At 38.8% G+C, this 288358-nt stretch overlaps 2 protein-coding genes and 2 long non-coding RNA genes across 16 annotated transcripts in view; 1 reads left to right on the top strand and 3 right to left on the bottom strand.

Annotated features, from left to right (window-relative positions):
* Positions 1-70087: 70087 nt before the first annotated feature.
* On the bottom strand, positions 70088-169068 carry adgrl2a (adhesion G protein-coupled receptor L2a). Of its 13 annotated transcripts, XM_042416410.1 has the most exons (24): positions 167479-169068; positions 147108-147292; positions 125880-126093; positions 115373-115482; positions 113775-113834; positions 106647-107447; positions 95349-95645; positions 93849-93952; positions 92869-93054; positions 92389-92427; positions 90248-90431; positions 89368-89490; positions 88690-88895; positions 87865-88038; positions 86543-86752; positions 85554-85774; positions 84841-84907; positions 80794-80885; positions 78106-78274; positions 77771-77899; positions 77008-77104; positions 75199-75327; positions 74484-74501; positions 70088-72673 (listed from the first exon to the last, which is right to left on the bottom strand). In XM_042416410.1, the coding sequence occupies exons 2-24, from the start codon at positions 147181-147183 to the stop codon at positions 71823-71825; spliced, it is 4557 nt and encodes a 1518-aa protein (XP_042272344.1). In that variant the 5' UTR covers positions 147184-147292; positions 167479-169068; the 3' UTR covers positions 70088-71822. The 13 variants fall into 13 exon arrangements, with proteins under 13 accessions (XP_042272344.1, XP_042272347.1, XP_042272348.1 ...); XM_042416413.1 differs by lacking the exon at positions 113775-113834; XM_042416414.1 differs by lacking the exon at positions 75199-75327.
* An 8491-nt stretch (positions 169069-177559) lies between these two features.
* LOC121900847 lies at positions 177560-180854 on the bottom strand. Its single transcript, XR_006097106.1, has 3 exons — positions 180742-180854; positions 178541-178681; positions 177560-178197 (listed from the first exon to the last, which is right to left on the bottom strand). It is a non-coding gene; the product is annotated as an uncharacterized LOC121900847 (long non-coding RNA).
* A 20158-nt stretch (positions 180855-201012) lies between these two features.
* Positions 201013-206133, bottom strand: LOC121900848. Its single transcript, XR_006097107.1, has 2 exons — positions 206068-206133; positions 201013-202016 (listed from the first exon to the last, which is right to left on the bottom strand). It is a non-coding gene; the product is annotated as an uncharacterized LOC121900848 (long non-coding RNA).
* Positions 206134-283321: 77188 nt separating this feature from the next.
* The window catches only part of adgrl4 (adhesion G protein-coupled receptor L4), a 13841-nt gene continuing 8804 nt past the window's right edge, over positions 283322-288358 (top strand). The window contains exons 1-5 of the mRNA XM_042417047.1: positions 283322-283424; positions 283869-284018; positions 286881-287030; positions 287813-287962; positions 288315-288358. The exon at positions 288315-288358 is cut by the window's right edge and continues 27 nt beyond it. Of these exons, the coding sequence (XP_042272981.1) occupies positions 283379-283424; positions 283869-284018; positions 286881-287030; positions 287813-287962; positions 288315-288358 (540 nt within the window). The 5' untranslated portion in view covers positions 283322-283378. The remainder of the gene's footprint in view (positions 283425-283868; positions 284019-286880; positions 287031-287812; positions 287963-288314) is intronic.

Consider the following 288358-nt stretch of genomic DNA (forward strand, 5'->3'; position numbering starts at 1 on the left):
CAAAACTATGTCCTGCTAAAGTTTGGTGACAGTGCATTGTTAAAACACCAAAAGTTTTCTCAATCAAACCACCAAAGACAAAATATTATTAAAACATTCCCTACATTTTGCAGCCAGAGGAATTTGAATCATATTAATAACTGCAGTCAGTGAAAGTATTAAACAATCACACAAGTGACAGGGTTTATAGATAGACTTAAAGGCTGTTGAAAAATTGGACCGAATACACTGAGACCAAACTATAGAACCAACATTACAGTCATCTGTGTGTCTGCCACCCAACATCAACACCATGGACAGCAATTGTGATAAAATGTAGGAACAGACAGATGCAGATGTGGCAAAAAATTTTAAAAAGTAAAGATTTACTCACTATTACTACAGCTGTAGACAGCATTAAGTGTAGGTGTTGAACCATCTCAGGATTTCACCCAGTGCACTTGCAGGCTGCACTATCTAGGCCTTGTGTGTGATAATAATATTCCTCTATTCTAACTATATTTTAAAAAGTCTCTGTCCTTAAATCTTGCACTCACAAATGTTTTATTTGAAAAACCAGACAGTGTAATGCTGTAGGTACACTAGGTTTAGTTAATTTGACAATCCCAAAATCATCCAGAGTCAAGAGGCAGTGGCTCTGGCAGAGCAGCAGAGGCAGGTGGAGGGTTGACGGGCTGCACTTGATCAACAGTATCCGCTGTGGTGTTCACTTCCTTGGCACTGATAGATATCCATAACTGAACTTGGGATAATTTTCCTAACTTGTTGGACTCACCTCGGTCCCAACTGTCTCCTCAGGTGCTGCAGCATCAGGTCTCCAGTCCCCTGGTGTAGACTTTGAATCAGTCTTTATGAAATGTGTAACTATTTTCTACTGTCAGCTTGTTAATGTCAGCTAGCCACCTCAATTCAGAGGCACACACTCCCACTTTAGCTTCCTGTCACGTTTGTCACGTTAATTATCACCTGAGTGGATGAAATTGCACAAAGCCTATCTCCACCCCTACCAACCATACTGAATATATCTAACATGTGAGATAATTGATTTTAATTTTCACATGATGTATATTTTTATATGTACATCATTTTATATTTTTATTGCACAAGAATAGTTTGGGGACAGAGATTTACAATTGGAGGTTCCCTATGAAACTATTAGTGACTGGAATTGTTTTCTGTGTTTGCTTGGCCTCCCGTTTTGTGCCTTAAATCTGTTTTGCGCATTTTTTGCACTAGTAACCAAAAACATGGAGCATAATCATAGAGAGCTACATATTGTTCAAGTCTTCAACCCAATCACTTTTCACAGTCATTGTCAAAAGCAATGTGAAGATGATTTATTAAGTTATGCAAACTACAGGACCAAAGTATTTATTTATTTTATTTGCTGAAGATCCCTCTGCAAATTATAGTGTTTCACTTTTGGAACAGTCTCAATTTGCAAATACAGTCTGAGAGGCTCATCACACAGAAACTCTATGTCTGAGTACAATCAATAGTGTCATAGCAGGAGAGCATGTCTGGTATGGAGTGAAGGATATTTTATGGTTTTAATTTTCCTCACAATACTCATTCTCAGCATATATGTCCCATTTCAGGGTTATGGGATACTGCTGCATGTATCTGTGCCCTTGCTCTTGAATTGTGATAGCTGTTAGTTTGCTAGTATCATTTTACCTGTAAAAGAACAGTAAAAACAACATTGTAAAAACAAGTTGCCTTGCTGAAGAAAGATTGAAAAGGGTCTCAAAATCATGTTTTCTACATACGTTTTGACTTTTAGCATATATATGTATGAGAGTAACTAAAGCATATACTTTCCATGGAATAATTCATTAATTCACTCTGCACTATAACCACCACTTCAGCAATCCTGTTCGGCTCTTGCCAAGTTCACTTAAATGGCCCCCACTACCCATTAACAATGATCATAGGTCCTGCTGGCCACTTCCTCTTTGGAACAACATTAAGTCTTCTGTGGTACAGATGGCAACACGTAAGAAGATTATGGTGGAAAGTACAGTCTTCATGGTTGTAATTCAAACAGTTTAGAAACCACTTGAATTAGTGATAAATCCTTCTGAACTGGCCTGTGAGCAGATGTGACAAGTTGAATTATTCCCCCCTTACCAAGAAGCTTTGCAGGAATCTTGAAGCATATGGTGCCTTACGCCTCTATCTCAGACTGTAAATATTATTGGAGGATGGACATTCCCAATAGTGTCTGAATTCAGCAATACCAGCCAAGAGGTGCAATTTGTCTCCTTTTGTGATTCAAGGGTGCTCCTATTCATCTCCAATCATTAAAAAAAAGTTGGCAGCCAACTATGACAGTCTAATTTAATTACTAGAAGTGGAGGCCTGTCTGGGGCTGTCAAGAGCCACAGAGATAGTCATAGGCAACCAGATTATCTGCTTTTCTGACTGGAGCTGTGCTTCATCTTGGAATATAGGGACTCTATCATCTCTTTTTGTTCCTCAGATCAGTTTAAAATATGTCTAAATATACCACATAATTAAATCTGTGCCACATGGAAGTAGCCTCAAGCTACTTATACCTGAGAGAGTATAGAAGCTACGAGAGATCTAGGGCATTGTGAATATGACAGCAGTGATATTGGTCAATCTCTCTTCCTTGACAGGGAATAGAATATGACATTAAATACAGATTTTAAGTCAAAAAACAAATAACAAAACAATAAAAAGGCAAGAAATTACCATCACAGTCAAAATGGTTTACCACTTGCCGACTGAAAAAATACATATTTGTGCCTTTTGTCTCTTGGGATACACTGTCTGAATATGACCTGTGTTTTATTTTCCTGGCTGTTGGGAACAGTATGTTGTGGGATGAGCCCCCTATGGTTTGTGAAAGCTGAAATTAAGATCAATTGTGCAGCACTACACAGACCGCTCTTGACCAAACTTCCTTTTGAAAGATTTATTGTACACTCAAAATGATTTGCATGTTTACACTGTTCCACTCTCGCAAAACCATTCCATATAACCATTGTAATAAAATTATTTTTCATGACACAACAGGCTATACCTTTTCTATAATAATACAAGGATGTCTATATACAATACTGTACAATAAGTCACTTGATTACAGTTACAAGCCAACCAGGCTCACGAAGAAATGAACAGTCAGTGATGGACAGACAATCAAACAAGCATACATATTCAGTAATGGCATAGTTGTTCCAGGTCTACTTGTCACAGTTCAGGCCCATTTTAATTTCCTGTCAATCACCCCTATTTATTAACAAAATCTAAATTGCTTTTTCTATTTGTAGAAAAAGCAATTTAACCTTTGTGAACACACATGCATTTATCTCCAAAGTGCTGTAGCTGCATTAAAAGTCAAAATAACAGTTGAAGTATTTTCTTTAGAGCTGGATATCCTACATAATTTTCATTGAAGCAAGATTTCTTTTAAGTCAGAGCCTCATGTTGGATCATTAACAAATCTGGGACGTCCTGCAGACATGTTGAAAAGACCAACAATTATAAAACATTTCATGTGCAAAAGTATTTTATCATGCTCATAATCACCCTAATCTCCATTTCAACTGTGGGAGACTACGTTCTGTTTTATTACAAAGTCTTGTCTACAAAGAATTTGGACTTTTGTGAAAAGTCTTTATTATCCTGAAGTGGGATGAAGTTGTGTGTGCTAAAAGTCCGGTAAAGCTGAGCTGCAGGAGGCAAAATCTTCTCCACAGTCTCAGGAAAGCTGGATACATGTCGCCATCCCGAATGAATAATTTAATCCTCAAAGTGTACTTCAAAGCTGCTCACCAGGTGGTGAGTCTCCCAACAGCTGCCTCACAGCCCAGCAGACAGTCAAAGATCGAGCAAAATGATTTTCTCCAAATGTTCGACAAAACTGTGTCCGGATGATAACATTGTGTTGGAGTACAATCATACCTGCCAGCAGACGTTCCTTTCCCCGGTCTTTTTCGGCTTCTGTTCAAGGGGACAACAGTGAAACAGTGGTTATCCTGATGAAAGGGAAAGCTTAAATTGACGGGGAAGCTACCCACTTGGAAGATGATTCCACCTCTATTTGGCAAAAGGCTCCCTCATAGCTTCTCAAGATCAGCAGTACATTGTGTTGCTCCAACCTGATCTTTTTTTGATGCCATCACTGAGGATAAGGATACTTGATACATCTCCAGCAGATGTTGGCAATATTTATCTTGACATCGTTTTGAAATCCAAAATGAAGCAAAGCTGCATATGTTTGCACTATTTTAAATGTAAGGCGCTGAGAATTTTTTTTCAGTAAAACACAATCCACAATGGAAGTCTTGTGGCTCTGTGATTGGTCATTATTGGCACTGCACAGAGACAAGCAGGCCAAAAACTGCTGAATGTTGATGATCTTTCTGACATGGCCAAAACCAAAAAAATCTTACAGGAAAGAATAATTTTTATTGAGAAGAGATGTTTGAAAAATAGGACTTTCTTTGTTTTGACAGATTGCAGCTTGCATTCAAACTTGAGGCAAGACAGTACACAGAAAACAGCTAAATATAAACCTCATTATTCTCCATGCTAACGTAGTTTCATTGACACTTGAGGCATAAAGAAATGGCAAAGGTGAAGAGACGGAGGTTACATTGGAACAAAAATGTGTCAACATGAATGAATATGATGGTATCAACAGAAGGCTCTAAATCAAACCATACGCTGTATTCCCACAAGATGACAGTCTGAGCCTGCCAGTATGTTTATTTTTTTCTCTATTGAAGAACATGATGCAGTGTATTTACAGAAATTGTAACTTAAATTATGACCAGTGATAATTTAATGTTTGCACACAGGATTGTAATGGCTAATTTTAATAAATATTAAACGCATATAATATTGGAATATATAAATATAGTCAAGTCAAATTTATTTTCATATGACAGGTGTAAACTCAATGTGCTTGAAAACAAAAGCAAAAAAAAAAAGTAAAGATCATACATGACAAAAACATAACATTACCTTAACATTACATATATAAAACATATAAGATAAAACATAAGATAAGGAGATGTTACATATATAAAAACATATAAGACAACATATAAAATTAGAAGGTAAGAAAGTATTGCAATAAGAGAGTAGGGTAGGAAGGTATTATTATTATTGTTATTATTATTAAAAAGAAATAACAATAATTATACTGATTCTAAAATGAAAGTTTTACCCATTAACCTAACGAAAAGCTTGTGAAAAAAGATATGTTTTTAGTCTGCTTTTAAAAGAGGACACTGTTGTAACAGTGAAACTGAAACTATATTCAGAGAGAGTAAGAAGATGATTCCTCTGATGCAGCACTTTACTACGCTTATTTACAGCTAAGTACACTTGACACTGGATATTTAGGAAGCCACAGAAATGGGATTTGGCCACAAGGCGGAAGGGGAAAAAAAACGTATGAAATGAAAACTGAGTAAGGGTGATGTGTAGAAACAAATCCATGATGCATTGAGCCATCTTTCATTTCCATTGACTTATTAAACAGAGTTACTGTGGGAGGCAAATGATGGAGCTCCCCTGGAACTCACTACATCTTCCCACTTAACAGGGAAGCAAGAGCGCGCCAAACCCTGCAGGCTGACAACGCTCACCAAACAAATCATGGCAACACATCCACAGGCAGTCCAGAGTAAATTGTTGCATTAACCCCCAGGCAAGGGTCCCCCCTCAACAATTCAATAAGCAGAGACGCATTCCTACACATCCTAACAGAAAGCTAAGGATTTGACAGCCCACAAAGCACGCCGGTGCCAAGCTGGGAAGGCTGTCAGTGTTATGGGTCAGTGTGTTAATTGTTTTCCTTTTCAAGACGTTTATCTTTTATGACTTCTTCTGCTGCAGTCATCATGGCACATTTTACAAAGAGAAAAGAACTGAAGTAAATGATTGTCACCAGTCATTACAAGTACCATCATTTTGACAATGTGCAAATAGAAAAGTTCTTCCCCCTGGAATAATGATGAACCTGGAATTATGGCGTTCCGACTGTGTTAAGAGATATTTAGCTACCCAGTTTCCACAAACTAATACAACTTTTGTTTTTTTTAGAATTAACTTTAACTTTCATCTTATTGTGTTAATGTAAAAATTCCAACTAAAACTTGCATGTACTGCCAAGCTTCATTACTCCAAATAATCATTTGGAGTGAGATTGTCAGATGAAACCTTTTAAATTAAAGACTGCATGATCTTAAGTATACTGTTGCTCAAGCCACAGTGAGATCTTTCTGCATGACTCATAGTTTAGGAAGAAACTTGATGGGTCAGGGGTGAAGGACACACTGGCAGGAAGCGGACGCCATTATTTTGGCTTACTATAATCTCCAGATCAGATTAACTTCGGCTCAAATTAATCTAAAGAATTATGTGATCTGCAAGTCACGTCTCCCTGCCAACAGTATGTTTAAGCTATCTGATGTGGCGTACACGTTGTCTTCCTGTCTATTCACATACCCAGTGACACATGTTCTGTAGCTGGCATTGCTAATGAGATGAAATGCGTTTGTCTGTGTAGCCTTGGTGGAGAGCTGACTACAAATGAATGTGACTGCATCCACTCAAATTTAATTCAGCTTGATCGTACCACCACACACTTTTTCTCATTCTGACAAAAAAAAAAAAAAGAAACACTTTGATATTTGCATTCAATATCATGCCACGGGACGACAATTCCAAGTAAACCATTCATTATGTGAAAACCCCAGATTCTAAAACTGGAGATAAAGCATCCAATTAGCAATGTATGGTAATGTTGACATTTTACTTTTGCATTAAGTAATGTTATTCTGCATTTTGTGCGATGTGGTAGCTTTCTAAATCCTTTCTTGGCTCCACGTCTACATAATACCTCAATTATCCATAGATAAAAACTGAGAGTCACCACAGAAAGTCAGCACTGTTGTACACAATGTGTGCTATAACTGATATTTGAGTCTTGCATCATTTACATAACAGGATGCAATTAAATATTTAGAAATCAGAAAAGCGCTTTATAATGGGCTTAAGGTCAGGGCTGACGGCATCTCTTGCAACCAAATGAGAGCATTTTGTAAACATGTTTTATTGCAGGGAGATAATATTTGTTTGGATATGTGCAAATAAAGAGACACCGTATATGAAGGAGTGAAGCTCGGTTATCGGCAGGGGTAGATACTTCATTGGCCTACAAAACAGTCAGCCTGGATTTCTACTCCCCGTGTGTATATCAGTTAAAGGCGCCTTCTCATCATGCTGTTGATATTTTTAGACGGCAGTAAAATTCTCTCTCAGAATGTATTGCAGCATCTTTCGGATGACTAACAGCATTTTTTTTAAAACTACAAATGTGCAGCATTAATAAATAAATCACCTTTTTCAAGTTTACAATCTGACATATTTAAATTGACCAGAGCCATTTGAGTGTGTGCAATTAAAATAAAATTTAAAAAAGACATATATTTGCCACTCAAAGTTTACAAAATGAAATGCACCAATTTGTAGAATTAATAGTTGAAAATATTTGGACAAAATGAAGTGTAGCACTTTTGAAAAGCAATGTAAAATGTTTCACCTTCACTTGCTGTAAATGTTCAGTTCACTTTATTTATTCTGTTCATTATTTTTGCATCATTCAATGTGTGCCAATGGCTAGAAGGTTAAACACACAAACAGTTGTATCTTATCTGGTTAATCTCAAATATTCTAATGTTCTTGTTATTAATTGCTTTGGCATCCTAAGCCTCTATTTACCATTTCTGATTTAAATTGTCAAATGTTGAAAGACTGCACATGTGCCTTGTCAAGCCAAACTTTAGAACTCCATTCAGGCTGCTCAATTCTCATGAAGCCAGACAATTTTTCCAGGTGCTGTTTTTTTCTCCTCTATCCCTTTTTTCCTCCCTTTGCTATTGAGAACCTCTTCCCCTCTTATAGACATGATCTGACAGGAAATCTTTGAGAGGCAGCACTGTGCTAACTGCCCAGAGATTTCAACTGTCTGTTCTTGCTGGAGGAGAAGCTGAACGCTGGCCTCCTATTAGTCTAAACACATGGAGCCCCCCAATCCCCTGTTTCTCTCTCACTCTCTCTCTCTCTCTTTCTCTATTCCTTTCTGTCTCTATCACTTCCTCTCTCTCTCTCTTTCTCACTACTCATCCTAGGCCTGGCGAGGGGGCTGACAGCTCTCAGCGTCCCAGCCTGTCAAAAAGGGCCTGTTATTCAGCACCCTCCCTCTGGGACAGGAGGGAAACACACACACATATACGCACACGCACACACACACGCATGGATCTGCAGACGTGCACACTCACAGAACATGCTTTCACAAAGGCCTTGTACACAACATACACCCACACACTGTCTCTCTCTCTCTTTCTCTCTCTCTCTCTCTCACACACACACACCCACACACACACAAATATTTTTCCTATGCCCACGAAATACTTGCACATACAAAAACTTTTGACTGTTCTTAGAGGATGTTCTGCTTGTTGTCAGCATTTCTCAAAATGTGCTGACATTTTGCATGCACTAATCAGGATCAAATGTATTATCCATACAGACACTAATTTACTGAGCATTCGCCTTTTCCACAGCAGCGCTGACACAAATTCCTCTCTTTATGGAGTCCTCTTGTCAATCCATGTGATTGGCTGAAATTTACCAATCATTAGCTACAATTTAATAATGTCTGGTGAATCAGAAGAGCTGACAGGTGTCCAATCAGGAGTCTGAAATGATTCCTTAGAGATTTTGAATGCTAGCTTGCAAATGAACCTGCAGGTGCCTCCACAGCTGTATTCCCAAGTCCATCACAATACTATGTGCATACTAAGGAGCAAAAAATTGCTCATTGCCCAGCCTGCTGTCTTGTCCTGACTGTTTGGGGGATTTTTCAGATTTAACAATAGAGATATGAAATGGATATAAATATGTAATACCACAGTACCCACACAAAAAAAAGATAATTTGGGGGGTTGAAAATGCATTAATTTATGAAAAGAGATGAACATTTGTTAAATGCTGATATTCATTCATTCTGTTTAGTGGCATCAGTCAGGGAGATTAATTGGGAGTGTTTATAATATGTGATAAAAAAAAGGAGAAAGAGTGCTGTTTCATCATTTTAACAAATATGATAGCAAGCCATAATCACACAAAGTGTTTGAAATATTTAAAGATCACTGCTCACTCATGTAGGCTCGTTAAAAAAAACCTGTGTGTTTCATATTCCTTTGCCACAGTGTAAATGATTATTTTCAAGATTAATAAACCAACAAATGACAATTAATTTATTCTCAGCAACGTAGGGTAAAAGATTAAAGGTATACTGAGTCTTTATAAATTAATTTACTGAAATTTATGTATTAATTTTGGTTGAGATCATTCTGGGTAAAACTATTTAAAAATATTTTCATTTACTTCACCAAGAAACACATTTCACATCGCAATTTCCAGCTTTCTCACTTTCAATATAGTGTTTTATAAATGCATATACACATACTCACATGTGCACATTCACCATTGCGCAGTCGATTTTTCATGTGTCGACATTTGGTCAATCAAAGTGACAGCAAGCTGTTGCTGTGTCGAATCTTATTTTTCCTTTTTATAATTCAAACCCACAGCCCAGGAGTTGCTGTGCTGTAATCCCTGTTCAACTCCAAGAAACAAGTAATGATTGCAGCTGATCGCATGTGGTGCCACTGGAGAGCTGGAGCTCTGTGCTCCAGAAGCCTTTAAAAACCATCTTAGAGTAGGGGCTATTTATTACTTGATTAGCCACACAAAACTCTCTTGCCCATTCACTCAGGATGTTGGAAATAATAATAGAGAAACAGCAGCAAGAAAAATGCCTTGTGTATTCAACCTTCACTATCTGAAACTTATCAAAATGAGATAAAAAGAAAACAAAGGAGAACAAACTTTTCTGAAATGCCAGCTAAGCATGAGCATAGTTCCCTTGCTTCCCATGTGGCCCCTTTGTGAATAATTTCCCTCAAATCTGAGTAATCACAGTATTAGTGCCCTTTTTAAAAAGACTTCTCTGTTTGCTAAATAAGGAGCTCTCTTAATTTCTCTTCCCGACGCCGGCTTAATTGTGTTAAGAATTAATGGCGTGTTTTCATGGCCAAACTCACCACCACACACTGGTTACACTGCTCTACCTGCTGGGCCCAATGCCACACAGTGGGCCCAGAAGTGCCTGTCGTGTGCCAACTCCGGTCTCACTCCTGCTCGGGGGTGAGAAACTTTGCGCTATACATATGCATGAATATCTCTCATATCTCCCCAAAGGCAGCTATATCTCACCATTAGTCTCTCTCAAAAGTCATCTGTGGCACACAGTATTGACTTCTGGAATAATTTCAGGCAATCCCTGATGTGATTTATGATGATGCACATTATCGATCACTTAAGGAGATATTTAGGTATTCAGAATAAAAAGTTATGTTCTCATTACGTTGATGGTGTGAGGCGCCAGGCCAAGGGCAGAGGGGGGAAGTCACTGTACACTTTACCGGAGAGGTAATTAGCACGTCTGAGTAACAGCAGTGCTCCCCCTGTCTGCTCTCCTGCTGCTGAGGCTGGGCTGACTTGCCTTAGTGTTAGCACAAATTGTTACTGTCGCCCCACAGGTGGGAAACTAGCTCTCATCACCTCATCACCCCAGAGGATGTGAGACACAGCAACATATATTAAACTGCTATCCTCGCAGCATGCGGCTAGTGTCTTCATGAGATATTTTACTCTTTATGGAGCCCATGGGGGACGCACAAATCCAATACAGCTCCCTTTTAGAGGGGCACAGGCGAAGACATGCATACAAACAACTGGGATTTAGAGTGGTTCCTCTGCCAGAGGCAAGAAAAGTGACAAGCCATTGGAGTGCTTTGGGCAAATGCATCAACACTGGCAATGCCATGGGCTCTGAGACAATAGGAAAAATGAAGGAATTTACCTAATGTGAGATGGTGCATGGTTGGAGTCTTACTACAATTTCAGGGCTGTCATTGCAGACAGAGAAAGAGATATATTCCACCACAATGTTTATTTGTCCTGCTGTGTTCCGTAATGCTTGAAATAACCATAATTCTAACAGTTGCTGGACTTTTTCTATCTAACAAATCACAACTTTATACTTATGGAAGTGTGGAGAAAACTTATTTGAAAACTTTTTTTTTTTGTACATCTTCTTCCACTGGGCAGTTTGGCTTCAAACCAAGGATGCCATTACCCTCTTTGAGGCCTGTTGATAAGAGACACTAGACTGTGTTCGTGGCAGTGAAAAAAGAAACATGCGCAACACTTTCTAAAGCTGTTAATGTTTTATCCCATAATTCACAAGCCTGAGACTTGGGAGTATGTCTTTGTGGGAAAGCCTTGGCTGGACATGGTGGAACCAGCATCATTAGTGCTTGTCTCCCTGGGGTGGCATGTGTGGAAATTACTGCCTCAATCAATAAGCAAAGTCCAAGTGTTGAAATATTTATCCAGACAGAGCTGCGGTGGACTGTCTAAGCACTCTTCCTGCACCTTAAAGGGTTATTCAGAAAGCCATATATGGGCAAGAGTACACCTTGAAATCAATGGGGTGCCACTCACTGGCTGAGTGCTGAGTGCTACAGGAGTCCATTAATTTATTGTCGATATGGGGCGGAAACAGCGTAGGAAGTGGAAACTCCCCTTAAGGTGTACTCAAAATAGTGTTGTCACAATACTGAAATTTCTAACTTTGATGCAATAACTTGAAAAATATCAATATTTCATTTTGTGCCAAAACCTACAAACAAAATTTCAAGTGGAACAAACTTGTACATGTATGATACCAATGAATGTCTATTTCAAAATGGAAAAAAAAACAACTGCAGATTCAAGTTGTGAAATAGTAGGTTTCTATTTGTCACAGGAGAAATTACAATTGGTGTTGACAGTGTCAGAGTGCTGAAACCAATGTGTGTATATATATATATATATATATATATATATATATATATATATATATATTTACATAAAAATGCATCTATGCCAAAGTTAATAAAAAATATTCATTTGTAATGTAATTTTCAATTGAAGGCATTTTTCACACACATGTGGATACAGTCACATGTCAGTGAAAATATATCTATCATCTTGATATTCTAAAAAGATAAGTCACTGCCTATTTATATCATAAACATTGCAGATTAATTCTGCAAAGGCCAATACATATACACCCGACATCATAGTGTGATTCTCTCTGCAAGACTTCCTTTGAACTCCAACACTTAGCTTGTTATCTCACTTTATCTTCCCACAGAGCATGTTACGGACGATTAAAAGCTCTATGTGATACTTGGGCTAACATCTCATTATAAGAGAGAGCCCATTTGTATTGCTTACCTCCATAGTTAGAGTCTACAAAGGATGACAGCTGACTTCTCCTCCTCAGCTTGAAGTACTCTGCTGAAACATACGCTCATTACAGAACCATAAAAAATTGCTCTCGTTTGTTAATATAACATTTTCAAGACTCAACGATGGGCTCAGAACTTTGCCTGGTTCAAAATAGTGTGGTCCTTTGAGATGTGCAAGTATAAAATAATTTAGTCACCTCTTTTTTTTGTTTTTGTTTGTTTATCATTACTTACTCTGAATACCATTTTGTTCCCATTATTTTGGGAAGATAATTGGTCAGATGATGTCTCAACAACTCTCAAAAACATCTGAGCCTTTTCAGACCCTTGACCTTAATCAGATTCCTATAAATAAATTCTACAAAACACTATTTTGCCCTCTAGGAAAACAGGCACAGCTGATTACAATCTTTCATTTGTCCATACTGCTATGATGTAGAAAGTCACGGAAATTTATAGACCTCATAAAAGCCTAAAGAATGAGTTTTCTGTTCTGCAGAGGAGGCCGTTGTTGAAAACTGCAGCAGTTGCACAACTACTGCATCATTCCCCTAATGATAATCCGATCATGTTGATAAGCTAAAGGGGAAACACTAGACACTCTTGGCTACCATAAATCTCAATACTGGTATCAGTGTTAACAACCACCAAGGGGATATACAATGCTGGTGACTACACTGGAGAGTGTGTGCAAATACCACTTTCACTGACAAGTGATCATAAGACCCCTTGTCTCTGTCCATAATCATGTTGTACTCCTTATTAACTGAAAAGTCTTCATTAGCCACAGCATTAAAGTGGTTCTATACTGATAAACAACACTGATAATTAACATTATCAGTGTTTGTAATTGTCATTTGTTTGCCTTGTTGGTTTACACTTTTACAGGTCAGCTAAGAAGCTGTCTCCATGTGCTCCTCTTTAGATGAGCCAAGATGCCTTTCGAATACTGTGAGTTCATCAAGGATGAAATGCACAGGAGGCCACTTTGCTCAGACACTCTCCTGACCCTGTTCACACATCTGAATGAAGATGCGACAGGCATGTGGAAAAGATTTCAGAGCATGACGTCCTCCTATTAAGCCCTGTATCCTAAAGAGACGCAATGTTACTGAGAGCATGAATGGAAAAAAGGGTTTCTGTGGGATACCAGAAGAATGTGCTGTACAGCATCCATGGAGCTGAGATGCCATCTGCAACCAATTCTGTCCGCAGCGTCTGACCTCCTATAATAAATCTGCAATGTATCAGTGATTGTATTTGCACACATGCAGGTATACATGTACATGTGTGTCCATTACAGCGTCTATATAGGTGTGTTGTTCCACATATACTTTTGTTTGAGTGTGTAAATATGTGTGTGTGCATACATACATGTAATTGAATGCGGGTGTATCTGTGTTTATATTTTCATTACTTCTGTGCTTGCAAGTGAGGTGTGTATTCGTGTGATCCGGTGTGTGTGGCCGGTTGCAGTGTGGGTATATGTGTCTGTGACTGTTCTACAATCTGTCTTTCATGGTTTAGTGTGGACGCAGTCCCAGGCGCCCAGCTGCTTTAGATCAACACTCAATCACGGTTCACCTCATCGTAGCTTAATTCTATCTGATTCACATCGGCCTGATCTGACCACCTCACTGTGTCCCTGCTCACAGTAACTGGCACTGTCTGGTGGAATTGGTTCCACATTGCTCCCATATTACAAACATTGGACATACTGTACTTCGTGTTTGTGCAAGGGTGCAGATGGCAAATCAGGACTGACTGCAAAATGTCCAAATTTAGTGTCATCTGATAACATATACTGATTCAAAATACTCCACAAATATGCTTGACCACACCTTACCTTTGCACAGGATGATAATGCATTTATGTGAGAAATGTGGAGGACAACACATTTAAAAAGGTATTGATTCTAAAATGTGTGGTTGTTTATGCCTAGATTGCTGTCCTTTGTTGCTCAGTGAACATCTATCATTATGTGTTGTACAAATGAATCAAACTAGTCTATTCTGTGTTTACCACCATTGAATCATATTCATGAAAAGCCTCACACTCTTAGAGGTGTTAAGGAAAATTTACCTTTGTGGATGACGCAGATGCTTAATTTGTACATTACACATTTGGCAAGAATTAGTTGAAACCAAAATGTTTGGCAGCCTGAGAAACACGAAAGCTGCAGATAAAAAAAAATGAATCTTCCAAAGTGAGATTCAAAAGAGGCGTTTTTCTCCGAGATGAGACGCACTCTCAACGTCTGACACATAATACGCCGGGGCCTTGAATATTGGAGCAAAATAAGCTGAAAACATGCTTCTTGTAAAAGACTAGAAAATGAAAACAAAAGGCATTGCTCTGTGTCTCTGTTACCATGGTGTATCACACTGCATTTGGGACTTGCTGTTGCAATATGAGGGAAAAACCGCAAAGTTTACTCTCTCTATAATAAACTGACAAAGACAGCCCTTGCCAAGGTGGTGTCAGCCCGCCGCCCCCCCCCACCAATTCCAGATGCTGAAATCCCAGTGTGAGAATGTGAGAAATGGCGAGAACCTGCTGCAGATTTATTCACTGCTGAGCTCCCTTTCTAGTATTCGATCAAAAATATTTGTGCACGCCGTCTCCTATTGTTGAAACAAATGAGAATTTTTACAACGAATTCCTAACACTCCAAGAGACGCCTTTATCTTGCTCCTTATTTTCTCAAGCTTTTGCAGCATGAAAGGATCACAGCAAACTGTAAAAAATATATATTTAGAGAGAAGGACAGAGCACCGTGAAAACTCAGGCATTATCCTAAATGCTCCTGAATTGATTTCAAATTGTTTCCAGGGTGTAAGCCAGGCCAGCCAGAGCAATTTGATCTGAATTTGTGTGAAGGCAGTCTCCTGTGTGCACTAGTTCTGTTAATTTGAATGTTCATTATTGGTTCATTAGTGACTTCCTGACTTTATAGCACCAATTCTTTAGTACATCAGTCCTTTTCTGAAAATAATTGGTAACATACTGTAACATAGACTGAGTTAGCCTGGTCCTGCATGACTTCATGCTACAAACATCAGTAGCCTACCCATTAAGTCTTTTCTAAGTCAATGTGCAGCCACATTTGTGTGAAGGCAAAGAATAAAGAATAAGTTCTGACAGAAGCTACACATCATACACACACATTGTAAGACTGTGGAACTTGCCGCATAAATGCACACATTAATGAGGAAACCTGATTTCCCAAAAGGTACTGCAACTTCTTAAATTAAATATTTGTAAATTAAAATATGAATTCATTTATAATTATCCAAATTAATAACACCCTTAGTATAACTGCTAATGTTAAATATATCGTGGTTATTATTGTGGGACATTTAAAAGCATAAGAGTCTCTTTCTTTAAGCTGATGTCAGTTTATCTTTGGTTGTAAAATACATTAAAACCAATATATTAAAACATTTAAAATAATATTCAGAACGCCTGGCTATTATCTACATAGCTAGTCATAACTATGCACAACTGTAACCTTAAACATATTTCATGACCTGACAGCGGCAGTGGAAATCCCAGGTTGTTATGCTCACAAACTGCTTTGGTTTCTCATCTGCTCCCTGGGTTAATTATGTGAGTTTCAAATATTTGGTGTCTGCTGAATATTCTCCTTTAAGTGGGGTCTACTGTGTTGAAATCCAACGCCCACCTTAGTCCGCTTTTCCTTTCCACAAAGTACACATGTGTGTTTGATTATCTCTCTCGCTTGGTAAGACAAGTGAAAAGGAAAAGTCAAGTCCAACTAGTACGTGTCTCATCCTGAAAATACCTCATCTCATAACAGACCTCCACCACAGGAAATAAGGAGCAGTCAAAGGTCAAGACAGAAAGTTAAAAAAAAAAAAACATAACTTCTGGAGAAGGATTTTTTTTCTTTTTATTACATAGATTTTCTTCTCTTTATTTGAAATTGTATTCACATTGTAAAAACGTTCTGTATTTCTCAGTATTTACACAGAACATAATGAAATACACAAATTGAAGTCCAGTAAATACAAAGAATACAAAAGAAGCAGCCTAGGCCAAGTATATTGAACAGTAATGTGTAATATACTGTAAGATAATACAATGGGTGCCTGTCAATGAATATGGGCATAGATTTAAACCATGTGAGATATTTTCCAAGGCCTTGATACGATCTTTCGAACTGCGGCTGATGTTATTGTTTTGTCTCTGTCTGGTATGCATTGACTTCGCATGTCAATCACAACAGACGTTTTTCCCCGCTCTTCTCTTTCTTTTGAAGGCTGAAAATCCAGCAATATAATCATGTTTAAACACTATTTCAAGTTACTTGGAGAACTTTAAAGCCAGTTCACAAAACAAAGGCTATTCACAGCCAGTGGTCTGTGGAGTGTGCGCTCACAATACATACCAGATTACTCACCCTCCTTCAATACAGACACAATATATTCACTCCGCCATTTCCCTCCACGCTCTGTTCAGCAGATGCCCACACAGGGATAGGGAAAGCCATTGTATCTAATTGCAATGCTCAGGATTTTGATTACACTCTTGCCTTGAAAGCACAACACTGTAAAAGAACAATTGCTCAGAGAGCACCAAGCAGCAGGAGGTGCAATTTCAGCCCCTTCTTAATGAGAGAACATATCAAAAGGTAAAATGGAGGAATTTATACTTTAATTCCATTTCTGAAGTAATAAAACGTGGGGGCCCCTTAATTTATTAGTTTATTAAAGGTGAAACTCAACTTGGGACCATTTCACCCTCTTTGTGTTGTGTTTCAGGGATCCTTCCATCCTGCTCTGTTTTGCCCATATCTCTGAAATTATTAACCTCAAAGCGGACTTCCCCCTGGGGTTGAGTGATGTAATGGATTAATAAAATGACTATAATGTACTGTAGCTTCTCTGTCTCTAGGATATACTTTTCACATAAAGTGGAACCAGTCCTGGGAACCTATATAAAACTTCACGTCACATGGCCTTACAAGCCACAGACCACATCAACGGAAGTTGTTCATTAACTGGCAGTTTAACTTGTTGTCAAACTGAACTTGTGCAAAAGTTCTCGGTCTCTTTGGCTCTCAAGGAGTGCAAAATCTGATTTCAATATATTAATAATCAGCTTGTGATTCAGTGTTTAAAATGCTTAAAATTTTATGATTACAGAACACCAAAGTCAAAATTTGTATATACTTTATCGTCTTTAGAGAGAGAATATTTAAAATGTTTTAATTAAAAGATTAATCTTAATCTTAAATCTTAATCTTTAAACACAAATCAGAGTAGTCGATAAAATTCAATTTGATAGTGCAGAGCGAGCATAAAAAGTGTCATTGTGGAGTTTACTCTAACAAGTAATTTTTTGTATTATTCATATTACATTTATCAGTCAGTAACCCTGTGTAGGAGGGCGTATTGCATGGGGTTAAATTGTCTCTGCTAACACACTTTTAAATCTTTGCAATCCAGCAATTTTGCGTTATGACCTTGCTCACTACAAAAGGAAGTGAAGTGCAAAGAGGGTTTACATCAGACAGTGAAGAAAAACTGCCTGTCTTTGCTGAGTGACTTCTGTCACATGGTAACCTTTACATTTTTAAAAAGTCAGCTTCTCAGGAATGTCGCAAAACAGTCATTATTGTCAGAACAACAGTGCATCTGTGGTCAACACAGATCCACTGTTTTGGATGGGTTTTATTGGCCCTAAATGTATTGCGCCTATGAAAGAAAAATACATGTACCCAGGAAGAAAATACATAAGAATCACTCAAGCTGGAGTTTTCTTTCAACTGCAGTTGAAGGAACTGTAGAACTGGAACAAAGGACTTTGACAGACCGGTCTGCTTATATTGTTGAAAAATGAGGAGCAGGTGTTCTGTATTTGACATTACTGTATAATTTGTACACAGTCAACTGTAGGTAGAACTGTACTAAATCATATTGCATATAGCAATTATGCATTTTGTCATTGCATGTAAATATGTTTTTGATAAGCATTAGCAGCAGATGAAGGTTTAGCCTGTAAAATGCAAAGACGTGCTATTTATTAACTGCAAATATGTATTGTAAGAATGTTTGTAAGATCTAGTTTTTCTTAAAGAACTAAGAACTAAGAAATGCTGCTGAATACTTGCAACAATTAAAAAAGAATTGCAATTATAATGAACTTTCACTTCTTTCAGAATTATTTTATTCATTATAAGTTTCATGAAATACAAAAGATTGATCTCTCTGCTACTTTTAAAAGATTTAAAATTTGAAAATTTATTTGAAATTGAAAGCAGAGTTTGTATTTATCAAGCATTCAGAATAACATACTTATTACAAATAATAATTTGGTGTATTATCCACACATCTTTCTTAAGCATACCTGTAAAATGCAGTGCTTTTACAACAGGTAGCTTCAGCCAAGCGACCTATCAGTCATAGTCTGATTTCAACCATTTTGATTATTCACTTTCGGTTGCTCAACTTTTATGGTAACATATTAGTTAGCAATCCATTTATTCCTTCTAATTCTGCTGTGCATATATGACTCATGGGGGAAGGTTTCATACTGTAAACATGCTCTTTTAACCATTCAATAAAGTCCATCATTCTCTTTCTGTAATTAAGAGTAATTTTGTTGCTGTCTTACCAGCCTCATCACTGTTGAAGCTGTAATCAAAATTAAGACAGCTCTCTCAGGTATTATTAATATATTAATAATTGATCAGTATATGAATATATTAATCATGTATTAATCATAGTCCCAGCCTCTCTAAAACGTATAGTTCATACGACACCACAGCAGGTGGTGTGGATAGTTAAGTTAAGTCATGTATTGTTGTGTGATTTATGCTGTTTGCTTCTAGTCAACAGGCTGGGAAAACAACAAACTCCGAAGGTAAACAACATTGATGCACCGGGGCATACTCGTCTTGATTAATGAAAGGAAGTCAGATCTCATGCAGATTAGTGCAGCGGAGGACAGCATCCTTTGTGAATATTAATTTCCCTTGAAGAGGTGTTCTCGCCCTCTCTCCTCAAACACTGCTCAATATATTGGAGGAGGTCACCAGAGAAGGTCACAGACAAAGTTAGCTAAATTAAAGTGGTTCATTAATGGACTAAAAAGGTAGTGAATCCAATCAGTGTTTAGCTGTTTTTTTCTTCATCACCCATCTCTGTGTCCTAATGGATGCCATTATGTTTAAAGAACTTTTTGAAATCAAATGAAGTATTTACTTCATTATAAACAAATTGTCTTAGATATTTTTTTGTTTTGATCTCAGTCAGTTTCTTTTATTTAGTTCATGTGTATCTTTGTCTTAATCTTTTCTTCACATGTTTTTCAAGTCTCTTGGGTTTTTTAATATCGACCTTCATAATCTGGATTCTGCCCCCCCTCTACTTTTTATGTTCTGACATTTTTTATTTAAAGTAAATAAAAGTCAAGTAAATCAAAAACACCATGGGCAGAATATCAATGATTTTTACTTTAAAGTAAACCATAATCTGACAACATTTTACACAAAGGTTTTCTTACTTGTACAATTTGTTTCACTCTGAAGTTTCTCTGAGTTAAATATTTCAACACTCTTAATGCCCCCAAATATACAGTTTAAATTTAAAGAACCTGACCAAAGCCTTCATGAAGCTGGGCTCTTTGTTAAAGAACAACGCCGTTAGTGTTTATACTGAACAATGCTAAAAGTGACCTTGACAGACTCGGATACAGTAGCACACCCTCATGGTGACTGATCTGAAGAGATAGATATAAGATATAAGACTTATCCAGTCCTTTCACCTGTCAGTGTTCAGGGAAAGGAGGAAAAGAGGCGGCTGCTGCTTCAGGGTATCGGTGACAGAGTGAGTGTGTCTGAGGAGATTGGTGAGGGAGATTAACAGCTCAGTCCATCTCTGTCACTGAGTGCCGCTGAACCTTGACACAGCTTAGAGGTATTACGAGGTCACCGAAGTAAATGACATCTCAGCACAGGAGGAGGCAGAGCCAGGATGTATGCAGATACCTGAAGGTATTGATTGGTGGGGGAAATTATGCAATAATGCCATAAGATGTCCTGCATCACACTCTGTACGCTTCACACAAGGTAATTCAGATCATCCTTCCTTCAGCCAAGGACTCTTGAGCATATGTTTTTACAGTGCTTTTGTGATTTTGAAAATGTATTGTAGCCTAAATTTAATGTTGCAGGCATGCTGTAATGAAAGGAAGCCTTTTGAAAATCAATATCTCATTCAGGAGCAGCAGAAAAAAACATAACATGATTCAGGGCTAGTCAGTGTTGCTCAGAATTACAGGGTGAGGGTAAAAATATGTTTCAGTGCCTTTAGTAGCAGCATTATATCCTATATGGCATTGGAGTTGAAGGGTATTTTGAGCTGAACTTTGACTGCATTGGAAGTTATATTATGTGGGTTTTGCAGTGCCAGCCTTGCTCAGCTGTCTGGTTAATACTATCATCAAACACTTTTTCTTCCAAAGATGGAGCACACACCATGTCTGGTGCAAATCTCTTTGTCTGTTTTGACAGAATGTTGAAGAAGTAAAAGCTAACAAAACTAACAAGCAGGTTTCTTGACAAACAGTGCCCTGTGTGTGTGTGTGTGTGTGTGTGTGTGTGTGTGTGTGTGTGTGTGTGTGTGTGTGTGTGTGTGTGTGTGTGTGTGTGTGTGTGCGTGTGTGTGCATACCTGCTTCTGAGTAAGGACACACACATATACAGTACCTGTGTTTGTGAATGTGTGTACTCTTCCTCCCACAAGGCATGTGCTGTGTTGGAAGTGTTTCTATACAAAAATAATCCTGCTTTTTCAGTATCAATAGCAGCTTCAATATCAGCTGCTATTAAGTTAGATTTCCCATGGTTCCTGCTCAGCACAATTTTGGATAGATTAAAAAGCAACTCAGAAGGTGCCCAATAAATCAAGTGCAACGCAATGACTCAGGCTTCTGTGTGCCAGAACCTGCGTGCAGGATATGAAAAATCCTAATGCGCTTGATAGAAGTTAGTCTAACTTCAACTTCAGAGCTTCAGGGCTCCACCAGTCACTTCCCCATGCAGTTAAAGCAGAAAGGCACATAAAGAAATGAAAAGTGGTTTAATTATTACATATAGTAGTCAGTGCAGGGGTGGTAAGTGTAATGTGATTGGATAACCTGTAAGTAAGTGAATAAGGTGGTGGTCAATCTGTTGTGGATACTGGGAAAGCAGGAAATAAGAAAAATGTGTGTGTGTGTGTGTGGGAGTCTGAGTGGGTGTGTGTGTGAAACAATTATTCCAACTTTCTTCTGTCTTTTTAGTTAAATTGTATGGAAGAAGGATTCATTTTGCATAAATAAATAAAATGGCATCAATGAATACTTACTGAAGAATTGGTGAACTAAATTGGCTTGGGATATGTGTGGGTGTGTGTTTTTGTGTGAGTGACTGTGTAAGGAGGAACTATTGTGTGTGTGAGTGTGTGTGCTTATTGCTCTCGGGCGCACAGCAGGTGACGATAAGGAACCATGACAAATGCACACACTCACAACCATTTACAATCTGAATAGCAGTCATATACTGTACATTTCAGCGACTAGCCAAGTGCTTACACTGGCATCCATCATTGACATAACAGGTGGCCTGAAGCTGACCAGGACAGAGTTGTGAATATCAAACTCAAATGTGTCACAAATGAGCGCTGGAGTTTACATTCCCCTCTTTCCAAATTCAACGTGGGACCGCAGTGTTTCTGTGCTGCAAGGCTAAAACTGCAGTTCAGTTTGATTGCAATGTGAATAGACTCCTGGAAAGACTATTTTGCAATTCTAGTATGTCTGCAAAATACTGCATGCAGCTGCGGAAAATCTCTGTTCCACCTCCTTCACTATGTAGCAGTTGGATATATTACGACCAGGCAGTCCGTCTGCAGTGGGCTGGAAGATAACCAATGTTTCCCCTGAGGATAAAACTTATTTCCTCTTAAAAGAGTTGCTATAAATACTGACTTGATTTACACTAAAATGTACACCTGTGGCATTCGAAAGGGCATTTAGTGAGACAGGCTAACAGCCCAATGAAGTGTCCATGAATCTCCCCATTTCCTCTATGGATAAAGGGGGATGGAAATTCATGGCAAACTTTATACCTTCGCAGCAGCCATAGAGTGGTTATATATCCAGAGCTGCCATATGACATTACACTTTCCCATATGTTTAGTGCTGTTTTTAGTCTTGCATCCCGCTGTGCAGTGTACTTTTGACCTCCCCATCCATAAAGGGCAATGTTCATGAGGAGAGCCGTGTCTGTCACACGTCCAGTGGATCCATCTGGAGCTTGGCTTTGTGTGTGTACACCAGTGCTTGCTAGATATGTGATATTCATTATTAGAGCTGAAGTTATTAGTGGACTGACAGAAAATTAATCTAAAAATATTTTGATTAATTGATTAATAGACTGTATAACCATAAATGCCAAACATTTGCAGGTTCCAGACTTTCTTTTTCTGTTTTATATGATCATTGGTTAGACAAAACAAGATATTTCACTATGTCACTTTTAGATCTGGAAAATTGTGATGGGCATTTTGAACTATTTTCTGACATTTTATACATGAATGCATTGAGAAAATAGCCATTATATTATGATAATACAGATATTTAAATTGATAATCCTTATTATTAATATCATTTTTAGTAGTAGTGTCATTGTTACTAATATCCTCCTCCTCCTCATCATCATTATTAACATTGTTAACTGGCAACAGCTTTAAATTAAGATGAAAAAAAATGTAAATACAAACTTTAACAATTTAACATACTTACAAATATAAAAATGTCAAATCAAAGCAGAGTGATTGTAAACAACACAAAATGGAAGAAGAAAAATAGAAAGAAAGAAAAATAAATAGAAACCAGCAGTAGAGCGGAAATAACACACATCAAGTAAAATTAAAAAGGTAATTACAGTTGCTTAAAAGCCTCAATTAGCACATCAGCGAACTTGAGGATTAAATCTACTGATTAATTAAATATACTTTCAGCTAATTGTGCAACAATTTAGACGCACAGACATGACATGATGAAGAAAGAAAGAAAGACATCAAGTCAAATTTGTGCACATATTTTTGTTGGAATAACAATCCATCACCCTGATAATTCATCCAGGCCTCTTTAACCTGACAGACTACATGACTGAACGATTGTTTTGTGTAGATTGCGTTGAAATAAGCATTATAAATCTTATGTGGGACATAAAAACAAGGATACACGTCATATTAAATATAGACAGTTTTCAGCAAATATTTTTCTGCGCACTGTATTTTCCACAAAGTGTGTCACTTCTGTATGTGCTCCAGTAGTGCAAGAGGCAGCTGTCTTAAAAAGGTGTCTAACATGAATCTGAGTTTTATACTGTGCCGCGCTGTGTGTATGTGCATGTGAATCTCCCTGTCTATTTATCTACAGAATGTTTTGCTCTCTTCTCAGGAGACTCTGCAGACATTTGGTAGGCATATTCGCCATTAAAAAACAGGACCACAGGGGACACTAGCTAAAGATAGGTACCAGGAAACAGCCCCAGCAATCCAAAGCATATGTGGTTTGATATTCCATTTGATAAGTTCCTACATCCTGAGTTAAATTATTTCATATGCTAAGGGAACATTGAGAATTTCGTGTCTGTGGAACCAAAAGGAAGATATGTGTACTGGTCATAAGTAGCACCACATGATTTCTTTAATACATCCAGTATACTTTGGGCCAGATTTAACATTATGATCATGTTTGTACAAAAATGTAATATTCATTGACATTATGAATGCTGTTTCATTTTTATTCTGGTTTCAGGCAACAACTGCAAATCATAATACACAAAGGCCAGAGTAGAATCTGTTTAGAATTAGTGAAAAACTCAATTAAATGTGGAGGAATTTGTCAGTCATGTTATATCCTACTGACGCACTTGGCTCAAGTGCAACTAGAGGTTATTCACTCTACATACAGAGCATTGATTCAGAATTGTATACCTGAGTGCATGTCAGCTGAAGGAAACTCAAGACTATATTAAAACAGATGTTTCCAGTATTGCTGACCCATGTGATCAGCAGGTCAACTGGCTGGTCAACTGCTCACCCTTGTGAATGACATGGAAACTATATTGTAATATAGCTCTCGGTGATTTTTAAATATTTATTGGAGAAAGCGTTACATGTGTTAATTCCCAGAGTTGCTTTGCTGAATGCATGAGATCTTTTGTAATGCATGTTTAGTACAGAATACCACAATATTTCCCTAACCTTAACTATGCCGTAGCTGTGATAGGAAGACATTGCATAAGGCAGGAATTTTGACACTAGATGTAAAAAACAAAACAAAACAAAACAGAAAAAATAAAAGAAGAAAATTCTATAGCATGTAACTAGGGTTTTTGCAGAATGTTGACATTCTTGTCTGGGGATAGGGTTGTTATGTCATTATGTTTTGATGGGCCCAAAGACATTATGTGACCTGCAGTTCCAAATATGGCCATTACCCAATGCTATGCCAAAACTGCCGAGCACTACCCTACGGACATTAGAGAGACTCATTAGTCTTACATGAGACAACATGGCTACATCAAACCCAGAATGTAACACACTCTTAAATCCTAACCATGTCATTTGACATGTCATGACTGAAACTAAATATTGCACATTTGGTTACCTTAGCTTATTAAAAAGGTTGCATTCAATTAGACATACCTTACAATAATACTGCTACTATAAATAAGTGAATGTGAAAAAAGCAAAAGCTTGGTTGCTCAAGATTGCATTCACAGTAAAAAAAAAAGAAAACACAACTAAAAACTGATGGAGATTTTGGTGTTTGGAAATTTCCTTGAAGAAAAATGCCCCAAAATCTTTAATGTAGCTAAAGCCACATGCTGAAGATGCCTGCTATAGACCTAATTAGTCCACTGTAAATGTGGAATCTGTATGGAATAGTTTACCAGTCTTATTTGTTGGAAATCACAGAAGGTTGTGTACCAATGTTGTCAGATCCCGGCACAGCATCAGAAGATTTAACTAATTAACGAAGGTATGCATGGTGTTTGACCCATGCATAATTAAGTGCAGCACATTCCTCAAACTAGAGACTGCAGATGGAACGTACATTTCATTCTTGCAGCTGTAGTGTAATGGCTTCAGGTATTTAATCAACTGACAGGGAACGACCTTATATATCTCACAAGCAGCTGTGGATGACATTACTCGACTAGAATAGAATAGTATTAAAGAATGCATTTTGATGTGCATTTTGATCTGTACTAGATTCATGAAGGAGAGCTCTGTATGTGTTCCTTTGCCGACATGAAAATTGCCTTTGTGCTTTGCACCGTTTTCATGCCAAAATGAGATACTAGAATTGCACTGAACCACCTGATCTGCATAAGCACAAACTCAGCTGCACCACTCCACCAACTTAAGCACGGGTGGGTTCGTTTAGAGCCACGGAATTCCCAAACAGGTGTTAACACAACAAAATGGATGCGTCCAACAAAAATTTCATTTGCAACTGTACTAGCACTTAACATCAGCATAAATTTAGAGGCTTTAAATGAACAGATTAACAACCTGACCAGTCGAGATCAACTCTTTCTGATGATGACAGCCCTAGCGACTGTTCCTGGTCATTTTCTTTGTGTCTCAGCTTGTTAAATAATCTGTAATACTAAACCACCATCCATTGACAAACCCATAAGTGAAATGAAATGCATTTGCTCTGCTTTTCTTATGCGTTTTGTTTGTTTTCTTCTTGGCAGTATTTCTTCCTTCTGTTTGCACTAGAGGTCAATATATATCGTACTGTTAACTCCTGTGAACCAGCACATTGTTTTGTGATAATGAGAAAGCATACGGTGTCTCTGTACAGAGTATTAGCATTTCCATTGAATGTGCATACTCTCCCTGCCTCTCTCTCTCTCTCTCTCTCTCTCTCTCTCTCTCTCTCTCACACACACACACACACACACACACACACACACAGGCAAATTGTCATGTATTCAAAAGTGCTACCTTGTTTGTCGGTGCTTCAGGACTAGAAAACACATGTTAATTTTTTTTGCACTACCTAAAACACAGTCATTTACATTGTCTGTGTGATGTTTTACATTACAGAGCAAAATTCTTTGGATGCGCTGTATAATTGCCACTGTATACAGTGAAAAAGTTTTGCAGATGTCACCATGGTATTGTGATTTACAGACACGGCTGCCAAGACTAGGATAGTCTGTCAAGCTGTATGGCAATTGCCAAGTGTGTAGCAAAGACATGTGTGGCTGTGGCTGGGTTTCACCATGCCGGCTGTCTGAGAAAACACTTGCAGAAAGACATTGTGAGTGTCTCAGCGTGTACACCTGCCCTATCCTGCTGCCATTCCACAGTAAATGGCTATTTATCATGGCAGGGATGGATTTGACAGCCTCTTCCTCCCGTTCAAATTCAACAGCATTCACAGGCAAGGTACAGGGTAAATTACGCTCTCAATTCAGATGGAATCAACCTTATGAGGGTACAACTTTTGGGTGGCAGATTGGCCTGTAGGTAGCAAGGCTGTCTACCAACTGAGAGGCTGTTGGCTCAATCTCTGTGGCTGACAAGGAACTTTATACCAGCGGTAGAATGACAAGTGGTGGGTGGATACTATTATACGATACACTCTTTATTAGAACCACCTGTGAAATCTAATGCAATTTAATATAACAGCTCTGCCATAAATTCTACTTTTAGGAAGCTTATACATTTTCAGTTTTTGTCGACATTGTTAGAAAGGTGATAATTCTCCTTTATGTTTATCATTGAGGTCATAGTGGGTGGTGGTGGTGTACTGGAGTGCATTATATCTAAAAGTGTTCCTAATATTTTGCTCCTCTCATGTATGTCAATGTGGTGGACAAAGCAATAGGAACACCATTCAATATAATGCAATCCACTACACCACCACCACCCACTATGACCTCAGTTATAAACATAAAGTAGAATTATCACCTTTCTGACAGTGTCAACAGAAACTGAAAATATATGAGCTTCATAAATGTAGATTTTATGGCAGAGCTGTTGTTTTGGATTGCATTAGACTGCACAGGTGTACCTAATGAAGTGGCCGGTGAGTGTATATCTATGGGACTCGTCAAGCATGCTGAGATGCTTTTAAGCCAGTGAGCAACAAACTCGTCAACACACTCCTGGATTGCAGCTGACCAAGCGTGTTGGATTCTCCGTAGAGATGAAACCTCCTGATGACCATCATTAACACCTGGCTGATCATTAACAATTGATTAATTTCTTATTTAATTATAGTAAGAACCCAGATAATATTCTTTTGTGTTTTACAAAACATTTACTGTATTTGATTTTGTTTTTCAAAGCTGTTACTAATTATTTAAAATGACCTATGCACAACAAAATGATACAAAACATGAAGAAGTCACAGAATCTGATGACAATCAAAAATAACTGTCAATGTATTGATTTAATTATCTATTGATAAATTAATCAATTGAATGGAGTATTGCACTTACTGTTAATTAATGTACAATGTAGAAAGTACTGAAACGAATATCCAAATGAATTGTTAGTCAAAGCACAGCACATCAAGAACACACATTCCATTTACCTAAAAATAAGTCATCATCATATTAGTGTTAGAGGGCTTGTAGAGAGTAATTAGTGGACATGAAAATATTCCAATGAACTGTGTTAGGACATTTACTGATATCAAGAATATCTTAATTAAATCCTGTGTGGCAGGAAGTTCAAGGATGTCCTAATTGTATCTTTTACAATATTATCTTAATTCAACAAAATTTAAGTGCAAATTTTTTTTTTCAAACCTGCAGTAATAAGTATCATTTAAACTTTTACTTATAATTCCTTTAAGAATTAGCCACTTTGTTAGATTGGATTTGAAGGATTCCTGGATCCTTTAATTCAATCAAAACTCCAGCTAAGGTTTCTAAGATGTGGTCAATGCCAGACCTAGAGAGACTAGCCAGCCAGTCATGCTGCTTTCAGCCATGGCTTTATTTATCTAGAACTGCTCTCCTTTTTATTCTTTTTCTTCCTCATTTCTCATTCCTCTTGCCCTACTCGCGTTGGGCTCATCCCCCAGACTTATTAGAATGGCTTTGACCTCATTATTCTGCATAGACCCAGCTGCTTTCTCCTTTTTAATATCAGCAAAAGCTACAAAGAATGAGAGGTGTGTGTGTTTGCGTGTGTGTGTGCGTACGTGTGTGTGTGTGTGTGTGGAGGTGCGGTATTGGTCATCAAAATGTGTCCAAGTCCCACAAGCTGTGAGTTAGATAGAAATGAGAAAAAAGGAAAGAAGAGGAGGTGCACTACTGGCCATCAGGGAAGTGTGGGCAGACCTGGGGAGACAGGAAGATGCAGGTGTTTGGCTGGTTTCTGTGGAGCAGGTGTGTAGTGTGTGTGTGTGTGTGTGAAAGAGTATTCACACACTGGCGTAAGGGTAATACTAGTCAACAAAATATTGAAATAAGCACTGACACTTCTCAGATTGAGAAGAATAATTTTGACGAGGGACTGCAAATGATTACCGCATTAGAGTCCTTCCCTCAAAAAACAACACCTGCACACCTCCGGCTTCGTGGACTGCATCACACACAGAGGAGATAGATGTGGATGCCCCTGCTCCCGCTCTTCGTCTCTCCCTTTCTGTTATCACACACACAAATGCACAAAGACACAGTCCACATCCTTACACACAAACACGCTCATACTTCGTGGCAGGTGGCCAGAAGGATGTAGGAGGAAAAAACATAGTTGCTAATAGATTCAGGGTTGCAGAACACTTTTTGAAATCAAATTTAATGTTTTTTAACACCTTTTTAAGATCTCGACAGAGAAAATTTCATTTGCCTTCCGCAACAAAATAAATGCACATTAGGGCTGAGCTTCATGATTGAAATCAATTTGACAATATTAGTAGGGATATTTTACTGGATATTTTTGTATTTCCATATAACAGTCATATGTAAAATCATATAAAGAAGGCTAAACAAATTAATTTCCACTGTTACACTTTATATTAGATAAAACTCTTTTAAAAAGCATTTTAATTAAAAATTTTAATTTTAATAACAATTTGCTTGGAATTGTTAATTTTGACAACACTCTGTAAAACAATAATGCTGTTCTGGTCGTTCTCGCACTCACAGAGTGGGCTACAGTTAATGTTCCCCATTAAGACGCATACACGGTACAGTATATCTACCTTTCATCCACTTTAACAGCCCATTAAATCTGTAAACTCCAGCTAAGTGGTCACCAAATTAAAAGTCTGCTTCTCTCCTTCATGTCGGATATTGGTTGTTGTGGCTCCGCACTAAAAACATTATTACATTCATTATCCAGATTCTAGCAACTATCAGAAATAACAGAGGGCTTTGTATCTCCTCTGAAATCCCCTGGCCAACTGTCTTTTGCTGAGCATCTGTACTGTTTTGTGTACTTCTTTAATCCTGTTACCTTGGTGAGAGCAGGCGGCCTGTGGAGAACCGATCGAAACATTATCAGAGAAAGAAAAGAAAGAGCTGGACTGGAGTGAGTTGCGACTGAAGACCAAACCAAATATAAATTAGTGAATCCTGTGGGGAGATATTTCTCATGCAGCTAGGCATCACCTCAAAATTTAAGATCTATTACAATTAAAAATAAGGATTTTAAAGATATTTTATGACCTTAAATTATGAAAATCTTATTTAAGACTTTTTAAGGGAAAGTCATTGGGTCATTATATTTTACTTTTGTTGCCCTCTTTCAAAAATTAAAATTAGAGCTCATTTGTCCCCTTATGGAACTGAAAAATGTGCCTTGAATGTAAATGAACAAAGCCATTAAGCATCTGTAAACACAGAATGCACACAAGATTGTCTATGTGCAAGCATACATGCATACATACACAGGTGGGAAGAAGAGTTTTAGTTTACCATTAATCTTCTCTGCTGGCTTGATAATTTTCTGTGCTTTTATTACTCAGCATATACAATTTACAGTTACAATAACATGACCTTGTGATCAAGTTGTCAGACATTCAATAGAATATGTTGATAGTAAAAGCTGAGAAATTCACATGTTTTATCTCTTATTAAAAGGAAAAAATAGCTGAGAAATGTGGTGTAACATATAGTTAGGAGCCCTCTGGTAATGTAGTTTAATATCCCTCAATAAAGACAGAAGCTGCCCAGATTTGTCCCCCGCTAAGCGAAACAGTGAACACCTTTTGATGGCAGCGGAGAGCTGCTGAGAACATTAATAACAGCCGTCAGTCTGCTGTACGTTGCAACTTGAAAACAGGATCAAAAGTCAATAACACTTGAGGTCAATATTAAAATCAAAAACTGAGTCACAAGTTAAGAGATTCTGAAATGGGGAAATAATACCGGATGAATAATTTATCAATTTCAAATGAGAACACACCGATTCAAGGATGAACACGCAATCCTGTCACTGTTCACCCTATAAATAGGCACTGTCCTTGCTGTAGCAGCTGAGCCCATTCAAACATCGTGGATATACGACGGTCCCAGGAGAGACGGCGAGAGAGAGGTGTCACTGGATCACAACAGTAGAAATAGACAATGGTTACCATGTAGCCTTCGCTGCAGTACCCAGCAGTAAACATCTGTGCCATTACGGGTGTGAGCTCCAGAGGATGAGGCCTGGAAAGAATCCGAACAGGCAATTAGACAACCTCGGGCCAGCTGCTCTCCATCCCTGCAGCAGCGGGGCCTTCTTCTCTTGGAGCTAATTACATAACAAAGACAGTCTTTAATCAGGTCTTGCCTGTCCCCTCCCTTACCCACACCCCCCCAACAGCTTCCTTCCTCCTCCTCTTCTGTCCTCTATCTCCCCTACTCATCCTCTTGCAGATTACATGAGCGAGAAAAGAATAAATGGCCAGCGGTTACTCTTCCGTATGTTCAGCCATGCTGCTGTCCAACTGGCTAACTGGTCACGGTTAGCCTGCTGACCTTTCTTTGCTCACAAGGACCCCGACCATAAATTAATTTGATAAAGAGAAGGAAAAAGAAATATGAAATCAATTGTGTGAGCTAGTTCAGCAGCAAAGAGTTTTGAAAATGTACTGTTTCTTTGTACTGTTGGTTTGTGCTATCTTTAAATGACATATATAATGTTTCTTAAAATATTTTTATCTTACAACGTGTGTATTTATAATGAGTTCAAACTACACTTTCTACTTATGTTTCTTTTGAGAAATAATTGTGTATTTAATAATGATATCTGGTGTCTGTAGAACATGTCCCATTCATCCCACTAACTGGCAAAGGTTATTTGTTTGTCCACCCCCACAGATGAAAGAGAGAAAACACTGGTGCAGAATAGGTTTTGAATTGGTGAAGTTTCTGAAGATAAATAAAGTCGATGGGATGGGTTTTCTTCTCCCAGCTATGGTTAGAATGTACCAAAGACATTTCTGACAAGCTGATAAAATGATGATACTTTCATCCATCCATCCATTCATTCATTCACTTTCCAGACACGTTTTGGTGGCACCAAGTGAACTTCAAACTTGTAATATGTTCTCATAAAACTTAAGAAAAGAACAGAAAGTTGTTTTTTTTTTTAATTCACAGTGTCCCAGGACTCATTTCCATCTGACCAGTTGTCATCATCATCATCCATTCTGTCTGTGAAAATAACTAAAAACAGGTTTTGAAAACCAATTGTGGACTGCTAATGGCAGTGGTTTGGGGGTTTCTTTGTGTAAATCCAAGCCCTTTTTGTACCATACAGTACATGTCAGTACTATAAAACACCATTAATGAGGGCAAGACTGTCCAATTATCACAATGGAAACTCCTGGAGAAGGCCAATCCAACCCAAAGTACATACATATTGTGCACATACATTGTTTAGAATCCTGATCTCCACCAAATGGCATCAGAGAGCCATCTGTGTCCGAGATTATTTAACAGATTCCGTCTTGGTTCTCTGTCTTTCTGTCTCAACAGGAATTCCTCTTGTGCCATTGAGACACAACCATTCTAAGTTGGGGATGAAACATCCATCACAGTTAATGTTCTTAAGGAAACTCTGGGTTATCCTAATTATCGCAAACACAGACTAGCACAATTTACTTGTTTAATCAAATTGTGTGTTTGTTTAATTAGCTGGATTTGTGCACAGAGAGGGAGAGGAAGGAGAGAGAGAGACTAAGAGAGGCAGGGAGAGAAAGAGAGAGTGAGGTGGCTCTGCATGTACAAACTTTCTTTGCCTGAGGACAGAGGGAATTAGAAAGAGAATTACCAAACCATTGTAGAATTTGCACTCAAAGCACAAAAAATTGAGACATTTTACGAAAACTTCTACAAAGACTGATTCAAGGTAAACTAAATCTGCTTGACAACCAGGAAACTAAACTGAGCACAAAATGGTTGACATAATAGCACAATTATTGCACTGCATACTTATTCCAAAGTGTATTCCTTTGTCTGCCATGCCCAGTTAATTTAACTATCTATTTATAAAACTGGTTTAGCTTGCAGTAAACGTAGATTTAAGCCACTTTTTCTTCTCTTTTGGCATTATTTGTTGTGTTGCCATGTGAAAAGGCCCTGTCATTTAACAATCTGTTTTGTTTATAGTTTCTATAATGTCAGGCTGAGGTTAATTGCATTTCAACTTTTTCATACGTAATCCACCTTGACTTTCCACTCTTATTTGCTTTGTTTGACAAATTAAGCTCAGGAAAAGGAGAGATCATGTGCTCTTTTGAAGTCGAAGATTTTTTTCTGAAGAAGGTCTCCATTCACATTAGTCCACCATAACTCACTATCATAATTACTCTGTCCTCTCAGAATGCAATATTTAACTCCCTGACCTTTGCTAATAAAAGCAGTCCTCATTTAGAATGATTAAAACAAAGGACAAAATCAAGACTGTTATACAAAACCATAAACATTACTTCATAATTTAAACTAATGCTGCAAAGAATTCAAATGATATATATGTATACATCTATGCATATTTGTTATTGTGTTATGTAATTCCATTTTTAAAAATCCCATAATTTTTTTTAAAATGAATTTAAAATTTAATAACATTCAAGTCAGCAGATGTGCAAGTACTTAAATAAAACCACATTTTTCATGTCTTTACATGTACTGTACGTCTGCAGAATTTTTATCATAGGTTGTATGGAGACTCTTATGTATAAAGATGCAAATCAAATGCATACAAAATTACAGAAATACAAAAAGGCTTTTAAGACTGCGTTTTTTTCAAAATCATAAAGTACATTATTATTCTATAGTCTAAGTGCTTAGTGTACATCCTCATTACAGCATGATCGTGTATCTGAATTTTTTTTTTTTTTAAAAAAAGATAATAATACTTAATTTTGTAGTATATACTTTCATTGTCAGTAACCTTTACAAAAGAGCTCAGGTATCATGGTAGGCGTAAATGTGAAATTACACAAATCAAAGCAGCAGCAAATGTTAACTTTGCAAGAGAAAAAAAAGAAAGAAAAACAATGAATCAAAGACATGAGTGCCTAAAGTCAGCCCTTTTCTCAAGTGGAAGATTGTGTTCTTTTACTGCGGGATACAAGTGCACACATGATCCACTCCTCATCCTGCACTGCAGTTCCCTGGCCAAGTTCTCTGAATCTAACCCGCTACAGTGTCAAATGAGACCAATTACGTCTCCCACCAATCAATCATTCCCAGCAACTGAACCAACATCAAACTCATTGATTGAGAACAAGGCCCCGGTCGACGTAAGGTGATCAACCCCTCACAACTGCTCTCAGCCACATTGATTTTTTTGCCACTGCTCTCTGGGCAGATAAATAGATATTGTTAGATAAAGTACAGTAGATAACACTTACTGTTATCTGTAACTTCAGACTTTTTTTTTTACATAACTTCTAGGAAAATTACTTTTGAGAAAAAAAGTTGGACCATTCCCAGGAAAGTCTTATGAGATGAGATTAAAGACAGACGGACTACAAAGTATGATTTTGCATTCAGCATGATGTTGCTACATGTTGCTATTGACCTACACACCAAAAAGAATATATAAAACCATACCAGGTTTCATTTTAGATACTTATCTCATGCTTTAAAACAAAAACAACAAAAAAAACTAATGCATAAATAAGACTTCAATCAGATAGTGCAATCAAATTATATCGTTTTGTGGGGTAACAGCTAAAACAGTGACAACCAAAGTCACATAAAAAAGATACTTAACTTTGATTGTGTGGATATTTTTGAATTGTGTAGGTGTGTGAGAGGTATTGTAAGAATTTTAAAACAATATTGAATCATCTGTTTGTAGGTTTAACCACTGATTTCTGAACTGTTTTGCTCTGTCTTTCAGTTTTTATAGGAAGATTTTTGGCAGTATTTAGTGAGATCAGTAAGAAAGGTTTGAGGTACTGCTAATTTGCAGAGCAGACATACAGTATATAAAGGGAAGCTCAAACGAATAATCTCAGATAGTTTGCTCATGATCCTCAACCAAAAGAAGTTTTACTAATTTAATGCTGAAATTAACCACTGTAAAAATCATTTTAAATGGCAAATAGACAGACAGAGCAAAAAATAAATGTTGTAATGTGGTGTTTGATAAAGAAATAAGAGTCAAAGGGGGAAAAAAAGTTAAAAGTTTATCTGAAAGCTGAGATGATCTACAAGTGGAGAAGAAATGGTGGGCGAAGGGATGTGGGAGAAGGCTATATGAAAAATGTTCCCTCATTTCCTAAGCTTAATAAGTTTCAAAGATACATGAGAAGTATTGTTTTATCATTTTCACCAGGCTCCAGTATGTGTTTTTGTTTTGTTGTTGAAGATTAATCCAATTTCTGATTGATAAGTAGATTACAGATACCGTAGGCACACCCGCTTCTCCCTAAGCTGCTTACTTAGTGGATTCAGCAAGTCAACAGTTACAATGATAATAGGTCTGGTAGCTAATAGTGAAAGGGTTAACCGTTGAATTATTATGTGCACACAAACACAATAAGTAGGCTACAATACAGAGACTATTAAATATTATGCATGTGTATTAGAATTTCATATACCCAATAACATTTCATTGCATTGTGTAATGATGGTATGAATCATTTTTCCTGCATCCTGGATGGCAGATGATTGTATTAAATACATCTATTGTTACCTTAAAATATTTTCTACCCTCTAATGTCTCGCTCCATTGATCTTTCACTTCTTTCAAAGGTAATAGTTAATAATGCACTCAGAGAATTGTCAGCCTTGTCACTCAAAAGAATCGCAGTGACTGTCTACAACCAGAGTAAATTTTTTTCTGCTTTGCATCATACGGACTCAGGAAACAAATCTCTTGCCCTTGTTGACGTTCAAGGACACACAATGCTGTGTGACCAGTATTATCAAATTGTTACAAAGACAAACCTTGAGAGCCTCAGGCTACAGCTGCCTGGGTAAGTGTTTTGAATTTTTTATGAAGCGTACCTGACACAGAGTGCTGGATTCTGTGATAGTGTCACAATCATAGGTGGGTGCCAAATAACTATAACTGCTATACTACTTTAATTATAAGTAATTTTACTCAACTGCTATTGTGCAGTAGTAGTTGACATTGATTTTTCAGACTGGAATACTCAGCTATATTTTATGTCCAATTTATGGAGATTTACTGTGGAATATCATGTCGCATTGCTTCTAGGATAATATATATTTTAATACTTAACTTGTGTACCCCTTTTTGAAAATTCAGGAGAGAAATTCCTGGAAAATTCTTTCCAGGATGCTTGTCAAAGAGATAAAACATGTTGACGTATTGATATAATTACTATTTCTAATTGTCACTTCAAAATGTTTCATAAGGTTAAAAAAAATGCTACTGTACTGTATAAAAGACAAAGTTTCAAATTACTGTTGTGGTTGACATAAATTCGAGATGACCGCAGCTGCAGTTCTTTGATAATAAATCCACCTTTTTACAGCCAGTATTATATATTCAAAAGATTTTCGGTAGATTATCACTTCATACTAAACAGTAGAGACAATTCTATACCCATGCTAGTTGGGATGGTTTTTAGGTCACACTTACATTGCATTTTGAGGACATACCACTTCCTGAAATTGGTAATATATATTTCATGTTAAAACAGGATCTTGGAGTGGAACATAACACAAGGAGAGCAAAAGAGAAAAGTTGATTTATTTTATGGGAGGAGAAGAGAGGTGGAATTGCTAAAAAAAAAAAGATGTATGTGATTTTTTTAAAAAATGTAATCAGCAATTAATTGATCTGTATAATAGCAATTCTGAAAACACAGGCAGTTGGAGCAAAAGAACAAACATATCATTAATAATACTGTACAACATAATGATACAACCCCTCCTGTCTCACTGGACCAATATTACAAGGAGATGACTTTCCTATTATAATAAATCATGTATATCATAGATACAGCATACATCATGCATTTATCTACATGCATTTTATTAAAGACTTGTTTCCTATCTTTCTTAATGCCCTCTTAATTATGAGGATTTATATTGTTCTGAATGAGTTTTTTGTAGGTTACGTCCACCAGCACAGCTTCACAGTACTATTAGAGATAAGCAACATATTCAAGGGAATTACAGCTGTAATGTATATACTATGGCACAGAAAATCTGAAAATAAGATGAAACACTTCTCTTAATTGTATATCTTTCATGGCTCTGTAAATGAATGTGGTGTACTTTTTGAAAGAGGGAATTCTGCTCTTGCATTTTTCTTTGAAACGCAGAGGAGACATATGGAGGCAAAGTGGTGGAATCTAATCCAAGACTAGTTAATGAGCACATGTTGCTCCAGAAGTGGTAGACTGAAACACTGAAACATCTCCTTAGTACACAAGATGCCTGATATCACATCATACAGATGTGAACAATAAAGTAAACATCTGTAAGAGATATTCGTCCATCTTAAATTTCCATACTGCAAACAGACTCTGCACTGTTAGACCAAACAAAACTTGCAGAACTTCCTTCCTGGCCTTTTTTTTTGCCATGGACCATTATCTGTTTTAAATGCACTTCCAATTGAGCCTGGAAGCTGTAAAACTGGAGTCTGGCTGAGTGGATATTCTGGGACTGATCTTAGAAACAGTCAGGTTTTCCTTTAAAATCTGCATCTAGTGGTCCACTAAGGTGGCCTGAAATACAGCTCTCATGCATGGTAATTAGATAAAAAGGTTCAGAAAATGTTGGAAACCATGTGATGACCATTTTATAACAGATAAACCAGATGACACAATGAGACGAAATTGTCTGTAATAACAGGAAGGAAAATGTTGGACTAACAAATGTCAGATGAATGTGTGGCATTAATCCCCTTCCTAAACCAAAGTTAAATCCTGTGTTAAAATATGTATAATCCCCTAAAATTGCAATAAGCTTACTTTTTGCTAGATTAAACCTACTTATTCTACAAAGTCACAATAAGGAACAGACATTTGTTAGGGTATTGTCTAAAGTATAATCTTTTGATAATTATCAGTTGTAACTTATGGACACTTCTTTGGATCACAGAGACTTTTATGGAAACACTGTTTATGAGTTTTTGTTAATGCCAAGCACTAACTGTCAAGTTCTCACTTTCAGTCAGGTTATAGATTAGATATTGGTTTTATTTCTTCTTTTTTTGTAAATGTGTGTTTAAGATTTAAATGTTCAAATATCATATCATACAGACAATGAAGAGGCAAATACAATAATGATATATGTTTAATTTTAAGTGAGAAAGACCTCTAGCAGCCGTAGGAATTATTACTCTTGTCCGTTGGGAGTAAATGACGGGGCAGGGTAATGTTGTTATAAAGCCGCAACTTCCAAAGGAGGATGTGAAGGTGGATGGGTGGATCGAGAAAAAAATCTAACCTTGACACGAGGGACTGAAGTTGGTTTCCATGATGTGTCTGTTCCCAGCTGGAATCAAACAGTGGACATTGCAGTTATGTCGTATGTGCTTTAACCTTTCCGCTCTCAGGACAGTCAAGTAGTCATTATTTAACCATGGATATGAAGGTCTACTAACCTTAACAAAGCAGCTACTTAACCCAGACAATGATCTTTCCCAAACCTTAACCAAGTGGTTTTTATGAGTGATAGTCATAGAGTGTCAGATGAGATCAGAAAACATTTGTATTTTTTCAACAGTGCTTTGAAACGATTTTGGAAGGCTTCTTTGGTATCATAGTAAAGTACATTCTGATAATTAACTCTATAGCATCAGCCACCTTTTCGTTTTTCTGGCATCTCTGTTCAAGACAGAGTTAATTGATTGGATGGCGAAGGGCGTAGCATGTTGGAATATGAGAACCAATTAAAACTCTTGCTTTAATACTGCACAATAAATTGTGATTACCCAGACTAAATGGAAACAACATGCTGTGCCATGCACTTAGTGTTAGCCAGACAGTTAAATGAATTAAACTGAATGAATTTGAATCACTGTCACAGACATTAAAGTCACGATATTGAACTTTGAATGGCTGACAAAACCAACTTCTCTAATTCAAATGTGGTGAATCTGATTAGAGGCTTTTCATGGTGCATGCTGCAGACAAGCCTAACTGGAAAGAATTTGGTAATTGTTTAGTGTAAGGAGCCAATTGAGGCCAAATGTAGTTGTGATATGTGTATTTGACTAAGTCTGACTTCAAGCACATAAGTAAAATCAAAATTTTGACCATTGCTCACATTAGATTTTTAAGTCTTGGTTCAGAGGAACAAAATATCTACATGCAACTCACTGAATCTTTCCCAGAGATACCCCCGCTGATAGTGCTTAAACATAGTCTTGGCACATATAAAAATACTTTTTTCTGTGCCCAGAAGATGAGTTGAGGGCACATTCTTGGCTAAGTTGGTGGGCATCATGAAAAAATGCACAGTGGCTGTTTAGAATGGTATAATGCCCCCTTTGTAGATAAGGAATTAAATAAATCAGTGGTGAAGAGATAAATGAATTTGGGTGATAGGAACGATTTATCTTCACTGCTTCACTGCACTTATTTACCAAATCTTTGCTCTTACAAAGGGCTGCAACGTGGCCTTTAACCAAGAAGGACATGTCAGTGTGGCTTCGGTGGCAGCTGTGGTCATCAGTCATCTCAGCTGGATTTAAATACTTCAGACAAACCCATACATCTGAAACGGTTCAGGGCAGATGCTCATGGTGCCTTACAACATATGTTATTTACACACAATTATGGGAATGAACTCATGTCTGGTGACTGTTTTTCCATACACACAACATTTAAACATTTATAAGGAAAATATCTGCATTTCAGTGAGCAACATACTGTACATTACACTGACTGAACCACAGATCCACAGATCTGAAAAAAAAATAGTTTCAGTAAAAGGGACTGTTTGAATGGTCTTTTAACACTCTCCTCTCTCAGTTGTCTAATTTGTTCTGGCGTAAGGGTAGTGGATAATTTAACTAAATTAATTCGATTCAGAAACAGGCTCTGGGACTGGCAGTGGAAACTGTTCTGGCATTCTGATGTAGAAATACTTAGAGATCAAACAGGATGAAGAAATATGAAATGAAACAGGTTGTTTAAGCACTGGATGGTGCAGATTTGAAATAATGAATACCAACAAGTGATAACCAAAGTATTCTTATTACTGCAGTTTAAGTGAGCATCAAAGTAAAAGCAAACTTAACTCTTTTGTTACATATAAATTTATGTACAGCATTTACTTGAATTTTGAACAAGATAATAGTTTTCAGCTATGGGACACTGCATGTCAAAACTAAAAAGCCTCATTGGAGTACTGTCTCATTTTTTAAAAGATGATTTTGAGGCATTTTTGCATTTAATTGATAGTATATATACAGTAGTTGAGACATACACAAAAAATGTGAGGGGGAGATAACATGCAACAAAGGTCCCCAGTCAGATTTTAACCAGGGGCGTTGCACTTTATGTGAAATGTGTCATAACCACTGTTATTCCTGATGTTACCATGTATTTATAATCTTCATTGTTTTATTTTTTAATTAATTGTCCTTTCAGTAAAGAGAATCCCAGCTGTCATCACAATGGGTCAGCTCAGTGTATCAAAATGAACCCCTCTGATGAGTAACCTGAGTGTGTGTCCAATGCGCTACTTGAAAGAACAACCACATGTGAGGGCGTTAGTCTTATCAAAGATCTATTGATCACTTTGTGTGGACATTTTTCAGCCAAGAACAGCAGCATGCCAGCGCTTCACCTCCTGCTGCTGACAACACAACTTCAGCAGCACCACCTCCTCATTAATGGATGATTTTTTTTCCATTTAAAGTTGACCAGGCTCCCCACATTCTCAACCATAAATCCTGCCCGGGTTTTCTACACCCATTTGTTCAGAGGCCTCCCCGGAGCAGCGCTGGCAGGGGCCCAGTCCTGGGGGTTCGATCGCCCTCGCCAGACAGATGGCCCTCGTGCTGTAATGGCAAAGTTCTTAACAGAGCCTTAAGCTTCCATCAACAAGGCCTTGACTGATGAAGACACTCATTATTCCAGGTTTGGGGCCATTAGTCTAAGATCATGCCATCTATCTTATCTTGTATATGGCTGCATATTTCAGAATGATGTCTTGTGTTTTCATACACAGATTTTTAAGTGTTCTTGGCAACCACAAATAATCTTGCAAATGAGATCATCCACCCTGAGAGAATGCATGCAAATCATCCACTATATCTATTTATATAGTAAACACTTAGCAGAACCCTGACTTTTCACTAAAAAGGACTTGACAGATGAAAATACTCAGCTTTCCACTTTAAGCAGCCTTTGATCTGGTCTCATTTTCTTGTGTTCTTCAGGTGCAGTGAAGATCGAAGCTGAAATACAGCATTTCATAAGAAAGGCTTTTGCTGACTTTAATCATAAAAGGAAAGTATAGTTTATTTTCTACACACATTCACGTAGCATATATTTGTTGCAGTGTGTGTTTAAGGTGGATAAGATGTGTCTGTAAACAAACCTAGTATATGGCTGGACTGTGTATGCTAGATGCTAGATGTGGTGACATGTGGCAACCAAGCCCCCAGGAGGTGTGCTGGGCTTTGACGGAAGCCAATGTGACATAGAGCCTTTCTCAATACTGAGTCCACCAAGTTCAGATTTGTGTACTTGCTAGTTCAGACTTGGCAAGTTTGACTCGGGAGTACAAACTTCCAAGGACGGGAGGACGCTATACGATCATTCTGCAACTGGAACAGCAGCGTACCTGCTGACAGCAGCAGCTCAGCTTCAACATAACTACCTGACTATACTGTGATAAAATAATCTCAACTCAAAGCTTCACTAACAATCCCCCCCCCCCAAAAAAATACATTTATATGTATTAAATGTGGTTATATCTGTACATATAGAGCCAGAGAGGCAGTGCTGTTGTTCTGTCCAGTAAAAACATGAAGCTTCTCTTTACATTCAGACAAACTAATGTGGCAGCTACAATTGTTAGATTTCATCTGTGAGACCAAATCCTCCAAAAGGAATTATATCATATATCAAAATGCTACAGAAACATTAGAGCCAGTGGTAAATTAACAAAGAGCTGCACAGATCAGTTCATCGGATAATATTGTCAATGGATTGATCATCTCAGGAGTCGAGCTGCTAGCGGCCGAGGCCAGCTGGTCTCATTCAGCTTGTGACTCCTCACATCTCTGAAAACATCGGAGCAAATTTCCAAATAGGCATTATTTGGATAAACTGACCACATAGTGGGAATCTAAATGGTTGCTTTCTTGCCTGAAAAAATATTAAAACTTAATGTGATACCTGGTACAGAGAATACCCTTCCATGCCTGACAACGCCACCTCCCGCTAAGGGGTAGGAGTAACCTTAAGCCCTTAGTGTTTTCATCAGGGTGTCATGTGACCAACTCTTTGACTTCCAATTTGCAAGAGGCACATTTCATGCAAAGATAAGTTGAACTTTGTTACAAATTACATACTAGTATATATATATATATATATATATATATATATATATATATATATATATATATACATATATAAAATCCCTATGAAAATACAGGAGGCATGAGATAAATAAGCAAAACAATCAATTAATTGGATGGTAAAAGTAAGAGTTAACTCTCCTCAAGGTAAGAAGGTCGACTCTGCTCTGCTCATGCACACCACCCTACCAGACGACTGTGAGAGATAGAAGAGGGGGACAGAAGAGGGGGACAACAGGCTTGACACCAAAAAGCATGCACTACACACTTAATATCTACAATACCCACAACGAAATACCATGGAGTGTCAGGGTGAAGTATACACACCACTACGAAATGTCACACAGTGCGGTCCCACCACGGAAAGGAGGCAGTGTGTCAGCACGGGCCCGGCCTTGTACAGAGTCAAGCTGTAGATACAGAAGAGAAGAAGGTAACTTTCATTAAATGAAATCACCATACAGACATATAAGCCTAGAAAAGGTAAACCTCGAATGCCAATATAATGGGACATAGGACTCAGCGGGCAGACAGCCGATGGGAATGGATTGGGAATCAAGTAAACAACCAAACAAAAATAAAGGTAAAATAGCAGAAAACCAATGGCTGGCCTGGTCTCTTTTGAGAAAACAAACAAAGCACATTAGTTGCCAGCCCCAATGTTATAATGTGTAAAATATTGCACATATTTAAAAGATGAAGAAGATAATAAAATATGCATGCAGCAAAGTCAAAGAGGTCTCTACTGAGACTGGTAAATTTTTATCACTTCATGATTACCTGCTGGTAATGTGACTATGCATGTGCACCGTTCACCTAGATTCCCACATTAATAGAGTGACGTGTTAACCATCCTACGGTGAAAATTACGACAGCAGTTGGTGTGAAATGCACTCTGGGATACTTGGCTGTCCCAAGCTGTAGCAGCATTCAGAGCCTTCATCCGACCAATGGTGTAACTTCATCACTCAGTCAGTCACTCAGTCACAGACATTCATGTTTATAGGGCAGGCCCTTCTGTTGTGGTCCAACCAAAAAAGATCACTGAATGATTTGAGTTCAAATTCATCATCTTTCCAGATTCAATGGTTTTCATTATGGTCTTGCACCAAAGGGTTTGACAGACATTTTGTCACATAGACAACTTTAAGATGGTGAAACTCCAACATGCTATTTTTGTACTTGTGGCTTTTCCTGCTCATCCTGCTTTTCCTGCTTATCTAGATAAAGCAGATTACAGTAAGGCCCAGCATTAATCTTGCTGAATCTCTGCAGGAGTGAGGCTAGCAACACCAGGTCAGAAGGTTACATTAGTTGTTGATTTCTGTGGGAGCAGTGAGGGATTTTGTCAAATTTTAATGAAAGCTCAGGTCATGTCAAGTCATGACTTAAGTCATCTGACCTGCACATAAATCTAAATTATCATTCAGCTTTTATCTGTCAGATACGCTTGGGTTTTAGATATAGCATTCATACTCTATGACATAACATCAAAGTGGATTTGCAGCCAAGAATTAAAATAGAGAACACACCACTTACCAGAAAAATAGACTCAAAGAATAAAACCAAAATACTTGCAATCCCATACCATGAACTCATTTAGGTAATAGAGAAGCTGCAAAATCAGTAAGACCTTGGAGTTGTCACCCCATAACTACAACATAATTAAATGAAGATTACAAAGCAAGTCAAGAGTTGATCATCAGAGGGTTATGGGCTAATTTAAGTCATTGACTGATGAATATCTATCAAGATACAGAAAGAAAACAACATGCCTCTCTTGATCATTCTGAAACTTTTGGCAGAAGTTGAAAGTCTCAGTAAAAACTGCGGACTCCTCTTGATCACTCTGTGGTTTGCTTAGGGATGCCAATGTTTACAGAGAGGAGTCTGATGAAAAACCTTTGATTGCATGATGAGCATCCGCATACTCACTCTCTCAGTGTTTTGGCACTTCATATACTATATCTCTAACTTCATACCATCAAATGACTGTCCAAAAATGAACTAAAAATCATGAGGGATTCCTTTCTAGCTTTCCTGATTAGTGGTTGACAAACCCAAGCGCTTAAACCAAACAGCACCTTTTGTGGTATGAAAATCATACTGAGCTGACTTGGCAAGTTGTTTATCTTCTATTTCCCTTTGTGCCATGACATCACTGGAAGAGACGTTAACAAACGAAGTCTTTGTTCAAAAAGCATTCTTTTATATTTTCAAAATCAGATACTACCACAAGACTGCATATTCCAATTTTCTTTAAAATGACAAAAACATTTTTTTTCCAGGTGATGTATAATGTTCACATTCTAAGTGATATACAGTACATTGACTGTGTACTGCCTCTTCACAAAGTTTAAGACAGATGTATAAAAGATGAATGCACAGATTAAATAAAAAGCATGAAAAGGTGTATACACATCTTAAAAAGTTGCTGCACCTTTGGGAGTGTGAAATAAAGGGCTGGCTGCACAGTGGAACCAGAGTAGCACTGCAGTGCTGAATCAAGAAAATCTAAACAACTTTGTGCTTATTGGAAGTGGAAGTCTAGTGTAGCCTGTTTACAGCATCACAATTCCAATAATAGATAGTAAAGAGGAAATGTCACATAGAAAACAAACAACAAAGTAAATTAAATTTCATCCAACTGTTGTAACTAAGGTGAATATGTATATGACAAAAGACAATCATATTTAATCTCCTCTTTACATACTTAACAAGAATCCTCTGATTTATTTTGTTCGTTTTTTTTCCTGTTCTGTCCTCTACTCTTTAGGTATTTTGCCTCTTCTTGATGAGAGTGCATCTTTTAAAATGCTTTCAGAAGCAGAAAATGATGCCATGTACAGGTGTACACAATGAAGAAATATAGCTGAAATTTTAACTTAAAGACTCTCTTTTCCTGAAAAGGGGTTCAAATGCACCTGTATGTAAGTCTAAACTGTTGGCACAATCACGTATGCATATGTTAAAAAAAAGAAAAAAAAGAAAGAGAGTTTCCCAATGAAGAGTCCAGGTAAGGTTCTTCAGAGAAAACTGCCACAGCATCTCAAACAAACAAATATACAGCCCCCTAAACATGTTTCCAATGACAGATGATGTCCCTTTTGTTTCAGGAAACACTGAATTCCCTGTCTGTGTGTAATGATGCACACAAAACCTTGCAGTTGTGTTTGCGTGAGTTGCATGAGTTGCATCTGCATAAACTCAACCATAAGCAAGTTTGCTCTGAGCCATGAAAATAACAGATGCAAATGCAAAACATGGATTTGCACCTGGGAAACATAGTACTGCAACTGTGTATGTGGTAATCTTCCTTATTATTTGCATGAAAATAGAGCCCTCAGTACAGTACAACATTTTTTCAAACCAAGGACCCCTAAACTAACACACATTAGACCACGGTCCCCCACCCATGACTAAATAGTCATACATTCTGTCATTGTGTTACTTATAGATAGAATTATAGTGTAGTGCTAGTTTGTGTGCGTGTGTGTATGTGCATGTTTCATTATGGCTAAAAAGAGAAAAAACAAGTTTATCTTACCAGATATTGCATATATTATAAATAATGTGACAAAAAAAATATGAAAATGTCTTAAATTGAGTGAAATAGGTTGTGAAATTATTTTAATTTTCAATTTAGACAGTTGCAAGTCTCATTGGAGACACTTCAATAGCAACTGTAACAAGATATTCTTTAATGCATGACTGGTCCTATTCTCCAAATGGAATATAAAGTGGTTCAAATGCCTGAACACACCATTTGCTGTTGGCAAAAGCAGACACTCCTACCAATACCTGGGTATTTACGGGTCACCTCCTGATTAGCTTCCATCGTCATTAATGATCCCTTCATCTGAAATATCATTTCAAGACTTTGACAGTGTGTGCACCAATTTTCAACACGTTGTTAGGGGCACTGTCGAAACAGAAATGAATGACTTTCACGGTTCCCCCAAAGCAAATGGCACCACAAGTCATGTTAGACTTGTGAGGCCCAAATGACTGACTGAGTGAAGGAAGGACTGCAGGAGAGAGTCATTATTTTTAAGCCTCTGGACCTGAGCCCAGATATTTTGAATTGGTGCCTAACAGGAGATTAGGACAAAACCTACGAAGGACTTGTCATTTCACAGAACTTTTTATGAGGCTCTGCAATGTATGGTGAGTGATGAGCAACTTTAACTGTGGCCTAACTGCGTGTCAGACTGGACCATGTTTTATCTTAGCATGACAAGCACCTGCCTGCATACAGATGTTACTGGCAATATTTAACATCATCTCTGGCTTTGACTTTGACATAGCAGATTTTCCAGTTTGACAAATGCAAATTCCTAACACCCTGTCCTCAACCACAAGTGTAACTGGGGATCATTAACCGCACTCTGCATCATTTAGTGCTTTCCGAAAAGTCTTGCCATTTTAAAACTCCCTGCTTTCAGGCACATACATCTCTCCATATGTTGGAGGCCATTTGCTGGGATCGCCTGAGGGCTCTTAGAGAAATGCAGCACCGGCCAGAACTCTCCCTTGCAGTCAGGAAAAGAGGGGTCAAATCTGTTAATGATTGGCCCATTTCGCTGGACGAGGTGTGCAACTGGCCCCGCTGCCCCCCATGCTCCCTTGTTTTTCAATTTGCTGTCCATCTGGCTGAACCGCTCAAAGACTTTCCACTAGGAATGCGGGTTATACTTATGTTAGGAACAGAAGAGTGGATCATTGTTCAGATCTCTGCATCACAAACCTCAGATGGAAATAATTTCTTTTTAAGCTGGTATAAGCTGCTAAAGATATTGTTATGAATCACACTTTGATACGCAAACACTTCTTTGAAAGTTTTGAACATCAAAATACATACGGTATAAATGTGCATATATTCTATTAAGAATTACACCAGCGAATTCACAGGATAATGAATATAAAAGCAAATATTCTCAGACAATAAAGGTCTGTGATTCATGTGAAGCGGAAACTCCAGGCACACTGAAGTCTGCACAAACAGTCCTCCCTTTGACGAGGAAAACACTGCTTTGTGTTTGATACGAATTATAGCCTAATCCCTACTCTACTCCATCCCTGTTTTCAAGACAGATATACCAATATTCACACACATGGGTGGATCCAACACGGAACAAATGAGACACAACAAAAACATGATGATTATGTTGTTTTTTTCCCCCCATCACATTGAATTACATCTTTCATGCCTCCACTTCAGCTCCCAAATGTATCCAATCCAAGTTTCTCCCCGTCAAAGTCGTATATCCATTGCTCTTCTCATGTGTGATGGACAATGTTTACCATGGCCATGATAAACTATTTCCTCATAAACGATTTTGTCACGGCCTTCTGCTGGCTGTCATGTGGGATTCCGCCTGCAGACTAAAACAACCATAATTCACTGGGTGTATTTACCTCCTCAGAGGACAGAAGCTTGACAGATGATAAATGGCCACTGCTGACAATCATCAACACATACCACCCTGTGTTTGCCTTGAGTATAAGTGGCGCCAGGACATGGAAATAAGACTTTGACATATCACACATGTGGAGAGAGACATGGAGAGAGGGAAAGAAAGAGAGAACAAGAAAAGAGAAAGAGAAACCGAGACAAAGAGCTGGGGAGCCAAGGCTCTATTAGAGACTGGGAGAAATCTCTGATATGTATATTGGGCATGTTTGTTTCTCTGTTTCCATGCGTGTTGACTGTGTAATATTTTCCTGCTGTGAATGGATTGATGCTGTACATGCAAACCCAGCAGGGGAGATGCACATCTGTAAATTGAAGATGTTTTTTTCTCCCTGTTGCTTCTGTGCAGTGTAGTCTCACAGCATATGAGCGAATGGCTCAGAAGATAAGACAGTCAGGGTGATGAATGTGCATCTCCTTACAGCATATTTTTGTATAAAAAACATTTCCACATGTCCTAATGGTATGTAGAGAAGTCACATGCTGCACAGACTGTGCAATCTTTTATGTTTTTCCACTACATTTCTGTGCTTGTTGACAGTGTACATACTGTATGACAGCTCTGTGTGTGACAGGGTGATGGTGACTCCTGTAACTGAAAGCTCTCTACAACAGTCAATGTGTCCATCAACTTCCATATGTCCTTGAAAAATACCATCAAATTCCTTACAGTACCTCCTTGGTTGCTAGAAGTTACTCAAAATAAAATCTTCACAAACAAGGAAGAGTCTGCAGTCACGTCAGGGGCTCTATGAGGCTGTGCTGCTAACATGCTCCAATGACAATGTTAACATGCTGATGTTAAGTAGATGTAGTGCTTACCATCTTAATTTAACATGTTAACATGCTAACATGTGCTGCTGTAATTCTCACTAAACACAAAGTGCAACTGAGGCTGATAGGAATGTCATATTTGGTCGAAAACCAAAGTTTTGGACAAAGGGATCATAAAAGTTGTCACACATCATCCTGAGGGGAACATGAATATCTGCACCAAATTCAACAGTAATACATCACCAAATAATTAGGTGACACTGACCATGACTGTCTGCAAAAAACTTTGTGGCAATCCATAAAGGATAGCTTCACATTTTTCAGGTCTATCTTAATTCAATATACTCGTGCCCATATGTACATACTAATAGGTCATCTTATAGTAAAAAGACTAAAACTTTGACAAGTCATTGTTTGTCTAATTTAGATTGCTGAAGCCTCATATTGTCTTAAGCTGTACTTTTGACTGCATTTTACATAGAGAGAAGACTTTGGATTTTGCCCCCTATCACATATGTGTTAGGATGGGATTTCTTCAGGGCCAGCATGGATAGGAGGAACAATTACAGCAACCAAAGAATCTTTCAATGTGCATACGGGCGTGTGAGTATTGTTTCATGAGAGACTTGAATAAATGTTAGCTTAACCTTTAAGTTGATGTGGATATGTAAATGCTTTGACTTGCTGGTGGAGCTAGACGAAAAGTCAGAGGATCACCGAAATCAGTAAGATTCCCCTTCTGGGGATCATAAATGTCTGAGTGTGAATTATACAATGAGGGGGTCAACTTTTTCTCCAGGGCATGAAGGGAGCCCAGTACAGCGCAGGCGTGTGCTTCAGTGAACTGAAGTCTTGCAATCCTTACAGTATCTTGCATATATAATGTAATGTCTGCAGTCTGTACATAATGATAAATCAAATCCATTACACCAACTCATGGGGCATGTACCACACAACAACTTTTCTTTTCCACTCAAACACAGACCCACAGAATGCTGTATCAGAATGAAGATTATAATATTGTAACCCTAGTTCTATAGGCACAGGCAGAGCTCCCTACTGGACTCTATGGGTAATACTCTCTTCCAATCAAACGTACACAATCACCCACTGAAATTTGCATGTACATAGCCGGCCAATCAGGACACACCTACCAATTATGTGTGTCTCGCACACTATATAAGCGGTATCTCAACGCTGCTCGCTATCCAGAACCACTTCAGTGGACGGCTTCAGAGCGGCAGGGTCCATAGGTAGAGGGCTCCGCCTGTGCTTATCAAACTAGGGTTACAATATCGTAAACTTTGTTCTATCTCACACAGGATCCACCCTCTACTGGACTCTATGGGTAAAGTAGGCAGAGCCCGATGAATGTTCGCCCTGCTGACAACGTTATTCAGTGCTGTTACGTTGGGTGAGGTGTGGTTTCTGACAGCATCACACCGACCGTTACGTACATGAACCGGCACAGCGCCGTGATGTCTCTGGACATCACTGCCTAGGCTGGCACGAGTGTTGTGCAACACTGGCCAGCTGTGACACGCTGTGTGATTTATTCAGTACTGTTACATCGGGTAATGTGTATTTTCTAACAGCATCGCACTGACTGTAATGTACACACACTGGCACAGTGCCATGATGTCTCTGGACATCACTGCCTAAACTGGCACAAGTGCCCCGGCCCTCCGCCTCCTTCGCAGGAGGAGGGCAGGGTCAACATCTGTGTGTGTTGTACAACACTGGACAGCCATAACACATCATGTGAAATGGAATGAACTGAATTCACCTTGGCAGCATGGAGAATCGCGGAGGTGGGGAGAGTGTGGGAACTTGCTCTGTTAGAAATGTATTATCTTAATCAAAACATTGTAACAGGCAAAGATCACATCATGAACAGCATAGTGGAAGGGGGAGGGAAAAACCTCGCCGTCATGTCGCAGGGGTGCTGGGAAAGCCCTCACCATCGGGACGCGCATTTCTGCGCTGTCGTGGAGCCCCGTCCATGCTCTGCACCCATAGTGCTGCAGTGCCTCCTTCGGCGTAGCCTGAGAAGAGGGGGTGGCAGGAGCTATTGGTGCTCTGTTCCAATGCCACTCTCTCCTTCTCTCTGTCATGCTGTTATGCCTCGCTTCATCCCTGGGCAAGTGGCCGATGACTGCTAAGCTGTGACTACTCCTAGTCGTTCGAGGAGCTGAGTAACCAACAGTCGGAATAGTGGTGGGGGGGGGGGGCGTTTTACTGTGAAGACGCCAGCGAAAAGCCCAGCACACCCAAACTGTTGGCTGTTGCAGTAGCTGTGTGCTCCGCTGGAGAATCTTGTCAAATATTCCAGTGTCTCCTTGCCACACAGTAGCAATTCTAGTGGCTTCATGCTCGCTAACCAGCCAGCCGACTGTGTAACCAGGTGGGCAGCGAGGGCTGCATCGAGGGGGGCACACCAGGGGAAAGTAGCATCCATGCAGTCCTACACCGTGAGAAATCCTGCCAAAACCTGCGACTGGGGCTTTTGTCTAAAATGGCTGCTGCTAGGATGCCTCCACACACTTCCAGATGTCTCGGAGGGTAGGCAAGACAAATGCTGCCTGAGCCAGGTGAGACTCTCCATAGAAACCCTCACAAAGACGGCTCAGCAGCTTGGGTGGAAGTGGGGTGGGGCATTGAGATAGAACCAAAGACACTATCAACATGCTAGAGTTAGGCAGTTGTGTTCCTACCATACAGCATCTAGGCCTGTGCCTAACTAACATTAAAGGCATAGACCACTCAATAATATAAATTTGTCAGCTGTTTTCTTACTTTGAAAATAGTGTAGTAAAAAAAAAAATCAACATTCCACATTTGATTTCCTGTATCGTACACAATACCAAAATGAATGGATAAGATAGGACTCAGTCTGTAGGCTCAAAAGCCTAAGCTAGAGTAACTAACTTTTTTCCATTAATTCAGAAGTGAGAAACATATGGCTTGTATGGAAATTGATCCTGTAGAACATGGGTTTATTTTTTTCTATTAGACTATTTTCGAGGTAAGAAAACAGCTGACAAAATTTAATTTTTGGGTGGTCTATGCCTTTAAGTAGTAGCTAGGCTAATGTTTCAGTCTTCAAAGTAGCCTAATGCAAAAGATTCGATCAAATCAGTCATTGTCTTTCTGATCAAATCAGAAAGACAATTGCTGGCCATTGTCTTTCTGATCAAATCAGAAAGACAATGGCCAGCTTTCAACCAAGATGTCACAAATGGAGTAGGGTCAAATATCTCCAAAGGTAGTCCATTGATGTCCACAAAAAGAAGAGAGGACAGACTAGCTAGCTACTGACATTAACCTACAGCATCTCCATTGGCTGGCACGATGCACACGAGCACAGACTTTAACAAGGACGCGAGCCACTGCGGTGATGGGAGTGAGGCAGGCAGACTAACTAACGTCAAGGTTAAGAAATAGTATGGTCCTCTTTAGGGGTGTCTGAAATTGTATTACAAGATTCTTCCAGGCATTATTATGGGAAATATATTGTAATATTTAGGATTACAGATAAGAAGGACATATAAATGTTTCGACCCCCCTGCCCCCTCCGACATGTTGTGTTTACCTCTTTTGGGGGATCAAAGTCAAAAGTCAAAATGGAGTGACTGATCGACATTGCCATCCATAGAGCCATGCTGCTAGCTTGGCTAAAAAATGTAAAAATTATTTTGTCTTTCTACGTGCTTACAACTGTAACTTCAGATACCTGATGCAAAAGAAGCACTACTCAGCCATACTTAAACCATGACACAACGATTTTAAATGCAGGCCTACTTTTTACCTTCAAACGGCTCCTTTTAAATGTAGCACAAAAACGTGTTTTTTTCTGCCAATAAACATGGCTGTGCAACATATTTTGAATGCACCTCCATCCCCTCACCGCATAAAACAAGGATAATTCCCAATCATCAAGCCTTTCATCCAGGTAAAGTGCACCCCTGAACACAATATTAATTAGCACCAAGTCTTTGATCTTCTTCTAACAAGGAAGTGTATAGTGTTAAGAGTCTTGCATAAAGTGTAGAAAAACACCACTTTTTATGGATTGAGGTCTTTTCTATTTTCCTCAAACTTCACTGTCTCATTGCAGCTGATGCTTACCCCAGTGTTTTATGTTAAGTTACATCTGTAGATGGTACTATTCTTGGTAACCTTGTCCAAAGATGTTTTGCTGCATCTCGGATAGACCAATATGGCCTTGGATGTCATTTAGCCTTTCGTTACAAAAAAAAGACTATTATAGTTCTCATCTGTGCAACACTAAAGCTATTGGAGTGCTTTGTACCCCATCCTCCTTCCTCCTCTATGTGCCACACATTATCTATTTGTCAGAGAATTAGGAGATTAGTCATGTCAGACCTTGCTTCCTTTGTGAGCTATCTCTGAATTAGGCTCTGTGAAGGACGTTTTTGCCAGCCAGCAGTGAAAGGATCCTTCATGTTTGCATATATTTCCCACACACATACTTTGCTTGCTAGTTGGGCACACACAGGGATCCTACAGCTGTTCCCTACTCTCAGTCCTGCCAGCAATCGTTACGATGGATCTGTAACCTAGCACTTTGGTTGCATTAGGCTTACACAAGATGCAATGTATTCCTTGTTTATTTAAGTCTAACAAATACAGAACCATTAACATGGTGTGCTTTTAACTTCCAAACTTCACAAGAAAAGGCAATTCACCCACAAAATTGAACTTTTCCACCAAATGAAACTCAATCTATCCCTTCAGACAGTTTCAACAGGGTCAAAGTCAACAGCATGACATGTGGAGGTACTTCTGCAGAAAGTTAGTGATGCATCTCATATCCAAATAGTTTGAAAAGGGCTCTGAGGATTTAGATCAGTGTCTAGATACAGTATATTTGATTTGTTCAATTTCACCCCTGTGAAAATCCAAAGAACAGGCTGTTTTCAGAATGTCAATGTTGTGTATCATAGCCATCATAATGCTCACATATCCTGCGTCAGGACTCTAAGGTCTCTTCACAATCCCGTGCACACAGTGAAACGGATGATTCCCAGAGATATCCTGAGGATATTGGATTTCCCCAGCAGATGAAACTATTTGTGACCAATATGTCAATTTTTTCCAGTCTGTTTGCAAGGGGCAAGGAAAGCAGGTTCTGACTTCTCTTAGCCTGAGCAGACACATGTTCTGCTGACCAGCAAAAGCTCCACATCTAGATGTGGGGAGATTGCTCTGTGGCAATTTATTAACATCCTGCCCAGGTGACAGGGTCAGCTCAAGACCTGGCTCACATTTGGAGCAAATTTAAGCGTGGCACTGCTCCCTGCCATCAAATTTGCAGCAAAACCCCACTACAGTATTTTAAATATTATGCTAATTGTGATTAATATGTATGAGATACAATTTAAAAAGACTTCTTATGAAACTGAAATGCACTCAACTATCTCAGGTCAGTTTTATATTTGCCGAGATTCAATTTCAGTCAGGCAAGATATGAAGGATGTTCCAGATTTCATTAAGGTATTATAATAATAATTTAAAAAATACAGACAAAAATAGCTGCCTCCAGATAAATCACCCAACATTTCCAGATCGATCAGTGCTGGCAGCAGCCCAACACTCAGTGAGCGTATCTACTTTTCACAAGGCATTTCTGTTCAGACTGATGTACATAATATAGGAGCAGGCAGGCAGATGCAGTCATTCTCAGTTCCTCTGTCTGACTTGAGAAAAAACAGTGTCTCCATAAAATGAAATCACTTGCTTGTGACACAAGTGTGCCTCCTAGAATTTGTTTATTGTGCCAAGTTTCATTAAATTCCCTTTTTTTAAAACTAAAAGGATACCAGCAGTGTTCCTGTTTAGTCACATCACTTAAAATGGTGAAATGTTGAAAAGCGATGCCTGCAACTGCAACTATGCTATGACTATACTGAACTATTGTAGTGGTCCAGCTCACTGTCAGTGTTAATTTTACACAAGTCTCTTATTTATTCTAAATCTAGACAAATCATCACCACTTAAAATGAGCTCCTAAGCATGCCACTATTTAGCATAGTAACATAAACATGTTTTATTCAAATGACAAGTGATAAGAGCACGGGAGGAAGCCATACTCCCCATAGTGCCAGCAGGCAGGCACGTAGATAGATCTAGCCTTGCTGACTAAATTGTGCTTTTTTCCTGAAAATTGGCAAGCTCTGGCTCACTAGAGGCACACTATGGTGTTGTCAGTAACAATGACTGCCTGTGGCTTATTTATTTTCTTATCAGCTTTAATCAGTCTGTGTTGACAGTGACATCTGTGCTCAGCAATATCCAAATGCTACCAGTTAAGATCCATGTATATTTGTGTTGTTTTGTGTTATGTGGCTGTAGTTTATAATTGGACATGTGTGTTTGAAGATACAATTGACCCTCTAATTTTGGGCATAGTCACATATGGTCTTATGTTGAGAGTATAGTAAGTGTTGGAATTTGCCTTTAACCACTGCGACACAAAATATAGGACAAGCATCACAAAGTAAATGAACCTATAAATATACATACATTTTTATGTTTGTGTACTAAATCCTTTTTTGTCTTTTATCTTGTGTCTATTTTTTGGTGTAAAATCATATCTTGAATGAGACTATTCTCTCCTTTATTTATGAGGGCTTTTTATATCCAGTTATTTTCATTGAAACTCAGAATGATAAAAAGGTTACTCACTTTAGATTTATAGTTGACGAATGAGTGAAAGTTGAATAAAAAGACTCTGGCCTTTTGCCCTCTAGTCTCTCACTAAACAGATAGCTGCTGGTTTTGGACAGCTGTATGACTGACTGCATCTCCACTGAGGAGCACATTTTTCCACTTTTCTGCCCGTCTCAACTGCCGGGTATGTCGAGAGGCGTTTGCCTGTCTGGAGAAGCGACGCTGGACTTGTGGGCAAATGTGTGTGTGTGCGTGTGTGTGTGTGTGTGCATGTACGGATCTGTGTAGTGTATGTGTATCGTCCATGTCTACCTCTCTCACTTGCTGAAACATATCCGTCCAAATTTGACAGCGCTGGGGCAGACAGCCATGTTGCAGAATTCTGATCATTTAAATGCTCAGAGGCCTGCTTGAATAGCAGACGTGTTAAAAAAAAAAGAAAGACACGCAAAGAGAAAGATAGAGAGCAGCCCTTCACATGCCTTCATATCACATAAGGGACTGCCTGCCACTTTCCTGTGAAAAATAATGCTCACTTGTCAATCTTCCAAGAGCCAGTCAGATAGCCGCCAGTCCCACAGAGACCTATTGAGGTGTATGCTTTGTTTCATCTGGGGCATGCCTCAGAGGAGATCGGGACTGTTGTATCTACCAATTGCCTTCAAAATATAGGGTCGGGAAAAAAGGGCACATTTGGCACAACCCTTGAGTTGATGTGCTATCTCACTTCAGCACAGAAACTGAACCAGAATTTTAATTAATTTGCCTAAACAGTAAGAGAAATAAAGAGACAAATACATGTGATATATATTTGAAATAAAGCCGGTTTTGATATTTATTTCCAATGATGGCGGCACCACACCTGAAACGAAAAAAGATAAAGTGTTAAAGATAAATAGTGTTTACACCCTGCAGATCCTGCTGCACATTGTATAAAACACAATTTCAACTCCTGTTCAATAGCACTATTGCCCATGAACCTTTTTAAAAAATTAGATTTATCACTGCCCTAATTACTTAAATTACTGTCTCATGATAAATCGGCTAGCACACAGCTATGTACACAAAGGTGCTGCATTCCTTCAGAAAAAAACAATTCTCTGTAGTCCATAAGACAAACTATAAAGGTGTCAAGTGATTTATCTATGCGGAAATGCAAATAAAGAAAAACATACCCAGCAGCTTGAGGACGAGGTCTGCATATCTGTCCACACAAACATTTCCATGTCATTATGAAATACACTTTCTATTACAGTTTCATGATCCATAGCACTGATGCGAAAGCGAAAAAACCTTACTTGTGTAGCTGTGGGAAACATAACTTTTCACAAGAGAGGTGTATTTTTTTTCTAAATAAAGTTAACAGCTGATGACATTGCTCTAACAAGTCCAGAGCAGCCGACCGTGCCTTCAGCCTACAGCGACCGTGTTGAAAGAGATTCTGTCCTAAACATCCCGGGTCGTCTTAAATGAGGAGGTTTATATCAGTCTATCTCGCACAGAGAGAGAGATTGAATGTTTTGCAAATTATTCACAGGGATTATAAATCACAGCGGTGTCAGTGTTTCCAATGATGGGAGAGGATGCTTCCTCATTCCTTAATACAAATGACACGGAAAACAACAGCTGCAGCAATAAAACTCTCTGCCATAAAAAAGGATAAATAAATGTACAAAAAGGAAAAGCTGGGGCTCATGTCTTTGTGTATTTCAATGTCATCTCAATAACTTGACGCCTGTTTTATTGCTGTTGTGTTTGCTTGTTCCTGTCTCGTGTAGCCCATTGTCTAATTCATTTATCTCATTCATGTCCTTTTTATGTTTATCTTATTCGATTTTAATTGTTATTGTTTTCCTGTCTGTAAAGCACTTTCTCAGTCTTTTGAAAGTGGTCTTTACCTTGCCTTGCGGGATGTGCAACCTAAAACTGATGGAGTAGATTTCAGCATCTTGATATTGGTCAGTCAACAAAATGCACTGCAGTATGTGACAGCTTCATATTTCTCATGCATCCAGGTGTCATAAAGTGACACATTTTAATAATGATGATGTTTTCATATACTGCATATTCCCAGATATACTCAGAAAGACACATTGATGTGATACTTTACCACAAGCTGCCGGCAGATGAAAGACTATCTTCAAAAAGTTGAATGTAGGGTTTAGAAAGAAATGTATGGATTTCCATAGAGGTATAAGAAAAAACTAGTTCAAACAAGAAGTGCCTGCCTTAGCCTACCTGTTAAGGAGGGACCACCATGAACAGTAAAGCACAAAATCAAACACTTAAACAATATTGTTCACACAGCTGCAGTGAAAAAATTACGTTATGGTCAAAGGAAATTTGAGAATTTAGCAGGCATTTGATTGGACATGAAAAAATTCCAAAATGTCCTCCCAATTAAATAACAAAATACGTTTCATCTCCCGGTTGGTGACAGGAAACAAACAGTGATCTCCCATGTTAAAGTCTGATGTTTTGTTGACCTCCGGAAAGCTGGAAAACAGGAAAACACCTTGCACCAGTTGCTAGTCCATCGCAGGGTGTTATCATCTAAGTCATACAAACACATTAAAAGTCACAACTACAAGTAGTTTACCAATTTCACAAACTTCTTGTCTTTAGAGCATGAGTTGACTCAGAGAAAAACACCACTGAGCCACCACAAACTATCATACCATATTTTAGATCTCAGTCTGAACAAAAATGCTGCTTTATTATTTCAAAAAATATGTTTCTACAGCAAGTACAGTGTGACCTTAATTCTCAAGTTCAAATCATAACATAACTAGAAGAGTGCACTCAGTAGAGTGCAGATCTCCTCCAGGTGTGTACGGTCAAGATGATGGCAAAGATAACAAAAACAGAGATTTATTCATGTGGTATCTTACCTAACTTTAGTGGATCATAACATTTTGGGAATGGAATTAATTGGTCATTTTTTGCACCATGACAAAGGCCAAAATGTGACCCACAACAGACTAGGTAAGCCTTGTTTTCAGCATAGCCGATTGCTGGAGCCTTTTGCTATGTCATAACACTTATCGTAAAATGGTGAGGACTGCTGAAAAGGCGAAAGTCAAAGCTATACGATAGGCTCATAAGGAATGGCATTATAAAATAGGTTTTTCAAAAACTGTGAATCACTGCAACCATGAGAGGTACTTGTCATAAATGTGCACCACAAATATTAGGCTGATGGGTCCAGTAGTATGCAGGATTAGCTGCGGACAGATAAACACATGGACATGCACACACACACACACACACGACCAAACGCATGATCCCCTCTAGGTTTACAATTGGCAAAGATAAAAAACTCCAAGAACTAAAGTTACTACTTTTTTTTTCTGACAGCGATGATGAAATAGCTAATAAATGACTGATGAGGGACTATGTTCTCCAACAGTCACTCCCTGCCAAGGCGAGTGTCACCCTGTTTCTCTTACCATTTACTGCACTTTGTCATTATGCGAGGAGGCAGCTGAGGTGGTTAACTACACTAAGTCCGGGTGAGAATGTGTGGTGACTCAGGCTAATGAAGGTGAAACACAATGACACTCTATTTCCACATTAGCCTCCCCCTTTTCCCTCTTCACTTTTCTCTGTGGGTTCGCAGTGACCCGATCCTCCCTGCTCATCTGTGCTCTGTGACCGCTCCAAACACAGGGACACACACACTTGTGTTTTTATTCATGTTCTTGTGAGGACTGATTATATTCTTTTCCTAGCATGGAAGCCTTACATTTGTGCAGACATCTGCAGCTGAAACAAATTGCAAGTTAAATCCTAAGTCAGCGACTTCCTCTTGAGTGTTAAAAACATTTTGACGAGTTGCGTTGCAGCAATGTTACACAGAAGCAGCAATTCAACACCAACTCATTTTGCAAGGCAAAGCTGTGCAGCATGTGTGATATTTTTAAAATTCAAATGAAAATCAATGATGGTTGACACTTTCACTTGGGGCTTTCAATGCATTCAAATATCTGCACATATGGTAACTTTAACTATTGGCCCCTAACCTCAGCTTTAACCTTAGCTTTAAGCCTATACACTAACCCCATGTTAATTGTAACCTTACAGGAACAGTTTTGAAGAGCTAATATTTTTTCTTACTTACCCATAGTAATGCACTTATCTCTTTATATACACTTCTTTTATGTCTCTCTTTACATTTTGAAGTTATGTGCAATGGTATGATTACCTGGGATGTTTATCTAATTAGCAGCTCCTTTAAATGTAATAATATAAAGATGGATGCCTTAACTTTATACCAAAATTCCTGCCCTCTTTTTCATTCCAGGTCTGTTTTCTTTTAGATTCAATTTCTATATCTTGTGAGAGAAGAGTTTTCACAATGTTTCTTAGCAAAGCTTACTTAAAGCCACAGTACTTGGGTAGTCATATTGCCACAGGTCTTTGATAACAAAGACAGTGACTGAAAGACACTGAAGAAACTGGTGGTTTGGGAGGGAGGGCAGAGATGTAGGGTGAATGACCCAGAAGAGCTACCTGTGGCAGTTGACAAAGTCAAATCTGAGGGAAACTGATGTGCACGTGTGCAGGTTGTCAACTCACTGTGTAAGTTGGGTTTTGGTCGATGGTAGTACTTAGGTTGGAGTTTAGGATAGAGCCATGGGAGGACACTGCACTTTTGAATGTAATACAAAATGTTCTCATTCTGTTACCCTAATATTCATTGGTCCTCACAAAAATAGGACAGGAATACACACAAACACAGCTGAGGTCTATATTTTTAATGCTGGTTGGGAACAGGCATATTAGTCAGCCTCAACATTAATATTGTACAGTTGAGATGTTGTACATATTTGCTCTGTTGGTCAGAATATTTTTCCGGTGCCAGGTATTGATAGTTCTCCACCCACCAGAAATGTCCAATTGAATGTAAAAATACAAATATAAAGTGTTTTCCAAACAACAACAATGAGTGCTCTGTCTAGAGATGGCCAAAGTCCCAAACATCTGGACAAACTTTTTGTCTCTTGTCCCAGAGCTGCAGTATTGCTTACAGATTAATGTTCATTATACATTTGCACAAAAAATAGACAAGGAAGACAGGATAACAGAAAAGCTTAAGTATCAACTTAGTACATGGTATGAATTAAAAGCTGAAATAGGCTTGTAATGTGTAACTTTGCTTTTACTGTAATCCACTATGACCAGTTTAAACTTGATAGGAATGAGTTGTGAGAGCATCTTGTCACCTGTTCGCTCCATTGCAAGATTAACTTCCTAATCCCTACTAATTCTTTCACTTGCAAACACTTTAAGACAGCCAAGTGGCTAGCACACTGCATGGCGGTACTAATATTAACTGACTGCTGTCAACTTTTTGTAAGTGATGTAATGGACTCACCGGCTTGACCATGTACATGTTATTGTAAAAGCTGTGGAATTAAGCATAGGGTATATGACCCCAATTAGTACTTATCTCCATTACTTGGAGTGCTGCAGTCCCGTCAGGCGGATTTAAAACGATCATTGTCAGTCAGTATGAGATGTCAAAGAACTTTGAGAATGACAGCATCTCAGTCCATCAACTTTATCTTGAGAGATTTGGCTTACTCCTTATAAAAAGTGTTTTTTGTATGCAGAGAAATATGGTGTTACTATGAAAGGATAAGTCAGCAGTTTTTCACTGGGTTGTGGCTTAATAACACTGACTTGCTGCTGAGGGTGTTGATTAGATGCAAAGGTGAAAATCTAAGATGCTGGAGAAACTAACAAACCAATATATATTCATGAGGTTAATTACAGGATGTGCTAAAATGATACCTTTTCATTATTATGCCTATTGTCAAATAGCAACTAGCGCTGAAAGGTGTCAGATTACAAATCAGGGCCAATTATATAGAAATTATGAGTCAATGCTTTTTCTTAGGCTGGCAGATTTGTGCTGTTGTTGAACTGTTGAGCTTTACAAGTACAGTAAATTGTTTTGAGTATGCTGTCAGAGAGTGTTTTTATTTACTGTTTGTTACATTTTTATGAATCAGCTTGCTTAAAAGATAAAATTAGTTGTGGGGACAGCTGTTGGGTAAAGGTGATTTGTAATAGTCACTGTGAACTGTGGAGCAGTTTTCAGTGGCTAATATTATGTTACTAGACAGAATAATAACAGGAGGAAGAGCCCCCCTTGATCATTTATACAATTAGTACTTAAGAATATAGCAGACAATTATTCACATTTCATAAATCATGCAATGATAATCATAGTTTGTTGGAAATAATGACGCTGCTAAACCATTTTGTGATTTTTTTAAAATCTGAGATATCATTCATATTACATTTAGGGGGGCACTCAAAAGATTTATTTGTTGAAAAAAAACAAAGTTAATGGTGCAGCAATTTGGGCATATTTGTTGATTATTTAAAAATTAAGTACACAGTGAATCAAAAACTAACATGGTTTCCTTTAGCTTCATTTCTAGCGATTCTGATTTCTTGCAGATGCTGAATTAAACCATTAATCAAATCATGTTTTTTGTAGAAGGTGCAAAATTTAAAGTAAATAAAACACACTGATTGCTCACTGATTTACTATTGTGTTTCACAATTGGTGTTGTTATATCACTTTCAACCAACAAGTGGCTTGTAAACCAGCTCATGCCAAGAATCAGGAACAAGAGCGGCGTTTCAATGCTGTATAATCACCTTGCTTATTATTCAGAGTAGTCTATCCAGTGTTGATTAATGCCTCTGAGCAAATATGTACAGAGGGTCTGGTTAATCTGCAGGGTTGTTTTAATCAAGTGGACCTTTGTTTTGTCCAGCTGCATAGTTTGTCCACCAGACGTGCACTTTCGCATGGTCATTTTGTATTGATCACCACGTGAGTGAGAAATTCTGTAGAGAAGAAATTCTGTTAGACTTGACTTGTCTACCTCCACCCACTCTCCTCTGCAACATCACCTTTTACCTCTTTCCTCACTCATCTGTCTCAACATCTTTCCTTCCAACGGTAGAATTCAGAGTCTATCTATAAATCCTCTGAGCATTTTATCATGCAGTGGCGACAGTGGGCACCCCTGTCAGCTGCCCTGACCCCAGCGGACCTCTGCCACTATCGACCAAGTGACCCAGTGTACTGTTAAGGGAAAACAACATTTTCTGCAACCGCGGCAAGGTCCCTGAACAGCGAGAGAGAAACTGACAATATGACTGACACCGGGTGACAAACACTTTGAACTCAGACAACAGGAAATTAATGCAGGGAGTGCAGCTCAAGGCACAACACATTGCATGTGGCACACTTAAATTGACACGTCTATCCAGATGACACATGTTGATACCTTGGCTGTGGCTTCAGTTCCACTTGTGATTCTCTGCATCTGGTTGTCCACAAATGCTGCTGGCACACTGGCCATATAAAGATAGACCCTGCAGAAACTGGAGCTGCACTTTGAATATAAATGTAAGTAGCTCAGCTTTTACATCCCAAAACAAATTTTAACATGGCATCAGCAGCTACACAAAATGTAATGCAAAAGGAGGATCAGCTGTGCTACAAGATGACCCAGTTTAAAATAATTAAAAACACAGTTTGCACTTAGCCAGGAACATTATATGCCCATTACTCTATGCTTTTCATGTGGGAAGTGGTGGCCATTGGAATTCAAGTGCCAAACCCTGGATGCCTATTGAGCTACATAACTGTTAATCCTTTTTTCATATTTTGTTCCTGCCCTACCCCCATTAACCACTTAAAAACAACCTATAGTTTTTATATGAATATTTGATTTCAAACATAGTTTCTCCCAGTTTGTATTGTACCAACAGATTTTAAAACTCACAGAAATATGGCAACCCTACGGTTCTTCCAAATATCTCCCAAAGATCTCATTTCACTGATCTGCCAGCCACAGCTGTAAGCTATCACATCAAAGTGAGTCGTAATGTGGCTCTTGCTTGATATCTCACCTTCAAGCTGAAAAGCCCCCCGACGTACTCAAGACAAAACTACCATTCAGCATCTGTTGGGATCCCCCTGGCTCTGCTTTAATGCATTTGAACCATTATGCATTGAATTGCAAAGTCGGGCCACAGTCTGTCATTAAGAATGCTATCCCAGTAAGGACATCTGCAGTGGAGGCCAGACTTGTGCTGTACATAAATGGTGAAACTGATCAATCAGGCGGCAGTGCCACCATAATCCATTTCACTCAACGTTATTGAAATACATTCAAATTAAAAGTCTATTTCCAGGGCTTCTGCTGGAACATGTAATGGGCACCATTCATAGCGCTGAGTGTCAATACTATGATTATCACAAATAAGCTCAAAGCAATTTACTCTTCTGTATTAACAGAGAAATGGCTTGGAAGGCGGAAGCATGCCTGACATTAGACCATCCGATCATTTAAATCTACTTTTGATTGTTGGAGATATGAAACCCCAGCTCAGATATCATTAATTGCTTGTCCACCCTTTTTCAGTCAACATAATGCTTTTCCCTCTTCCTCTCTGCAATGTGATCCATTGAATTTGAGATGTAATTTGCATGATTGGCAAGACATCTTATTGTCATTTGTGAGACATCAGACATAAAACGTTTAAGGAGGAAGCTTTAAAGGTCATGCCAGTAATTTCATCAGCTAGGAAATTTACTGTAGACAGATTTCAGGGCTTTCCTCTAACAATGAAATAATGGCGCTGCACTGTCATACTCCCTTGTAGCACTGAAATAAGATGTTAAATTCATATTTATATGTTATTATGTTACTTTGCTGGTAATTTATATTTTCTAAACCATCATACTTAGGAAGACACATGGATTTATTCAGGTTTGCTTAAAAATACAGGAACTACTTGGACAAATCCTTTATTCACAGCGATTTATGATCAATATTTGAACCTTCTATAAAGTTGCATCTTGTTTCTATATTTTCCTAGTTGGTTATTCAAACCAAATTTGCAGACCTGCAATGTGTATTTACAAATTGTCAGCCAACAAATCAGTGATGTGTGCCGGTACTGCTGGCCATGGATGAAAAAATAAACTGTTGATATGAATCAAAAACGTGCAATTGATTCCACAAAATGCATTCTCATTTTAATAAAATGAAATCAGATTAGATCTCACAACACTTCACTCATGCTATATTGAAACTGACCTGGAGTTCAGTAGGCATTAAATTATACGCCATAATGTGTATTCTTTTGTCTTTGCTTTCTCACATGTTTCATCGCTCTAGGTCTGGGTATAATATATAAATGCATTTGAGCATGTGAAGCAGATGATTATTCATTAATAATACAAGTGATCTGAACTAAAAACCTTTCATAAACAAGGGGACATATTTGTAATTTTTAACACTTGTTGATTCTTTCCTAACATTTGAAAGGATACTGTTTCTGTACCTTTGCATTTGAGAAGAGAACTGGAGCACGCTGTGCATTTTGGTGTCTTAACCAGTTATTTGACTAAGACAAAGCACTATACAAATAGGACAATGATACCACAAAGGCAATGCAAGTAATATAACAAAGATCACACACAAAAAACGTTCCTGGAGATGTATGCTTGCTCACAGTTCCTGGGACCCTGTGGGACCACTTGGCCAAGATTAGCATGACAAGGTTCCTCTGCATAGGCCCCTCTGAATCTTAATGAGAAACTATAGTCCAACAGAGACATTCATAATATATTTCATATCTTGTCTTCATAGTCTCCTTTCACCTTCGCCACCAGCAAGGAAACTCTGAATCAATATTCAACTGCAATGCACACCTGTACTCAAGGTTGCAACTTATCAATTATAAACACAGCACTGGGCCCATTGCCTGCTTTATGGATCCCATTTATGTCCCACTGTGAATGATTGTGGTTCCCAGGGAACGTGTTTTGATGATACACAGTCCAATCGATAGATCTTGATGCCTTAATCATTTTAAAAAAGAAAACTGAATGAATATTTTTGCATACAGAATCCACAAATTATTACAATTTTTCAAATTATTACAATCAGTTAAATGTTTTCAGTCATACATTACACTAGTATGCAATGGTGTGTTCCTCATGGAAATAAAAAGACCACTGAGCTTCAAATAATTTATGATTTGTTCCTGGAGCATACAGTATGAGCAGGTTTTACATATTATTAATTCCTTTTTATATGGCTAAAGCATTGACAAGATATACTGTAGAGAGCAGGGGAATACAGAAGTGTTTCCCTGGTGCTTTAAACTCAGAAAGTGACCTTCAAAGAGCTCTCTTTTCCATTTCTGAAGACAAACCAAATATGTATAAGGAACTGCTGGTGGTCAGTATCCATTCACATAACCTTCATATGATTCTGAATCACATTCATTTTTTAAATAAACGTTTTAAGCATTACCTGCTCTTATAATCTTGCTCAAAGTTATTTTGAGTGGAGGGAATGACTGCTGAAGGACAGTCACTCTCGCCTTTTATCCACCCTGCAGCTGGCACGATGATGTCTTGGCACGAGGAAAAGTAACACACTTTGGCTGTGTTGTGATAGGTTTTGTTTAAATGTAGATATTTTAGATAACTACCCTGCTCTAGTTTGAGAGCTTGAGAGTGTGTTTTTCTCATACCTAAAAACCTACATATTACAATAACTGCTTTGAGTGTAAAGATAGAAGCAGTTACCCTTAAGAAGCAAATAATGTAGGTGAGAGGCCATTAAGTTGTTACATATTCCCTCTCCTCTTGCTGAATGATGAATAGAGATGTTGATGCTGTGTGAATACAGCAGCATAATGGATTAATTTGCATGAGCCTCAGCATACAGTAGGTGTAGTGTGAGTGGGAGTTATCTATATTGGGCCGCAGAAGCTTGTACACGGCAGGGGATCCCATAGTTATTGCCTGAGGCTTCCCTTCGGCGAGTGCCAATGAGTTTATCAGACGAATGTTAGATTTACTGATGAGAGTCTGAACATAAGAAGTAAAAAATGCACTGTGCCTGTTTACTGTAAAACAATATGATAACTCATACCATTACATAAGGGAATCGTGTTATACTATCGATTAAACGCATTGTGAGCTGGATGTTTTTTGATGTTTTATGTACTGCATGCATTAGTCATAAATATTACTGACATAATTGCATCAGTAAATAATATTAGACAGCAGGAGATAATTTAAAACATTAACTGACTAATTATTAGATATAAAAAATGAATATCCAGTTTCTAAATGATCAAAATACTTTCAGTTTGGTTCCTGTCAGACAGTAGAGAGATTTGCATCTTCATGTATCTCAATTACATATTAGACACAAGATGAAAATGTGTTTATCTTACAGGATGATTTAAATGGTTTGTCCTCCAGTTTGGTGGAAACCAGAACCTCCATTAGCTTCGTATAATTTGAGAAAGAAGAGGAATCAATGTCTTTTGTTTTGTTTGCTACAGCAGCTAAGGGTTTTAACATCTAGTGAGCCTACAGCTCAGATCTCATTGAGTATTGAGATGAAAGAGCTTGCACTAAGGGCAATGCAAGACACAGTAGCTCTTTGAGAAAAATAAGAGTCAGAGGATCAATAGGTGACATCCCCATGTGATGTGTGTTATTTTTCAGTAGAATGGATTTTTATTTTTCCAAGTACTTATGCTAGACGGCTGGAGCAACATTCATAATTACTTTTAAATGGATGAGTAAATGATGCATCAAACCTCATACATTTTTTCACTGTTTGAATACTTTAAATATAATAAATCCCACCTACATTACATACTTTCCTCCAAATACAGTAACTTACTGTGGCCCATTGTCTAGTGTTATTCTAGTTTGAACAATCTGAAGAGGGCAGAAATATTCCAAAACACATCTGTGTTTTTAAATGTTTTCTTTCCCTCCTGAATCAAGGGTTTTAATACTTGTAGCTCATTCAATTTTTTAAACCTTTCTCTTGAGCATTTGTGGAGCACCAACAGAGCTCCCAAAGTACTCACAGTGCCACTGTTTTTAATCTAGTCCTGTATGGTTGACTTATACTGTCACTTCAAAAGTCTAAATTCATAACATGCAAGGGTCTATCCATTAATCTCAATGGCTATTTCAAGATCCAACCATCTTCATGTTTTTGTTAGGATATTTCTTATTCTGATTACAAGGGCTTTTGCAGGTCTCACCTTCAAACCCAGTCATAAGAATTAGCTGTTCCCCCTTGAGGTAAATTGGAACTGTATACTGGCATGGAATGGTTTATTTCATCTTTTTTTTCTGAGCCAGTCGCTCTCATCCTTTTTTCATTTGAAATCCTGCATCTGGTAATTTCATAATTATGGGAGGGGATTATAACGAAGGCAGCTGGAGCTGCAGGTTAATTGGATTTTTCACCTCGACGGGACCGGATCTAAGTCGCCCATGGGCCGCAAATCTGCACATTTGAAGTTGGGGACAGGACAAAAGAGGCTGGGGGAAGAAAAGAGTGTGCAGTTAAAGGGTCCCCTTTGACTTCAAGAGTTTGGGAAGTTACTTTTGCACTGCCAGTCACTGTTTGTGGCTTGAGAGGTTTTCCTTTGCTTGTACACAATCACTTTCATCCACGTTGATAATATAATTGGCACTGTGTTTTCCGTTCACAGGAGTTACTGCAGCAGTTGCCATTGCAGTGGCTATTGATAACCTCACAGAAATCCTTAAGGATTTGAAATTTAACTTTTTAAAATGAACTTTGAATAAATACATGAATATAGACTTGAAAAAATGGTCATAGTCCTCTATATTTTATAATAAAATATTGAATTATTTGGGCTTACAAAATATATATAAACATTCATTTTATATGTTAAGGTAGGGATGTGGAATTAAAAAGTCACATACGTAGTAATGATCTGTAATTAAAGTTGATGAAGCTCATCACAGTTGATCCTAAACAGATGATCAATTAATTAAATGTTCATCAAATCTCTGTGTGACCAAAATACCAAGTGCTTATAGGAAAGGTCTCATTGTTTTCTGCCTCCCAGTGAGGACACAGAAATGTGGGAGACTTCTAGTACATTCTGGGAATTTGGAAAAAAAAATATACACACACATTTATAAAATCTTTCATCAACTGGAAAATGTCTTTCATGCAATTTCATCATATCCAACAGAGATTCCTTAGATCCTGAATATTACCTCTGACTCGACAATCACAAATATCCATGTTTGGTCACACATTAGTCTCATTTCACTGTTTACTCAATAACACATCCGTCTTTAGCAGTTTCACCCCAATTCTGCTGACAGTATTCTCTACCTCTGTTTCCAGGGGCCGACTCGCTCCTCTGTGGGAGCAACCAAGCTCTCAGCCCCATGGCTCCTGGCCTACTTCTGAATCAATGTTTGACAAAGGGTGAGTCTCTCCCAGAGCAAAAGACGGGGAATTAGTGAGGCTCTTGCATGGTGAGAAGGCCACACGCAAAGCTGGAGGGTGCCGCATTCACATTCCCTGTCACAGACAAATAGCCAATGCAAGATCATATTTCCCTGCCCTTAATAATGAAAATAAACTTGCTTACTGGCAAAGTTTATCCATGTCTAAGGTCACTGTGCTAGGAAAAACAAACTGCAGTTAGGGAGAGGGGTGAAGAAAGGTTTGGCTATTATTTGTTTGTCTGTGTTGACATTGTGACTACCTTCTCTTTGTGTTAAAGATTCTGCCGTTAATGTTTGCTTTATTTTACAGTTTAGGCAGAATCTTGCACTAAAGAGTTGTCTTTTTTTATTTCAGGAGGACAGAAAATGCTGGTGATCTATGCTCACAACAATGAACAAAGACAGACTTGTTTGATGGGATAACTTTTAACAAGGGGACACTGCTATTATTTAGTGGTTACTCCAATGAAAATGTAAAAGTTGAACAGAGCATTATGTATATAAAAAAAAGTCTCTGTGAGATCAGCCGTCTTAGGTTCTTTTACAACAATCTTTATAATTACTTTTGTTAAAATTGTACAAGTTGTTACTGTCTAACAGCATACTTCCAAATTCTATTAGTTGTATTTATTTTAATTTTTACACAAAAGAAACATTGTCTATCTGAGCTTTTAAGGCTCTCTTACACAATGGAGATCAATATGATTTTTGTCCTCATTATTATGCACGCCATTATGCCTGCCATTTCAACAGTCAACAATCTCCTCAACACTTGATTCCTAACTGACATTCAAGGGGTCTGTACAAAAGATCACAAAAAAGAACATCATTCCTCTATGACAGTTTGTAGCCTCACATAATTGCACAAAATGTCACATAATTGTGGATAAAGTCAAAACAACACGCAGCCCACACAGCATTATGTGCACCAGCTCTGACATAAAGTGCATTTTTGCTAAGTTCTGAGTCATTTCCTTCAATGCCAAATGGTAAACAGTGCAATTTCCAGCTACCCCGCTGAGAGCTGTCACTCTGCCTAAACTGGTGTTATATTAAAATGCTTCGTAAATTAGCATTACCTGAGGCATAAAGCGTACAGGAACTGACTGTGGGCTTCGGCGGCAGCAGCAGACATTAATTAGAGCAAGTGTGTGTCATACTCGGACATATTATGTATAATATATTTCTACAACCACAGCCAAGTGTAGCACAGGCCCCTTGTTAGGTCCATGGACACGTTTCTACTCCCACACAGCATTAAAAGCCAACATCTCACAGGATAACCCTAGTGCTGAGCTCTTAAGTGGTGCCAAAACTGGTGCTCATTCAATAATATACTAAGTGGACAATACTGTGAACCAGTGTCATTTTCGAACCTTTATTAGTGTTACAACCACACAGAGGAACATTTACAATGCAATTTTCCTACCTGAGTTTCTCATCTTTGAATCACATGGAAAGATTTGGCTTCTCTAACACATACGGTGAAATGAGCTCTCTCTACACTGCAGTGATTGAAGAAAAAGCAGAACAAAAAGCAAATAAATCCCATAGAAAACAAATTCACCAATTTACCGTTCAAGGTGCTCGGGACTTACTTATAACCTGAGTCAAAAGTGTATTTTATCCATACCAAAACAATTAAAACGGTTTTCTCAAATAGTACCAAAAACACAAACCATTAAAAAGCAACTGGCATTTGACAAAAAATCTCACATTTATTTTATTTGTTAAACAAGTGTTGAACTTTACATCAGTCTTAAGTGATGAGCCCCTTGGTAACATGTTTACATAAAAAACATGAGCTACAGTACAGCATGTATACCAGTGCTGGAAAATATTCATACATTTCCCATTTATTTTTTGGAAAGATTTTAATAAATAAAATGTCCAAACCCAGGCGGAAGAACTACATTTATGATAGAAACTTTATTGTCAAAAGTTGGTTTCATTTCGGTTGCGCTTGCCCATCACCCTGACCCTGCCATGACTGTTAAAAAGATCTATTTAATTCGGAATTACACAAAAAACTGTGTAATAAATAAATCACTTTAACTGGGTTGTTTGTATTCCCATTCTACTAAAGTAATGCCACTTGGGCAAAATCAAATAAACATATTTCAATGGGCGATATCAATGGAACTCATTAAGCAAAAACACTGTTCACAGGTGGGAAATGTGATAATGCATCTTTGTAATTTGTTGAATCCTCCTTTCTTTTCATAAGCCTTTACGTTCAAACTTACTACCATGAATGAAGTGCTGGAACCATAAACACACTGTATAACATATGTGCAACTTCTACACAATAGTCTCTCAAACGTTAAATTTTGCAATTAAAAGGTTTCTTCATATTTACGGTTTCCCATGAATTTTTATTTTACACTAGCAATACAACAAAATATATATTTTAGCCATTTTCCTTGACAACAGTTCAATGTACAGTTGAGAAAATATAAGGCCAGGGGCTTGATTGCTAGTGGTTATACAATCCAAACTTCATGGTGATGGATAGCGACCAGGACCTTATATTCCTTTTCAAACAGTCTGCACAGGAACATTTTACAAACGGAGTCCATGTCCTGGTCTAGGGGTGTTTTGTTCACAATAAAAAAACAGGTTTCAACAAGGATGTTGGGGAGTGTATGTACAACCTTTTGATTGGGAAATTGCTGATCTGATGTAGCCAGTAATGTTTCCTTTTGGGTTTTTTTTTTGTCTTTTTTTATTTCTGTACCTTAAATTTTTCTCAATTATTCAACAGCAGCAGCACATTTAAATACATAGTTGGCTTGTCTCTTAAAATTGAAATTTGACTCTGCATTTTATGTACAGTCTCATTTAAACGTTGCACTGCCATTGCTGTGCACCAAGTCTGTTGCTCTGCAGGGAAGGTGGGAAGAGTGGCATGTTTGGGGGTAAAGGAGATGGTAATGCAGATGGGGGAGGGGAGGTTTGTAAATGGCTAGTGTGTATGACGGGGCTTCAAGGCTCTCTTCAAAAATAAAGCAAAGACTTCCCTTCCCTTCACTAGTGGGTCCTCCAAGAGGTGAGGGCTGCAAAAGGGCAGGAAGAGGTTTGGGGATGATTTAAATACATTTAAAGGCTTGTGACTAACTGCATCTGTCCTTCCCGCACATCGCCTTCAGGGATGCAGCCCTCTTTAGTAATAGGAATAATATAACCATCACTGTTCCCTCGGCCTATCGAGTAATAGGCCTGGAGCTGGTTGCCAGCTCCTAAGTTAGGCATGCTCTTGTAGTAAACGTCCTCATTCTCGCTCCTCTTGGAGGGGGACAGGTCCTCCACCACATCAGGGCTGCTCTCGGGGTATGGAGAGTCCCTCAGATTAGGCATACTAGTGTACAAGGAGTCTCTGTTTGGTGACTGCAGACTATCGTCAGGGTTGGTGGGTGTCAGCTGGCTGACAAAGGTCTCAACTCCCCCATCGGTCCTCACCTTCTTCTGGGGTGCATACAGAAGCGAGTGAGTCCGCTGGGGGATGAGCGGTGCCTCCAGCTCCTGCTGATGGTGCAGCTCGAGGCCCACTGTGTCACCCATGTGCACCAAAGACGAAGCATCAGCTACGATAGCGTCGTCTTCACTGCTGCTGCCACCTACCACTGTCACCTTGGGCGGAGCCCGCTCCGCGTGGTGGTGATGATGGTGGTACTGCGGCGGCTGCTGGTGGTGGGGCTGATGATGTAAACTGGGGTGCTGCTGCTGTTGCTGTTGGTGGCTTTTGTTACAGGCACGCAGGTTGTTGTGTACTAGCTCAGAGATGATCATTTTCTCGAAGGCAGCATCGTCCAGACTGAGGCCGCAGTCTACTACCTGCACACTGTCGCCAAAGTCCCCATTGCGGAGCGAGTAGCTATTGTTAAAGTTACCATTTAGCGGTAGTGTATCCATTGCACTTGTATCCCTCACCGCATTGTTCAGTGAGTGCCCTATAAAGAGAAGAGAACGTGAGGGGATTTTACATTAGTCAGCACAGATGAATTGCAGAAAAAAAAAAGTTTAATGCTGTTTAGGATGCAGTTTCACATAAAAAACTCAAGTCAAATTAAGCCATGCCGTAAATCCGTTAGTTAGGCACAATCCTTAACATACAATATATAGGCATGCATTATTTGCAATGAGAAATCATTTTACTTTCTCACATATACATTTTGACTTTCCCTTACAAATAATTTCTTTGAAATAAGCGGAGCATTGTGCGTTTTAGTCTGCCACAAAAGTGACAAAGCAATGAAAAAGATCCCAAACAACATTAAGAAACAAACTGAAACAGTAATCACCATCACAACACACTGGGCAAAAGTAGATGTCCACAAGTATGAAGCCACAAACGGGCAAGCTACAACACTTACAGGTTTTCTAGCAACTAATAGGTTGGATGTGCCAAGGGAAAGAAAAGGACAGAGATGGGAAAAGATGACATAGACAGAAAGGGAAAGTAGTCATGTATCAACATGGGACAGCCATCTTTGTTCTCACTACAAGGGGAGCCCACAAGCAGCACTCCACCATCACCACACACAGCAGGTGAAAAGACTCACTTTAGACAACTCACATCATGTCTGTCTGCTCAGGCTATCTGGTCTAAGAGCAGCTGATGTACAAAAGAAAGTAAAATGATTTATTGTAACATGAAGGAGAATCACTCAAAAGAACAACAAAACATAAAGTAAAAATCTTAACTGCAACTTAGCAAGAGCAAGGGTTCAGCAAATGAAATAAACAAGCATCAAACAGCTTTTACTTTTACGAATTAAATGCCAACAGATAATTTTCTTTTTTTTTCTTTATGTTGGTACACTTTCTGTCCATTAGTTGGCAGCTTGTGTACCCAAAGCTGGCAAAGGTCAGAGCTTGCCCGCAGCCCAGCACTTGGCATCCGTCACAGTGACAGTTCCCAGTGAGACCCCGGTCACTAGCAGAACAGCTCAAGAATAACACAGCCGCTGCAGAGGTCAGATGCAGTCATGTTAGGAATTTCTCAAAGCATGGAGGTCATGGAAAGCAGCAGCAAAAAGGATAAATATTAGTTATTCTATGATTGAGAGAGGAGATAAAGGAAAAATGTGCTCTGCTATGCTTAACATGCCTCAACAGATCTAGAAATGAAGATGAAGACTAATGGCGGTATCTTACGGCAACATTTGTCTTTGTCCAAAAAAAAGGGAGTAGCTATGATTGTGTTATAAGGTGAAATTTTGCAGAGCTTATTGGAGAGAAATGACAGGAAATAGAAAATAAGAGAATACGGGGAAAATTAAACAGCTGCTGCCATGGCATCTGTGTGTTTATGCCTGCTAGGAGGCAATTTAGTGTCCAGACAGGTGTTGTCTGGAAAGGTGTGAGGGGAATACTACTGGACACTGAGACTGCTGAATGCCACAGGAGGACAGACGTTTTTTGGGAGAAAAGAGAAGAAAAAAAGAAAAAAAAAGAAATTTTTCTGATAAATGCTCCTTTCTGCCAGAGAAGAGCAACACATTTTTTGGTCAGTTAAAAATCACAAATTAAGCAGAAGAGAGAGAAGCAGAGCAATGGGCGTTTGCGATAAAGCCGTCTTTTATTTCTGTCCAGATTAGAGTTGAATTTGGGTAGATAATTTTGTGAACCACTTGCTCACTGAGTGTGTGTTAATGGCCTAAAGTAAACCAGTGACTGTGCCAGGGTTTTGGTTGTTTTTAATAAGCATGCTGAAAAAAATTTACATTTGATAGGCAAAGTTAAGTTTTACTCCCATACTTGTCTCTCTGTAGGTCACTAGAGGGAAGCACAAGGGAAAAGCACAAAACATGACAAAAGATGCCATTTCAGTTTCAAAATAGAATAGCACACAATCACAGCACAGTCTTCACAGTCTGATATAAGCTTAAATGCCATGTGCATTTGAGATATAGTGATTTTATCAGCTATTACCAAATATATCTATACACAGACAACTTAATGCAAAAGTTGCATCAAGGACATAGATTTTGCTAGCAGTTTAATATGTTTTAAGGGGAAAACTCCCTCTAAAACACACAAAAAGATAACAAATCACCTGATAAACTCAGGAGCATAAATCTTAATTATCATGCAGTTTATACTACAGCTTCATGTCTATGCTGCTGTTTACATTATCTCAAGGCAGGACATATAGTATCTCATTCCCATCTTAATCATTATGTCCCATTCAGAGTTTGGATAAGAGAAATATGAGAACACAGATGGTGGATCGTGACGAACCACAAAAATCCCTGTCCAAGATGAAAACGTGCATTTTCGCACACAGTATGTACTGTATCAAGCATTTGGGAGACAATGATTCAGAAGGAAATGCGATACTGGAGAACTTCCTGCCTTTCATTTGGCCTGCTGTACATTCTGAACAGACAAAAGAAGGAGAGAAGGAAAAGAGGCAAAGAGAGAAGAAAAGAAGAAAAGCCTGAATGCAGGTGAAAGTATTAAGTAAGCACACCTGGCGAGTTAAACACTGGAGCCGTGGGGGTGTTACATACGACTGTCTCAGCCAGTAAGGTGTTATAAGGGTTGTTAGTGCCTTGTGGTCGAAGAAGAGGATTTGTTAGTAGATAATTCCCGGTCATTCCTGGAGTGGCAAGACAAAAGAAGAGCAGATAAAGTAATTGAAAGTGTCATCAAAGACAGAAATGAAAGGAATTTTTCAGAAAGTTTGTGTTATGAGGCATGTGGTGTCACCCAGGGCGTTTGCCACAATCTGAAACTAGGGTGTTTATTTGCAGAATAAAGTTTGCGAAGCCATTAGGGAGATGGAAGCAACCAGCTACTCCTGCATGAGCCGAAAATACTTTTTCTGGCCTTCTTCACTTTATACAACTCTAGGTAGCAGTTTTTCTTTTCAACTTTCAAGTTCATTTGTCGCATGTGTTGCAGGTCATACAGAAGACCACCAATTTTCGACCCAGCGTGCCCATTATTGCATCCTGTCATCAGTGCTTTTCACAAGTTATTTTTTGTTATCATCTTGAGCATATATCATTTTTCAAAAATAGCACCCTGCATTTCTGTGATTGTGCAAAGGTTTTCCCGCTTGATTCAGGTGCAAATATAAAATCTTCCCTATGACAAAGAATAGAATCCTTCCAAGTTTTAATATCAAAATCTTTATTTAGACTAGCTATTTTTTTATATTTAAATTGGCTATTTTCTCCCAAACCTCATCTTCCTTTCAGTGTTTTTGTGTTGTAAGGATCTGAGGTATTTCCAATGCCATTTATCACCTGTGTTAAATGCCATCTGTCATGTTGGGAAGTCTCCAGGGATGTTCTTAATGACAGGGAAGTACTTTCAGGAGATAGAGCCCTGCTTTAGTGCACTTACTCTCTAGGGTAACTAGGCTACTACACCCTGGAGTGATCAATATCCAACCTTTACATTAACATCTTCAGGAAACGGTCCTGTAGGAAGAACAGTCTTACTTCTAAATTGCTACTGATGTATCAGCGAGTCAAACTGTGCTTCCAAGTCCTAGGTGTAATGTTTTACCTTGTGGGAAGTGGTGGCAAAAAAGAAAGAGAAGGCAAATAGCGGCAGCGACAGGAGTCAGAGGAAGGGAGAGGAGGGAGTGAAGTTAAACTACTTCGGTGTAAACCCTCTTCTCCCTCGCATGCTTGGAAAGCCATTTCAGAGGCAGCAGAAAGCCTACCAACACACTAAGCACTCCAGGTCAACCAGAGTTGAACATCATCTTCTCATCATCATATTTGTGCTCAAGCTAAATAATAAATGACAGTTTTTTTTTTCCCCTCGCCCTCGTAAATCCCCCTGTAAAGTAACAGCCTAATATACCAGGCAACAAATGGCCTCTTTCTGCGTGTTAAGATTTTCCTAAAATAAAACTTTTTCTCCCCCCCCGGTTTTTAGTTTTGCCTATATTTCCCCTGAGTCTGGGTATGAACTTTGGACAGCCAGCACTTAAATAAAAAAGGTTCTAGCCTTGCCCCAATTTGAGACTGACGTTACCGGCCAGAATGACAGCGCACAGAGTATTTGAGGACGGATTTTTGTAATCCTTCGCTGGCAGAAGAGGGAGACTTGACTAAAGACCTAGATCTTTTTTTTCTTCCTTTTTTTTTTTTTTTTAACCGTACTGCTCTGTCTTTTCAAACTGAAGGCATTTATTATGATTACCAGAGTAGGATTCTGTATGGCGGTGTGAGATCATTGGAACTTGAAGGAGGTATTTTTAGCTGGATGATGAAATGTGTGCATAGGTGTGCATGTGGAGAGAAATGAGGTGTGAACTGACCTTGGTTAAGGGTTGAGGTGCTGTTGATGTCACCTGAGATAAAGGAGGACTCAGATTGCTTTCTTACGGTGTCATTCCACATTCTCCTGATACGACTCTGTCAGGTCAACAAGGGACAGTCATTAGGACTTTAAACAAGCCCGCTCACCTTTCAGATCAACTTTCATTTATTTTCTATGTACTATCACTCCTCACATACTTTCTAATATGCAGTGAAGCGAGTGCAGTACTAATGCTCATTTCCACTGTGTGTGTCTAACTCTATTTCACTCAACTTTTGAATGACTTCAGCGACAGTCATTGATCTCTTGAATAAAGAGTGACAGGGATGATTCTGTTTAGGTACAGTATATCTGGAGGTATTGTCTATAAGGTCTATGAGCCTTTAATAAGAAAGGAATTAAGAAAATATGTTGGGTTTTTTTGCAATTTTGGCTTTCCCCACATTAAAATGTGCTTGCAATACTCTTTAAATAGTGCAGTACTATTTCACATGCACATGACGTTAGTGAGAAAAAAGATAAAGCAAGTGCTAAAGGGGGAAGAACAGAAGAAAGGTACTCATGCAGTACAGCAGATGCTGCTTGTAAAATGTGGCATAATGTTTGTGTCTCTTGATCTACCTCTGAAGCTAAAATGCATAATGTGCATTTTTTGGTGCAATATCTACATGCTCATGATGAAAGTAGATTCTCTGTGTTCCGTGCTGTGTTCTTCTCTCTTTTGACAGTGAGTCTTTGACTGTATGAAGTTGCTGGTCTACCTGTGTACCAGAGGAGTAGCGTGCGCTGGTCCGTGTGGTGGAAGTCTTTGCAGAACCGTGTGAGCTCTCAGTTGGCAGCCCTCCGCAGCAGTACGTGTGGCGGAAGCACTTGCTGTACTCTTTGCGGACCTGCGTGAGCAAACAGCCGAGTGTTTACATACAATGTTGACTTTACATATGACTTAACCGAGATCTTCAAGCAAGCAGTGTTTGTTCTTTATATCAGCATGTGGCGCTCTGTGAATTCTGCATGCCGGTGCAAAGGTTCGGCCTTGACTGTTCACCTTGAAAAGAAAATCACTGTCTCTGAGCACTGCGGGCGACAGGAAACTTACTTTTTTCTGGAGAAGGCAATGGAAGATGAAGATAAACATTCCTTGGAAGGTGTTGAATATGGTGAAGAGGTACGCCATGACAATCGAGGCCTCGTTGATGAAGAAGAGACCAAAGGACCACGTCAGACCCAGCAGACACAGCAGAGCGAAGGCGCCCATGACCCAGGATCTGAAGGACAGCGAAAGCAAACACAAGCAGAGTACAAACCCAGCATGAGAAGCGTTCACTGGTCTGGGAAAATAATGAGTGGGATTTATAATCACCAACACTATGAAAGACTAGGGTAAAGCTGTAAACCAGGTGAGAAGAAAACAATAAAATGACAAACATTTTAACAACCCCTCCACACACACACACACACACACACACACACTCTCAAACTCAAATGCAGTTCCTGCCTTTAAACAGACAAGAAGGAAGCAAAACCTTGATCCTGTTTTCTGTAAATAACTTCTTATGTGTTAGAACACACAGTACAGCACAACCAGAGGACACAGCATGTAAAAAAAAACCCCAAAAAACTATTGTTATTACATATATGATTATCTGGCTGAACCTTACACTAATTTTTACAAGTCTATACACTGAAATGTTTATCTAGTGAGTGCGTTATCAGATCTGGAGAACTAGGCAGATTTGGAAAGAGTTCAAGGAAAAGGGAGATAACCCGTTTCATGTGTGAAGGTCCTGTGGAGCCTTCAGACACCGACAGTGGTCACAGTTCAACGCTCAAACACACAACAACAACACCAACACTAGATTTCAAGATGATGGACACGGTGACAGTGAACAGTCACAAGGACAGTGGATGAGTAGTTTTCAAGCGGCAGTTTGGGAGAGGGTGAACCGGCAAAAAAATGAAAATGGAAGAAAGAAAGAAAGAAAGAAAGAAAGGAATAAACGAGGAAAGAGAATAAACTACAAGCTGGAGAGTTCTGGGCAACATGTCCTTACTTGATAAACCGTTTATTATCTTCATAGCTAGAGAGCATGATAAGCAGGAAAAGAGAAACACAATTAGATCAGAGCGCACAACAGCGTGGGTTAGTCGGCATTAGAGTAAGATATCGTAAACTTTGATCCATGGGAAATCACGGGAATCAATGGAATTAACAAGAACTGAGTCTAACAAAGACTGAGAATTGTATGTTTTGCTGTTGATGATGACAATTACAAAACTCTGTGTAGACTACATTGTCTGTGGTTGAATTTACATTTGAATGCGTGGGTGGTGTTGTGTGGGTAAAATTATCTGAGGTGTATAGTAAAAGCTTACCCAGGCAAATCTGTATTATAGTAGCCATCACAAACGCGATAATTACTGGTGTGGATCGCAGAACAGAGAGAGGAGGAGAATGATAGGAAAAGAGAAAGGAGAGGGTGTGTGTTAACTTTGCTTTTACATGCAACATGCAATGATATTGGCGCTAATACTGACTTTCAGAGACTTTGGCACAAAAAACACAAAGAAAAAGATCACAGGGAAACAGCTATTAATACACAACATATTTTTGCAATATAAACACGCTTAAGAGAAAGCATTTCAAGTACAAATGCGCACCAATCTGTGTGCCACCATGTTCAGTAAATGTGCTGTGTTGTGGTTTCCTTGATAAGGGAGTAGTCCATCTCAAATAAACCAAGATGTCTGAATAAGCCCTTTTCTGACTATTCTTCCTGATTGCAGTTTTACCACAGTGCTGTAATGTTGCACACATTCATTAAGGAAAAATGAAAAATAACAAACACTGGATAAAAATAGGAAAACCGCTGCTCCTAAACAGAGTTGAAGTTGAAATACGTAATGTAATGGTGCAAAGTGACATGGAGTTGTGCTACTGAGAGCGGCAAAACCATATAACCAAAAATGGAAGAAGTCCCTGAAATTCAGCCTGCAGTAAAACAGCAATAAATATTGTTTTCACAGAAGTGCAAAAAACAAAACAATTAGTGCTTCAGAAAACATTGCTTTCCTTCCCAAAGCAAAACACATCATAAATGTTGAGGCAACTACGAAAGCCTAAACTAGAAGAGGATGGCTGGGTGGGGTGGTGGTCGGGTGGCGGTGGCTGTGTTAGGAAGGATTTTTTTTTTTTCTTTTCTCGGATTAGAAGCTGGGATCTATAAAGAAAAAAAGGTCCGACATGTTCCAGTGGCAAACACACATGGTAGCTTTTCCACTCTACCCCACCCTACCAGAGCTAACAGCGCATAGTTAAGTTGCAGCCTTAGAGTGATGTGTGTCATGCCAATGCAATTCTGTGGCTAGTGGTTTGGAGCAAAACAACAAGGGACAAAAAGACGACTCACAAAGTCAGTGTGTAGTCGTCATTACAGTCAAGACATGCCAAAAGTCTAATTCAAACACTGTGTAACATTTTGAAATCTCAAAATGAATTCCTCTGGTAAATGTTCCATCTGGATAATTTCAAAAATTGGCCAAAAAAAAAAAAAATTAATTTTACATTCTAATGTTACTTGCTAGTCAAGCACTGTAATTTGGCTCGGAGGTAAGAGAGGTAATGCATTTTTTCCTGAAACATTATTAAGTAAAAAAAAAAGAAGAAAAAATCATTACCTCAAGAGTAACAGAGCCTTACTTTTCCTGGGGGTAGTGGCAGAATAGCACCAGTGTTATATTGCTGATAAGCAGGATGCGGGTGTTCAGCAAATGATGCTTTACTTACTTTATATTCTCCAGTCGGCTAGAGTCTGGTTTCAGGGTGGTAGAGTGCTTCACCATTTTGTACATAGTGATGACCAGGAAGATGAGATTGAGCTGTCAAAACAGAGTAATGACAGTGTTAATACATGGAGATGTATGACTCAAGATACAGTAGACAAAGAGAAAAAGAAACTGTTAATTTGTCTATAAGTATTAAAAGAGGAGAGCCTTCAAATCTCTGCATGTCCACAGACTAATCCAATAAACATCTATCATTCCAGCCGGGCTAAGTTAAAATTTAGTGTCATTCTGTATCAATAAGAGCATGGAAATGCATTAAAATCCATCACAGTGAAAAAAAAAAATAAAAAGAAAGAAACAGCCACACAGCAGCGGTGTGGTGAAGTCGGAAGGGAATGAAAAGTAGCAGGAGGAATAAGAGACCTGCTTGTTGTCCAAAACAACTGCATATCATTTTATGCACACAGTGAAATATTATAAGGTGTAACCAGCAACAAAAGGCTTGAGGGAACATGGTATATTTTGTTCGATTCCTGTGTGTGGACAGATGAAGAGAGAGAGAAAGCGAAAGAAAGACAAAGAGGGAGAAGGAGGGAGAGAGAAAGAGAGAGAGAGAGAGAGATGGTGCTTGCTTGCTTGTTTTAATGTATTAAATCTTAAGGGAGCCAGTGGCACATATCAGGTTGAGACAAGGATACTATGTGCTGTGTTTCTGAGCGTATCATTCGGTACCTTAAAAATCAATACCGTGATTTAGAGACACAAAGGCTGGATGGGCCAGCAAGGAGCCGCTCCAAATAATTTACTTCAAAAACATTTATTCTGGGGCAAACTAGTCCCTGACACAGCATGTACATGCACTCACAGCGGACGAACCAGACTGTGTTTGTACTGCAAGCCAGGCATGTATAAATAATGTCAAGGAATACCTGAGAAAGAAAAATTGAAATGTGTGTCTCCAATAGTGCACATCAAAAGCTCTGACAAATATAAAAATGCAGCAGACAAATATGTGTAAGCTACTGTATCATGTATGCGCGTAACCACAAAAAAAATACAAACAAACACATTTGCACAAAACATGACACAAGCCTTCTAAAGAGTGCATTTCAGTGTTATGATGTTATCTTTAGAACAAAAAAAAAAAAAAAAAAACATTGGCGAGAGAAAAATGGAGACGCATTGCCAGCATGAGGGCATGAAATAAATGAATGACCTTTGTGAGCTGGACTCAGACCACGGCCATTCACTCAACACAGACATTTTCTGTGTTCTGGTGCACGCTGCTATCAAAAGACTGCCTGTGATCAATACATCACCCCTCCACATGCAATCAACTCATGGAGCTGCTCACAATAACCGAGGCAGTAAAAGAAAGGGACGACTGGAAAAAAAAGAGAGAAAAAAAAAATCCTTAATCGTGAACCTTCTTTTATATCACAGACGGCACTGAAACTATGTTTTGTTTCGCAGCTATCAGCCATTATTTCTATCAGCCGCCTGCATGAGTCAGACAGTGGGGGAGGAGAGGAGGGGCAGGAGGGACAGGACTTCTGAAAACCCTTTCACACAGCCTGGAGTGGTGACATGGATCCAATGAGACAGAGGAGAGGGACACAGTATTTTAAAGTAATCTAGCAGCACGGCACATGTTCCCACCCCCACCGACATGCTTTCGCAGCCCTTCCCGGGGGATCCCCGTTGCTAGAACGGAGCTGTCTTGCCTCTATCCTTCACTCTGTCTCTGAATCATCACTGCAAGCCATGCAGAAGCACCTCGCCACACTGGGACTGAGGAGAAAGCTTTTTCTGAAGTGGACTGTGTGTGTACACACTGAACTCCAAATGAACTGCTGGGGATAAAATATTAAAGGTGCAGATGGAGCTGTCCAGATGATAAGAACTGCTCACGACGTGTCATGATCCAAGAGGCCTTGTGTTGAAGCTATCTCAAGCATACTAATGGCTCCCCCCTCCACTCATTACTTCCATGTTCCCCTTTCATGGAGCTAATACCCCCTGTGCCCAGAGACAGGGCAACCTCTGCTTAAGAACAAGGATCTAAATGCCTTCCACTGGCTTTTGTTTTCAGGCTGGTATTTAGGGCCTGTTTCAGTCAGGAGCAAAAAGAAAAAGAAAAAAAAAAGGAAAAGCAAAAAAAAAAAAAAGTAGGAGAAGAAACAAAGGGAAGAAAAAGCATGACCACCCTGGGTCAAAACCAATGTTACTTGGCACAAACATGGTTTGGGTGGCGGGTAGGGATCCAGACATGAGCCAAAGCAACACTGTTTTCCCTCCTTTTCTCTTGCCCATGTGCCTTTTCTCCTCTCCCTCTTGACAAGGACAAAGCCAATTTGTAGAGAAACCAGGGTCACGGATGGTGTAGACAAATCTTGCTCTTGCATGCTCCCCTGAGATGCCCCTTTCCACAGTACTTTGTCTTTTTGAGTCAATTGTTGCACAGAATCAGAGAAGCAGTGCGCAATGCCCGAGCCAATGCTGCAAAACCTCATTCCTGTCATACATTAGCTCTGCTACAATACATTAACTCCTCACAGGGTCATGGTTCTATCTCTCCGGTCATCACCACCGGGATCCTGATCATCATTTCCACCGCAGACGCATTTTTCATGCAAATCATTATGGAAGCAACACACAATTGGAAAACAATGAGGGCTCAATTTAGGGAAAGGAAACACATTCCTGTGTGGCTGACAGAGCATTTGCTGAGACAGGGAGAAATGCATGCTTGTTTTAATACAATGTTAGCTTTTCTTCAATTATTAACTCACACATTCAAAGCGGGTGCTGAGAGGAAAAAAAAAAAAAAATCAATGAAAACAAAAAGAGAAAAACAGGTATTTTACAATTTACTCAAAGACATTTCGAAAACAGACTTTTGCAAGGTCTCCTGTATACTTCCTCCTCCATTTTTAAATGCTACATCAAGAGGCAATGTCTCTCTTTGAGAAAACTGTGAAATGCAGTTCAGTTTTTTTTTATTTTGTTACCACACAGACAAAGAACTGCACTATATCTTTACTTTGAAAGCTCCTAGCGGTCTGCCGATGGTATACAGAGACTCGCTGGAATTTGACATGGGTGCCCCCTCTCTGCAGTATATTTTCAGTGTCAGTTTGATGTTCAACAGAGGTCACTGCATCTGTAGATACAGTACCAACTATTATGCTGGATAATGAACACAGTACTGAACAAATACAACCCGTCCTCCCTGCACAGCAGCAAGACAGGTTTGCAAAGCTTCCTCATCCCTTGGTGTGCATGAGGGCAAAGCAATATATGGTGTGGTAGCCTGAGAGGATATATCTGAGGAATACCACCTGCTATTTCTTTTTTTTGCACAGGGAGGTAAGACTCCCTACGGTCTCATTCTTCTGAGCCTCTCTGATGGAGCGGGAGATAATAATGTCATGACCAGTAAATAATTGCATGCCTCAATGGGACATATGTCAATATGATATTCTATATGTCCTTCACCCCTGATGGTCCTTGACCAAACAGAGAGGTGCCTTTGCTTTTCTTCCTCTCCCTGACACTGTCATGCGCTATTTACTACTGCCACACATACACACAAGGAGGCTGGTGCAGAGGAGGAACATAAGGAGCTATAAAATGTAATGGTGCCAACCTACTGTATGTGCTGTAAAATGCACACCTTTGGTGCTATTTTTCAACCCTTTCTTCCTTTATCATAAAAAAGTGTAACTTGAAGACCATTACATTTTTAATGTGAGACTTCATGGGAGTTGTGTAGATGCGAGGTTAAAGTACACTATCAAATCCTTGTCTTTGTCAGCTAGCGAGAGGTGAGAGAGAATTGTTGGATGCCTCAAAATCTGTCTTTGGCACAAAATTAACCTGTCATCACTGAGGAGACTTGGAGCAAAAATCCTGCTGATATTTTCCCTCAGTTCAACCATCTCACTTCCTTTATCTCTCCCCTGCATCTCTTTCATCTCACTCTCTCAGTCCCTTCCTCACTCTGTCAGTCTCAGTATTCAAAAAAAAAAAAAAAAAAACGGCTTACCATGATGATAAAGGTGACAGGTCCTATAAAACTCCATATGAAATGATTATCCACACTTAGCCAGCACCTATAGCAAGGAAACAAACACTTAAGCTTGGGGCAGCACACACAAGATAAAACAATATCAGCATTGTCTTCATGCTCCTGTGGCCAAATATTAATGCAAAGAAATTAATTTTTGGTTACTTGAGCTGATGACATAGAGTTTGTAATTTCTAGTCAATATTTAACTTGGAGCGCGTTAAAACACTCCTTTCACAGGTTGAACATTAATACAGTTGTACAAAACAGAGGGAAGACCCCGAGTAGCCTCACTTGATAGTCTTAGCTGAGATATGGCCATTAATCTACGTAAAAGGCTTTTTCTGCACAGTGCTCCTCTCTTTAAGAGAGCATTTACAAACAAGAGGTCACAGGAGGGTCTTTGAGTAGAAAGGCATTAATGTAGCTGCACCCCCCTGAAACCACAGTGTTGAGTCTGTCAGCCACTTTCAAATGACATGAAAAATTGAACAGCTGCCCATCCCTGGCAAAAGGAGCTCAAATGTTTTGGTGTAGTCTCCAGGGATGTGCATAAGGCACTGGCAGAAATGATGAGTAGATTTCTTTTCAAAAGCTGCCACATACAGACACAGCAGGTGAGCCTCACATAGTGTAGCATCCAGCGTGTCTGCTCTGCATTTCCAAGGATTTGTTCAGAAAGCTGCACTTACGCTTTCTTGGTCCCATAGCTCCTGTAGTCAATAGCTGCTGAGACGCCGACCACGATGGCAGGAAAGAGGTAACCAGATACGTAGTAGTACTTTTTCCGTGAGTATTCACTTTCAAAGACCTCCACGAGCATGAGGTACAGCTGGACACCCTCAAGACACATCCAGGAGAAGGAAGCCAGGAAGAAGAAATGAAGGATCCCCGCAATGATGGCGCATCCAATCTGAGTCAGAACAATGACCAATGAAGACAATTAGGGATTAAGGAATTAACAATATGATCACAGTTTCCATAATATAGGAAGATTTTTGAGATTAACTTGTAGTACAAATGTGATTTAAACATGACAAGAGGTATCTCCATAGCACTTTCTTTATTGCATATTGTATATCATACACCCCATCTTTTATTAAAACCCATTGAAAAGACGACATTCAACTTGCTGCCTCCCATTCAGTAGAACACATATCAGTGAAACTGATGAATAAAAGGTAATGAATATTCATTCACCACATGGGCTCTGTCGATGCACAGGTTTAGCTTTCCATCAGCATGGTAGAGATTTAAATGCTATTCTTATTAGAAGGTTAGAGTTAGTAGATTTAATCATACAGCTCAGCATTTGAAGCTTCAATTCCCAGCTGTATGCAGTTTTTGTGCCTCTGCCCCCTTGAAGTGAAAATGTGGGTGAAAAAAAAAAAGTTAAAAATGGAATGGATGCAGACTCAGCCATAGCAACTGTGACTTTAAGTGAAAGAGGAAAAAAGACCTGTCAAGTGGGGGACATGGCCCCTTAGTAATCTATATTAATGGTTCTGTCCCACTCATGTCATGTCAGGGACAAGCTGAGAAGGTTAGAAACAAACAATGCTTAAAGTCTCATCCATTTTACTCTGAACGGGTCTTTTGTTTTGTTTTGGGGGTGTGAGGAGATAAAGTGAGAGGGAATGAATCAAAACCAAATCAATGGGGTGCAATCGTTCCGGCTTACCCTAGGTTCCGTCATATCGATACCAATTAGGAATATTAACTCGGCAATGAAGAGATTGATGCACAAGTTCTTGTGGATGGTGTTGCGATCGCTCTGCAGGCCTCGGAAGAAGCAGAAAGTGAAGATACTGATGGTGAGACAGACGAGGGACACCACAATCCCAACACGAGTGATGACAGTCAGGAGCAGCTCGTGCACTCTGTCGTTAACCTGGGAGACATAAAAGGCCAAATTAGAAAATGTGTTTGTTATTATAAAAAACATCAATGTGTTGCAGCTTTGTGAAGAAAGTTTAAGATCATACGTGACGTAAATTCAACCCCTTTCAGATATTATAATGAATGAGTGATTACGAACAACTAGGGAAAATAATATTTAAGCTTAAAGCTTAAAAAAAAAAAAAAACTAAGTTTCTTATTTGCTTTATATTGCTACATAACTGTATGACATTGGAAAAAAACACCAGCACACAGAGCAGCACATTAACCAATTTTAAATTTTAAAATATTTCCTGTCCCTATTTTTGCACAAAACTTTTTAAGAATCAAAGTACCTTAAAGGAAAGGCTCACATTTGTTCAAAGACCATTGTAATACAATACTCACGTGGCCATTTGTACACTGAAAGCATTATTGGTCGCTAAAATTATTCCTCCTGTCCATGATTATCAAAAAAGAGATTCTTTCTTAAAGCAATTTCAGTCCTTTTTCTGTGCAAACTTCAGAATGCATTTTTACACAAAAGGACAAGGACTGTGGATTTTGTCCTCCATCTCTTACACTGAAATTGCCTCAGGAAGGGATTTCTTTTCACCAAGTGTGGACAGAGGGAACAATTACAGAGACCAAAAACTGTCTAAATGTACATACAGGTATGTCAGTATTGCTTTAAGACAGAAAAAAATGTCAACCTATAATTTAATTCTTCAAATTTTAACAAAGTGTAGACACTACTAAGCATTTCACTTCTTTTTATTTTTTTTAACCAAACCTGACCTGGCTTAATTTTTAGCCAATGCCTCTGCTTTGCTGAGACGGGGGATGTTTTTCAAAAACAATATTGTAAATATTATAAAAATATTTATACAAAATTAAATAACCAATAAATAAAGCAGTAGAGTTAAAACACACTGCATCAACAGTAAACATGTATTTACTTCCTCAGCCTCACTGTGACTTTTATAATCTTGTAATATTGCTATTTAAACCGACAAGAAAGAATGTTTGAGTTTGCAGATAATGTAGAAGAAGTTTTAAACAGTGTAGATACGTTTGAAAGAAAACTCAGTTCGAGGTGGATATAAGAAGTAGGACGTGACATACCGAGATTTCACGGTGCGCCATGAGGACGGCGAAGTTGGTGAGGTGGCTGCAGGAGCAGGTGGTGTGTGTTTTATTGGAGTCCAGGAGTTTGCAGCCTTGGGTGGACCAGTAGCCCATCATACTCCTCTCAGAGTAATTCCAGAAGGAGCAATTGGAGTTGAAGTAGTTCTCCATCTGCAGATAACAAGAGATATGGTTAAGTGTCCAAATAATTGACTGCCTGAAATTGAAGTACATGTAGAACACAGAGGCCATTTACCCCCTACTCATACAAAGTATTTTTCCGCACTGATATGGATGAGGATTTTTCACTTCACAGCTCTTATGAAGCAATTCATATGTTGTATCTCATTTGGCACATGCTTGCCAAATCAACCGAAGCATGGTTGGGTATATGAGGCCTTAATAACAGAGAAGCATAATTGTTTGACAGCATGTCTTTGGAATTGCACAATTTCTCTGATAAAGAATGGAGTCACGCATGGCCCTCTGGGAACTCTAGTGACAACTTTAAAAGACGGAAGATAATTGGTGCTCCAGTAATTTCATCCTAGATTGTACGGCTAATCTAGGAGTTAATTTCCCCCACTATAAAAGAAAATGGGTATCATTTATATCCCAATGTTGATTAAAGAATTAGTTTTCATTAAGAATTCACTTAGGTTCTAAAGACTCCTTTAATTTGATGTTCAATGACTTAAATAAACTGCCGACTGACCTAGCCAGACATTTACAATTCAAATTGCGGATCTCTGTCTGCTCTGGATGTTCCCTCCTGGTGTTTTTTAATATGACCTCTCCATTCATTCCAGCAGGGACACTCACGTCAATGTGCTCCAGGGTAAAAACCACCGGGTCATTAATGAATACACGACTGGATTCTTTGTTGATCGAGGCAGCGATGATGTCAGAGTTGACGGCCACTGACACGTTGCGGCCGTAAGCCTCGTTGGCCATCTTGATGGTGTTATTTTCTGTACTGAGGAATTGGCCCAGATTTCTGTAGAGCACAAACACCAGCTTAGCAACTCCTGTAAAGAGAAAGATGTAGACAGACATCAGAGAATGAGTAAAAAAAAATCAAGCTTCCAGGACAATTCAGACTGTATGCAAAGAAAAAACTGTGAAAAATAGGCACAAAAAAGAGGACTTAAAATATTAAAACATTCCAGTTCAATTTAATTCAATTTAAAAGATTCAAACAAATGAGAGACAGATAAGTGAGGGGTGAAGAAAGAGGATTTTAAATTTGGTCTCTCATTTTTTCAGCCAGTATCACAGTGCTTGAGGTTTTTGAGATAAACTCCTTCATGGTGCCCCTGAACAAACACAGACTTCATATTTTCCCAGAAAAAAAAGTACTGGAGAAAAAGTCAAACACACACATGCGTACATCTCACAGTTTCTCACACATGAATATGCACATCATTACACTTTGAGTTACAAGAATTACCATGACCAAGTTTCGCTTTCTTCTTTTTTGGTGTGTTTGAGAGAGCTTACCATTCCGACTGTTGAGCTTGACGGTATTGGCCGAGAGCTGGATTGAGATACCGCCCTTGCTGGATTGTGGAAATTTAAAATCCTGGACCTGGCCATCCGTGCTGAGTACATACACATCTAGGACTACCAGGTGCAGAGAGGCAGAGGGTGAGTTAGAGAAAAACGAAAAAGGAAGGGGAAAAGGAGGGGAAAAAGAATAAGATTTAAGTCATTACACGTACTGTCTGACTTAGATACAAGGACATAAAAATGAAACAATGGAGTATATTGTTGCCAAAGTGTTCTTCCTGAAATTTTACACAGACCAAAGGACACATCAATGACTCAAACGCTAAATATTTGTGACAGTGAGCTACACAATAAAAACGTCAATCACAGAGGAATCATTCCATCCCAGCGAGACTCTTACTAACATGAATAAATGCAGCAGAACAAAAAAGAAAAAAAAAGAAAAAGCTGTCCTTGTATGCTCTAACAGCTGAAGCAAATGAGGGGAGGAGGAGGAGGAAGAGGCTGTGGATAAACAATGTACTTTTTTCTGACTCCACAGCAGGCTAATGTTCACATTAATGTATAGAGTTACAAGGTCTAGACGCATACATTTATAAACTAAGCGTGCGCAATCAGAGAATCCAGTCTATTTAATTGTCTGATATTCATCACTTTGTCAGTAAGCGACTCGTTAAACCTAATATGCGTTGTTTTTCTGTTCCCCCGAGGTTTAAGCGCTTATTATGAAAACAAAGTCCTTTTTTATGTGGCGGCCTTGTTTCCCTATCACAAGAGTTACTCTCTCAATGAATTGAAAGTAATCGAATTTACTAAGCTTGCATCAATTGAGAGCGCTTGTCTTTGCTTACCACAAATTCTTTTTACTTACTTATATTGTCTGCAGGAACTTTGACGATGGCAGGTTCCATGAGGTTGTCGGCAAGGACAAAGGCCCCTTCCTCCAAAGTATCTAGTAACATGGTGGCGGCGTGTGTTTGCTCTGTGCTGTTCATGTCTTGCCAAGACTTTAAAGCCTCTGGTCGTAGAAGGTTATCTACCGTGTCCACAATGGCCTGTGTCGAACCAGACAAAAGACAGACAAATAAAAAACAGATACTTTTAGAAAAAAAGTAAAGGTCATAAGAATAAGCAGTGACATGCACACACTGAAATTAAATGAAATGCTGTGCTGAAGCATCACTTCTGCAGGGATTAACATGATCACGATGAGGCAAAATAAAGAAGCTAATTATTGTTTTCGTTGTATATATATTACAGACATGTAACAAATGTAAAAGACATGGCTGCAGAGGGAAGGGAAGAACAGAGGCATCACTGGAGATGGTGCAGATTCAGTTTCTTTTTCAAGGACGTTTCATCGGGGCACACACTTGGGGTCACAGTGTATTGAGCAGGTCTGATCCGATAACAGGATATTAGAGAGAGCCTGATGAAAGTCAAAGTACAAAAACCCTTCCTCAATTAAAATTCTCTAATTGCAAAATTCAGTGTTCACTACCGTATGTGGAAACTTTCACTTTTGTTTTTTTATTGTTGACCCGCAGTATTCTCGGGTATTTGCACCTCATACTCAGGTGCAAATACACTAGTCACCCCGGAAAAGCTTAAAAAACAAAAAACAAAAAAACTGCACATTTTGGAAAACAACCAAATAATATGTTATATTAAATTGTTTAATTGAACTGCAACCTTCATGCAGACATTTCTTCTACACTACTCACATTTTCTGTCACCTGAACCGCTCTGGACAGACAGCGGGTAAATTAGGCGTAGGATCCAGACGACGCTGGGTTTTCTTCAGGAAATAATCAAATCAATGAGTCTAATCAGGTAATCAATGCCGGCGACGGCTGGTGGGAAGGGTGGAGGGCAGCTAATGTGATGTTGCGTCAAGTATGGCAGATGTCAGATACTGCTGACTCAACAGTGTCTGATCCTCTCATGCTGTCATTAGTCAAATAAATGCTGCCATTTACATCAACACAAATCCTCTACCCTTGTCACTACCTCTGACTTGAAATCACATGTTTGCGACATAAAAAAAAAGCACAATGATGAGGTGACATTTTTGAAGAGGTGGTGTAACTACATACATGTATTTTTCCCCTTTCTCTCCTTCTTTTTTACGAGTGCACGGTCATTGACTAGCTAATTAGCTCGATCCATTTTAATACCCTCCCGAAGGAGAGATCTGGATTGAGGGGGGTGACTTTGGTGGCAGGTAGAGGACACTGATCTCCCTAATGGTGGAGGGATATACATGGCCAAAATATTTGATGCACTAACCCAACCTGATAGCATTCAAAGAAAAGGAAAAAAAATGGCTTGACCTGACTAACCCTATTATCCAGATAGAGCGAAACATTTGCACCTTTAATTTACGAAACGAATGACTTCAATGACCTAAAACCTGTGTCCTTGTGAAACAAGAGCCACATTTTTTACATTGCAAACTGTAAAAGGTCCGGTGATGGTCCTTGAAAAAAAATGTTTGAATAAATCACAAGTATACTGTGTTTGATGCAATATTCAGAAGTGTTTTATACTGAAGGGAGTTTTCATATAAAAGCAAAAACTGTTACAAAGCAACAAATCCTTCAGCAAATGGATGATGAGCAGGATGTAAGAACGGGATGTTTGCTTGAGCTGTGGTGTTATGCATCCAGACGTGCAATCTTGAGTAAATACTAAGAAAACATACAACAGGGAAAAACATTATGAAAAATAAAATACACCATCACTGTCAAATGTAAAGAGGGGGAAAAAAACAACACAGAGACACATACACATCCATAAAAAGAAGCCACCTTCGTAATTGGAGATGACTTCTCTTTGACTTCGATTTGGTTGTGTGTAAGGCAATTACTCAAAAAAGCAGGAAGCACAGGGAGAAGGGAGTACATGACAGTGCAGAGGGTACATGCTGCTGAGCTTGAGCTCGGGCGTATAGCACAGAAATAAAGGAGGGGACGGCAGCAAGCAGAGCGGGCAATAGCATTGCTCCAGTACCTTCATGTATGCCCTGCATGTCCTTTCTCGTTTTTGAAGCTTTTTTATTAGAAAAGAAAAAGAACAGATAAAAAAAATAGAGACACATAATTTGCAAAAGTTCATGAGTTCATTACGCTTGGCAGAGCCAAATTATGGTCATTACCGCAAATGTACAAATCTCTGTTATGGGTCAGAGTCTAAAATAATCTGATTCGTTTTTGTTTTGTCTGTCTCATATCTTTCTTGTCTTTAAAAAGAAAGGCAGACTCCATGTGAAAAAATAACAACCACACGTTACTGTATTATTTTGGGGATTCTCTCCTGCATTTGTCATGTAGAAGTATTAATTTGTCAGTAAAACACCTAAACCATGTCATTTTGTAGAGTGATTCAGGAAGTTAAGAGTTGATGAGAAAATGGTGGCAGTATTTACCTCAATATTTTGCATTAAATGATAAAAAAGAGAGGCATTTTGTTACTTGTAGTGGACGTGGTTACCTTGTTGAAGCTCCGTCCTGCAGAATCCTTCTCGCTGGGTCTGAGCTCCTGGAGCTGAGCATCCAGGATGTCCACCAGCTGCTCCATCAGGCGCACTGATGAGCTGACGTCCCCGGCAAAGATGGGGCCTTTGGTGTGCTTGGCTAACTCGTTGGCCAAGTTAGCTGCATTTTCACCGCTGCGGATCTGCAGGGGAGAGAATGAGTAATGTTCAGAAGAATGCAAGAAGACAGATTTGGAGGGTTTTTTACATCCCAGTTTCTGACGTCAAATCACACTTGAACGAGTCCTTGAAATGCCAGTTATGAAAAGGGGGCTTAATGTTTTCTTCACATAGGAGAAGTTGCCATGGAGGCAGTTTTTTACTGTGTGGTTAGTTTGAAAAAAACAGATACATTGAGAGCTCCGTGCTACAACTGCTGTTAAATCTACGGCACACATCTGACAGAGGGTAGAGGAATATTGTTAACATTTCACGTAGGAGGCCTTTAACTTCAAGGCAACTAAAATCACTGCTACAAAAATGGGTCATATTAAGTAGTATTTATAAATATACAGTAACAGTCAAAAGTTTGGACACACTTTCTCATTCATGTGAATGAGAAGATGTATCCAAACTTTTGACTGGTACTGTATATTTATGCACAGTTTGTATCTCTCGTTTCACTGTGCATTATGCTCTTTTTTATGTTTATCTGTATTTGCTAAATCATGTAGTTTTAAAACAGATGCTTTTTTAGTTTTTTTCTTTTATAAACACACATATCAAAGACCCAATTGCCAGATCGCGTTTAAAGTTGACAGATGCTGCTTTTTTAATCTGACCCAGCTTTCTGGCCAACTTTGTAACCGTGAGTACATTAACTCAGTGTTGAAATCCTGTACAAGAAGGTGTTTTCATTATTTTGTCTACTCCCTCTCTGTTTTTAAGAAACACATTCCACTTAGACGGAAAACAGCGAGACATAGCTCATACAAACCTTCTGGGCTACTTGGTTGACCCAGTGGGAGGTACAGTTGCTGAGATCAGGGCCCTTCGGGTGCCAGGCCCCAGTGGAAAGGACACATAAATAAGAGGCTGTGCCTGACAGGAAAAACAAGAACAGAATAGTCAAGTTCAATCAAGTCAAATCAAATTTATATTCCCACAAAGTCCTTTATAGGGCAACAAAGGACAAGGATACAGATAAACAGAGGAGACATGCACACAAACAACAGATCAACAAACATGCAAATTCCTACATTTTAAACAGATATGAAGTCAGAGAATTCTTCCACACAGAAATATCAGCCCTGGTAGCTATTTTGTCTTTTTAGTGTGCTAATCTGGTACAGTAAAACAGAAGAACTAAAGTGAAATTGTTGGATACAGTGAACTCCAAACATGTAGAGCCATTTTGTTCCTGCAAAATGATTTCTCAAAATATTTTCAACAGCTCCTGCCTGTTTTTGTTACAAAGTGGTACCAATTTTCTTTCCGTTCTAATTAGCCTTGTGTCTGATGAACTCTGAGTGCTAATATGATTTCACACACAATCAAATGAGGGATGCACGTCGCCATGCAAGCTCCAGGAGAAACAGCTGAGCCTGTTCCTCTGCAACACAGCCGTTACAGATAGCTTAATCATGTTTTGACCTGGAATGACACAGCAAAAGCCTAACACCATTACAAACTGTCTTCACAGATTCCCTCTGCACCCACTGAAGTGGGCGCTCTTTATAGATAAAAAGATCACTGTATGTAAGAATATCAGACAGATCTAACAAACTCAGACTACATCCAAACTAATACAGTTTCATTTTAAAATAGTGTTTTGAAATGAAAATGATGAGCATTTTAGCATTTTTAGAAATAATCTCCGTCCATACTAACACGCCTGAAACACATACCACATGACTATTCATGTACACTGGGCATGCGCATGCTGGTGTAAACAGGAAGGAGATTGTGAACTTTGTGGTTGGTTGCTTAGTTGCAGAAAATACTACAGAGGAAGAACAGCAATGGCAAAAAGTAAGACCAGAGATGTCTTTGCTTGGACTGACGACGAGGTGGAAAAGTAACACGAGTATAAAGTGGTCAAGGTGGCAAAAAACACAGATTGGGAGTCGTCACGTGATAGGGGCGTGATGAATCAGGGAAGGACACATCGTGACTGATTAGACCCAATTACAAAGTGAACATGGGTGTCTGCGTCATTGTTTTCGAAAATTGCCGTTTCTGCCTGTCCAGACTAAAACACAATCCACGAGTTTTCAAACCGAAATGGGGTCAGCGGCGTTTTCAAAAGTCTCCATTTTAGAGGTTTGAAAATACCAGAGTAGTGTGGATGCTACGTGTAGGCCTAGAAAAAGTTATGCATTTTAAAATGAAAACATATTAGTGTGGATGTAGCCTCAGGGATGTTCTCTTGGGACGGTTCGGGTCATATTGAAAGCCGTGAGCACATGGCCCTGAGGTAAGAGGGAGGCCTGTTTACCTCGTGTTCCCTTGGGGCAAGGTCGCTCTACAAGCATGCCCCTCTGGGTCTGAGGCCACATTATGTCTCTTCTCTCGGTGGCCTCACAGAAGCGCTCGGGTAAAGGGAAGGACTCCAGGGGTGGAGGGGAAGTAGTGAGTGGAATCACAGGAGGCGGCTTGGGTGCTCCCTTGTTGCCTTCCTTGAGCCCTGTTGTGGTGGTAGTGTTGGCCACACCCCAGTGCACTGTGGTTGTTGTGGTGGTGGTTGTAGTTCTCAGAGGCTGAGGGGACACGGTGGCTTCTGACAGTGGCGGAGCTGTGAAGAGAGAGAGGGTAAAGAGGCATTATGTTTGGGTGGAGCACTCTTACAGTATGTCATGGTGTGCAGCCCAGTTGGGAAAACATTAACACTTGTATGATTTAGGGAGTTTGAATATCACTGGGACACATATTCATCAATCTGTATAAAAACATGATGCAGCACTGTGGATGAAAATAAAAAGCAAATGGTAGTTTGACCTGTGGTTGCAGTGACAGGGCAGCTCATTAGTCTGGCACCCCAGGGGCACATAATGTGGAGTATATCAACTGTTTTGCTAAGAATACTTTGGCAAGTATTCAAAGCTTGACCTTCTGGTGGGCAGATGCCCTCATGTACCACTAAACCTTAATGGCGCCCCCTGTAAGTAACATTCCTAATTTTTTTTTTCTCAACATGTTCAACACTGTAATGCTTATACATCTAAGTATCCTGTTGTGTAAATTGCTGCTAAGTGCTTTGTGCAACAAGCGTATTTGCCTTCCCGTTGACTATGGCTTATCCAAGGCACTCAGTCTGCAACGAACAAGACAATAATTACAGTAACATCCTCCTGCCTGGCAATCATTCTTGCCTGGGAGATTTTGTGGCATGGCTGATTAAATTTCACTAGAGCAACACAGAACCTGTACATGTAGTCGTGGTGCCTGAAAATTCATTCTACAGTTGTTTCTGCCTACAACTCATACTCTGATAAAACAGGTGTGCAGTAACTCATGCAATGCCCCGGGCAGAAACAATATGTTTCAGTCCTGGGAAAGGAGAAAATAGTGCACTCTTTACATTTAACATGAGCCACTAAGGAAAAACTATGAAGACATTTTTCATGTGATACGCCAGAGAAGTGTGAGTAGCAGTGTAATTACATTTCATAAAAGTCGAACATAAGGGAGTTTCATAGATGAAATGTTGATAAACTAACTATATGATATAAATCTGCTCCGCATCTCCAAGTACAAAAAAAACACATCCCTATCTCCAAAAAAAATATTTGTTGGTTGAATTCAAAAGGGTAAGCTATATCAATCAAAGGAGCTCTGATTGGAATGCAATGTGCATACTGAATCTAATCGCATTTGAGTACTTTGATTTCCTCCATTAGGCTGCCTGTAGAGCATGTAGAGAATGTGAAGTGGTGCTGTTACACTGCTTGAGCTGAGTCGTTCTCAGTAGTACAACCAGTAGTGAAAACATTGATGAGACAGGGCGACAGAGAGTCAAAGAGAGGAGGGAGTCAAAGGCAGGATGAGGGGGAATAGAGATGAGGGGGAGGGGATGTTGGAAAATAGACACACACATACAAGACGATGACAGGAACATTCAGAAACAATGTGGCCAAGTTAGAGAATGAGACGACAGTTTCTGTCTTCCAGTGGAGGCAGCCAGACCCCAGGCAGCAACACCTCCATATCTATTGACTCCATTGGATAATGGGTCTGGCTGATAGCCCCCCCCCCCCCCCCCGCAACACACACACAAATCGCTACCACTATCAACATAGGCCCCACGGTGTGGATGAGAGGCTTCAGCACAGTCGGGCTGAAGGGAAATCGCCTTTGAGGCTGGCTGCTACCTGGGACGAATTAGGATCTATTGACCAGAGGAGATGACTCTGTGTGCTCCCTCCTGGTGGGGGCTATAGAACGACATACACACAAACGCACGCACACACAAGCAGGTGACATGAAGGTGTACACAGCCGACTGGCTGTTTTGACACTGAGCTGAAGGCAGATTTGGCTGGCTGGCTTCATCCCAGCCTCCTCTTCTCTTGTCCCTCCTCCCCTACCTGTATCCTTTTACTCAACACAGTGAAATTCTCGGCTGCACAGCCTGTCACAGCGGTTGAGAGACAACCTGTGCTTAGCGTCCTTTCAGCACTAGCATTTAGCTGGCTGGGAGAAATGCCTGTCTCTGTTCTGCACCGATACCCTTTTATTGCTATAACCCTTGTTTTTTCATGACTCACTGAGAAGACTCACAGAGGTGAAAGCAATCGTCGCAAAAAAAAAATAAAGATAGATTTGCAAATTTCTGGTTAACAACAGCTTGTATTGTTGCAGCTCCAACTTGAGAAAATGAATGTGTATCAATGTGGTGTGTATATTATCATTGTTTCTTTTTAAACATCTGGGTCAGGGTTGCTTGGCGAACTCCCAGAAGATTCCCAAGAAACTATGGGGCCCTTTATAGGTTTCTCATTTCCAAAATATGAAAGATGATAATGATAAGATCCCAGTCTCCGTTGGTGGGGAGTTTAGAATTTAGACAGAAATAAAATGAAACTGAATCACAGTTCGGCAGCATGATTTAAGTTAAAGGGCTTGCAACTACAGCCAATAAATCAAACAGGCATCTGCTGTAATCCAAGCACATTCCTTTAGCATGTCAACTAACAACTGTATCTTGTCTACACCCCTCACTCAAGAGGGCTCCTTGTCATGGCTCACTGGGATTTTGAGCTGCGTGCTCTAGTTACAACATGTACAATTAAATCTCTTTGAAGTTTTTTTTTTTCATTTTTCATCTCTACCTGCTATCAGCAGTGAAACTGTGAGTGTAATTAATGTGGGCTGTGTTAATACTAGGCTACAACTAATGGGTTTGGCTCTCCTCAAGCGTTCCATTGGAGAGGGATTGCCCCATAGCAAACTGGATGGCTTTGACTTTGGGAAAGGGGTGTGAGGTGGGTTTCCTGAGCCAATGCCTGTGCTGCACAAGGCAGAAAAGCTGTGCTGGCATTGCTAAAAATTGTTGTTCTCAGTGTGCACCGTCACAGCAGAGGCTTCATTAACAAGAAACAGAATGAAAAGGACATAAGTAAAAGGGCTAAAATAATCCTGTTGGGAGGTTTCATTTTGTGTTTATGATGAAAACTAATCCTCTTTCCTGTGTGAAAAAGAGGCTAATGTGAATGTAGGCTATTCTTCCCAGAGAGATTCGTGCATAAGCAATGCCGCCTCTCTGACCACTGCTGTTCCTGTGTACATAGCGTGTCAGTTCATAATCCTTCCAGCAGCACAATAATCTTATTACCTTTATGCCATAGCTAGGTTTAATTTAATCCAATGAAAGCTGGGAGGAATTAACCCATAGGTATTAAAATGGACACTCCTCTCAGACAGTCACTTCTTCACAGAGATGTCTAAGTGGACAAGTTTATAAGTAGCCACTGTGAGGGATGGGCATCAATTCGGTGGTAGTGCTGCGGCAGCCTTTTCCACATCTTTCGCCATAACACGGACAGACTATTTCTGTTTTCTACTCTGATAGCACATGTCTGACACCATTGAATGCCTTCCCTATGCAATATTCCTTTGATTATGACAAAAGAATCAAATCCCACTTTTGGGCTATATAGCGAAACCAGGACAGGATCCTTGATTATTATGTCTTTGCTGCACTCAGCCCAAGGGGAATCTTCAATTAGCTGTCATTGAGTGTGAGTGTATGGAGTGATATTCTCCAAAGAACCTCCAATAGTCAGGACAGACTTATTCATAACTGTTTTGTGTGATTCGACGCCCACACATTGTTGCACTTGAATGTATCTCAGTGGTTCTGTTATTACCACTGGGTTTATAGGTCTGCGATTGATGACAAACAATGAGACAGGAATCCAGGAGAGGAAGAGAGGAGAGGAGCACGGTTTGTCGAGTGTTGTCAGGGCATCTGCATACACGCAAGCACTCAGGAACACACACTCACAAAAACCCACACTCACACACATACACAAAGAGCCCAGATGAGACTTTAGGACTCAGTAGTCATGCCGGGGTGACAAATGAAAACCGACGGCGTGTGTGTCTTTTATATTATGCTTAATGGCTTCACTTTCAGTAGGCACTGCATGGCTGTTCATCAGGGTAATGTTTCATACACATTATCAGGTGCTGTTTATCTTGCAAGGGAGAGAAAAAAATGGCAAAGGAACACACATTTAGCATTTGTTTCAGTTAATTTGCCATATAAAAAGTTACAAGAATTATTAGATCTCCCTCCTCTATCTTTTTCTCTGTCATGGCATAATCTCATGATGATATGAAGCGAGGCTGCTTCGGAGATTTACCTCTTTGTTCCCATTTTGAGGGAGATTTGCTTCTTGCTAAGGTAAAAGAATCATGTCTTTTTGTACACTCTGAAATATGCCTCTTGGGTGGTAATTGCTTCCTCATGGAGGAAGGATTGCAAAAGTTAACAAGTCAAAGGAAGCTCAAACAAATCAAAGTCTGTTTCTGCCATCGGGAGGGAGCCACACTCGGTTGTTGTGAAGGGACCACGAGAATCCAGAGGATGGAAAATAAATGAATAACCCATCAGCTTTCAAGTCATTCTGCATAGAGCACAGGTTAATTGAAATAAGGTGTTGAACAGTGAAAAACAACGTGTAAATTATTTCCTGTGTTATTGCTGCCATTGAAATATCTTTTTGTTCAAACATGCATTTCACTCAGTCCTCTCTGGATGCAGCCTTGCTTGTATGTTCAAATGGAAATGGAGCTGTTCTTGAGTATGAAATAGTGTGATGATTTATAATACGTTTGTGATGCATTTTGATATCTACCAATAATAACAATAATACACAAAGGAAATTGGATTACACGTCTTTCACTCTGCACTGCATTTGTAGCTGTGGAGGGAAACATAGTGTTTGATTGCTTGTGTATCAGCAGTAAATATGAAGAAAGCTGAGTGAAAATTCATATAATTTCCCATGAGTCATGTCCTTGTGAGAGTGTGTACAGTATATGTCCATGTCTTAGGGAACAAAACCTAATAGCTGGATTATGTTATTTACTACTGTCTCCAATATTTCCCACAATACAAATGCATTGATTTATATGGACACAGACAGGCAGACAGAGTGCCCACACAAACACACACACAGGCGCAGACACGCTTATAACACATGTACACCCTCACACACAAAATAACACCAAAGTATAGAGAACAGACATAGCAACTGCCAGACTACAGCCTGCTTTTTTTCCCCCCTTGCAGCTTTCTCTGTACTGTACGTGCCTCAAATTTCAAGCATTAACTCTAAGTGTGCCGAGTAGACTGATATTTAATGCTGTGCACACAAGGGGGTGTCTATTTCAGGGGTTCTCACACACACACACATACGTGGACATATACAGATACACATCCAAACAGATGCACATTATTAAGCATGTATGCACATACACACATAAACACAAAAAGTCATGCACATCCACATTTACACAGATTAGAGGAACACAGACACACATAGACACAATAATCAGGCCTGTGTGAAATAAATCTCCTCAAAGGCGTGTGTCAGGGAGTGATGGGGGACCATTGTGATGTCTGAGTAATAATTCTTTTAATACGCCTTGTTTCACAGTCAAACTGTAATCAAACAAGAGACTGTGGATCCCCTTGGCTATAGGGCTCAGTGTAACCATAATCACTCCCCCCACCCCTCTCTTTTATGTAAAACAACTCTTTGTGACATTCTAAATCATAACCCCAGGTTTGCTGTAGCCTTGTACTTGTATGTTGTCAGCAAAGATCATTTGGCCACACTGTGTGCAGTAGTTTAACATCAGCGGGTAAGACATTCCAAGAGAAGTGTAACTAGCAACTTGGGAGTAAGAGAAAACATAATCTAGAGGTGGGTTTTTTTGGGGATGAGGAGTGAAACAGTCTTCCTAGCCTGGCGACAACTGGCCCTCGTGTCTTACGATGTTCAGTGCTGGAGAAGCAGCAGAGATGATGATCAGATTTCAGAGGAAACAGGTAACCCCCTGACCTCGTGTTGAAAAGGCTTCATTGCCACCAGACACTGGGTGGTTAGGTATTATCCAACGATGTAATATCAGAGACATTGTGAACAGCGCTGTAAATCCTCATTGTGGGACTTCTTCCCTTTCATCGCTGCAGTTAAATTCACTCCTATATCGTAACCAAGAATGAGACCAGTGGGTCATGATGTCGACAGAATAACGTCACAGTATGTCGTAAAAATCATGGGAGGAATAAAGAATGGAAGGTGGAAGCCATAAGTTTAAGGCTAGCTCACTTTGGGGGATTTTTACTCCAAATCTGAGCTGTTTTCTGCAGGTTGTCGTGTACAGTGAGGTATTTGTTTTGGTCTGATTCTGGCAGGCCAGGCGTGTGTAGTCAAGTCAACATCAGGGTGGATCCTGATGACAACCGATAGTTAAGTCAACAAGGAAGAACATGAGAGAACCAAAAAGAAGTTTCCTATGACAACAACTTTCATTAAAATAGGTAGTTTACATAAGAAGCAATTCTCAACTTCACTAAGCAAGAAGACTGGGTCAATCCAAAATGTTTTCAATTACAACTAAGGCAAAATGAGTTTCATGCAAAATTTTTCATCAGCCTTTTTGGTGCAATAATGTCCCTTAAATCTAAAATGTGCTCCCTATAAAGCTGTTCCACCAGCGGATAAATATTTCTGAATGACAAACCTAGATGTACATGACAGCCATCTTTGTACAGTCTCCCAAAAGCACAGCAAAGGATTTACTTAAATCCTGTCATTTAGTCTGCGCTGCTCTCATTGGGCATGATTTGAACAGTCTGACCTAGGCTTTAGATTGACTTCAGGAAGAATGCCAAACAAATAGAAGAAGAAGGAGCACTTTATCGATCCCCGTGGGGAAACTGATCCTCTGCATTTGACCCATACACACACACTAGGAGCACTGGGCAGCCGCAGTGCAGCACCCGGGGACCAACTCCAGTTCTTTTGCCAGTGCCTTGGTCAGGGGCCCTGACAGGAGTATTAACCCTAACATACATGTTTTTGATGGTGGGAGGAAATTGGAGCACCTGGCAGAAACCCACACAAACGTGCAAAGAACAAGAACTGCACAAGAACGTGCAAACTCAACAAACTCCACCCAGGTTCCCAGGACCTTCTTGCTGTGAGGCAACCCTGCTAACCACTGAGCCACCATGCTGCCCTCATACACCCAAATACACACGCTGACAAAAGTGTATGGTCATACGTACACATGCATGCACAGAAATGCAAGTGTTTGGATTTAAGGAGGAAGATCATGGAAAAGGAGGACTAAGAATAGTAATAGACAGTCTACAGGCAAGGAAAAATAAAAGGAAAAATAAGGAGAGTGAAAACAGAAAGACAGAGAGAAACAGCAAGACCAAATGCAATAGAGAGATAATGAAAGAGAGAGACAATAAGATGGAAGTAGACAGATAAAGAAACAACGAGAACAAGAACATGACAGGAGGACAGAAAAACAAAAACAAAAAGGATAATTTTCCACATCAATACCCTCTCCTTTCACACCGCTGTGTCCACTTGGGCAGCTGACAGGGGGTTGGAACAGGGAGGGGGGAGTTGTTGTCAAGGCAAACAAACAAATTGGCCATTTTTAACACATCCTGATCCCTGGTACCACTGGTGAGCATATAGGAGACAGAAGTCTCTGCCATTTTATCTAAGCACCTCAGATGGCTGTGAAAGCTTGTTGTTGACCTTGAAAGTATCCATATTTCTCTATTACTCTCTGTGTCTCATTCTTCCCAGCTTTCTCTCTAAATGTTGCCATGCACAAGTTGACCTCTATGTAAGCACTGCAGAAGACAGGAATGAATCATAAAGGTGCTTATTAAAGAGCTGTACATTCATCAGGCTATAAGAGGTAGGCTCTCTGGGGTGACTGCTAATGCATATGACTCACAAGCATCTGTAACAGTGGAGCATTTTTGCATTGTAAAGCACTTTGATAACACACAAACTACAGGGCATTGTTTTGACCACATGCAGAGTTTTGTAAGCTAATTGGCAAGTTGCGTCGGTGAGCCATACCTTATAATTTCAAACAAATTGGGTCATTCTCTTCCTTACAATCCCCACTTGTAAATGTATAATTTGAGAGTGCAGCAAAAATTGAAACAGTATGCAAATGTATTGACATTTGAACAATTAAAGAGGAGGTCTTGATTTGTGTGGGTGTTAACTGCAGCACTGTGGGCTCTTATGTGGAAGTGATTCAGAATCTAATTTTGCAATATGGGATAAATAAAAGGTTTCCGAAGCTCACCTGTGTCCCATTGAGGCAGTGAATATAGCCTGTTTGTGCCTACTTCTAGTAAAAGATAGCTTTTGATATGCTTAATCAGTGGTTTGAGGCTACATATCAGTGCTTGGCATGATTTAACAGTCCTTAGAAATGGGTATATAATGAGTTTTCTGTGGGAATAGTACATTTAAATCAATTTAATCATCTCACTTACAAGAAGTGACAAAGGAATATGTCTTTTTATGAGTTCCTATATGCAAGAAGGAAAACAGGCATGGGGCCATGGGTAAATGAGTGGATTATGGCGCTGTTGGTAAAAGCCAAGAGAGGGACTTACTGACCCATTTAATGTCCACTTCCAGTGGAGCCGCTTGTTGGATGTGACCCCATCCACTCCCCCATAATCCTACAAGAGATGTTCTTGCCTCGACATAAGCAACGTTATTGGACTTGACAAGAACCCAACTGTCTGCCACACAGGGTCTCAACATCACTTTGATGTAATTGCACTCCATGACGGGGTGAATCATGTGACAGAGTTGTTTGTGCACTTGAGAAATATGGGAAAAAAGGAAGTATGAAGTGCAGTGTTGAGTGGTAAATGCATACAGAATCACCCTCACTCCCTGCACTGACGTTGTCAACTCTTCCTTTTAAAGAAGTCTTTGATTAAAAATAACCTTTTTTCCATTTTAAAGAAAAAAGTCAACAGCTCTAGCATCTACATTAATAATCAGCTATGTTCTGTTATACAAACAATGATTTCTGCACAATTAGATGCTTCTGTGTGTGCATTTGCTAAGCTTTCACCTGTGCTTGTGATGAGATGAGCAAAGCTTAAATGTTATTTTCACTTTGAGTCCTATTTCCTGTTTTTTGCAGAGCACTGCTCATAACACGTACCTTCAACTTTTACCATCATAAAAGCTTGTTTCAGTGCCTAGTGAAGCAGGCACTGAAACGAGCATCAAGATATCACAGAGGGTGTCCAGTGACAGCCAGAAAAAAGTGCCATCATTTACGTGTCAACATCAGCCATGTGGGAGGACAAGTTTATTGACATCTTGATGATCATCCTAGACCATTCTCCCTTGCGCTCATCGACTGCAACTAAACATACATTAGTCAGCAGCAGGGCTAGGCGCATGTTTCATTGTCAAGAAGAGGGAACAAATTCTTCATTGACATTAAAACACAGATGTGAGAATGCAGAAGTCCCGAGGAGCAAATACAGTATGTTAGGTGTTTTGCCAAACATACACTACAGGAAGGGAAGTGGGTTTCTGTGGTTCTTTGACGGTCTGTGAATTAACACATGTAAAGTATGCGCCTTACACACATACAGTATGCACACAGGCACAAAGACAAACACATATTACTACAATGTAGTCTTATGTCAGGGAGGATCCTGTTAAAGACCCTGATTTCTCGATCGGTAATGAGTGTACATTCAACAAATGATAAATCGATCGGGTGTGCAGTCTGTCTATACACAGCTTATTCCAAGAATCCATAACAGCTAAATTGAAAATAGGCTGTTGTGGAGGCTGTTTCTTGACTGTCTAATAATCAGTTTACTTAACATAAACACATAATGCCATGTAAAGACATGCTTCAAGTTATTCTTATTACATTACAGAAAAGGTGACATTATGGCCACTTTTACTGCAGCTGTCTGCAAATGTAAGGGTCTGTTTGAGGGGCAGCTTATTTTAAATTCTCCATATGAGTGTGTGAAACTAGTTTTGGACATTACTAAAATAAGAACATATTTTGACTGTGGCCTCTTCCTCAATTGCTCCAAATTTACTTGTACTGTGCAAATATTTAATTAAAAAATCCCTTGGTATCTTTCTTGTGGGCAGTGAAGAAACTTCACTCTTGTTATTCAGAGTTGGAAAAACATTTTTTTTGTTCCTCATGATTGTTGAAGTATTCTACTAAGTACACCCTCTGTATATGAATTATGATTTCAAACCAGGACAACGTTCTTCGTTACAGCAAGGTTTGCCTTGGTCTGGCTAGATTGATGCTCTTCCATTTGCTGAACCCAATTTAGCAGCCCCAGACCAAGTCTTATCAATACAAAAGTGGACAAGCAAACACATTAATAAATATTGAGCTCTCGGATAATCTGTGGAAAAGTTGCTTGACCTCCATGGCTCATCACTGACTGTGCTGAGCATTACGTGGATTTAGGACTCTGGGTGTGGAGCGGATTAGGATAATTACTGTTATTATATTCTCAGTGTAAGGACTATCGCAGGCCTAGGCTAGCCTTGCCTCAGCTCTTGACAGCTAAATTAAAAGCATGTGCTACTGATGTGACCGTGGATGATTGATCCTCTCCCATGTGTCTACCATCTCTTTCTCACATAGGCAGAACCTTGAATCCTTACACTCAGCCTACAGAGAGTGAAGGTTTTTTTTTTGTTTTTTTTAAGGGCCAATGGAGATTTGGAGTTTCAGCATCACTTGGGGAATGATCTAACCTTGCCCCAGGCCAGTCTTTGCACCTGTCCAGGCATGTATGTTTCCAGAGGTGAGAGTATATCTTTCTCTCCCTGTCTTACTCTTAAAAAAAGGAATATGCTAGCAGGGGTCCCTTGAGCCTTAGCACTAGGGACTCAGGGAACGCCCGGATGGTAAACCTCCCTAAATCCCCTAGATACTGATCCCTTATGATATGGTAACTGGCTTTGAGGTGTTGTTTACCACAGAGCCCCACTCACTTCACCCCCCGAGATGCTTTCCTACACTCCAAAGCTTCCGTAACATATCTAGCACATATTAGATTCTAAATTAAAAATCAGTCAGCTGTGACACTTGATACATAGATGGGGAATAACAAAGGAATATCAAAGAGCAGTTGACAGCAACTAAAATCACAATTTCAGGAATGCAATTTGACATTATTGTCTGCAGAAGAAATGATTGGGGGGCAGGGTTCTTACCATGAGCTGGATCAGGAGGACCAAACACCAGATTGTATCTCAGGATGTAAAAATTATTCCACACATAGAGCTGGTTATCTCGCGGATTGTAATCCACAGCTGCAATGTACTGGTACTGGTTGGGAAAGTGGATATCAACATATTCCCCACGGTTCTGTTTGGTATTGTAAATGTAATCGATCAGGCTCTTGCTGACCTCGCTCTCATTGTCTTCATAGGTGGAGCGGACCACATACAGTACTCCACAGACCATGAAGGCATTGGAGGCTGAGCGCTTATCATAGGCCGTGTCCCAGGTAGCCTCAAAACGTAGCGTGTAGGGGTTCAACTGGCTGATTACCATCATGCCGTTGTTCTGTTCTGTGGCGTAGATCACCCACAGCCCGTTCTCATCTACCGCCAGGTCAATGTCTGTTTTACCACCCCACTTGTAGGGCGAGGTGTCGTGGTAGTTGGCATTATTGATGATGGCTTCCCCACTTTTGATTCGAGTTCGCAGGTCAAACTTCACAATGTTGCGGGTACGCTCCTTGTTGAAAAACACGGCTCCATCGTAGACCACGAATCCAGTCCCATCCACCCGGTGGGGCAGCTTGTAGGTGACGGTTTGTCGGGCGTTTTGGAAGTCATCCAGGGAGGAATACTCAATGAGAGTGTCTGTCCTATAAGGAGTCCAAGGCATAAAATAGATTTTGTCGCCAGCTTGCAGTGGGTCTTTGCACCAGGCACCAGCTTGTTGCTCCGCTTCAAATAGAAAGGAAGGGTCACCGACAGCTTTCAGAGTCCCAGGACAAAGAAAAACTAATAATGGAAGAAGAGTAGAATAAAAAAAACAGACACTGGTTAACATATGAAAAATAAAACCATACAAAGCTACATGTAATGTCAATATAATATTTAACATTTTCATATTGTTTTACGGGTTGTCCACGAGGAGTGGGGACAGACACACATTAAAGAGTGGCCAAAGGACAACTAACAGCTATAGCCAATATTCACAAGCAGTATAAGGATTTTGGTTTTGTGCATAGAAAGAAAAAAAGGAATAGGAAAGTTATTAAGCATAATGTTTAGATATATAAAGTAGTCTGAAACAAAAGGAAGCTTTGCCTCATAGACATTTACTGTTGGGAGTAGAACACAAATGAGGGGAAATAGAACAGAAACAAAACTTAAAGAAACAATTGGTCCTGTAAACAAAAAAAATGCAGCCAACTAAAGTCACTTGGCAACAGACGGGAGAGGTTATGAGAGAGCAGGAGTCAGCAGAGTCTGCAAAATGTTTGTGTGTACTTAGATGTGTCTCAGTTACATCACCTTTTATACGGTATATACCTGAGACGCTTGTCATTACGAAGTGGTGCAAATGTCACAACCATTAAAATTTAGGGAACTTTCAGTAAGGGTTTCTTGAGGTGTTTGCTTATTGCTCTGAGGCATAGGTGGCATAAGAATTAACAGAGAAAAGAGCAGCAAGTGGTCAGGTGAGAATAATGGGAAGAGTGAGAAAGAGGGGGGCTTTGAGAGAAAAGGGACAGTAGAAAGCAATAGTTTAAAAAAAGGGCCAAGAAACACTGTTACCATGGCATGCTATGGAAAAGGGGTTGAAAGCCAGGCAATATGAAATTCTGCTGAGTAGCAAAAGCACCCAGGGAGAATGAGGACAGGAAGCCCCTATAGATTGCAGCTAATATGCCCCCATTAACATCTTTTGGCTGCTTTTGTGCCGGTCAGCCTCACTTCCCTTGTTACACTACATTGGCCGTTAACATTAGAGTTAGGGGGACTCTGAAGATTACGTCTAAGATGGGTTTGCAGGGGCCACCACAGGAAATTAGGTAATTTACAACCAGATGCCACAAAACAAGGAGCTAGGGTTTGGATCGTGTCTGTTATTTACCTTTTTGCTCCACTTCTATTTTAAGCGTTGGAAGAGAGAATGAAAGGGGTGCAAGGGGAAAAAAAGAGATTAATATGAATTAACTGTCATCGCTACGATTACATATGCAGAAACAGCTTATGAGACATGGACAAAGATGGGTAGACCTATTCAGAGAAAGCAGGAAAGTTGTGAGAAAGGTGACACCGCCGTCAAGGTCCTGTCTTAGAAAAGGAGTTAGATTACAACATCAAGAATGGTCTGATCACGTTTGTGATCATGACCAACTGTTACAGCTGCGTTATAGCAGAGTGGTGGGTGGATTTTTTTATTTAACAGGCTGCCAATTACCTGTGACACTTGCTATCACTGATGTCATAACTTCAATCAGGTTCAACTTCTAACATTCATAGATAAAAAATCGTTTTGTTTTTGTTTGATAGGTAGGCAAGCAATTCTGGAATTGAAATTGAAATGGCAGGCAGGTCAGGAGAATGATCTCCAATATGCACTGAGCCATTTAGTTCAAATATTGTAAAAATTATTATAGGTTAATGAACACTCAAAGCCACTGTGGCCTCATCCAGTGGAAACTGCAGTAGTAAAGTGCCATTTATTGCATCAGTTTATTGATGTCTGTAAATTGCAGTTAGATTTTACATTACATGAGTCTGGTCATGTTGGAAAGTAAAAACACATTTCTTTAAAAATGTGGTCTCTATTTATCCACCCACCACTATAAACCAAGCCTAAGAGAAAATACAATTTAATTTTTAAAAGAAAATTAAATAGTAGCTACCACTTTGCTTTATCGTTAAAATAGATATGAATACAATAAAGATGCCATTTTAACATTCTGGATAATTTGACATCTGACTAATATCATATGTATAAAGGTCTTTGCATAACACTACAAACATACTTTACCATTTAAAATTTTAAAGCCATATATAAACAAGAAAACAATAATTGAGGCCTTATCAAGGAATCAGGTAATCAACGTAAATCACTTGAACAAATATATTAATATAGTTTATGTGCACTGACTATTAAAACATGTTTTTAATTCCACAATACAACACTGTGCTTAATTTGTGGAGTCATTTGTGCTTTCCAATACAAGTCCGCTATACATAGGCTATATAATATGTAAATTAGCCAGCATGGGCACATTCAAGGCACTCTGAAGGCATCTGTTCTAAGAGGCATAACCCAGTTTGTTAATCTGAGATGTCAATGCCTGATATAAAACATATCACAATACTTAAAAAGGAATAGCTCGTACGTTTAATGCATAAAAAAAAACACTAGCTTATTTTTAACTCTAACAGCAAGAAGACATGTTGTTTAAAAGCATTTAACAGATGACAAATTTACATAAATACAAACTGTTCCTCAGAAAAGACACGTTCCTCAGGTTAGCCCAAAGCCTAGGTCAGACTACAAGACTGTTCAAATTATGTCTTTCCAAACTGTGTCAGTTCAACTGAACAACTGGTCTGCATACTGTTTGATTAGCAAGTTGTTTAAAAAATGTCATGTTCAATGACACTCAGTCTTACTATTATTTATCATTATATATCATTTGTACAGAATAGCTCAAGAAAAATATAATTACTAAAATGTTTTATCAGCGTCTATTATACAGAACTGAAGCTACAGTTTGTATTTAACAAAAACATTAAGTTTATTTAATTTCATTGTTATGAGATTTCTTTCACTTAAAAGGTCATTTCTATTGATGTGGACTGATTCAGACACACTTATATTTGATGCCATGCTATTTGTTATGATTTAATATGAGTGAATATGAATGAATGTGAATGTAAAAAATACAGACTGAACATGTCAGTTCTCCTGTTTTTTGGCTTTCTTAGATTTCAGTCAATACACAGGCTCAATCAGAGCAGGGCTGACTGAATCAATGTATTTGAAATGACAGCAGCAGGCAAAATGCTAGATGTGCAAAACATTTTGGGCCAATTTGCAGTATGGGATAATCTGCAAAATCTAGGCTTTCCTTGTATCCCGCAACCCTCCAGCTCCAATTAGTGGAGGTTCATATCAGGATTTGAATCTGTTATCATTGTCTAGTCTGACCTAGACTTCAGTCAAAATAAAAGCAGTGACAATTAAAGCTGCAAGCGGTGATGAACGGGCCCTCGCGCCCCATGCACGTTGGGCTGTGACGTGGTCGGTGGGTCTGCACGTGTACTTCTTCATACGCAGGCGTTTTTTGGACAGCGCATGAAGTGGTGAAGCTATTTGGAGCTAGAAAACATCCACAAAGTAACAAACACACCTGCGAAATAAAGGCATGGTGTAGTTTATGTTGTTGAGAACATACTATGTAATATCATGCAAACCTGATGATGTGTGTTGTGAGGCAGACTTCCTGTGCACAGTAGGTGGCACTATGAGAAAGAGACAATATGGAGGCATAGTGAGTTTGTGTCTAAAACAAATTAATTTCCTAATTTTCATCGAGTCTATTTTTAGAAAAGTAAAGACTTTTAACTCACATGGCCTGGTCAAAGTTTGATTGACATGTGTCATGCATATATGTCTCATATATTTGAATGGAGAGTGTGAGCGAACTCACACCTTTTTGAACATTTACTGCTTCCACATAGATTTAGATACAAACTTCATTTGAACTTTAAATGAGTCACAAGACTTTGACCTACAAAACTTGAATTTACATGCTTTTTTCTATCTTTTACTGTTTTTGGGATATTAGAGTGTGAGTTTTAAAGTATTTTCTTGCTCCTCCTGTGATTTTATAATGAGTGTATATTGCGAAATGTGTCACAGCACTGATGGAGTGACATGATGAGGATCAGTTGGAGAGGAGAATTTTAGAGTACACTTCTGGTGAAATATCCTCAAAAATCCCATTACTTAGGCCAAATCTTACATCAAAAATCATATTTTTGTAGGAAATTTCACGGCGAATCCATTGATACAGGTTTCAAAGTGGTCAGACTTACAGTTTAGATGTCAGAAGCCTCTGTTTGACACAAAGCCCATGCCTCCTCCATTGTTTTCAACACAGTGTCATAAGTCATCTATTTAAGTTTGAAGCTGATACCATTAACGCCCTCAGAGGAGATAGCGTTTGTTCGGGAGCCAAAATTGAGGAAAATTCTTATTTTGAAAGGCTAATTGAGGACTTCCTGTTGGATTTAGGTCAGAGGTGTCAGCGTATGATTTGTAGGTCTTGATGAGACGAATAATTGAGTTTTGGTTTGATCTCTCTACAACATTCCTACGGGTCGTGGCGGCCATTTTAGTTACATAGGTGGCGCTAGAAAGCACATTTTGGCACTTTGGGGGTTAATTTTTACACCCCATTTTTTTCACCAGACCTGATGTGTGTGCCAAATTTGGTGAGTTTTTGAGCATGTTTAGGGGGTCAAATTTAGGGTTTGAGTGGCTTAATAATAAAGAAAGAAACAAACACACGAAATACAATAGGGCCTTCGCCCCTTTGGGGCTCGGGCCCTAACTAGAGTCTCAGAAGGATCCATGAATGCACGACATTCTGCAGAAAAAATTCAAGTGTGTTGCGGCTAACTTAGAGGACAAACACAGAGAAGAGGCAGACACATTAACAACAGTTGAGTTCTCAGAAGCTGCCTCAGCCACATAAAACAGAAGGTGAGAAGAAGACAGAGAAAGATGGCGTGAAGGAAATCTGGAAAGAAAAAGAGACACATGACGGAAGACCTGATGATGTTAGTTAGAAATATAAAAGTAGAAATATCAATCAGTGTGATCAAAAATCAGTCAGTAGATGAAGAGAGTGAGTCAGATAGCCGAGGAGATTTCCTGCAGATTGCACAGGGGAAGGGAAGAGAGTCAGTCACTTTTAATAAAGCAACACAAAAACATGAGACACATTCCAACCCAAACCAACCCCCAAGACCATGAACTATTTCCAATCGACATTATAAGCTTTCTAGTAATTCTACTGTCATATCAGCTATTTCTAATCATATGATGACTAATAACCACTGTTAATAATCAGGTGTTGCTTCTTGGTGGCTTCAGTATTAATTACAGATATCAAATCAGAGCATCATGCCAACTACATTTATAAGGGGAAATAACTGGGTAACAAAGAATACCAAAGCTTAAGTTTAATTTTCATAATCTGGCCATCACTGTCATATCAAGATGAGGGTTTACTGGCATTAGCATGTGATGATAAATGGGAATATTAGCACTGAGGACTGTTTATGCCTACTGGTACAGCTCTACAGTTTTACAAGTTAGAATAGTGATGGCAACTTTTTCTACTTTTTTCTTTCACCATTTCAAAATAGTTTGCACAGAAGCGGTCTTAATAAAGAGACGCCTTAGCTTTTATGTTGCTCGATTCAAGCAATTAGTAGAGCCAATTCAGAGAGTGACTCAGTGCCAGGTGAAGGCAAAATTTACATCCTTGGCTCGAACATGAGGATAATATTGCTAATGAGGGCAGTTCATGACAAGAACCAAATTATGAAGCCAAAATGATGGAAATGGTGGAAATGTAGGTAACTTGTTGCAAAGGCCACTTGCACTGAAATGAAATATCCAAAATTGCTTGTGTGATTATACAAAGGCTTTGACAATAGAATTAATTGATTAAATACCGCATTACATTCAGTTGGTGTTAGGGCCAAAAAAATCCAACAATTTATTTCAAAACTTATTTCATGGGACAGAGAGCTTTTCAGGGACTGCAGTTACTATGATCAAAATGAGGACACTGTCCACGGTCCTGTCGTTGATCAGCTTAATGGGGATTTAATACTTTGTCTTGCAAATCAACTTCTCAAGTCTTGTATTCCAGCAAATCCAGGGCATCCTAAGCTCCTGAACGACTGCAATGTTTTTAATCACTAATCTTGATATTTGGCATATGAACTGCATCGTCTGAAAACTGTAGAGAACTATATTGAGATATTTGCTATCCCATCTGAAAACTGTAGTAAGGTTTTTGCTCTGGTGTGGAAAAGCTCAGTAAATCTTCCCTTATGATTACCTTTATCTGCATTAGTCTGACTCTACAAAACGATCTGGTGTATATGGATCTTATCAAGGGGAAGAGGAGGATTGATAAGAGGAAAGCAACAAAACACGAAACTTGTCTATGAATCACAATCTATCACAATTTACAACAGACGAGTTGGGCTTGAGTGGGAAAAGCTGGACTGGGCTTGTGTGGACTGGATCAGACTGGGAGAACACTAAGCACTTACCAGGGCAGTTGCGATAGGATACATTCTGTGTTCTTGGTCCTATTCTGGTTGGGCATGGACCTTGAGAAGCAAAAAGATGGGGCTACAGACATGCATGTTTGAAACTGCTTAGAGTGAACAGAGGACCTGCTTGGAATGTTTTTGTTAGATAGACTTTGCGAGGACCGAGAGTCCTTGGGTAGAAATTTGTTTTTCACCACACTACATCTTGTCTTGACTGCTTCCTCTGTGCAAGAAGGAGGCTAAAGACAATCATAACAGTGGGTGGACATGAGTGCACCTTGAGGCTAATCCTACTATTAAAGTTTGAGGTAACACAGCAAGACAGGATCAATACTTCACTTAACTATGAGGCAAGTAAAAAAAACAAAAAAAGCAGAATCAAAAAACAAACAGGTGTTTAAAGTAAAAGCTACAGGATTTGGCCGTGCTCAATAAGCTGGACTCAAATACTCATTATTGCTTACTCCATTTTTAATTACAGGTCCTCAAAGCCTCGGAGAGGTTAACCTGTAATGAGTTTCACCATCTAATGATGTTCACTAATGCATTCTGATTCCACCCTAAGGGGAACAGCTTGGACATGTATACTGGTAATGAGCAATGTAGAACTGATGTATTGAATATAAAATGTACTGTAGGATAAGAGTATATCATTTATATTTGGGTTAAATGTCCTTCTTCAGCTGATCCAATACTGAAACACATCTAAAGACATCGCTGTACAAAATAGTCATTTGAATCTAAAACAGCTGCCAAATACTATCTTCCTATCAGTCACCCTCTAATTATTTCAGTTCCACCTGATTAGTGATTCTGGCAATTCATCTAAATCTTTGTCATTAATCAGTTTGTAAAGGTTACATGGGGGAATTTCCTTCACAAATTGCAAATGAACATGGCAGCTTAAAGGACAAAGGGGAATTTTAATGCAAAGGGCAATCTAAATTTTGTTTGGCAGCTGAATGGCAATGAATATTTTAGCATCCAAGAAGCAGTCAAAATGTTAACACTATCATCTTCAGATGAAATATTACCTTGTTGACTTACGAGTGGAGCCATTCTGTTCTGTTACATAATGAAACATCTGTTAACATATTTCAACACCTGTTGTATTGATGTATATTAAGCCATCAAGGTGAGCTGTTTTTTTGTCTGATAGACTTCTCCGCACAAGACTTGTCTAATGAAACCTTCGCTTGCCATCATGGAGAGTCAGCATGACTTCCTCAACCCCCCCCCCCCTCTATTCTGCTACCTCATAACCAGCCTTGTCAATCCACTTGAAACACGGTGAGCACATCAATAATAAAGGTAGTACAGAAGAGGGCAAAAGGGTTTTACAGGTCATATTTCATGAAAAGTTCATGGTGTGACACAAATGGAAGAAGAGACAGAGGAAAAGGGTGCTGAAAGGCGTTGCGGACAAAGAGAGCGTACTGTCTGGTCGAGGCGGGAAGAAATGGGAGGAAGAAAAGGAACAGGATATGTTATGACACAGGGGAGAGAGAGAGGGCAGAGAAGAAGAAACAAACCAAGGATGGGAGGGTGTGGGTAAAGGGAGAGTTTTCAATTCATGACAGAAGGGTCATACTTACTGTAGGGCACACACTCATACTGGACCTCCAGGTACTTGTAGGTCCCTGGGCAGGGGTCAGGGAAGACATCTGAACCTGTGATCACAATGCACTGGGTCCGATTGTTGCATCTGTCAGGAATACACAAACAGAAGGTAATAATTAGCAACAGTAACTTATGTACATATGAAAGGAATCCATGCGGTTCTTTTCAAGCAGTAAAGTAAATAATTAAAGGTATCAAATAAATGTAACTGTGTAGAAGTGAAACAAACTCTCCTCAAAAGATAACTCATGCTGAAGCTGTGTAATACTCAACCTCCGACAAAGAAGTTAATTAGATAACGCTCAGCAAAATGAATGGTGAACTGCCTTCACCAGGTTGCAATGCTATTTAGTCTGTTATCAATAAAGTCAGGGCCAGCTCCATTGCTTCTCACTCAGCGCTTGCCTATTGGATCGTCTCTGCTATGTGTATGATTTAAAAGAGGTCCTTTGTGCGCTGTACTGTTCCATATGTCCTTTTCAAGAGCTTGGATAATCTGTCTGAATGGGTATAGACCAAAGAAAGAACTCAAATGCAATATATTGTCAATAACTGGCCAACAGTACATTACACTCCCAGTATTCTGAATGAATCTTTCAGTTATACACAGCTATGTCTTTTCTTTAACTTTGTTCCTGCTGGTTGTGATCAAATCATATGTGGCTCCTCTCTCTCTATGTGTGTGTGTGTGTGTGTGTGTGTGTGTGTGTGTGTGTGTGTGTGTGTTTGTTAGAACTTGGAATTAAATTGAATGTACATAGACAGCACAAATCAACGCAATAAAATCAATGCAAAGAGGTAAAATCCTTTTCACACTGGCATACAATTACATAGGGACCTCGTGTGATTTTAGAATTTACCCCCCACATTGGTGTTCGGTGGCGCACATTTGCATGGGATAAACAAAGTCTGTGTTTCACTCAAATGTCCCGACTTATTGATTTGAGCTTGCTCCTTCTCTGAATGGGTCTCCATGCTGAGTAGCTAGTTGAGCCTCTTGAATTTGCACCCAAAATGCCATCAAAGGTCTCATTAATGATTTCCACTGCAGCCTCCATAAGTCTCGACCCGGAAGAGCATAAAATACTAAGTCTAAAATCTTTGCAAAAAACCCCCCCAAAAAACTACTCTGTTTAGCAAAATGTGATATGTCATTTATGTCATTTTTTTCTGGGACACAGACAACCTATGGGAGATCTGTGGCAATACTTGGATGCAAATAGGGCATTTTTTCCCCCCATTTCACCAGCCCTTCACAGCAGTGTCAAAAGTTAATTTTGGTTACTGCCTTTAACATCTGGAGAGCAGACATTCTAATTGAGCCCTTGCTGTGCTCTAGAAAAATTGCAGGTGACCACCCTTTTGCTGTACTGAAATCATGATAATGATCTCAATAACCCAAGCAAGCCATCTTTGCTACCACAGGGATTTAAAATTCTATTGGCAATGGAGGAGCCAGATCAATAACACTGTTCTGCTGATTTAGCAGGGACCAGAGATAATATTTGTTTCTTCTTATCACAGACCAGTGCGCCCATTTACAGCAGATCATTGGAAAATGTATTACTGGTTGCACTGTATTGTGCTTTGGGTTTTGGTTTTGTTTTGAGCTGCTGAAGTAATCACTGCTCTGTGTCTAAATGTTATTAATATATTAGGCAGCGCAGTGAAACAATTGAGAGTTGGTTACTGTTGAGGTGTATAGCGTTAAACAAACACAGGAGGCTGGAAATTGGTGCTGTTTTGGTTTCAGATTGAAAACAAGCACATTTTAGCTGCATACCGTGAATGCACGCAGGATAGTGTGGTTTACAACCATATGCAGAACAAAAATATATTCAGCAACTTAAACAAATGGCTCCTGTGTTCAAATGAAAAACCCACTAAATCACAATAACTGCAGAGAATGGAAATAGCCATTACCCCTTTTTTTTTCCTTTCTCTTTGTTTAAACTAAGCACAAAAGCAATTCATCTCCTTCTTCCTACTGTTCTATTTTTCTATTTTTTTTATCAGCATGTATGCCAATTAAAATAGTTCACACATTGTTTTCAAATACATTTGATGGAGAGTACTTTTTTTATATTTCACCAAAAGAGAAAAAAGGATTTTTTTTTTTCATTTTTGGCAATGTTAAAACAAACTATTTAACAAACTATATTAATAAATATTTGTGTCCCCACGTGTGTGTGCGTCTGTATTTAGTGGCGGTCTCAAGGGGCATTTCACTTTATTGATGACCTTCACGTGTGATAAGAGATGATAATATCAGAATATTGTATTTGTTTTTATGGAAATGAATTACTGTTTTGGAATTAAAACGTGCACCCCATGCTGGGCCCATAATACGCCGCTTGTTTTTGTGGGTAATATTTCATGACTCTGCAGCACTTTCCATATATTATATGGTCACTTTGATGATTCTTTCCCCTTTGCTCATGCATAAGCATATCATGCAGGAGCAATATAAATTACAGTGCTTTATCTAACAGATTCCAGTGAGACCGGGAAATGAATGCCTGGTTTATATTAGGCATATGAAACAGAGTGATATCAAAAATAAAATTCATGACACTAATGAGACATAGTCCTGCCATCGTTTCTCAGGAAAATGTATTGAACAACAGGACATAGGCAGTGGAAAAAAAAACAAAACTCATATTTCTTTTGAAACAATGTTGACATAAGTGTTGATAGCTCTTTCTGATGTATTGCCCTAATTTTAGAGCTGTGGAGCAGGGGCGCCCTGATCTATGGGATTGTGTGACTCTGACTCCATCTCATCTGTGAAACCTCGGGCATCTCCTGAGACCAATTGAAAAAGCCCTAATGACTTCTTCTATGCATAGTCCTAGCCCTCAATTTCAGAAAGAGCATGTAATTGAAATTCCTCCCATAAAAAGTTCAGCATTTGGGCCTGCCAGGGCACAGGTCTCAAAGTGCACACTAATTAAATACATGTAAAATATGATATCTCTGACTATCTTTTGATAGTCTGAGGCTATATAGTAATTAATCATGTACATAATGAATATTAAGTCAAAGGAAGCTTTCCTCCACTTTCCTCCAGAGTGAGACATTCTATTTCTATAAATACCTTGATTGCTCAACAGAATTTTACTGAAAAGTGGAAAGAGTATTAATCTATTTCATCCGAGTAATGCAAGAGAAAAAAAAATTGAAGCTCAATAAAATGAAGAAGGAGCCAAAATCGTTGCATCTTTTTTTATTTTTGGCAGGGATATTATCTAATCGTTTGGTGGTGTTTCAGTTGAAGCTCATATCCCAAAAAAATACCGTTCTTTCTGTGTGGGAGTTAAAAGAGAATTATTTACTTCTATTTATTTATTTTTAATTTGAGATATTAGTATGTCTAACACATCCGTGACATGTTTTAACAAAGTGTTGTCCAGTTTAAAAATAAAAAAGATTTCCAGTGCTCCACATTTTAAACATGACAAGATAAATAGGACATAGGGTTTAAAGTCCAGAGGCAAAAATCTGGAAGCTGACTCTATCTATCCAATTATAATGTTATGCTTTAATTATTTAAAATACTAAGGGGTATACAATTGTCAAAATGCTCTCAGTCAAGAATACTTCTAACATGTTTTTTTCTTGAAGTGAAATTAACATAAATGCAGGACAGAGTTACTTTCTACTACGAATGCCCCCATTTCCCCACTCGGCCTGTTAATCACACTGAAGTATTCCAAATGTAATCCCATCACATCTCTGACCTTTTGGGAGTGGCAGACATCAATACAATTAGAGTGACACACAAAATGCTACTTGGATTTAATGCAAATCTCCTTTAAAAATGAGCACTCCCCGCTGACAGCGGGAACGGGTGCGATAAGATGCCAACAAGGTGTAACTGATGACACTCCTGATACCATATGTATCCACCTGCAATTTAACCTTTTCCATTGCCGTCATAAAGCATGTCAGAGGAATAATTGGACAGAGAGATAATGGAATAATTAAGTGAAAAAAATGTTACAATCTGTATTTTGATCAAAAAATGTAGTCCGAGGTGTTACTTAGGTCTAAAGTATGCTTCAAACAATAAATGACTGCAATTAGATCAGTTTTTCACTCATCCATCTCTCAGAACAGATGATGCCATTTTAATCAATGAGCGTAGGCTTGTATGTCAGCTCTGCTTATGCGCACTACTCTGACCTGCTCTGTGTTTTTAAGACCTCCCTGCTTTTAGTGCACTGAACGAATATATTTAGTAAAGCAGATATACTGGCTGACATTATCTTATCACAGATATATTTTTAGATATATAAGTAACAGAAAACATTGTGTACAGAAATGCCAAAGATGTTTGTGCTAAAATTATAAACACTGCCACCATTTAAGGGAACCTTATCAAAATTGTTTGTTTATGTTATGTGTTGATTAAAAAATAATGAAAATGCGCTGATAAATCACTTTTAAAATTATAGTTTAGTAGGTAAATCTTTGGTCTTTTGCAAACAGACAGATTAAAAAAAAACCTCACTCAGTTGTTTACATGTAAATTATTAAATTACTTTATATTGTTGATCACATAAGTACATAAATATTCAATGGGAAAGAAATAAAAATAGTCTTCAATGCACAACTTCTAAATAAAAACTTTAAAATGACACTGGTATGGACAGTCATGGAAGTCTTTTATAACCATTTAATGCTGCTCATGTGCCTCTTGTGTGACAAATCCAGTTTAGATATGGGTAAGATGTTCCTTAATTGCTGAATCCTAGATTGTTTTATCCCCACTGTTCCAGTTTTCCATCCTTCAACAGTCCCTACCATTCATGAGGCCTAAGCAGCCATTAGGAATTCACGACGTAAGAAATAGCAGCAGCAGCGAAAACAATCGCTGTGTAACTGGAGGAGAAAGGCGACATGAGTGAGGGGAGCACATTACAGAAAAAGGCACAATCTACTTCCTGGTGCTCCCAGTTTGAATTTCAATCAAATTAGCGTCTCTTAAACTCAAAGTGACCCGTCTAGCTCCATTTCATCTGAAATGCTGATGAGGTTCATGGCACAATTATCAAGGCAGACATCTCTCTCAAGAGGCAAGCCTGTTGATAGCAGACAGGCCATTGAAAAATTAAATCATTTCCAGGGCCACAGAATGGCAGCAAAAGAAACAATCGGATGCAAACAAGACATGAAACACACACACACACACACACCACACACACTTTAGATGTGTAATCACTTCAAATATCAGTATATTTAGACCATTTTCTAAGGGGGTGGCCCAATAATGTTTCAGGAAATTGGTTGTTAGAAATTAACCATTAGCATCCTGCTTTCAACTTGAGGTCTGACCCAATATCCGGGTAAGACATTCCAGAAACTTGTAATTACTGTCATATGCTTGTGTTTATGCTATATTTACTGGAGCTGCCAATGGTGCTCAACAGGGGGATTCCAGGATCTTACAGAGTCAGGAGGAATGCTGTCTGACTCACATCCGTCCATCTCAACTATTGATTTTTAAACCAGCAAAGCTACATCATCATGCCACTGAAGTCAATGGGAATACTGTTGTGACATTCTGCAGCTCTCTCTACATGTGACCTTTCACAAGACAGAATGCAATGCTGTTGAGCACACTCGATGGTGATGTTTGGTGTCCAATTCATCTGAAAATTCTGAAACCGTGAGCACCGTGACAGATTAAGTATTTAAAAATACGAGTGGAAGAAACTGCATTTCACAAACATTACTGACACTAATGTTGTCAAGTAGAGGTCATCTTTTATCACGATATAAACTCAATTTTATTACGCAATATTGATATATATATATTATGATGTAGTAAAACTCAAACTGTCAAAATAACCGGACAAGCATGACAATTAAATACTCAAAAAATCAAGGTGCTTTATTTAATAAAAAAAATAAAGCAGTCTTGCTCATTGAATTGCAGCATTGCCCACAATGATCTAATGCATCCAGAAATGTTTAAGTGATAGCAACCACAGTAAAAATGGTATGGCAAATATGGTACGATATGACTGTATATATTTTTATATCAGCCAGCCCTGTTGTCATAGTGATATAATGTAATATAACATTAATTTCGATAAACCAACCAAAATCCGTTTCCCTAGCTTTTAATGTGAGAAGCTATTTTTTATACATATTATTTTTCCTTCCATGAGTGTTAATCGTTGGTATTAGTATTTTTTTGGTTAATGATGATGACGGTTCACTTTTTAATTTAGCACATCATCACTAATATAGTCTTGAGTACAGAGCAGTTTCATGGCTCATGAACTTGTGTACACCCCTCTGAAACGCCCAAGCTGAATCTGGATTTTTATGAAATCTTAATCTGCTGTGCTTTAAATAACACTAACACTGTATGCACAGAGAAGAGGAACAAGGCAGTGTGCTGTCAGGCAGCAACAATGAAGCTCCTCGGAGAGCCTTCCAAGCAGTGCTGTCACTGATATAAATAGTGTAAGCAGTATCATTGAGTCTCCAGAAATGCCTTACATTTACTGACAAGAACTTGGAAAATACTAATGATTACACACTAATATTACTAGGTCATTTCAAGATTACAAGTCAGCTGTTAAGGCCCATATAAATATAATAATGTCTGTAAAAAGCTGTCACATCATTCAAGCTATTGATATGTGATTTAAAAATACATTTTTCAAATACCTAATGGTGAATGGTAATGATCATTTTCATGATAATTATTGATGATTATCAACTCAGTCTAACTCATAACTGTCCCGTAATCCCACTGATGAATTCCATGTCCTCTGTTAGAGAGCTATCTGCATTGATCACTCTTGTCAATGATACGCTCCTTGGAAAACCCATAATCCACAGGCACGGCAGGACCCAGCCATGTTATGTTACAGCAATCAATGACCTTGTTATCGAATACTTACAATGAAGCTCATTAGTCAAAAAGAAATCAATAGATGTAAGCCACTTATTCATATTGTATATCTTAATATGTTCTTTTTTGTGTGCGATCGGTCGACTCGTCATCTTGACTATTCCTCAAGCTATTGTGATAAGGACTGGTGTCTAGATATACATCAGTAAAAGATGGTACATTTATGTACAACTGCATGTATTACGAAATAATATTTAAATATATTTGTTTTGCAGTCCGGTAGATATCATTTGTGTGGTAAGAATTTGTTGTAGTTGCGACCATTATCATCAGTACAGTTGAAGAAAATTTAATTATTAAAAACTAAAACCCTGAAAAGAAGAACAAGAAAAAATCCCCTCGCTGAATATTATTATCAATGAATTAATTATTTCAAACTGTACTGCCATGCAGTTTCACATCTGCTGGGGAGGTGTCCACGTGAAAAATTCCTGTACAGATTATCACCCACTTGAGTCGACTAATTGCTTGCAGCTGAATGTTCTAATTGAGCCACAACAGTCCTAAGGCTATTTTCATAAAATCATTGTGCTCATGAATATAATATGCCAGCCAGATATAAAAACAACTTGGAGAGCCAACAGGATCTATCAAACTCGGTGAAGCCTCAATCCAATTCTCCACACTTCAGGACCACATCAATTTGGGATGTTTATAAAAGTGAACACAGTTTTCCACACAAGTGCTAATGTGATTTTTCCCACATACTTAAATTAGTAGGCCAGGGTAATTATGGCAACAAATATTTTTGGCTCTTCAGTCCTTTATTGATGGAGGCTGTAGAGTAGAAAATACTATTTCTTTCAGTGGGTTGCCCCATATATGGAAAATTTCAGCTGGGTTAGAGCTCAATCCAGAGTTTTGACTTGTGGAAAAGTGAAGGGCTCAGATCTTATAGCTATAAAACAAACATCACATTCCAAATAGGCAAAAATCACCACATTTCTCATTTGAGGGTAATTGTTTTTGGCAGCAGAGGCATTGTTTCATTACGTTTTCTTCCTATTTTAGTCTATTTCTGTATATAAATGGACAAAAAATAAAATCACTAATTAGTCCCACATGTAATCTTTGGCGACTGTCAAGCTGTCCTTGAACCTATTTTCATGACAGTGGACTGTTTTAAGTTTCTGCACTGATTACGCAAACACTGCTTTTATGATTTATAGACTACTTCGGAAATAAATTGTGCATATTAAACCCTATGGCTCATTTTCACATAAATAATAAAAAATAAATAAATAAAAAATCTAGTCTCACACATTCCATTTTGATATATATCAAAGATCTATTTCACAAGAATTTGCACACAGCCAAAACTATGATATATGGATGACACTTTATGTAAATAAGTCTTTTTTTTTTTTTGGCCTCTTTTGGATTTCTTCCTATCTTTCCTTGTTTCAGATATAAACTCTTCAGAGATTGTTGTGTAATTTTTGAACCCACACACCTCAGAGAGACCCTTCTGTATCACAGGACTTTCTCTTAGAACGCACACATTTCTGACTTTGTTCTGAGTACAATAGCTCAGCAGTGACACTGAAATGCTAAAAACACATTTAAAATAACATCTGAACTACGGCCTCTGGCATTCTCAGGATATGCATATAAGGAATGAATCTGAGTCCTCTAAAGACGCTGGTGGGGAGCGTTTCGACGAGACTGTTTGGGATTTGTTGTCAGGCAGCTCCTGCTGGGTCAGTATTTGTGCTTCAGTGGACTGTTCTTGTTCGAGCGAGGCTGAGGCCAGCGTAATACACAGGGCCGCAAGCAGGGAGCAGGCAGGCTGCAACCTTTCAAGACACACAATGTGAGTCAGCTATCTGACTTCATCAAACAGGGCTTGACAATAAACCCCCTGAATACAAGGGCTCAACTGTTTTATTTCATTATTTTTTTATTTCCCAAGGCGGCTTGCCAGAGTTGCTGACAGTCTCATACAGTCCAATATCTCTCTCTGTGGCCCTCATATGTCATTCCATCCTGTGCACTTTGGCTCAGATGGCATCCCTATGTGACAACTGGTCTCATGTATAAGGTCTCACGTATACAGTGTTGCCAGTGGAACCCTGCTGAGTTGCATGTGTGCGCACAAGAACATGCACCTCCACGGGTTTGTTTCAACACTAAATCATCCGTCTTTGCACGTGGACGATAGTTGCAGAGACACATGTCTTTAAAATGGCGGACATCTCTGTGGTCAGTCATCAATCAGTTTAGGAGATACAGAGCATCTTTAAGTCGGACCTGCCAAGAACCTGCCCTTAATCTGACCAACAGGATTTGCCAAAGGGCCAAAACAGAAGAGTAGTATGTTAAAGTTGAAGAAATGCCAGTGGTAGAAAGAGGATTCAGATAATTTACTTAAGTAAACATAGTAATACCACACTATAAAAATACACAGTTGCTATCGAAAATGTATTTTTTTAAAGTACTCATTATGCAGATTTGTCCCAGTCAGTGTATTATTTTTACATTATTGTGCATTTTTATTTATGCATTAATACGGAAGCGGTATTTTACTGTTGTCGTTGGTCGAGGTGGAGCACATTTTTTTTTAACTATTTTACATACTGTTGGGCAGTTTAATCTCTAACACTGCATCATATTTTATAAACTGATCAAATGTTTTGTAAAATTAAATTGCAGTGGAGCAGCAATATAAGTCTTTTTTTTACATTGATTAAAAAATGTTTAAATGTTCTGCATTAAACAAAAGACAATATTTGAAAATCATGTTTGATTTACAAGACTTATAGAAACTAAAGTAGATTGAAAAGCTTTTTATATCAATCAAGGCACAAGCCAGAGAGTTTGTTATTTAGCTTTTGGTGGCAACAAAATATAGCTGTATTATACCAAGTTATTTTAAACCAAAAGTGGTTAAACCTATTTTATTAAACACAGGTGAACCCCTCACCTGGCACACTTGCCAGGTAATGTATTTATCAGACTAAATTACAACAGACAGAATAATTACCTCCTGTAAGTAAAATTTGTTCTGTTGTTATTTTGAGATGTGAACTTGATGTCCATTGTGAATTTATTACTGTGCTCACTGATTTATTTTCATTTTTATTTAAATCTGTTCTCTTCAGCACCCAAGTTCTGATGAAGTTTCTAATTCTTTTTGGCTCGTGTTCAGTTGTCTCAGTATTGGTGCTAACATTAATGTCTTGCAGGTTATTGATGCTGAAAGGCTACTGTTGCTTTTTTTCTTTTTCTACTCCACAGTTACATTCACTTTTGCTATTTTTTCGAAGGAGCAAATAAATCCGATGGCAGCCCTGATATTCTGCTTGGCAGAAGATTTTACTCCAAAGGCCAGGGATGCAGAGAATTTTCTTAAAATAGGAAAAACGGATGCCAACAGGGGCAACCAGACAAAATGAAATGGTTGATAGTGGTCCAGTTCTGGTTGCTCAGGGTAACTAGCAACCGTTACTGTAAGCCAATTATTTTCTAAGGGTCCTGTAACTTTGGCAGATGCCTCATTTTGGCATAATTTATTTATTTTTGATACTGCACAGAGCTGTCTGCAGTTTTACCTTTGTGACATTATCTTGTAGGCATCTGGAAGATAGCAGTTGATGTTCTCCATCTGGAAAGGGTCGGCATCGCAGATCTTGTCATCTGTTCGGCCATAGTTGGCACTTTCAATCATTATGACATCACTTCCTGGACACCGCAGATCGATGGGGTAACCCTCACAAGACAGCTCTCTCCGTACTAAGCCAAATGGCAGGGCAGCCCGACTAAACCCTGAGGGAGAAGAGAGAGAGAGAGCTCTATCAGTGCAAAATGAAGGGAGATGTATAGTTAGGCTGTCACAGAGGAAGATGATGTAACAGGCAGAAGACACAGAATATCAGAGCTGGATGTGCTGGATATAAACAAAGGTAGCATCTTCATGAATGTTCTTTCTTATTCTATTCGAAAGGCTATAACAGTTGAGCAATATGAATCATGCTGATATGTGAACAGTGAACTTTGGATTGGCCTGACAGTATATTGAGTGAAGTCAGATCTCAACTGCACCAGTGAGCTAATGGTGTTAGTATGTCATCCACATGCCTTAACTGGTCCTGGAAAAAAAAATCAATAATTGTCATTAAAGTCAGTTTGTATGTCAGGAGGATTGTAACCCCTTATGATTGCCTATGTAAGGACATACACTAACATACAAACACTAATCTCTGACAGCTTGCATGGTGGTTAAAAAAAAAAAAAAAAACTCCAACAAGAATTTATTTTGTAATGGATTTTTCTGCAACTGTTTTTTTTTCTTTGCCCAACTGCTGTCCTGTGTTTCATTTTAATATGGGAGCACACTGTCATCACGCAGTCTATCACCCGAGACTTGTGGTTTACTTGCAATGCTCATTTTTCTATCCAAAATGAAAAAGCACAACAAGCATCTGTACATGAGTGTAATTTAATCCACTTTGCAGGACTGACAATCGAAGGCAGGGCTATTGGGATGCTGGAAAAAAAAAAGGGGAGAGTTTGTGTGTTTGTGTTTGTGTGTGTCTGTCAGGGAGGGTGCGGGGGTAGGAAAAATAGAAAAGAAATCAATATTATGGCTTTGTGTTCTGTAAATGTGAACAATGCCAAAAGCCATACTTAAACTAAAAGCAAGCTACATACATAAACTATACCAATTCAAATGCAGGATATTTTTGGTCAGGGCAGCTTCCTCCTGCTATGACATGTCAAGTATTAGAGGGAAGTGGCATAAAGCTTGAAAAGATTGCCAGCTGCCTCTCTGTTCACTTTAACTAAACCACTGGCTGCACCGAATAATAACTTTTTCTGGTATCCAGCAGTGACTTTGTCACCTCTTTTAGTCTTAACAGCGTTGTTATCAGCAACTTGACTCATAGCTATGTTGTTAGCATTTCCAAAGCCTCTACTTCACTAATGAGGTTTAGTCCACTGACTGGCTGCAGAAAAAAAAAATCGTTACTTCGTAACTTTCATGCACTAATTTGTTTGGCACCTGGACAACTCAGATGAATCCATATGTGCAGTTGTTTATAATCGCAAAGCACATTTTCTTTTCATGAGTTGCTCAGTGAGATGTTCTTTGTGTGGCAACAGTTTACTTAAAGCCACTGACTTCAGCTCTGCTCAACTGGCCTGGAAAGGCTGAGTTCATTGTGCCCTATTGGATGCCTCATCAATTAACTACCAATACAATTATCTTTGTCTGATTAAATGCTATGCTACAATGGAAGGGATTAGTATTCTGTGTTGTGCCCTCACCAGAAAATGCTACTGTGGTATTTTACAAAGGAAGATAAATGTCAGTTAGTATTGTTTGGTCCTCCGTTTGTGCACCAATCAGGTGAAAATCCTACTTCTCAGGTACTCAGTGAAGAGCTCAGGGTGAACAAAAAATATATCTGTATAGCCCCTTTTACACATGTACTGCAACCCTGAAATTTTCCGGACATTATCCGGAGGAGCTGTATGTGTGAGCGCAAATGTCCACTCAGTCGGACCAGACATTAAACCAACTTTACCGTGCCAGCTCACTAGTATATAGTCCGTGTAATATCTGATTGAACCCATGTGTGAATACAGCAGTTCATTTTCCAGAGAATTCACAGTGAGCAAGTAGGCGTGTTGATGACGTTTCTATCACGCGGCTGGCGCTGGATCAACACAGCAGGCCAGCTTTTGACTGGGCCTGAACACTGTGCTGTGAAGCTAGCGCCAATGGGACAGAGAACTTCCTGTGATTTCTCGTAAAATAAAAGCTGTTTTATTTCTGGTGAAAAGCTTAAAAATGCCAAATTACAACCACAGCATACTTTTTGTGTCATGTCTGCCTCCTGCATACCTTACCCAGGCGCCATCCCTTGCCTAAACCAAACGGAGTATTTCCATTAGGTGAGAATGCGTCTGACACAGACACAGATTTCTTGTTGTGTGCTACATGTGTGAAAGGGCAATTCCAGACCTTCATATATATTTATACATTCATAGGTGAAAACGGCTTATGAAGGAGGGCAGCTGCCCTGACCTATCTAACCTCTATAAGACTTTATTTGTTTGGGAGCACACAATCATCAGGGAAGGATCTTTTTTTCCTTTACGTGCGCTTTCTGACAGCAAACTTTCTCATGTGACCAATAGGCATGAAAAAGTAAAGGCTTTCAAATATGATAGGTTTCAGCCATATTTCATTTTTGCAGCCCTTTTCTCTCTGGAGTCAAAAAGAAACGCTTAAGGTGATAAACAATTTATCAGAGATGTTGGCTTGAAAGAAAAAGCCCAAGTGGAAAAAATGAAAACACGGCATGTTAGGAACAGGACTTGACAGCCAATCTCGAGTTCATGTCAGTGCTCTCCAGCATAGCTCCATCAAAAGTCAGCAATACAATGTATAGTAACTATACGAACCAATGTAAAACATCAGTCAATGCCACATTACAATTTTTATACTCAAACCATGACTTGAAAAGGGCAAATGTATAATGGAGACACGTCTATTGCTTTTCTCTATGTATTGTCTTATCATAAGAAAAAAGACAGGCTTCAGATGGGCCACATTTGGTGCATCTGAGATACTTTAAAAGCTTTTTTTTAATTGAGGAAAAGGTTTAAGAATTGAAAAGGTTCCTCAGTCTATACTATAAGCAAAAACAATTATTAATCCAATACATGAATATGTTAAAAGTACATTTAACACATGAAAGAAACAATACAATTCTTTCTGTGAATTTGCTGAGACTGGACTGAATTCTGGTTTGTCTTACTATGGAGGTCACATAGACTTCACACGGATCAATTGGGCAGCATGTCATGTATGGCTGGGTGGGACACATTAGCTTGCACTGCATGGCCTACTTTGTGGCTGGAAGTGATCTGGGTCTTTGGCCATGTGCAAGACCTCTGAGTTTGATCTCCAAATCTGCAGCCAAACCCAGTGATGCTCTGCGTCCCAGGAACACTGCTAAAACACTTAAATCACTCTGCAGAGCCTTTACAATCTCTGCTTCTGGTTTTATGATTTAGAACTGATGCAGTCTCTCTGCTTAAGTAGGAAAACAGAGGCTGGAGCAACAAAGAGATACATGTGAGCTTAAGAACACTGCAAGACTCCCTCTGATATATACCAGAAACTTTTTTTTTTCAACCAGGCTGATGACAGGCCCTGTAATAATGCTACATTTTCATGTTCAAATCTCTGGGAGTTCAACAAAATTGCCATCCTCGAGGCATACTTTATTTGCTAGCTGGGTTTGTGCTTCATGGGCCAAAAGCATGGCCGTAAACAACCTCGAAAAGCCTCTCTCCATTGATTAGGCCTGAGGCTGAACTACTTTCTCACTCTGGTGTCGGATGGTATTTTTGTATAGGGGAGATTAGTGACAAAGACAACTCAATATGTGGACACCCAATAGTCCAGCAATTTCAGCGCAATAGATGTGAGTCCTTATTTGAATGTTTACAATAAAGTCATTAATGGTCTGATGTATCCTCTTGTGTTCTGTATAATTTATTTTGTTTGATTTTGCTTCAGTTCAGTCCTTGACATTACAAATTTCTTACTGTGGTGTGTGTGATCCTTCAAACTAATTCGACTACAGTGTTCATATACAAATATACATTGGTCAAAACAAGCTAAAGGAATAATTGCTCGACTGACTTATCAAAATATGTTCCTTGCATAATTGTTTTGTAGAAGTTATTTTACATCATATAATGGAGTTTGGGTTTATGTGCCTATACTTCAAATCTCTGTTTATACAGATTATGAGACACCAAAACACCATCAATCATACTCTGCCACGACCATGCATTGCAACAGAATAATATGATCACAGCGGATCTAACATAAACAAAATCCAATGCTTACTGTCTCACTTAACTAAATAATTTAATTATTCAAATGAGCTAGAAAAGTAATAATTATTTTGCTCATGGCATCATTAGCATAATTATTGAGGGAATGCATGATATGAAAATTATTCACTCTCCATATGGAAACAGTGAACCATGTTAGGAATATCGATGTCTTAGATGTTAAAAAATTGTTCTATATTGTAAGGCAGCTACATTCTTTTTCCTCCCCTTGTCTCTCTTTGCTTTGTGATTTTCATGATAAGTCTTCTGAAATCACATCTAGAAAGATCTTAGCAGTTTATTGGAGCAGCTGAGAGCACTTGTTGCTATATTGTGTTTCAGGGGCTTTTTTACTTCTGAGCTTTCTGTGGTTGGGAAGAGGCTGCTGAGCCAACAACATGTTGCCACATGTGGCGTATGCCACTGGTGCATTAGTTGCAAACAAGGAGCCACATGATGATGGCAACTGAGAGGAATTTTTTAGTTGTGTTCATCTTAGGTTGTCAGACACACATACACACACTCTTCACACTCAAAGGGAAACTCAGCACCCTCTTCTTCACGGGTAGCACACACTTCAGACACCTCCTCAAAATATGAGATGTTATTTTACTAGCTTTGATGTACTTTCATTCTGTGATGGTGCATCCAAACCTTTACATGGCAAGGAAAAATGTTGATTGAATTAGAGATGCCTATCAATCAACGCCTAAAAGGAGTTATAAATTAACTGCACTAATTCAACTGCAAGAAGCAAAGGATCGAGGCATAGTCAATAAAATATTATGTGGAAAGCTCAATCCTGTGACCATGGCAACATCATGCAGCAGAGACATAACTGGCTAGATCCTTATCATGGCCTTGTTGACACGCTTCCTAATCAGGTATTCTGGTCAACCATCCACCCTACTACCACCACCACTAGAAAAGCATTACAATTCCTCTTAATCAGCTATGTAGCAAGCATTGAAATCAGCACTGATCAGTGTCATTGTACAAGAGTGGACTAAAATTAAACTGTAAGCCTTGAAAATATTGCATATTTTATCACTAACAAGTAGAAATAAGCAGCAAAGCCATTTTTCCACTAGAAAACAGCTGTTTATCTCCTTTTTAATATATGATTACTAAATCTTTTGACATCTGCTTGTTGTACATGTTGTTATAACATGCTAGTAATTGATTTTGATTGGTGCACAGGACCTCTATTTCCATGGGTTATGGCACTTTATTACACCAACGAGGAACCTCTATTTAAAGCCTCCCAGGCTGGCATTTACTACCATATGTAACCTTTGTGGTGACATTAGGCCAATACAGAATCTGCTGCTAAAGAACTGTGAGAAACCCCGGTATTATGCACGCAGTCTCTGTGGTGCTATAATACAATAATTCTTTTTTTTTTTTTTTCACAGATGAGCCAAATCATTTGGAAAGTGACCATCTGGTAGGATATGAGTGTCACTGAAGCAGAGGTAATGAACAAAATGTCTTCCTATTTCACAGGAACAGAGAGTCATTAGGATCTTCATCAACCATTTAGGGACATTCTACTGCATAGTCCCATGAAGCTAAACATTACCATGATCAAACATATGGACACATGTATTCAGGATGTACAGTACATTTACAGTATACTCAGCTAAAATGCAAACTCCGAGACAGATGTATGTTTAATGAAGGTAACCAACTCTCATTGAGAAAGAAATTATTCCACTATTGCTTGGTAGTGATTATGCAGCACAAATGACAAAGCAACTATACTGCTTTTCATCAGGGCTATCTTGCATCCAGTAAATGGTTTTCATATTAAAATGACCCTTTGTAACTTGAGTTACACATGCTTCCAGTGTTAGTCCAGGGGCAAAGCAGAGGCTGATCAAAAGGCCTATTCAGCCACTTACGCTGCCATCATTGTGGCCAGAGCACAAAAGGTCTCCAGATTATTTTGATGTGAAACCAGATAATTTTTCTGTCTAGAGCCAATGAGAAGTGTGACGAGGACGCTCCCGATGCTTGTCGTCTACCGTTAGTGCAGCCCTTTGATTTTCCTCACTGTTCTGATGAGAGCTAAACAGCTGCTTGTAAATGAGCTAGCATCTCTGCTTGGTTTGCCATTATTCTGCACTCCCGAGCCGACAAGGTCGCTTGCTGGGGGGATTTGGGGTGAAAGAAAAGTGTGGCCTATAGCATTAGCTTGGAGCCACAGGAAACACAGCTTGAGTCCTCCAGGTTCTGCCACCCCATCCCTTCCCCCTCCTCTCTATGGTACAAGCAAAGGAAGTCTGTGAAGGAAAAGAAACCTTTAAGTCAAGACTCTTCCCACAGTGCTGATTCTATAATCCAGAGATATCCTTTACAACAGCATGTATTCTTAAGAAGTCAGGTCCACACAGGGGAGGAGAAGAAAGAAAATATTGCATATATCCTGCAAACAGCAGGGTATGAGGTAGACTGCTGACTCTGTGTGGCCATTGTAAAAAAAAGAATTACGCTACTGGTTTGACAGATATTAACATTCTTTTGAATTTCTTCACATTAACTTTAACTCAAGACTGTGTTTCTCTTTTTTCCGCTCTGTGTGCTGAAAGCTGATGTCATGTTTGGGCATGGCTAACAGCAAATGACAGTCACTTATACAGAGGTTTTTGTAATTCTGCCCGTAACATCTGTGGATTATTAAGCTCTTTGACAACTGATGTTGAAACTATGACTTATGTGGCACAGAATACACTGACACGACATCTTAGCTCATATTTATATCGGAGATGATCAGTGAGAGCCCAAAGTTATTCTGCAGGGGAAAAACCATTGATTTTTCTGTTCTTATTTCATCCATCTATCAGCACGACGCACAGTGCCTGACTGGTGAAAAAACAGGAATGTGCACGTATCCATAGTGGTCTTGCTTAAAAAGTCAAACAGATCCAAACGCATTTTAGAAATATTAAATGTAAAAAGAACTAAATCTTGCATGATATTATGCAGTGTCAAAATATGTGGAATACTGCTTAATGTTAGGTCTTTGAAACCTACTTGCACAGAGAGGGGGAGACAGAAACAGAGAACGATATTGGGAGAAGAAGAAGAGGCAAAGAGCAGCAGGGGAACGAGCCTTTCAACCTCATTTGTATTCTCCACCATCCAATTCACTCCAGTTCATTTACATCTCCGCTACTTCCATAGCAACAGCAGGGGGGCTATCAGGAGCATCTTTGATATAGGTACATGACTCTGAAAAGGATCTTGTCATTTCTCTCTGAATAGACAACATGAAAAAAAGTCTCAGATTTTTTCCCCCTTTTGGTGTTAAGGTGGCCTTCTTTAAACAGAAATTTACCCTGTCAGACTTTTTATATTTACTCTATTCCTCATCTCTGACTAGCACTTGTAGACACATAAGCCTACAGAGGAAATGCCATCATATCACAAAAAATATCTGAGCCTCTATATCTTAATACTTTATGTTTTTTTCTGTTTTCAGACAAAGGGACATTAAGGGACACTAAGACTGGTAACAGAGAAAAGTCCATGTTTTCTTTCTGTTACATTCCAGACAAATTTGAACAGATAAAGGGCATCAAGTGTTGCCACCAGACAAAATGAAAATGCACTGCACCAGCAGGAAAACACAGCCTCATCAAATTCCATGTACACTTGTATGTAAATCAACCTTTAGGCCTAATTAAGCTCTATGGGGCTCATCAAGGTCATAAATCCCCTTTTTTCATAATGCATTATTGACTTCACATCATCTGCACATGTCGGCTGACTGCACTCGCACAAGCACACAATGTCATCTCACTGTCTAATATCGGATAGCCCTGGGGCCAGGCGGTGTGTGTGTGTGTGTGTGTGTATTTGTGTGTGTGTGTGTGAGAGAAGGGGTGAGTGCTTTTTAGGTCACACAAAAAAGCAAGGACATCTTCTTGTAATGAAATGGCTGCTATGACCATCAAACAGTAAATTTTGTCCCGTGGTCCTTAACAAATGATCACTGGCAGATTTGAGCCTTAAATTACAATACTTCTTAAGATTGTCAAAGATAGGTCAAGAGTTTTTCCTATTTTACTATGACACTTCAGGTAAATTAAAGGCAAATTTAAAAATTCAGGAAGTGCAAGTCATTCTTACCTACTCTTAAGTTTTAAATTGTGCAAACTGAAAGTGAGCTGATTGCTTTTTTTGTTGCTGCTGTTTTGTTTGATTAGTGGTGGATAAGCAGCAACCTCCAGGGCTGAAAAATGAAGCAAATGTGCAAGTGCCAAAAACTGCAGTTCCTCGAATGGCCACTTGAGGCTGGCTCCCCATAGACCCCCATGTTAAAATGCCCAACTTTACAGCAGAAATAAACATGTTTACAGCCTGGTAAAAAACAGTTTTGGTCTATATAGTTAATTTCCCCATTCATGACAACTGTACAGGGGGTAAATTTTTATATAACTCACTTGTTTAAATTTTTATTAAAGCTTTAAGTGATGCATAATTAAGATCGTGGCTGCTTTGAGTGACAGGTGCTACCACAGCATCAACGTTGGTTAGGTAACCATGGTGTAACCCCAGATTAACAGAGTATAGGCGTAGCTGTAGCTGTCACTATTTCAGTGTGTTTTCAGTTCATGAAAGTTAATTGTAACGTTTTGGTCGCCTAAAAATGTCTTATTCAGCAGCTAGCAGCTAACAGCTAGCCACTAGTGTTAGGATAAGCTCCACCTTCTCGTTCAAATACGGTCACTTCAAATAATCCAAGATGGCAACAGTAAAAATACAAACTCAAGACTTCAAAACACAGTCCACAAACCAATGGGTGACGTCAGTGGCTATGTCTATTATTTTTTTACGGTTTATGGTAGTGGACTGATCCTATGAGTCATTCTCTAAGAGAATTGATAATGGGCTGTTCCTGCTAAGAGTCATGGTGCCTTTTAGTGAGAGCAAGCTCTTTGGAACTCATTACTCAGGCTTATCAGTGACAATATTTCAGATGATATTAAGTGATCCTGAGTTTAAATGTGATAAGGATGTGAGTCATATTTTTCACGCAAGACCTTTCAAACTGGATTTGCTATGTGTTTGTCAGCTCTTGCCCCGGTGTATATCATTTCCACAGTTTCCATTACAAATGATGAAAAAAATGGACTCAGATACATTGGGTAGCCCAGACTTCCTTCTCTGCTCCAATGAAGCGTTTGATGCTCCTCGATTCAATAAGGAAGCATTTCCCAATGGGTCACCAGTGGCAGTACACACAAATGAGAAGGGTCCATCTGCTTGGTTTGCATTCCCAAAGTGCACTTCCTCAAGCAGACCACAGCAGTGGTTCCTTTTCTTGAGACTAGGCTCTCATGTGTATGCATTTGTGCCACATTATTCAGCTAGTGCTGCAACTGACCCCCACCTGGCATTTAAATTCCCTGACCAACCGGGTTGTCATGCCCTGATGACACGACTGCTGCTCCATCTGAATTCTTTATGCAGCTCTTATTCAGACTAGACTGCAGACTTGTCGCCTTCTAGGTTAGGCGGATTGTTATGTGACACAATGCTATTTTACTCAGATACACTAGCCTCCTAGGCTTTTCTTTCTTGACTCACTCAAGGTTATGCACATATTCTGCCCACCTACGGACTACTTCTCTGACAAATGCAACACAATGGAAACAATAATATTTATTTATTTATTATTTCTCTATGAGGGTATTCTTTTAATCAGGGGAATATTATCTTTAGATTTCATGCGGTTCAAGGATTTCATCTCATAACAGCTGAAGAGAAAGCGGGCCAAGCTAAAATTGAATTTTACTCTCGTTTCAATTCATCAAGGATTTATTGGCTACTATTCATTATAATCCAGAGGCTGAATATTATCTTGATGACCTTCCATCTCATATGTATTTTTCTCTCCAGTGAACTGATGGTTATAATGTTCAAAAGAAGGTTCTCCCCAACATTTTTTTTTATTAGAAACTTTTAGATTTGGATTAACCTCATTTGAATCAAGTCCACAGACTAAGACCGGTTCCTAACATTCTCAGTCCTCCATCTGTTTCCAGCCCTCACACTGTCACAGCAGGGGCACTTTGAAGTTCTCATTTAAGGATTTATCAGATGTCTCTCATGCTTATCGGCCTTAATTATTGCTTGTTGGCTATTTAAAATAATTTGGGAGCTTGTAGGGGGGTTGTGTGTGTGATGGAAATTAGGGTACAAGAGCAACTATTAAGCGAGAGGCAATGATCCAGCTGAGCTGAGTCAGTAGCCCATTTTAAACAGAAATCCCACAATATTGCCGTAAAGAAGATCTCTCATTATACTTTGCTTTTTTACACTATACCAAACAAAGCCGGCATAATGCCGCCCCCATGTGTGAGTTTAGATAGCATGCCGGCGTTCCAGAATCAGAGGCGTGACTTGTAACACAACAATGTCAGCGTCTAGAGAGTGTAATCCCACCATGCTGGCTGTCCCTTTTACACAGATGTCGATTCATCAATGTGACTACCTCCGCTAACGGCTTAATGGCGGAATGATAATGCCCCCCCATTCCATGTTTGTAAGTTTTATACAGAACGGCAAGGCAAAATAACAGCACAACATTCCCGCCTTGAAAAGGCTGTGTAAAAGGGGCTAGTATTACAAAAGCTGCCCTTATATACTAAGAGGGGTTGATTTAAAATGTCATTTCATTTGACATTGATTTGTATTGTTTCCGCATGGGGAATCTGTCTTCGATGACTGTTTTCTTCAGCCTGTCATTTATTTGAGAGTGGGGCTTAAGAGCACTGGCCCAAGCCCTTGACATACGGATGCACTCAGAGGTCATAATGACTCACAAGGTCAAAAGCCAAGTCACATGAGGTCAAGTCGTAGTGAACTGCCAGAGAACAAATGGCCTGAGTCGACGTATGTTATGTTTGACAGCAAGTAAACCAGCAATTCCTGACTTCTTCCCTCTAAATGATGACCTACAAAAATGAGGCAATGAGCTTAAACTTTATTATTGACTGACAGCATATTTTAGTGGTCTGCCTTTGGTCAAGCAGGTCTTGGACAAGCTTTACTATGAAGAAAGGGTTATAAGAACAAAAGAGGAAAACACTGAATGTACCAGTGAAACTCTGTACGTTAACAAGCTTCATAAATGGGCACTCAGAGTTCCTCCAAAAGGCCCTGGTTCTAAATCCTTTATATTTATGGGCGTAGTTTCACCACCCCTCGTTTACAGGAGCCTCTTCAGGATTTACAGCGGCTCTAAATCAGGACTGAAAGCAAGAGGACAAAGAGGATTCCACTAAGGGCAAGCAGGAATATCTTGCATCTGACTCTTGAGAGTGAACTGTAAAATCTGTGAAATCATAAGCCTTTGGATATATTATGTTCACTTAAGAGAATGTGCCATTACATGTTCTGCAATCAGTTTTCAATGCATGATATCCAACCCATAACCACACTTTCCTGTGCTTCAGTGAACATGCCTTTCAACAGCGTCTTCACAATGAAAACGTGATTACATACCCCCTGAACACCTGCAGATTGTTGTTGTTTACATTAGGTATTTCAGCTGATATGCAATGGAAAACTCACGGGCATGAGTCAATGGTTTCATAAATAGCAGTTCTCATAAGAGCACTTGAATGCATTCATCCCCCGGTTGCTGCTGTTGCTCAAATCAGAAGGTGCAGAGGGACTAAATTGCTCACACTGACAAATATATGTAATTCACTATATGAAGGAAAACTGCACAGTATGCACTGTAACAGTTTATTCATAACAGTTGGCATCAGTCTCTAACACACTCAGGACTATATACTGTAGACAAAGAGTGAATATTGCAATGCTGCACTCCATGTGACCTAAACACAGCAGTCTAATTACCTTAAAATTCCAGTAGATTACAGTAGCAAACAGGAAACCAAGCTACATTTGCCCTTTGACCAGCAGAGCTGGTTCATTTGTCTGGCGCGAGGTGTACATGCTGGTTCCTGTTTGAAATACCATCTACACTGGATAATCAAAAACATTCTCCTCATCCGCCCCTTCCAGACAGCACTTCATCAGCAGTCCTTGCGTGAGGTCTGTCTGCAGCCCTTGATGTCCACTACACAGGCTCCAGCAACATAAAAATATTAAAGAACTAAAGAGCCTGTGCTATTTCTGTTATCATCCGGGTAGCTTTAGGTATTTTCTCACCAGGCATTTTTTTTTTGTTGCTACATATACCAGAGCCTTTAACATCAAATCCTGCAGACAACCCAAGTTAAAGCCAGATCTCTGTTCTAACACAAGTAACAAATATATGACACTGAAGAAAACAAAAACACAACTTTTAAAATGGAAGCATATCTCTGACAAATTGAAGCCTGCTTATACAAAGATGCCCACATACTGTTAGTCACATCTGCTGTGGCTTGATCAGAGGCAACCAACAAAAGCACTAAACAACAAATGTTCCATGAATAATAGGTCTTTGGTTATAGACCACTGCACTGGAGATTGATAAGTCATATTTGTTTTCCCGTATTTGGGATTCAGAGAGGAGACTCGATGGGTTATCAGAACATGTTTTGTAGATTGTCTGAGATATACTTGTTAGGGACCCACATGATTCTACCTGGGCAAGAACAAAGTAAGACAAAGCATGACGGTAAAATACAAGGCAGATAGGGACATGTGGGTAGATGACTAATCTTGAGTGCCTGAGGTCCCACCCAGCAAGAGCCTCATGAGACCTGTGTGAATACTCATTATCCACAAAGATCAGCACTGAGAATGATGGGAGAAGGTAGGTTTCACACTACACATGCTCTGAAGCTCCGTCACGGTGAACCACTCTCCTAGACAAGTCAGAAACCCAATTAAGGACCATGTTGGAGGTTGAGCAACATGTTGAGGAACACACTCCTGCAGTTTTGTGTGAGACCTTCGCAGGACTTGTGACCTAATTAAACAAATATAGACATATCTCCTCAAAAGAAAAACTCTTTGCTTAGGTTTAAAAGGGAAAAAAAAACTGAAATAAGTGAGAAGTTAAGCGATAAATAGCTTCATAAAAGAAGTGTCCCTGCCATAACTGACACATGGAGGAGAGCAACTGGAGTTGAAACAAGGCATTGTGTCTCCGGGCTGAACTGCCGCATCGGTGTCACGGCTGAGATCTTGGCATGAGTTATGGACAGCGACAGCAAACAACAAACTAATGATGCTTCCCAAGGTTATTTCTGCATAAATAACCATTAAGAAAAATGCTGACGCAGCAGCCCAAACCCACAGACACTACCACAGGCCACTAGAACAGCGTTAAAAAATCCTTGGCAAGGGCAGAGAGTTAATAATTATGAGTTTCATACATTTTGGGGTTAGTAGAACATCTTTTAACTGCCTCACTGGCCAGGTGAAGGGAGGGTCTGTGTTTGGGTGGGAGGGAGGAGGGTGGCAAGATGTCAGAGCTCCGCCATGCTCTTGCATGACAAACACCAACCTGGAGCCAGCTGTGACAAAGCCCTAATCCAGAAAATCCCTCCTTCCTTTGCTGAAAATCCTAATGAGGATTTGAAGTGCTCGGCAGGGAGGAGACCCAGGGGCTGTGGTTACACCTTGCCACTGCTTGCTCTCCCAGTCATTGTCTCCTTATCTCCTTATTGGCCAAGCCTGGCTGGCGATGAAAGAGACATGACAGCGTGGTGGGCCTTCGTACACAGGCCCCACGCCTGCCTGGCTCCATGGGAAGCCAGATTCCGCAGTCTGCTGCAAACAACCAGGATGACATCAAGCAGGAGGAGGAAAGACAAAACCAACAGAAGTTGTTTACTAAAGACACATGAGATAAAGGGAAAATTCACCTCTTTAGCTGTAAATGTTTAAGTCCAGTTTCCAATATGAAATAAGTTGGAATCGGTTCATAAGCATTTCAGAAAATAATTATCTAAGAAATGATTTGTTTCAATTAACATATTAGCTATGGGCCAGCCTTTTCAAAGTCTTAAATACCAAATTAAGTGGTCAGGGAACAGGAGTGTGGCGACGCAGTGGGGTACTATTTTTTTCAATGGACACAAACTCTAGGACAAATTAGTACTTCAAAAGACCAGGCCTACTGCCCGTGGTTCCACAATACTTACTTTACACATAGTATTTTGATTTTTTTTCTTTGTAAGATAACATGCACAAATGAGGCTGCTGAGAAGGAGGCCCCGAGTGGAGAGAATGAAAAGCAGATTATCTGTACAGAAACAGTAGAGTACATAGTACCTCTTAAAAGGCATACATCATCTGGGTTTTTACTTTACTTGATTCTATTTTACATGTTAGATGCATTTCAAAATCTTCTTATAACCAATATCCGCCTATCACTATCAGGAAAAAAAACAAAACTGAATGACCAGCCATCTTTGTGGGGTTATGTAAATATGCTTTCATGGTTACAAGAAAAGGCTAACCAGAGCAAATAGGTGGTGCCACAGTACTGGGAGGTGATGGATCCTGTTCTTGCAGGTTCTGGCTCACATTAAGCCCTGGGCTTTTACTTCCAGTAATTACATTTCAGAACACCTTGATTGTCTATTTCACTCAATTCACTTTGAGATTAAGGCTTAAAGTCTCTCCTCTTTTCCTTTCACATGGTACAAAAAGAGGACTTTTAAAGGTGCCCTTCCCTGTTGCCCTTGAGAAATCTCAAGTACTTGAAACATTTCAAGCTTTGCCAAGAAACAAGAGCATGGTTTCAGGGTGTATGGAGGGAAAAGACATTCTCAGTGTCAAGCTTGCTCACACAAGTTCTGCCATTGAAACAGCTTTTACATCATGGCATACTCTTTATGTACCCTTCACCTCACAGATATAAGCAGCAAAGGCCTCATAGTAATGGAATGACGACATGCAATCTAGAAAAAACAATTGCTAAATCATTGTTGTATAAACTCCCTATGACCTACTTCACATTGCTTTGCTTTCATTATGCTTCTACAAATCATATTTTATGTATTTTAAGTTTGTGGACTATAAAGCCACAAATGTCACATGTTAAAGAAAAAAAAGATTACAATTCCTAAAAAGCATCCACTGTGTCAACACAGTGATGTTATTTATTAATTGGCCATATTCTTTTGATTGCTGACCATTAAAAAAAAGTTGCTCACAGTAACAGTAGATGCATCACCAGAGAAATAATATGTCTCTGATTTTATAGGAGAAATTTAACATGGACAAATTTTCTCCTGAAATTTTCTTGGCACTCTAACAGGTTGCAAACATTGCCCTCTCTACCTTTTGACACAGAAGCCTTGCTCTGCTCTCTAATTCTGCCTCACCATAATTCTATCAATCTTTGGAAAAGCCTTTGAAGAGAGCGCGTGTCTGAGCTGGGTGTGAATTGTTATTCTGTCACCGATACAGACAAATCCTTTCAACCCCACCAGACTTGACTAAATTATTTTGGAAGACATGTGAGCCAATTTAATCATGTGTTGTGAGGGGAAATCATCATTTTTTTTTATATTTTGCAAAAAACATTATTACTTCATAAGTTACACCTTCACCTCAGTTCTGCTAGGTTGCTATGGTGACATTGGCCGAGGACACTGGTAGGACAAAGGAAATAAACCTGCAGCTTCAAAGAAGATCACTCCAAATGCCAGAGGACAAACTTGTGTTGATGCAAAACAATATCAAAGCAGGTCAAAGTGAAGCATACAAATTAAAGTGATAGACAGAGCTGTCTGTTACTTGGTCATCTGAATTAAAAATGACTGAATACAAAAATGTTGTGTTGGGTGTTAAATACAACCCAGTTCAATATCAACTCCCTTATTCAAAACTATGCAAAGCAAAGCTGGTCAATATGGAAAAAAAATCCAATATTACACTACTTTTGAATGACAACAACAATACTGAGGCAATAATTTAACTATAAGTGGTTTCATCAAAACTGAGTGGGCTCATAAGTAATGAGACTTTAAGAGGCACTCCAGAAATTCAGTATTTCACTTCCATGGATTTGAGGGACATAAGAGATCCAAATTCTTAAAAGAATGGTCAAATATGATGCAACAAAGGCTGGGACTTTTAGTCCCAAGAATGGGTCAAGCTCCAAAAACATTCATCTCCACCCCACCCTCACTGCATCTCTATTGTGTCTTTTGTTAGACCCTTCATGCCCAGTAAACGCCCATGCCAATCAAAGTCCACACCCCAGTTTGTAATGAAGACTTTCTGTTAAAAAATTTTTAGTCTCAATCCCAATCCCAAATAACCCTAATGGGTTATTTTCTCAGATTTTAGAAAGCTCCCTCCACAGCCACAGAGGACATCATAAAACTATTTTCACATGCTTGTGCCACTGCTTGTGATGAGTAAACTAAACTTAAATTGGTTGTTTAGCCCTTTAATTATATGTAGGCTAAACTGTAAAAGCTAAATGTGATGAGTCTTTGAGACTGGAAAAAAGTTCTACGTCATGATGAAAAAAAATCCCAAATGATTTTAGTTTCATAGGATTGTGTCATTGATATTGATATTGATATCAAATACCTTATCTGTGTCACAACAAGGCCCTTCTTGGCTTTTTATAGGATTATGGACATACTCTGAGCACTGGCTCAAAAATATGTTGCAATTATGATAGTTATAGCAGTTGGATCATGACTAACTGTAAACAATACTGCACTGAAAGAGTAGCTGTTCTCAAGAGGGACAAAAAAAAATACAAATGATACCCTCAGTAGATTTTTTTGTACTGATGTTAATAACATACAGCAGAGTATAACATGGTTAATTCCATATCATTAGGTTTAGAAGCTCCTGGCCCCAGGGTTCCTTTGATATGTATGACACTATGCCATATATATATATATAGCATAATCAAAATAATAAGACAAATCAATTTCAAAAACCAATGTCACTGACTAGGCTGCATATGAGCAATTTTCCAGGGTTAGGATGCGAAAAATAAGCAAAATGGGAGATGAAAGTCTCAGAATGACATATAGATGTGGTGACAAATCTAACCTATGCAGTCAAATGTGGAGGATGAGACAAGTGTTATATAGAAGGAGGTCAGAGGAAAATACAGTCCCCCACAGCTACAGTATCAGTCTTGGATATTTGTACTTCAAAAGTCAAAACAATGAGGTGAAAAAAACACCCTTTAAACTATTTACAGCATTCCACTAACCCATTTAATTCAATTATAAAAATGCATTAAAAAGATATTACGGGTAGACGCAGTTTAATGAAGCATGTTTACTTGCGGATATTGTTTGTAATGAACTGTTTCTGGGCTGATCTCTGCGGCTGAAATGGGAAATGGGAGGGAGGTGAGGGGGGAGGGGAATCAACAAGAGGAAAAGGTGAATGACAAATGTCATCAATAAATGCACTTATTCCTTTAATTGCATTTACCCACTCTTTCTCTCAATCATGAATAGGCATTTCCCCATGTCCTATGGACTGTCATGTGTCACTTCCAGTCCACCTCCAAGGAGGTTCATAACATGTCCGAAGGTTCTCTCTATAACACTCCCTTTGTCAAATGCACCAAACAAGAGGACTTAGTAGTGCAGCATTAAGATCCCTCACTGGCTTCCCACCTTCCAAACACTGCCAATTGGGTTCTATTGAGCGCAGGGTGAAACCAGAGGCACTGCAATCAGGTGCAAAACCTCTCTATGGTGGCAACTACCTTTCTCATCCCCAAATAGATTTACTCACACATATCTAGGTCTAGAAATTGCAAACGTTTATCAACACATACAGTTTATAAAACTATATGTCAGAGCACCAACATATATGAAATACATGTGATTGTGTTTCTGTGATTCTCTGTGTTTGCTAAATCCACTGAAGCCCACAGAGACCACACACTACTCATATTTCATACCTCTTATATGAAAGTTAAAATCGAAGCCAGATGATACGTAAGAAACACATATGGTATCATATAGCTGTGTCACTGTGACTTTGCTACGGTGTAAATTAAGCATCTTGAGAAATAATTAGCTTACAGACTTCAATCTATAATCCTACATTATTGAGATTTTTTAAAAATCAGTAAAGCAGGTATAGTGAACAGTTGGCTAGAGCTTCAACAGTTGGCACCAACAAGCCAAATCTGTAATGGCTCTTTTGATATATTGCACTGAAAAGACGCCAATTTTGGCTTATTCTAAATCCAATCATCAAACATCTAAAGTAATGCACCAGTATTCTTGTGAGTAAACACTAATAAGTACAGGATACAGTTTATGAGATGTAGTTTGGATGCATAAATCTTGTCATTATGATACAACTGAGAGTGATTTAATCAAAGCTAAATGCACTATGATTAAAACACATTCAAGCTTTATATTTTTTTCAAGGTGTGAAATCTGTGTGCGCCTGCCATGAGACAGAAAATTTTAGCGAGGAATGTACAAATGGATCCAGCTCTGATGCCACTGGGAACAACTGGCGCTTTCAAGCAGAAAATCTCAGACAAATCACAATTTACCAACTAATGAAACCACTCAAGATTATCCCCCATCCGCCTGTGCCCACTGTCCTCTGAGCTGCATTACTTACACAAGCACTGCCTGCACTCAGAGGAGCAGCTTTGGCTTAAGTCACCATTTTCACGTGCCATTGTGGTGGCTGTTTACACCCCTCCCCTCTGCCAACCCGACGTTGGCGTAACGTCATTCACACCACCATAGCTCGACTCCAGACTCAACACGCAAGTGCCCTTATCACAATCTCAAGTGACTTCAACCACTTCACCATGGCAACAACCCTGCCCAACTTGACCCAGTATGTGAGCTGTTCAACCAGAGAGGAGAGGAACCTGGACTTGCTGTGTGCTAATGTCAAGGATGCATACAGCTCTTTTTCCCTCCCCCCCGGGTAGGTCAGACCTCAACTATGTGGACCTCAACCCCTGCTGTGTGCCTCTGGTGAAAGGTCAGCCTGAGAGAGGTCTGGAGTGGCATGAAGACCATCACAGACCGGTGGCACTGACCTCCAACATCATGAAGACCTTGGAGAGACTTGTTCTGGAGAAGCTCCCTCCAGTTTCCCTACCAGCCCTGACTGGGAGTTGAGGATGCCATCATTTACCTGCTAAACCATGCCTACGCCCACCTGGACAAACCGGCAAGCACTGTGAGGGTCATATTTTTTGACTTCTGGATTGGATTGTCAACTACCTGACTGGCAGACCACAGTACGTGCACTTGCAACACTGTGTCGGACAGAGTGGTGAGCAACATTGGGGCCCTGCAGGGGACAGTCCTTTCTCCCTGTCTCTTCACCCTCTACACCACGGACTTCAGCTACCAAACAGAATCCTGCTATCTTCAGATGTTCTCTGATGACTCTGCTATAGTTGTATGTATCAGCAATGGTGAGGAGGCTGAGTATAGGCCTGTGGTGGGAAACTTTGTCACATAGTGTGAGCAGAACCATCTGCAGTTCAACGTGGCAAAGACAAAGAAGCTGGTTGTAGATCTGAGGAGGGCCAAGGCACTGGTGACCCCTGTTTCCATCCAGGAGGTCAGTGTGGATATTGTGGAGCACTACAAGTACCTGGGAGTGTATAGCAACAATAAACTAGACAGGGCTAAGAACACTGAAGACCTCTAGAAGAAGGGCCAGAGCCATCTCTACTTTCTGAGGAGGCTGAGGTCCTTCAACATCCGCCAGACAATGCTGAGGATGTTTTATGAGTCTGTGGTGGCCAATGCTCTCCTGTTTGCTGTTGTGTGCTCAGGCAGCAGGTAGATAGACTCACAGGTCAGTCTCTAAACGCTTCGCTCATAGAGACTGAGGAAAATCTCCCAGGTTTTGTTGTCAAAACTGGATGGAATAAGAGAGTTTAAAAAAACTCAGCATTGCAGAACCAATCCAAAGTCTATATATATATATTGGGGTGATGACATGCAGTTCACTACAGAGGAGAATGGGAGGAAAGCATAATTTCTGGTAAGGCCTGTCCCTGATTAAATGTAAGGGGCGTAGGATTGTTAGCGGCCGTTCTCACCGCCATTCAAGCAACTACCATGCATTTAGAAATCCGCACACTTCAGTAGGTGGAGATCTCTGATTGTCTGGTATCATGAGACTAGAGGGTAGCAGCCGCCAACAGGCTCAACAAACTGATCCATAAGGCCAGGGACATTGTGTGGGTGGAGCTAGACTCTCTGGTGGCAGTGCCAGAGAGGAGATTGCTGTCCAAGTTATGTGTCATTTTGGACAATGGCTCCCACCTACTCCATGACGTGCTGGTCAAGCACAGGAGTACATTTAGTGCAAGACTCTTTCCACCAAGATGCACCACAGAGCGACACAGCAAGTCATTCCTGCCTGTGGCCATCAAACTTTTCAACTCCTCACTCAGAGTGTCAGACACTCTGAGTCAATAGACTGGCCCTTGGACTTATTTCACCCTTGTCAGCAGCTTAATAACCCCAAAATTTATAATTCATATTTTCAACCATGCAATACTGATTTAACAGCACAATTATTTTGTGCAATAATTCAACTATGCAATACTCTGATGTGTATTTATATTGCATTAATACTTCATTTATACTGTATACTTCAACTAATATTTTATATTATTTATACTATTCTGCTTTTTAACACATTTATAGATCCCATTTATCATCCTTATTATTAACACTGTTCTATATTTCTCATAATTACTCTATGCTTATATATATTTCTCTTCTAGAACATGAGCAACTGAAACCCAATTTCCCCTAAATAAAGCATTTCTGATTCTGATTCTGATTCATTGCTCATGTTATATTTTAAATAAGACAATAACAAAAAATATTTTTCTGGCGTTGGCTGTCATTGAGCCTGAAACAATGCTTGTCCAAAAGATGCTATAAAAATACTAGTATGAAAACAAATCAGTATGCGTTTAGGGAAACAAAGATATATGTACTTACCCTGTGTGGAGTGAACTTGAGCTAGTGTGATGATAAACCAGCAGAAGGTGTGCAGTTTCCACAGGGAGCATGCCATGGCGCCTGGTGTTGATGGTCTGTGGCAGGTTTGTGTTGTGACTAAAACGTTCTGATTAAAAAAGTCCAAGCCAAGTGGTCTCAGAGATGCTCATCATTGATCCTCTTACCTGTGGAGCAGACCAAGAGAGACATTCAGTTCAAGGATGAAATTTATTCCACGTGCAGACTCTGTCCCTGTGTGATTTCACAGAGGAATTCACCCTGTCACACTCTTATCACAAGGCACTTGATGCTGCATATACATTCCACTGCAGAAATGTGACAAACCTTAATCTGTGAAATGCTACAAACCCACGCAAGCCACCAAAATAAGCCCAGAAGGTCAATAATCCTGAGAAAGGAAATCCCTTAATGGCAACTGAATGCTGACCATTTCACTGGCAGGGAGGGGGAGTAGGGTGGGACTGGCGCTGTTATCAAACAGATAAGGCCCGCCTTGTCCATCTCTTCGTGACCCATAGGCAAGGGATGCTAACCTTATCAGTACTGTGTCAAATTATATTTTCTGTACCTTTTGCAAAGAGGTATCTTTCAGCATTTTAAATCTCTAACTTTAAACTATCTAGCATTTTACTGTCCCATAGCACAAAGGAGCATATCATAGGGATTTGAAAGTGATGTTGATTTGTAGCAGTAACTCACTGATTCCCATGTGCTGAGACTTCTCATTTTAGAAGTTCTCTCTTCGTTGTGCAACAAAAGCTCCCCACAGATTAAAACTTTAAATCAACCCCAGAGTAAAAATGCTGTAGACTCACCAGAAGAGTTGCATCAGCAACTGGCCAACTGTAAACTGACACCAAAATCAAAAACTCTACAACCATGTGGCGGAAATGTTAAATTAACTGTCATTAACATTAAATGCTAAAATTATCCATGGTAATAGCTTGGTGAACATTAACCAAAAGGCTTTCCATCCTGCTACAGTATAATTGTTTTGCATTAGCTTGGTTGTTGTCTGAGTAATCAATGGGAAAAAAAAACTATGTCATAATAGAGGTGGATATACTATGTCTTGATTAGTCAAATACTGATGTTATTTTAACATTAAGCTATTTTTAGAAAGTCTACAGAGCCAATTAATCATCAAACATATTTTACAAGACACAGATGTATGTAACCATGTCTATTTTTAGTGGCTCAGTCAGATTTCCTTGAGTATATTTTAAATTGGCCACTTGATATTGTTTCCTATGAAAAATTTTCTGCTTCTGACATTTTATTTCTACTTTAGCAAGTAGAGCAAGTTAAGAAGTAACAGTGCTTCTATTTGACTGATATTTTCTTTCCACCCCCACGCTTCCAGCCAAACAAACAAATAAAGAAACACTACCAAACAAATGGTCACTTCTCTTTGTTGTGACTGACCACAAACTTATCTCTCCAGCCCCCTCCCTCCCCTCCCTTTCCCTTACATCTCTTCAAACCAGAATCCCTCTCTCCCCACCTCATCCATACCTGTCCCACTAGCACTATGTTTGAATGTTTGTTTTTGCTCTCTTTCGCTACAAAAGCAAATGGCCTCCTCCCTGTCATAGATACAGTTCTGGAGCTGTGTAGGGTGAAACCTAATGCCTACCTGCGCGCCCAGGCATGCGTTTCACACTACTAACGGCTCCCTTTTGTCTGTGTGTTTACCCTGCTCAGCTAAGCTCAGTCCTCTCACTCCCATGAACCATTAGCACATTCACCCTGGGATATGGCATCACTCAGGCAACAAGGCACATAGGACCCCATTAGAAACTGTTTTTTTTTTTCTTCTTTTTAGCTGATTCAAAAACAACATTCCATTTTTTTCTGTGTCTACAGCCTGCAATTGTTTGTTAAGATTCAAGGGACAGAATGTTCTCCATCATACTCGCAGCTAACAAGAGAACACACTGAAAAGACGGTGAGGAATTCTGTTTGTCATGAACAGTCTGCTGCTCGGCTGTCGGCTGGCTGCTCCTCACTGGAGAATATCCCCGGCCTGAAGAGTCTTTGATCTATTTTGTCTGAGTTCTCAGACAGTGTAATAATTCATCACCGAGAAAACATGCGGAGCGCACGCATTAGCCAACAAAGTTATAATTAAGCCTGCCATAATCAGCTCATCTAGTATGACATTACGCCTCACCTGAGACCTCTAATTTTAGAGCCATTTAAAAGAGGTTAACAGGAGCACAGTACACGCAGCCACAGTGTATTTAATTTCAATGGAATAATATCCAGTCATGAGACTCAACAAATGAAAGTTGATCACACAGCCCAAAGATACAGGATTCCAACAAAACCTTGACCCTTGTTTTTTAGCTAATAAGTACATAAGACACCAATTAAATTTATCAAGCAAATGTATTTTTGTAATCAGCCTATACTCAAGGTCCATTCAGTATAACAAGACCTTAAGCAGATTGTCTCCACAATAAAGCTGTACAGTGAGTATATAAGCTTAAGGATTGAAGTCTAAGCTCTTACGGTTTTGTCCACTTAGTGAGACAGATACTAGTACTGGTACTATACTAATACTTAAATCACACACATTTACATGTGCTGAGATGTAAGTGATGATGATTCCATCACTATTCGCTATGTTAAGCACAAACAAATAAAATGTGAATTTCAGATAACAGTTTGATTTAGGTGTTTACATGGTTCACAATAAACCGATTTCCCTGATAATAATGACATGAGCTTACATGTTTAATTGTTACATTAAGGAAAGATGGATGTGTGGTAGCTTATAGGCCGACAGAAAAGAGAAATAAAATGAGAGACTGAATAGATTTCTTTGGTGTTAATTGTTTTTAACATCACATTTTACAAAGCAGATTCACACTTTCCCTTGAGGTGTTCGTTATAAAAAAAACAAAAAAGAGTTTTATTTTCCATACACTCTGGGACATATGTGCCAAGTGCAATTTCAAAGTTCTACACCTACTCAGTTTACAACATGAATAAGATAACCTGGTTAAGGTGTTTATATGATAGTTGCAGTAATTGGTGTATTGCCTTACTCAGGTTATAATCGTATGAACTGAGTGCATGCAAACACACTGATTTTCTCTTCACAGTTGAGATTAAATGTTGTGGATTAAGTGCTGTACTCAAAAATTGTTTAAATCTACGTCTGTCAAATCACATTGCCTCCTTTACCCCCAAACTATTAAGTCTAAGTAATTTATTCCTCATTTTTGATTCAGTCTGTATATTTAAGTGAAATTAATACCATAGACCTGAGCACCATATTAATAACCTTTAGAGCAGGTTACACGCACGTCTCTTGGTGGCTGCGGTTGCTTGTGTTTACATATGTAAACAAACTATTGTAAGTCTCAGCCTGAGATGACAGTGTTGTATCAATATGATTATTTTTGCTTCCCTGTCATCATTGCTTAGTGTAAAAAGAAAGAGGCAGCATGCTCAACAGACCTCCTGTGTCAGAATGTGAAGACAAAGACAAGATGCCTTTAAACAGTTTTGCCTCCAAGGCAGTCGAGACCCCCTGCCACGAAAAAAGATGCAGAATGTAGATCCCTAGTACATGGGGATGGGTGTTCTGTAAATCGATGATAACAGTCCTATACTTTAATATATTTTGTATCATGCTGTGAGTGTTTAACATGCTGAGACACCAAAGGCACAGACTAGGGGGAGACTGCCTCACTGCCGTTCTCCTCATTAGACGTGCTGAGGTCTCCCCTCTCAGCTGGGGGTTTCTTTTCTCTCTTCGCCTTGTAACAGAGAAACCGCCAGTGATCATACCTTACTGTTTTCTTAAATAGCCCTCCAATCAGATGTGATCTCACAACAGGTTTTTAGTATCTTCAACAATGTGTTGTGCTGGGGTTTAGACCTTGTATGGGGGACGGACAGATGATGAAGAGCAATGTCACCGACATGGCTTTTTCGAATTCGCAAGACAAATGATCAAGGCATTATTGTGTGATTGTTAAGCACAGATTGCTAAAATGTCAACAGGCATCACACTGTTTTGGCTAAATATGAAGTCACTGCAGACAGATGTTTAAATACTCTGAGAAATGGAGAAGCCACAGGGGCGTGGGCCCAGAGACTTTTAACATATGCGTACTTGATATATTTGCAGCACAACCGAACGTTTTACAATCGACAACTGAGTTAAAATATTGTGAATTGCAGGAGCTCAGTTGGTCTTCTTAGAACAAAAAAATAAAAGGCTTAGTAATAGGGAGGAAGGGGGTTATTAGAAGGGAGGGGAGGTGGGGGGTTGATTGAAAAGGGCAGTTTGAAATTTGAATGGAGCAGGGGTCTGAAAACAAGAGGCAGATGTGAAAGAATGCATGGCTTCTTTTAGACAAAGCTTCTGGTTGTCCCTCTCTGGCTGTTAGAGGGCCACAGGAGAATAGAAGAAGAGTTGGGCTTTTCTATAAAATGAGGTCTGGGAGAATAGGGGGGCGGGGGGGCAGAATAAAGAACCTGAGTGGGGGAGGGGGACTCCAGTTACAATAAAAGATTGACAGCTTGCAAGTCTTGCTTGACCCTTGAATTAGCCCCTGAGCTTTCAACAAACTCCAAGAAAGAGTTGGGATGTTAATTGTCACGGAACATCACAGGGATGCAAAGGAAGGGAAATATGGGGCCGGAGATTCACTGAAATGTAAATCAGAACCAACAGACCACCACATGTTGAATGGGGGGGGTGGACACATTTGGTTTCTATTGGGTTTTTCCCAACAGCATCCTCATACATGAATTCATACATACTATAAGACTCCTCTTATCTCTGTTTCTCTTACCCACTTTGAAGGAAAATCTGAACTACCTGGGGACACAGAGCTCAGTCACAGAACACTCAGCCACAGCTGTGGAGGAAATATATTCCCAAAAGAGATTGCGTTTCTGCTTTGACACTGCTGAAGATGTACAATTTGCAAGCGTAAATCAGAAAATTCGCACTCCAGAGAGAAGAGATCGGGCTGGTGATCGGATGAGTCTGGAGCCCCACTGAGTCAGATACGGGGCAGGGAGGAATCAGGAGCTGACCCCTCTGCTGAGGGAATGATTGAGAGCAGCACAGGGTTAGAGGAGCTGAATGACACCCAACCAAACACTGTGTGACTGCTGGTGCCCCAAACACAGGCCCTGACCCTGACAGGAGCTCAGCCAGTGAAATACCAGGTCAAACATGCACGCTGCGCAACAGGACAGCCTGGATACTTTCGGGGGGGGGAGTTGAGGGTGGGGTGATGTAGAAGGCAGGGGGGTAGAAGGGGGAGTAGATGGTGGAGGGAGAAGGAAAACAAAGCAAAGCATGAGAGTTTTTCTGGTTGGGGTATTTTCTGTTTAAGCAGTGATATAACATTTCATGAGAATGCCAAAAAACATTATCTCACATAGTTCAAACTTATTATGGCCAGAGATGTCTAATTAGGAGAGTTATTCCACTGGGACTTTTCACATCTCTAGTTATACTGTACTGCAGGTTCACAGTTACTTATCTTTTATAGGTATTATGCAACCCATTTCATCCTCTGAAAGTACATAAAAACCATTGTTTTTGAATCTGTGGACCATAATGTTTGGATTAAATGAATCATTATCCAAGCCACATTTGCACAGAAAATACAGTAGCATGCAAGAGCCAGAGCGTGTGACATAAGCGGTGCTTGTCATGCTCATTGCTCTTAGTGTTTGCACCATTCATCATTTTTACGAGCCACTCAATTAATCGATTAGAGTACTCCCCACTGGTCAGGACATATGGCTACTAAATAAAGCAATCATGGGCCAAACCCTGGAACAATCCAACTCATCAATACATTTATGGAGACAAAAACGGCAGCAATGTCAAATCCATTGCAGGTTTTAAACATGAGAAAGCCACATTTATCAGTGAATATTCCCTCATTTTAAATGCCCATATAAAAAATGTTTTTTATGAGTCTCCTGTGTTATTTTTTAACTGTATCCCTAGGCGCTGAGTGCTACACTGACCTCTGCCTGAATATATATTAAATCCATAGCCTCATAATCACTTTAGCAATGCAACAAAAATCCTATTAGTGCTGAAAGATACCTACACCTGTCTGTCGACATGGATTATAGAAAGATGATTTGCCACGGTAACAAAGTTTTAATACAGGTTCCATACATTTTTAGTTGTAATTTTGATATTTTACTGGGAAGTGAAGTGGATTATCTCGAATGAAATTTCAAAATGTCATTTCCACTTGCTGATAGCACAAAACTATTCCTTTCAGGTCTGTTGAGATAAGAATGATTCACCCAGGGCCGTTAAACGGTGTCTTTGCCAAATGTTCCTCCGCTTAGGAATTAATAGGCTGACATTAATACAGCAAGATAAATAGGAAGGTCAGGAATGGGAGCCCTGCCATTATATGGGCATCTCATGATAGTAACTGCCAATCAAGTCCAATAAGTCCTTGACACGGCACAATTCACCTTGGAATACACACAGAGTACGTGCGATATGTAGTGTATACTCCCCTGTCCAGAAACCCAATCCAATTAGTATGTCCACATAAATACTTTGCAGGGTTGTTGCTCAGAAAGTACATTAGGACACTGTAAAAGGAACATTTGGTGTGTGATCCAGTTTGCCATGGCTAAATTAGTCAAAACAAATCGGGGATTATACAAACTGAGCGCAGCAGTTGGCCCTGACACTCTCCCGAACTCATCTTCTCAATTTCAGCGTGAGGACATCATTGTTGCATTCATGCAAAAATAATACAATGCAGTGTAGCTAAGCATAGTCAAGCAGCGGGGACAAAAACATGAACAGATGCACATTCCCAGCCACACACAGCTACTGGGTGTAAGGTGAAAAGTCGCTCACGTTGGCATGCTTGAAACTGTAACTGAACTATGGTGCGCAAATAAAAAGTCAAGGCCGGGCGTTTCCTAATTGTGGTCACATTCACTGAAGAACTGTGATAGAGTTCTTATGATTTATTTTTGTGTCACCACTCATCTAAGAGCATGTTTGTTTGCAGAAAAGGGATCAAGCCTTTTGGATGCAGAAGGCCTGGCTTTAGTCTATGACAATAATGTGCTGTATTTACTCAGATATGCACCAGTAAGCAGCTTTTGTGACCCTCCTGCTCCCTCCTCTTTCAAAATGAGCAGCTGAATGGTTAAAAACCCTGCTCCGTCCCTCTATTAAGGACCTCACCATCAATAATGCACTGTGATCGTGAGGCGTTATTAAACAGGATGATTAATTTTTAAGGTAGTGGGCAGCAACACAAAACATAGGTAGCAGAGAAGATGACTTGTAAGAGACACATTTAAAATGGAAGCGAAGCAAATGGCAAAATAAGCCACTTAACCATCTAAGAGAAACTGCACAATCATCTTTGAAACCAAAAAAGGAGGGGGGATGTTATAACTCCACCCTGAATGAAAGATGTGTCATTAAGTAAATCTTTGGCTTACACTGAAAGTGAAATCCTGATTGAGTCTTGAGTCTTAGTCCATTTTGACAATCCACATCTCAATTGTCTAAAAGCTGCAAAATCCTTTTTTTCCCTTTGTTTGCTTTGCTTGTTGAGCTACGTCTCCTTTTTGCGACTGGTATATTTAACAATGGCTTAATAATAGCTTTTACCTGGATTCACCTCATCATTGCACTTAAGCATTAATAATATATTTTTCTTTCAGCGTTTCTAAAAGAAAGCATCATTCAAGACACTCTGTCTTCCTAAAATTACTTTCAAAATCCACAAAATGCACAGGCTTGGAAAGCGAGAGTGACTGTTGTGTTTCTTGAATGGTAGATATTTTCATTTTTGAAGGGTGCTAATTCTTTCAGATTAGAGGCATTGTGCATAATGTGGCCGACCTTGGCTCGGTCTCTAATTGAGGCTTTTAACCTTTCTGTGGCTCAGAGGAAGGACAAACACAGCCAAAATAAGGGACGCCACATAATCTCAGACCTCACTAAAATAGAAAACAGCACAAGGACCTTGCCCTTATAGCAGAAGCAATACTATACAAATTATTTCAGCAGTGGCGTGGATCTACTGTAGCCTACTTCATCCTCAACACATTTCTATCCCAGTGCTGCCGCATCTATTTTCAATCTAAAGGATGGCATGAATGCCTTTGTCAGACAGGGGAAGCGGTGTATGTCAACCTAAAACAAGGTATAGCGCTGTGTCTCATCAGGAAGCTCAGACAAAAGAAGTGGGTGTAGCCTTTCCTGAATGCAATCACTTGTCAGCCCTAAATCTTCTCTCAGTACTGCCCTGACAGGTAATGGTGCTTGTTAAACCTGATGAAGGTATATTAGCCTTTTTTTTTTTTCAAAGACAGAAAAATTCTAAAAGGCATTTAGCTGCTGCTCAGAAATGAATTCTTTACATGCTTGGCTTCACAATAACATGAAAAATATTCTCAACAAAAATGAAAAAAAAGGGGGAGAAATTGTAGCTGAGTGAAAAAAAAAACAGCTAGCATCTAATACCACATTTATACACAAGCAACATGACAAAAAAAGAGTAATTTAAGTTGCTTTGAATTTTCAGGGTGTATCATTAGGTTTGCTTGTGCAGTTTCAGTGTCACCTCTCCCCACCCTCAGCTGTGAAAGAGAGAGGACAGTTTTGGGGCTGAGCCTTCTCCTCCGTGTTCATTAGCATAACATCAGCACAGTGTGGGGGATTGTGATGCAAACAAGCTCAGATTGGGTTATTCCAACCCCCCTATTTTAATAAAGAAGGTGCTACAGGATCTCACTCCTGTCTGCTCACTGTACAATGGATGAGCCTATTTGGGACTGAGAGAGAGAGAGAAAAGATTTTTAAAAATAAGAAAAGTTGCAACTTCAGTTTGGATGAGAGAGATGTCGTCCAGCAAACACTTGGCTTACATTCATTAGATAAAAGAGGTGTTGCTGTACTTTGCTTTTGTCCCAGTCTGAACATATGGCATATCACTGTAAAAGAAGGCAAGAGTAAAATATTAGTATAATAATGTTCAGCGTCTTTTATTAAATAGAAAAAAAATCTCGTTTCAAAAATATACCCCACTTCCAACATGATTCAGGCTTGACATGATTTTTAAAAAATTATGTAAATGGCTCTGTGGCTTATGTTATCGTCCCCTGCCACCCACAGCAGGACAGCAGATACAGCAATCACTGCTTCTGCACCTTGTGTATGTTTAATATGTGTTTGCTCTTTTGTGATAACAAAAGGGGGGGGGGGGGGGGGACAAATAGGGTTTTCTTTTCTTCTTCATTTTTTTTCTCCTCTGAATAACTGGACCAAAGTCAGGGAATCTAAAGACACAAGGAGAGAGAGCAGCAGATACAGGAGACTGTCAAGCGGACTGCGATAAAACATTCACTAGGAAATTATCTCCCTGTCATAAGGCCCTCCTGTTTTGAATACCAAAGGGATTCAAATTCCCAAACAAACTCTGAAAGGTTGACCAATTTCGTGCTCTGCCAAACGATAGCATATTGCAGTACAGGTCGCACCTTTGAACCACTGCGCTGGAGGTAGTATGAAGCAGAGATTTTAATCTCTGTATCTCTGCATAGGTAATCCACTGAAGTGTAATTGCTACAGCTCTAAGTTATACAAAATAATGACAGGAGAATAAGACTCACTATGAATATGAAGTGAGTGTGATAACAAAGTCCCATGGTGGGAGAGAAGGTAATACTTTGACAAGGGCCCTTGCTGGGGAGGAAAATTCTTCTCTGAACAACAACAAGCGCCTCTGAGGTGGTTTCTTAACAAGATGCACCATTCAGAGCAACATAATACACTGAGCCGCGTAGATGAAAGATGATGTTTTATTGACTAAAATGGCTGGTAGATTATAGTTTTTTTTTACTGTTAGCAAAATCAACCATTATTGTCTTTGTGTTTAATCTGAATCTGGAGTGACCTGATGAGCACAAATATTTCGCCCTCTTCAGCAGCAAGAAAATATTTGTAAATCCATCCTTGCAAAACACATAAGAAGCGCCAGGTAGTGAAGTGTGATACCACTGGGTTTATGCTTCATTACAATCACATTATTATACTTCATTTTCAACCAGGGCAAGTGTGTACCAATAATTCATGCAAAGCCAATCAGCAGTTCCCAATATGGAGAGCATATTTTCTGTTTTACAGTATTCCACCACATAAATTTACATATTAATGATTACTGATTTCAAAAAAATAAAATAAAACCTGAACAGATACCATCTTTAAAAGAAATGAACTGATTTACATTACGTGAAGTTTACTACCTTCAGGTGACTGAACAATAAAGGAATAACAACCACAGGTTAAAAGCAGTAACACACTGTAACTTGAAAGGAGACATTCTTGTCTAGCAAATAAATATTCAGCCCTGAATATTTTCCATCTCTGTCATCCTTCTACATTAAAATATCCAGAGCGTCAATTAGCACTTTTGTTAGGGGCTATTACTGCATGCTCCAGTTGTATGAATCGTGTTATGAAAGCTTCATTACACATTTCTGTCCTGGCGCAAAATGTTTAACTTCTGCTAAAGTTTAAATACCAAGTATGCAGCTGAGAGAATCCTGTGGCACTGACTACAGAATATTGTTGCACTGTCCCCAAGTAATGTCCCAACACCCCTCCCTCTGCTACACAACCTCCATTATGCACAGGAACCTGCGAGCCTTTTCAGGTGAGAGAATAAAAGATCCCTTTTTTGGCCCTTACAGTAGGCGTTGCGGTGACTGCAACATTCACCATCTCTCGCTGATTGTTAGGCTCAGCGTCAGTGTCTGGTAGCTACATTTCAGCACTGCCATTTACAAGGCAAAAGTTCCTAGGGTTGATCATAGGCAGATCTTTTAGAACCATGCTAAACATCTAAACAATATGTACTACCCCATCTCCATACATCTGAGTGATGTTACCAGGCACAACACAGCAAACTTTTCCATCCTTTGAGCAGCTCTCAGCCTCTTCAAGCTGCAGCTCCTCGTCTACCCCCGGGCCTGCTGGACCTATTTCTGATGGTATTGGCTGTGGGAGCCGCACCCTGTCAGCTCACTCCAGACTCACTAGTAATCAGCTTGGCTTGATGAATGACAGAAATGCTACTGGCTCCACTTTTTACAACGACACAAATGCAACCCCCTCCCCTCGTTTAACTGTCCTCTTTACACTGCTTTTTTTCCCCCCATTTCTATCAACTACTACAGAATAGCACTCATCACATTGGTTCAGCTGCTGATGCTGGAGTTGAGAACTCGAGCAGCTTGCTAAGGGCTTTCTGTCTGGTCATCATTTAACCTTGCGATGAATGCAATTTATCAGAGGGTGATTCATACAGAAAAAAACATATGCTCAGTTTAATGTTCCTAGTTGTTATTTTTTATACAAGCACCAACACAGATATAGTATAGATTAAAATTTTTACATTAGTTTGCCGATGGCAGATTTTCAGCTTTTATTAATTAGCCGATGGCAACCAATCTGTGTCATCTATCTCCAACATGATGGCGGTTCCTCAAAAAATAATTTCAGGTTTTATAGACTGTTTTTATGTAGTAGCTGCTACATAAAACAGTCTGTAAAACCTGAAGTGAGCTTTTTTTTACACAAATTACAGTAAGATTTATTTGTTTTTTAGTAAAAGAAAATCCACAAATTTCATATACTGCTCAATAAATTGGTCACTGTGTAAAAGAAGTGATTAAACACCTAAAATTTGTATCATAATAAATAGTCTGACAAACCGCGGGGCGGTAAAATGTCCCGTCTTCCCTAGCCGAGGAAAAGCTTGTATCTCCGAATTTGGTAATTTTGAATTTTTTAAATAAAATGAAGGATTAAATGTTACAGACTGAGAAATAAACCATTTTGATATTAGCGATAAACAAATATTTTAGTCTGGCCATCAAAATACATGTGCTGTCCTGATTTGGAGGAATCTATAACGATATCTACTCAACTTGATTGTCATTTCATTGCTAATTCCACTTTTTTTCTTGCTCTTCCATGCCTATGTGTCTCTCTTCCAGTGATAACACACCACGTGTGAAGTAGGAGCTGCAAATCCCACACTCAGCTTAATTACTAAAACCAGTTTGGTTAGACAGTGAATAGCTGTATCAAACAAGCAGGTCGCTCTAATGGATAAAGCAGTCAGGGTATGTGTGATTTATAGCAGAATTCACACAACCAGAGCCGCCTCACACCTCATTTAGAAGGAGGCATGATGAATTATTAGGGCAGCCTGTATATGTATTTTTCCAGTGCAAATGCCAAAAAGATCAAATCATACAGAGACACACTGAGGTGTCAATATTAAGCATTCCAGTTTTCATAATAAATACATGAATAATTTCACATCTCCATCTACACACACACACACACACACACACATTCAGGAGCTGAACTTATCTGCAGCATTTAAGATGTTCATTACCTAACCCCCCGGCAGTGGAGGAGGAGTTGGATCCAACAGGCAGCAGTGAATGCCAGGCCTGGCACAGCTGTACAAGCAAAGCTGTAAAGGGAAGTCACCGGCCACTGTCGCTCAATCTTCCCCAGTGTTAATCCCACACTATCTGCATTCACGTCAGCTCCACTCCTCGTGTCCCTGCATTGCTTTTCACATTTCTAAGTTCAATTTGGCAGGAAAGTGGACATGTTGCATCACTCCTCCTGGCTGAAAATCCTCTCGGCATTGTTCCCCTCCAATAATCTTTTTTCTAAGACAGCATGATGGCTGTGTTATGGTGTACAATTGATCTGATAGTCATTTCTGCAAGATATTTCTTGTGTCTTGTTTCGTGCTTTGCCTTTTTTCAGGTATTTCGCTGAGCCATATAAACTGTGTGTAAAAATGTAGGTTAAGTTATGTTATTCCAGATGCTACTGTAGCACTATGACTTCTAACAGCAACGTAGCAAATATGAGCACATATGAGATTTAAAAGCCTTTAATGCTCCCGAATCTCTTCTTAGCTGATCAGATCATCTTCTGAATGGCCTCAATACACAAGCAGGGAGTGTGTGTGTGTGTGTGTACAGAAGAGTCAGTTCAATGTATTTGTATTTATCATTTACAATATTATGTAGAGGCAACTTGCTGTCATACTGTATCCTTGACTGTTACTGTTGCTGGACAAAAGCGCTATAGGAGGAGCAGAATGAACACTCAAGTGGTGGTCAGGTTTTACTAAGCCAGCGCTCTTAAACTCCTCTATGTTTTACAGGCGGAAATTTTATACCCAAGCGCCAACAGAACTAAATCCTGGCCCTAAGGGCAGAAATTTTATTTTAACATCTCTTTTCAGGACTGACATTTTGTCCCCTGTTTTCAAATGTTTTCCCAAGAAGCTTCTCTCCAGTTGACCCAAGCAGAGACCATTGCCTCTGGCTTGTCACGAAGAGAAGAGTGATGCGGTTCTATGGGCAACAGAGAGGGAGGCTCTGTACTGAGACAGCAGCAGGTGCAGCTGTGACAGTTGCCGTGTTGTTGCTAGCCCCACACTGTAGTCAAGATGAGGTTCACAGATGTAGCCACTCAGTGCAGTGGTTTATTGGCTGCCTGAAACAATGCATCTCTGTCAAGAACAACTCCTCCTAAGGCCATTTCAGTCTAAGAGTGCTCTGTATGAAACAAGGCGTAGAAAAACCTCATTCTGACACACAAGGTCAATTCTGCTCAACAGCAACACAATCAAAGCTCCCCCTGCTCTGCCAAACAACAAAACAAATTCCAACCTGAAGCAATCATTCTGAAATATGAAGGTTTGAGCCATATGTACATATCAAGGGATCAGTATGTCTTATGCATTTCATTCTTAGTTAATAATAATAATAATAATAATAATAATAATAATAATAATAATAATAATAATAAGTATTATTATTATTATTATTATTATTATTATTATTATTATTATTATTTAATAAATGAAAATAATAATAAATGTCAATATATGACAGTTATAAGTGCATGTAAATATATTATTCATAATTAAATTATTATTAGTAGTAGTAGCAATTATATAATTGTCCTAATTATTGTACAAGCATTGTCTGTCGAAACATATTTCTAGTTAATTATTGCCAAGACTCTCCGCAAATTCTGCATGCATGCTTCTCAAGTCATCAACCACCAAAGGTTGCACTTTACCCCAGGTAGATCTAGCAAGACATGCGACCCTTTCTAGAAAATTAATGGCACTCATTCTGCTGTGGCATTTTTCTTTTCTTTTTTTTTCTTTTTTTTTTGGAAAGAAAGCAAACCTGATTCCTTTCTTCAATTCAGACCCTCGAAGTAGTCCGCAGATTCCAATCCAAGGTAGTGTTTTGTTGAATCTCAGAGTAGTCGAGATCTGAGATAATATGACTATTGTTTTCCTGTAAAGCACCCAGTCTCTGCTTGTTCAATTACTGGAAGGAACCTCAACGAGGGCGGTTAAATCATTTGCAGACACATTATCTACGCAGAGAGAGAGAAAGACAGAGAAAGAGAGAGAGAGAGAGAGAGAGAGAGAGAGAGAGAAAGAGGAAAGGGAGGGAGGGAGGGAGGGAGGGAGAGAGTGAGAGAGAGTGAGAAAGAGAGAGAGAGGAAAGCAGACATAAGGGCCAAACTTTTTAGTCTGTAGAGGAAACAGAAACATTTTCTGTGGACCACACATGGAGGTTACTGCGAAGATAAAAGCAGCAGGATTCATGATTCACTGCAGGAAATTAATAGACTAATACTGTTCTCTCTGTTTCAATGCCAAAAACCACATAATAAGATAAAATTGTTTTCATTACAGGTGATGATGGATATCTATGTAGATTACAAAAATGTACACAGAATTTATAACCGAGCGACCACAAACGTCATTCTTCCTCGCATATGTCTCCTACAAACAAAACCAGCCCACAACCGCTCATCTGTCAGCGTGAGCAATCATTAAGAGATAATTTGATTGTTTTTTCAACCTCGGCTGTGTTTGATGTGTCTGGCATGAAAGCAATTGAACAGACAATTATTTTGTTGATTAGCTTAGTTTTTAGCAACTTACCATGCCTGTGATATTCCTCTGAAACTCCCAGACCAGACGCTCAACTCCATCTGACTTGGCAACCACATTACAAGAACAAAGCTTCCACACTCCCAACTAAATACTGTACAATAAAATAGCATTTACCAAAGCCTCACACTTCCAAATTGACTTGATAAGTATATAGAATGTGTGGCAATGTATATACTTAAAAAAGTGAGCACAGTAATTCGTATCTGGCAGGATTTCAACCGCAAATTAGCACAGTACATTTTTTTTTTTTATTTGCATGTCTCATATTTTATCACAGCTTGACGTCATTGTTTGGTGTATTTGATCATCAATAACCAACGCTGCTTTGAAAACTGCAATCCAACAAACAGGCTTCAGTTGAGGTCAGCATCTACTGTAGTTTCATGTATGGAAGCGCTCTCAGTATGTGAATATGCACACACATAAGAAGAACCGGCTATTTTGACTGAATTATAACCTGTTGTTAGTTCAAATGTGTATTCAGATGTGTAGATTTGTATTCTGGGAGAGTATCATAGTTCACTTAATTGCAAAATAGTGTGTAACTCAACAACAATTGGTATGTAAATAATTAGATTTTAAAAAATGATATTCTCATGTTGAACACTGCTTAACACTTTTGCGCTTTGCTGGAATAATGCCAGTCTGAATAGACTGAGAAACGCCCACAGCCCAACATGAAATTATTTTTGAAAAAAAAAAAAGGCACAGGGAGCAAAACTTTTCTCACTTGCAATGAGTCACCATTGTCAAGGACAACAGCAGCCTATATGGAGGAAATATATTGCTCTCTGGCGTGTTTACCCACACCATCCCTAAATAACAGCCCTGTCTTGTTGGAAAAGGGGCTTTTAAGTGTGGATGTGCTTCGCTCTCCTATAATCCAGCCGAGACATTACTCCTTCCCCTGGCAGACGTCCGCAGATCCCCCCTCTCTCCCAGCCAGGCCTTGCTCTCGGCTGCTATGGCAGAGCCGCAATAACTGCTGTTTGCTTAGAGCCTTGCCTCCCAGGTTCTCCTCTGTCACACAGAAATTGAATATTTTCCCAAATAGTGTTGCAGCTGTGCACAGATAAGGACAAGTCCTGTTCACATAGCAGAAGAATGAGACAGGGTGTGTGTGTGTGTGTGTGTGTGCGTGTGTGTGTGTGTGTGTGTTGTCTATATACTTAGTCTTCATTAAATTATGAACAGAAAAAATATAATAAATTCAACGAGAACATGAAAAATAACTATAATGTATTAAATGTAATTATGAAAATTCAAATAGAAAAAAAAGAATACATTTTTCTGTAATTTCCTAATTATCTTTCAATTATGCAAGTGATGAAAATGAATAGTTTTGTTCTAATGTGACGGTTTAAAAAAAATCCAACTATGGTGGTAAATTCCTGTATTGTTTTTTTTGCACATTTTATGTTTATTGACATTTCCTGACTGTGACCTATGCTCACACTGCTAATAGCCTACAGCATATCTTATCTGAAACCCAAGGAGTGTTTGCCACATGATGTAGAATGGGTGAGCCGTGATCAGAAACCAGGCCAATGTGTTACACCCAAATAGTTTTTACAACCCAGTTTTGCACTTTGCACTTCCTTTCTTCAAAAACACCTTTCACAGATGCACAAAATGGGTGAGGCAATGAGATGCCAGATAAGCTCAGACAGGCTGCCACTTAAACCATTGCACAGAGAACCATATGAGAGCCATCGGCTAATATCCATGTTGCTTCTTGTCACCAGAGTTTGAATTGACCCTTACTTTCCTCCGCCTATGTCCTTGCTGTGTAATGTTCTGCTAGGAAATTATTTAGGCAAGCAGAAAGTTTCACCTGCCATTTCAGGGGCACCGAATCCCCCTGCTGCACCAGAGGCCTTTGGCAAGTGGAAACAAATGTTTCACAAAATGGCAGGGAGGGGAACACACTGGCGCACAGTGTTTTACTGATTGCCAATCGTAAATTAAATAAGTCATGAAAGGGGAGGCATTTTGGCCCACCAAAGGCCAACACGTTACATCAAATTTGCCATAGCTTTCTTTTACAGCCTTGTTTATTCCCTTTAATGGCGAGCAGTTATCCGCACAGTACGGCTCCACGTAGGTGGTTTAGCAACAGAAAAGATTGCATCTGAAAACACAAACCCACAATTTACACGCTAAATAAGCAATGGGATGTAAATCTTATTGCTTTAACTCCCTGCTATCCTCTACTTCCGACGCATTCACGACCTCCATCATTTGCCTGGTTTTTGCTATGGAGTAAGCTAACAGACCCAATTGCAAGTTGACATTGCTCCTCGCTCCTTACACACTGTTGGAAAAAAAAAAAAAAAAAAAAGACTGTGACGCCCGTAATGAACAAAAAGAAATGCGCTTTTATTCGGTGGTGTTCGGTGTGGATAAAAGCTTGACATCCCTTTGGTGTAACGCTGGCACAACCAATCCATTCAGCCACAACGCAGCCTTTAAATCAGACCTATGGACTCGCCAATCGCTGCTAAGACAAAAGACAACAGGCTGATATCCACGCTTGTGAGAGAAGTGAGTGAGAAAACGTTGCCACCGGTCAGTGTGTGCACCATTCATATTAAATCAATAACAAATTACCTTAATAAAGCCAAAGTGGAAGTGCCGTGACTTGTTGGTATAATCTAAAAATCCGGAGAGGCTATGAAAGCTGAGTTATGATGTGTTTAATGTTGAGTTAAATATCCGTACACAACCTCAGCTGCTGTTTGTGTGTTCTAAGGGAGAGAAAATATCCCAGAAGAAAATGAAGCAGCAACAGTCCGTAATGTCACAAATTTTTGATGCGTTCACACCCACTCGCTCATTCACACCCGCTGGCTTTAAGAGACTCGTGTGCAGCGAGAGTGCGATACAAAGAGTTGAGAATAGAGTGATACATAGCACTTTGTCTCCCCCAAACCCCATATAGAAGTGTGCTGGGCCGTATTGATCTGCAAGCAGTGATGAACGCAGAAGCAAAGAGAGGCAATCTGGTGTTCTGTCAGATCAAGAGCAGCTGCAGTTCTTTGAAACCGGACGCACTTCCACTGAAATTAGGCTGTAGACTGAAAAAGGTAGTCTCCACTGTAAAATGCTCATAATGGCATGCTCGGGATAAAGACATCCATCAGAATATAGTTTCATTCTTTCATTTGCATTCACATGTAGATTGTATTAAACAGCTGCTGACAAACCAAACAACAATGTCTAAAATATTGTTGCCGTGTTAAGTAGAGATTCCAAAAAGTAACGCTTTGCAATAAAGCATTTTTGAGATTTTTTTTATCGCATGCTGTCTCCTTACTTTGACCTAAATATTTTTTTCTGACATTACACCATTTACTCTTTGTGAGTCGCTGTACACTTATCCTGCAGTGTGAAAGTGTCTATCATGCAATCACACAAACAAGGGCAAGTGAGATTACGTTATACATGTAGATGTCATAAGGAAGTACTTACAAGAGAAGGGAGGAAATACACAAGTCTTTCTGTTTTACCAGTTCTCACACTCTCTCAGGCTCAGCCTGGTGGCGAAAAATACAACTCTTTCCATTGTGTAAGGGCTCTGACCACTTTGATATGCTAATACGCTCCTTACAAACAGCTGGAATTTGCACTTGCATTAATTCAAACATTTTTTTTTTTACGCACAAACACATGAAAATGGAGTTCCCCAATAAGAAGGCTTGGAGGAGCAGCTCCTGTGGCCTGATTAAGCGCATATTTCTTACACACTCCTTCCAAAATCAACACTTTCACAAATAAGCTGCCTTTGTGTTTCACTGGATGTCACTTTCTTATGTGTGATATGGGAGATTAAGTCACTTTATCCTCCAAACACTTGGTTTATTCTCTTGTTTTTCTATCATCTCAAGAATATAGTCTACGAAAAGGTTATGCAGCACTGCCTGTTCGGTCATTTTGCTGTATGATATCACTTAAATCCATATTGTTTTTTGTTGTTTTTTAAACACAACAAATGTCACATTATGATCCACTTATGACCAGCTAAGATAAATGTATTCTACAGAGCCATTAAAGACCAAACATAGAAATGAGTCACATTCACAGACTAATCCAGGCAGGAATTCGTAGCTCTCTTTCTCTTGAGATCAGACGCACAACCAGAAACGAAAAAAAAAACTGAGGGTGTATGTGAGGACTGGAGCTAAATTTAACCCAATCGATCACACTGAGGATTGCTGCTCTGCTGCGGGGTGCCATGCATCACCGGCTGGTACGTTTCGCCGTGTTTCTCGGGCCAGGAGAGGCGCACACCGCACCGCATGTGCGCTCCTGCTGCCTCCTCTTCAACACATGGTTGACAAGATGCGTTCGGAATCGGTAGGCCTAAATAATAAATGTGCAGTAAAAGGATCTAATTTTACTGCCACTCTGCGCTGACTGGGTCTGAGTTAAGCCCAAAGAGCCAAATCTGTCCCCTTTTATGTATGTTTTCATTTTTATTTCTCCCTTTGATTGATTCCAATGACATTTATTACGCTTGTAGCCCATTGCATAATAATCTATCTCTGGCCAAAAGTAATTATTACATCGGTAGGCGAGGACTGACTGTTTTTTTTTCTTCTTTTTCTCTTCTCTTTCTATTCTTTTCTCTCTTCGGACAAATAGCCTAGCCCCAATTATAATGGATTAGCCTCTGAATGCTCTCAAGAATCACACCGACGTCGCATTTTCAGGTCTCAGCTCCGGCAGAAATCCCTATTCAAAGCAACAACACCGTCAGTGGAGGTTTAAAAGCCCTCGGTAGAACCACCACCACCAAACTCCACTTCAACTTTAGAAGCATAAATCCCAATTAAATGGCGCTTTACATGTTCTGGTTCACATAAATGCGCTGCCCCTCCACTTTTTAATAGTTTCCATTCAGCCAAACTCTACAGCCGAACAAATCAATCCACATCTGGTTATGTTTTGATTAACAATTTTTCAATTAACCATGATACCCCTCCGGACAATTTCAACTACTGCAAACAGGGCTGTTCTTTTTCAAAGACTCGCTTATTGTTAAAAACTAATTATGTATCTCCTCTGTAAAATCTGACTTTTGTTACTTTTTTTTTTTTTTAAAGTAGCTAAACACACTGTAAAACTTGAGCCCTCATAGCAAAACTCTGACGTGACCCGAGCAAAGAAAGAAAAGTTACTCCACATCAAACTTGTCAAAATGCTGCTTAGGCTCTGATTTATAAAGTGGCGATGAGACTAATGTGCAAGTGAAAAGTTAAAAAGAAAAAAAAAACTACTCTTACCTTTCTGGAAAAGCAGTGAAGCCGAACAGGCTTATATGAAGTCACTGTGGAGGAAATTTTGAATTGTTTAAAAAAAAAAAAAAATGTCAGATTGTGGAAAGACAGTCTGATGGGAACTCCTCTGCAGCGAAGAGAGTGAGTCTGCAGGTCTGAGGCATGCTCCCCTTATCTGGGACAGAGGCTGTGCTATCAGGCGGCGGGTCCCCCTCTCAGCCCGTACATCCCCCTGTGCTCCGGACACACACTTCCATGGCAAGCAAAGGTGTTGTGTCTCTGCGCTCAGTCCTAACTCATCAACACCTCATTCGCCTTCTCTGTGCATCTATTCTTCCTGTGCGCCTTCACTCACCGAGCAGCAACAAGAAGACAGAGAGAGGAGAAGCGGAGCTCGGGGACCCCCCCAAAAAAAGAGTTGACTGAGAGGGACAGACTGAGTGGGGCTTTCAGTGTCTGATGAAGAAGAGGGAGAAGACGAAGACCTCTCCGCTACTCTCCGCCACTTTGGACGCCGATGTCTCTCCTTTGCTCCTCTGAATGGGGCTGTGAAGAGTTTTTTTTTTTTTTTTCAGCGGCTCGCCTCTGGAAAAGATCCCGCTCACAGTGTTGAGACACTTGGTGGAAGCAGCGCGGAGCGGGCTTCCAGTAAACAGCGCCAGTGCAGTGGAGAGCAGGCTGCCGTCTGCAGAAGCCGTCTGAGCCCAGGACTCCACCAAAACCTGACATGGACTCCAGATCCACGCTGGATCGGAGTCTAGACTTGTGCAGCAGCAACAGCAGCAGCAGCAGCAGTGACAGCAGAAACTAATCACATCAACTTATTACTATGCCAGACAAGACTCAGCTTTTTTCTTTTTTTTTTTTAAACTTATAGAAGATTCAACTACATCATCCAGAAAGGGAGGAGGTTATCGATAAATTCTGCCCCCTCTCATTTTGGCCCCTTTTCTGCTTTGAGATGCACCACTGCGTTCCTTTTGGGCATGAGAGGCCCCATGCACTGTCACAGTAGGCAGTCCAGCCTATTCAACCAATGACAGAGGACTTATTCTACTGTAATACTACCAAGCATCAAAAGGATCATGGAAGAACAGGGAGACTTTTTTCTCCCCCCCTTCACTCCAACTGGCCCCACAGGATAACACACTGGCCCGAGCAGCAGCGGTCAAGCTGCTGCTGGTGCGGCTGGTGTGTAGAGCCAAGCGAGTGTGGAGCCAAGAAGTTTTTCAAACCGAGAATCTCTTCTCAACTGTGAGTGGATTTTTTTTTTTCCCCTGCACTTTTCTTACATGATTCATGACACCATTCAGCAGTTAAGGGAATTTTGTTGGGTTGCTGCGGATTTGACCCTTGCTCTCCTTACTGTGTACTAGCTGCATGTTATATTTGCATTTTTTGTATAATGCAGATGATTAGCAGCTCAATCTGTGCAAGATTTCTAAGTGAAATTCATGTTGAAATGATGGTGAGCTCTTTTGATTTTCATTAAAACCCTCATAAGAAAGTCAACTAAATTCCTGCAAGGGAAAAATTCATTTTCAATGCAGCTGCGGGGCTTTATATATTCATTAGGACCGCTATCTTTAAATCAGAAAATCTACAAATAAATAAAACATGCAGGTCACAACTGTTTCATGTTTATTTCTGCATTTGGTGAGAGCTTGGAACATGTTATGATCTGGTTGAGGAATTCTGTCCAGAAACATTATCAAGCAGGACGTGGGTACGCACCTGGCTTCAATAAAAACTGTCTTTCACCCGCTATAGGGAAATGTGAAGTTGAGTCATGCTTGCCAGGTGAACGTGAACGCAGGAGAAGGGCAGACTTATGTTTTCATGAGCATAATTTTACATAATAATGCAGCAATTTTTTTTTTTTTTGCAAGGGACAAAAAAAGAGAAAACAGATGTATAAAAAGGTCACCCAGTGGCAGGCAACCATATCTGGAGAAATGTTTATTTATAAGTGGAGACTAAAAACACATGTGGTGTCTTCATGGCCGTGTTGAACAGCTTAAACTGCCATTTTGCATTCATTTGAGTCTGCTCCCTCATATTGTCAACAGAGGGCATTACACTTGCTATTCTTCTGAATAAACATAATTTTATTGAATTGTTAAACAGATAAAATAGAAACAGGTGAAGACATCAGAGATCAGTGTGAATCACATAGTTCTAATTAAACTTTTTGTTAATTATAGACCACCTTGTGTATGTGACCCCAGCTTGTGCAGTCATGTCTTTCACGAGTAACAGCGGTTGCACATAAATTGTTTATGTGCAAGTGTTTATAATAAACTGTAATATAATCATGTCTTGCAAAGGCAGCACAGTATTGCTTGTAATCACTCACTAAATAGTGCATGATGCTGGCTTTGTTACGTATCCCAAAAAATATTCACAAAGTGGAAACAAGGACAGAAATTATGATGGAATTTTAAAATATGAAATATATGTAAATAAAACTGAACATGTGTATGTTTGCATACTAGTGAAGACGTGAATTGCAGCATTTTTTTCTGTCTTCATATCAGTCGAAGATGATGGGAGATGCTTTAGAAAGACCTCAGTCATCCATGGTGAGGGCAAACATGTCTCCCCATTTCCCATGTGGCTCCAAGCCTGGCTCTTAAGTTTCAATTGTTCACCTAACAATGCTTATTGGTTCCTTCCCAAAATATTTGCACATGATTGACATCTCAGGCACACATGACCAGTCACAGGACTGCTCCTGACCCCAAAAATCAGCGTCCTTTCGCTGATGACGGACAAAGATTTGGTCAGGTTTTATGCTTCAGAGCACAATTAACAAAGCCACGTCTAACCTCAACCACTAAATCGTTTTGTGATTTTTAACCTTTTTTGTTTTCTCATTTTATACTATTTATCTGACAGTGTTTGTTTGCATCATGTAGTCGTGACCACAAAATCAAAGTGAAGTGGACTTTTTGTGTGAGACATCACTAAAGCTTTACAACATGTTCACGTAATTGTTTAATGCAAAGTGCAGATAAATTAATCATCTTTAAGACACTGAGATAACACTGCGTGCCAGCCACTATAGAGCAAAAGTTAAAATTGAAGCTTCAAGATTGTGAACTGTCAACTTCTTGACGGTTCTTTCTTTGCCTCGTTTGCATGAAATCCAGCAGCTTGATCTGCTCCAAACCAAGTCTAACTTCTACACATCACAACTACACAGATTCTCTTGGTATTCTCTCATCAATTTTTTCAGGCTGGCCTTAGTGGTCTCCTTGGATATCAAACTCTCGGAGCAGACTCATAATCAAAGAAGGCCTCTCTACACATTGGAGACTCAGTTAATATTTATGTAGCCATGGGCAACCATGCAGCTTGGAGTTTTGACCTCACTTCCATAGAACCTCGAGGAGCTGCCCCGTTTCTGCTCTGGTTGAACTGGGCACAGGGCTTATTCAGGAAAGCAACAGGGTGTGTATAGGCTTATTTAGAAAACTGATACACTAGTTTTCGCAAGTTTTAATCCTTGCAAAGACGTTTTTTTTACTAAATTTTGTGTATGAGGATTTTTAATTGGAACCTGTGGCTGATAATGTGATAAATGATATATCATTTAAAGCTCTCTACTACAATTTGATTCTTATTCTTACTTGTACATGTGAATTCTGGCATGAAAGAACACATAAATGCTTTCATGCTAGAAGCTGTATTACATATTCTCTTTTAAAGTCATATCTTAATGTAAATGTCCGCATATTTGTATCTGAACTGCAGCTGGAAAAAGTCAAACAACACTATCAGTCATCATAATTTTCACATATCTTCAAATGAGACGGAGTGCAGTTTGACACATATTATTTTGCTTTTGCTTTTAGTTTGCTGTTGGGGTTAATTAAGAATGAATGAATTACCATATGTTAATGAAAGCCTGTTTTTATGTGTTTTTAATTCGCTGCTGACCACTGAAGCGTTTTTCTTATTATTTTGTGTTAAATACAACACCAATGGGGTATTTACACCAGCATGCGCCTGACCCCAAATCAATAATGGATAAAAGAGTAAGACTGTCTTAAGCCTCTTTAAATCAATACAGTGTTCTTTGCCTTTCTCTTCCCCTTTTTTCATTAAATAAGCCAAAGAAAGGCAGCTCAAGAAATCAACTTCTGTCTGAATCAACATGTGTATGCAGTGAGCTGGCAGACCAAGTAAAATATTATCAAATCAAGTACCAATGAATGATCTCATCATTCTGCTCGAATTTCAGTTATTTAATCACTCTGTCTGTTCAAAAATGCTGCTATGGTCAGCCCCCCCCACCAAAAGGAACCCAGGACTTAATTGACCCAGCAGACAGGAAGCAATTAAAAAGAAGTCAAACACATGAGGGACTTTGAGATCAAATTTGAAAAAAGCAAGGGCCAGTGTTGCCATGTTGGGCTCTGGCTTGCACAACTGTCAAATAAGTTGACTGTTAAAAGACTGCACCACATAAACAAATCATTTTAAGCAAACTGTGTCATGGTGTAAACATTAAGAATCTTAGCACTAGACTGTGTTCTATAATCAAACCTGTTGAGAAATACACTGTCTGGTACAAAACTAGCCTTTTGCTCTTTTTGAGGTTTGATGTATGAGACATATGTTGGTTTAAACAAGACCAGGGGTGCAACAGATATAGGTGAAGAATCTCTATTCAAATATTTTGTATGGAAACTTAGCCAAGTGGAAACAGATGTGCTTCACTTGTGACCTATAAAGAAATGATATATGGTCACCAGTAATATGGTTCAGCAGAGGCCAACAGTTCCAATTTGCTTCACTTTGCCGTGTTGTACTCTGTGTTGTGTAAATGTGGACATATTTTTCAAACAAAAGATGTGGCATTTTCAGTGTAAACCCAGCAGATGCTCAGTATGTACTTTGAAATGACTTGGTTGAAAGAAAGATACATTTATTCATGATTGTAACACATTTGAAACCAAAGGTTTTCTGTCAAGCATAATGTTATCACGATTATAATTCATCAAGTTGATCTATTATAATAAGAAAACATAAAAACATTATTCAGCAACAGAGAACATCTGTGTCCCTTTTTTTTAATCACTTATAAGTGTTTCGAGGAACTCTGAAATAATAAACCATCACATTTTTTGCAATGTAATTATTCTTCAATTGTCTCCCATAGACTCAAAGTTAATATACAGTATCCCCGAACATTACCACAGGACTGGGGAAAGTGTAGGACTCCAGATGTGTTATGCCAATTGCAATAATGCATCAATCAGATGTACTAAATGGAAAAACAAATATGTCTTGCTCCTCAGTTTAGCCAAAAAAAAAGGCTTCATAGCTTAATTAACTTTTCAACAGAGTGGCTGTGAACAGTTTACTTTTCAATAAAACTCTGCATTAATTTCCATTAAACAGTCATTGAAAGTATGCAGAATAACTAGACTTTTTCTCCCAAAAAGTCCCAGTCTAAAAATCTTGTAGAGATGACTTTCTAGCAGTACAAAACAACACATATTCAGTCATCTACACACTGACACCATAAAAATAACTTTCCTGTGTCTGATGAAAGGACAAAAAAGTCTGGAAAGCATTAATGGAGAGGAGGAGTAGGTCAGTGTGAAAGAGGCGATGCTTCAAAATCTCCCTTTACCTGGACAGACAATAATAGAAATCAACTTTATTAGTGAACTGTGCAGAGGATAATCTGTCTGTGTTAATACCTTCTAGTGTGAGCGGAAGACGCCTTCAATTGTTCTCTCTAATGAAGATGAATACTATACTGCAAAGACAGAGGAAAATATGTGACCTCACCAGTCCCTTTAGAGGTCAATAATCTTTTAGAATAATTGCCTGAAATTTTAATTGAGGCAAAATCTTACTTAAGCATTCATCATTGTGGACAGACATTCTTCCCTTTAATTTTGCATTCCGATTAATTCTACTAATTTAAAAGTAACTGCTTTGTGCTGGTATAAAGGAACACAATTATAAGTTTTAAATACATATAGCTTATTTCCATAAAACATTAATGTTTTAAATACAGAGGCTGCTCACTAAGGCATAAAAAAACTGGCTAAATTCATACTGGCTATTGCTGTAGATGCTTAAACTTATTACCAAGTCAACAACAATCTTTGAAGGTTTTTCAATTTGTCAAAACTTGCACATATGACTAAACAAAGTGCTCTTGAAGGGTGATTACTTTTTTAGAGGTATGCTCCCAGCCACACGCTTCAGGAAGCAAAGACTGGGCAAATGTGCAAGGTCGTATGTAAATACCGCCAATACCAAAAGCACATTCTTTAATACACATTATTTAATAGGTCTGGAATTCCACTCATCCCAATCATTTGATACAACTGTTTATTAAGGTAAATTAGTCTGAAAGAAATCTTTCCAAGCCAATCAAATGGTTTGCTTGATTAGTGGTGTGTTCTTCCTGGCACACTGAAGAACACATTAATCCAATAGGGGAAAAAGACAAGGAAAGGAAGGGCAACTCTAATTTCTGAGGACAATGAACTAAATTGTTCTGTCCCAATTTCTCAAGAGATACTTTGTAATCATGGATAATTATTGTTGCATTGTAAAGTGGGAAAGGAACCATAGTCGCTGTTAAAGACTTTCCTCGAGGTTGTAAAATAAAGAGATGTTTTGGGAAAAAAAGCAAAATCTCCATTACTGAACACCTGAGACTGTCACAAGTTTAACACTGCAGAGGACAAGATAAAAACAAATCTGCATGGATTTGTTAATTGTCTCAGCTTTTTATAGTTCAAACAACACACGTTGGAAATATAAGTAAAAGTATGCAAGTGTTATTAGCAAAATATACTTGAAGTATCAAAAGTAAAAGGACTTACAATGCAGAAGTGTTATACTATGCTGTATATATTATATTGCTGGAATTTTATTACTGATCCATTAATGTGTAAGACGCATTTTACAGCTTTAATATGTCAGTGTAGAGCTAATTTGATATACTGTAACATACTGTTATTCAAAGGGACTATTTTATATACTGTTTTCATATATACTGTTGGGTAGTTTTTATTTATCAGATTTTTTTAAGATCATCATTTGTTTTGTATCTAAAATATTAATCTGTAACCTAACTAGTAACTAAAGCTATGGGGTATAAGTATAAAATAGTATGAAATGGGAACACTCAGATAAAGTGCAAATACCTCAAATTTGTACTTGAGTACAGTACTCGTATATGAATTTATTTACATTCCACCACTGCCAGTATGAAATGTTGATAAGGATACAGTGCTTTTTGGTCCATCAGACAAAGTTGACCCCTTTTTGTCACAAGTTTCTGTCAATCTGATGCAAAAGAAAACCTATGGATCAAAGATAAATGTCTAACCTATGCTTTGACCTGCTTGCAGCATTGAATTTTCTTCAGACAGCTTTTGTTATAAACCCCGTGTGGGCGTTTCTAACAAATTTTCCCAGTAGCAACCCCTCTGAGAAGCAAAATCAAATAACCTTTACATAAATACCACTTGGGTTGTATTTGACAATTTCTTCAACATTAGCTACCTCAAATTTGTCTGCATTAGGGTTCAAAGAGAGGAAATTAGTCAAAGATGTCAGGACTAACATAAATACCTTTATGAAAGAAGCAGAATAAATAGGGGTCAACATAATAAATGCAATAAATGTTCTACAGGCAAAGGGAAATGGAAAAATGGAAATGTGCAATGGATCCCATCCATATTTCAGTTGATGGGATAGGCTTGCCATGTTTAACCTAACGCTGGGATGTTTGATTAACTGTGTTAATCATTTCCCATCTGCACTGGGCCCCTGTCTCTGCCTTTTGATTAAATTCCGACTAGTCTTGCATTGTTCATTATGTGTACTTGTCAAATAATTGACTGCTTGCAGGCAAAAAAAAAAAAAAATGTACGCCTTTCAATCTTGATGAGGAAGTGCTTTAATATCATGTCATTCACTTTGCAAGGCATGTCCAAGAGACGAGTGGAAGACTCGGGGAGAAGTGCCTCCCCAGCACAACCTCAGGGGGGAGAGGTTATCATGAATTTGGCCCATCTGCTTCTCAACAAGCTTTCTCTCCCCAAGGTTCATGTTCAGGGTCTAATACACTGACTTTTGCCCCAACTAATTCAGAGTATGTATGGAGGACACATGACTGGAATTCAGTGCACAATATGATTTCCAATGATGATGGTGTGATAGAAAGAGGAGAATTTTAATGTCTTTAAAAAGGTAATTGAATGCAGTATGATTAAATACATGCTGTGTGCCTTTACTGTAAACAGGTTTATGGGTTCATCAACATAAAGTCTGGGATTATTTCAAACACTTCAAATATAATATTTCCAATAATACCATTTCAGGTGTCTGCCCTTTATATTTGAAAATGCATGCTACCCTCCTTTTTAATTACTTCACAGCACAAGTGAATCAAATCATAAAGCTGCTAAGAACTCAGACCTGCCGCGATAATGATACCTGACTGAAATGACAGCTCCATGCTGTGTTATTCCTGGGGTTATGGGCGTGTAACTCCAGGCTCTTCAGCATCGTCTTTGCTCCCGGCTCTTAATACAGTCTTGTTTGTATAGTCCTTAATAAAGAAACACGCCACTGTGTATGCATATGCAGCGGGCTGACAGACGCTCTTTCCCTCCTCAAGGATAAACGGGTACCAAACATTCAACATGATTAGCCATGTAGCAGTGTAACTCAGATGCGGTAAATGTGGAATAAAAGACAGTAAGAAGGGTTTATGGTCATGTGAGGCTCTGTTTTGCAACTCTGTTATGAGCCAAGATCACCATATCTGTGTGAATAATTTATATGTAAAAAGCATGTTTCCAGCAGTTCCAATCAAATCTCCTCTGTGTGGAGATAAAATAGAATTTACTTGCATGGTTCCACAAGAAATGGCTAATGATGGACTTTTAATATTATGGCTGCCTATTGTCACCACCCTACTCACTGTCAAATCTACAAAAGAGGCTGGATTTAATTAAACAACTACTTGTGCATTTCATCTCAATTGCTATGGCAACATCCTAACTTCTCTTGCCAGGCTGCAGGTTTGTACTACATCACATGTCTCCCTTTCAGCTTTACACATACTGCAGCCATGAAGATCATAGAGGAGCCATTTTCAGTTAGAACTAGTGCATTTTATGAGCAATGATATTATGTAGTTGACTGAAAAAGAGCCCACAATTTCATCCTTGTTAATTTGACTATGTTAAAGAAAGATTTGTAATTTTCCATTTCAGACATTCTTATCTCTCGAAATGAAGGTAAAAAATAGAGTTTAAACCAGAATTTGTGTCAGATCTTTGTAAATGTCCTTGTTAGGTTACAGAGACACAAAAAAAGACAGTGAGGCAGATTAAATGGAGCTGCAGAACGAGAAATGGCTGAATATTTGTGTGTGTGCGTGTGTGTGGGAGGTTCTCCCCAAATTACTAGAGTGAACCCATAGGTCACTGGTTTGTCATGGTAAACATAAGCCGTTGGAATTGAGTTCAGGAGCTTTCCCACCATCGCTCCGAGGTGGCAAAGGCTCAGCCACCGCTGCATTCTTGTGTGTCTTACCATTAAGACCCAGTGAATACCTTGGCGACAATGGTCATGTGGTCAATGAGGAGGCTGCAGTGGAAGCAGCTCAGACTTGGGCAAAGGGTGAGCACTTTGGAATGGACTCATTAAGTCACAGCTGTTGTGTTCAGAACAATGAGGCTGGGACTCTTCTGAAACCTCTCCAGCACCCAAACATTAAAACCTTGGCAGAAGATGTGCTGTAGAGTGGGGGAGGACTACAATGGATGGAGACCTGACAGCAAGCAATCGTATCTTAACTTTGTCTCTGAGGACTTAGTAAATATTTATGGGTTTTTGTGTCCAAGTTTGAGAGACATTAGAAAGAGGAAGGTCTTATTTGAATAGGCTTCCTCTTGTCCAACAGATAAAAACGCTCTTGTTTATTTGTGATATCTTTGTTGCTGCACAAAGTACAAAATCACACTCTACTAAAACTGTAGAAAACAGTTTTTTATACATATATATATATTTTTATTTTTTAGTCTTATTTCCCATCTGGATATGACAAGTAATTCAAAACTAACCTTGCCTTTGAATTCACAATCCCACTCGATCCCACACCTCATGTCGACACAGTAAGAGGAAGCCAGAAAAGCAAAGCCAGTGACCCCTCCATGGTTTGGGGTTCTCAAAATTATAACACCCATCCTCTCCTCACAAAGAAGTTCCCTGCTGCTGCAGCCTTGGTACTGCAGTTCCAACACCATTGCACTAGATTGGATTAAAGAGACAGCTAACTGTGAGATGGAGCCCAGGCTCACCACCAGTTCCATTTCTCATGTAAATGCCACAACAGTTCATGGTGCCCGACATAATAGAATGGATACAACATGGTAAAAGGTTCCTTTGTCCTCAAAATTACAAACGGTGACATCAGTTGGTGAGGATCTTTTTTTTTTTTTTTTTCACTTTTGTAAATCTCTCAGAGCGCCTGGGAAATAACCAGAGGAGTGAGTCCCTGACTCATGTCATAGAGTATTACTCTGCTCGAAGTTTTCTTGGAGCGCTGAACCCGGGATTTGTTCTGTTTCCTTTTTCCTTTCCGTCCTGGAGTCGGCGGTGTTTGCTTTGGAGCTGACAGTTGACGTTTTAGGATTCCGGAAGCCAGCCCACCAGCAGTCATGAAATTTTAACCTGTAACAACAAAGTCGGTACGATCCAACATTTATACCATGGGCAACAATGACAACCTCACCTGCAAATGCTAAAAACATGTTGAAAAGTGTAAACCTGTCTTTCATCTTCATTAGGAAAGTGTTTTACAGCAGTAAATGAGACATGAAATGCAAATATATTTTAAAAATATGATTAAAAAAAAACACAGGGAGTGAGAGCAGAAAGAGCCAGAGAGGCTCAAGTGCAGGTCATCAAATCTAAGAATTCACACTTTGTCACTTCAGAAGCCATGAGTCAACTAAACTAGTGTCCAGGTGACTTCCACTTAAATATTTATTTGAGTTTAGGTGTATGCCAATACCTCCTGTTTCTTTCCTGACCGGTTTGTGTGAGATCACAATGGCACATCTTCACATGACCCCTCGTCACTGTAGACCTTTCTCGCATTTTCGTAATAAGGTTCACCTGGATCCTATCACCAGAAGTCACCAGAGCAGTTTGTCTGGACGAAATGTAATTAAAGTTAGTGGTTTCACATGTAATTATCATAACAAAGTCTGGGCCTTGTGCGCCTTGAGTACTTTGTTGAAAAAAGAAACCAATGTTTGTGTTTATCTTTTCGAATTAGCTGGAACCTACTTTAAAATTAAGTTGGATCTCTAAGGGATCCGTCACAAATCCCCTCTAACACATGCGTTCATGCTTCGTCACATGCCTGTACTGAAGCCTTTCTAAATCCTCACAAACTTGTAGTTTGTTTAAAGTGAGGAGCAATATGATAAGACATCTCCTGAGAGGTGGGAGTCAGCTTTCAGTAAAGTGCAGTGGTGTGTATTGGTTAAGCTGGTATTGGACCATCTCAAATTTGCCCCTCGGTGTCAGATAAGCATACGCCAAAGCCCCCCTCCCCCTTAACATACATACACACACACTGCTACCCGCTCTCTAAACAGCACCCCCGCACAGCTGTCTCCCTCCTCTGGGAGACTGTGAAGGCCAACTGTGCAGCCACTGAAATGAGCTGCTAATCCCCGTACAGGCTCCCAAGCATATTACAATGCACAGAGCCATCAGTCCATCAGCCACTGTGTTAATGTGTGTGTGCTATCAGTCTATATGCATGCATGTGTACGTTTAGGCATGTGTCAATCTGTTTGAGTGCCAGCTGCATAAAGCAGTGTGTGTAGAAGAGAAGGTGGAAATTATTGCTGTCCCCATCCTGCGTGACCTCAGTAATAGCTATATATCCCCTTGCAGCGTTTTCTAAGACCACAACCAATTGGCATTGCAGGAAGAAGATTCCACTTCTCCCCAACAAGTGTCTCAGCCTCCTCTCTCTCTCTTTCACTGGAGCGAAGTCATTACCGGTGCTTATGAAAGTGAAATGAATGAGAGCGTAAGGGGATGGATGGGAGGTCACGGCCTCAGGGCCTCTGGGGAGTGAGGACGCATAAACTCATCACCTGGTACTGATGGAGGACTGCTCACCTCAACCGCCATCTCTATCCCTCTGCCCTCACCACCTCCACCAGTTTTTGCCCACACCACACAGGCAAGCACACAAGGAAGGAGCAATTTTCTACTCAAGTGATGTTCACAAACAGCCATAAATAACATATTTGAAAGCAACTCATGGCGAACACCTGAAATCAACATGATAAGGAAGCAGAGATGTTGCCTGAATACAAAAGGCCAAATCAGCATGCCCTCCCTTTGATATCATTTCTGATTGGTATAATTGCAAAGGTGAGCCTTTGTTTGAATGGGTTAATATTATTATCATGGAGCTGTTATGAACTCATGCATTTTTAACAAGGAGAGCGGATTTTAGTCCCCAAATACAAATTGAAATATTCATCAGTGTGACTGCGTCAGCCTTAAAATTAGCTGATCAAACTGATGTTTTGGACATCAGAGTGTAAGCAGCTGCTGCTTTAATTCCTCAGGCAAACCTGTTCTCCATTAAGTTGGCCAAATGACAGAAGGGGCTGTCACTATAACAGAAAGGTCACATGTACAATCCCTAAAACAGCACTTAATTCAACTTTTTGAAGTGTCCATCAGTAAGGAACAGAATATCTACTTGCTTCTTCACTGTAAGACTCTCTGTAAGCTTAAAATCAAAGTGTAAAATAACGCAGGTACTGTAGTTTAGGTACTGGTACTTACTTTGGTTATGATTTTAATCCGTGTGGTTTGAACATTTCTAAAATGCATTCAAGAGGAAAACATGTTGGTCAAATTAAGATGTAATTGCAATATTAATTTGACCAATTTGACTGGATGTGTGGTGTAAAAACCTGAATGATATACTACTGATTTGTCATCTACTCTGACAGTTTAAATGTAGAATGTCCATGACAAACCATGTCAAAACAAACTGACAAAAAAACAAAAAACAAACACAATATACACTATTGTTTCCTCTCCTAAGCAGGACAGATTGTCAAAAAAGGTCTTTCACATAAAATGGTGGGGAGCCTGCAAGGACTTTCACTGCTTTGAATTCCATAGATACCTTAACTGTCTACAGACATAACATGGGCAATTTTTCACAGCTACCTGTCCGTGACACATTGTCCACTTATCCATCAGCAGGCCTCAAAACGAAAGCATTTGCCATGAGTTTTCATCTAGTGCCAGCGACGTCTGGCCAGTCATATCTCACACAAGTCTTCAATCTGTAAGAGAGGTAAGGGTGTAAATATTACTCTAAATGCAGTCAAAGTAAAACAAGGAAAAAAAAAAAAATCTCCAATTTTGACCAGAGGATACAGTTTGTTAGAGAAGTAAGAAGTCAAGATCCTGAACAATCTTCACTCAGACCAATCATCACAAATGTAAGACAACCTAGTTGTGGATTGATGCACGTCTGGCAGACTTGGGTGAGACAATTGTGTATGTAATCAGCAATTACCCTAATGACAGTGCTGACATACATTGTGGTGTAGGGTTCGAGCCTGTGTGTCAGGGGGCTGGTGTGGGGAGAAGGGCCAGGGAGGACGGGGGTCTGCTGAAAGCCCTGTCGGAGTCTCTGAGTGATGGCTTGTCAACGAAGCACTCCTGTTTCAGACAGAGTCAAGGCTCAGGTGGCTCCAGCGGGCCCTTCTACCTCCACATGGTGTTTCTCAAGTCACGCCCGTCCCGGAGCACTGGCACATTTCCACACTCCCCTCCATCTGCAGACCATTCTTCCTTTCCTTTCCCTTTTCTTTACTAGCATTTTTTAATCTGCTCATTTTACCACCTAAACTCCTGAGTTGTGTTAGTTTCCTTGCAACATAATCAAATAAATTTCAAATGCCCAAGGCTTTTATTTAGCTTGCTGGTCACACTTTAAAATACCTTCCAGCTTCAGCTTCTCCAACAGCTTCAAATGTGCTGTTTGGTGTTGGACTGCACCAATAGAAAATACTGAACATGTTTTATATGTTTATTTAACCTTTACTTAACCAGGAAGTCTCTTGAGATACATTATCTCTTTGGCAAGAGGGACCTGTGATGTGATATGTTCAGTCTAACATTGTTTTGCACCTAATGGATGCCCTGTTACACATCAGCAACCCTGTCTCCTAGAGATTATGTTTATATACAACTCATTTGTTTTGCCAATTACATTTTGAAAGGAAATGTAATTGCTGCTTGGATTTTGTTCCCTGGCAACATTTTTTCTGGCGTAGGAAGCACTACGGCTATGTACAAGGCCAAATTTGTAGGGTGGAGGGTCATACAAAGCGTGAGAACTTTGACACCAGAGATCCATCCTGATGTCAAAGTTATCCTGGCAGATATTGTAGAGAAAAACTGAAATATGTTGTCACTGATACATTATCAACAGTAGTAGTAGTACATAAATATAATTCCTCGGAGATAGAGTTGCATCATGTGAAAAACTGAAAAACCACATCTACATTATGCAATTCTTGTGTCTGTTTTAGCAAAATTTTCAACATTTTAAATTGAATGTATACTAATTCATTGCACAAGCAATCATAAGGTTGACTTAACAGAAACTGAATTAAGTCTGTATTTAATGTTGGGAAAATCAGGGGCAAAAAAATGTGAAAGAGAAAATGTTCCCTCATTTGTGGCTTATATTAGCCATGTGCTGCTTGCTAATCAAATAATCCCCTACTTTGACACATCATTTCAGCAATCAAATAGTTAAGCACATACATATAAAACACAAAGTATGAGAGATCTATTGGCCATTATAGGCACTTGACAGCTTAAGCATAACTATTATCATACAGGCGCATGTGCAGCAGTCGTTCCAATTAGTGCATGTAAATGAAAGGGCCTAATAACCGCTGATGAATAATTCAGATGTAACACTGGTGTCACATTGATTTGTTCATACCAAGAGTTGTGATAAAACAGCCTCTTCATTATAAATGACCACTGAATTACTCATTTGTGTCATGGCCTGAAGTGTGATGTGGGTTTCAGCATAGTAAGTGCTCATCAAATTATATTCGGCAGAGCATTGCCTTCAAATTATATTCAACAGGGCAGAGGCTGAAGTTTATTTACTGACACACAAGAGAAGTATTTGAATATAAAACCAAAAAAATAAAAAAATCCCTGACTCTGTCTTTCCAGGTACAGTAGCTGTGATGTTTTGTTGAACACAGCACAGTCTTTTGAGCTGTGTGTACTCATGAGTCCCGTCCTACTATGCATGTATTCATGTCATCTTTGCAATAGTAAGGATACATTTGGGGTTGTTTACCTTGCTTTATGCTGATTGCATTTTCATATTGAATTTAGCCTGCTGAGTTGGAGCCCATTCAGAAGTGCAGTGTGCTGTGCTGCAACTGGAAAGAGGGGATATTGAACCAAGCTAATGTGCATTTCTATTGGAAAACCAATGCACTGCAGAAGTCTTTGACTTGATAACATCATTCTTCTTTCAGTGTTATACAAAAGAATTCTGCATGCTCCAGGGTACCCAATCCAAGAAGATTGTTCTTTAGAGATGGTTTCAGCGAGGCAGAAGCTGATTGAGAAATACAAGCTGAGTTGTTTAATACAAAATGTGTGTGTGTGTGTGTCTGGGGGGGTGGGGAATGGGTTGTCAAGTTTTTACAGTGACGGAATTTAAATATAAGATTTTTACTGACCTAATTATGGTACTTCTGCATCAGTATGTAATATTCCTGAATCAGACGAATGATAAATGATCAGTTTGTCTGCTGACTGATGAGATTTGAAAAACACACAAGACTGGTGACACTGGCTGGAGTGGCATTAGCTTTGTTAACTGGTGACTCCTGACAGCTCACAACAGGGGAGGCGGGTCATAGTGGTTCATAGGCCTGTGTATGTCAGATAAAAACGAAAGTGCTTATTGGATCGTGTAGTATATTGCACGCTACGAGGCCTCAACAACAGCACCTGTATCACCGAACAGACAGGACACGATGCTTGACTGGGCAACTTTCAAACCTGGAAAATGTGGAGAAGAAGCAAAAAGAAGAAAACAAAATGAGCAACAGATAGAAATAAACAGCAAAAAGAGACAGACCGGAGGTGAGAACTGAAGAGAGAAAGACAATTAGAGCGAGAAGAGCAAACCACAGCCTTCCAGCATGAAAGACCCTAACCACTATATCTCCACCCTGATAAGGTTCCAGAAGCTTATCAACCAATGAGTAATTTCAATTAAAAGGGGTTTTGCAAGACAAGTGGTTAAATACCTCAGAGGGAACCTGTCACCACAGGAGAGGTGGCAGGCTGCCTCCACAAAACAGAGGGAGAGAGTAGAGGAAGAAGAACAAGAGTGCTGCATGAATGGCTGGACTTGGCCCTGGTAGCAGCACGGGATGAGCGTTATTGCATTAGCTCCTCGCCAATCACATAATGAACTCTCTGTCAGACGAGACAAAAGTCCGGCCACACCCCTGCAGCACGGCAAAAAGCTAGAAGAATGCGATCGGTAGGATTAACAATGAAGGAGCCCTGAAGGGAGGCAGAGAGAGGCCTTTTGCCAGAGAGAGATAGGAAGATTCAGGAGCTTAGTGTTGTCAAATGTTTTAGTCAGCCATGACCGTGAGTGCTGCCAAACAGATTAGCCTGTTTACCACAGGTTCTCATTTAAGAGATAAATCTTTAAATGTTGGATTTGGCGGGGGGAGGTGGAGAGGGGCAGCATCTATGTCACACTAAGTAGGAGAGGGGGGCACATCTAATGCAACTGAGTAACAAAGGAACTGAGAGGCAGAAATAAAACTTCTCATTAAGCTCCGAGTTGTCTGAATTAATGACAGCTGTAAGCAGACTATGATCAATATGCCTCAGTATATCTCTCTCCCAGGATGAGATGAGGATCGAGCTATCTTCACGGCAAGCAGGTTGAACGGCTGCCGTAGACGATGTAAGGGAGGGTGGGTGCGTGGGGGGTGGGAGTGGGGGTGAAGATTTGACTGTGTTCTTTGTTGTAGCTCAGTGGAATTCTTGCCTCTCTCCTCTCCTTCCCTCTCCACTCCTTTTGTTCTTGTCTATTACAGCGGGGGTGATAAGGCTCCCCTGGGCGTGTTCAGCTAGAGAAGCCCAATCTCAGTGGATAATCATCTTCAAGATACATCAACAGGGTGGTTGTAATTTTGAGCGACTGGGAAAAAACCCCCAGAAAAGCACAAAAACAGCAAAGATTGAGAAAAAGGCAAAGCAGAAAAGTGAAAAAAACAACAACAGGACAGTATATTTCAAGACAGCTACTGTATGTAGAATTATGATTCTCCTAACTACCTTTCCTCTAAAAACGTTTCCCTTTTTCATCTAACATGGCACGTTCCCATCACATTTGCTTTCCTCCCCACTGTTTCTGTGCTGAACGCACCCACAGTTTGGCTGTGAAAGCCTCAGTTCTCAGTCAACTTGTTAGAAACGGACCATGCCAAGCATTCCACACCATTTCCAATTAATGATGCTGCTCTTGGCAGCAAAGTAGTAAATGACTACCAAGAGCGTTGTTTTATTTCCCAAGATGAGGTATACACAGCTTCCGTTTCTCACTCAAGAATTGATAACTACTATATCCTATATGACACACTTTCTTACTAATGAGAGGTCATCACGCACTGGGTTTAAATGTCAGGGGGAAATGCTGTCATTTCTGTTGGGCAATTATTTAGTGTTTTATTGACCTTAAGGGACAGACCAGGTATTCCTGGCAAGTGGCAGGTGTATGAGTTAGGGACAAAAAAGGACAAACTACTGTAGGGCAACTTTTAATGGAACCAATGGGACCTGTGTGTGTGTGTGTGTTTGTGTGCATGTGCGAATGTTTTGTGTGCACACACACTACAATATAATAGAGACCGCAAATGACTGATGATAACAATATGATGGACAATGACTGGCAGATGAATTGTAATGTTGATGAGCTGTGGGTCTAACTGACCATTACATTTCAGAATATTCAAGATTCAACTGTCATTTCTCCAGTGACACATGAAAATTGGAGCACAATCTATCTATGTGCAAAACAACAGCATTCTCTGGAAATCCCACTGGCCACCTGGCTATCTTGTTCAAATCAATAAAATCTCAAGCTATCACAGCTGTAGCCTTAGTGACCCTCAAAAATGGCAGCCATATGTCCAGTAAGCAAAGAAATAACATGCTTAATCTACACCAAACCTGGATGCTAGATATATTAAATGAATCTTGAACAGTACAATATATTTTTATATCATATTTACTGGCTCTCACAGTGCTCAAAACCTGAGGTAGTGAAATTAAAGAGTTTCAAGTAGGCTAAAATGTGCAAATCTCAGAATTAACATATGTCTTGACATGGAATAGCGGGGAGTTGTCATAGAGGATCATGAATATTCAAGTGTATGACCTAGTTTGATACACTGGAGCAGGACAGTGGGGTGCAGGGTAGAAATCCGTCTGAACTCAAATGTACCACCGCATCGAGGTAATATGAATCAGTGTGGGAGGGATTTAATTTTAATTGTTCAATCAACTGTTGAGCTACCTTCAGCTTTGCAAAAAATTCAGGAGTTCCCTATCTCATAGCGTCTTGATAATCTGACAATCTTGAGCAGTGAAGGAACAAGCTGAAAATGAACCATTTTGATTTCACAATCAGGGCACAAAATGCTGCCCCTCTCAACCCAGTCCTCCATGAGAGATAAGTCCCTCCAAGACAAAGTGTGAACACCCTTTCTCTGAATCATGAAGCAACATACTGAAGTACACAAATGAAAAGTGTTTCATTCTTCCCAGACCATAAGTTAATAAAAAATCCACTCTGTTGGCACCAGACTGTCTGACACAAACTCAAATTGATTCATAATTGAGTTTGTATAGATTTTTATCCAGCTTTTGCTGGTTACATTAGGGCTTGACTAGTCTCATTTTGCAGTGGAGTGTACAGCAAATGCAACCCATGCTCCGGGCTCACTGTGCATCGTGCATTGCAATAACTTGCTCAAATAATAACAGGCTCTGAAGGACAATTTTGCTCCCTTCTACTCATCAGTGTGCAGCCACTGAAGGATGTATTTAGGGTCACCTTTTTCCACTGACAGAAGCCTTTTTTCTGACTATTAGGATTTACATTTTACGATTTGTTCTTAAATGGGAGGCAGAATAACATTCTGTTTTCACATCAAATACAGAAAAGCTTTTCTTGAAAACACACTGCAGCTTGGGGGAAGAGATAAACAATTCTGCACACAGCATTTTGTGAAATGTTGCTCAAATGTACCGTTCAAATTTATAGTCAAACCCATACATTTTCAAGGGCAAGACTGGTTTTTATTCTATATTTTTCTTAATGTCAACAAATCTTGTGAAGAGGCCAAAACCAACAACACGTCTGTCTGTCTGTCTTTCAGTACTCATCTGCAAGCCAATACCTTTGTAAAACAGGTAACAAATATATAGTTTTATTTAAAATATGCACAGTAATTTCCTAAAACAGCTGGTAACTACAGTTTGTATCAAACATTACCCAAACTGAAGTAAAATGTACATTTGATGGGGACTATTTTCAGATGGATTAATACACATTTGGAATTTTACAGCAGCGGGACAGTGTATTTAGAACTGATTACAATAAACTACTGTGCCCATGCTCATCGCAAGGAAAGTTATGTTAAACTGGCTCATTATGTGATTTAAAAAAAAAAAAAAAGTTTTTGTAACGATGGAGGTCAATAGCACCTCCAGAGAAATAAGCAATATCAAGCTTTGGATACATAGACAATAATTGTTAGTAGGATCAATTCATTGATGATTTTGGTTTTTTCATGGGATTTAGTGACAGTAAGAAAAATATAGAATATCACCAGCCTTATCCTGTAAATTTGGATGCCATACAGGCACACAAGTAGCAACTTTTGCAGGACTGACTAAGCAGGACAGGACATGAAACATGCACTACAGTGATATACCACACAAAGTCAGAGTGTGTCACCAAAGGTATATTGAGATCCTTGGACTTGCCTAGCAGTACCAGACTTCCCGTGGTTGTTGTCTCACTTGGTGTGAGTGCTTTGTGATTAAGAAGGAGGCAGGCCATTCATCAGATATTGCTGTCCATTCAGTCCTCAGTGGGGCCTGTCATATAGGTCTCAATCCAGCCCTGAGCCATGGTCAATCTTCAGCCAGACAGCAACCTCCCTTTGCGATAAAAAAAGGCTAAGTTTGGGATTTATGGCCGATCTGCAACAGGCCCGAACATCTCCTAAGGGAGCACATAAAACACTGAGGAAAACACAGCGTGAGCAGTAACACACACATTTGTCTTTTATGGCTCAATGTACTGATAATGATGTTTGATTTTCCATTATGTTCCAATGAAAGGTGAGAGAAATCATGGCTGGTACTTTGATGTCCTGACCCATTGCTGTAAATGCCCATGTCCATAATGTAAACTTTTCCCATTAATTCCAACGGGATTAGAAACCCTGAAAAAGATAGTTAAGTTATGCCAGGGCCCCGAGGTGCTCATTAAGTCCACCTAGCAAACAATATCATCATAATAAAAAGGTTGCGGTGAATCTTATCTGTATGCAATGCTGTTGTTTTCTTATGAAGAAGGACCCAAGGCAGCACAAAGCAGCTCTTTGGTTGTAAAAGGCAAGTCAGCTACCATCACTTACCCATCCTTTGTATAATATCTCTTTGAAGGATCACGTGCATATTTAAATAAGGGTATGGTGCGCATTGACAGTGCTTCATTAAAAGACTGAAATATACCCATTTCATTTGGTAGAATCCCCAGCGCTGTATTTATTGGTTGTCCCTGGCAATACTGTGGAACATTAATAAAGCACACCAATATCATTCAGCTTGTGGGATAATTAGGCAGCCCATCCCTGAGAAGACAGTATATAGCACATAAATTCAAATAATAAGCTATATATTGGTTTAAGATCTAGAAGCCCCGGTTCTAAACTTGTCATGAGTAGCAGAATATTATAGCACCTTGGTTCTGTGGGGACAAGGATTAATGGATTTTGTCCTCAATTAAAGTTGAAATAGGTAAACATTCCCCTCCTTAGTGTTTCATTTTTCTACTCAAATATTATTCAATCATGAGAAAATACTAAATATTTTTTAAATATTATTTTACCTTTAAAATGATTACCTCAGTTTTATCTGATTCCCTATGTAACTGAATCCTGCGACCGTCCAACCATAACCAAGCACAATTTTCACACACAAAGTATTTTTTTAAATCTGCTATCGAGCTGTTTATTGTAGCAATAATTACCTTGTATTTTTGTTCAATCTCTTGTTTACGTTTGTACTTGACTTTTTTATTTAAAAAATAGTTTAAAATGAGACTAAGAATGTCTGGCAAATACTGGAAGCATACTGTACTTGTACTTTTTTTTTTTTTGCTAGTTTTGTTCAAGTACACGCCACTCTACTTGCACTACTACCTCAAACCTTTCTACTTCTTTTCCAGCCTCTTCGCACATAAAAATGCTGATAAAAGAAACAACTTATTGATGAATGGATATCATTAATCACAGCATGACATTGTTTATGGCATGCTACTAACACCCACAATCACCAAACCCAGTCATAAATTTTAAACATTTTAATATCAGTGGGTTTAGCTACGGTCTATCAGGAGATGACACGTATTAGTAGTTCCACCTACATTTACATGCAGTTATTGAAAGCTTTTACATTAAACATCCAGGTTGGTCTCAGGAAAACTGCACAATAGTGCAATTTAGTTTCAGTTTTTAGCAGCAGTTTGTTTTTAGTAACCATCAACAAAATGTCCAAGTAAAAATATCACTGTAATGATCACATTGTTCAATAATTGTCAGCAAATTAAAAGCAGGAACCACCTCAGCAATGGCAGCTTAGCAGTCACTGAAATTATATCTCACAGACTATTTGAGCAAATTTCAGCATTTAGTTGGTGCTCAAAAACATTCATTTTACTGCCATGACAAATGTGAACTTGTAAAGTGGCACTTTGCCCTGCACTATTGTTTCTGAATGACCAATGGCATGGTCATTTATAAAGCTCTCCTAGCTGACCCAGAAGATAGACACAGAGAAGATGTTGTGGCTCACAATTTAGAGGGCAGGTCCAAGGCTAACCCTCCAGCACTGACTCTCTCCCGCTGCTCTGGTTCTAATTACCTCACCGACAGAGAAGTGGATAAAGGCAGGTTGCAGGATGGCACTGGAGGTGCAGCAGAGTGGCAGAGGAGCAACAGTAGTGTGGCTAAGTGGAGCCAGGAGAGATGCCTTGGTAGAGCGGGGTGGAGGAAATAGCCCAAATCCAAGTCTCGTGAAACTCCTTTTTTTATTTTCCCTCCTAAGTAATTGTAATTCACTCATTTGCTGTACAGCCATTTGTATGTTGTGATTCACTGGACTGGTACATTTGTCTTTGAGACAGCTTAAACTTCATTGTTGCCTGGTGCTATAATCTCCCAGTCCTCAGTCTAAACAGATTCAGACCAATCACAGTAGCAAACAGCTGCCTTACTCACACGAATGCATGTAAACACAGACTGCCCACAAATGGTTAAACAAACGGAGTGCTGATTTCAGAGATACCTCAACTGCATCTTCAAAGGAAACTGTTGCCACTCTCATGAAAAATGGCAAAACGCTATTGATTAGTGGTCAGTGGTGGAAATTAAAATGAGATGTACGTTGCTGGGCTCTGAATCAGCAAAAGGGTTCTGGACATTATTACCTTTAAGCTGCATCCTTGTCACCTCTTGCTCGAGCCCCAGGCTGAAAAAAGTTTCAACAAATCCCCAAATTCCTCTCTCTCTCTCTTTCACACACATGTACGTGCATGCACACACACAAAACACTCAAATAAAGCTGTAAATAATGAGTCATTATGTGAATTGTTCCCTTTTCCTGCACATTCCGTCACAGTGACAGTTGGATCGAATATTTTCCAGAATGCACTGAGCAGACAGCAGAGGCACACCACTCAATCATGGTAAAAAAACAGCATGACCTGGGAACAAAAAAAACTCAGACAATCATATTTTAAAAAAAATAAAATAAATAATAATAAAATATATATATATGTATATAAAACATCATATGAAGTATCTATGATAAAACCATTGTCATTTGTTTCGCATTTGTAATGTGGATAGTCCTGAAATTTAAATTGATTAACAATGATTGAGTGCTGTGCCATGCATACTCATGGCCTTGTCAGAGAGTGAATGATAACTTTTAGTGAAAGACTATTGATCTCTTGTCGGCTTATTAGCTATTAATTTGGCAAATATCTCAATTGGAAAATGTCAATATGCTGGCAGAAGTGATCTCACTCTATGTCTTCTACACAATGCAACTTTTTCCAAACTTATGTTTTGTTTCTATGTGGCTGGCAACAATTCTTTACCACACTGTACATGCAATTACAGTACATGTGAATGTGAGATGTCAATTTTATATTCTTTAAATTTAAAAAATGCAACACATGTTAAAGTGCAAAGACATCCAGCAGTGAAACGTTTTCACTAAATATGGTTATGTTATTATAATCTTTTTTTGGGCATTGTTGCCTTTAATCAGCAGCTGATAGTGGAGAAGCAGACAGGAAACAAGGGGGAGAGAAAGGAGCACAACCTGCAACAAAGGTCCACAGGCGGAGTTGAGCCAGGGACAATGCTGTAATGTCGCATGTGCTGTAACCATTCGGCTACCACCACACTCCTCATGATCTTTTTAAACAAAAATTTGTAAAACTTATCAAAGAAAAGCCAACCCACTTTTCTTTTTTAAAATATATGCGTGTAAGTTGTTATACTCATCATGCATAGACTTTAGATTTTATTAAAACTATAGATATTATTATTATTAAATCATCTAGAAAACATAATCTCTTATTCGAAGCAGAAATACTGAAAAATACAAAAGGGAAAAGGGGGCTTTACTCCTGACTTTGTGTTTTTGAACACTGCTCTAACCGGGCAGTGACAGCTCCCTGCAGCAACCAATGTGCCCTGTCACAGTGTCCTTCAGAAGCACAATGAAGCACTTCATACTCAAGTACAGGTGTGCAGGTTTCCAGGTGACCATACCTCCTGATCCCTCTGTTGAAATTCATACCTCTAGGTAAAAGAGACGTACTTTATCTCTCAGAGCGATGTAAAAGAGAAGAACTCTCAGAAACCATATGAGTAATATGGTGAATGAAGTGCTTTCAGAATATTCCTAGAATCACTGCTAAGAAGTTTACCGTGACTGGTTTTGCTTATTGCCTCCACCTCAGCCCTCGTCCAGACAGCCGAGTCATGTTTGACTGCCAAATGGGTTACTATCAGCAACAGTGAAGTGGCAGAGGACCCACTTAAACACTGGCTGAGCCAAGAGACTGATCTCCTGTGAGAAGAATGTCTGGCTGTCTTCCCATGTCATGCAGTGGTGCTGATGGACTGATAAAGGTTTTGCAAACTGGATTCTTCCTTTCCTGTGACATTCCTGATTGGCCCAGAGCTTTAGGAGACAACAGCTTTTTTTTTTTTCAATGTGGAAGTAAAAGCACCTCAAGGATAATTGTGACAAGCTGCTGACCCCCGTGCCCAGGTCAAATTTCTCCAGGACGGGGGCTGCTTCCTGGCCAAAAACAAACTATCCAATGAGGAATCAAAACCATTACCACTACTTTACATTATCAGAGGGCTTGTTCCCTTGAGACTTATTTACTTATCAGTTTCCTCAGTAAGATAAACGTTACACATAAACTGTGATGGCTTGTACTGACAAGCCATTGATACAGCAGGATGGGCTTCTTGCAGATTTGTTTGCTCGTGTAACTGTTGCTGAGATGTTTGTCAGAGGCAGGCAGTCACCGCTGGCTGATTAACTGTTATTGTCTCAGTTTTGTGTGTATTTCAGAGCATTGACTCATAACATCTCGAAACATTATTGAGAAGTTAACTTCTGTTTTATGGCTTTATGGCAGTATCAAGCTCAAATGGATGCTAACAAATCAGAAAATAAGGAGGTAAACACAAAATCATCCACTACAAAACTACTCACTGTGGAAAAACTGATTTAAAAATGTGTAGTGGTTTATGAGCTATACGTACATATTTGGCAATAACAAATAGCTTTCCATTATAGCATAGTTAAGAGTAATGGTGGTCATCAATTGGTTTAACAGCAGAGCACACTCTGACACTAAAAACGCAAACACATTTTTGCCAAAAGCATGACGTTAACAGATGATTTCCCAAGGAATGGTTTGTTTAGGGGCCTAATGTATCAGAGCTATGTCAACAGATAGTTTCACATGTTAGCAGTGTTGTATATTTAAACCTTTTTACTTCTTTGATTGATGGTCCTAATGAGTGATATACTAGGCTTTCATTTGTGTAGTCTTTATTCCAAATGTCAAAACAATCAAGACACACAAACCATTGCATATTAGACTGACCGAGTTAAATAATGTAATATAAACTGCTCTTTGTGTTATATGATACTCATATTGTAGGTAAAACAACAGTAAACAGCAACTTCAATATATGAGGTAATAAAAGTGAGGTATTTTTACATTTTTAAAATGAAGTCAAATTTGGGAGTAACCCATTTTTTTCAGGCTTATTGGTTGGCTTCACTTTAATTATCAACCATTTTAGACATTCTTTTGTACTCTTCAAACAATTTCAGCCATCCTGCACTCATTTGTTAATTTCCACAGTTTATAAGTTGATTCCCAGTCAAATATGTTCACAGTGGAATTACAGTAATGACCCATGCTTGCAAGTCAACACAGCTGAGGTGAAAGCAATTTTACACTTGGCCCACAGAGACCATGATTCTAATTTGAATAGTCTTATGTCTCTTGTTTTTATTATTTGGGACATTTATGTGGAAAAAAAAGCACATGGGGGGTTTGCTAGACCTCTAAGCAAAGACAAGAGAAAATTATGAAATTGTGTTAATTTATTGTAGCTTAATTTAAAAAAAATCCCTTGCCATTTGTTGAACGTATTTGTGAAATGAGAGTCATGTGGTGGGGGGACAACAGAGAGCGATTATTTGAAGATTAGTCAGAATATTCGGATTACTGAATACTTCACAGACAGGCCTGCATACAAGCAGCACTGAGGAAACAGGTGCAGCTCTAAAAGCAATTTTAAAGTCACAACGGAAATGGAAGGGAAAGATGCAGAGTATCTTTACGTCATGTGATGTATTTTCGAGTGAAACTGAATATGTGGATGGGGTATAATTATGAGAGGGATTTGATCAAACTCTTCACATTTGACTGGATCACTCGAAAGTGGGCATGGCTTAGGAATACAGAGTGCTACAGAGCTGTAAAGAGACAGTGGGATGGAGAGGACTGTTGGCCTCCACCCGCATCTCCGTCTCCCATGTTGTTCGAGCAGGAAGTGGATAATCAGGGAGAATTTAATAAATTAGACTTCAACCACCACAATCAACAAAGATTTTTCTGACTAAAATCCAAACACACATCTCTGACCAATGATATTGCTCTGCTAAGTACTGCAACCCACACGCCAACTGGTCAAGAACAGTCATCAAAAGTATTGTAATGTTCTAGGAAGTGAGAAGAGATGGATTTTGATATATAAATACTAAAACATATGGCATTGGCACATAATAAGAAGTAACTGATGACAGCTTCTTCTGTGATCAATATGTTGAACTCCTTTAAACTAAAAATGGATTATCATAAACCATTCTGACTGGGATTATTTTAAATTCAAGATGAAGCTGTTCTTCTTAGCTCTTTGGTAGCATGTTAGTATCTTTTTGCACATTGTTTTGGTTTTACAGGCAGCAACTTTTCTGTTTTTGTTCACTCTCGGCATTCTCATCCACTCTATTTCTATCAGACAGCTGTTCTCAACAAACAACCCACTGTATTCTGACAAAGCTAGCAATGAGCTGATGAACACAGTGGAGCATTTAGCTGATAAAGTGACAGATATTTCCCTCACACACTGGTAAAAGACCAAAATAGAACTAAAAGAAGATTGAATATTGGCCAGAAATACAACTCCAAACAAATTCATGTTGCTCCATGTCTGCTGGATGTGTATAGGAAACTGCTTGCCAATATATTCGACATATCTGTTTTATAAGGTTATACTATGTCAGTTAAAGCAGGTTCAAGAGAAATTTCCAACAATGCTGCCCTTTTCTTGTTACAGCTGGCACTGTAGGACAAGATTTGTTAAAAATGGTTTGTTTGTGGAGCATGTTTTCTAAAACTGCAGTCAGTGCAAATACAAAGCACTTCTTCGCTCTTATGTAAACATTTAAAGGGGAACAGATGGGTCTGAATTCAAAGGTCATGTTGTCATATCACTAATGGACTTATGATGCAGACATATGCGGCAGCTCTTTAGAGCTTATGAGTCATGTTGTCTGGGGTGGCAGCTAAACTTTAGCCTTGCTTGTAATCCACAGCGCTCAGCCTCCTTTGGGAGGCACTACAAACTGTACCTTGTCTGAGCACATAAGCACTGACCTCAGCCACACACGAAGCTTATTAACTGTTCTCCTAAGGAGGGTTGATCCAACCTACAGTACCTGATTTAGAGAGGGAATCTATGCCTATCAACGTACACTAACTTTAAGCCGTTTACTTCCAGAGGGGAAGTGTAAAATCCACTATCAGTATATATATATACATATAAAAAGTTTCAATCAGCTTATCTTTGAAATCATACTGTATTTTCGGGGACACATTGAAGGAAAGAGAAAACAAGGCCGATGGTCTTAGTAACGTGTTAAAAGGTTAAATTTCTAACACCAGCATTTTTCTTCCCAACCTCTTTCTGTGCATCCATAATTTAGGATTTAAACATAATCTGCAAGTATGTCTGTAAATCCCCTCCAAAATCATTCTATAATCTGCAAAAGAGGGACAAGAAGACATATTGGATGTGACATGTTGGATTATTACATCAAGCATTCAAGAAAACACAAAACATATTTTAAATATTTCTTGTGATATAGTTGAAGTTTTTTGTCTTTCATATGAATCACTACTAAACATTAAAAGAATTGCATGAGGTCACAGTGAGAAAAGCTATTAGTAGTGAAAGTATAATTTATTTTTAATAAATGAGCATTCAAATACGCTGATCAGTCTTTTTTTTTCCGTTTTAGGCTTCCTTGAGGGAATTTTTAAAATGCTAACAAGACACTGACACCTGCAGTTTTTTTTGTTTTTTTTTGCTGATGAAGACCATGAAATGCAGTTGGATATCCAAAAAAGCAAGTAAGTGCACCTTTAGGTTGAGATTATTTTGTCACACAAGACATTTTAAAGTTCTGTTTGAAATGAAAGTGGTGAAACGATGGAATAAGCAGTAATGGTTGAGTAGATGCTCTCTATTTCTTAATGTATCCCATATTTGCATCTCCGCTGAATAGTCATGGCGTGTCACTATGCCTTATGGAACTGCTGCTTTAAAAGAATTGCATTAGTCTGTCACTATATAGCAAAAAGGTGTTTGTCCCTGTGTTTTTGTGTGTTTCCTCCGGGTGCTCCACTTTCCTCCCATGGTCCAAAGACATGCAGCTCAGGCTGACTGGAGACTCTAAATTGCCTGTAGCTGTGAATATGAATCTGTCTGTCTCTGTGTTACTGCTCTGATAGACTGGCAGGTGTTTCCCTGCCTTTCACCCAACGCGTGCTGGGATAGGTTCCCAACTCGCATTATCCGAAAATAAGAATACGCGGGTTTAGAAGATGGATGGATGGATGAGTTTCTATCGAGAGTTTTAATGCCCCATGATGGTGTAAATCATGTTTCACTGTTTCACGGCTGCCAAATCTGACAAGAATACAACTCTTAAAAATGCTGGAATCTTTGCACAGAATTTGGCACAAAAGTTGGTAAAAATATGATGAAATTGGAACATAAAATATCAGCAATGTCAAAATTCCACCTCAAATTTAAAGTATTACAATGGAAAGAAAACTATGTTAGAAATCATTCACATCACATTTGAGTCTGCCGTCTTTCACCAAATGCATATAGTTATAGGATATTATTTATTACACAGTTTTTAGCCATTAACACTTACTAGTTACTTACTTGTACTATTACTTAGTTACTATCAGTTCATATTTAATGGACAAAATGTCAGCAATCTTTCCACCACATCATCAACATTTTACATGGTCTTTATTAATAATGAGTAACAGATTTGGGGATGCTGTGTAGGTATAAATGCTAAAAATGTTCTTTTTGGACAGAAGGGCTTTAGGGATAGCATTCCAAAAAGGCATTCAAGTACTGCTACCAAGAAAAAAAATATATTTTTGCCTTGTTACTGGGCTGATTATTCATAAAAAGTTCAAAACAAACTTCAACTTTCTACTTTCAAGAATAATGTAGAATAAAGCAATTTTTGAGCACCCTGAATTCTTGTTTTTCATAATAATTGATAGGATGTTTATTCCTCAAGTACATGTTTCAAACTATTTGGTTTGTTAATTTATGCTGATTAACTGTTTCCCCAGTAATTATACTCAAGTAATTACAACATAAATCTTTTGTGTGTGAGCTCCCAGTACAAAACTTTCAACTAAATACAAATTCAGTGACAAAAAGTGACATTAAAAAGCTGATGAATAACGTCTTTCAACCGAAACACAAATCTATCTTAATGTGAGATATTGCTTATGGGCAACAGGAATTGCTCTCAAATATGTTGAAATAAGGACTCATCATGTCCTGAACCACCTATGACGAGAAGCTCAGATGGTCATTTTTAGGATAAAAGGTCTCATCAGGGGTCTCGGCATGCAAGAAACCATCTGCAGGTATATCAAAACATGCCAAAAATGGTCTGCTGAGGTAGGCTCATCTACATTCCCCTGACACTATGCAGGACCCCTGGAGGACTGGACAGGACATAAGGAGCCATAAATGATTTTCTTAGCACCGCAGGTCTTTACTGTGTTCAAGGAAATGACCAGAGTGTATGAGATAAAAATGTGTGTTTTAGAGCCTCAAGAGTCTGGATAATATGAATGACAATATAGAGACTGTAAGCTGAAGGAGCAGAAGAGCTGGTTCTTTTATAAGTGAATCAAATTCGATTTTTAAAAATATTTTTAAAAGAATTTATCTCTTGGACTCTCTTGGAGCCAGAAAATGTAAGTGCATCTAGGGTCAAAGAAAAGTTTAGATCTATTTAAAACTTTTCTCTATTGAAAACCCTGCAAAACCCTTACAAAACTACTTTTTATTTCTCCATTCATTATTAACAGTTCATACACCTATTACGTCTCAAGGTATTGACAAAACCTACCCTCCTCAGCCTTTCCCCCTCTAACCCAACAAACCGAAATTGGAGAATTGTTGAACAAACTTTTGCATGTAATCATACACATATTTTATTCATGTAATGATATGCAATAATAGCTAAATCCTTCCGTGTCTGCAGTTCCTGCATGCATGGTCCAAACAGAGCATCCTGTGTAAGATAAACACTGTTTGCCAATAGACACCAGAATGAGTTTCTAAATTTAGGACACTTAGAAATGCATGTTTCTCTTTAGTTAAACCCACTATGCATTTTGTCCAATTTAATTACACAGAATGTTGTGCCCTACTTACATCTGTACACTTCACTTTCTTTCGTAGGGGACCGAACAGCCAGTAATAATATATTTCAGACTCTCTCGCTTGACAGACAACTTATCTAACTTTGAAGCCAGTAGCTCCGAGATGGTTAAGCTCCTCCAAAAAAGTGAAAACTGTCAAGTATGACTTGTGTGTGGTGAGGAACGAGATGGAAACTGAATCGCACTGCTAGAAAAATATTTCACATCCACTGTATCATATTCTAATAAACCACATTCTCCACCAGTGGGGGGATTATGACTCTCCATTTGTCTTGGCTGGGCCACCACTGTTAGGGAGATACTCCCTCTCTGTGTCTGCACCATGCAAAGTTAAAAGCGACGCTGGCGACTGCTGCAAGTCATTTGTCTCTGGTAACACTGGCTCGTAGGAAGCCAGGACCTCAGCTCTAGTGGATGATACATTATTGCTATCACTTGCCCTTGTTTAATTACATCCATGTATGGGGTCTGGTATCATATCCTTCAAAGCTTATCCATCTTGGGAAACTTTAACCAAGGTCTATGTTATTGTGTCATATAATCCTGTGTTTGACAGAATATGTGAAAGAATATTTCAGCAATAACTTAAGAAACAGCATGGTATCTCGACAGCTTATCCATTAATACGGTTTATCGCAGCCACAGAATATAAAATGAATTATTTGGCCTTTTCCTGGACTGTAAATGAATAATGAACAACACATTTAGATCTATCCTTTGAAGCCTTTGAAGCACAGCTTTTTTTTTCTGTTTGAGTTTCTGATTTTGATTATGGCCCAGTGTTGTTTATTTATCACATGCCATTTAATTTCTTTACACTGCCTTTGTGTGCTATTTCAAAAATCTAATTTTAAAAAACAGCATTCCTGCAGAACATATGTTGTACATAACTGAATGTATCAAACACAACCCAACATATGCTACAAATGTTCAGGGCCATGCATATAAAAACAGAGTATTAAATGAATTAAATTGATATGTATCACACCATTATTTTTGCATCGCCTATGTACGTTGTATGTACGTGTACATTTTTATGAGGTGTATACGGTGAAATGGTCTTCAGTTTATTGATGCACAGTAAACCAACATTAAATTATACATAAGGATTGGACTTTATTTGCTTAGATATGGTGATGCATATCTTGCGACAGAAATGCATCTTCTCTCGCAAAAATGCAAATTGTGGGGAAATGACTGTTTAATTTCCATTTAGAAATCTCTCTCTGCTTTGTTGGTGTATTTTAGCATTACTTTGGGCAATATAGCCCCTGTACTTGACAAATTATTAATTGTTTCATCATTAAAGCTGTTATTCAATATTGTACAAAGTCACACATTGTGACACAAGCTACTCACATCCATCCAGTGAAGACTTTACATTACAAATCTATTCCATATTATCAGGCTTTCATTCATGTTCATTTTTTTCAATATTAGCAGATTTAATTCTATCTGTAGTCTGTGAATGTCATATAATTGTAATTGCACTATGGTGATGCCACAAGTCAAAGAAATCTCATAAAGATGTATATAAACACACACTGACACACTGAATTTTTTGAATATTGAATCTCCAATTTGTGGAGTAGAAACAGTTGTGTTTGTGCTTATTTTGCCCCCTTTAGTCAGTAAAAAAAATATAAACAAACTAAAACACACTCTGCATGACGTCAGGCACGTCTTGCTATATACCAGCACTTCACAACAACTGGATGACCTATCGATAGCACTTAATAGACACAAACATTTCTGGTCTGAATTTGTATTAATGTATGGTAGCTGCAGTATTAAGTTCACTGGCATGAATAACCCACCAAAGTAAGCCTCATATTTATCATACACGCCAACGCTCTGGGGAACTGTTGGCTTGTGATTGTGGGCTTCTCTGTAGTTTACATAAGGTAAAACTAAACAATCCAAGCAACTCCCCCTTGTGAACACACTGCTTCAGTATATTGGGCGAGTTAGGCTCTTGTCCTGCAACTGTTTCCTTTTATTCACATTGGCCATTTTTCATTTGTAAGCATTCCACATGCAATTAGATCCGTGTGTATTCATATAAGAATGTACTCTGCTATATTCAGCGGCAGCAATCTTAAGTCTAGTGTTTTTTTCCCCTCTTTTGTTGATGAATTGCATACGAAAATCCCTCATTGTTTCTCTGAGAAGCGAAAATGCAACAAATCCACAATGAAAAGTAAACCGACTCAATCTTTACTGATACTCTCCCTTAATCTCAGCTCGAGAGAGTGAGATAGATCTGCATTTTGAGTTTGCCACCAAACTCAATCGCTCCCCGGATGACTAATGTGTTGCTGGGACAGAAGCTTTGCAATGTGTGCTGAGATCTCCCAGGGCCTTTGTGGCTCTCACATGCTGGACATCCCCATTGAGACAGTAAAGAATAGGTGGTCACTAGGTATGGACACAATGAAACAGAACTCAGGGACTGGAACAATTGCTGGAGCTGTCAGAGAGTGACAGAAACTGTAATTAATGATATTTTCTATTTTCACAGAAGAGAATGAGCATCTGACAGAAGCATTATTAATGAGCGCAGCCTTGTTGGAGGGAATAATGGCAGTTTATTAGCAGCAAGACAGATTTAACAGATCTCTCTCAAACAAAGGCTTTAGACACATTGAAAAATGGAGACAATCTGCCCTAAAGATCCAATGGGAGAAAATGTTCAATACAACAAAAATGTTTGTATTGTGATCATATTCTTTTTTTCCCCTTCGCAACCATCTGTTAGGCAAGTCGATAATAAAAGAAGTCTGTTTTGCTCAGAACCTTATCTGTTTAAAAGTGAAGATGTTGACAGCGAAATAGTATCAAACTGAAAATTTCTTAAATTAAGACTGCTGCCATTAATTTGGGGTAATTTATCTACACACAATATAGTTTGACAGGTACATAGATGAATATTCTTATCTTGAGATACATAAAGACACATAAATGGTTTTTGAGTGAAAATGTGATTAATTCATTCAATAAGAATTGCAATGAGAATCCACAGATTGCATGATTGCATCAAAGTTATATAATATGTTTGATGTCACTGAAATATACCTTCTTATTGATAAATTAGCCATTGTAGTGTTTATATCGGTGGCCTAAAACCTTCTGTATTTCAGAAAATCACATTTCTTAGCCTACACAGAATGAAATTTGTTAAACAAACCAAATATGTTTTAGAGAGAATTTTTTTTAATTGAATAGACCAATATAAGTGGAACAATAGTTTGCAGCCACCATTCCAGCCAATTGTACTGAGAAACTATGCAATTATCTGAAAATTATCCCACTATTTCTCACAATATCTTATGGATTTAGGCAAGGAATAACTATTTTTGAAGTTATGCTGATAATGACAATATCACCACCGGGTGAAGAAGATTTGTGAAATGTATTCCGGCAGTGTTTCAACAGATACTCTTCTGTTTCATTCATTTCACTGGACTGAAATATGGCTTCGATGTGACACTACAGGCATATGCCATTGAATAGAAGTATTAGATGATTTCCAAAAACGAAATGATAAAACCCCCCCCCAAAACTATTTTCAGTTCATGTAATTGATTCTCATCCAGCAAGTTTGACTGTATTATGTTTGTTTGAAAAGTTAAAAGAATTCGCCTAATTTCTCCCCAACCAGGCAATACTTAACCAGATTAGAGTGGCCACTTCAAGCTTTGTTGATGCATCCAAGTGAGGCAGGGCAGCCCAGCTGCAAAAGCTGATCAAAAGAGAGAGGGGGAATGTGATATTAGCATCAAGTGCTTCAGCGAGTGACTCAGACAAAAACATTGAAAAAAACATCATTATTAGACACTTCCTTTACCCATGTTTGGAAGTGAATATATCTGTTTGTCAAGCAGCTGTGTGCATCCATACATGGCATTGATTCGTACTTTAACCAGCATTATAAGGCAATTCCTCTTTTCCCTTTTGCATCCCGTTATTGGTAATATGCTAATGACATCCGCTGTGATTAGTGATTTTCTTCTAATCTTTATTCCACGGTGGCCTGAGCAATCACAGAGGTAGAGCTTCAAGATTTACACCAGCAAGCTTCTTCTGACTACTCTTCCCGTCTGCCCTGACTTGATTTAATTTGAATAATAACTAAAAATTTAGATTCAAAGGCCACTTTGGTGCGCTACTGTGCATTTGCAAATTTAGGAAACATACTCACAAGGACATAGGAAAGCCTTTTTTGCTGTTATGACCTAACTTGTTTTGGCTTAAAGGAGGAAGCTCCTAGTTCAGTGATAATGTCATGCACGCAAATGTGGTAATTGATTTTTTCTTTTTTTTTTAAATTTAAGCAGCATTCATTGGTTTCCTTCTTAATTTTAACACAAAATGAACTCTGGACAATTCATTTTGCATCTTACATTGAACATGAAGCCTTCCCTTGTTAAACATAATCTTATCTTGTAGATCTCATTACAAATCTATAGTTATTTAAACCTTTGTCAGAAGTGACCTGTACAACATGTGGTGAAAGGTGATTGAATTTGTCGGAGGCTTTTGTGCTACAGCACTTGTAGCAACTATATAAAAGTCTATTGTATCCCCTGGGGAGTGTGGGGGCAGTCCAAATAACTATGTGGTCTCACACTGTTTCCAAGCATTTGAACTGGAGTCCATCCAGAACACAGGCAAAAGGATTATTTGATTTTTTTCAGTTAACTTTCAGCATTAAAGGGAAAAAAAGAGGTTACACAAACTGTACCGACGGCAAGTCAATTTAACTTCCAGCTTAGAACATTTAGTAAGACATCATTACAAAGTTCAAAACCCCCCTGTGCTAAGTATTGAAAAGAGGTCTGTCATTTATTCTGGTAATGGAAATACTTTTATAAGTTTTTGTTGAAGTCTACCCATTATAAAGTGTCTTTGAATGGAGACACTACAGGGTGCAGTTACTGATGCGAATTTCCATTGAAATGCACCTGGAAGCCCTCCCTAATTGGCAGCCATCTCATTTGGCTTTGATACCACACCCCATCATCTGCATGGGCAGAACAGGCCATTGTCTGGGGAGGAAGTACAGGTGAGTAACAAGCTAATCGCTAAAGACGAGGCAGACAGCACTTGGGAGAAAGCAGAGGTTCGACATGAGGCCATAAAGCAACTCCAAAATAGCGTCAATTACAGCGTATTCATAATATACCGTACGCCCCTGCAATGTTTTACCGCAGCACATGAGAAACTGTATAATATAAAGTGGTAATGAGAGCAGTAAAACCTGAGTTTAGACAGCACGATCCAAGGACCTTCTAATTAAGAGTGCCATCTCAGGGACAGCATGGGGAGTGATCTAATGGTGAGTGGCCATGCATGTTTTTACCTGGAGTGTGCTTTATCTACCAATGCCTCTCAGCAGGACCTTAGACAGACCTGTCTCCTGCTTTACTGCTGAGATATGGACTGAAACGTGCAGGCACTAGGAGCTAGTCAAGCACCATTACAACCTGAGTGAAACAAATGGGCAAAGTGTTTATGCTAGGTTGTACAAATAGTGTCAACAACGGTATGAGGTATCATAGCAGTATCTGGCTTTGGATACAGGCCTGCTGCTCCAAAAGGTGTGGCAATAGCATTCACACCACCTGCAGAAGTGAAAGCGACCTCCTGCCTGTTCCTGTGATGGGGTGAAAGGCAGCATTCATGCTGTCACAGTAGCGGAGGTCTCATCTTCTTATCAGGCAACTATAACACATCTCAGAGATGTAAGGTGCTAATTACAAAAGGATGAACTTGAGAACTTGGACAGAAAAGAAGGAAACAATGGCACACAAGACCAAGGTCTCAGACAGATGAGACCTTGGGCTTTTGGTTATTTTTGTCCTTGAGAGGTCTCTGACTTTGTGTTCAATCCATACCGCTTCCTTCAAAACTGCTCCTCTTGTTTCTGTAAATCTATACAACTCTACTCTGACCTGTAGCTGCAAGTATAGTGATTAATTATCTGAGTCTGCCGCAGTCAGCATCTGGGCTACACGGTGTATGAAAAGCAAAGCCTAAGCACTGAGAAAAGAATCCATACTGATTTGAAATGACAGAGCATTGGCCTATTGACTAGCCTCCTGATATGTACAAGTCAAATGGATAATTAAGAATGAGGGAAATCGAGCTGAAATGGAAGAGGAGTACAGGACGGTCATTTTCAAATTTTGATATAATTATGTTTAGTCCACTACAGATTAAATGAGGAAAAAATAAATTTAAAGGGCAACTCTGATTCAGTCGAAACCCCTTTAAAAAAATCGGCAGTTCTTTGAATAAACATTGCTGTGTTACATGTTTTGTACAGGTTTAACTTTGTCAGACATTTGTACAATAAAGCATTGGTGTGTCATAACTCTTCTGAGGGTTGAAAAATGGATTTAGTTAAGTGCAGGAAGTATTATGTTTAGCTCAGGGCAAAGTGTTCTGTTGAGTTATAGCAGCCAATTACCTACAGCTCTGGTCCGGGGACTACATGGGGTATTTGTTTACACCAAAGGAAATGAAACTATTTCCATTTAACTGCCCTGATTATTGGCCTCCCTTACTTCATTCTTCAATACATGTGATATGTTTCCTACTGTTACAATGGGTATCTCTGCTTTGACCACAGCAGATGGGAAAAAAACCTAAAAATCCTCTGAGCAAGGAAATAAAAATGTTGTGCATTACATGAAGCATTGCCGAGGATTCCTGTTTCCCATTATGTCTTCATAACTGACTGAGTTTTTACGCAGAGGTGCTGATGCAATTAGCCGTTCTCCTCCTAAATGTGTGCCAGATCGTACTTGGGTTTCAAAGAGTCAAAGAAACACTATCTTGCTTCAATTTCAGGGGACCTGTGCTTGATTTTGCTTCCTTTATCTAATAGAGATTTTCTTTTTCAAACACCATGTGGTTTGCTGTCGGTTGAATCCAAATAATGTACCACAATGGTCAGCCACAAGAGCCAAGAGACTGATGTTTTATCTGTGATATCGCCACATTTTATCTTTAACTTTAAAGGCAGAATGAGTAAGATTTTCCTAAAATATAGACACATACAAAAATAATCCCTCTCCGTCATCACTTATGACCTGCTAGAAGTGCCCTCTGCCTGTATTTTATTTTGCTGTGTTCAGGACGTTTCTGGGTGTCAACCTTTGGGCGGTTGGTGTAGCCCCCAGCCAATAACAGCATGCATGGTGTGAGGGCGGGACTAAAACGTAGTGATACTGCACTGCAGCGTAGTGCTTCTGGTGTTGTTGAGCCAGGGAGGAGGGGCCAACTTTGAATGTTTTGTTTACAAACCGCAACCGACAAATCCTACTCATTCTGCCTTTAAATGCACAATATGTAATTTTCTGCCACTAGGGGTCTCTCAATCAAAACAATAACAAGAAGCGGAATTTGATGACGTTGTGAAGTAGCGTGAACTCATGGGAGTTGTTGTCTTCATCAGTTTCTCTCAGACAGACAGTGCTCTGCAATCAGCTTCTACCGGTTAGGTTCCCTTCAGTGTTCATTGTTCAGGAGGTTTTTACTGGGAGCCAAATTATCTGCAGAAGTCTCCTCCTCTCCAAAACAAATGGACACAATGATTAAAACCGTTAAAAATGCTGAATGAAGCAGTTTCATCACTTTCAAATCAGTGTTTCTTCCAAGCTTTTCAACATTGCTGTTTGTCAGCCTTGTAACCGTACGCGTAAACAAACCAGTGTGCACGGATTAATGTGTGGGTGGCTTACACAGATTCCTCACACAGTTAAGTGTTGAAATCACATTTTTCTTACCATGTGGAGCTAAACGTTGAGTCTAGCCAGCCTCGCTCTTTTCATCTAGCTGTTTCTGTTGAGGTGAGTCTTTACACAGCAGCGATTACTCATCCGTGAACACTTGTAGATTTTCCGAGTCTGGCAGAAAAAGATTTCCTCTTCACTCATCAGGAGAGTAGTGACTGCAGGAACACCCCCAGTGTCTCTGAGGTAACCGTTACTGTACATTGTCTTTCCTGACTGTCCTGTTGCCCCTCTGCCTCCATTCTTCATTTTTCCTGTCATTTGTTTTATCTCCTCTCCGTGTACTTCGGCTCAAATAACTATGGTTGGCCAGTCAAGGTGAAATGACTCACGATCATCCTCATAATAGTCCACGGGATAATCAGTCATTGTGCTTAGTTTTTTGGAAGTGGCTATTGATACGGATTCGGTAAAAATGCCCCATTTAACCGCACTAAAATGCCTGATGTGACGGTAAAAAAAGTCCGGTTAGTGGTCTATAAGAGGTCTGGCATGTCAAAGTATGTTCCCCCCTCGAATAACGTCCCCTCCTGTTAAAATTTGTTTATGTATCAATAGAACAAACTACTATCGGCACGGAAAACCTGTCTGGACGAACAGCCTGTGGACTACTGGCACAGAATCCCATTCCGTGTCAGTAGTCAGTAAGTATTGCACCGGGTCTGTAGCTGTAGCCAGTGCCTAGATTTTTTAGTTTCTTTACAGTATAACCTTGGTGAAGGTCAGCCTCATACATGTAAACAAACCGGCATGCATGGATGAATACGGGGGTGGCTCCGTTAGCTGGTATGCTGTACCGGATATAGATCCCTATGCAGTTAGCCATAATGCTGCTATAGGTAGATAATAAAACAGACATCCAATGACTAAAATCCTTTCTCTGGTTAAAAGATATAGTTAAAAGATATAGACCAAGATCTAAAATGTTTATCGTAAAAATGTGGCTTAAAACTGGATAAAAAATCAATTTATGACAGAGCTTCTGGCAGACAACGACAACGCTGACGCATGCGCAGAAGGGAATATGATGCCGTGACAGGCGACCAAATGAAACGACCATTAAGGTAATGGTCGTTTCATTAAAATTACAGATTTCTCTGTTTGAACATTGTTAGAAACATTTGGGATAATGTAAATACACAACTCAACAAAATGCGGAAAAGTTACATATTATACCTTTAACAAGTTTATCCTTAAGAATCCCCTCTGCTGCTGAGACCATTATCTATGTTTCAGTTTTGATTATAAAAAAATATCCTTTCTGGAAACAGAGAAAAATATAGAAATAGAAATGTGGCTCTTGGTTTTAATGGTTACAGCTAAGTGTTAGGTTTAGCCTCCAAAATGAACATTGAAAACATGGATTTTACCCACATTTATCTCCATCACTTAAAAACAGTACTGACAAAAGCTCCATATCTTGACTTCCAACGTGCATATATTCCTCCCACTCCAGTGTCAGCACATTCCCTGCCAGGAATGAGTGCTGCATAGGACTGCAAGAACAGCGGCAAAGAGAGGTAGAGGGGAGGTGGGGGTTGCTGGAGAGAACGATGAGGTTGATCCCTAGTAAGCTAGCCTATGGCCTCAACCCTCCAGCATTTATCTGAGCAGCAGTGGTGGTGGATCCATCACCAATCACACAGATGAAGAAACACCCCGGCTGTCCCTGATTCTACTGCCCCCTAGAGGAAACAATTTGACAGTCAAATGTAATAAATGCATCCCAATGCATCATTAGACTTAATGTTTCATGGTGGCTGTACACAGTGGTGGAAAGTAATTAAGTACATTTACTCAAGTACTGTACTTAAACAAAATTTTGAGGTACTCTATAAAGAAATATTATACTTTCTACTCCACTACATTTATCTGACAGCTTTAGTTACTTTTCAGATGAAGATTTGGCACAGTGGATAATGTAACAAGCTTTTAAAATACAACATATTGTTAAAGATGAAACCAGTGGTTTTCAAACTTTTTGGTTTTTGACATCTTACAGAAAGCAGTGTGTAGTCGGGGTCACATTTCAAATGTCTATGAGTTGTTAACAGCTCCACCAAATAGTGATTTTTCCCTCTAAACTTCTCACATGGTTTAATTTCAATAAATGTTCAAATGATGCAATATTTCATCAAAAATCAAAGACTAGAGAAAAAGTCTAAAAACTGAAAACAGATTTGTGTATCAGAACTTTGTTTTTTCTTCTTTCTTCTCCCATTAATCATCTCACGACCCCTCAGATTTATCTGGTGACCCTTTGGAGGGGCCTGACCTCTAGGTTGGGAACCACTGGACTAAACTAGCTAACTATATATAAAGTAGTTGAAACTAGCTCCTGCTGCTCTAACACTGATGCTTCAGTATTAATAATCTAATAATGTCATATATAATAATATATCAGTAAGAAGGACCAAACCAATAATTTTACTACATTTAGCTGCTAGTACTTATTTACATTTACTTAAGTAGGATTATACATAGGATTATACATCCATTACTTATAATGGAGTATTTTTACATTGCTGTATTGGTACTTTTATTTAAGGAAGGGATCTGAGTAGTTCTTCCAGCCCTGGTTGTACATATCAGTCATTTTTAGGAGTCTCTTCTAAAGCCGATCTAGTTCAACTACATGTGAAATGCTCCTCTCTTCTTTGCTTCTCAGACTTTACAACACAGAGTATACAACACAAATCAATATGCAGGCGTAGTCTATTCAGAGTAAATGGACTCTGCGCCTTTGATTTACACACACAAAGCAATGGTTAAGAAAAAAAATGGTAAGGAGAGAAAGATTCCCCAAAAATCATTTGTGCTGTATTGACGCAGTCCCTGATCCATGTGTTTCAGCTTTGGAACAAATCTTTGGAGCAAATCTACAATCTACTGTCTCCACAATATTAAATTGTTACCCACCCATTACGCTGAGCACAGATGCCCCCATCCAATCGGCAGCTGGTGTGCTGTATATTTCCGTTAATATTTCACATTAGCCTGTGGCGCTACATAATACCAGATGATTGCTTGTCTGTTATGGTATATGATGAGAAGTGTTCAGGGCTGCTAATGTGAGACGTCTCTGTTTACTACTTTGATGGATGGCCTCCCTGATAGGACCTGAGTTACGTTCAGGGGTGTCACAGGAAAAAGATGACAGATGGGCCCAGCTGTTGAAGATATCGACACTTTGACCAGACCATGAAGACATTAATCACAGTATGGCTAACCAGCACAGAGGGAGAATGGGTGACTTCTCTTATTAAGACCCTTGTTGTGAAGAGGATACACTGTATAATGGACCGTTCTGTGATCAGAAGTTATAAATATTATGCCGTAACAAAAACAAAGACATTGGTGAAAGCTGTAAAGAATTGAAGCGACCCAAAGAACTTGTAACATGATTAACTGTCACAAGAGATTAGGGGCCAGTAATAAAGATAAACGGGGGGTTGTTGATGCTGTAATATAATATCAAGTGATGGCAGATATCCAGAAGTCAGTGTCAAAATGAAAAAGAGGACACTAATGGCTCTTTGGGATCTTCAGTCTCAGTTGCACCATCTTGTCATGCTGATAAGCTACAACCAGTACTCATAGACTCACTATGAATAGATATTACCATGGTGTTGCTATGTTGTGCTTAGTGATTAAGTATTTATCCTTTGGCCTTTAGCTGTTTTCAAAGACATGTATCAATAGTATGAGGATTGATTGCTTTTCGTTAATTTTGTGAGTTCTTTGAAATTTAATTTTTGATATTATATTGAACTTTCTCTTACATAGTGTAACATTTAATATTTATCACTGAACAATGAGCATGGATGCCTGAAAAATAAAAGAAATTTAATAAGGGTTGTACAAGAAATTCCTTCTCAAGATCAGCTGCCTGTTACAGGTAGAAACGCTCATGAGTAGAAGATAATATTCATGGGAGATGGAGGATGGGGATGATGATACATATGTTGTGGGTGGGTCCGACTGAAGGGAGATTAAATCCCTACCAATCAACAGAAAGTAGTGTTGTCACTAAATGATTGTGAAGTTGAGCCGACCCACGAGTTTCAGTTTCACCACAGCCTGAACTATGAAGGTTCAGACTGAGTTAGGTCTGAAAGAGACAGTCACACTTGGCATAAACCTGGAATCCGAAGTGTATTACAGCATAAAGAGTGCATACATTTCAGAAAGTTCACCAAAACCAGAGCTGCAGTACTTCTGTATTACAGATAACATGAGTGGTTTTCACAACATTACAATCACACCTTTCTCACAACAGGCCATTATTAAGGATAGGTTCACAATTTTTCAAGTCTGTCTTAAAAAATAACAACAATACAAACATAGAGCATTTTCCTGTTCAGCTGCAGTGGAGGGATCGTAACCAAAAGAAGTAATTTGGCACTAAAAAGACTGTTACATTGAAAAATATTGACTTGATTTGACTATTTTCAAATAAACTTTTGAATAAATCTTTGAATGGAAGGAGGTCTGTCTGTGGATTTTGTCCCCCATCACTTACATAGAAAGCACATTATGAAGGGATCTCTTAATGTCCATGAACAGGAAGAATTATTACAGCAAGAAAAACATGTTCATTTGGGCACCTGACTATTGTTTGCACAGACTTGAAAAATTATGAACCTATCCTTTAAGGCTATTATGCTAGCCCATTTATGTGTACAGAATACTGATGGAACAGACAACAGAAGTGAAGCTGACAAATTAGACTTGAAACCTTTCATTAACATAATGTCTTGAAGTTCATTAATAACACTGTTTTTAATTATTCATGGTCTTGTTTCACTAGATACAGCAGTTTTACTCCTGCTGAGCTACATATCTCCATTGGTTGAGAATGTTTTTAAAAATGTGCGTGCGTGAGGGAAAAGAGGGAAAGAAAAAAAAAAATTGAGAGGGAGAGAGAGAGATCACAACACACAAAAAGACGGGTCATTATTTCAGCACTGCAGGGGAGACAGTTAAACACTACTTTGTTCTGTTCAATTTGACTCTGTGCAACATAACATACAACCATCTGGGCGTAAACCAGCTTATACCTTATTTCAAGCAATTTTATGCATCTCGTAAGTGCGACTGTTTGACTACCCACGGAGCTGCGTCTTCGCTGCACAGCTTGGTAGCCTATGGAAATCCCACTATTGTAACCAAACAGTCACTGTGGCCAACATTCATGAAAAAATGCTTTTGTTGAACATTACAAAGTTAGAAATAACTCTTTGGTTCTATTTGTGGTTTTGGTCACACTGCAGCTCTACAGAATACCACTGATCTACTTGAATTACAATGTTTCATTCATTTGATGGATCAGCTTGATGGTGTGGGATGCTCAGGACAGCATAAAAGAACAAAAACTTAAAAATATAAAACTAAATTATTTTTTTCCATACACATGTGCACAAAAAAAAAAAAAATCATGTCTCACTGTCTAATGCCAAGCCACATTTTAATCCTCCAAAACTCAATAAACCTTAACTTCATCAAGGTGAGCATTAGCACAGAAAACAACCAAAGCATTGTCTTTTTCCACCTTTCTTCTATCCTTTTATGCTTAAGTTGAATCCCAGATGAGGCTGTATGCAAGTGTTCTCCCTTTGTTTTTTTTTATAAATATTAATATCTCTTGTAAATTCTATCCTACGACAACAATTTGGTTGGACATGTCTACCATTCCACAGAAACGTCATGGGGTTTGGTGATTACCCACCGTGGCATACCTGCACAGATGAAACTCATCCTATATTCTAAATGCTAAGTGGTTTCATCCAGCGGTGAGGAATGGAATAAATATCTGGATGGCTTTCCTCACTCAAATATATTCTCAAACATGGTTGCTGGGTGCTTAGCAACATCGAAGCCGCGCAGATAAAAAGGAAAGCGAGAGAGAGGAAAAAAAGGGGACACAGAGAGAAATCCTCGCTGACAGCTGCTTTCTCCATGCTTCTCCGTGTTGTAAAGATGTTACCCTCAGAACTGTATTGAGACAACTGACCCATTGTTCCTGTTGTAATTAAAGAGACCACAGCTGAAGGCACCGAGCCACATGGCCAAAGGGGCTTTCCTCACTTTTTCAGCCCTCTATCCATCGTAATGCTATGAAAGGTCAGTGGCACCGGCACTCTGTCATTATCCAAAATTCACATGTTCGCTCAATATTTATCTTTTCATTGAGCCAATGATTGACTGAGATGAGTTTTTTTTTGTTGTTAAATACAATAGTGTTTCACTGTTAATACAAATTTTGTAATATTGCCAGTGAAAAGATTTTTAATCTTGTAATCACAAGCATTTAAAAAGATGTGACACGATGATATCTTCATATTACTTGACATTTTTATGTTGTTTTTATGAATATCAAACATACTTGGAGATTTAAAGCAGAACCTCTAACTTTTATGTTCCGTTTTTTTAAAGGTTTTTGATGAACAATTACAACTGACAAATTTATACTGTAATGAGAGTTAATTGCCACTTAGATCACGGATTGCTTTTATTACAGTAAAGTCATCATTCAGTCGTTTATCTGATCAATTTGAACAACTGTATCGTGGCTGTGTTACAGTGTTGCACACATTTCAGCATCTGCGGTCACATTCCACTCACTTTTCCATACCTCTGCCTGGAGCAGTTGTAAATCGAGTAATTTCACAGTAGCATGAAAAGTTGAAGACAGGCTTAGCAACAATGTCAAGGGAGACTTGGAATCACATTTATCTATCTGTGTGACTATTTGATATACATCTACTTAAGCTTTGAAAACAGAGTCTATATTCCCTCTACAATCTGAAAAAAATGCCCTTATTCTGTTAGCCAGATAATGACCAGTCCAACTTCAAAACAGTCTTTTCTAATTAAAGTCTTGGTCCAAGGAAAAGCCGCATTCCACAAGCAGCAATCTGATGGAGAGGATGGATTCACATGAAACAGGCAGCATTACAGCAGACTTTGATTACCGAGGTATTCATTGGATGTCAATCATTTGGCATACCTGGTTTTGATTTTTGGTGCACATTTGATATTTGATATTTTTGATGTTTCTCAATATTTATTATCAGCACACATTATTGCAGAGAACTAGAATAATACAATATGTGTTCAGTTGACAACACAGCCCTAAATAATTGGACTTCACATAAGGGAAAGATGTTTTTAATGTGAAAAGTCAAATGAAATATTTATCACGTATATTTTCCATGATACCTCGGAAAGCATGCTTGTCTCTTTGTTTGTATGCTTTATGGTTATCAGGCTATCTCAAAAATACTTTGAATATTTCTATAAAATCTGGTGGAGAGTTTGGTCATGGGCCAGTTAAGGAACAAGTGCATTTCTGGTGCAGCACATAACACCACAGATGTGACCATTTTAAATAACTTTTTTGACTTATTATTCCAGAGTTTTTAAGAGTAAAACTGCAAAATATGAAGGTATTTTGCAAATGTAGCACACCAGCAACATGATAAATGGTGAAAAATGGCAATTTTTGAGTCTGACTCATTTGAAAAACTGAAGGTACCCCATGCACAGCAGTGCTTCTCTCCTGGGTGCCAGCTGGTGCAGGGTAAACCACAGTAAACCAAAAAAATCAATATTCCAGTGCATACCAGGATACTAGGATTGAAATTTGCGCGTTTCGCATGTTGCTTCATCAGATTTGCTCTGTGCTTGATTGTCATCAGATGTGTCTTTAAATAAGAATCCAACACAATACAAATGGGCTTCAAAAAGTTAAAAATAATATATATATATAATTCTAACATACAAAAGATAATATTTCCTACTTTTTTCTCCTATATATTTTTCTACTATTTTTTGGATACGTATCTTGTAATGATTTCCTCATAACAAGATACATATCCAAAAAATAGAAAAATATATAGTAGAAAAACGTAGGAAATATTATATGTATGTACTTTGTACTCTATGATATTTATTTTATGGAAATGTATGCATTCTGGATGTACTCATCCTCTGTGGTATTAGAGATGAAATAGCCAGACTATGTATGTTGTACGCTGACATTAATTGTATCTCATTATCTTATGGAAATGGAAATGTGATATTTATATCCCCTTTTGAATGGTAGAATTGTATTTGCTATTGCCTATTATTGTTAATTTTTTGAAGTGCATTTGTATTAGGGAATTTGTTGGATTCTCTGCTATCAGCACCTGATTATTTAAGGACACTATTGATGGCAATCAAGCACAGAGCGAATCTGATGAAGCAACATGTGAAATGCATAGTTCGCTCCCTTTTATTTTTAATGTAATTTGTTAATAAAATGTCAATTCTGGTATCCTGGTGTGCGTTGGAATATCAACTTTTTTGGTTTACTCCAACTCACTTTAAGTTTGGCACAACTCATCTTTGTACTTTTCCCAAGATTTAGCCACTTTCCAAACACCACAACCACGATCAGTCAAGAATATTTCGATACAGTTATTAAAATAATACATTATTGAGTCCTACAGTGTCAATGGAAGTATGTGCTTTCTTTCATTCTTAGAGTTGTTTCACCCTTCAAGGGCAACTGCAGCTTTAGTATTAGCAAGGTAGCGGTGCTTAAAACTCATTACTGTTGTCTGTGATGTTTTCTGCACTTACTATATCTGCAGACACAGTGGTTACTTTTTCTTTGTACAGCGTTTGCCTATTCAAGCCCATCATCCCCAGCTTCACGGCAGGGCTATCAAAACAACCTCATAAATGAGCAGTTTAGGTTCTTAACAGCTTCACAGCACAAATTAAGAAATATCTGCAACATAATTATATACCATGGTGATTTGAAAATAAAAGTATAAACCAAAATTATATGTTTTATCGCCTGCCCCTTCCAATCCTCTCACAGTGTGCCATCCATTTGAAAGAAATGATATGAAATCCCCCAAAAGATAAATAACCTTCTGTGAGCTATTATCAACCAGAAGTATTTCCAGAATTGCTTTGATGAGCACATTAATACTATACCTTCAGTTGTCCCATCTGTATTAACACACTTCCTCTGATCCTCTGCTCAGCACACTAAAAACTTTGCCACTGAACAACACATCCAAAAGAGGACCAACTATTTTCTTTTAGGAGTTTGTATAAAAAGTGAAAATCACTGCTAATGTTTTGTTGATTTTCAATGAATCAACCAGCTGTGCCTCTGCTACAAATTCTCCCAGATGCCAGAAACTGTGGCAAGGGGCAATACTTCATAGTTTTGTGATTGGCCCATACATCAAAGTTCATAACTCACCACAGCAATTGTACTTTTTCGACAGAAAAGTGAAAATTGGCCAAGGCACACAGTTGGCACACATTTATTATAAATCAATTACATTTCCCTGTTGGAACTTATTAGTACAGCAAACATGTCTCCTCAAGAGTACATTTCTATACTTGTAAATGCTTTTGTTCATTTTCTTCCTAAATGGACAAAGACCTTTGCAATTTCTGCTTCTCATTTACCCATTCACACACTCACACAGCAATGACGACAGAGCTGCCATGCAAGGCGCTGGCCTGACCATCAGGACCAACTTGGGATTCCATGTCTTGCTCAAGGACACTTCTACACGAGGACAAGAAGAGTCGAGGATCGAACTGCCAACCCTGCGGTTGGTGGACAACCATCTCTATCTCCTGAGCCACAGCTGCCCCTGAATTATGCTCACTTCCATTTTCAATTTTCAGGCCAGGACGTCAGAGGTGGTCAGGGCGGATGGTTAAGGTGAAGAACCAGCGTGTGGTTAGGTTACATTGACATTCTGAGACCATGATCTCTCAAAAACTGTGGCCGAGTTAGGGTTAGGGGTGTTTGTGAGTGTTTTGAGCTGCATGAACATAACCATTAAAATATTTGGCAATTTCTCAAAAACCACCAGTTAATTACCATTTTATGTAAAAACCTAGCAGGCACATGGCAACAAATTAGAATAGCAAGTAAGTACTGTTCTGGTATCAATAAGACGTCACCATATACAAGCAAGTCAACCATCCCGTGAAATAACACGGGATGGTTGAAATCACTAAAAACTCAGTGTCTTTGTTATTATTAATATCTTGAGGTATTTTTGAGTTAGTAAAAAACCATAATGAAAGTGTCATCACTTTATTTTACAGTTGTCCTCTCCCTGTGTTACTTGTATTAATTACTGTCACTGATATACTACTGCTGAGTTAACATGTTATACTGCTTTAAGTGATGCCTTTGACTTTGAGATTATTACTAATGTGATGTCTAAGTTAGTTACTGAAAAATCAAGGTTTGACTGTCAGCTCTGTCCAGCTCTCCTCTCATTGTGTGTCTCTTCGTGAATTAAAGCAAATATTAACTGGTGACATTCAATTTACTACACAAACGTCTTACTAGCTATTGTATTGGAGTTTAAATGAATGGATAAAATTTTATTTTCCTTTTCAAAATCAATGTATGAATGATTGTGGGAGCAAATATTTCAGAGGTGAAATCCTTAACCTTCAACACATTGTCTTGAAGTGACGGCAGTTGACTGAACTGGTTGACACGGGGGAGGGGTGTTTGTGTGAGATCGTTTTAATCAGCAAGTGAAGAACTTTTAAGATGTGTCATCAACCAAAGTGTGAAATCCATTGCTGCTGAGTTACTTTTAATTTTGATATATGAAAATAGAACCATGGTGTGAAACATATTTCTTCCAGCACAGACTGCTTCTCTTTTGAACAGACTTTATTGGCACTGTCGACTAGTCTGGTCTGACAAGCCAAAGTACATTTCTCAGTGACAGCAGGTCCCTCACTGGAACTGGTAGATGCACTTGGCCAAAACACGTTGGCAGTTTTTTGGATCCCAAAGTACTGTATTGTCATGACAATTGATCAGACATAACACTATGTGTAATATTACTTGAAAGGTTCATATTATCAGTAGGTCATAGGCACACTTAATTATTTTTAATTAGCCTCACCTTTTTAGTCCATTAGCACCAGCTGTACCGATGTGTGTTCAACCTTTTGTGCTGCTGATTAAGATTACTATCCTCAAACTAAAGGCCATTATGGTTTTTCTGCTTCTCAGTACATCAAGAGACTAATTGACTCACACTTGTGGGAAATTTAGAGTCTCCACTCACCTAACTCTTTTCAATTTGGAATGAATACCTGAGCTCCCACGCAAACCCTCAGAGGGAGAACATTCATTGTTGGCCACAAATCACACCCAGGACCCTCTTGCTAAAAGGCAACTCCTGCTACCCTAAGATCAGGTAACTGGTAACTGTAATCTGTGAGATGAAACAACTTTTTAACCAGTCCATCAGAGGTTAATGAAAGGAAAGATAATATTTATGTTTATATTTTTAAACCCTTAATAAACTGACAGATCATCTTTAACTATTAAACAAATGTAAGTAAGTAAGTAGTAAATTCTTCAATGAATATGACACCTAAAAGTCTTGCAAAACAAGTGCCATCTTTAAAAGCAACAACACATGTAAGCATTAATCATCAAAATTCTGTGTCGGGGCTAAAGAGGTGAGGTCAGTAGAGCAACCAGATTCACCTCAGGGGAAGGCCTGTCATCACCTGTAGAGTTAATGCTGCACTGAGAAGCATTGATGTTTTAATAGCAATTGCAGAGGGGCATATGCATCCGGCAGACAGCAGGTTCACGGTCACTCTGAGGTAACTGATAGACTCTGTGGCGCTGAATGGAATATTTCCCCAAACCGATCCCATTATATTTGGAAGGAACTTCTTCATGTCTTAGAGATACAAAAAAGCTCCATTAGACAATATGATCAGGTTTCCTATTTTCGTACATTTTCTGCACTACATTGTTTATTGCCTTGTTGCTGAGATGATTAAGATTATTTGCTTTCCTATGTGGTCCTGTGAAGTTAAGTGGTTTAATTCTAACATTTTTAGCTCCAACAATCTTTAGTCTTTAGAAAACCCCCCAAGGAGATGTCTCTCTACTATTGACCTCTGCAGAACAGGAAAAATCTTTCTGCATACCGCCCTGATTATGCAAACACTGAATCTGTGCCGCCAATGGGATAAAACTTGAACCTGCATAATTTCCTGAATATGTTTTTTTTTTTTTCTTGGATGATGAATAGGGAAACATGTTCTTGCTCTTACCTGCCCAACTGTAGCTCATCCTTCTTCCTGTTACCTTGGGCCTAATTTAATAACCTAAAACTCAGTCAGCCAACTGTGATCCTACTGTGCACCCTGATGGCAGAAATATGTGTAAACACCTGCACTAATTACCTTCTCAGGCAGATTATTTATGAAATGCATTAAAGCATGTGTAAAACGATTCATTGGTCAGAATTCAGGGCAATTTTTCACTCGACCATCCAAATATCTTCCAGCCCAAGGGAGGCAGAGCACGTTCCCAATGAAACTAAATGGTATTATCTCTCTGTGACTGTTCATTTTCAGGACTGTTTGTTGCAAGGAGACTAAACAAGATTATCAAATAGACAAAGACAAGTTTTGCAGTGTTCTCTTAATCAGACCACACTGATTGTTTATGTTTGATGTAATCTACTTAATGTGTTTATCGTCCAGTTTTTCATGAATTTCTCTAAATAAAATGATGACAATACCTGTTCCTCAAAATTGTATCTCTCGTGAATAACCTACACCGAGATATGCCTCATAAATATTTTCTTATTATGAAGTTTCCAAGAGAGCACATTGACTGCGCTGCAGGTGCTGAGTAGAGGACAAAATTAGCATGGCACTCAGCCTTGAGTGTTCAGGAGGACTAATTGAGCTAAAACTTCTCAGAGATAGACATCTCTGATTACATTACATCAGTGAAATATTCTTGTCTCACAAATGTGCTGATACTGAAACGACAACGAAAAAGACAACTTTCACCATGATTAACAGTAGGTAATGATTTCTCCTATCTACTAATTATCCATGTTTGGTTATCTTGTACCAGAAGTTACTGGGAGGGAGACAAACTGATCAAGAAAATTTGTTTATTTTCAACCATAATGATGAATGAATCTAATTTAAAGAGTCAAGTCAAATCCATTGTTATCTAATCAGTGAAAATAACAACAGATAACAGATTTTTAGACCTCACAATTTAATTGGTGAGTCATTTAATATAGTTGATATACTGTATAATGAATTTCATTGATAGCCTTTTACAGAACAGCACCAAACTGTTGCATCACATGCAATAAAAAATTCAAGAGCTTACTCGTGTGTTTCACTTAAGTTACTGCAGGCTTTACTCTGGTGTAAAACACAATGCAGATCACAGAAAAGGCCTGATGCCCTGTGAATTTGAACTGACATGCAAAGAGATCTTGCAACAGCCCAGTCTCAAGAAATTTGTGAAATTAGCGCAATGTATTATGTGCAAAAGGAGACATATAGATACGTTTCCCTTTGAAATTATTATGGGGAGATTCAGTTAGAAACAGGCAGTAGTTTTACTAAGAAATAACAGAGTATGAAGGATGAGATAGTGACTTGATACATTGCCTTCAATTCTGAGTTAAAGCCAGTAGTGGTAGTAGTACGGGACTGAACATGAACGTCTGTTACATTCAAGCTCTTGCCAAACGAGTTCACACAATGCTGATTAAACCTATCACCTATCACCACAAGACAAATCTCTCTGTATTTTACGGAATACCAGAGTTTTTAATCTGGTGTCCGTGGCAACATTCCTGTGCTGGTGCACCGGAGACGACGCATTTTACATCAACCAGTAATGATTGGTTTGCCAGAGTTGAAGGTCGCCCATAGAGCGTGCTTACCAGAGACTTCCGCCAGCCAAGCTACTAACCTCTGGTTAGCCCTCCGCTAACTTGAGGGATAAAATAATTTAATCATGCGGCTAGACTTTTCGAATGTTATTGGACCTAATGGATCAAATTCTGTTTGTAAAACAAGTTATTTTGCAGGGGTTGTGACACTAAAAACAATTTATCCACCGTTTTACAGCTGTAATAGTAGCGACAGGGACCAGCTCACGCATATACTCATAGAACTGGAGTTACTTCCACGTAACTTCTATTTACTCTCACTGCCAGAAAGGGGAGACAAAAGTTCTGCACTGCAGGTGTAAACCGTGAGAGGAATTTTCAAACCTTACCTTAGCTACCTAACCCTATTTTTCACTTGCTTATATTTAAATTTCCAATTCAAGTTCTCAGTAAGTGTTGTTTTGTCAATATTTTTGTGCTCGAGTGAAATAAAATTCAAATTAATTTCATTTGTGACCAAAACCTAAAATTTCAAATTAAAATTTTGTGCTAATTCCCCAAATTTGCTGAGACTTTGCTGTCCTGTGAATGTTACAAAATAAATTTTCATTTTGAGGTGCGATCTTTAGGATTTTTAGAAAAAGAGATCCACATATTCATGCAGAGCACCCACTGAGACAGAGAAAGATAACTTTTACATTCACTCCCATGGAAAATGAAGAGTATTCTCATTCCATTTGATGTCTTTTGACTGTGAGCAGAAGCTTAAACACAAGAACAAGCAAGCTCTATACACACACACAGAGAGAGAGAGAGAGAAAGAGAGAGAGAGAGAGAGAGATATCATACAGAGAGAGCCAAAAGGGCCAAGATGTGATACTGCTCAATAACATGCCACCCCACTGTATTAAAATTTTTAATTTTTTCAATTACTATTAAAAGACTGAAAATTTTGGGATGTCCTGAGCCGATCTGACTGATCCAGGTATTTTTTTAAAATTAGTATCATATTAGATATATAAAGCCCAATTTTTTCAGACCTTTGTTTGTTTGCCTCAGGTAGGCCAACTGTCAAAAACTGTGCAAAAACAACACACTGTTGTGAGTAAGTGAACTGTGGAGCACAAAAAACAAATAAACAGCAGCCAGCATTTTCAGTTAATGATATGACAGCATGCGTCAGCAAACCATGCGAGCAGAGTTAAACTGAGTTTCACAAAAATTTCAGCAACATTTGTCACATTTTAACTTCAGTATTTTGGTCATGCTGGAGTTGATCAAATGCTGTCAAATGTCAATTAAACTGCTTTTTCCTATTTTTTAAATTTTTAAATTTTTTTTATGTTGGCCTTCCTTGCACTGCCGTAAGTAGAAAAATGTAAAAATAATTTTAATCAGACTTGGTATTGGCAGATGTAATTAATAATATAAGCCCCTGATAGGGATTGGGGCCAAAAAAAAAACAGGATCAGGGCATCACTAAAATCAATTTTATACTTAAGACTAGTCCAACGATGTATGAAGGCTCCAAATATTTACTATCTGAACGTTTTAGGATATGAAAGTCATGTTTTCTGCTAAGGGCAGCAGTTACTGTACTGCAAATCATGGAAATGTGCTTGCTTTGACTCTGCATCTATTAGCTGGGTGTAGCCACGCTCTAGCAGGTGACAGCTAGTCAGATGTGACAGAGTGCAATATTATCCCTCAGACAGTCTCCCCAATTTCAGACAGCTACATCATGAGAGGATGATGTGTTTGAATTATTGATACATTCTCAAGGTTGAGTGCATCATGCTTTTTAAGGAGCTCTAAATGCTATGAAAGGGGTGTCAAAGAAAAGGGAGTGCATTCAAGTCTGAAATCCCACAATTAGAGAGATATAAGTACACTACAGCTATAAAATGATAACCCCCATCTGAGCACAGGAAGACTAAGATATGCAGCTCTCGATGACCACGTAGGGCTTAGGGTTTCTGAGGCAAGAGACTTGTGACAGATGCTTCTATCTTTCAATTGCAGTTGGAACATTTGATCCATACACAGTGCAGATCATGGAGAGGGAATTTGTTATAATTAACTATGAGGAGTGAATGCATCCTACGGAGATTATACTAATTACTCGAGCTATCTTGGAGGTTCACTGAAGGATCAGAGCTCTCCATGTGTACCTCTGTGTCATATGGGTCTCTTGGAGAAATAAACGTATAGCCTCATGTGTTTTCTATTAAATTGAGCACTTAACTGTTAGACAGAAACTATTAGCCTTCAACAATGGCGTGATTTTTCTTTTAAATGCAACATCTAAATTTAGGAGGAGGGAGGAGTTCAGTTGTCTCTAAACCTTCCATAACAAGGTCACAGGCTAGCTGTCACTCAAAAAATCAGTTTCTAGTCTGGCAATCCATCATTTTGCATCACTTGGTGGACATTTTATTATTATTATTTTTTTAAATCTCTTTAATTGCTCCTTCACAATTCGCTCAGCATGCTAAACACTTTCAACCCAGTCGACACTCCCCAACTCACCTGCCCTGTAAACTAGCCTCCAGGCAAGAAGCCATTTGAGAAACGATTTGAAAATTTGTGAACTTATCCTTGAAAGTGACTCTTCATATTGAACTCACAACAACTCAAAGTTGCGAGCATAATGTGTCTGTGTTGTCAGCCATATTAACAAAGTGAACACACCATTAAACAATGTCATTAACCACCGACTCATGTTAATGTCTTCCTTTAACTATCAATGACGCTTAGCTTACTGGTCTGAAAGGGAAATCTGTTTTCTGGATTATTAGTCCAAAATAGAAAGTCACCGAGCACTTCGAATGTTGTTGTGGTGCTTGAGAGGGTGGGACACTGCAGTTAAATTGAATTGAAATAATTCAAATGGCAAGGATGGGCAGTGTAAGACTACTCGTGATTGTTTTTATCGATGTATTTGTGAGTGGTTAGTACAGACTCAATGAATTGGGTGTTGCTTTTATATTGTGTCCTGTGCAATATCCCATTTAGCATGCCCATCTAAATGCTAATAAGATGAAAGCTGTTTTAAAATTGCTCAGTATATCTGATGTAGTAATTCACTGATTGCTAACTAACTGTAACATTGTGGCAACTTAAATTTGACACCTTAAATTGTCACTATAGCACTTTGTTTGTGCTGAGCTACTTGCTAAAAAGAAAAAGTATGCATTCTTGGCCTTGAGCCCTTTCTTCTATCATACACCATCAATTCTGACCAAAATTTTGTGTCTTGCCTCTTTATAGATCTACTCACATCTCTCAAATACTATCCCATAGAGACCACAGGATATTCACCTTGAAAGCACCCAAAACAGATTCTTTCAACACATTTTTGCGTGCTCTGTAATCAGACATGACAGTATCACCTGAAGTCATGCCTTTCTCGTACATTTTTGATGCTACCTTGGTGAGGGATTGAAAGGTTGCAGTACGGCTGTAAATCCTTCAGCTAGTTTAAGAAATATTGTGGTTGGTTCCCGTGACTTTCGATCCTTTGTGATATTCTCTCCTTCCATGGCTATATTAATCAGTCTTGGCCCGTAGGCCCAAACAGATGGCTTTGATAACTTGCTTAAAGCAGTCCAAAACTCCACAGATAGCGCTACAGTAAACTAGACATCCATCTTAGCCTCTATTTGTTCCATTCCCCATGCAAACAGAGTCATTATACACTTGGCTTGGGGGAGAGATTCCCTGTCACAGAGCCTAACCCTCTCCTCTTTAGGATTTGGATCTGTGTCATAAGTATTTCTTAAACTAGTCAACTGATGCTATATTAAGTGAGCGTAGCTGGTTCTAGCCACCTTGATCAAAGTGACATTGAATAAGTAAACTTTTTTTTTTACAAGGAGGCCATGTGTATCAGGCCTGAACTCTGATACTGTGTCATTTTATAAAATGAAGATATCAAAAAGGCACACCTCCTTTTCCAAAGTACTCCTTAAACAACTCATTTAATTATTATAATGTGATCCTTTAAAATTGTGAGCAGCTTTGCACCTGAAAATTCATGGCATTTGCAGAAAAAAACCCCAAAACAGCCAATTAATCCTAGCACCCTATACGGTAACAAAGCATGATTATTCTCAAGTAAAATGCAGGAGACTATGGTTACTTAAAATAATTTGTTCAAAATTAGCTACAGAGGATGAGAAGTTGTCACTGCATTGCACAAATTAAAACATTTCTCACAGCCAGTTTTCTCCCAAAACGATTATTTGTCAAGTATGGCAGAATCATTTCCATACACTTAAATCAGGGACTTCCAGTGAACTTCAAATTCATTTAGAAATTCACTTTTTGGCTGTGTAGTCTTATATCTTTGGATTTCAAAGTACTTCAGAGTACAGGCAGTCATCTTTAATTTAATACCATATTCATCCATTTCAGAAGAACAATTACACATCTGCTGCACTTTTGATAGATGGTTACATCAAGTAATTGAGTAGTAATACAGTATTTAATACAGCTTCACAAATGACACTTCCAAATCACTAGAAATATGCAGTGACTTAAAAAAGAAGAATACAACCCTTAGTCACCATGAAGCATATCCTACTTCCATGTGTTCCTGTAATCAATGATAAAACCTCTTTGTATTTCAATGAGCACAAAGCTGTACACTATGTTCTGCTCTATTTATTCAAGTGTGATACGGAACTGATGAACTGGTGAACTTAAAATAAACATCTGGGATATCAGACTAGTTCCAAACCACAGAATTAGACATTTTTGATACACAAATCACTTAGACAGTGTTTCTCCTGCACTTAGCAGACAAACATGTGTCAGCCTTAAGGCTTCCATATGCTTTCAATGCAGTGTGCTTTAACTGTCATGTATCATCTTAGCATTTCTATCGAGATGATGCAGTCAATAGGTAACAGTATTTGATCTACTGGTACTTTGGTCTACCTACTGTGGGAATCCCACAGCGTCTTGGTATTTAGGTTCAGATTCATATTTCCATCTATCCGATCTCTTGCCTTTTTTTGGCCTACACTTACTTTTCTTTGTCTAATAACTTGAATATTCATTGTTATTCAAGTGCCACGATATCTGTCCAAATTCATGCATAAAAGCATGAACAGTCCAACATAAATGCTCCCATGCAAGCTGGAGTTTGTGATTTATTTATTTGAGCTCTTCTTTTAATAACTATCTTGTTTTTGTATCCTTTGCTTCCTGTAAAGCTCTCTGTGAAAAACCTGGCAGAACTTGAGTTGACCTGGGAAAAGTCTAGAAACATAGATTTAAAAAGTCGAGTGATAAAATGTTCTCAAAATGTTATGAGAAAGGAGTGATGGTGAAATAAACAAATTGCAGAAAATCAATATGGTATTACAATCATAGCGCACAGGCATTTACCTGCAATACAGCTTAAATGAAGATAGTTTCAACCATCCTGTAAATATACTGTATACTGTATATAGCAAATGTATGCAGGTATGGTTACTTCACAGCAGATAGTTTTAAATATAACACATGAATTTAATCAATTAATATGTATTGTTTTTACTGTTTTCTTTGATTGTTTAACCGGTCATTTGAAAGGGTAGTATGGGTTGTTTCCCGAGTCTGAAAAGAATTCTCCACATTGTCTCAAGTAAAATAAAGTGAACGATGCATGAAAAATAATGCCAATGTTCACATTAAGCACACAGAAAAATACCTACAGTTGGAAAATATACTAATAAATAATAATAAAAGAGATGAAGCAACAGAATTGCAGTTATATACATTAACTCATGATGACTGAGCCTAGAGCCAAAAATTACAATCCATTATTTCTTCAACAGTTTTTTTTATACAGAGATTGAGTGTGATCTCATTGATTTATGAGTATCGCGTATAGCACCACACTTTCATAAAGACTGTAAAAAAGCCCATAGTCAACAAGAAACATGCGTACAATTTTCTGACCATTATTCTGGCTCTCTGAGGGTGCATGTTTTTTAATCTGTACTTCTCTGCCATTCGTATAAAACTGTGCTTTCCAACTGAAATAGGGGTATCTGAATCCTTCAGACAAACACTGTTACAATGATTTGATGCCAGTGGAATCACAGACAGGCTTTTTAGAGAGCCAAAAGCCACAAGAGTGACTTTTCAAAGATTTCCTTGGTTTTACTTCCTTGATTACAAGTCAAACATTAGAGATCTGGCTCCATTCCTCTATAAGCAAATCCCTTTTCTCTGTTCAGTGTTACAGTTACGCCCAAATATACACCCATATAATACAACTGCAGTTACACCCATATATTAAAATACTTTTATGACTGCAATTTATTTTTCATGGCAAAAGCTGAGGCTATTAGGCCAGTATTCAAATGAGGCATTTGGCAAAAATATATATTTCTCTCAAAAGACGTTTACGTTGTTTTTTCAGACCTAGCTATATACAACTATTATAAGCACAAATGGGACATAGCTTCATGGAATCCCGAAAACTGGGCAGCGAGTGACTGGTGGGCAGATGGGCAGTGGATAAAGTCTTTTATTTCCACCATTGAGCAGCTCCACACCTTGGATAATAGGAGCCAATTCAGTTCAGCCCATAAAGAGGTTTATCAGTTCCTGTCAGCATGCCCTGCAGGGGTGAGGCGACAAATAACAAGGTAGTGAAAAAGAAAAGTGGTAGGAGTCCAGCTCCCTAACCTGCTTCCCCTCTGCCAATGGCCATCTGCATTTTCAAAAAACACTCATTTCTGCTTATGACTCGAGATAGGAGATTACAGAGTTGAAAGTCATGTTTGAGCAGCATTAGAAGGAGATATGGAAGTCACGTGATTCAGAGAAGCTGTGCTCGGTGCATCTCAGAAACGTCATAAAATGTCAAGCACTGCATAGGCTGCCTAGTGAAAGAGTGCGTCACTCACTGCTGTAGTCAGATCTTGCAGTATAGTTTATTCAAACCAAAAAAAAGTATGGATGCAACAAATGAAAACACATCATTCACTGCACCTATAATTTTTGCATGATAAAACAGCATGTAGGTTAATTATACCTGTAATATTTGTATTGCACATGTTTCATGTGCAGCCGTTTTTAGGTCAGTGAGTTACAGAGTCCTCAGCATTTCACAATGTCTATTTCTGGTAAAAGAGCCTTTTTAGGTGCTAGAGCATCCTCTAGCACATAACACACCATGTCAAATTACAGCCCTCAGCCTGATTCGACAGGCTTCTTAGATTCAAACTACATTTCCGTCTCCTACCTGGTTACATTTTAAAAAATTACTGTACATCCTAAATGAAACCTCTGGACTTGCTGTTAAAATAATAAGGTATATCGTTGAAAATGTGTCACTATTTATACTATGTGCTGGACCAAAATTTCAGGAATTACTTCATCAAAATGAAAACAGACAATTTTTTTTCCTCAAGTCTGATGAGGAGGAGAAGGAGCAAGAAAACACAAGATGATGCTCAGAACACTTGCGAGTGCTGTTCTCAGCCCTACGTAGCCGTCATGTACACTACTAACCTGCATCACAGTGGCTAATGTGATTTTCCATGCATGAAAAAAAAGAAATGGAATGTGGGAACATGCCAATAATAATAACGATAATAACGGGAGTGCATTTTAACAGTATGTCCAGAGCAATTACTTATGGCCTTTCTCTAAGCTCGCACCTCGACAATAAATTACTTTTTAAAATTAAAAATAACACTGCACAGATAACAATCAGCACTTAACAAAATGTGGACGCAATGTAGTGTCTGTGCATATATATATATATATATATATATATGTATATATATATATATATATAAATATGTGTGTGTGTGTGTGTGTGTGTGTGTATATATATATATATATATATATATATATATATATTTTTTTTTTTTTTTTTTTTTCTCTTTTTGGAGAGTCATGGAGGCACAGTCGTGAGAGCTCGTCCATTGAGTTTGCCTTATGCTTGCCGGAATAAATTGGTACCATATGGTGTGATGACAGGATCACTCAATCTTCTGTGTACCTGAACACCACATTAATCATTTTTTGGGGGATATTCTTTTCCTTTCATCACACAGGAATTTCCAAATAGCCCCTGCCTTTATTTCTCTCACACATGTAGTGAATTTACATACACAGGCTACACTCTGCCCTTGTTAGGAGCCAGACCGTTTGACCAAGTTCAAGCTGGAGCAAAACAAAATGTTAAGGTTAGGTGTCAGGTGAGACTTCCTTCCTGCTCAACATGTTGACTTGCTTTCATTTTAATGTGTTTAAGAACTAGGGACATGTTTCAAATTAACTTTCTTGGATAAACAATGACATTACAATATTTATTGCATATGATGAAGTTTTTGGAGAGCACAATTATTTCTTTATGCACTGAGAATAAGTCTATTGTATTAACTGAAAAAGTTCACAGAATGGCTGAATTGAATTTTCTTCCCCCCAGTAATTTTATGTTGTATTCAGTAATAGCAAATAAGAGAAAAATGAGAGGAAAAAAAGCTACTTAAATTGTCAAATAATTATATTTGCACCTACCTTAATTTAATGGCTATGCTTCAGTTCCATAGGTATATGTTTGTAGGCATAAAGCTCCTTCCACTAATTCAGACTAAGAGTTTTTAGACAGAGAAAGGTGAACGGAGCAAAAAAGGGTGAAGTGGCCCAGAGGTGAGAGAGGAGAGAGAGAGAGAGAAAAATAGAGAGAGAAAAGGAGAGAGAGAGAGAGAAATGGGACAAAGGAGAAAGAGTGGTCTTTATAGCAATGTCCGCTTGATGAATCAGACATGTCTTATTTGTTGGCTGCACTGCCAGGGAATTTGCATTGATTATTTTCCCCTCAACAGATACATTTAAATCAATGTGGCACAGCGCAGCCAGAAAAGTGTGAGAAAATGTGCGAGGCACATAGTGAAGCCCGGAGCTGTAACCTTGGTCATACAGGAGGAGCCACAGCTCCCCCTTCATGCCAAACAGATGAGATCAGGACAAAAACCAACTCTGAGGACGCACCATCTCTGATCTCTCTGAAAAAAAAAAAGCATTCCCCTCCCTACACCAGTAATAACATTTCTATGGGCTAATATGTCTTCATTGCACTTTTCATAAGCAGATGTGTAGTATTTTTTCACCTTATTTTTTTATATAGATGGCAGTATATTGCTTTATGTTTCACAGTTTTGTTTTTGTTCTTTTTCTCCTCTGTTTTTTTTATCAGAAAGACCAGAGTTCTTAGATTTTTCTTTTAAAATAGTATTTTTTAAGTGTTTCCTCTGACTTTAAGTGTGATTGTGGATATATAGCTCTATATTTGTGGGCACTTTATAAAGAGTTATATGTAGGTCAATAAAAATCCTTCTGATATATTTTACTATTGCAGGAGGAACTGCTTCAGCCGGGCTTGATATCTTAATTGTAATGAGGATTTTACCTTCACTAATAGTCCATGCATTTATATAATTATAGTTTGACAAAATAACTGTAAAAAGCTCCAAGATCAAAAATAAACTTTCATGCTCAACTGTATAAATATACTTGGCATGTTACATTTGATCTATTTCCTTCAATTTATTTGTTTTTTTACTTTTAATAAGTTCAAATATGATGGCTTGCGTTATATTCATATATTCACGTCTCAAACAGCAGTATGTCAACATTACCAGAAATATGTTGTCAAAAATTTACTTTAATTTGCAGATATAGGCAAGTCTAAGACCAAAACATAGTCTGTTTTTATATATAAATAATTGCATCATCATTTCACCATTCTGTGATGACAAATACACCGTTGTTCAATAAAATACATTTGATCATCTGATATTTGCCTGAGAAAAGTGGGTTAGGTTATTATTTATTCTGTAACAGAAGCCACAGGCTTTTATGCATACCCAGTATGGAGCTGGATCACTGCTAATGCCATGGCCTCATCACAGGGTTTAGCATGAAGCTTTCATGGAAGCAGAGCAGAGGTTTTTGTCTCCTCTAATGAAGTCCTGTACTGCCCCCTTGCATACACTGAGCTAGATGTTTGAAAGGAGCAAAGAACATGATATCTGGAAAAAAAGATAAGTTGCCACAGAAGCAAAAAAAATGTATTGTATTTTTACAATGTAAGAGCAGAGAATAGCAATGAATAACTTTTTTATATGTGTATAAGTGACACATTTTTCTCCCATTTTGCACCGACTCATAAGCCATGGGCACTATATCACTTTCTAATTGGATGGGCCATTTTTAACACCCCAAACACACACACACGCACATATAGCACACCACGCTACCATGCAGCGCCTCCACCTCCTCTCTTTTCCTGTCTCTCTCTTTCCCCATCTCATTGATAATTTCTCCTGGAGCTTCAGCCTCTCACAGTAAGATCAAAGTGGCTGTCACACACACTGCCAGTGGAGGACGGTTCGGGAGCATCTCCCTACAATATATTATTCCTCTATGGATGATGAAAGAGTGTACACTAGGGGTGGAGATGACGCTGTTACGAGGCAAATGCAGTAGGGGGTGTTACATTAGGCCCCCCTCACTGGGGATTGGTTTGCAGGACAGCAAGAGTAACAAATGGTTTATGTTAGGGCTGCCCTGCAAACCAATCCACTCCAGGGCTGACCATTACATTAGGACTCTAAAATTAACCTTTTGTCATGGGTGTGTTAATGGCACGTAAGCTGATGTTACACAGAATTTTAATGTATCAGCACACGCACAAGCTGCTGCAATAAGAAGCTTAATTGTTTAAAAAAAAATGTGTAATGAGGCCCGTTTGGAACTAAATTTGACAACAAACAGTCCTGCTGTACTACATAACATTAAAAGGAGCGAAGAATTATGCAAAGTTTGTTCGCTACCTTTCTTTGTTGGCAGTTGTCTTTTCTCTACGGAGAAAAAAAGAAAATAGAAGTCTTCCAATATCTCCTGACTGTCTCTCTTTTCTCTGAAAGGCACATCTTAAGTCTGACTAAAGCGTACACTCGTCTCTCCCCTAGGGTGCGGTGGCAGTGGTGCAGAAAAAGTGAACTGCCGAGGACCCCACTGTTTAGCAAACACTCCTACTGAGGGGAGGAATTAATTATTCAGAGCCAAGAACCAAGGCAGCCCCATTTGATTGCACCACAAAAGAAAGGTCAGAGCTTTTCATATGACGAACCTCCTGGTTCCGCACCCTGTCAGCTGAGGGGACGAGTACAGTATTTAAGGCTGAATGGCAGCCTGGTTAACAACTTAATTAAAAGGACAGGGGATGTCTTGGTGTGGATGCTTTCACAAGATATGTGACAAACAGTAACTTTAATGTGGTCATACTAAAAAGACTAGGTCAAAATCTAGTATATAGCTGGACCGTGTATGAAATTCTAGAGGGCTTTTAATTTGAGACGACGGCTACGGGAAGTGGTGACACGTGGCGACCAAGCCCCCAAGAATGTGCCAGGCTTTGACTGAAGCCAATTTGACATAGAGCCTTTCTCTTCAATACCAAGTCCACCGAATTTGGACTTGTGTATAAGCTAGTTCAGACTTGTCAAGTTTGACTTGAAGTACAAACTTCTGAGGACGGGAGGACGCTATACGATCATTCTGCAATTGGAACAGCAGCGTTCCTGCTGACAGCAGCAGCTCGGCTTCAACACAACTACCTGACTTTACTGTGACAAAATAATCTCAACTCAAAGCTCCACTAACACTTTTTTCTCACAAAAAAATATTACCTCACTGACTGAGAGATGCAGTAACTTATGTCATTCAGTCTGTAATGTAGCTATAATAAAAATCCAAACTGTTATGTAGCTTAATAAAATAAAACGAAATTTAATATAGGCTGATCTGTTCATTTTAATACATTTATATTTATTGAAATGTGGTGATATCTGTACATGTAGAGCCCCAGAGGCATTGATTTTGTTCTGTCCAGTAAAAAAAAAATGGAGCTTTACTTTACATTCAGACAAAGTAATGTGGCAGCTACAATCGTTAGATTTAATCTGTGAGGCCAACATTTATCTTCCAAAAGGAATTATATCATATATCACAATGCTAGACATTAGAGCCACCAGTGAGTCACCAAAGAGCTGCACAGATGATCATCGGATCACGTTCTCCTTGGGATGATAGCGGCCGTTGACCAGCCGATCATCTCAGGAGTCGAGCTGCTAGTGGCTGAGATGACCTGCTGGCACCCGGCCAGCGGTTCCTCACATCTCTGAAAACATTGGAGCAAATTTCCAAATAGGCATTATTTGGATAAACTGACCACATATTGGGAATCTAAATGGTTACTTTCTCACCTGAAAAAATATTAAAACTTAAAGTGACATATTAACAGTCCTACAGCGAAAATTACAGCAGCTTTTAGACTGGCTCAAAATCGCCGCCAGGACTGTGGTTGGTGATTTTGCTGCCTCTACGAGAGTCAAGGATATTTTCATCACGTGAAATTCTGAGATGCATAACAAACGAAAAAGTATTCTGCTAGTGTGAATGATTAAGAAGTTATGACCCCCGAAAGCAGTTTTTCATTTTTCAGTTTTCATTTCCTTTCCTCGCAAGTTAGCAAATGATCTATTACCATGTTTGAATAGTTAATAGGCAATAATGGAATTTATCAAATTAATAACATTATTTAAACTAGGACAAAATGACCTTCTAAGAACTAAATTACTGGGTTTCAAATTCTGCAAATACAGTATGGACCCCTGTGGCAATTAATAGAGTTGGAGAAAGTTTGGTGTCAGGCTCCTTTCCCGTAGTGTGATCATCTACATAATTCTATCAAATTTCACTGTGAAAGGCCGAGCCTTTTTTCTCCAGCCATGGTGAGAATGCCTGATTTTCATCAAGTCCTTTCTCCCCACTCAGACCTAACAATGCCTACTTCACAGAACATACAGTAGCAGTGCAACAAAATCCTGCTACAGGATCCTCCGGGTTTATGGATTAATCTGCTGTGTAAGTAGAATGCTGTCAAGGCCTCATGGCATTGTGGTCTGTTACTGTGGGTCATAATCTCTAAAAACTGTGGACCAGTGAAACCCAGCAGAGCTGAAGATGGAGTCAGGGGAGCAAATTCTACAACCGTGCAACAGGGGGTGCGTCCTCACTCTCTATTGGTGTGCATGTGTTCCACGCATAAAGCACAGTGATGCTATTGGCTCTTTCCAACGCTCTGTCAGCCAATCAAGTATGGCCAAGCTCTACCATTCCATAGAAACCAGGCCTGCACCAGTAATGAAATCCACTACAACTTCATTGAGCTCCATTCTTCTCCCAGAAACTCACACTATACTGCATTTTTTCCAAAATAAAGCAAAATGACAAACAGGAGGAAAACATAAAAAATTTTTTTTTAGTTTTTATGTTTTTTTTCAACTGCTCAAAAAACATTCATATATTTTTTAATTACATGTGAAACCATCAATTCTCTCAGAACAAATCTCAAAATATAACTCCTATTTAACTATAATTGCAGGTAATCAATCTTAAGGTTGTGTTTGCTAACTTGGGTGTCTTCACCTTAGCAGTATGAATTAGCTTACTGATTTATGTTCCCGGAGCATTATGGCTGAGTAGACAGATACAGATAGGAAAGAGGGATAGGTCATTTCTAGGAAGATTTCTTGCAGATGGTTCAGCGATTACATCTTAGTCTCTCAGATCATTAATTTCCCAGGTAATAAAGCCCTGTGTTGTTAGCAACGCTGCGTCCCCCACCCTGTGTTGTAGCATGCAGCTGGGTGTAGCTTGTGAGTAGTTGCCAAATGGAGATGACAGTTTGCTCCACTGTTCATCAGTGAAATCATGGAGCCATGCTGAGTCTATAGCACATGGATGAAAAATTAAACTCAACACAAAAATATTAACGCCTTGTAATACATTCTGTTATCTGTCCCCATAGAGTTTTCTATCACGCTTCAAGTCTGCTTCAAATGCATCCATTAAGGCTTGACAGATATGAGTTTTTGCAGACTGACACAATACTGGCACTTTTGAATTCAAAGCACTGATTAACAATTTTTTTTCAATATGTGGTGGGTTTTTAAGTGCCTGAAAAAACAAGACATCAAAGAGCTCATTGAAAAACATACTAAAATTAAAATTTAAGCTCCATATTTAGGTCACATTTTGACAACTGAGCAAGTAAGTGGACTTTGTGTTAAGGTTTTTTATTTGTCAAAAATAAGTGGCTTTAAATTAAAAGTTAATTCACAAAATGCATAATGAATACATACAAAAAGCATTTAATTCAATATATTTTCGTTGGTGTCAGTGAGGACTCTCTGTTATCTGCAGCATTGTGATGAGCTGGCTGACTGATATCCAGTTTTTTTTTTTTTTGAACAGCCATGGTTTGGCCAAATGAAAATATCAGTCTTACCATAGTACTTTATCTGTTGTTAACTGAATAAACAGCTTGTAATGTTTTGGATTCTCTATCCTCTGTATGCACTACAGGTTCATAAACAGAACTGAATCCAAACATAACTACCTCCATATCCAGCTGTATTGATATGTATTGAAGCTAAACTGATAGAGTTTGTGTTCTTTTCAGACAGATGTAGCACAAGAAAAAAGAGGCAAAAGTGAGAATTTATTCAAGATGGTCCAGGTATTATCTGCAATAGTGAGCGAGTGTAGCCCTTATCAACTTTGAAGACAGGAAAAATGCATGAGTCTGTGGAAATATGAAAGCTTCTTTTTCTGATAGCACAAGCATTTCATCACATTTCACATCAGAATATACTGTACTGCTGGCCACTCACAACTCTCTGGCAATCCAAAGGCTATCTGCTGTGCTAGAAAAAAAAAGAGAAAAAAAAAACAATCTAACCTTGATTGTCAAACACCTCAGTGCTGTGCCAGCCTCATGAACTTCTATGAGGCAAAACAGCAACACAATCTTCCCACTCATAACACTTGCAAGGATCTCTGGAGCAATAAGCTGATTCTGAGAGCACTCATCAATCTTTAATCCTTCCTCAGGCTCCGTGGGGCCGCAGTGAGTAAAAACCTACCTGCAAAACCAGAATGAGGCCGCAATCCAGCACATTCAAGGTTCAAGCAAAGGCCTAGAAGACTGGTGGTCAAAGTGGGGGACGCAGCCCCCTTGAGGGCTGCCAGGGGGCACCAGGGGGCCCTAAGCAAATTGGAGGGAGGATGAGGGGAAAATGCTAAAAAATAAACACTTTAAAAAATAAAATAATTATTATTATTTTATATTTATATTATTTTATATTATGTGTATAATTATAAAATATAATCTAATAATATATAACATATCGAAATCTTATTTGCCATGCCCATCTTTCTAATTGCCTGCCAGTCAAAACACCATTCATCACATAAACTGTCAGTGTTGACCTAGTAACGGTCTGCACCTGCCATGAAGCTGCTCTGCTGCTGAAATTTAGCCAGCTATTGCTAACTCACAAAAATGGACACATTTTTGACGAGCAGACAAGCAGACCAGCTGACAAAAAAGCTCAGCTGCAAAAATTCAGAACTCCTGGCCCAGTAAGACTCACAAGTATGAAGCAGCATACATAAAGCATGGATTTACCGCCCCACATAAAAATGGCTGTGAGTGCACCAAATGTGTTCTCTGCCTGGAGACCCTCTCAGATGAGTGTTTAAAACCATCTAAACTTCAGAATCACTTGAAACAAAAGCACCTGGACAGTCGACTTTTTCAAACGAAAGGAAGAGCATCTGGCCAGGCAGTCAGCTACATTTGTGCAGCAATGTAGTTGACAATATCTTCAATGTCCCCGAACAGGCATTGAAGGCATCGTTTTTGGCTTCATACCACATTGCTTGTGCTTAGAAACAGCATACAATTGGAGAGGATTTGATTCTACCAGCTACCAAAGACATTGTTAGAGAATTGCTTGGTGAGGATGCTGCCCAGAAAATCAATGCTGCACCACTCTGATAATTCCATGAGCCAGCAGATTGGTGACATGCATTGACTGTATATAAATACAGATGACATGACAGCTCCTCAAAAGTGAAGCCAAAACATCTCGATCCCCCCCGGTGGCTGGCTGCAGTATAAGTCATAAATCCTGCCTCTCCATGTTAGCGGATGGGACATGAGCCAAACTAAAAAAAAACACACGTCAAATAAATTTTTTTTGTCATTTTAGGTAGTTCTTATCATTCTGATGTTTATCCAAGTGCTCATATTTCTGATAAGTTTGTTTTTACTTAGTTATTTGACGATATAAAAAGGCGGTGTGATGAATGACAGCTGTGACAGCCACTTTCAAACCTCCGTCAGACGGTGGGACTGGTCTCGTTGTGTGGGTGTTCAGACAGGACCGTGGCCAAGACTGGGAACAACAGTGAAGTGACTGCCCTCATCAAGCGGAAAGCCCTGAATGCCACACACTGCATGCACCACTGCGAGGCGCTCATTGCAAAAAGTATTGATGACGAGCTTAATCAGGTGCTACAGGACATTATACAAGTAGTGAATTTTATTAAAGCCCGCGCCATGAAACACAGACTGTTCACTCTGCTGTGTAATGAGATGGGCGCACGTTTTGAAGGGTTGCTGCTTCACTACAATGTGCGCTGGCTTGTGGGGGTGGGAGGGTGGGGTCAGTTTTAAACAGTGTGTATGAGCTGCATGGGGAGGTTGCAGAGTTCTTCTCATCTGAAAAGCATCAGCTGGCTGACCGTTTTACAAATGCAGTCTGGATTCGCAAACGTACATACTGTCAGACATTTTCCAGCATCTAAATGTACTGAATCAAAGCATGCAAGGGTGTGACACGTACGTATTACATGTGCAAGACGAAATGCGTGCTTTTCCCATGAAGATTACGCTATGGTCAAACAAGCTCCAGGAGGGAGTTACCCATCTAAACTACGTTAGGGACCCCTTTGCCCCTGGTGTAAGTTCTAGTCTGCACGTAAAGTCATGGGACACTGACTGAGAAGACAAACTCATGGGATTTTCTTTCTCTCTCTAACTACTGGCTGCATGTAAGAAAGGACTATCCCGCCCTGGCTGAGAGGGCTCTGAAATGCTTTCTCCCTTTTGCAACCATCTACTTGTGTGAGTCTGACTTTTCAACTTTAAAAGTACTTAAAACGAAACACAGAGCACGTCTACATGTGGACAATGACATGCGTAAGGCACTGACAGACATGAAGCCCAGGCCTGACAAACTGTGTAGGAGCCACTGAGCCCACCCCTCCCCTCTGTCTCTCTGTCTTTGTCTCTCTCTCTCTATCTATATCTCTCTCTCCCCCAGACACAAACACACAGAGATACACATGGAGAAACAGACAGACACACACTCTCTCTCTCTCACACACACACACACACACATGCACACACACACACACACACACACACACACACACACACACACACACACACACACACACACACTTTCCATCACTTCAGAGGAAATAACATTGACTTACATTCATTTCCTGGAGACTTATCCTAACCTTAACCATAACCACCACCCTTACCTTAACCGTAACATAACCCTGAACTTATCTTAGCTTTAAACCAAGTCTTCGCCCTAAAATTAATAATTTATCTTAAGGGGATTTGCTTTCTGTCCCCCCCACCCCCACCTCCATCACACACACACACACACACACACACACACACACACAATCTAAAATGACAAACAATGCTTATAATGAAAAACAGAAATATTGAAACTAATGGAATGATTAAAATATGATTATAATATTGAAATACAGTAATGTAACAGTAAACAGTAATGTGAAAGAACACATTGACAATACTACATTTGCTGTAGTATTGTCAATGGGTTTTTAAAGACATCTTGCAAGAGGGGGACCCTGGCAAGAAGCTAATGCTATTTGGGGGGCCTTGGCATGGAAAAGTTTGAGAACGCCAGGCCTAGAAGACTTGTTGACACTAGATGGGGCCACATCAACTGAGGAGACCTTTTAATTCGTTCTACCCAATGGCTGAGCCAATACCCCAATAAGGTTTTTGGTGATCCGCTTTAGAGCTTTGAGGCAAATTACAGAAATAATACATTACACAGTTTTCACAAGACACATCTGTGTGCTGTATTTAGCCTTGGTTATTTTCTGCAAATCAAAGATTATGTATATTCAGACACTCAAGACATTATGTGCTGAAATGTGGCAAATAATTCAATTTTGCAAGGTTTTTTTGTTTTTTGGTAAACACATTCAAAGCAACACTTTTTAGCAGTGAAATGAGATGGAATCCAGTATTGGCAGCAAAGAGTTAAGAATTAGTTGGAAGGAGTTTTAAAACTAAAGCTGCCTGGTGTTGTGTGGGCTTTGGCACTTTTCCCCCAGCATCCAAAAGTCAAGGACACAGTCTAAGCTGAAACGACAGAGGACAATCTAAATAACTATCTGTATCATCGTACCAAAGCCACAAACATAGCAGCTGGGTGTAGCCTGTGAGTTGTTGCCAAATGGATATGACAGCTCTCTCCACCGTAGATCAGTGAAACCATGGAGCCTCGCTGAGTCTGGAGCACAATGATGAAAAATTAATTCAGACACCAAAAAAAATTAAGTGCCTCAGGAAGAGTGTGTAGTCTGTCCCCAGAGGTTGGTCTCTCGGCATTGAGGTCTGCATTAAATGTGTCTATTCTGAGTGGAACCCAGCAGCTTGTAATGCGACCTAAGTAACTGCCCGCTGACTGGTAGTCTGAGCTTTAGTCCCACCATATGTTTTCTCAGTGGCATATCACAACTCCGTAAATTCAAGTAAATGATTACATTGCAAACAAAGAATAGCACGGGGCCCTGTGAGTGAAAACGGCTTGGTGGCTCTGGTGAAATATGTGCATGTAAATCTGTCTCAGAAGAAAGCTCAAAGAAAAAAAATGTCCTGTTTACACTGGCTATGGTGACCGAGGAGCGCTAAAAAGAAAAAAAAAAATGCTGGTTGGACGCTGTTTTAAAAGTAAGGCCACTCAGTGTGTGGGCTTTGGCACTACCATCCAGAATACCTACGTCAAGGACACAACCTAAGAGGAGATGGCAGGGGCCAATCTAACCATCTGTATCATCACGCTCAAGCCACAAACAAACATATCTGTTTACTTTTCATATGAGACAAAACCACTGAACTCATTGGAGTAAAGCCAGACAACCTCCACTGGCCTTTCCAGCTAATTTGTATCAAAATTTGACCCTGAATAGTTTGGTTTTCCGTTAAAGCTTGTTTTATAAAGATATAACACATTGGACTGGGGAGGCGGCAGTGGGAGGGGGTCCACACTAGTTTACCCGCTGCAGAAGCAAAGCAGGTGGCCAGGTTGATGACAATGAACAGACAGCATTGGTGGCCTAATTTCTTCATGTCAGACAACACCATATGGCTCCTCTGCTCCCCTCTATCTATTTAGAAACTGCATCCACATAAGTATGCAAGTATCATAGTCAATTAATTAAAAAGGGGAGGAAACAGGATGCACCTCATTCTATATACTGTAAAAGATGTACTATTAAGGGAAAAAACATATCCCCCGAGGTATTTATGTGTTATGTATGGCATGTCCTTGAAAGCAGCGAGGTTTCAACATACAGCATACTTTTTTTTCCCCCCTGACACATTCTCAACTTTTGCATAAAATGGAGACAAGGCCTCTCACTGTTGTAGAGTACTTGTATGGAAAAATGGAATGCATTCAATTAAACTCTCTGACCTTAAGTGAACGTTTCACAAGATGACAAGAAAGCCTTGCTTACTCGTGCTCCCTATACCAAACTTGATATCAGCGCACAAAATGGCCTACAAAACAATTTGAAATAGCTGTGTGGTGAAAATGTATTGCTTTAGACATTATAATGACAGTTATTAACGTTCAAGGACAAGCCAACCTTCTCAAGTGTTTTGACTGATAACAGTTCGTAACACCATGATATCTTTGCTGTAGCTGTCAACAGTCAGCAAGCTTAAATTACAATACAATATAAAAAAAAAGCGTTATAAGGAAAGCTTTAAAAATCTCGGCCAATGATTGTTTCCAAAAAGGAAACTCAAAAGGTTCTCGTGACAGCTTTGCCTGCACACCACCAAGAAAAGTGAAAGGCTCAAAGCGTTACCAGTAGAATTTATTCATAACCATGTGACTCATGACAGTGATTGCTGACATGAAGTCTCTCAAAGCTGACGTTGTGACAGGTAACAGTATAAACTATGTGTGCCATGGAGACGGGCCAGTCCCTTATGTGGCAGCAAAAAAATATGGTGCCATATGGCTCAAACGTTGCAAACGGCATTGGAAAGTAGAACACATGATTTATTACTGTTCATATTCAGCATAAATTGTTTCAAATTCAATATGAGTTTTGCTTGTTTTTTTTGGGTCACATCAATTATATTAAGTTTGTAAATTCACAATAATTGAGGTTATAAACAAGTAGTCCAACTTCCATTTAAAGTTTTTTTTCTAAATAGAAGAATTTTCTTTTCTTTGTAAAGTGTTCTGCTGATATCTAAGAGCTGGTTACTTGTAAAGCCTCAGTCCAAAATATGTTCCTTTGTTCAGAGCTGAGCATAAAATAGTGAAAATGAAATGAAGCACATGATCAAAACACATCCAAAGTTGTAATAGTTATTATGCCTGTTATGATTATAGCGTTTAATCCAGTTAATTTGAATTTCATTTATGTCAAACCCCCCGGGATTATTCCCAGGTGTCATCTTAACACAGAAATAAGGCCGTAGACAAAAGCAGAAAGTTTTCACTGAGAAAGTGGTGAAGGGCTCTTGTCACCCCCCCATGGGTTCCCAGCAACATCATGCAGCGGGGGACGAATAAAGCAGAAAATGGGTTTGTGCAGGATACAATAGCACATAGATAACAAGAAGGACAAGTATTGAAAATGTCCTATGGGGACGAGTTTGCAGAAATGCCTTGTTTCTGCGAGACTGTGGAATGCCTAGCCCTTAATGGCGCACTGGTGGGGGTCACCATTAAGTGACAAAACAATATCAGTAGGGAAACATTTGCATCGCAGTGTACAAATACGCAAGTTGTCAGGCATAGCAAGCCTGGCCTTTTCAACGTGACAGCAATCCCTTTAGGTGTGAGGCGAGTGCAGCTCAGTGGCGCAGGGGACAGCAAGAGATTTGGTGGTGGGGGACCGGTGGGACTGCGGAAGTTGCATGCAGTGAGGTGTGTGTCAGGGCACCAGAGACAAAGCAATGATTACACACAATGAGGAGTGCAGAGCGCACGCTGACACTAATGCAGTCTGAGGGGAGACACGAGACAGAGCACTTGTGACAACTGTGAGAGGGCGTCACTCCTCTGACAGACAGCATTATGGGTACCAAATAGAGCAAATGTTGTTGTTTTTTTTTTTTAACACTGGTGATATTTCAAGCTATCATAAGAAATAAGAAATAGCACACAAAATAAACTAAGTAATTTAAATAATAATACAAGACACTGAACATAAATAAATGACTGTTTTTGCTTGGCAGCTTAAAGGTTATTCAACCTATCATAAGTTAATGGAAGCTTTCACACTGCAGTACTAAATACAGTGTTGTTGTTTTTTTAATATATAGACACTAATGCAGCATAAGCAACATGTTTTATCTGCCATTAAGGACAGAAATGTGTTTGCAGTAAACTCACAATCACAACAGAGCAACACAAACAAAAACTGAACCTAATCAGAAGAAAATATGAAAATAAATCTAAAATACTTGTGAACAAGAAAAGGTTTAACTTTGCTTAACTTTAAATAATTTTTGTTTGTTTTTAGACGGTTTCTTACTTTTGATGGCACCAGTAACCTTATATACAATATATATATATACAAATATATATATATAAAACACTAAAAAAGATAAAAATGAGACAAAATTATAAGTTACTACGGGTGAGCTGAGAAAAGGATTACGCTCTATTGCAATACAGCTTCTTATTGTTGTACTGGTATACTCATAAACCCGCTACAGCAATGTATTAATTTAATCCCTGAGCAATCTGACTTATATTTAGATATAAAGAACAGAGAATTTTGGCTCTATTCCCAACATAAAATGATTTAGTATTAAACATAATGGTATTAAATAATATTTTTTACTTTATCATCTTTAACCTGTAATCATTTGTTCTTTTTTTCTACATATAGAATGCATAATTGTAACAAAAAAATACACTACATAAACATGTGGTGTTTTTGAAGATAAGGAGCCATAAAGTGTTTGTTTTAGCTTTGTAAAAGCAGCTACAGCTCTGAGCAGTTTGCTCAAAGAAATGGTGTCATGAACCTTTACAACTTCTAATTAAATTTGATTGAAAACAAATGAGGATGTTGCGCCATCATGGAGTTTGACAGCACGTTGTACTGTATATGCTATTATTGATTTTATTGAGTCTACCTGTGTGAGTTCCTCTGGGCCAGCCTCCATCTCTTTATGACAGATGGGGATCCTGATGTGTTCCTGACGGCATCTCACTTAAGGGATGTGCTTAGGCGCATGCTGTTTCTTAAAACAACACCTGCCTACATCTCTCTATGTGTGAAATATTTAAGTACTTCTGTATAAATACCTATCACCATATGCAACACTGAATCCACTGGAATTTCGTCATTTTCGTTACAAGTAGTCAACTCATTAAGTATTAGCATAATTTAACCTATTCTAAATCAGAAATTTGCTGGGATTTGAATGTAACATATATATACTAGCAAATGTTTCTAAATAGGTTGAATTTAAAGATTACCAGAGCAAAGCATTGACTTGATGTTTCAATACAATATTCATATTACAGATACCTCACAGTGATCCGAATAATTACTTCACACCTTCACACTTCAACATATTTCAAATAATTATAAAACTGTCATTTGCAGATCTAACCTGTCACATCACATAACCATCTTTCTAACATTAATATCTTATCACATAAAGAATATAAGCGTCTACATAAGATTTATGTATTTGCAGAGAGGTGCTACTGAAAGTGAAGTGACCTCAGAAATATATATACAGCCCCACTTCTCAAGGTTCCTTGTTATACCATAGCAGATATTTTTGAAACAAAGACTATCAAAGGTCTCTTTGTTCTTCTCCTCTGTGTTGAACATGTAAAAAATGCCATGGGCAATGGCAATGATGCCTCAGCTCAGAACACCTTATTAAATTAAATAAAACAAACTCACAGGGGCCAAAATACATTTGGACTTTAGATGAAGCCCTAGACGACATCTCTCTATGAGTCACAGTCTGGTGCACCAAAAAGAAAAGTTGATACCAAGTGAAACTGCAGTGTAAAATCAAAAGAAAAATCAGTGTCTTTACAGATGGACATGCATGTTTCTTATGGATGCTTCAATATGACAGAATTGAACTTTCAGAAGCACAATTTTATTCTCCAGAGTTTATGATACAGACTATTTATATAATGATCATTAAGAACTAACTTCTGAGTTAAAGTTCCAAACATCAATCACTCTTCATGTTTCAAACAACAAGCAGCACAAACACCTTGCAACTTCTTTTCCAAATAAGGAACTATTGTCTAGGTTACTGAATGCTTACTGCAATCCTTAAGGAAAGTTTAATCTATTTATAAATACTGTCATACAGTAAGCCCAAAGGCAACAATGTCACACTGGGAAGAGGAATTACCTCTGCAAATGACAGAGAATTCCTATCAAAACATAATGATATTCTTTATTTTTAAACACACACACACACAAAGCTTCAGGAATGGACTACCTCTCCCTGATTGCCAGTCAAGGTGTCACTGTAAGCTCTGCTCTCTTATGACTCCTGACTGGGAGACACTTTTGGGAAAATCAACAAAGGAGAACTCTTCATCATCTTGGCAGGTAGGTCTCTTCACAAATTATCTTTTCCCCTCCATCTGTCACACAAGGGAGTTCACCTGAATCTGTAGATGCAATGCTCTGCTGCTCACTTCTTTCACTTCCCACTTTTCTACAGCTCATCTCATAATAATAATATTTCTTCATTATGTCTTGAAAGAATGTCACAAATGCTGTGAATTTTAAATAATGTGCAAAGAATGTTCGCTGACACACACTTTAAATTGTCACTGGGGAGAAAATGAGATTGGTTTTCTTGCTTGCTTGAGACTTAATATAATGAATGTCAAGATATAGGCCTACTGTGCTCGATAAGGTTTCTAAAATGTTTCTCCAAACAAGTGACCTACTAAATTGTATTAGGACTGGTTTTGATAGTGTAGGTATACTAAGCAGCTGTTGAAGTTACCACCGGTTACAATCCTTTAGTTTCATTTGCACTTGAAAGGAGGTCTGTGTCAGCCCTCTGCCAGGTTGCTCTGCACCTTATCCACGTACTGCATCCAATGATTAAGCCAATGTGAAACACTAATAAGCAGCAAGCATCACCCGGTGGACTCGCCTAATTGGGTCAATCAAAGATGATCTACAGAGAATCGCAGCGGGGAGAGAGCGAGAGCTTTCAGTATGCCAACAGTTTTGCAACTCTCTGCACAGACCACTGCAAATGAACATGCAAAGGCTTGTGGACATTATGATGGGAGCCTTTGATTAAAAAGTCAGAGTCTCCTGATAGCCTAGCGGTGACATTGCATATCTCATTGCCTTTCTTTGGATCTGACATCTCTTTACACAATTCCCCTTTTCTCAGTGCTCTGAGAAAACCAATGGTTTAGTTAAAATGTGAGAAAGGTACTCGCATGTCCTCAACGCTTCTGTGGTGGAGTCCCATAAGACTCGTGATTCTAGAGCCTCTTATCCAATGCTTTGCATACTGATGGACTGAAGTGTGGAAGCGTGCAGCTGCCATTTGAGCAGCACAGTATACAGTGACGCATTCAGTTTTCATTAGGCTTTATCTGGCTTGTGCAAGATGAAATATTGCATCAGGATTTCACTAGTACTTTTATTTTTAAAACCCCTCCTGCCACTCACAATTGACCTCCATAAAATTCAATCAAAGTAGCAGAGACAGGGGCCTGGTGTTAGTGCATGATGAATAGAAGATGACAGAAATCACTGTTTGGTGATTTAAATATCTGAGCCTTATCTATACTAAGTCTAATTGGCAAGAGTTAATTTGCCCGTTCTGTGGCAAGCCAGCAGTATTATATGTAAAAACCCAATTACTGTATGTTATATAAAGGGCACATGCATGTATCATCATACAAGTTCCCATGAAAGTGTTCACCCCCTTAAAAATGGAACCTTGTGTTGCTTTACAGCTTTGAAGAAGATTCAAAATGGAGAATGATCAACTGAAAAAACTAAAAATTGAATTCATAATGCAGCAATTCACCCTCCTCATCCCCTTCAAGTCAACACAATAAGTCAGTAGAAGCACCTGTGTCAGTGTATACAGTCTGGAGTTTATGTGGACAGGTATTAGCTTTGCATATGGGGAAATTGGGCTTTTTCTCTTCTTTCTTCTTTCTTGACAAACCTCAACTGGATTGCAGCCCGTACTCTGACTCAGCCACCTCAGGACACTAACTCTGTTTTCAAGCCATTATTGTGTAGCTTTTGTTTGATGTTTGAAATTGTTGTATAGAGAATAAATCTTCTCCCAAATTGCAGTTTTTCTGCAGACTGCAGCAGGTTTTCATCCAAGATTTCTCTGTATTTTGTTGCATTCATGTTACACAACAACAGTTTCCAAACCCTTCCAGGGCCTGCTGCGGAGAAGCATCCATCAACAGCATCCACCACAGCATGATGCTCCCACCACTATGGCTCTATGCACGATTCTGCCACGCAGCAACACATGTTTTAGAGTGAAACACGGTGGATACAAACTAATTTGGCTACTAGGTCCCACAATCTGGAAAACAGACTGAAAAACATCTGATCTAACGTGAGGTGCAGTGCCGTAATGTGAGTGCTCACCTCTGAGAACAAGAAGATCCTGTGAAATGAAAATAGACATTACACAAGCTAGGCAACTGCATCCAGCATGGGCCAAGTTTAGAGACTTTGTGCAACTGAAGCACTGGTGTCATCAGTAAAAAAATGACAACACAGATGGTCCTGCTGTCCACAGGGGAATCATCATACAGACTGTACTTGGTTTAAATATAGGATAACACTACAGTAATTATATTGGAAAAGTGGGAAGCAATTAATGACTCCAGCACTTTATGAGCAAAACTTACTTTTCACTTCATACCAAATAGCAGATCAGATGATGCATAGGGAACATTTTAAGAAAGGTAAATCCCTTTCCCAACTAATAGAAAGCCTAATGGAATACATTAATTGAACATGTAAGTGGATAAATGAAAAAAAAACGTTAACAATACCAGTCTAATTGCACTACATTTACTATTTGAATATTTAAGAAATCTTTCACCTTGAGATATACATTGAGAAGCAAAAAAAAAAAAAAAAAAAAAACAGTGTTGTGCACAGACACATACACACTGCATCAAAGAGGTAGACTTTTAAAGTCAATGGTGTTATTAAGCTAGGCTGTACTTCAAAACCATGGCAAAAAGAAAATAGTCACAGTCACAGACAAATTTTATCATGTACACAGCAATGTTCAAAGACTCGCAGCCATGTAATTTCGATCATTAAACATCATCAGATGCTGTATGCTAGAGCAAGAAGGGATTTATAGGGCTAAGAAAAGTGAAACTTTGAATCAGGGCATAAAGCAGGGAAGTAAAATGTGTTTGCACAGATTTCCAATGCAATGTGCACTGCTGTTAGTTTTTCAATTAATGTATAAATGGTTGGTTGCCAGTTTAATATCTGCAAGTAAACAATAAAGAATTAAAGGGATCTTTTTTTTTTTTCTTTTTTTTTTTAAAGGTGATGCTTCTCCAGAGAGTGATGAAATGCAATGAATTCACTGACCCAATTTTCTAACATACAAGATATACAATAGATTAGACAAAGTTTTGAGTAAATGTATGCCTTAGTGTGCACACTGGAAAGTATGATAAGTGTAATTAGGAACACTTCAAACATGCACATGTTAATCTGTGCAAAAGTAAAATAATGTAATATATGCTCTGTGATTGATACAAGTAAAAGCTTTTGTAGTCTGTCAGTTATGACAGAAAAATGAAATCTGTGCTGTGAAATCTGGTTGTTTTTTTAAGTCAAAAAAGCAAAAGCTCTTGTCATCATATTGTTTTACATTGCACTGTCTTGTAGATGTGAATGATAAACACTTTTTTTGTGTGAAGCCAATGTGGAGCTACAGTACACAAACATCTTGCATTGGAGTGATTGAACTGTCTCGACATCTGACTGCCACTGTCAGCCACAAGCCCTTTAAATTTTTAACCAAACCTTTTGTACTCCAAACCAGTAAAAAATTAATCACTACTCGACATGAGAAAGTTACTCACTCGTTTTCTTTTTTTTCTTTTGGCTGTGGCCATTAATAGCGCGTTCACTGATGCCCGGACAGCGTGTAATTCTTTTTGACTTTCCTTTCCATTTGCCTGGAGGATAGAGCAGTTTAAAAACATTTCTGCACACAGGAGCATGGCTAACAGGTAATCTGTCTAATTATGGCAAGGGAGGGGTTCCCCTATGAAATATTGAATAGCTTCCATAACCTTTGTTTCACCCTCCCTGTATACAAGCCTCTGAAACAGACACACTCTTTGCCAAGTAGCTCTGTGTGACACAGACCGTGTCCTAAAGCTCTGAGGTGCAGATGACCCAAGTTAGCTGGCTGAAAGAACTGTCTGCTGTGTCTGTTTACCAGTGTCATTTCATACCATAAAAAGAAAATGAAAACAGCTCTTAACATCCTATTAATCATATGAGATAATAAGATAATACACTTACAGGGGTGAGAAGGGTACAGGAACACCTAATATATAATGGAATTCAGTACAACAGCCCTGCAATAAAGTACAGTGTTTGTTGTTTCAGAGAGGTGTTGATTTAACTCAATGGCAATTCTTGAGTCTGTGTCATTTGATTGCATTACATTGTGATGAGTTTATGTCATTCTGTCTGTCTTCAGTAAGCAAAAGGATTCAAAAACACTTCTTTGTCTCAGCAAAAATGAAACATTATAGGTTTCACAAAGGTCGTATGTAAGATGATTGTATTCAACTTTCGATTCCTCTCTGGTTATTTGACAATTTACATGAACTGCTGCAAGCTTATTCCAGTTTATGGTATAGCTTTGTTCAATATATATTTAATTTATGTTGAATGATCAGCTGAACTCAAATCTGGATGTCTACATAAAGAAAACATGTCTAACTAAAACACTCAATGTACTTGGATGAATTGTTATTAAATGACCTCTAATAACAATGCATACAATCCACCTCTACTTGTGCCTATAGCCTGGAGAGATGAATATTTTTAGGAAAAAGTCATTCTAAACTATAGTATTATTAGGTTGTTTAGGTACTTATTGGATAAATATTATAAATTCTACTGCCAGTTTAATAAATACAAGCTATTAAATCCCTCAGCATTGAAGAAGGTGAATTTTCCTACTTCTGAAAGGAGCTACAAATTGTACTGACACAAAACTGCACTAAGACAGACTGAAGTCATTGTTTAACATATGTACCTTCAATCACTGGATAAGTTTGTTGATTTGAAAATATAGTAACTTCCACAGCAAGCTGAATGGTTGTACTATATACTAACTGTATATGTATTTTACACTTGAATGACATTACGCAATAGTAATTCAACTTGACACTAAGACAGCTTTGACATTTACTATTGTAAACAGCAGGTGTTGATATTTCATGTGAAAAAACCCATCTGGGAAATTATGTGTTTGGGTTTTTTTCTTCTTTTTTTCATTTCAGGCAGTGGCAACGGTGATATATAAAGGAAAAATGTGGTACTGTAGTTAACACAAACAGCAGTAAAGAATGTGGGGTGAAATGTTTGAGTGGTTGTCTGTCCTGAAACATGGCCACCTGTGATTATGTGTAATCACTTTGAAAAGAAACTGCTGACTTTCTATGCAGTGATTTTAGGTAATGCATTTGAAAAACACGGTGTTACTATGACTTGTTAACATGATCCAAAAAGTGAGAATACACCAAAAAAACTACAACTGTTTGTGTACTCTCACTTCATGATGACATAGCAAGTAGTGTTTTGCCTATAGCAAATATTGATCTCTTTCACAATAGAGAGAGAATTATTTTTAGTTTAGTTCTCGGTTCTCTATTATTTATTAAATGTTATCTATTCTCTTTTGTTAACATGTTTTATATTTCATATTGAGTGTTCTTTTTTACCATAGTCATGGTACAACTACAGCATTATTCACTAGTCCTACAGTGTGTCCCGCAGTTACAGCTCCACTCATCTGGGGGAGGAGGAGTGGGTTGAGGGTGATGCTGGGGTTCAGGGGGATCAGGTGTAAGTATTTGACCGCGCACAATGGGAGTCTTCCTTCCTGAGATAAATGGAGAAACCTGGTATCAGCAGGTCATGTGTAATAAGCATTCATGATTAATGTCTTTAAAGAAAAATCACCTGAGGGACGCTTTAAGCTGATCAGGAAACCAAGCTGTGATATGATGAATGCTCACTTTTGAGTAAAAGTACACACTCTGAATCCTTTGGCACATGGGAGACCTCCTTGCTTGCCTAATTGCCTCAGCATAAAAAGATGATTCATTTGATCTTTTTGATTTATTTTTCTAACTGAAACACATCAACTACGCGTTTTAAATCAACTTTTTTAATGATGTTTGACCAATATTGACATCTTACATTGATGAAAAGAGAGTGACTATATATGTGTGTGTTGCTTTATGCCATTTGAGTTTTGCAGCATGTTGATTTTTGTGTGCTTGGAGATTACTAAGCAGTCAAAAAACTGCAATTACCTCCAGCAAGCTGCTGTTTTTTTCTTTTAGTCTTTATATAAACCACAACGGCTCATTCATTCTGGTTCTGAGTCATTCCTCAGGCTCAGTGTGGCATGACATAAACACATACATCATCCACAGAGCTCAGCTACTCTAAATACCTCTTTGGTGGTGCACCTTTGATAATGAGCAAAAACTCAAGTTCCCGACGCAATGTTCAGTGATAGTCAAATGAGATGAGAAAGATTATCTCTGAAAGCCAACATCCACTCGTTTGGGGAGTGATCAGCTTTCTGTTAATGTGCAAAAAGACACAGGGAGGGAGGATTGATGATGCTTTCTGTGTATAGTGAAGTTATACTGTTGAATGTATAGCTGACTATAATATAAGGTAGTGTACCAACCCTGTCTCCTAAAAATTACAGAAAATATGTTTTGAGAGACATGTAATGCCATCAAATGTTTTTTTAATAGACACATTTGCAAAATCAAAAGATTCATACAAAACATACTTACAAAACACTGAGTGACAAAGCTTTTCATTTGTACATTTCTACAGTAGCACGATTATGTTTTTTATATTTAGGTACTCAAGGGACTTGGCAAGGTTGGGGACAGATGGTGGTTGTGGTTAAATACTGAAGAAGATGGGAATATGTTTACTTTTCCAATATTTAACCAAAGTCTAACCATAGTTTAACCACAGTCTTTCCCTAACATTAACCAAAGTGTTGAGACTGTCCTCCCACAAATTACTGTAATTATTCAATTATAGCATTAGTGATTTCAGCAAATCCCCCAAAACAACATTTGTTTTAGAGGTACAACAATTAGTCAATTGATTGATTAGTTTGCCAACTATTAAATGAATTGCTAACTATTTTGATAATCGATCATTTTTTTAAGAAAAAAAGTCCAAATTCTTTGATTCCAGCTTCTCAGATGTGAATATTTTCTGGTTTCTTTAGTCCTCTATGAAAGTGAACTGAATATCTTTTAGTTGTGGACTGTTGGTCAGAACAAAAGAGGACATCATCTTGGGGCTTTGGGAAACAATGATCAACATTTTTCACCATTTTCTGACATTTTATGGACCAAACAACTAATTGATTAATCAAGAAAATAACCGACAGATTCATCAATAATGGAAGTAATTGTTAGTTGCAGCCCTAATTTGTTTACATTCAAGTGACAAATTAAATTATGGCTCTTTTTCGTTGTGAGCAAAGCAGGAAGTAGTGTAATGTGTTAGAAGTCTGATCACCTAACTACGACTTCATTGTGGTACAATAATGTATCCAAAAAAAAAACGTTGCCAGTGAACCACAAAAAGGATCACATGCAAATTTCTAATTCCATGGCAACGTCGAACTATTGTTACTGCCTCTCTTCTGTGCACAAATTCAACAAATTCTGTTACATCCATTATATTGTAATGTCTCTCTCTCTCTCTCTCTCTCTCTCTCTCTCTCTCTCTCTCCCTCTCCCTCCCTCCCCCTTACATTTTCAAAAAGTAGGAAAAAAATGAAAAAGATATGTTGTTTGCTCATCTATTCCCATTTCTCAAAATGCCCGGCCTCCTGTTGGTTTGAGGGCTGGGGTTCTTTGACCACCACCATGGCTGCAATTCCTCCCACACAGGAGAGAATGGCATGACATTTACCAGAGCTGCAAGGCGGTAATACATTTTTTGAAATGGCAGGGCTGGAATATACAAGGCTGAAAGGACCCATGCTGGGCCCCACTGGGACTCCTTCACACAGCCTGCTAAGCCCATTCATATGGGGGCAGTAATTACAGGCATGGAGGCAAAGCCGAACTAATTCAAACAAGGTGTAAAGCATTCATAGACCAAATGTTGGTCAGTTTACTGTTGGAACATCCATTTAACCATAACCATTATGACTGAGATGTTTGTGACAGCTCCACTGATTTACAGTGACCACAGTGAACTCACTGTTCAAAATGATCAATTTCATTATGACTTCATCACCAGAGCTTTAATTTGGGGTGATTAATTACACACACGTATTCACATCCAACGCCATGGACCTTAGGAGGGAAGTTAATCAGAGACCGCACAGGAAACCACTCATATAATTGTGGATTTTGACATTTATTCTCACTGGCTATCAAACAAATTTACAGTTCTGCTTTGAAAACTCTCTCTATTGCACCACAAACCTGACAGATTGACACCTGTTACTGTGACCTGGCTCTTAACTCAAGCATAATGTTTCTACAATATCCAACTATAAAACAGCAACTTTTCCATTTCCCCATATCAACAGCACTACAGTGTGGATAAGAATGAGAGCCCTATTTCCATGGCGGCACAACAGCAAGCACAAGCAGCAAACATTTTGGTCTTTTCCAACAAGTCCTCCAGCACTTCAGAACAACACTTGACACTCCTGTTGGCAGGACATCATTTATCTGTGTCTTCCATTACATTACAAATTACTGTTGAAAAATAAATACATTTTATAATGTGACAATACTATGGTTAAGAATTGGTTAAGTATAGGCACAAAAACAATGTGGTTTGGTTTAGGGACAGATCATGGTTTGGGTTAGAATTATTACTTCATTAAGGTTAGGGGACATTCGTCATCATGGTTACAATAATTACTGCGTAGTTAAGGTTAGGGAATGACTGTGGTCACGGTTAAAAAAAAGACAACTTCACAACAACATAAAGGGGAGCTCCTGTTTTTTGCTTCAGTTGAACAACAAGAAAAAGTTACATGAAAATGTGTAAGTGTCCATCTTGGTTTTCTTACACATGTGCAGCTGGAGCACTAGTGTGTACAGTCCAGTCACAAATTTTGGGCTGCATGGACATCGGGGACCCTCACGGCAACACAGATGCAGTGACCATGAATTGCCCTTTATGGCTGATTATTACTATTTCTGTTGTCCACAGCTGATTAACCATGTATAAAAAGATTCATTAAATCCCTGCAGCCATATGAAGGCAGCAGGACAGATATGTGTGATAATTCTAAAGCTCAGTGCCATTACTGTGTTTGCCTTGATTAAAATACCTGAAAATCACACCAGGCTACTACTGTACACCTCTACTCACATCAGACTGGTCGGACATGACTCAGTATTCTGCGTGTTTGTTGGAGACATCAGACATCATTGCTTCCTTTCGAGCTTTCTCATGAGTAAAAGTGACATTTCATATTTTATTCCTTGAACGCAGCGCGGTGCAAAAACTGTTGTGTCACTTCAATTACTAAATGACACCACTTGAGACGTGAAATACAGTCGGATTAAAACTGAAATTCAGTCAGATTGAACGCTCATATAAATGGACTTCACCAACATTTTTTATTACTTATTTCCTTAAGAAGCATCTTTGCATTTGTTGAGCTATAGTTGTCATGCTTCACTGTGATTGGCACAGCTATTTCAGAGCTATGAAATCACTATGTCACTAGCTGAGATTGTATTTATTAATCATCACATCCCCTACGATCTATTTTCCGCTGCACATACATGAAGCACAATAACAAGTGTGTTTGGAGACGCCCACACAATCCGTGCACCTACCACTTTGCGTTTGCGCGACTGAATATATTGCAGGCCTGACATTATTTGGATTCACATACATACTCGCATTTCCCTTCCACTGTGAAGTATATTTATTTCCATCAACAGATGTTTGTCCATGAAAATATTGTTGGTAGAACACTATTGGGAGCAGTAACCTCCAGCTCAAAGGCCATATTTTGTGAATTTAATTGGATGTCTTCACTGTAACATTGAGAAAGGTCTCTGCTGCAATACAAAGGAGGAACTAACAATACCTTTGCCCTTTCATTATTCCCATAAACAACACATTTGCTCTACAGTGACATGACAACTTTTGCAAACTCTGTGGATACCACACATAAGAGCGCTTAGCTGAGCTGAAATTGACAAATGGTAATTAATTAATAAATTGGTTTTGCTCCTTTGTCTGCTCTCTTGAATGCCTCCCAGTCTGTCTGTTTGACAGTTCATTTTGTTGTTTAAGCAATTTCAAATGTCTGAGACAGCAACCAAAAACATCATCTCAGTAGGGTGGCACTGAAGCAGTCATAATCAAAATCACATCTCAGCGTCTTTGATATGAAAGCTGACCCCCCTGTGAACATGGAAATCAATCTCTTTGACTGGCACAGAGCTGTTTTTTTTTTTTTTTTTCATTATTGCATTGCATTATTGGATTAGTGCATTATTATTTTCCAAGGACCTTCACTCTTTCTCAAGATTGCTTTTTAACTCTGTTTTAACTCCAGAACTATTTTATTTCTTTTACTATTTATTTACTACTATTCTATTATTATTATTAAGTATTACTATTTTTTTATACTTCTTAATCTTTTATGCACTGTTCTTTTATCTATTCCTATGAAAAGCACTTTGAATTGCCTCTGTGTATGAAATGTGCTATATAAATAAACTTGCTTGCCGTCTTGCTTGCTTACTAGCACATATTTGTATTTGTGAAAAGCAAAAGTTTGTAATCTGTTCTTTTTCAGATGAAGGCCTCTGTGGTCTTTCTTTGAAACAACGTGTCAGCTGCAGAAGCCAGAGAGGAAGACTGAGGGTATGTGTGTAAAAGTATTTATGTGAGAGAATAGAAGGCAAGTGATCTAATGAAAGATTAATAATGATTGAGAAAGAGAGAAAAAAAAGAAACTTTCTTACAACTGCAAGTATTTTTGAGAAAAGTAACATTTTGACAACCCAAATATAATAACGTGTGGCTGTTTTATCATCCCCTCCTCATCTCATCTCACTGAGGCCCTCATTATTTTGTTGTATTCATTGAAATAAAGGTGTGGTATCATGTCCAAAAAAGCAGCAGATGGGAACAGATTTTTTTCCTCTTTCACTGTTTTGATATCCTCAGATAAAAAGTTACTTGATTTGAATTTTTATTACTAGTTTGAGGCGCACAAGTACACAGTTAGCTGTGTTTATCAAGAAATTAGAAAGTCCAAATCTACATGATACTGGAAATTAGACCCATGACCCACCCTGACACTTATCCTCTGCTGACAAATATAATCCTATCAGGTTCATTCTGTGGAGGTGTTGTCCATCCTAAATTATGCACTTAATGGATACAGTATAGAATTTCAGGTTCCTGTTGTTGCGGAGGTTGGAGGCCTTTAAAAGCAACTGTGAGCTAGTTATTCAGCACTGATCCCCTTCCTGGCTGTAATGAATCTTACCATGGGGTCTCTCTGAAAAGTAACCCAAAGGGTGACAGCTTCACAGGGAATCAGAGCGAAAATTTCTTGGTCATACAGCAGCAGAGATGTGTGTTGTAAACCTAAGATTGCACAAAAGTGACGTAAAACGGGCAATCTGTTAGTACTGGATTATGCAATAGTGAAGGATATTTGGCACATGATGTCATTAATGCAAATAATCGTCAATATAATGACCACACTGGTTAAATATATTTACTACAAAGTCTAAAAGTTTGTCTCAACCTTTCACCTGCTTAGAATACCTCAAGGGTCTGATTTATGATTCATTCATTTTCAGCCATTCATATGATGTCTGCTAAGTTGTGAAATTAAGACAAGTCTTTGTGGTTATTTGAACTATGTGGCATTATTAAAGGTCTCAGATTTGATATTGTATGCTAACTCAGATCATTAAAAAGTATTCATTCATAGCATAGGTCCTATTTATGTACTTTAATATTTTTTTCAAAATTGTTGCCATTCCAGTGTTACAAGTATCTTCCTCTAAGTTGGCTAAAAGGAGAAAAACACCTTAAATTTTAACAAAAAAAAAAAAAAAACGACGTATCATAAAACACAGGCTACTGCTGTAATGACGATTAAGAGGTTGTGTCCCTCTTGGATGCTGTGTGATATAGCATCACATAGAATCAAATATAATGAGCAGTAAAAAATTTTATTCTGTCAGAAAAATCATTCAGCATTGAGACCAGAGGTGCAGCATGAGATAATCCATAAAAAACACATGAAATGTTAATAGATTTAAATGATTGATGCAAAGATAATTGGAATGTCAGAATTGAAGAAGTGTAGACGAAAAGAGGTGTTTGGAATATAATAGTTGAGCTGGTGGCAGCGATTCAATCACATTATCGCAAAACGTGATGCAAAATTACTTGTCTTGATAGCACGAAATGATGAAAACTTGAAAATTCAAACTGCATTTCAGTTCTCTTCATTTTCTTTTTCACCCTGAGGCAATTACATAAAAAATGAAAGATGGATGGACGGATAATATGAGATGCTGTATCTCACTGTGTTGTAAATGCCATATAAAATAGTTTCTGGCAACCTTCAGTCAAATTCATGTGAAGAAGTTATTTCATTGTCAATGACAAAGTAATTGAAACATTTTGAGTACTTGAGCATAGCTTCCAACTATAACAAAATACAAGATATCTGGCCAAAAATCCTCCTGTTAATCAATGCACTGGCTTTTGAATATCGTAAAAACACTTTTACTGTGATTTCTGCTGCAAATGCTTTAGTGGAGAAATAATTTCTATGCATATTATGTGAAATAATTAAAAAAAACAGGTGTAAAAACTGTGGAATACTTATAGACTGTAATGTAGATGCTGCAGAGAAATCCTCTGACCCAAGCATGACCACTGAGGGTGGTGATGCTTCCTTGACAACAAAGAGCTTGACTCACAGAGGATGTATAATCTATAACCTATTCAATTGCCAGGGGTGAGGCAAATATCAACTCCCTAGTATTTAAATTAGCTTTGCTCCCAAGTCATTTGAATACAATAAATAGGTCAGGTGAAACTAAATTGATTGAGCCCATCCCATGGGCTGCTGCATGTACTGTAGCTCTGGTCTGGACCTCCACTTTTCTTTACAAAGAAGCTCTTAAGAAATTCACTTTTTAATTGAATTTGGTCACAGTTTAATACCAGTTCAGTACCTGATGATTTGATCCGGCTTTGAGCAGATTTAAAGCAAGTTAAATGTTCTAAAACTATGGGATTGAGCTGTGTGGAGGATTAAATGGGTAAACAAGCACCTTCCCTGCTATTTTAACCTTTAAAGGCCCTGAAAACCTATTTTGTCAATTTGTTTCTTACCACTAGTGATGGTATCCTACAAGAATATACTATAATCTGTTAGTAGACCAGTTTTGGTTATTTCACATGAGAGATTTCTGTATTTCTTTTCTGTTTTTCCCTCTGTGGTCTTCTCACTGGTTTGAAGTAGGTGGAGCTTAGTTGGAAATAGATGATGTCACATACTCCCATGCACCAATCAAGACATAGCAAACATTTTTATCTGAATATGATTGGGTTGTTTGGTTACGTTTCCAGTGACTGTCAATCAAACCTGATGAAATCACACACACACAGTCCTGAAGACACAGATTGTCTGAATTTTTGAGTTTCAAACTAAATACTGAGGGTACTCTTCTTCTGAGCTCTACCCTGTGATTAATTAATGTTTACTTAGTCATAAATATTTAATGTTATGGAGAAAACCAGGTTTTCAGGGGCTTTAAAACTGATCAATGCACAGCAGTTCATGTGTGCTTCACTTTGCCTGAGCTCATAATAGTGTGCGGCTCCTCCATTAATATAAGAACAATGGGAGACAAAACATGACTAGAAGAGGTACCTCCAAAAAAAAAAATAGAGGAAAAAACGATTGATGCCGCAAAAACAGCTCTGACATGCATGTAGCAAGAAGTTACTGTCAATCACAGAGCAAAATGCCTCCTTGAACAAATTGCAATTCTTGTCACGTCACGCTTCTTGTACTGTACAAGAACACTGCAGAGCAGAGCGGCAGGCCGCGCAGGGGTGTCCTACTTTAATAAATGAGCTGAAGCTCATATGCTTGCAAAGAAATCATTTGCTCCAGAGCATTAGAACTGCAAATGTCCTTATGTAACTACACAATGTTGTGACAAGGTAAATTTGAGACACATTATCAGGTTCAAGGCAGCATTTTAAATCACTTATAATTTCTTAATATCCATCATGTTTTCTGAGTATATACTCATGGGTACCTCAAGATTGCCTTCAGTTTTGCTACCAAATACAATTTCCGCAAATAATCTTTGACATTTCATGAGATCACCGCTGACTTTGAGAGGGACTAACAGAGACGTAGCTCCTTCCCATATGGGTTGTTATTGACTGGTGCTTCTATATATCTAAATAGAGTTAATGACTTTTACACAAACCTGTAATGTGTAAAGGGCAGCATGCAGATGGTCTGATGGAAATTGATGACAGGTTTAGGAGTCATTAGTAACGATACTGTCTGGCAGCAGAAGTGCTGAAGAGTGGCCCTGTGAGGGTGATCTGCTGTACTGGCTGCCTCCAAGCCTTCCGGAAACAACATGTGGCAGAGACCTCCTGTGAAATTCGATGCATTAAGGCATCAATATGTCGTAATTGTCTGCTCTTCCAGTTCAAAAGCTCAGAAAGTATGATCAGTGCTGGTTGTTGAGCAGTATTTTCACAACACCAAAACTATTACTGGCCCTGCTGCGGTGCAATCTTAGTCTATCCAGAGGGTGACCATTTGGGAATTGCAGGAACACAAATAAGCTGTAAAATTACGTTCCATATATTTGCTTAGATCTTGTCTTGATTCAACTCTGAATTGCTTTGTGGAAGAGTTTTCTAGCAACAATAACAATTAGTTTTTACAGTTGAGCTGTTCAGAGATTTGTTGTTATGTTTTCCTTGACTGTTTTAAAGACTTCACTTGATGTTATGGCTCCATTCTAGAGACATTTTGTTGAGGGACTTTATGGCCCTCAAAGCAAATAATCGTTTAAATTCAATTAAGACTATGAAATGGCATGGTTGAAAACAGTCCCTTTAAAGCTTTGTTTTTGTGCAGTTTTGACCCATGTACAATGACTATATCCAGCACAGTATCTATATTGCACATTAGTGATTGAAGGTAAACTCTTCAGTATATTTGCAGTGAATAAAATGGAATCATTAGCACAAAGCTCAACAAAATGAGGAAAAAAATAATAATGGGATGAACCCACTGTGCTTCTGCCCATCAGAGAATTTCATAATTAGCAATTAGTGGTCATTGTATTATGGTTGGTGAAACTCAAATCTGGCTGAAGTGTCTACACTCATTTACCTATCCTGAGGCATTGCAAATAAAATATCCCACTGGATTCAGACATGATTAATGTCTGTCGCAAGAAGGGCTGCAATGGCAGATTAGGCATGATTATGAGTGGGCTCATTTATTTTCAACATGTCATTATCTTTTACAACATTGACTAAGCAAATGGCCAGAGTGTGTTTATGGCTATGAATGTAAGCTGTGTTTCCCCGCTCATTAATAGTTTGCCAAAAAAAAAAAAAAGTTGATGAAGAGAAATGAAACAAGGATTTTCGTTATTTGCTTTATACACAGATACATTAAAGTGTTTAAATATTATAAATGAGTTTTTGTTATGAATTAAGCCTATATAAACATTTCCATATATTAGATATTCATACATCAAGAGTTACAATTAAGTTTATAAGCCATAATAATATTTCATGGCACTCAATAGAGCAATCTGGTAATGTTCTGTCTCACGCAGAATTATTATTCACTGATTTAAAAATGTAAAAATGATCAAAGTGAGTACTTAATACAGGAGCTATTAACACTAGAAATTCAAAAAGCTGAAAATTTAAAAAAAAAATTAAATTATCCTCACCACAAGTACATGAAAATTATGTGTTTTGGAGGTAAGAAAAAAACAACAAAGTTATAAATATAGTAGTATACTAGACAATAACATTAAGAAATTGAGTCCAATCTTCACCTTGAAAACTCTATTCACCCCCTTTAATTCTGCCTCACTCATTGCGCCCCTGATACAACAATATGATTATCAAACATCTTGTATCTTGTCCTCATTAATTCTTATGTTTTCACATTGTCTTCAAAAACATAATTATGAAAACAAAAATGTTCAACAGCTTTTTTTTCCTGTATTACTAGGTGTCTTGTCATTTGACCATTCTGATAAATTTTGATGAGCCTGTTGAGTAAATGTGAATAATTAATAACTGTTTTCCAATGGCTTGATTGTCACAAACCAAGACAAACAGAGTGGAATAGAGTCATAAAACATTTACTAGAGTGTTGGCCTGAAAATTATGACTTCCAAAGTCATTTTTACATGGATGCGGGTGTCCTCATCCTGACCAAGTATTTGACCATGAACACAAAGGTAAGGGGCACCACATAAGAAGAGCTTTGACAAAATGTGTCATGCTGTTGTTTTTTTTTTCTTACAGCAGCTGAAGAATGTCGACCAGATACCATCATGGATTTCGGGCCTCTTAAAGTAAGCCAAGAAGCCTTCAGGTCAAGGTTTGAAGAGACTTTTCTCCAGCAAACTTAAGCCTTCACTTTGCTCCAGATATTTTTTCTAGTCTGTACTACAAAATATTTTACAGTGACTGTATTTTGGTGTAGTTGTAAACACTTCTGCAGCTGTTCCTCTGAGCATCTCACACTCAATCAATGTTGCAACACAAACAATGAGCTTTCAGTTGCAATAAATGTCAGCTGCATAATAACAATATCAGCACAATTGCTCCCAGACTGTATCGGTATGATCTGATTACACACAGTTTTATTTTATTTTTCATATGAGCTAAATTGCACTCATATTTAATGTCTTCATTTTTAAATGTGGATGTTTAGAAACCAAAAATACAGGAAAATGATTCTATCCCACTGATTTGGATGGCCCCCATAACCCAATTATTCATGGTACAACTTGGATGATCGTAGAGTTAAATCTCACCCTTTACATCATGATGACTTGGTGCCATCTACTGTTAATAAAGAGATTATATTGCCTGGGGATGTTGTGCATTTGAGAAACAATTTAGGATGGGGCAACTCAGATTTTAAATAATGTATTTTAAGGTATTCTGTGATTTTCTTCTTACAGCCTTCTTTTGTTAAATGTGTATTTTTACAATAGTCCAAAACAAATCACCATTTCTCTCTGACACTGGGAATATCCTTTTACAGAAAAAGAAAATCTACCATTTTGCTCACTGTGTGATCCATTTACAAAAACAAAAACAAAAAAAGATGACATGAATCTGATCTCATTTATTAAATTAACATTAAAATAACTTGTATGACTGATGTGTTTCTGTTTTAAAATTTAGTTAAAAAAAATGCTGGACAATACTGAAGGCAAGCCTCATGTTTGTCTGTGCCACAAACAACTCACAATGCAGCACAGGCCTACTGTATAAATACAATTTGTACAGATGATCCCTCCTCAGAATTTCAACATGGCACCTCCTTCAATGAGTGTGTGTTGCTACCACGGACAAGCTGGATTGTGGGAGTTAGGTATTCATTAGCATATCAGTGACACAGATTAACATACATTAACATACATTACAGCTGAATTAATCATGGCATGTAGTATAACTTGGAGAGGCATCTGAAAACAGTCTGCTCTGAAGTCGATTCAAGGAAGAAAGCTCACTGTTTTTTGCATAGTTATCTCATGCAGCTCAAATTAGCTCATACAGTACAGCACGTACAGTAGCAGCCTATGATATGGGCTCCTGCATACAGTGTATTCATTGATTTTTCATATTTAGCCTCTTCTGTTTCCTTGTTGTGGCTGCTTTTCTCATTAGCGATGGATTTGCTTGTAATGTAGTCGTACATTTTTTTATGGAGTTATTTTACATTGATTAATGATGCTATTATATATAACCTACAGTATGGCTCATCTATGTCTGTATCTCAAGACAATATGAAAGATTGTCTTTAAATTGATCTCTTAATGACATTTCCATCTATTCACGGAGACCAAAGGACAGCTACTTGGCAACAGCTACTCGTCACAGCTGCTGCTGGTTAGTCTCAGTTAGCATTCTTTGGTTTAGTGCAAAGCCTCTCAACCTTGATGGCACGCAATGTAGCATCATTTGATTTGCAAACAGAGAGATTTCTAAGAATGATCTTTCACTTAATAGCTTTGAAATGAGTAATTCAAGCTGTGTCGATGCTCTTGAAAATAGAGCGTGTGCCATACTTAAATTAACATGACAACTTCTCTAATTGAGGGAATTGGTCATGAGAATTTTGAGACCTGAAAATGGGATCATGACCTAAAAATTGCATCCTTCATAAATTTAAATAAAAGAATCTACATGACCGTCTCTTCTCTTGAGGGCAGAGAAGTTATGGACATTGAATCAGGACATGTTTTTTCATGAATAACATATCAATCATCCAAAAGTCCTGCTGCAGCCACAAATCTAAACCTCTCTCAGCCGCGGTGGAGCAAATCCACGAAATGAATTGATAAATAAAGTGAAGAAGTCTCAAAGTGGGGGGATTAAACTAACACATCAAATGTCACTGATTCCATTATCAGCATTTTGGTCATGGCTACTTTTGCGGTTTGCTATCTCAGTGGAACACACAGCTGGGGTCCTATCTAGCCACGAACACAGATCCCGCCTTGGGCCCAGGTAGCACATTATGTGGCAGCGCTCTTGGAGATGAACACTAAGCAGATAATGTCATTCCTTCCAATACTCATCATTAACTCCTGACTGCCAGGCATATTGTTACAGCCCTTATTGCGGCAAGGCCATATCATTGGTAGTATGACTCAGGTCCTGACCGCCTGTTCCACTCAGTTAAGAGTAATACGAATAGTTTCCTTTTAAACACTACTTAAATGGCCCTCAAAGTGCTCTTAAAATTGTAATGTAATGAAAGAGCCATGCATGAAACTGGAATGCAAGTGCCCGAGCAGCTAGTATCACTTGAAAAGGACCATTTAAAAGGTAAGCTGCAGCATTTGATGGGCAGCTTCTGCTCTATATTGCAATGTGGAAAGGGGCTGACAACTTAAATTATATGGTTATTACACCAGTCCAGTCTGGCTCTATGGACCTGTTGACACATCCACAATAAACATGACCCATCACACACCAAGCTTTTTGCCAGTCAAGAGCATGGGCATAATGAAAAGCAACTGCTGTTTTACCATACTGACTATCTAGTGTTGGTAACACATGCTCTCAAGCCCTCCTTTCTTCCCTTCCTCCAGCAAAGTTTCGGCCAATCTAAGCACAGCAACATTAATAGGGTGACATATTGTTTTAACTTAAGAAATGTCAGGTTACAATATGTGTTAATCAGTCAGAACAAATGAGTCAGCTTACATTCCCAGTACTTTGATCAATACAAACTCTTGTACTGTACGCATTTAAAGACAATGCAAGCAATAAACTTTAAACTTAAAGCATTTACTGAATGTCCAGTCTGGTAAGAGAAGTTAACGTTTAAATAAGTGCCCAAAATAATATAAATTCAGAGAACATAAGCACAAGTTTACATTTTTATTGATAGCTTTCTATTAAAGACTTTTAGTTCTAAATATCTAAATATGAACTCTGTTTAATAGATGTTTCAAGTAAAGAAATAATTGGTCTTGTATGCTACGTTTTCTTCAAGTGTGCTTGAACGCCCAGTTACTGGAGGAGACTCAACATAAGAAAAGTAAGTAAAAGTAAAAAGTAAACCCTTCCACTAACAGACACTGACACAGAGTGGACAAGGTCCCTCTAATGCTTCTTCTGCTTAATAAATAATTCACAACCACTGATATAATTGCAGTTTTTAAAATAATTAATTTATAATAATTGATGACCTGAAGCGCCATGTCAAACTATTAGCCAGGTGAATTGAAACACCTTTGCTGCCGAGCGCAGTGCAGCATTGTGGACCGAATTTATCTCTTCCTGCTGAATAATTATTTCTGAAAATGCTGACTTCAACACAGCAGCCACAAGCAGTAATCAACTGTGTATGTACTGTAGACACGGCTAAAATTCTACATCCAATTTGCAAAATATTGTTATAACCTTGAGTTCACATGTGAAACTTAATTATCAATCATCAAAAGTTATAAGTTGAAAATTACTCATTGAAACATAAAATGCTGAATGATTAGTTATTTTGTAAAGACAGTGGACATCTCCTTTAGGAACAACACAGCTGTTTTAAGAAGATAGCTAAATTCTTTTAGATAGCTTTCTGAAGGGAATTGCAACTCAACCTGAGGTAATGATTTTTTTTCCTTTAATGCCAAAGCAGATACAGACATTTTGGAACCAAATCCTTCATTTCATTATTCAGATCCACATCTAGATAAAACGAATCAGATGCATGCATGAGAACACAAATATCCATCTGTACATTTGTTCACTGTGGTTTAGCAGTGGATCTATGGGAAACTCAAAAAAAAAATGCTAGAGGTGAAGGGATTTCCTGTTTTTTTTGGGGGGTTTTTTTTTTGAGCACTTTCTTCCTCAGAAGTCTATGCATGTCCCCGCTGGAATGGGTTTTTAGAGCATGACTTTGGGCCAAACAGTATATTTACAGGCCAAAGCATTATTAAAACATGAAATCTATACACACTACTAATACTGAAAAGCTGTGTCAAACTGTCTGACTATAAAGGTGTACTTTTACAGTTATTCTCTCAAAGCAGATAAATAATTTCACTGGAGGAACGTGGCAGGTTTGTGTTCAGAAAATAGTTGCATTTCCTCTGCTCATTTTTGTTAGAGTGTTTTCATATTTATCACTGAAAGTGATAGTCACTTCTGAGGTTTTTACTATCAGTGTTGATATTCAGAAGGATGATTTGGTTTTCTGAGATAATGCTTTATCGATGCCAATACCCATCTTGATACATCTCAACAGATCCTTTCATGAGATACTGTGAAATATGGCTTTTGCTATAGCTGATGTGTACACTTCTAACATTGTGGATGGAATCTAGGGTGTTTTGAGCTACTCCGCTTCCTTAGGGGAACGATTTATACATCACACAATGCCAGAACCAGAAGAAGGCCTGACAGTCTAAGAAATGGGAATGTCAGATATCTGACTGAGGTTTTTATGCCAGTTTTCTGGTTGTATTGAGTTCCGTGGTTTGAGCCAGGGAATACTGAGACCGTGGAGAGATTCAATACAGACATTTTGTTGGTGTTCTCAGAGAGGTCCGTTTGACATTTTGACACTGCTTCTATTAGTTTTGTCTCCACCGCTGGCTTGTCAGTCAAAATTAAAGTGATACTGAAATCTCAGGTCTGAATATCTAAAAACGGGTTATTAATCATGTGTGAAGGTCCTTCAATTAATCAGCAGACCATGGACATTTATAAAATTACAAATTAAACAAAAAAATTCAAGATCCAAATGAATGATTTTTACACAATAGCAGTGTTCTTGGTGATTATAATTCACATTTAGGTTAAGATAAACAGTTTCAGGTAAATCAATAACATTAAGTATTATTTTTATGGGAAAGAGGTGCGACACAGAAGCTGCAGAAAAAAAACAATAAAGACCAGTTACCAAATTGTTTGATCATAACAAAATGTCCTGTGATCTTTCAAGAAGTCTGAGAGTTTGTAAATTCTTTGTTACGATACATCTAAACATTCCCACATAAGTTTATCATGTTCCTGCTGTTAGTGATGCCACTACAGTACAAGTACACTACAGTACAGTACGAGCCTCTGCAGAACGACCTTGCAGTCTCTCAAAGCCAGTGCGGGGAAATGGGGGGAAGGTGCTCATGATGGTGCAGAGTGGCTGAAATTACATGCAAGGCCACCATTCTAAAGCATTTAACAAAAGGGCCATCCAGTGGCTAAGCATGGCATTGAAATGACAGTCTTGCCCTTGCATTGTTTGATACGTCACAAGACGGCAATGCAGTACCTCTTTAGCTCCTAGAGGTCACGGAGGATGGATGCACCACTAATCTCTGACACTCACTCTGGGACGGGGGGAAAAATCGACACAAACTGGGGCTTTAGATAACTTTGCTATCCACCAGTGACCTCAAATGTGAAAACATCTCTGGGCCCGCTGTGCTCTGTCAACCAAATCCTTCTTACTGCTTGGTGACTTCAGACAAGGAGACGTTCCCCGCCCCACAAGGATAAATCCCGGCCAAGAACCGACTATATATTAATCTGATACTGTCTTTTTTATTGTTTGGGGAATAATGCAGTGGAAAGCAATGATTGATCGGAGGGCTTGAGAGACTTTTATATTGTCAAATCGGTCCATTTAGAGATCTGTGGATGTTTCTCCGGGGGCATGATCTCACAAATCCAAAGAACAAAAGTGTCATCGTCTACAAGTGTTCTTGAGTGCTTCTTCACAGCACTTAAGAACAAAAAGTACAAACACATGAACCTTGCTAACTCACTGTTAACTCTATTAATAAAAATGATTGATCATCTGATTTACATGCCTTTTTCCTCAATAATTCCTCACAATTTATTAGTACTCAGACCCTTTTTAACAGTTTTGGTAACATGCAGATTTACTACAGTTTCCCTCAAACTGAGCCCACATATAGTGGCCGTATAGACTCCAGTAGATGGATAAATAGTGCTCAGGCTGCATCTGCCACTGCACCCCAAGCGGGAATATTATCAAGGAGGTTTGTGGTTTTATTGATTTCAAGACTGCAATCATCCCCATCTGATGTAGTGGGCTGAGGGAGGATAAGTGAGGCTCCACAGTCTGTGGATCTGCTTTGTTTGACAGTGGGGCAAGTTTGAGATAACTTCAGAAATGGTAATCTACCAAGTGAATGTAATGGGTTATTTCCCAAAACTGCTGGCAGCCACATCCATGCTACTTTGTTCTCAACAGTTGTCTGAAACTGTGTCTAATTACACCATGTACATACAGTACGAGGTAGAAACCTGCCGGGGTTCCCCTATTTGATCTACAGTATTTATTTGGCCTTAAACTTAAAATGTATGATTTTTTTTTTTCTTAAATGTCTAAAATCTTGGTTCCTACTTAAATTCAGTAATTAGTATTCTGTTTTAAATTGGTTTATATTTTCTTTTTTTGCTTTTGTCTAACAGAGCACATTCGCAAGATGACCCCCATTTCAATACTCTAAAGTACAAAACATCTCTAATGGCCCTCACTGGAAATTATCTCTGTACAAGTCTCTAATGGTGCTGTCAGGAGTGAGTTTCAAACCATTAAGCAATTTGCGGTGAATCAGGGCACACGGAAATAAATTGAATTCACACTTGCTGTGGTTGAAAGTTCTCAAGACAGATGGAGAAGAATATGTTTGCACTGTTTTTCTGAAAGAATAGGCTCAGGGAAACCAACACACTACCATATTTGGTTTTTTAAAGATCTAATGAATGATGATGTTAACTTCAATGCCCTTTCCTCTTTTTAACCTGCCATGACAGCATAGACATTTCAATCAACTATGCGAATACTAAAAGAAAAAGAAGGGAAAAAATCCATTTTCTCTCTTTATCCTTCATTCATCATGTGTGTATTTAGGTTTTAGGTCATATTTAATACTAAAAATGTTCCACAAAAGCCCTCAAAACTTTTGGCACATTGACATCTTAATGATTGAAGGGAGTTTATATAAAGGCTACATGGCATCCACCACAAAAATAAACATGATGAATTAATCAGTTGTGCTTTAATGGATATGTATTTATGGAGCTGGATTCTAATGCTTGCTATGTCTATGTGCTGTGTCGTGCCAGACCTCAATCCACAAACCTCTGGGAGCTGCTCATCACTATTCTTACTGTTTGTCAGTGGCACAAAAAGAAAACGCTTTGGACCGTTCTCTGAATAGCACCCTAATTTTCACTCAGGAAAATAACTATATTAAATTCTACTAAAGAAGTGACCACACACACAAAAAACAACATTTATCAAATCATTCAAAGATGACAAGTCTCATTTCCTGATGCAGGTTTTTTACGTATAGACAAATTTCCTCTGAATAACTCTATTAACTTTATTATTTTGTGCTCTCAATATTAAACCCTATTTTTGGTCGTCAAACTATATTTTGGTAACCAAAGCAAAATATTAATAATACATTACAGTAACAATTCAACTGGAACACATTTTATTCAACTATTTTCATCACTTATTACTCAAAATACAACTCTTCATAGTCTGTTAAGCACAAATATAGGTTTATTTTTAAACTATTTAGTGAAGCAACCCTGTGCATGCATTCCTTTTTTTTTTTTTAAGTGATTATTTAAATTGAGTCATTCCAATTAGCACTTTAAAACAATTAGATGAAATTTAAGGTTTTGGTCTGGAAATGTTTCAGCACATATCCATTAAGGAAAAAGGTTTAGTTATCAATTTTCTGTTTTTACATATAGGTTAATTTTCTTAATTAATCTGAACACATCATTTACTTCAGAAGAAAAAAAGACAAATATATACTATGAAAAGTTACTATGGTACCAATAAATTACATACAGGCTAGCTTTTTTTTGCAAGAAATATTCTGATTTTAAGGTGCCCATCCCTTTACTAAAATCACATGCACGGACACACACACACACACACACACACACACACACACACACACACACACACACACACCAGCTACAGAACTTAGACCGTTCGTCACCATCAACTATCAACAACACAGTACAGTAAGAGCAGCCCAAAGGTCTTGGCTGCATTTTATCTCCCTATTAAAGATCCTGGAATCAGCTCTTCACTAGTGATGAACTTCAAAAACTAACAGTCGTCACCCAGCTTGGTGACAATATCACCAGTCAGCACAAATAATCAATCATGTCTGCTGCAATAACATTGAAAGGAAGTGCCTCCGATTTATCTTTATTAAATCAATAGGGATTTGATAGCCTTACCTGCAGTGGAGTGCTTTGCCCAGTGTTGGAGCTGTAAGTGTCTAGTGCATTGGGACAGGGGGAGATCTCTGGTTCACTTGTTGTTTGTCGGGGATGGGGTAGTTTGCTGTGTGGCTGGAAGCGACATTCCTAAGGGCCCACTGTGAATAGAGGTCAGGATAATAGACACAGTCATACAACAAAGACTGATAATCCTGTCTCGCCCCACAGCTCCCATGTTGCAATCAGACATTTTAAGGGCAGTTAAGTTGCAGCGAGGGGCGGCTGAATGAACTGCGGTTAGAAAAGACTCCCAAGCTCCCATTATGGACAGTAACCGGTGTCAATTCGCAGCAATTAGACCACTCAGATGTGTCAGTAGACAGGCCTCAAATTAATAAATAAATAACGTCGACCACAAGTGCTCGCTGATATAGCCTTTTGAGTCATTCGAGTCTCCCAGTGGTCTATTTCAGTGCAGAACACTTAGTCCTTCAAAAAGTGACGAGGTGTACCTCCTTCTCCCCACTTATCCTGGATGACCTTTGAGTGAAAATAGTACTTAGTGAGCGAGTTGCTTAAATCCATTTCCACTAGCCATCCAAAACATTTGTTTAAAGTGGCACAGATCATTTAATGCTGGTTTATTATCAGTTTGAACTGCTGACACAAAATAAAGAAAAAAAAAAAAAAACAGTAAGCAAAACCATGACTCTTTTCATTCCTGGGCTAAATGAGTCAAATATCGTATGAGTGTGAGCCATAACTTGAGGAGCTTACACTGTAAAAGTGAAGATAATCAATAAATTAAAGCTGAGGTTACCTACATAATGTATATCTCCCAGCTGATACTGAAAGTTGTGGAAATGTTTGGACCAAGGTTGTTGCCTTAGGCCTTAGAGTAAAAAGGAGAAAAAGAGTAGCTTCAGGTTCACCACTGTGTTACTTCTATAAAACAATGTATCTTGAGGATCATCACAGTCTGGGGGACGTAACTTCGAAGATAGGTCTGTGTATTTGTGTCACTATTCGTTTTGTCTAAAGTCCTTTAAATATGGGTGAGATACTTCTGTAAGTGTGTTTGACTTTTTGGCTTTACAGAAGTCCTCATAAACGATTTGGTAGAGGGGATAAGGTGCTACTTTTGAAGATTATTTTCTGTGAGAATGCAAAGTGTTGGCCTGACAAAACGTTTGAAATTTAATGATGCATAGTGAACTATGATGAAAATAGTGGAAAAAAAGACATCGTCCTGTTTATAGATACTTTTGTCTCATGTCTCATTTCGTGACCTCTTCCAGAAGAATAAAGCAAAAGAAGACAAAGCAGAGCCTCTGAATTTGACTGGGAGCACTCAATCAAGAAGAAGTCATTACCTCAGAATGAGAGCTAGCTACGCTGTGCTGCCCAACTTCAACTGAATACCCCACCTTTCAACAATGCATAAATAACGTGTCAAATGTCTTTGATCTGTTGGAGGCGATAACCTCACAAGCATGTGGACACCTTCCACTGATAGAAGAGCTCTGCCCTGTCCAAATATGTGTCAACAACCATCACTCTCAGAGAAATGTACTGAGGAGGAAAAGGTAAATCAAAAGAAAGCTCAAGATGGACAAAGGCAAAAAAAAAAAAAAAAAAAAACATGTTCACTGTGATTTCAGATAATGAAATAAAATGGTGATTTGGGAAAGAAACTGACAGTTATTTTCATTATCAATTAATCTGGTGATTATCCTTTTGAGTCATCGCTTAATCATTTGGCTTTTATAAAATAGTGAAACATGTTCAAGCCAAACAGCCCAAAAGAAGTATTTAATTTAATTAATAAACATTTTAGACTAAGAGAACCAGCAAATATTTATATATGGGAAGAATTTGTGTTTAAAGTGGCCTAAATGATTAATTATTAAAATTGTTGCTGGTTAATTTTCTGTTGATTTTTTTTTTTTTACATTTTTTTTATATTCCTAACTGTGACTTTATAAAGTTTAGATGTTTAATTTTTATTTTGATGCATTTGTAAAAAGCATTTCTTTTATCTAAATTCATTGATTTCTTGAAAATAGAGAGAAGACATCTCATTTGGAGAGTAGCCTAATTTTTGGAAAGTAATACCATTACTATCACATTTGAATTAGATCAGTGGTAAGTGTAATATTTTTTTTTCTCAGCAGAAAAGAAGAAACATTAATGACAGCTGTCAGCGGCTTTTCAGTGGTCGGAGTGGACACTTCAGATTGCAACTCCCCTCCAAGAAATCACAGAAGCCGGTAAAAGCCCACTTCTGTGTCAGAAGGGCAGATTGGGTGACTGTTCCTGGACAGTCAGGACCCTGACACAGCTGAAAAGGGAAAAAATAACACAGTAAAGTGAGCACACAAAGCACTCCTCTGAGAGGTCAAAGCAAAGACAAGTCCCCCTTTCAGACAGAAAGAAAAATAAAAGCCTGTGACTTTCAACATGCTTGCTTTAACCAAAGTGCCCAAACCGTGTGAAATGAAGGGTCACCATGTAATAATGGTGATATTAAAAACTGTTATAATTGCCTCTCATTTCCATTTCAAATTTAAGCTGTGAAAATACGACCGGTAATGGCCAGGCCCTCACAGAGGCAATTTATTTAATCCTTATTCACTGCTGTGAAGTGGTGAGGAAAGTGAACACAAAGACTGCATGAGGCAATATTGGACACTGTTTTTGCTTCATACCTTGTTTTTTTTTAATATTTCATGATACAGATACTCAGCTTTTAAGGTCCAAAGCTATGCAGCAGAATATATTGTATAACTGTTAGGAGGTCCAGTAAAATGTCTACAAGAGCAAATGCATCTTTAGTTCTTTCTTTATTGCAGTGAATGAGGCTGAAAACAAGTTGGGTCTAGCCCAGGGAACTTATTAGCAGAGCCTCCCTGGTGGGTGAACTTCCAGGGAAAAAGGAAGAGAGGCTCTTCTTTCAGGGTCGACTGTAATGCCATGAGCATCCTCTGCTGGTAAAGAAATACTTCAAACGCCCATCCCCTAATGAAATACACCAGAGAGGCACTATACTAATTAATACACAACCTGCATGAATAACCCATGTGTGTATACTCAGTGTTCAATCTTACAATATAACCATATCATGCATTGCAGAATACATTAACAAACACATACACACAGGGGAATAATGGGTTCAACTGCAGTCAACATCATGACATATGCAGATGACAGTGTGTAAAACATCTGTCTATTTTTATGCAGTTTTCTCTTTTTTAAAATGAACACTGGCTCTGCAGAGGCAGGGGAAATAAAACCAGGCATTATGTATGAGCCCTTAATTTTGGATGTGCTAATAGAGTATATAAAGTGCTTGAGACCACATTGCTCCAACTTGGGTTATTCGGGGTTTCTCCTTGTATTGAAACATTGTATGGATCTATAGTGATTCATTATATTAAACATATAACCAGGAATCCTATGAAATTTTGCCTCACTGTCTAATTAAAAGACATGTTTGTAAATCTAAAGTGCACACTGTATCATAGGTCACAATTATTTAATCACCAATGATGAGCCTCATCAAAAATGTTTGTTTATAAATATCCGCCGCTATATCATGATCAGATTATTTTAAACTCTAAAAAGTTGATATCCTTATTGGCCTCAAAAATCCAGCATTTGTTGGGCTATAATTTGGAGAGTTCACCCAACACCGATGTGTAGTACGCTACGATAATGCAACATGCGGCAAAAATAATGCAATAATGCCATGCACTAAGTGGTCTGCTTTCCATACAAACCAAATGTCCCAAACTGTTCAAAGCAGGAACGAACTGCTGTTTTCATGCACAGTGAAAGTCAACCTCCAGCCCATAACAGCTTTGTGAGGAGTCATAACTTTACAAAAATACTATTCCAAAAACAATCTTTCCAAAGCCCTCTGTTTTAATATTTCATTAAAAAGTAGTGAACAAAATAAAAAATAAAAACAAACTAAAAAAAGAAAAAGGCTGTTGTTTGTGTTTTGGGCAAACAACAGGTCAAATTGAACTGAAACCCAAAAACAAGAACAGGAAAAACTTTGAGTCTTGCAGCTGCCATAAAATATACAGTACTGTATTTCCAGGATCCATGGAAAAGCTGCTTGAGCCGCAAAACAGATTGCTGGGCCTATGAAAAACCACCATGTGGGTACAATAATAACTCATTGTCCACAAATACATGGGCTGCAGCAGTAATCTTCAGATCTGCTCAGTGAGGAAATATAGATATTTGTAAAAGCACTGAAGGGATTAGGCAGGGTTTTCTACCTCCTGCGGTACATGGCCTGAGTCATGCTGAGAACACCAGGAGCTCTGTGGAAGTCTGTTAAGGACGGAGAGGATTTGACCTAGCTGCTGTATTATTCTGATATGACCCAAACAAAGCCATCACCAGCATGGGACCAGTGCAGGGGGTGCAGTCTGTTTCTGTCACTTATCCTCCCTCTTTACAATGAAGAACAGATATATTGACTTACTAGAATTTACAGGAATGTCTGTTACATTAGGAAAGCATTTTGTGAATAATAAATATATTTACAAGTAAAGAATATGCTTTAATTGATACAGCATGATTGATTTTGATGGTAGTGGTGATGCCATCTTGCTAAAAAGGCTCAAAAAGAACATTATTTAAAAAATGTACCACAGTCTTTTGAACAGGCTCTTTTCAAACATATTAGTTCACACTGCTGATGTACACATACAGCTATTAACCCGCCCTGTGATTCTCCTGAGTTAATTCCTAATGAAAAATAAATTGAGTTGCTCCCTACACTTTCATAACATTTCCTCCTCAGAATAAATGGGCTCCTTTATGAGAAAAGACACACTGTTGTTAATGATTTTATAAGCAGGGAGCCCACCTGACATCCTGTTTTCTATTACTGTTCTTTATTCAATTTGCAGGGTGCGCTGCAGGTGACCTAACCTATAAAAGGGCACTCCAAATTAAATTATCAGAGCTCCTTGAAATTTTATAAATTCAGAATCGGCCTCACAGAGGGATCTCATAGCAGAAACTAATGGCTTCACCTTTAGCTTAGCATAAATCAATCGCACCAAAGGTTATAACACATCATGCCAGGACGTATCAATGCAGTTTTTAACATCATAACATGTAGTCATTTTGAAAGTGTGAATGGCAGTTGTATGAGGTCATATCTAAGAAAGTTTGTGTGTGATTGCATACATGCATGGATGATGTCAGATAACTGCAGCAATGTCTCAAAGACAAATACAGAACAATCCAAATAAGTGTTCAATAAAACTACTAAGCATATATGCTTTGGCAGGATCATTCTATTTATAGCTATATGGAGTTTGAAAGCTGACATGTGTAATAAAATCCATCACATTTTAATGAAGAATTAAAAAATAAAGAATATAGTAAAACTACTTAATATTAAATATAACTATATATAAGATGTAAGAATAGGGAATATAACAGCAGGTCTCTCAGATATGATCAACAGGGAGAAATCTAGGTCAAAGAAAGGTGAAATGGACTATTGGCCAAAAACTGATCTCACATATTGATCAGACTTCCTTCATGGTTATTGAAAAATTGTTTCTATTTGAATTCAGTTGAGAAACGTCCTATAGAAGCATTACTGATCATTTCATTTTGTACAGTTGTGACTGTCAGTGTGAAGCTCTGTCACCTCAATATCCCATTTACCCTTGAAAGAGCACCAAGCTCTTTCCAGTGTCATTTTGTTCCAGTCGGTAACCTAACAAGAGGTTGGTGGCAGAAAAAAAGGCCCAATCAGTAACACTTGTTGCACCTGAGAACATGGAAATATAAGAGTTCTGGGTTCGAGAAAATGGAAAACATTGTCTTGTAAAGAACTCGGGAATATGGATAGGATCATTCAACTGTGTTCAATCTGAGTCAGGACAAATGCTTTTATGAAGCAGTGAAGCATGAAGGAAATTCATTTGTAAATTGCACCCGATCTTTGGAGAAATTGCTCCTTTTTCAAATTCAAGTCCACATGTAGAATTGATAGAGAGCAAAGTCTTTTTCATATATACCACTGTACAGGGATTCATGAGTAAGAATATTTGCCATAGTGTAATGAGCTCAAAGCTGTTTTTACAGTATCTTTTCTTTTTTTCTTGAGTAGTATCATACTGTTAGGTATATTCTAACATTTTACACTCTTTTTACACCATTTTATATCTGTGTCATCCAGGTATAGTATGCTATGACTGTTCTTAGGAGTAAAATGTCATAATTTTGAATGAGAAATCTGCTGCTACTACTGTAATTATTTGAAATATGATTACATTGCCTGATTTTATACATTATTAAAACAAAGCATGTGCATGATTTGTCCCCCTAAATTAACATCATAAAATGTAGTAATGTAGTGACGTATGAGAAGGTAAACTGTCAGGGAAATGTGTTTATTTTGAGGCAAATAACCAAGTGAAACTTGAGGAGGAATTGTGTGTCTGTTGTTTTTTACACCAACTAAAGTATTCATCTTTGCTCACTTTAAGCAGTCAAGAATGATAAATGTCAAATGACAGTAAAAATGAATAAAATTCCCTCACTTTTATCGTGAAGGCCAATCACCCTTATCAGAAGTGTTCTTGTTGCTAGAATAACACATGAAATATTTTTCCCCTTACAGTTTAATCATTGAGCATGAATTGCTAAACCTTGCACTTGGTTTGCCGCATCACTATTTAGCTTCACACCAAACATCATTGTGTCAAGCTATGCTCCATTCTCTCAATATAATTTACACCTTCACTAGAGTCCGCTAACGTACGCTAAGTACATGCGAGGCAACTCTAGATACATTTTGTCCAACTACAAAATAACAACAACTAAATTTACAATGAAGCATTAATTTCCATTGAAATTACATTTACAGAATCAGAATATATCTATAATATATATATATCTATATATATATATATAGATATATATATATCCATCACAGTACACAGAGTGGAGCTTTTGTCTGTACAGAAAATAAAGTGTTAAATGCACAGCACTATGCACACCTATCAGGATTGGTTATTTTAATGTAAAATAGCTTACGCTGATTAACATCACCTTCAGTCAATAACCTTGTTACCTCATTAGATTCCCCCCTCCTCCCACAAAATTAGACTTCACCGCAATATCACCAGACAAAGGCAAGTAGTTGGCTATTTAGCTGGCAGTCGGCACTTGGGGAGGCACCTTAAGTTCTCATTAAGAAGATTTATAGATCAATTTTGAACTTTCACGAATGAATCATGATGCATCGACTATTTTCGGATTTCCCTAATTAAGGGGGGCAGTTACTTTGTTTCCTTATTGGGGAAGCCAGCCACCACTCCCCTGAGAATTACATACCTGATTACAATTGTTAGCGGGGGGGAAACTTCCCTAGTTTGTACATTGGAGGAGATGCCCCCATCCCATCCCCCCATGGCAATTATGCACTTGACCTCAAGTGCACTTAGTTGCATTAGCTTATTTGGCAATTATGCAATTTATTTAGCAGGTTTGTGGATTAGGTGGCCGTATGCAACAGGACAGTGAAACAGAAAGTTTAACACATTCAGAACCTGGAGAAATGTTTTCAGTATGACTTTGTATTCACAAAGCCAAAAAGTGTCATTCACTCTCTACCAACTTGGATCTGACCTCATCAAACTAACATTAAGGTGCATCAAAGAAGATAAGAAAAAATCATCTTGAGCCCCTTTCTTTTATTATCATAGATAAACTGCAGTCTGTCTTTCAACTAAGCGAAATAAAGCACCTTCTCGTTACGGATATTGTGTTAGTCAGTAGAACACCACATGTCCCAAATTCGACCAGGACAACTGACCCCATACTACTCGCTCATAATCACACACAGGAATTTTGATCTGGCCACTCGTCCAATTGCTTTTACAATTACAGCAAGTGGTTTCAAGTGTATTATTAAAACTGTCAGATATTTCCAGGGACATCCACTTTGACTCCAGAAACAATTTAGTAAAGAGTAGCTTCACTGGCCTTGACTGTTCCCTTGGAACAAATGGAAATGCACGGCCTCAAAAACCTTCATCTCTTAGGCTTAACTTGGTTGAAAAGTCACTGCTTGTATGCTGGCGGTTTTGCTTTGTCATATTAGACTGTAAATAGCATGTGGCAAGAGGCTTTGTGCCACTTGTGTATCACAAGCTGTTTGAGAAACCAAACAGTGGATAAAAGTATTGAGGGTCCAGACATTACCACTTCAATATAATGTAAAGAGTACTGTGGTAAATATATCTATAACTATTAAATATAACTGCCGACTGTTTAATTTACTTTACTTTCCTCTGCATGTGCTGAACAGTATTGTCCCACCATGTGCACTGTTTCCACTGTTACCACAGGGTGGCAATGTGTGGAAACAAAAAGGCAACTCTTAACTCTTCTTAAATCAATCATTTAACACTGTGTTTCAATTTAAAGATGTAGCAAGAGCTCATCAAGGCCTTGCTTATGCTTGAAAAGAGTAGCAGTCCGTGTGATGTGTTGTCTGAACTCATTAGAAGGCAAAAGGGTTTATAGAAGGGAAGTTTTTTTGGCCCCGATCCTGATTCCGATCTGGGTCCTTTAATAACAGGTATCTGCAGATAAAAGACTCTTCATACTGCATACTTTTTAAATGTGTGTTCTTTAAAATGTCTCTTGTGTCTTTTATATCTTGTCTTAATGCCTTTTATGATGAATGTAAAGCACTTTTGTTGTCGAAAGTTGCCATACAAATAAACTTGCCTTGCATATGAAAAATGACAGCCGTGTGGCACACTCCCTGGCTGAAGAGGAAAATGCTGTCAACTGCTCTATTCCTATCGTCTCACTGTGAGAGGAAGCATACCCTCACCTGACTCCTGACCACCAGGCAGCTGCTGAACCCAGAGCCAAATCCCCCCCTTTTCCACACACCTCTCAATTTACAGGAACAATAAAGTGTGTGGGTGGTGAGAACAAACTTATAGCAAACAACTCTTTAGCATCATATGCTGTACCAGAGTTCCTGTCCACCTGCACATCTACTTTAGTAACAATAAAGGTAACTTAAGGTCAAACTAGAGGGCGTTGTGAGCTGAAGGCTGTGTATGTGGAAGAATGTTGTTTGAAGATGTTAGAACTATTACCTCAGTAAGCTGTAGCTAATCATTTTTTTAAAACAATGGAAGGTTTCATTCACAGGAAATAACTTAGTATAAAACAGGCAGAAGTCAAAGAACCACCTGACACAATGCCACTTGCCATAGCACACATCCTCCGTACCATCCTATCTCACCTAGACAAGAAAGGGAACTATGTAAGATTGCTGTTCATTGACTGCAGTTAAGCATTCAACACCATAGTTGAGCATTCAACACCAGGCTCATCACAAAGCTCAAGGACCTTGGATTACACATGTGCATGTGGATCTTTGACTTCCTGAAAGGCAGACACCAGGTGGTGAGGGTAGGTGGACATACCTCCTCTACCCTCATCCTGCAATTTGGGCTCCCTGCTGTACTCCCTGTACACATACGATTGTGTAGCCACTTTTGACTCCAATACCATTGTCAAGTTTGCTGACAACACAGCTGTGGTGGGCCTGATCACAGAAAACAATCAAAAGGTCTACCTGAAGGAAGTTGGGACAATAACCTACTCCTGAACGTCAGAAAGACTAAGGAGCTGATAGTGGACTTAAGGAAGAAGCAGGGAAGAAACTACGCCCACCTTAATATCAACAAGTCCTTGGTGAAGAGGGTAGACAGCTTCAAGTACCTTGGTGTCCACACCACCAGGCGCTGCATACTGACTCAGTGGTGAGAAAGGCAAGGTTGAGACTTTTTCACCTCAGACACTTGAGGAAATTCTGAGTATCCCCTCAAATACTGATTTATTTCTACTCCTGTACCATCAAGAGCGTCCTGAAGGGGAACATCATTGCCTGGTATGGAAACAGCACCGAGCAGGACCGCAAGGCCCTGCAAAGAGTGGTTCAATCGGATGAACATACAAAAGGCGGTGCTCTACCCTGCCTAAAGGATGTTTACACCGGGCGCTGCAAGAATAAGGCTATGAGAATCATTAAGGATCCCAACCACCAGGATAATGGCCTTTTCTCCCTGCTGCAGCCAGGAAGAAGGTACCGGATACACCAGGCCAGCATTAAGAGGCTCAAGTTTAGCTTCTACCCTCAGGCAACTAGGATCCTCTGCCCTCCTCCCCACACCAATTATACACATAAACATATATTATTACTAATTATTTTGATTATTAACAATCATTACTTATTTAATCTATTTTTATTGCACAATTTGAAGGAAGTGACAGGAGTACATTTCACTGTGACTGTGGCTGAATGATTGTGTGTGACAAATAAACTTGATTGATTGATTGACTGACTGACTGACTGACTGACTGACTGATTGATTGATTGATTGATTGATTGATTGATTGATTGATTGATTGCAATTAAAGACACTTTGCATACTCTGTTGCATATCTGTAAATTTTGCATTTGCAGGTGTTACTGATAATATTAACAATGGCTCAATTATATTCAATTGTTCCAGTAAGTCTTTACAGCGATAGTGAGCAAGCATTCACAATACCAGCACCCTGACATCAAAGCAGCTAAATGGAATTCAGCCAATCATTAATTTAATTACTCACACCTGTGGGTTTCCTGTGTGTCAAAATATCATCTGAGAGATGGGCCTATTGAGGGAACTTTTGAGGGACTATATGAATCATGAATTTCAAAAATAAAATGCCAGATAGTAAATAATATATATAATAAATGACAAATTCTAAAATTGGGTTGCATCCATGGATGTATCAAGAGAACTGGGTATGGCGCCACTGCTTAGCCTTGCTGCCAATTTTGCCCAGTGGCCACTCACAGTATTGCGGCTAAAAAATCCTCTGCAGCCCTCTATAAAACTGTTGTCAGGACACAGGGTCAATTATGACTCTTTCTCTTATGAATTTTGAATTCATGAAGGTTTTATTTTTTGTAAAAAGATATAAGAGCTATAAGCAATTTTAAAATGTCACGTCATCCTAATGTAAAGTCTATGGGCCATGCCATACCGCAGGATTTGATATCAAAGGATGAAACCTTCATAAATCAAATCAATCATGAATCATGATGCATCAACTATTTTCGGATTTTAAACTCACCTTCTTCTAGCATAATGTCAGCCACTTGCAAATGGTTATGTCCTATCCATTTCTACTGTGAAAAAGTCCAGAGAGTCTTTTTATTTGTTATTTCCTCCATAGCAGCAAAACACAAGAGACAGGAGAAACATTGGTAAATTAAACTGGGATTCTAACTGACTCTAACAGACACACTGTTGAAGACAGAAACTCACTTGTCTAGCAACAAAGATGCTACAAACAACCCATAATACGTCACTCACTCTGTAAAGGCCTGGTCAATCCAGAAAGTAGCACAGCGAAATTCATCTATGCATCCTTGCAAAATAGGCAGTGCTAGAGGTTTGCTAAAATTGGGACTACTTGCTCAGTGGTGAGCAACTGCTGCTGACTAGCTAATAGCTAGCATATGAGCCAACCGGGAATGTACCAGAGCTAGGCAGTTACAATTGCTCTTGACTTCTTTCTATTGTCTCTGTACTGGGCTGGTTATTCTCCCAGGCATTTTGTTCTCAGGATTGTACGTGATTTTATTCAATAAAGAGCTACTAAAGGGGTTAAAAATCTCTCCAAGCTTGCTAGCTTGGTTGCTTGAAGTGTGATAAGTTCACATACTTTGTTCAAAGGACGTATTTGTACCACTGACTCCTGTCTCATAAAGTGGACTGTCCAACATAGCTAAAAGGTAATTCCATTGACATTAATGGACACAAAATTTATAATCTTGTGTGATCAAGCCTGAAAACATGAATCACCCGCTCCATTTAAAGAGCACACCTGCTGTTGTCAATACCTTAATGTCCAGTCATCAGATAAAATAAGACCCCCTACATTTTTAAATAACTATCTAATATTTGGTCCATGCATTTTAATAATATGCAATTTTTCACTCTGATAAATTAAGCACTCTTCTATGAAGAATGCACAGGTTACAACAGTGTGTTTTATCGTTAGGCATTACATTAATAAGATGCATTTGCATTTAAAGCCCACCAATGGGATGAGAGTTTTCATTTCAGTTTTCTTAGTTTCCTTTATCCGGCCTTGTTTCATGGAATTGCAGTGTTTATAAGAAATTCATGAGTCATCTCACTCACAGTCATCTCTGACTCAAATTTGCTTTTGGGGCTTACATTAGGCTACACATTTTATGAATAATATGAGACAAAATAACTGAACTTAATATGAACTTCTTATTCATTTATTTAGTAGTGTGACAGTCTTTCTATATCAAATGGTATTGATTCAGTTGTTTTTACATTAAAAATGCAGAAATACTGTATGTTTTGTTTGTTTGTACGAGATCACTGAAAGTAAAGCTGTGCTAAAAACATCTAATATTTCTTCATAGTTTGGTCAACTATATTGTTAGCTATTACATGTGCTGTCAAATATTTTCTATTGTAGCAGACCATGTGTATTTTCCTGTTAAAATCCGCTTTTATGTGTCTGTAAGGGAGAGTTTTTGGTTTTCCAGAGGACTGTCTGAGACACCTAAGCTGACAAAAACAGCTCTTTTTACTGGTCAGCCAAATAGCTTGTAAAAGACCTCTGAAATTTGTTGACTTTATAAGAGGATATTCTTGATCCTCTTATCCTCCCCTGACCAAATGCTGACAAACAAAAATGACAAAATCTCATTTCCAACCAAAACTCAAGTTAATTTCTTTTACTCTTGTAATGCCTGAGAGTTGTTATTTCAGTTTTATGACAGATACTCCCTCTGAATGAAGTGCAGACTGTTTTGTTAAAGCAGCATTACCTTTATTTAAGTGTAATGTAAATGTTGCAGGGATCTCCACTCACACAGCAGCTGGCCTCTGTGAGCACGAGCAGAAAGCGTACTTTGTCTCTTCAACCTTGTGTACTGAAATATTCAAGAGCTCCAAGTTTATGAGACAGTTGCTGCCATCTGTGCCCCAGCGTTCAGTCTTCCCATCATGGCTGAACATAAGGCCAAAATCAGAACAGATATGTGTGAGAAGTGTCAAAATAGATTCTCCAGTGAACTCTGTATTGCAAATCTCAATATCGCCTAAATAGCATAAACAAAACCCTTCGTTTGAGCGCACACACACACACTCACAAACCCACGCAAGATTCTGCCACTAAAGAGTCAAAATTTCCATATCCATGAGAGAGGAAAGGAAAAGAGGAAACATTTACACAAGGCTGCCTCCACACAGTTGAAGAGATCTTTTCTCCTAGGTGTCTTTTTTACAATGTCATTGTGGAGCAAGCAAGCTCCTGAGAGAGCTCTACGAATTTCTCCCTAAATGAGAGATTTCCTGTGACAAAAAAGCGCAGGAGGAAGGGTGCAATCAGTCCAGGTTTGTTCTAGACAACATCACTTCCTTCCTTACCGTTAGGAGAGTGTCAGAGCGAGACATTCAGATGTGGTTTTCACCAAGCACTTTCCCAGGACAGTAATGCAGTGCAATTCTAATGGTGTCATTCAAAGCTGCTGCCTTTCTCAGCAATAAACTAAACGCCTTGCCTAAGCAATTCAAACCACCTCCACAGATTGCACTACAGTCAACAAAGAAATCCTCCAAGTGAAACTATTCATACATGAATGTGTTTGTGTGCCAAAAAGTAGGTTTTGAAAAGACCTCAGCTACACCTGAATGGCCACTTTTCCTTTTTGAGCATTGTAAATGTTTCACATTTGAATTCACCTGTTTCCGAACTGCCAAGTAAATTCAAACTTAAAACAACAATTCTGAGTATTGATATTCATGGGCGTGGTGGATATGCAAAATTTCTAGTTATCTGCACTTGAAATGTTTGGCAGTGGCTTTTAGGAAAGATTAAAAAAAAAAAAAACTTAAAACTGACATGTGACACTGACACTGATAGGAGGTAAGCTGCTTCCCACAACTTTGTCTTGTAACCCACCAACACCCAGCCCTGCTCATTTCCCTCACAAAGAATGGGGTCATTAGTCCATGACTGGTGTCAAAGAACCAAAAATAAATTGTGTTGTTATCTTCAAAGGCACACTCAGTATATAATTGCAGCACAAAGAGAGTCATCTCTGTTTATTTAGCCATTTTGATAGTAATACACTCATTTTAAGACACTGTTCTTGCATAGAAATGTGAACTATAGGAAACTGCACAATGTGAAAAGTGTGAAAGACCAGAAAGTTACAAAAGAAAATCAGACATTGTGAAAAATTTTCTTCCACTGTGTTTTTTCACTGAAACAAAGCGAGATTCATAGATAATATATATGACCCAAGAAGGCAGAAATTCAGTTGTTTATAATGGTAAAATCTTCTACTTTACTCTGTAATCCTCAGCTTGATTTAGCTGCACAATTTGCCTGAAGGAGCAACAAATATTTATGCCTGTTTCTGAAGAACACTGAGATGGTCACTGGAAGACACACAACACTGGAATGTGTGTGTCAATTTGTGTACCGTCCTTTGCGGAAGGGAGGGGGGTTGTCCTTCAGTGAAGTTAGTCGGTGTTGTTTTGGCCGGTGTTTACATAGCCTACTGTACGTGTTCAGATGAGAACAATGGCATGGAAGCTTACAAAATGGCTACATGAGTCAGTGTCAACAATGCTGCCAAAAAAAAAAAAAAGGCCTAAATGTATTCTGCTAAAACTCTTTTTATATTTGGTTTAAAATGGAGCCAAAGGAAATCAAGTGTTGGGTGGTATTAGAGTGGCTGGTGAAGGGACCATTTCACATGTTTTTGAAAGCAGCAGATTAAAGATCAAGACAGGAAGGGCCAGGTTTAGAGAAACAGGAAAAGTGATGCAAGGAAATGGACTGCGTCACCAGCCAGCCCACCACAGTCTCTGCTAAAAGTAAAATCCAGACTCAGCGCAAGTATGGAGTCTTTGCTCAAGTCACCAATGAAACTTATACTTTTGACAGGTATGTGAGCTTCTCTATCCTCTAGCAGGTGTTTTAGACAATGTGGAGGCAGTTGTAGATGTGTTTGTATTCATGGGGTCTCCATGTTAACTTTAATGGGTTTGATGTGAAGAAGTCGCAGTTAATGTTGGCATACGATTTCAAAATCATTCAAAACTATAATTTCTGTAATGATTTAACATTTACAACAGATAAGTGGTTGATAAAATTGTTGAATAATATGTTGTATTCTAAACTTGCAAGTACTTCAATGAATTATGTAACTAACACCGTTCCAGTGAAAGGATCCCTGTGTGTTTCAGCAGGTTACCAAAAAAGCGAGAGATAGAGATTCAATTTTTACTGAAACCATACATCTAAAAACAAAACAACAGGTTTTGGAATAGTTTGGATTGGTATACATTAAACTCATACGCTCTGTGTTTTGTATTCGCATCTGCGCAGCATGGCTCTCCAGTGTGATGGACCCATGCAGCTTCTCTGACATTTGTGGTTTTTGTAATAAACTTGCAACGTGCAAGTCCCAGAATGGATCAAAGGAGGCCTGCTTCTGTAACCATGGATATACCGGAGATGGAAGAACGTTTTGCAATGGTAAATATAAAAAATACAAAGCAACCCATGTGTGACTGAGTTCTTACAATGATGCAAGAGTACATCACATCTAGCCTTGTGTGTAGCTGCCAAAGAAGCCTTGACTATTTTTGGAAGCTTTTGTTGTTTGTGACTGCTCATCACTAGGAGACAGAAGCATCAGGCCAATATTTGTACTCATGTGGGTTAATCTAAGAATTTTTGGAACATGCTTGTTCACGGTGAACAGAAAAATACACAAGGACAGCAAGGATATGAGCAGTTAAAACTATTTTTAAAGCTATTTTTAGATGCCTGTTCATGACAAAACAACCCAAAATTTAAATAGGGACATAAATGATAAAAATAGAACACTATGTGGTCATTTGATCAACACAGATCAGCATGTTATGAACAGTATTTAGCCTCAAAAATTGTTTGTTTCATATTTACTCAAAATGATAGACCCCAAAAAAATCACACATGGCTTTGGACATTAGCTGTATAATGTTAAATGGTGGTAAAGTCAGAATGTTAAATGAGTTTAATATACAAGAAAGCTTTTGCTTTCAGTTCTAGGGCTCATTTATTAGTTTGGTCATTTCAAAACATAAAAGCCATGTAAGGGAAAGCTTGAGTAAGATCTGTCTGAGCAATTTTAAAAACTTTATGTCTTCTTGTGTATCATACACTTTTACACAGATTGTGTTTGTCAGACCAGCTGTCATGGTTTAAAACATCTGATTTGTGTGTATTGCCTACCAACTAGTTGGCAGCTCACCTCACTGAGAGTTAATTACAGAGGAAACACTGCAATGTGAAAAAGATACCTCCACGATACAGCTTCAACATTTGTGTGGCCAGCTCTGCTTCTCAGTCGGCATTGTTACTCCTGTTATGTTTCTGGGCTGTTTAGAATTCCTGGAACCCTTTTTGTTTCCTGACCAAACCTAATCACAATCACAGTGCAGCTCACATATTTCAATGGCCAAATGTAAATCAAAATGTGAGTACTATAAACACAGAAGCAAATTATTTAAAACAAAAAGGCGCAGTGAAGTCCGGGGAGGTCCTATTTAGTGTTATGTCCAAACTTCTAAGAAAAGCTACTCAAGGGAAAAAAATCATTTTAATACTAACATTAGGGTTTGGACAAATTATTTATAGAATTAAAAAGCCAATACGTTCTCAACAACCAAGTCACAAAACGCAGAAATATAGTATCTTTACTTGAAGGTAAAAATACGACATCAAAGTGAATATGTGAGTACAATGTTTGTGTGACAATGATGGTTCAAGCGTCCTGTGTGTTATGGAGGTATTTCCCCTTTGAATATAGTCACCTCCCTCATCAGAGCAAAGGATTTCCCTTCTCGGACAGTTTTTGTGCATAAGGTGCAGAGGGGAGGAAGAGCAAAGCGTTCATCATACCTAGACAAGTGAAAACAACGGTGGAAAGTCTTACCAGGTCATTTCCAATAAACTGGGAGACCAGAGACGGAAGGTGTGTTTCAAAAAAAAAGCTTGAACAGCACTTTCTATAGTGAGTGGGCCACCACAGTATCCGCAGCAAACCTATCTGAATGTGGTGCTTTGTAAACCTGGGCAGCAAAATCTAAAATATTTGAAGTACTTTGAATTTCTCAGAATGAAACACCAGCAAACAACTACTCAGCAATCATAAATGTTAACAATAAAAATGGCATGTGAGGTAGCAGCCAAGGCTTTAATCAAGTCTAGACTAACTTAGTGGAGTCCAAGACAAGACCACAACTGAGTTTCATCAAGTTCAAATCAACACCAGGACCAAGGATAAGGATCAAATTGAAGTATTCTTGAATAGTGGTCTAATTGTGGAGGACAGTTCAAGTCAATATTTGTGTGAACATGCACTCAGAGCCAGAAACAAAAAAAAACAACAACTGCCTGTTTGATAGAAAATGGAGAGAGAATGATGAGGTGATTGCATGAGGTTATTTTTCTGGATGTGAATCAGTGCATTCATGGAAAATACACATTATGACTTCAAACTCACTGCTCCTGAATTCACAAGTTTGAGTTGAAGTTCTCGTTTCTGTGTTTTGAGGACATGCTGATGTTATGTCCAAAGCATGCAATAATAATTTCAGTGTTGTGTGATGTTATTCTCCTATTCAAGCAAAAGTAACTTGCAGGATGATTTTAGCATAAACATTAAAGATTAACATCAGATTTTGCTGTCAAAGAGAATCAGTTTTCTGATAGTCAATAATTTTGCATTACTGTAATGTTCAGCAGCCAAAGAGGAAGACTTGTATTGTTAAAAAGGCAGAACAGAGATTTCAATGTCTCACGAACTTTCTGGAGCAGTGGTTCTCAAACTGATACAAATTAGACCCCATTTAATACGGTTTTGTCCCAGGGTCCCCAACTTGATAAGATTTTTGCTTTTAGATGTTTTATTACAGTAAATGTATGAAACCCATGACCAAAAAAGTCAAACATTCTTTCATTGTGTTACTTATGGATGGAATTATAGTGAAAATAAATTATTCCCCTTTTTGCTGGGGACCACCTGAAACCCCCTCAAGGACCCCTGAGGGTCCCTGGACCCCACTTTGAGAACCACTGTTCTGCAGTATGTTGGCCTTGTGGAAAATTAGAAATGAAGCACGAGTCGGATCCAGACAAGGCAGATTTAATTAAAGTAAAAAAGAAAACTGTTACAATTAATCATGAAGCATACTGTTCATAATGCACTAAGCATCTCAAATTGATAATATAACAATTCTTTAAAATTACATTTTCAAAGGGGCAAAAGGTTTTTGAGCCTATTTGAATTTTAATTTTCTTTCCTCTAGCAAATAACCCCGTTCACTTTGTATCGACCTCTTCTCACCACAGATGACGACGAGTGCCAGAATGCGACTGGTATCTGCGGCAGCAAAGCAAACTGCACCAACACAGTGGGCAGCTACTACTGTACATGTATGAGTGGATACAAATCGACAGGACTGGCCGAGTTCCAGACAAACGATGGCACCGAGTGCATCGGTAATGTCCAATTCTTGACTACTCAAATTATAAATGTACAAGAATTCGCTTTGGTCACATAATGATCAGTAACATATAAACTGTACTGACAGAGGACCTCACATAATGTATAACACTGTGTGCATGTGTGTGCAAAAACCAGTTACCACCCAGCTGTGGGGGCATCCAAACTGTGTGTATGTATGAACTGTTTTCTCTTCCACTGTACTGTAGAGGATAAACATGTTGGAGGTGTTTTTTTTTCCCTCAGCCTTTCACTTCCTTCCCATCTGCTATTCTGAGTAACCCTCTGAGCTGATCTTTGCTCCATTTGCACAAGAAGAACAGCACCTTTATCCCATAATGTGGCAAAACGTATTCCTGCAGATTTCCAACTGAGCGGCACACACATTTAATACAGTATAGAAACATGTAGCTGATTTTAGAAGCTGATACATTACTATTCCAATGTGTAACATGCATGTAAGAATTACATTTTCTCTTTCAAAAATAGTTATACATGATATTAAATGTAATGAGTTGGACTATTTATGCCAGAAGTGATTGCCTTCGCTTCATCTTTCAGCATTTTTAGCTAGAGATATTGCAGAGACAGATCAGAGGTATCATTTATCAGCCAAGGATTTAAGTTACCAGTTTAAATAATGGCCTTTTAAAAATGTGTCTGTTAACTTATGTATTTATTGGTTATTTATTTTGCCATCTGTTATGTTGAGAGTGTCACTTTAATCATACTGTGTTTTACTTTAAGCAGAGCTGAACTCTTCATTTGCATCTTTCAGACATTGATGAATGCGAGGAAGGACAGGCCTGTGGACCAAACTCCCGCTGCCATAATACGAATGGATCTTTCTATTGCACCTGTCAGCGTGATTACATCCCAACTTCAGGCACTAAGCACTTTCATCCAGAGAAAGGTATAAGATGTAAAGGTCAGTATTAGGATGTAAGTGCACACACACACACACACATACACACCACATGAACTGGCATTTGCATCCAAGGACGTACATCTTTCTTCATCTTTTTTTTTTTTTTTACTTTCTCTTTCACACATGCACACAGAATATAGGGCATCAGCCATTTTAAATATTTTTGACTGATATGCAATACACCAGGTTAACAACGCTATCATATATTTTCTGACCCTTCAAGGGTCAATGTTGATGTGATTTTATGCCCTGTGCATGTTTCATGAAATTCAGACTACTGTTACGGAGTACTGTAACACCCTTTATTCTATAGTGAAGTCATGGAGATGCTTTCACAATTGCTTTTTTCCAGAGCATCCTCAAAAATACTGCCATGACACCATTGGATGCATCACG

The sequence above is a fragment of the Thunnus maccoyii genome, chromosome 7 (genome assembly GCF_910596095.1).
Source record: "Thunnus maccoyii chromosome 7, fThuMac1.1, whole genome shotgun sequence".
NCBI lineage: Eukaryota > Metazoa > Chordata > Actinopteri > Scombriformes > Scombridae > Thunnus > Thunnus maccoyii.

Bases quoted from the DNA above. Each gene is read 5' to 3' on its own strand.
- adgrl2a (XM_042416410.1), bottom strand. From the start codon at position 147,183: ATGGCATGCTCCCTGTGGAAACTGCACACCTTCTGCTGGTTTATCATC. The intron at 115,483-125,879 runs GTAAAACTGCAG...TATTCCTGACAG, and splicing joins TACAAGATAATGTCACAAAG to ATGCAACAATCGGACCCAGT. The intron at 77,900-78,105 runs GTAAGTTTCCTG...TTGCTCACGCAG, and splicing joins ATTGCCTTCTCCAGAAAAAA to GTCCGCAAAGAGTACAGCAA.